Source organism: Rattus norvegicus, chromosome 9, assembly GCF_036323735.1.
Source record: "Rattus norvegicus strain BN/NHsdMcwi chromosome 9, GRCr8, whole genome shotgun sequence".
Classification (NCBI taxonomy): Eukaryota; Metazoa; Chordata; class Mammalia; order Rodentia; family Muridae; genus Rattus; species Rattus norvegicus.
In genome coordinates, this window is record NC_086027.1 from 106,002,432 (window position 1) to 106,290,789 (window position 288,358).

The following is a 288,358-nucleotide window of genomic DNA, read 5'->3' on the forward strand; positions in this document are numbered from 1 at the left end:
ACTGTTTTTGCCTCCTCTAAGAGCCTAGAGTTTAGAAAAGAGCCCTTTGGAGACAATTATACATGGGCATCAAAACTTAGACTTTAGAGTATCTTAATGGATCTCCCCAACAATATAACCCAGTGTACTTTGAACAGTCATGGGTAGAATTCTGAGAACACAGTCTGACAAGTTCTTACAATCATCCTTCCTCATGAGCAACAGAGAGAGAGAACAGAAGGAAAAAGAGATCTGACATCATTATCCTTACAGCCACCAAATAACCATGCTAGACAACAGTAGGAGCCTGTCTGCTCTGTTTTCCCTGCCTCCTTTCCTGAAGTCTGCAAGCACTGAATTAAGGCCACAGTGTGAAGACAGAGTGTACATCCCAGCCCATTGTCTTTCATTTGTGAAGTTTTCAGCTCATCATCAAATTATTCAAGATTTTAAGAAATGGCCACTTTTATTTGGTTTTGGTTTTGTCATCTAAGTCAGGTCTCTTGGAAGAGGGAGAAAAGAAAGAGGAAGAAAAAGAGAGGGAGGAAAACAGGGAAGAGAAGGATCCTATTGATTATGATAATATCTTTTAATTGTCACCTTGACTTAATTTAGAATCACTTTGCCTCAAAGAAGGATTGTATCAGGTTGGCTTATGGGAATGTATGTAGGGATCGTCTTGATTATGTTAATTGATGATGAACACTCTGCTATGGGTAGCGCCATTGCCTGGGCAAGGGCTCCTGTGTTGTACTAAAATTTAATCTCAATCAGGAGTTTCTACCCCTGCCTTTGATCATTCAGTTTTCAGATAAAAGACTTTTATATTTAAAACAAGCCATTAAGGCACTAGAGGGAGGCAGATATCTACCCTCTATGCTATTAGAATGTACTTCCCCATTAATAACCCCAAGTTGTAACTTGCCATGTTCCATCTGGGCAACTCTAACTCCAACTGGTCAACCCTCACAGGCACGTTTTCAAGACTCACCTACCCCATGGTGCCTTCTCCTCTCTCCCTTCTTAGACTCCCAAGCCTGGGAACCAAAACCCCACCTATGTCTCTTCTGCTCAGTTATAGGCTGCTGACATCTTTTTCAACCCATAGCTTTAAATTAAGGAGCAAAGTCCTGTAGCATCATTATGTGTTTGCGAGGATACACCAGGATCAGAATTTAGCATTACAATACATAGTAACAGACCAAAGCCCAACAATTCCCCATTTTAGGTCAATAAAAGACCTTTTTCTTTCAAATAAAAATTGAATAAAGTTATAACAATCATGAAAACTATAAGGTATGGTTTACATTCATAATGTCCGGTCCATTTATATTTGACAACATATTCTATCATCTAGCCTATCTTGATGAGTTCAGAGTTTTGTATCTAAATCATTTTCTAACCTAACTTGTATTACCTGATGACTAAGGATGTTGAACATTTCTTTAAGTGCTTCTTGGTCATTTGAGATTCCTCCGTTGGGAATTCTCTGCTTAGCTCTTTACCCCATTTTTAAATTGGGTTAGTTTGAGTTTTTTTTTTTTTTTCTGGAGTCTAACTTCTTGAGTTCTTTATATATTTTGGATATTAGCCCTGTATCAGATGTACGGCTAGTGAAGATCTTTTCCCAATCCTTAGGCTGTCATTTTCTCCTATTGATAATGTCCTTACTTACAGAAGTTTTTCAAATTCAAGAGGACCCACTTATCAATCATTAATCTTTCGAGTCTGAGCTGTTGGTGTTCTGTTCAGGAACTTCTCTCCTGTGTCAATGCCTTCAAGGCTCTTTCCCACTTTCTCTTCTACTAGATTCAGTGTATCTGATTTTATGTTGATATTCTTGATCCACTTGGACTTGAGCTTATGCAGGGTAACAAATAAATCTCGGTGTGACTCTCACAAAGCAAGTGAAAGAGCTGTGTGACATGAACTTCAAGTCCCTGAAGAAAGAAATCAAAGAAGACCTCAGAAGATGGAAAGATCTCCCATGCTCATGGATTGGCAGAATTAACATAGTAAAAATGGCCGTCTTACCAAAAACAATCTACAGATTCAATGCGATCCCCATTAAAATTCCAATGCATTTTTTTTACAGACCATTAAAGAGCAATTCTCAACTTCATATGGAAAAACAAAAAGCCAAAACGATTCTGAACAATAAAAGAACTTCAGGGGGAATCACCATCCTTGACCTCAAGCTGTACTACAGAGCAATAGTGTTAAAAACCCACATGGTATTGGTACAGAGACAGACGGGTAGATCAATGGAATAGAATCAAAGACCCAGAAATAAACTCACACACCTATGGACACTTGATCTCAGACAAAGAAGCCAAAACCATACAGTGGAAAAAAGAAAGCACCTTTAACAAATGGTGCTGGTCTATCTAACTGGTGGTCTGCATGTAACACAGAAGTTTTTCACAAAGTGAAATGTCCTGCCTTTAAATTATCACCAATATCCGTTTGGATAGCAGATATCGAAAGGCTATAGGAAATCCTCTTTTAAAGGAAACACAGTTGTCCATTGCACAATAACGGGAAAGACTGAAAAATGTGTTTTCTGACAACTTACTATTGGTTGGTATCCTAGAGCAGGCATAGGCCAATCATTTAATGTATCTTTGGATAAGATGAGATAGGCGAGGTGAACTGCGGAGTAAAATGGGATCATGTTTTCCTGTAAAATTTCATTTAAAAATTTATTTTTTAAAAGAGCGAGGAGTAGGACGTAAACTACCAATAGGGATGGGGACTGTCTTAGAGCTTACTAGACAACTTCAGCACTCTGGGTTCCACTCTCATACCATCACAGTTGAAAAAATCATACTAATTAAAAAAAATACAATGTATAGTATATAGTCAGTGCATAAACTGTTGTGACTGGAAATGTTCGTGAATCCTCAAAGACCACCAAGGAGCCAATTCTGATGCAATTGCATTAAAGTCTGTTCAAGCTTGAGTTTGGGCCACACCACCCACAGGATGGTGTGGAGAACTGGAGGGGGCGGCCCTAAGCTTTTTTTTCAGGAGAGCATTTATAGAGACACAACATGGGTTTCTAGCCTGTCACCCATCTGATTGGGAAGGTGGGAGATTATGGCCTTTAACATAATCGGCTGGTGCTTCGAGACAAACCATAAACTTCTACTGTTTTTCCTGAGTAGTGGTGGTTAGGAAGGGAAGTGCCAGGGTCAGGCTTGTAACCTGGAGGTGCAGATTCGTTGAGGAAGAACCTGGACACTTGTGCTAGACACAGACCTTGTTGGTTGGGAGGTAACCTGGAAACTGGTGCTGGGGTGCCAGCCTGCTAGTTAGCTCTCAAGTTCAACCTCAGATCAGGTTCTCTAAAGACGGAGTCTGAATGCACCAGATCTGGTCTCTCAAAACCAGCATTGTGTTCATTTATTTTCATTCATGTATTATGTTTTCCCTACTGGTATGTATGCCATTTTTATGTGAATTCCGTTTATGGAGAGCACGAGAGCATAGGAGGTGTGCTCTCAGAAACGTCGCCACAGACAGGTGTGTTACATTTGAAAGGTCTTCTATGTCACTAGGGAACAGGAGTTTTTTCAGCATCATCATAATCACGTGGGATTGCTAACTGTTGTCTATGTGCCTAGTCGTTGGCAGGAATGGACACAGATCTTTGTTTGGTCATAGTTTGCATGTGTCTGCCTGCGTTGTCCAGGCTAAGCAATTTTACCACTGCAGCCATTCAGTGTTATCCAGGAGTACAGAAATATGGGAGTGTACCGGTTTATATGCAAATTCAGTAATTCAAAGACAAAAATCTATTGTGTGGTCCTGAGATCGCTTTTGTTGTTGTTGTTCGAGATTGTTAAACATTTCAAACTTTGATAGTGAAGGTCACCTAGCATGTCTCATTTTCCCTTGGGTTCTGGGATGTTGTCAAGCTTAAGAGTTTCGCTCAATTATCATATGCCCTCATAACCCGGGTGTTTCTACTCCGTGTCTTTTTGTGCTTTTATCCCCGATTAAATCATATTTCAGGCTCCTACATTGCAGCCAATTCAAGTTCCTTTTGGATGTGGGAGGGCTGCAAAGTAAACATAATTATTTGGTTAGATGTTTGACGGAGGTGTTTTTAATCGTAGCTATAGCTGAATCAGTACTGGGAGATAGTATGAGATTTTAAATATTAATTAATATTAATATATCTCTCTTGTCTAGAGTGATACTTCACACTCTGATTAGTCGTTTCCCCAGAGTCTTATGATTTGAATAAATTTTATTACCATCTCAGTTTAGAGCATTCTAGAATCCGGGAAGAGCAGAGGACTAGGTTCTGAAGCAGAGCAGATGCCAGGATGAGATCAGTGCCTTCCTCAGCATTGTTGCAAGCGGGGGCACGGCAGTCTTCACCACTGCCATCATTCCTGGGTGCCAGGGTGAATGGCTGGTATCATAAAAGGTCCCGGATAGAAAGGAGAAATGCATGCAGGTTCAGTTTATGTGGGACACAGTGAGAGGGCTCGCCTCCCTGCATCATTCATGGAAGCCACCTGAAGTCAGGGTAGACTAGGATACAGAGTACTTGCGGTATATGCTTATAAAATAATATGTATATGATGTATATAATATATACATATACTTATATGTACATATAAGATATGCGTGTGTATAGAATGACTACTATCATTACCCAAGGGCAGAGCTTAAAAAGCCCTTGTAATTTTCTAGCTAATAATGGTGCTGGGGAAAAAAAAATAAACCCTTCTGCTTGTATACTTTAATATCTGGGTGATAGCGTCTCTAATCAAATGAGGTGCCTCTTGGTGGGCTTCTAGATGGGGAGCTGTTGCCATGAAAACAAGCTATGATTAAAATTCTGGAGCTTTTGCCTCACTCCTGTTTGTCAGAGAGGGGTGAAGGGCTTGGAACGGAACTAATGCTTGTTCATGTCTATTTACCGAAGCCTCCATAAAAATCCCCAAACTGTGTGAATCGGAGTACCCGACTTGAAAAGCACATGCATATACCGAGTGGTTGAAGAATCTTAAGTAGAAAGGAAGCTCTAACACTCAAGACCCTTCCAGACTTTATCCTTATTTAAGTCTTTAATCCTGTTATGTCTCTGGGTTCTGGATCACTTCCTCTGTTTAGCAATCAGTAAACAGATGGAGTGGAGTGTCTCCTACGGAGAAAGAACCTACGGGGTTCAAACAATGCAGCAGGGACTTCTGAGAGTCACCAGCTGATAGCCAGTTAATTAGAAGGAGAGGCTACATCCAAGCATTAAGTGGGCGGAGTCTGGAATATGAGCAGACTGAGGCCCTACCCTGGTGTCCTTCACTAGGACCACCAGGTAGATAATGTCAGGACTTACAGGACATCCTGTTGGCATTCACTGGGCAAATGTTTGACTGATATCTTGTAACGTGATAGCAAATGTATGACATCACAGTGTTGTGTGGGACTAGAGGCATGAAAGGAATTTTGTTGTTTTTTTGTTTTGACCTCTTATACTGCTATACTATGATACTTAGCCTGGTTCATTACTTCCTTTTGTGCATTTGTTAGCAGTCACCAAGCTATTCACTCATGCATTTGTTTAGTACCCACTCTAGTCCAGTGTGTGAAGCTCAGAGAGACACAAGGAGAAAGCAAGTTATGATTATTATTTTAACTTTTATTAATAAATTTATGAAAATTGCTCCATAAAAGATCCTCCCAACAAAAGCCCAACAGATAAGCAAACGAAACATAGGGGTAGTGTCATGGCAGGGCTGTATGCCGTTCCTCTTTCTAGGAGTAAAGGATAGGAGATCAGAAAGCATGTCACGGCGGCTAAATAGACCTTAGTATCTGGAAGGGTTCCAGATTAAAGTCACCCATCATGGACAGGCTCAGTGGATAAAGACACTTGTCACCAAGCTTCATGAGCAGAGTCAACTCCTTGAACCCAGGTAGAAGAAAGAGAGAACCAACTCTCACAAACTATGCTATGCTTGACGGGGCACAAGTACACACACACACACACACAGACACACACATACACACGCATACACACACACACACAGACACACACACACACACAGACACACAGAGTAAATTACTAACTGTAAAAACACTTAAGTTAACTGACCTTCAGCCATTTCTATCAGATCCCCATTTAATGTTAAAATCAGTTTTTCTATCACAGTTTGAAAATTTGCCTGGAAAGGGAAGTGTTGGTGAGGATTATGCTTCCATTCTCTGGTCGTCTTTTCTCAATTGAACATACCCCCCACCCCTTTTTTTTCAAGAATCCAAACATAAGGAGAATAATAATAGCATGACTGTTGGTTTTTGAACTTTTAGGTATCTTCGAAATAAGCAAATGCGGTAGAGAAAACCTTCATGGAGGGGGACTAATTAAGGGCTGTAAAGTGGCCACCGCCAAACAAGAAGTTCCCTGCTGCGTGCGTGCATGGATTTTCTTGGTTTCCTGGGTTGGCATTTGAACAAGAAACAATTTCCGGCTGCTGACGTCACTTTGCAGAATGCCCAGGTGTGTTCTCCCACTGTGCGGTGTCAGAGCCAGATTGTTTAACTCTGCTTGCTGCCCAGCAGTTCACACATGCAAATGAGGTGGCTCTTTTTTGCCTACTGTGGGAAATTTCTCCCAAATGGTCCTTGGCTGGCATCTTGCCCCAACTAAAATTGATGTAGTCGAGGCCATTGAATCTGGGCGCGGGGCCAGCATGCAGGAGTATAATTCTTATTTGGCAGAGAAAGATGGACAGGGGGATCTGCGTGACATTATCTCTAGAGCCACGGGCAGGCTCTAAAACAGAAGAATCACTTTAAAGAATGGACACTGGTACTAGCGATCTTCCCTCCAGCCTTCATACGGAGAGGCGATTCATTGAGCGTTTGTGGAGCGACTAATTCATCGTTCAATTAATCTGTTAAAACATATTTAAATCCCTATAAATATAGTTAGCGTGCTAGCTAGTTTAGAGGACCCAATGTAGTGCCGACTGAGAGAAGGGAGCGTCAGTTGAGAAGATGCCTCAATGGCATCAGCTTATAAGCAAGCCTGTAGGGCATTTTCTTCATTTCTTATTGCTGTGAGAGGGCCCAGCCCACTGTGGTCAGTTGTACCCCTTGCCTGGTGGTCTTGGGTGCTATCACAAAGCAGGATGAGCAAGCTGTAAGGAGCACCATGACCTCTGCATCAGCTTCTGCCTTCGGGTTCCCGCCCTGACTTCATCAGGTGATGGATTGGGATATGGAAGCGTATTCAAAATAAAGCTTTTCCTCCCCAAGTCGCTTTTGGCTATGGTGTTTCTTCACAGCAACAGAAACGCTAAGACAAATAGACGCGGTTACCATTTTGGTAGAGAACAAGGTGTAGACGGTGCCTGCTGTCGCGGAGATGTTTGACATTCTGAAGGGGTGGTGGGGACAGACAAATCCAGCTGAGCAAGGTATGACATGATCAGGTGTTAAGGGCTGTCACTTGCTGGGAAGCATGTGGGTTTTCTGAGGGGCGTTAGGAAAGAAAGCTGGATCCTATGGATCCTACAGAGTAGCAGAAAGTCAAAGTGTGGATGTGGCCTCCGTTGGTGGCCGTGCTGTGACAGGAACGGTGTGCAAAGGGGATGATCAAGGCTTTCCTCAGCCTGCAAGAAGCGGCCCAAAATCCCCTGAGGCCAACAGGGAGGGCAGCCCCACTCCTCCCAAGAGGTGCAGTGTTTATGCAGGCTGAAACAAACTGCAGATGCGGATTCTCTCATGAGGCAAGCAGGTGACAGTTTTCAGGAGAATGAGCTGTCTTCCTGCACTCTGTCGTCACCTCCCCCAAGGGTCTAGTCTCACAACACTCACAGTAACCTTATTCCTTAGAGAGGCTGCATTTGCAAGAGGAGATACGTGATTTTCCATTCTATATATATATACACCCACTATTAACTTCAGACTGGAAAGAAGTTTTCTCTCACTGTGTGCCTGAGTAGTAAAGCAAACGGCGCATAATGTTAATTAAAAATATTGCCAGTATCTCCAAGTTTCCTTGCACATTTGTCTAAATGGTTCCACGAGGCCAAATATTTCAAAGCTATCTAAGGTATTTACTCCACCCACCCCATCCATTCATCCCGTATTCCTATTACTTTATTTGGATTTAGATTTTAAATTTTTAAATTCAACTTGTTGAGTTAATTGCTTACAACATTAGTATAATACAGATGTGTGTGTGTGTGTGTGTGTGTGTGTGTGCACAAAAATAATAATTAAAGAACTCATAAACTCGAGAGGGAGTAAAGGGGACAGGGAAGGAGTTAGAGGGGAAGAGTGTGGGGTAAGAATGATGTAAACACTATCTTCATGTATGAAGATCCTGGCAGAAAAGTAATGAAAAGCCCTTACAATGTTGACTGGGCCCGCCCATGTTTAAAATGAGTGCTTTGAGGTGACATCAGGTTTATTTGTGTGTAAGTTGGGCATCCCTAAGAAGCACAAGTAAAATTGAAATATGAAAAACAATTGTTGAAAGAAATAGGAAAAAAAAGACGGGGCCAAAAATAGCCCATAAGGATGGTGGGCTAGATAGCTGTCAGTCTGGCAAAGGCTATGGTCGTTTGGAAATAGAGAACTTGGGTTAAGAAAATGTCCCCATCAGATGAACCTGTAGGCGATTCTGTGAGGCATTTTATTGGTTAAGGATGTGAGAGGGCCCAGCCCACTACAGGCAACGTTGCCTCTGGTTGGACAAGAAAGCAGGGTAGGCAAGCCATTCATAGCACACAGGCAGCCTGCCTCTGTGGTTTCACTGCTTTGTCAGTGATGGATCGCGATGTGGAAGTGTAAGTCAAGTAGGACCTTTCCTCTCCAAAGTCATTTTGGTGACTGGTATTTTATCACAGCAGTAACAAACCATCTACGACAGAAGGTCTTTGCGCCACTTCGGGCCACCATACAGGATTGACTTGGGGGAAGAAGAGATAAAAAGAATGTTGGGGAGCAAGAGACAGCCGTGGTGCAGGTTGGACGGTCTGAGGTCGTAGAGTGGGTGAGGGGAATCACTTAGCAAGGGCTACACAGCATAAGCGTTTCCTATTGATCCTCGTGCCCACGATACCGGACATCAGAATTAAGTCAAGCAGGGTCTCAAAAGCCCAGGAGTTAGGGTTGTTACTTGTTCTTCTCAACAGATTCTCTTGAAGGGAATTCTGAGTGGGACTGCTCTATGGCCATTATAGCAATGTAAAGCATTGTTAGAGCGTTTAACAAAATTGTCCTGGGCCTAGAGAGATTGTTCAGTGGTGAAATACAGTAGTCGCTTTTCCAAAGGATCCAGGTTTGGTTCTCAGTAATCACAGGGAATCCTGCTATCCCACTTCTGGCCTCCATGGGCACCAGCCACACATATAGTACCTATGTACACGTGTGCAGGCAAACCACCTACACATATAAAAGCGAGCCCTTGCTTTTTCTTCAGCTTTACTTGATCTGCTATTTAATCTATCACTGAATTGTTAATTTCAAGTATCCAGACTCACTTTTTAGCAGCAATATTTGTTTCTTTTGAGATCCCTTGCTATTCTTTTTTTCAGAGTTCGTCTTCCCTTATGTTTTCTATGCAAACCTCTTTAATTATGCCTTTTTCTTTTCTCCTCCTTCTCCTTCTCCTTCTTTGTTATCTTCTCTGCTTCTCATTTATCCTAGACCATTCCTGAACACGTGTTGTGTGGCCTTTGTTATTTATTTATTTATATTTATATTCATTTATTTATGATTCAATTCAGACCAATTTACTGCCGTCTAATTTTCTAGCAATACTCTGGGCTCAGGATATCTTAATTCTAAGTTGGGGAGTTTCTATGCCATCCCTCTGGAACCGAAAGCCTATGTGTGGTACAGTATTGGGCATCCGGGATGTTCATTTTCCCTGTCGAGGAAGAGTGGGCTTCCCACTTTTGTGACAGATGGCTTGAGGTTTCCTAACCTTTCCTATACGAGGATCCAGCTGTTTTCGGGTGCTGGGATTACATAACGCTTCAAGACACATCTCTGCTCTGCTTTCTTTTCTCCAGTCTCAGTCGGAATCGATGTTTTAAATGTCAGGGCCAACCCCTTTCCCAATCCACCCCGTGTCACACTGATTATTTTGATTTTATTTTGCTTTGTTTCTCATTGCATATATGGGAACTTTGCCTTAGTTTTCTATTTTTCTTTCCTTTTTTTTTCTGGATGATTTCTTTATTTAACTTTAAAATTTTTAATTTAGTTTTGCTTTTTACTTAGTCGCTTTATATCCCACTCACTCACTGACTTCTTTCTGATCGCCCCATTCCACAATCCTTCCCCCATACTCCCTTCTCCTCTGAGTGAGGGGGCCCTCCTGGGTATTCCCCAACCCTGGCATTCAAGTTTCTGCAAGGCTAGGTGCTTCCTTTCCCACTGAGGCCAGACAAGATAGAACATATCCTAAGTACAGGCAAAAGCATTTGGGATAGCCCCATTCCAGATGTTCGGGGCCCACATGAAGACCAAGCTGCACATCTGCTACGTATGTGTGGGAGGCCTAGGCCCAGCCTGTGTATGTTCTTTGGTTGTGGGTCAGACTCTGAGAGCCCCAAGGTTCCAGGTTAGTTGACTCTGTTGATCTTCCCGTAGAGCTCCTATCCCCTTCGGGACCAGCAATCCTTCCTCCTATTCTTCCATAAGATTCCCCAAGCTCCTTTTAATAGGGTTTTTTTTTCTTACAGTATCAGGGTAATTTTTGTTTTGCTGTATATTCCTTTCTGTTGCTATGAGAGCTGCTATATTATTAACCTGTTGCGTGTTGTTCAGTTTTATTTATTATGTTTTTACAAACTGAGCTCTTCAGAAGTAGATAGCAAGGTGGAATTTGTTAAGGATTCATGGGGCAGCAGACAGGATTCAACAGCAGGACTGATGAAAGTACAAGCACTTTGTCGGGAGCTGTGGAGGAAATACTGCCAGGGAGTTGTGATGACTGTCCTTGGTTGTCAGCTTGACTACATCTGGAATTAGCTAAGGCCCAAGCGACTGGGTACACCTATGGGGAAGTTTTCTTAATTAAATCATTTGAAGATGGAAGGCACACCATCTATCCGGATCTTTGGAGGTGTGGAGATCGACCTTTAGTCTGGACCACCCTTCTGCTGAAGAAGGAAGGTCCTTCTCTCACCTTGCTGCTTCCACCTTTGTTAGCAAATCCCTTCCTTCACCGGCATTAAACAGACACAGACACTCACAGCCAAACAATGGATGGAGCTTGGGGACTCTTACAGAAGAACAGGGAACGGGATGGCGGGACCTGAAGGGGATAGGACCTCCTCAGGAAGACCAATAGAATCAACTAACCCGGACCCTTGGGCTCTTAGAGTCTGAACCACCAACCAAAGGACATATACAGGCTGGGCCTAGGCCTTGCCACTCATATGTAGCAGTTGTGGTCTTCATGTGGGTCCAGAACAATTGGAACTGGGGGCTATCTCAGAACTGTCACCTGTACGTGGGATGTGTTCTTCTAGCTAAGCTGCCTTGTGTCTGGCCTCAGTGAGAAAGGAAGCATCTAGCCTCACAGAGACTTGGGTTGCCAGAGTTGGGAGACATCCAGGGGGGTACCACCCACTCAGAGGAGAAGGGGAAAGGGGAAGAAGGAAAGGGTGAAGGACTGTGGGAGGGGGTGACCAGGAGGGAGGCAGGGAGCTGGATGTGATGTAAATAAGTAAAAAACTAAAATTAAATTAAAAAGGAAGAAAGTTGAGCTAGTCTCAGAAAGACAAATATATGTGACTTCTGTATTTTATGTAGGCTTGCAGAATATAGATCTACATAATTGTGTGTGTATATATGATACGAGATTGGAAGTAAAGCCCTTTAGGGGACAAGGAGATGAATGGGAACAGTTAAATATTATATATATTTATATTATATATATTATATGTGTTGAATATCTAATATATATTTGTATGAAACTATTTGTATGTAATACAGAACTATGTGCAATGAATATACAATTAAAAATAAAATCCTCCCCCACCCAAAATAATCCCAGTTTGGGTTCCTTCAGTATGAGCTGGTGACTGGGCATTTCTTTTGGAAGCACATTAGCAGAAAATTATTTTATTATCTTTGCAATAACATACATTCATATACGGAAGGAGGTTTGGTATTTTCATTTTTATTTTTTAGGAAATATAAGATAGAAAAAAACTGGTACACATAAACACACACACACACACACACACACACGTCGAGTTTCCAGCTGTGGGATTCTGCAGGGCATTTGGTGTGAATGGAGAGAAATATGTTGACATAGAGTGCACACAGCAAAAGGGAAAGACACACGTGCAGGTTGGGCCGATCAGACTGAGTGGGTGTACAGAAAAGTGCCCTTTTCTGCAGTTTGTTCCTCCATTCACCCTCATTCTATCCTTGTTTTATCTCACTAGTGAGTGCAATTTTTATCCTTTCAACAACCATGCACAGGAGTTCTCTCTACCAAGGAGTATAGGAACAGATTTATGGTCCCTAAAATCATAACACACAGCGTTTTAACCTGCATTTGTACACAGGATAAGTGGGTTTGTGACTGAGACAGTGGGAGGCAGGCGGGAGGAGAGGGAGAAGAGATATAGCAGGTAAAACACTTAGAAACATCAGCAGAGCAAAGGACAGGTCAAAAAACTCTGGGGTCATTCAAGGAGCTGACTCTAGGGTAAAGGCAGATACCAACAACTGCAGCATGCTTTCTGATACATATATGTTGTCCTCACCACACACAGGGTAATTTTTTCCCCAGGAATTTTCATTAAAATTCTAGGCATGGCTACTCTTCCAGCAATCCCAGGTTTGATTCCTTACCCACACATGGTGACTCACAACCATTGCCAACACCAAACCCAGATCTTGCTTCTGTGAGCAGCAGTGGTACATAGACAAAACACCACCACACATAAAATAAATAATAATATTTTAGATGATTCTTCTAGGTGAAATATGGGTCCTTAGGAGGGGGAAAACATTTGAGGAAGCAAAACAAACAAAAACTAAATAGATGATGTCTGAAAATGATCCCTGAAGCAGTCAGTAGGGGATGAGTCTTCCAGACTGCATCAACACAAAGAGGCAGAGAGGCTTCAGAGCTGCAGGGGGATGGACCCTCCTAAGCATCAGTGGAGGAAAAGGCTTTAGAACAATAGGAACCCTGTTTGAATATTTTCTGGAAAGGTGTCAGGAAGGGTGTGAGCAAAGCTTTGCCCAAAATAGGTCATTTGAGCGACGAGAGTATTACTAAGGGACTGACTGGCCTCCTTATTGACTTTTATTTAACTCCTGCAGCAGACTGCACAAACTGGCAAGAGCTTTGGGGGGGGAAACGTATCTGATTTCTAACCACAAGAAAAGGAAAAAAAAAATCCCAAAGCCAAAGCGTCTTCTCGGATCGATCTTTCATCGTGCCTTAATTTAGCCTGCAGGAGAAATACTTTTTGTGAGCATGGAATTGTTTAAACCTACTAAGGGAAGCTTTCTCTTTCAGTTGCAAACCTGGGATTTACTGCAAAAAAAAAAAAGTCCTTCTACTATGTCAGAGCAGTTCCCAGTTTCTAGCACTTGTATTTACGAAGGGGCTTACTGCGGATGGGGTGGTGAACTAGAGACCTAGCAAATGGTATTTCTTCCTTAGCAAGTAATTGGGGATTCTTTACAAAAATAGGAGTTGCAAAGCCCTAGAGCTATATAAACTATCAGGGGCATAGCTCAAAAATTTAATGTTGAATTAAAAAAGGAAGTGGCAGAAAAACATCTATGGTGTGCTATTTCTGGATATATATATATATATATATATATATATATATATATATATATATATATTTGGATAAAAATTTGAAAAACATACTGGTGCAGGGGAGTGGCCTTTGGGGGCAGAGAACAAGGAGGGAAACGGAGAAGTGAGGTTAGTGTTTGCTCAGGGGAACTTCAGTACTCTCCCCATATCAATGCCTCCCCTACCTGCCCTTTCCCCTAAAGAATGTGTTTGCAGTTTTAGTTGAGATCAAAAACATCTATGTTCCGGGGGCAGAAGCTCATTAGCTGACCAACATGTATATGGTGTGCACATTACATATACATCTTCACATTAACTAGTAACTGCCAAGGGCATGGGAGATACTGGTTTTTATTCTGCCAGTGGGTCCTCAGAAGAAGCCAAGAGAGGAATGACAACACAGGTCTCAGCCAGGTTTGAGTGGCCAGGACAAGAAACGAGAACACAGAATCATGTGGCCGAAGGAAATAAAGGTGAGGGGCGGAAAGCAAAACCAGGCAACTGGCAAGGAATTCTGAGAGGAGGGCCTACAAGCAGAAGGGCCAAGGTGCTACCCCCAACACTCCTGAGTAATATCTCAATACCAGCCCGTTACATTCTCCTGCCTGTTGGTCAGTATTTTCCCAAACCATGAAGTTGAAGCCTGCAGCTCCAAAGAGTTTTCATTTGAAACAAATCTCATAAAAACGTATTAGTCCGAAGCGTAGGAAGAATGAGTTTGCAGCGCTGGTGTGACTCACGAATCTGACCAAGCACTCTTTGTGTGTCTGGGTTCTCCTTTGAAGTGAGCGCCCACGGAAGGCACTGGCTCTAAGACAGTGGGCAGATGACCCACGGACGGAAGCTTTGATCTCTGACACAGAGGACCGCAGCACAGGAACAGATTCTCCCGTCTGGGTAAAACTGGCAACTTTTGTCTGGAAAATTCCCCTCTAGCAGTACAGAGACCAAAGCAAAAGTATTAATAGGGCTGGTTAGGGCAAAAGCCCTCACTTTTGTAACATTAGGGGTCCATGGCAGTGTTTTCCAAACTGTGGGTTGCAACTCCTTTGCGTATGTGTGTTTAAGGTCAAATGACCTTTTCCTGGGGTTGCATTTCAGATACTCTGAATCTAGGGTATTTACCTTACACCTCGCAACAGTGGCAAATTACAGTTATGAAGTTGCACCAAAATAATTTTATGGATGGCGGTCACCACAACATGAGGAACTGTATTAAAGGGTCACAGCATTAGGAAGGTTGAGAACCCCTGGTCCACGCACTCCGCTCTATAGCGTCAGAGCATTCCGGTGTTACAGATTAAGCTCCATACACGAAGCCTTATCTTGGGCGAGCTGATGGCGGAGAGCGCCTGAGTGCCAGATCACATTAACTCCTTCATTCTGTACCAGGCCAATTCCCGTCTAATAACGTTGTTTAGAATGAAAATGGACAGGCTCTGTGTATCATTTCGGGGACATGGGAAAGCTGGTCCCGCCCACTGTTGTTGACCTGGCCATTCACTTCCAGTGAGTAATCAATCCATTTAGGTTGCATACAGAATTGGGCGAGGCAGGGGTGAGAAAAGATACACTCCCTAGAAAAGGAAAAGGTTAACAAGTTCTAGTGAGGTTCGTCTCTCTTGGCGCTTCTCTCCTCCTTCAGGGTCCAACCACACAGCTGCTGCAGTGGGAGCCTAGAGCCTCTGTCTTCTGAAGGCAGGGACAAAGCTTTCTGTGGGAAATGGTGACCAAGTCGAGCGAATCTTCAGTTTCACATCCTGCCCTGGAGTTTATTTTCAATAGATTTTTTTTTTTTTAGTTCCAACAGAGAGGTTTTGAAATGCAAGTGTTTATGTGATTTCTTGAAACCAATTAGAGGCTCTAAATATACAGACATCTAATACTATGGAGTTCTCCAACAAAAACAAATGAGGGGTTTTATTGATAAGCTGAGGGTCAGACAGGAACTCTGGGCCATTCCGGCTTTAATAAAACATTAAGTGGTTTAATTAAATCATTAATTCCACCCTGCGTTCCATTTTTCAAAAGACAGCATAAAAATAAAACAGGTTGGTTTTTTTTTTTTAAAGCCTATTCTCTTCCTCTATAATTCATTAGGTTAAGTCCATAGATTGGCTTGATCCTCTGCTGTAAATTGCGGCCATTTCAAAACACAGCACTTTAAGCAAGATACTGGCAGGTATTGATCTGAAAGTGACCTCTTCCTTCATTTGTCAAAAAAAAAAAAAAAAAAAAAAGAAAAAAAGAAAAAGAGATAGAACTTTTATTTTTAAAGAATAGTCTATAAGAGGCATATGAATATAAAGTTTATGTCCCACCTGTAGCAACCATCTTGACACATCATTAAAATAATTTTAGCTTTTGCATACAGGAAATCTCTGAAAGACTCATTTTGGGGGGCTGGAGGGATGGCTCAGTGGTTAAGAGCACCCGACTGCTCTTCCAGAGGTCATGAGTTCAATTCCCAGCAACCACATGGTGGCTCACAACCATCTGTAAAGAGATCCAATGCCCTCTTCTGGTGTATCAGAAGACAGCTCTGGTGTATCAGAAGACAGCTACAGTGTACTTATATATAATAAATAAATCTTAAAAAAAAAAAAGACTCATTTTGTTTGGCATGACTATGTGGTAGATTTCATGCGTTAACTTTTAAATTAATGGTTACTTTATGACACTTATCCATGAAAATTGGTGTGAAATCACAAGACACAAAGAAAATTAGGAATATATGTCTCATTCTCCTCGAGAACCCTAGTCTGTCAGTCCCTTTCTGTCGAGTATAGATCCTGTATGTAATGATCCTTCAAGATCGGGTTAACTCGGGATTACTCTTTTGACCCTTGGATGTGAGAAGGAAGAACAGGGAATGTTAGCAATGCCATTGGGGAAAAGCATCGGTGGCATGGGATGACCACCGACCGCACAGGCATATAGCGGCCCTGTCACCTTGCTGTGTGACTTCTGCATGTGTGACCGTTGCAATGAGTGAGCGAGCCCGTCGTAAGCAGCACGTGGGTAGGAGGTGAAGTAATCGTTGTTTCTGTCTCCTGTTTCCCTGGGGTCAGAGTTCTCACGGGATTGCCTTGTCTGTGTGTGGAATCTTGTCATTGAGGCCATTGGTGCTCTCCAAGAAAGGTATCTTCTGTTCCATGCGGAACTGTAATTCTCCCGAAGTCAGAGGAGCGTATTGGTAACCCACATGAGCAAGCAGGACGTGTGGACCACGCAGACTAGGTTTCCTCTTACTTTTGGAGAGCCTGACAAAGATGTGTAGGTTGGGGTTGGGGTTCAGGGTGAGGTATAGATGACACCACCAGAAAGGAAACAGTATATGAGTACTGTGAAACTGGATACTACACCAGCGGTGTTTTTGTCTTTAAACTACCTGACATTGGCAAATGAATACGGCCATCTTTGAATATGTGTGGGAGACTGATTCCGAGGGAGTCCTGGAGACTAGAATCTACAGATGCTCAAGTTCCTTCTATAAAATGAAACTTCCATAGTACTTGTATATAATCTATATACAGCTGCCAGTAATCCATCTGCTGCTTAAAATACTTAATTTAAAATGGATATTATATAAATGATTGCAATGTCTGTATTATTTAAAAGATGACAAAAATATCTGTGGGCATTCGATGTAATTTTTCTCAATGTTTTTTTTTAATCCGTAGTTGGTTAAATTCTTGGGTACGGGGAGAAAGAATGAGTGTCTATAACTCTTAATCTGTATTGTGAGTTTTCCAGCACGATGATGAATGAGTCCCCGTCTTCTGGTTGCCATAGTTTAGTTGCTCTTGATTAACGCCTTTTTTAATCACCTGGTCAAATCTTCCAAAGAAAAGTGAGGCAGGTCTTATTGCCTTCCTCTTATGCCTGACAAATAGACATTAGATGCTTTTGTTTTCCGATTTAAAAAATCTTTCGGGGCTGGGGATTTAGCTCAGTGGTAGAGCGCTTACCTAGGAAGCGCAAGACCCTGGGTTCGGTCCCCAGCTCCGAAAAAAAGAACCAAAAAAAAAAATCTTTCATTTTGGAAATTTCCCTAAATAACTGAGTGATAACTTGCTGGATAATAACTTACGTGTGTGCACAAAGATTCTAGTCAGAGTCTCTGAGTGCCTGGGGGTGGCGTTCACCTTAGGCAGTGGACTAGTGAACCAACCCTTAGAGCAACATGGTGCTTTTGGTGTTCATAGATGACTTTCTTGAGTCTTCCTCCATTTCTCAGAGGCTATTTATTCATTTTCCTCTATAGCTGAAACCTTGCCTAATTGGCCTTTTTTTTGTTTGTTTGTTTTTGGAGAAGGGAAGAAGGAATTGGCAACATCAAGCATGAACACCCGACCCCTGTGACTCGCATGTCAATGTCTGGTTACTGGTCCAAATTCTCTGGTTTGAATGCATGACTTTTTACAGCAGAAAGAGAGAATAAAATCTCTTGGTTGCAAACATTGTAAAGTTGTACTTGTGGTGGAGTGAACTGGAGAAGAGGAGGATATTCACAGAAGGGCAGGCTGGTGTAGAGTATGGCAAGGTGGAACCTAGATGACAGAGTATCCATGTGGCTCATGGTCATCTCTGAAGTCTCAGTGTGGCAGGGAGAGGGAGTTTCCCTTAGAAGTACTTAGTGGGACAAAGCACTGAATATCAGAGCCCAGAGGTCTAATGAGGACGTTCTCATAGGAACAAGGAATATGACTGTTTAGTGAGGAACATTAGAATCTAACAGGTTTCATGAGAGGATTGACAGTGAGTTAAACTGAGAGAGCTTCTCTGACAAATTACTACCAACTATGAAGTTAAAGGCAACTGGAATTTGTTTTTTTCCACAGGTATATGGGTTTCATTAAGCTAAAAGCCAGGCTCTTGCAAGGGTAATTCCTTCCGGCAACTCCTGGAAGATTCCGTCCTCAAGAGTTTCCCATCTCTGAGAACCTGCTGGCATTTGTGGTACTGCCTTGCTCTGACCCACACTTTCCTTGAACATCCCTTCTTCTATTTTGTTGCTTCTATTGTACCAGAACCCTTGTAATTGGGCGGACCCAAGTGGTTCCTGATAACCTTCTCAATTACAAAGTTCCTAGCTGCATCTAAAAGGGCCCTCTGCCTGCTTGCTTTCTTTCTTTCTTTCTTTCTTTCTTTCTTTCTTTCTTTCTTTCTTTCTTTCTCTTTCTCTCTCTCTCTTTCTTTCTTTCTTTCTTTCTTTCTTTCTTTCTTTCTTTCTTTCTTTCTTTCTTTCTTTCTTTCCCTGAAACGATAATATTCTTAAGCTCAGGAATTAAAAATTCAAATAACTGTGGGCGATTCACATTCCATAAATACGTAAATAAAAATACTTATATGTGTATATGTGTGTTTGTACACCCATACTTGGTCAGTTGCTTTGTTTGTTGACAGAGTCTGATACGAGAAATGCTTCAATATCAAGGAGGACCCTAATTTCCAGACCTTGACTTCAGTTGTCTTTTTGCTCTTACAGGTGGGTATTTTTGAGACAGGATTTTGTTGGATTGGCCAAGGAAGGTTTTGACTCTGGGCAAGATACCTATTAAGTAGCTGATGACACTTCTCTTTTCAGTCAGAAAGAATGAGCTTCTTGACAAATTGGCTAATTCCAAGGCTGAAGAAGGGAAAGTACAAGGAATATCATTTTGTCAAAAAGCAAAGGAGATGATAGTAATAGATAAAATGCCACATAATAAAGTAAGAGGAATAGATATGAATAATATACATATTGGAATAATATAAATTTAATGGGGGAATAAATTAAAAATTGAGTGAAAGAACAGATGTAAGAGAGTAATGGGGAGAGGAGAAGATACAATGCTTTCTTGTATGTAAAAATCTGATTTAACTGAGTGTGCCAGAGTGGGGCAGAGAGTGGTAGGGTGTAGGGTGGAGAGAAAGACAGAGAGAGAGAGAGAGAGAGAGAGAGAGAGAGAGAGAGAGAGAGGACTATTTGAGGAAACAAAGGGGCCAGCAAGAAAAATGAAGGAAGCACAGGGGAGTAGTGAAGATTAAAAGGCCAATAGAAGCCAACTCTAGTGATGTGTATGCCTGAAACGCCACAGTGAAGCCAAAGCTATTTGCACACTCACTTCAAATAAGAAGAGGATTCTCTGTAAAACTACTCACTAGGCATAGGGCATAAGGAGGAACTTCAGAAAGAAGCCTGGGGGACATCAGTGACAGAAATGAATATTAGCTATAATAGTGAGAATAGAGGTTCGGTTTTATCAGCTGGGATGCAAAGAGACTAATACAGCTCCATTCTGTGACGCTTTAATAGGCCACGAGTAAAATTTTACAATACTCAACGTCTTCAAGATGGTACAATAAGTGACCATTACTTTTAAAAGTTAAGGAACTGTCCTAGAAGGGAGCTGGAAGAGGCCTGATACTGAACACAACGTGTGTTTTTTTGAAGAGGCTTCTATAAATAACATTATTGACACAATTTTGAAGAGGACCAGAAAAGCAGGTGTTGGTACTTTGTCAATGAGAGTGTCTTTATTTGAAGGTTACGTTGTGCTGCACAACTGTTGCCCTTGTCTGTAGGAGATGTGCATTAAGCAAGTTGAGTTGTGGGGCCTTATCACATAAGAATACGTTTGTGTGACACTTAGAACTTTACCATAAGCTTGCAGTGACAATTAGAATTCTTTTAGGAATTAGTGGGGGTTCTCTAGGAAAACAGAACCAAGCGATATGCACGTATACTAAGGTTGGCTTACACTAACAGTTCTGGGTAGTTCAACAATGGCTGACTCCTAGAGAGGGGTTGCTCAGCCTACAAGGCTGGCTTTCTCAGTATTTCTACTAGACACTGTAGGTCTGGATGATACTTGGAAAGCTGTCGGTCTTCAGTCTATGTTGGAAGCCTGAAGAAGCCAGTTCTAATACCAACAGAGAAAGCAGCAATGGTAGCCATAGTATACAGGTCATTATCAGCACATGTGGAGGCAAACAAGTATAAAGTAAAACACCTCCTTCTGTGCCTTATCTGGGACCATCGGAAGCTTCTGCCACATTTATGGTGGACCTTCCTACTTCAAATAGTCTGATCAAGAAAGCCCCTCATGGGAAGACCAGAAGGAGCTGAAGGGGATTGCAACCCCATAGAAAGAACAATAACAACTAACTGGACCCTCCCAGAGTTCCCAGCGACTAAATCACCAACCAAAGAGTATATATTGAGAGAGTCCTGGCTACAGATACATAGTAGCAGAGGATGGCTTTATCTGACATCAGTGGGAGGGGAAGCCCTTGGTCCTGTGAAGACTCGATGCCACAGCGTAGGGGGATGCTAGAGCTGTGAGGCAGGAGTGGGTGAGTGGGTGGAGTAGGTCCCTCATAGAAGCAAAGGGGAGGAAAGAGAAGGGGGATGGGGTGGGGGTTTCTGGAGGGATAACTGGGAAGAGTGATATCATTTGAAATGTAAACAAATAAAATGATTAATTAATTAAAAAAAGAAAGCCCCTCACAGATGTACCCATTCATTTTGTCTTTTTGGTGACTCCAGGCGCAGTCAAATCCACAACCAAGATAAGCTATCACAGTTTCCTAATGTTTGGAGGCTAGCTCATGGCATCGTTTCTCTGGTGCTTGCTATATTGCGCCCTCTGTCAAAGGGCATTCTGAGAGGAGGCTGAAGTACAAAACGAAGCCAGAGGATAAGGGAGGGGGGTGCTATGGGACGCTGTCTTCCAGATAAGACTTCACTGTAGCAGGCAGGAACTCACAGTAGCTGTGTCTACAATTCAGCCCAAATTCTAGCTTGGTTGGGGAAGGGCTTCTGGGGACCCACCATTAGCTCGGAAGATGCTAATGGATAATGCCTTCTGGAGGAGGAAGAGTCATTTGCTTTTTCGGTATAGCCACTGTAGGTTACCCATGCTCCAGTGAATGCTCTATACATATGTACATATGGATAACACTGCCTGGAATATAAATACACACACACACACACACACACACACACACACACACACACATGAAATTGAGCAGAGGATGTGTTAGTTGTGGTCTTAGTGGAGTTGGTGGGAGGAATTGGAGTGGCTATTATAAAGATAGATTGTGTACACATATAAAATTCCCAAATAATAAATACATACACCAAGAATAAAGGACTAAAACATTATGGAAATATTGTCCCACCAACTCCTATTCACCTCATGGACTGTCTCCCCAGGTTGACTTTTTTCTTTCTCATCTTGACTCCTTCTGCCCGCACCACTGAAACTTCAAGTCCTGCACAGAGCTGCTTGGTCACACTCTGTTCCCAGTTCCTAGCCTAGAGTGTGGAACATAGAGGCTCAAAGGCTATTTAAAGAATTGACTAATGTTCTCTGTCATCTAAGTTGAGAAAGAAATCTTTGAAAATGGCAGTTCAACCAACATTAAGGTTCTAGTCTGAGAACGAAGAAGCAAGAGGATTCTTTGCTTGTTTTCCTTTCTGTGTTATTTTTAATGAGATGATTCTATTTGTGGCTTCTCCATCTGCACACATTTTCCTGAACAGTCCCAAGCAATTAGCTTCCAGGAATATTAGCAGGTGACAAGTTTCTCTTTTCCAGATGTTCTCACTCTTACCTACCATAGTTACCGCCTCTTGAGACTTTACAGAAGATGCCTTGCAGCTTCTCATTAGTGTCTCAATCCAAGTTAACTTCGTCTCCTTGGGTGTAGGGAAATGCTGGGGCTCGGGGTAGGAGGGTGGGGGCACACCCTCGTAGAAGCAGGGGGAGAGAGGATGGGATAGGGAGTTTCCAGAGGGGAAACTGGGAAAGGGGATAACATTTGAAATGTAAATAAATAAAATATGGCCCTCGGAAAGATAGTCTCCTTGGGTCTTCATGAGAAGGAAACTTATTACAGTCTCACCTCTGACCAAAACTTTACTTGCTATGCAAATTTTGTTCATTTTCAACTATGAATTAAAATCATAGTAGCTTATATTAAATTTCTAACAGCTGACAGTTGTTATCAATTATCGTCCTAAATTTTCATACTTAATTTGCCTACAGCAAATTTATAGGCTAAGTATTATTTCTTCCTCTCTCCCTCCCTACTCTGTGTCTGCTGTGGGAGAGAGAGGGAGGGGGAGAGGGAGGGAGGGAGAGAAAGGGGGAGAGAGAGAGAGAGAAAGAGAGAGAGAGAGAGAAAAAGAGAGAGAGAGAGAGAGAGAGAGAGAGAGAGAGAGAGAGAGAGAGAGAGAGAGAGAGACTGTGGATGCATGAATTCCATGGTACACATGAGGCCAGAGGACAACCTTAGGTCAACTGTGGTCTGCTTTGAGAAAGCTTTCTTGGATGTTTTTCAGTGCAGATGCTGACTATCCATTCTGTGAGCTTTCGGGATTCTTCTTGTCTCTGCCTGACATGGCCACAGGAGTGTTCAGATCATAAAGCCCGTTATTACAAGCAGTCGAAGATAGAGATATGGAACTGAGTTCTGATGACTCCCCAACCTTCATGGAAGCTGCCACAGAGCTGCTACTCTGCCCTTGGAAGGCCTTAGAGCCAAGCGCTGTTCTTCCAAGTTAGCAGCTACAGACGTGATCTTGCAGCAGGAACACTCCTGTCTCACCACTCTATTCCAGACTCAGCCTTGTGCATCTGAATTTGACCACATCTGGAGTCTAAGCAGCCACATAGTTTGGGAGGCATCCACCACTCCTTCCTCGCTGTGCAGTAGATAGGAATAAAAAAGGACACTACAACAGCTCGTCCTCCTCAGCATATGATAGAACTTCACTGATGGGTTGTTTTAGGCTTGTTCTAGTTAGGGATATTGTATCTGAGCCATCCTTGAGTGCATCTCACTAAGTGTTGACATCTGAGTACTCAGAATCTTCACAAGCCTGTAATTAGTCGAGATGTCAGAGTAAGGATGATTTACATAATTCTATCAGCCTACTTTCTGTTGTTCTTTTCAAAGTCCTAGTAGTTTCCAAGCAGATGATATATTCCTTTGCCCTATACTTTATTCTATGCAGGATAACATAGTTCCTAATTTTGCACACATACTGAAAATATAGCCTGCAGTCTCCCAGCCTTGTAAATGTTTCAGGATTGTCTGACACTGCTTATTCTCAAGCCAGTACTTGGTTTCAGAGAACATTTATGTCCCTTTGACGGTTTCTTCTGTTCGAATACCATAAAGACATTGTAGTTTAGCACTGTTCAATATATAAATATGTCATGAACCACGTATAGAGAACACGTGGTGTTCTCTAGGCCTCACCCCCTTATTGGGGAGCTTTCGCAGTTGATAGTTGCTGGGGGAGGTAGAACCACTGAGTTTGAGGTATGGCCACTACTAAGTCTCTCATGCTCCATGCCCAATGGATGCTTTCATACCCAGGCACATATGGGCTTTAAAAAATAACTTACTAGGGTTATGAAGGAGGAGGATAGACAAGGGGAAGAAGAAGAAGAAGAAGAAGAAGAAGAAGAAGAAGAAGAAGAAGAAGAAGAAGAAGAAGAAGAAGAAGAAGAAGAAGAAGAAGAAGAAGAAGAAGAAGAGGGGGAGGAGGAGAAAGAGGAGGAGGAGAAGGGAGAAGGAGGAGGAGGAGAAGGGAGAAGAAGGAGGAGGAGGAGGGAGAAGAAGGAGGAGGAGGAGGAGGAGAAGGGAGAAGAAGAGAATGACATGAAGTTAAGAGGGGAGACATTGGAGGAAATATAGGAGGAGTTGGAGAATGTACAATGGGGTGTATATGATCATATTTCAGTGTATACAACATTAAAATTCTCAAAGGCTTAAAGTGATGATTATGTTTCAGTACATAACAATAAGAAACCCTAAAAGAGAAAGAAAAATATATTTCTAATAATAAACTATTTAACATAATGCATATGATATTTTGTCATTTAAAAATGTAGTTGACATAAAAATTATCAAGAAAATTCTTCATATTCTGTGAATCGAATCATATCTTCTAAACTCAGCACATATTTGATCGTAGCAACACCATTAACCATGTCTTATAATACTGCCTCAGTGGGCGCAGGTAGAGAACAGTTTGCTTCGGCTCAGAGCATAGTGGCCATGTTTGTTTAAGTCTTGACTCTATTGTATCATGGCGATGCGTAGGTCCATGGAGGAGGACTTCATCTGAGGACTCAAGTGCCTAGATCACACAGTTATGTCCTTCTGCCATTTTTCCCCCACAAGGTTTTTAGACTATCCACTTCTGATGTGTTCCAGCTATGCTGAGCTTTATTACTGGAAGTGATTCGGTCTAGACATCTCAGTGCTGGCTGCCTGGGAAATGTGTTTCCTTCAAAAACACAAAGCTGAAAATACCTCTTAACCATTGCTTTTCTAGTGGTAAAATGCTAAAGTATATCAATTCTTGGATTTTCTTTCTTCCCATCCAAAAAATTCCTTCCTGTCATCTTGCCCCCTGTTTCTTAGTAGAGACAAAAATGGCCACTAGAACTATATGTGCTGTGTTAATTGCCACGTCCTCTTGCTCTGCAACCTGGGCATGGGATATCTCCTGACATTCATGCCTTAGGCACGTATAGCCTGGTTGTGTTTTGCGACCAGGAGAAGCATTCTATGCACAATTTCTTGTGTTGCTTCTTGGTATCGTTATAGAGAACACCACACAGTAGCTCGGTGGCCTTTGGGGTTTTATATCAATGTTCAGGTACATTATGAAGCAGTACAACTATTTTCATGGCATGACTCTTGCTTGGGGTGCTTAGTCACTATTCCCTTAGGATACATCTTCCTTAGACACAGCAAGAATTCAGGGCTTTCTGACTAATCTCACTTGGCAATGGCTTTGTGTCAGTGAACTTACTTCAGTTCTTTGAGAGACAGTGAAGGGGAATCTCATGTTTTGTTGGGCCTCCTCTTCACTCTTCATTGTCTGACTTTATTAGAGTTCCTTTTGTGTCAGTGGCTTCCCTAGCTCTCTTTACCATCACAGCCGCCATTTTCTGTGTAATTCACAGCTTCTAGCATCTCTGACTCCAAGACTCTTTGCTAACTTTCAAACAAGTAAATTGTTCAGGTTTCCATAGACTTGTTTTATTCATATTGAAAATAAGGATTTATAAATTATTCATTTTAGACTTTTTTAAAAAGGAAGACAGGAGCTATAAGGAATTGGTTACCTCAAAGATTTTCCCTATTCTGTCATAGGCACCTTGTACATAGCCAGACACTTTGTTTTTTTAGTTTAGTTTTGTTTTTTGTTTTTTTTTTTTTGGGAGGGGTGGTGCTTGTTCATTTTTTTATGGTTTATGTTGTTGGTCTTTTCATACATTTTACTTTTAAGATAATTGGACCCTTACTCCTTTTTATTTCTAGGAATTGGTACTTACTTCTAGCCCTTAGAAATAAATTTTAGTAAGTCATTTGGTTTCTTATATGTGCTTACATAGCACAAAGCAGCAATTTTACTACATAAATGAATGTACTGAATATTCTTTGTGCATAATGCAACTGACCTACTACTCCATGTTCATGACCTGGGCTTTGAGTCAGCTTTGTAGCCACAGAAGTTTTAAGGCTTTTCTTTCTTTCTTTCTTTCTTTCTTTCTTTCTTTCTTTCTTTCTTTCTTTCTTTCTTTCTTTCTTTCTCTCTTTCTCTCTTTCTCTCTTTCTCTCTTTCTCTCTCTCTCTTTCTCTCTTTCTTTCTTTCTTTCTTTCTCCCTCTCTTTCTTTCTTTCTCTCTCTCTCTTTCATTTTCTTTTTCTCTTTCTTTCTTTCTTGAGAAAATAGGTTGATATTTAAAGGGGCAAGTTGAGGACTTACAAGAAAATAAGGCTAATTAAGCTATTAAGAGATTTGACCACTTTAAGACTCACTGCTATTGGCTTGAGTCAGTGGAGCCAAATGGGTCTGGAGTAAATAAAAAAATGATGTATAATAAAACAATTTTACTAGACTCGAGCTGTTTAACGACCACCTACATGAGGAGTCAAGCCAAAGGAGTCGGAATTCATCTCTACCTGTTAGTTCAGCTGTACGATGCCACCAGTTAGGAACTGGGAAACATAAAGAAACGTTATACATATTTGCTATATTTTACTTTTAAACTATCAAAACTAGTTTTAAAATTATAAATAAAACATATGTAAACTTGCAATTTTGAGTAGCAATAGATGCTTTAATGATTAGGGATTTCGTTTAGGAATCTCACTTAGCAAACTTTAAGACCTCAGGACTAAAATAGGTTCACTTTTTGTGTGTATGTGTATGCCAGTGCACACATGTGTGCAGATGTGAGTTCATGTGATTTGGGGATCGCATGACTCGGACAGTCAGATGACAACCTTGAGTATTCTTTCTCTTGCTCAGACACCATCCAGTTCCTCTTTTGGGACAGCATCTCTCACTAGCCTGAGTTCCTGGATTAGATTTAGTTGGTTGGCCAGCAAGCCCTGGGACTCCACCTACCCCTCCCTCTCCAGTGCTTCGTTCACAAGTACAAAGCAATGCCATTCTGCTTCTTAAGGTGTGCATTAGCTACTTGTCTTGTAGCTGTGACAGAAGCTCCCTCTGGAAGGCATTTGGTTTACTGTTCCCGAGGATGAAGTCCATTGGCACGGGGACGATTTGGGCAATGGGAACAGGAGGCAGCTGGTGATGTTACATCCATGATCAGGAAACACCAAGCAATGTATAGTTGTGTTCAGGTCGCTTCATTTCCAATTCAGTTCAGATCTCAGCTGATGGAATGGTACCACCCACATTTAGAGTGAGTCTTCCCCAAAGTGTCACAGACATACCCAGAGACTCGTTGCCATGGTGATTCTAAATCTCATCAAGTTGACAATCAAGGTTAAGCACCACATTCGGGCTTTGGGGATCAGACCTAGGGCCCCGTGCTTAATTGGTGAGCATGCGAGTGACCCAGCTGTCTGCTCGCCTGCCCACTTTTCCTTATGAGAGTGCCTCGTCCCCTCTTCCCAATTCCCATAGTGTCCGTTTAAAGCTCGCTTTCTGCGGCCTTGAGGTTCCTACCCTGTTGTCCGCAACTTCTGTTGTTTCTACAAACTCTGCTGTATTTGCTCGATTGAGTTCTGGCTCCAACAGAAATCTGGTTATCCATAAACAGGCTTCTTCACATGTACTGTGTGTGCTGCAGTCCGATAGAGGGAATTTAAACGGATTTATTCGTCACTGGGTTGGGTACTTTCCTCCGTGCAGTCACCCCCATCTGGTTTATTTAATCCACTTGCTCCATATTTGTCTGACTTGCTGTTGCTTGTTACTGCTTCTATGGCTAGGATTCCTCAGTGCGCACTCTTTGCTCTTAGGGAACTATCACACGAGGAAAGGTTGAAGAATGCAGTTACCTTTGTACTTTGACTAGGCACATTGGTGCTGTAGTCCTAACTTTTTATGTAGCTGTTACAGATTAGCCACTGGAGTTTTGACTTGGTGCTACCCATTAGTTTTTAGGTGGCTGCCCTTTATCTGACTTGGATTCTGAATTCCTGAGGATCTGAGGCGGCACGCGATGGTGTGACAAACTGATCCTGTGTGGCGCATTTGTTCATTCTCCTTGAGACACTGAATTTTGATCCGAGTGGCAAGTCAGTGAGCAGCACCTGTGCGCCTCAGCAGAACTGAGGCACACAGGACCCTAATAGGTCATTGTACTTGGTCAGAGGTTGTTGTGGTAAATATTAAAAATATCCAAATACCCTTACTAGCTGTCATTGTCATTAGCAGGGTATAGTCTTCTCAGTGGCAGCCGGTTCTAGTGTGGCACCACTCCACCCCTAATTACTCTCTGGCCCGTGCAGTCTCTCAGCTCCCATTGCTAGCCGCCTTCTCCCGGGTGTCTCTGCCAGAGGGAACTCTCTGGTCCCAACAACCGGTAAACTCAGGACTCAAGAGGTCCCAGCAGTGGTTGCCTATCATGGCTCCCTGCCTCAGACTCTGCCCACACTCCCAACAACCGCCCCCTGGTCCCAGGGGCAGCTACCCTCTTGCACCTCTCTGCTGCTGCTCTGTTTACATTCCCAGCTGCTCCCTAATGGTTATAGCATCAAACTCCCAGCAACCCTTAAAATCAAAACTTCAGATGCTTATAATTCAGCAATCAGATTTATTTCAGTAATTCAAACCCCCAAAAAATGTCTGCACAATAAGCTCAGGGCCAATTGACGATACAAATCACCCACCTAAATAAGAGAAATTGACTTAAAAAATCCATCCCTTAAGAAATATCCGTACTCCAGCCATTTAAGACCACATGGATCTGGGTCGTCCTTCTCTGCCTCCATCTTGCTTCTCCTCCTCTTCCCTCTCTCTCCCCTTACCAAAACTCCGTCCCTGCGCCACTTTCTCACTGCCCAATCCTGTGCCAGCCCTCACCTGCATGAAACCAGCAATTCACAGAGGTACAAGTGGTTCCCAAGGTAAAGCATGGTAGTTATGGGTGGAAAACAATGGATATTGTAGAGGGACCTACAAGTGTTAGTGATATGTCCTCTCAGGACTGTGGTTGAAAGGGAACTTCACAGGCTACTCTTTCAAGGGCTTATGTGTAGGGGGATGCTAGGGCAGTGAGGCAGGAGTGGGTGGGTAGGAGGGTGGGGGAGCACCCTCATAGAGGCACGGGGAGTGGGGATGGGATGGTGAGTTTGTGGAGGGGAAATCGGGAAGGTGACAACATTTGAAATGTAAGTACATACAATACCCAATGCAATGTTTTAAAACGTAAGTTCTATACAAACTCCAGGGTTTAGAAATTTATAAAATAGTTTTACGAAGAATAAACACACATACATGTCTATCCAAAGATGGGGGGGGGAATATTCTTTTGAGAGAATTGAGAATTGAGAAGTAGCATAACTAATGTATTTTAGATCCACATTAATAGGAAATATAATTCTTAAAGCACTAGCACTATTCATAAGTGTATTTGTCTAACAAGAATGTGACCTCGTGTGCAGTTGGCAATGTAGAAGGGACGAGAAGAACCAGAAGGAAGTCCCCATGAGGGGCACAAGGCTACTGGGTTGAACTACTTCATGTTGCTGCAGACGATGTAAAATTCCCGAGAACAAAAGCTCTAAGTTATTTTATATCACGCACCATTTAAAAATAGCCGTAATTAGAGTGACAGACCGAAGAGATTCGCTGAGCAAAACATTTTATTTATATCTACAGGTTGGGGCTCAGACGAGCCAGGAAGGACAAACGTGTATAATTAGTTGGGAAGGCAGAGGAGGGATGCGAACAACAAAGAGGCCGTGGTGTGTCTCCCTCACATTTACCTAAGCAAGCCCTTCCTTCAAACTCACGTCGCCAGTGGAACGTTTCATTGCTCTGCTGGCAAATCAACATGGTTTTAGTGTTCCGGAAAAGGTCAAGTTTTCAGCTCAGATTTATTTGAATAATGTCCTGCCTCTCCCATTTTATGGTGCTGTGAGATACTGTTCCTGGGGAGATTTGAACAAGTGTTTATACATAACTCAGATATCTCAGATGGGAAACCAGTGACAGATCACACAAAGGTTAAGAGTCCAATTGCTGAACAAATGAACTTTGCTGCATACTTACAGGAGCAGAAGTGACTGAAAGACAGCTGCATCACCAGGTTCTATCCCAGCATGGGTAACAGCTCATGAAAGCTAGAAACCTGAGGTCACTGCACATCCTGCAGGCAGTTCGGCAGGTTAGAGTGTCTTCTCACAGCACACCCTACACGTGGTTCGACAGGTTAGAGAGCGTCTTCTCTGCGTAGCTTGGAAGGTCTGGGATTAATCTATGCAGCTTGGCTGATCTGCCTCTTTCAAAGGCCTGTCCTAGACAGCTGGGACAAGTGGACGCCCACATTGCTGCTATGTTTCAAGAGATATTTTATTTCGCTGGAGAGCTATGGCGTCTAGGTCTCCTCCATTAAATTTACATACGTGGGATTTCTGAGACTTCGCTATGGAAAAGCAACGATTCTTCTTCCTGCTTACTCCAAACGAACACGGAACTGAGCTGAAGAGTTTCCTAGACCCATTTTTAAATACACCCCCGACCCTCTAGTCTTTCAAATGTGATTTATTTCTTAATTTGTTGGAGCTATGATTGATTGATAGAAGTCATTTTCTCCCAAGGAACTAGATATGAGAACAGACACAGCTGATTTTTTTTTAAGCAAAAATTCTGGATCAACAGGTAGATAAGAAACAGAAGACTACACATGGTTACTCTACATAGGACTGCTTTGTTCTGGAATGTTCTTTGCTTTGAACATTTCCTATCCAGTAGTGTCTTTTTCTCAAAATGTCTGATTGAGGAAGTGGTTTCTGTCAGCACATCATGTTGATGGCAAACGACAGCAGCAAATGAAGAGCGGCTGTCTGGGTTTCATTCTGGGTTATCACGCCAGTCAGGAGGCTCAGAGTTCAAGTATCTAAAAGAGGATGCAGGCAGCATTTACCTGTACGAAGAAGCCAGTTATCTTAGAACTCTGAAGCTCTCTCTCTCAACACTGCTAAGGAGAAACTGAGCCTCCCGTCTGTGTTGCTGGATATCCCTTTGCTCTTGTTCCTGATGTAAAGAAGAGTTAACCCTTTCCCACTGATCATGATGGAGAATCATCATGACAGCTCCTGCTGGTGAGGGTGTGGGATCACAGCAGTCGGATGCAAGCTTGTACAAGCTACTATAAACACCAAGAGGATGGGAGCCCATCTTCCTCAAGAGCCACTTAAACCACTCTTGGGCATATACCCAAGGGGCTCTACATCCCCCTACAGAGACATTTGTCCAACCGTGTTCATTGCTATTCTGTCTGTAATAGGAGAAATTGGAAATAGCCTAGATGTTCATCGGCTGATGAGTGGATAAGAAAAATGCAGTTCATTTACACAACGAACTATTATTCACCTGTTAGAAATGAAATTATGAAACTCACAGCGAAAGGAAGGAAGCCAGGCCAAAATCATCCTAAGTGAGATCAGTGACCCCTCAGTCATCCTCTGAGAAGTTTCTTCTTGTGGTAGGTGGGAACTAACACAGAGAGACACAACAGGGCAATGTGTAGAGAGTGAGAGACTTCAGAGAACTCAGTCCTAAACAGAGTGTCTTCTTTTCATCATCCCACCCCAGACCCCTCTCTCCTGGGGCTTAAGGATTGACAAGGAAGAGGAGGTGGACTGATCAAAGACATGAAGTGCCAGGATGGGGGGATTCCCAGTGGGGTCCCATCAGCTCAAAGGAGGAGGGGATGGGGGAATGGAAGAGTGGGGGGATGGGGAAGGATTGTAGGAGAGGTTGACAGGGAGAGGGGCAGCGGGATGTAAAGCAAATGATCAAAATAATAATAATAATAATAATAATAATAATAATAATAACAATAAAAAAGAGCTATAGGTGGTTGTTGAAGCTAAGGAAAGAGTGTCTTTTAGAAACCACAGGACTGATACGCATAAGAATTCTGAGACTGGTAGAACATAGTGAGCCTGCAGAGATTCCCAGCATTGAGAGGGGAGAATATAAGATCCCACCCCTAACCAAGAAGCTATCTGAAACTAAAATTTGCTTGCAAAGGAAAATTAATTTTCTCAGTGGAGCTTCACTGTGTATTAGCCACACTTCATGCAGGCCACATGACCAGGAGTAATTCACCAACACATACAAACTCAATGGTATTTTTTGTAGATTTTTGTCTCTCATAGTGCTATGTTTGGGCATTTTTGTCTTACTGTTTTTTTTTTCTTGTATATTTTGTTTTCCATTTTTGTGTTTTGTGGGGTGTGTGTGTGTGTTTCTGTGTGTGTGTGTGTGTGTGTGTGTATGTGTGTGTGTGTGTGTATGTATGTATATGTGTGTGTTTCTTATTTTATTATTTTTTTTTTGTCTGCTTGTATTTTGTTTGTTTTGGAGAAAGAGAGAGTTGGGAGATCTGGAGGATCTGAGAGGAGTTAGGGAGAGACCAAGCTTGATAAGAATACAGAATGTATGAAAAAAAATCCAGTTAAAATGTTAAAAAATTCAAAAGGAGGAAGATCGATGAACAAATATGCCTAGGTGTTCTCTACAGGTAGATAAGGAAGAGAAGATTACAGGGGCAGAGAACAGTAAAGGCTGAGTCTCTTCTGTCCCAGGCCCTGCTCACAATGCTCCTGGGGTATGTGACAGCATTATCTCTCACTCATTATCTCTCACTCATTATCTCTCACTCATTATCTCTCACTCATTATCTCTCACTCATTATCTCTCACTCATTATGAGTGTGAGGTTAAGTTCTCTCCCGAAAAGTTCTATGGTTGTAAGTCTTCATGTTGGTCCAAGTTAGAGTTGAAACTCAAAACTAGCAGATTCAAATGTTTCGCATGATTAGATTATCAAATGGAGTTCTTTCATCTGCTTATAGAGAAGTTTTATTTATCATAAATATTAATAGCTTAATATTTCTATGGGATTCTGAAGGTTTCTGGGTATATAGTAAGTACCATAGGTATAGACCTTAATCTTTGAAGCTGTCAAATGTTTGCTGCAGATGTACTTTCATTTTGCTTCAAAAGACAGACAAAATAGCTTTCTGGATTTTTTTTGCATATGTTTTACAAACACTGGCTATATCTGCCTTAGGGTAGTAGTCTGTGAAGAACTCATTGAAATAAAAATTTTCTGCCCTAAAACGGATTCCACTCTGAAAAGGCAGGTTTGAAAATATGAAAGAGTATTAATATTAGCCAGTGTTGGTGTAAGTGTCTGTGTGTTTGTCCATGATGTAAAGTTATTGTAAGAACAGTGAGGCCACTTTTCGGGAAAGTGCTTGTAGCTGAACTGTTACACCCTGAGGTAGACAGACAAGTCATTGAGAAGGCCTTCCTGTGGTCTCTGGGTCAGCTCACATAGTATACACACATCTAGGATGTTAGCTCTGGAGAAAACATTTCCTTTTCTCAAAAGTTTGGGGACATTATTGATGCAAACAGAAGGTGATCTGGGGACCAAGGACGACTGAAGGCCCTTTCTCAGGCTAGTGACATCATTGAGAAACTGAACTAAAATCTAAGCACTTCTTTCTTTAGAAAATAAACTATTGTGTTTTGGATGGTTATTTATCTGTCTCCGCTGCATGTAACTCTAATAGGAGCTCCAAGTACGGTGGTCTAGAGGTTTTCCTGAAGTGTGTGCACTGTCCACAGGAGTAGAATGAGAATCAGAGCTTCTCACAGGTGCCATGGAGAATTTTGTGAAAACATTAGGATATGGCAGTGGTTCTCAACCTATGGATCACAACCCCTTGGGGGGCAGGTACAACCCTTTCACAGCAATTACGTATTAGTTATCAGGCACGTCAGGCATTGTACATTACAATTCATGACAGGAAGAGAATGACAGTTATGGAGTAGCAAAAAACCAGTTTTATGGTTATCGGTCACCACAACATGAGGAACTGTATGAAAAGGTCACAGTATTAGGAAGATGGGAAACCACTGGGCTAAAGATGGGAGCTTCCTAGGAACGTAATAGAACGTCGAGTTCTCCAGGGAATGCTGGTACTTGTAAGCCTGTCTTGGTGGTGCTCTATGAGGCCGTATTGTGAGACAAGCAAGTTTGTTCTTTTACATCCTGTCTACATAGAATCTTGATGGATCTCTTCTCTATATTTTCCCGCTAAACGCTCAGGATACAAGACGTGTGTGTGTGTGTGTGTGTGTGTGTGTGTGTGTGTGTGTGTGTGTGTTGCTGTTCTCAGAGACATGAGGTCTATGTGTAAGTTGACTAGTCCTCACTCACGACACTAAAGATCATCCTGAGAATCTACAGGGTCACACACTTTTCTGGGACCTTTTCATATGTGGTTGTGTCTATTGAGTTTTTGTAGACACTTGAGACAGGAAAGACCTTATGTAAGGAAGAGAGAGCTAAATGCAGGGAAACACAAGTAACCTCCCTCGGGTTATAACCAGAACAAGGTTGGGCTAGAAACAACCCTCCCCTCTGCCCCCAGCCACTTGCTATGCTGCAAATGATCTATGTGTCTTTTCACCTCCCTGGTAGTCGATTGATGGCAGTCAGGAAGGATGGCCGAGGATACGTGCTCACTACACATCTACTGGTTGACTGGACTTGTGGAAAGCGCTCCCTGATTTGACAAAAGACTAATTCAAAGATGTAGGGTAAGATTTTGCTTATGTAGAGGACTGGTCCAATACTCTTCCCTTCTCTTCACATCTATTGGAGATGCAAACCTTCTGGGTCTAGGGAAATATTGTTAGTCTTAGAACTAATAAGTGTGTTTTGTTTTCCTTTCTGGATCACATCTCCTCATTCAGTAACACTCAATGCATGAAAATGCTCACCCTGAATTTCTTTTCATTTTAGTGTCCATCGTCATTAAGGTCAGCTGAACCTTCCAAGAATAACAAGTTCGGGGCAGTGTCTCTGGGCTTTGAAGGTCGGTATCCTTCACGTTCAAAGAACTTGTGTGCATGCTTGAGTCAGAGGACACTGTATTCACATTTGACTGCGGTATCTGCTTTTGTTTTTCTCCCACAGGGGAGAGTTCCAGGCCAGTGTTACAGTTGGCTGTGGTCACTAGCTGGCTCCCTAGTAACGGCACAGTTTGTGCATTCCATGGCCAGGATCCAGAGGGGCAGAAACACCACAGGGGAGCAGAAGTGCAAGCCCCAGGCTCTTGACATGAACATTCCTGATGATTCTGCTGAAAGACCTCATTATTGTCCTGGCAGATACTGTGAGAACGAAGGCACCATTTTCAGGATGGAGAGCTATGTGCTATTAATTCAATGTTTTTTGATTACACCATTAAGTTGGTCGGAGCGTTACAGTTGCTTTTGGGCATGAGTTCATCTGGGCAACTTCTCCCAATCCAGGGAGTAAGTGCCACATCCTTATTTGTTTGCAAGTCTCCTTTATTTTAATTATGACAAATAACAGGTGCAGAAAGTATTTTTTGGGGGGGTTCCATATATATTTTAGGCACGGGGTAGGAAAGAACACAGGACAATAACTTGATTTTGTTATCCTTTCCACTTAAGATCATCTGGCAAAGAATAATATAACTTAAGTCAACATGAGATTCTTCCTTGAGATGTAAGGAATAACTTCTACAGGCTATTGAGAAGACCTCCACCTAAGAAGCCCTGGGAGAGGGATTAGGTCTATTTGTCCTAAGAGAGACTAACAGGATGACTCCTTTTGGCCAAGATACTGACACACCCTGTAAGGAACATCATTTCAATGATTTGACTTTTCTCTAATGCCCTGCTTCATGACCCAAAGATACCCTCCAAAGCTTGTGGCCAAATTCTGAATGAAAGATTTAAAGAAGAATATGAAAGATAAAAATAAGACAAATACATGTTTATTTATGCTTTCAAGGGCTAGAAAGAGGGGACTAGGCTATGCAGATGCAAATGTAAGTCGTGGAGGCTTTGACATAAGTGCAGCACTCGAACACTGATATCAGGAAGTTGCTCCAAGTTTTTACAAACGTAAGGAGTAGATTCATTTGAACAACTGTGTTTCAGGACACTGGAGAGAAATGCCTTGCCTCTTTCCTCAAGCTGGGAGCAGCCTCATGGAATCCGTCTTTTTAGTTTCTTCACATTCTGGTCTCCTCTAGAGGTCGATTCATGAACTCCTGAATAGCTTGGTCCAAAGGAAGCCATTTTTTGATAGATGTTTTCAAAGCTGCAATCCAGCTGCAAGAAAAAGAAACCACAGAACAGATCATTAAACCTGTCAGGCCCTGGGGAGATAAGATGTGACAAAAATCCTTTAATTTATTTCCTAGTTGTTTCTCTTGGTGATTTATTTGGAATTAATGGGATAAATGAGCTCTGTGGATTTCAGGTCGACTGAGAAAGGAGAAATAGCAAGATGGCTGAATAATGAAAGTGGGGGTGGGGTATAGGAGAGAAGAAGATATTCGTAAGAAGTGATTAACGGAGTTGAGTGGTTTTCAAATTGCTAATAGTATTTTGTAGTTCTCACTTAACTTTAAGCTTTGCTGATCAAAGTGTAATAAATACTGTCATATCAGTGAAAAGTATTTATTAAATTCTAGAAACTGTACAGCCCTCCAGTTAATTCCCCTTTTCTTTCTCTTGCTTCCCTTTACCTGAACAGTTTTTTATGTAACATTGTTCCAAAGGGCAGATACTTTATTACTAGACTACTAGGAATAACAACCAGAAACAGTTACCCAAGAGTATCTCCAACAGGCTGTCTCAGAGACACTAATAAATGAAGCTGTGGGTCACTGGGTGTGGACTGTAATTTCTATAACTTTCTAAGCTCACTTTAGGCGTAAGTGGAGTAACATGTAACTCTAAGTTCAATCCAGTTTTTGACTTTTCACTGTTAATGCTTTGAAATATCCAGTGGCTCAATGATTGTCTTTTACTGTTAAGACAAAAAGCTCTATGAATTTAATCGGCCCAGCTATTTAGCTGTGACAGAGAAACTGGTAGGCTTTATCAGACGGGACTTACATCAGCTCAGTGACCCTTGCTCCGCTGTGCTAGTCGGATGCTTACCCTCATTATCTGTTTGCCAGATGTCCAGGAAGAGAGTCATGGCAACTTGTTTAGCAGTGACACACCTGCCTCCTCCCCCAGAACCTTTTTTTTAAAAGATTTATTTCTTTTTATTTATATGAGTACACTGTAGCTGTCAGACACACCAAAAGAGGATATTGGATCCCAGATAGTTGTGACCATCATTGTGGTTGCTGGGAATTGAATTTGAGCAGCCAGTGCTCTTAACCACTGAGCCATCTCTCCAGTCCCCAGAACCTCTTTCAAAGGAAAGGCACAAGCAACATCTACATAGAGAAAAAAAGGCACGCCTCTAATCTCTTGCTAAGTGTCCATTTGAGGGAGATCCCTAAAAATCTCACCTTTGGAGTTTAATTTCTTTGTGTTTAAAATAATATTTCATATATATATGAATATATAAATTTAGTCAAATATATATATACATATATATATATATACATATACATATACATATACACACACATATAGTCATCAAGTGGCTTTACTAAGGAATTTTTTCATGAGATCCTTGCAGTTGGGATGAAAAGAGGCCCGGAGCAGTTGGGAGATTATTGTGACGCAGGTGAGACGATGACTTGCTAGAGAAGACGTGTGAGCGTTGATACTGAGCACCTCCTTCCTCACCCAGTTGTATCTAGCAACATCAACACTCTTGTATTTCAGAAACATTCGAACAAAATGTTGCCTTGACAATGACAGCCTGAGATCGAATAGACCACAAACTAAATCCTTTGTATATCCTTCAGTGGCTTGGACTAAACAACCAAATGCAGATGGGACAAATCCATGTACACTATGGGAAAAGAGAGCAAGGGACAGATCTGTGTTTTACCTGACTGGGACGCACTTAATAAATGTAGCTTAAAGATCTATGGATTATTTACAGACTGTAAATGGTGTGGTTGTGTGTGTGCATGCGTGCATGTCGATGCCTGAGTTGTTCACTGTCTTGGCAAGAATTCAGTTTATTTCCCTCTTCATTTGGAGGGAAGAAGTATTCTTAGAGAAGTCACTGAAGAAGGGAATGAGAGAAAAATAATCCTGCAGGATCACAAAGCTTGCTAAGAAAGGATAGATTTCCCTTAAGAATGGAGTTGGAAGGGGGTTGGGGATTTAGCTCAGTGGTAGAGCGCTTGCCTAGGAAGCGCAAGGCCCTGGGTTTGGTCCCCAGCTCCCGAAAAAAAGAAAAAAAAAAGAGTGGAGTTGGAAGATGGGGGATGTGTTTGTTTGTCAAGGCTGACGAGGAGGGAGGGACGGGAGGTCCTGGCTTACCGCTGATTTTCTGTTTTATTTTCTGCACAGAAGTAGAAAGTCTTGAACTCCTCGGATGAAGGTCTGAGCTCAATCACCGGTTGCTCAAAGCCGTGGGTTTGCTCGATCACGCTGTACCCTTGTAGGTAGAGGCCACCTGCACAGGGTGAAAGCAGGGAAGACGAGACACACGCGTGAGAGCAGGGAAAGCACAGAAGGGAAAGGTGTCAGGGAAGGTGTTAGCCTTCTGGAGGTGAAGGGATGCTTTCCCACTCAGAGGTGGAAGAGCTAACTTCAAAAGAAGCCACACGCTGATTAGCGTCCAGCAGCAAGGCTGGTGGCAGAATTCGAACCTCTTGGTTGAACTTCTTGGTAAACAATCAGTGTTTATCTTCTCTGTGCCCGGATAAGCTTCTTCACCGGAAGGACATAGTTTCGAAATGAAACTTCCATTATCAAAGAGGAACAGCTGTAGTACCATCTAAGAAGAAAATTAAACAGTATTTCTTGGGGGCAGAGTCATTAAAACATACTTTCTGAAGCAGGATGAAGGCTGCAGGCAGTTTTTACAACCCACACGGACTCTCGCCCTCTTTGTGTAGAGCCTGCAAATCCCACTAAAAATATGAACCCACGGGGTGATACTAAAATGCTAACTCGAATTAGCAATGAGAATAGATGGCTGATTATAAAAACTAATTTTCCTCTCGTGAGCCTATAAATCCAAGGATACTGCTTGGTCTGAATTTTGTTCCCATTTTGAGGTTAGTAAGGATCTTGGTCTTGGAGAAGATTCTGGAAGGTTAAAACTCCTGTCCGTTTCTTCTGTTCTAAGGTGACCCAAATCTCAAGCAGAGACTCAGGCATTATTTGCAACAGTGATGGTGATAGTTTGTTCAGAGATTCGCCCCTCCTGGGTAACCTTGTGCCATAGCCTTGCACCTCCAACACTGGCCACAGCGTACTTCACTACAAGAGCAAACAAGAAAGCACTATGCTTCATAGGAGAGTCTCTGAGGCAGTAACAGGGCAATATGAACGGGGCACTTGAGTAGGGTTGACTCTGGCTTCCGGAAAGTCATTGTCACTATCACCCCACCATAAGAGCAAGATGAGTATTTTCACTTTAAACAGAATGCAGGGTTTTAAACTTTAAGAATTAAGGTTGGGTTGGTTGATTTTTTTTTTAAATTTTAACAGTAGATGTAAAAGGTGATATCAAATTTCTATTTTTAAATTTTCATTTGAAAAGAGTCCATTTTAGAACTCATAAGAAAACATTGACTTCGATAATGGACAGATCTTTTTTTTCTCTAGCTTAGTTGGCCTTGGTGATCTGGTGCTTACCAACAGGGTGATACCCTTTGAGACTGGCTGACAGAAGAGGGGTGGACTGGGTGTAAAACAGCACAGTATATCATTACTGACTCACCATGGGGCGGGTGCAGACCCATGGGCTTACTTTATGTGTAATATTTGTGTAATCATCAGCATAAGTTTTGTTATGTCAGAAAGAAACACCAGTCGGTAAACAGTCACTCCTTATCTGAACTGCCAACCTAGCTGCTGGTTAACCCCTCTCTCCTCCCCGTCTCTATGAGAGCAACCGCTCAGCACATGCTCCTCAGTGCTTGCTCTCTTTCTCTTAACATAGCGTTTCCAGAGTTCATCCATGTTACATATCAGATATTCATTAGTACTTTATTTCTTCTCTTTGTAACATGACATTTCATTGTGCGGACATAGCACTTCACAAATCTACAGCAGCTACGACTTGCTTTGAGATGGGAAGCCATCTCCTTCAGTGTTGTAACAGCTGTGTGCTCCAATGGATGGCTCTAGGCCCCTACCAGTGGGGACAGGGATAACATCCAAGGGTCACCAAACCAAAAGACATGAAATTGGGATTGGGACTTAGAGGAAAGGGTGGGTTCGTGTGGAGAGAGAAGGATAAGAAAGGATCAGACTGTGTATTAGTCATCTCTCTATTGCTGTGATAAAACACCATGACCAAGTCAACTCATAGAATAGGAGTTTATTTGGGACTTTTGGTTCCAGCGAGTCATGACCCACGACAGTGGGGAGAACAGATTGACCTGTGACTGGAGCGGAAAGCTAAGAGCTTTTCCCTTGACCCACTAACAGGAAACAGAGATAATTGGGAATGGTAGTGGCTTTGTACCTCAAAACCTGTCCCCAGTGATACTCTTCCTCTAGCAAGGCCACACCTAACCATACCCAAACAGCCAACATCTGGAGACCAGTTTTCAAATGCCTGGGACTTAGAGGAGACACACCACTCATACCACCACAAAGGGTATAACCAGTATCACTATATACATGCATGACATAGTAAAAAAAAACAAATAGATTTTTAAAAATGAAAGAATGCAAAAAACAATTTTGGTGAAACCAAGAAAGCCTTGTAACCATTTTCCCAGTACCTTTCAGGGCATGTAATAATAAGTGGCAGGAAGCTGGTGACTGCAACCCCAGCACTTCATTTAAGGAAATTTCACTGGGTGGTTCATGCCTCTTTGTTATATTAGTAAAAGCAATAACCAGCCCAGTCTATTGTTAGCTGGACGAACTGTGTAAGCATTTGCATACCCTGTTTACTGTAATCCTGTAAAATAATCTTTCTGAGAAGTGCTCACAGACCTTGAAGTGATTTAGAGACAAACAAAAATCGACAGGCATAATTTGTTATTTCGAGCTTTTTGCTGGAGAGAGATCAAAAGGAATGGGAGAGAAGGCCAAGGGCCTTCAGCCTTATAGAACAGCCCTTGACCAAGGGCCTTTTGAAATGTTATTAATATTACAGGGCACGTGAGAGCCAGTAGTGTATTTTGCTAAAGGACAAATACCTCTCTTGACTCTTTGGTAAAGACAGCCATCTGGGAACAGAGGGGCCATCTGTCCAACTCCCTCAGTGCACAGGGGAGCTAGCAATATATACCCAGACGAGTGGGAGACGTGGGGTTAGTGCCCAATATGGTTCTTACTGAGACTAGGGCCTCACGGTTTTCCACAGCTTCCTCCCCCCCCCCTGCTCACTTTTACTTTTTTTCATTTCTCTGATTTTTTTCCTTGTCCGCAGTATCTTTTCAGTGCTGTAAGAGGAAATGCTGTAAGAGGAAATGCCCTGCCAATAAAGCTAGAGCACATTCAAGACCACGTAATACGATATGAGGTCTACCAGCCCCGAAGAAGAATCAGTACACTAACCTTTAGCACATACAAAACAGTAAAGAGGCTCACATGCTAAGTCAGAGAATAGCATGTGATCACTGCAGCCTGGTGTCAAGTTGGGAGCCATGGGTCGCAGCTGTGTTAGAGCGGTAATCCGAAAGTGATAACTGTGAAATTTCTGTTTCTCTAGAGAGTCCTGGCTAACACAGAGGACAGCTGTTTGTAGACTGTTGTTAGGGACTATGCTGGTTAGTAAATTAGAGTTTGTAGGTCCTCCTCCAATAACCAGGGTTTCAACAGCACTGAGAGTTAACTAGGTTTTGAGCATCAGACATGGTATCTCTCTTGCTGAGCAGATCTTAATGTGAATTAGAGAGCTCTTGGTTACCACCAAGAAACGTGTGCCTCTACTGGACCTCTGGGAATTTGAAATAGTTCACAAGTCCTAAGAGGTTTAGCAGTACTTAAATGTTTTTTCCTGAGTTTGGAGCAGTCTATGAATCTAGACTTAAACACTTCCTTTATATCTATGTAAATAATCTCTTGAAAATTAGTTTGGTTGGCTTGGTAATAATATTGGTATCTTAAAATAACATGCCAAGTCAGTGATGAATCTGTAGTTCTGTTTGATTTGCTTGCATTGACTCTTACTCTATTATCAGCTGTTAAAGGTGGAGCATGTAGGCTGTGTAAAAACAGCCCGCTCTATCCGTCTGAAAAGGCCTGTTTATCTCATCATAGTTATATGTTCATCTGGGTCACGCCCAAAACATCATTGTGACTAAGAGTAGAGTCATCCCACTCTTCATGCCGGATGATAGAACAATGGGTGAAGGAGTGATGTGACGTGAGCTTTCTATCCCTTTAAACATCCAAGAGAGTTGGAGTTGTCCCTAGATTCTCCCTTCCCATTTGGCATGTCTACTGGTCTTAGCCAAATATGAACATCAGTGCTGAAAAATAGAAATCAAATGGCTCAGGAACCAGAGGTCACATAGCAGACATTTCATGTGGAAACATGGCAGTACTAGTTGGTTTTATTCACAATTATAAGAGGATGATGGGAAAACGGGGCAGATTTAATTGGTGGGTAGGAGGGAGGTCAGTACAGAAAGGGGAAAGAAGGCAAATAATACTGAAGATGGGTAAAAGGCCTTAAGGAACCATGTCCTTGGAGATCTGTCTAAGAATTTCGTATAATACTTATAAGTGTATATACATACTTTTGTTTAATGAATGTGCGAGGTAGTTTTATTGCCAACTTTACCCAAGCTAAAGTCATCTGAAAGGAAGGAACCTCAATTTAAAAAACGCTTCCGAGAGAGCCCCTGGGCAGCACCCCACGAGCAAACCTGAGCCTCGGGACCACAGGTAAGACCAAATTTTCTGCTGCAAGAAAGCTGCCTGGTGAACTCAAGACACAGGCCCACAGGAACAGCTGAAGACCTGTAGAGAGGAAAAACTACACGCCCGAAAGCAGAACACTCTGTCCCCATAACTGACTGAAAGAGAGGAAAACAGGTCTACAGCACTCCTGACACACAGGCTTATAGGACAGTCTAGCCACTGTCAGAAATAGCAGAACAAAGTAACACTAGAGATAATCTGATGGCGAGAGGCAAGCGCAGGAACCCAAGCAACAGAAACCAAGACTACATGCCATCATCGGAGCCCAATTCTCCCACCAAAACAAACATGGAATATCCAAACACACCAGAAAAGCAAGATCTAGTTTCAAAATCATATTTGATCATGATGCTGGAGGACTTCAAGAAAGACATGAACACACTTAGGGAAGCACAGGAAAACATTAATAAACAAGTAAAAGCCTACAGAGAGGAATCGCAAAAATCCCTGAAAGAATTCCAGGAAAACACAATCAAACAGTTGAAGGAATTAAAAATGGAAATAGAAGCAATCAAGAAAGAACACATGGAAACAACCCTGGATATAGAAAACCAAAAGAAGAGACAAGGAGCTGTAGATACAAGCTTCACCAACAGAATACAAGAGATGGAAGAGAGAATCTCAGGAGCAGAAGATTCCATAGAAATCATTGACTCAACTGTCAAAGATAATGTAAAGCGGAAAAAGCTACTGGTCCAAAACATACAGGAAATCCAGGACTCAATGAGAAGATCAAACCTAAGGATAATAGGTATAGAAGAGAGTGAAGACTCCCAGCTCAAAGGACCAGTAAATATCTTCAACAAAATCATAGAAGAAAACTTCCCTAACCTAAAAAAAGAGATACCAATAGACATACAAGAAGCCTACAGAACTCCAAATAGAATGGACCAGAAAAGAAACACCTCCCGTCACATAATTGTCAAAACACCAAACGCACAAAATAAAGAAAGAATATTAAAAGCAGTAAGGGAAAAAGGTCAAGTAACATATAAAGGCAGACCTATCAGAATCACACCAGACTTTTCGCCAGAAACTATGAAGGCCAGAAGATCCTGGACTGATGTCATACAGACCCTAAGAGAACACAAATGCCAGCCCAGGTTACTGTATCCAGCAAAACTCTCAATTAACATTGATGGAGAAACCAAGATATTCCATGACAAAACCAAATTTACACAATATCTTTCTACAAATCCAGCACTACAAAGGATAATAAATGGTAAAGCCCAACATAAGGAGGCAAGCTATACCCTAGAAGAAGCAAGAAACTAATCGTCTTGGCAACAAAACAAAGAGAATGAAAGCACCCAAACATAACCTCACATCCAAATATGAATATAACGGGAAGCAATAATCACTATTCCTTAATATCTCTCAATATCAATGGCCTCAACTCCCCAATAAAAAGACATAGATTAACAAACTGGATAAGCAACGAGGACCCTGCATTCTGCTGCCTACAGGAAACACACCTCAGAGACAAAGACAGACACTACCTCAGAGTGAAAGGCTGGAAAACAACTTTCCAAACAAATGGTCAGAAGAAGCAAGCTGGAGTAGCCATTCTAATATCAAATAAAATCAATTTCCAACTAAAAGTCATCAAAAAAGATAAGGAAGGACACTTCATATTCATCAAAGGAAAAATCCACCAAGATGAACTCTCAATCCTAAATATCTATGCCCCAAATACAAGGGCACCTACATACGTAAAAGAAACCTTACTAAAGCTTAAAACACACATTGCACCTCACACAATAATAGTGGGAGATTTCAACACCCCACTCTCATCAATGGACAGATCATGGAAACAGAAATTAAACAGTGATGTAGACAGACTAAGAGAAGTCATGAGCCAAATGGACTTAACGGATATTTATAGAACATTCTATCCTAAAGCAAAAGGATATACCTTCTTCTCAGCTCCTCATGGTACTTTCTCCAAAATTGACCATATAATTGGTCAAAAAACGGGCCTCAACAGGTACAGAAAGATAGAAATAATCCCATGCGTGCTATCGGACCACCACGGCCTAAAACTGGTCTTCAATAACAATAAGGGAAGAATGCCCACATATACGTGGAAATTGAACAATGCTCTACTCAATGATAACCTGGTCAAGGAAGAAATAAAGAAAGAAATTAAAAACTTTTTAGAATTTAATGAAAATGAAGATACAACATACTCAGACTTATGGGACACAATGAAAGCTGTGCTAAGAGGAAAACTTATAGCGCTGAGTGCCTGCAGAAAGAAACAGGAAAGAGCATATGTCAGCAGCTTGACAGCACACCTAAAAGCTCTAGAACAAAAAGAAGCAAATATACCCAGGAGGAGTAGAAGGCAGGAAATAATCAAACTCAGAGCTGAAATCAACCAAGTAGAAACAAAAAGGACCATAGAAAGAATCAACAGAACCAAAAGTTGGTTCTTTGAGAAAATCAACAAGATAGATAAACCCTTAGCCAGACTAACGAGAGGACACAGAGAGTGTGTCCAAATTAACAAAATCAGAAATGAAAAGGGAGACATAACTACAGATTCAGAGGAAATTCAAAAAATCATCAGATCTTACTATAAAAACCTATATTCAACAAAATTTGAAAATCTTCAGGAAATGGACAATTTCCTAGACAGATACCAGGTATCGAAGTTAAATCAGGAACAGATAAACCAGTTAAACAACCCCATAACTCCTAAGGAAATAGAAGCAGTCATTAAAGGTCTCCCAACCAAAAAGAGCCCAGGTCCAGACGGGTTTAGTGCAGAATTCTATCAAACCTTCATAGAAGACCTCATACCAATATTATCCAAACTATTCCACAAAATTGAAACAGATGGAGCCCTACCGAATTCCTTCTACGAAGCCACAATTACTCTTATACCTAAACCACACAAAGACACAACAAAAAGAGAGAACTTCAGACCAATTTCCCTTATGAATATCGACGCAAAAATACTCAATAAAATTCTGGCAAACCGAATTCAAGAGCACATCAAAACAATCATCCACCATGATCAAGTAGGCTTCATCCCAGGCATGCAGGGATGGTTTAATATACGGAAAACCATCAACGTGATCCATTATATAAACAAACTGAAAGAACAGAACCACATGATCATTTCATTAGATGCTGAGAAAGCATTTGACAAAATTCAACACCCCTTCATGATAAAAGTCCTGGAAAGAATAGGAATTCAAGGCCCATACCTAAACATAGTAAAAGCCATATACAGCAAACCAGTTGCTAACATTAAACTAAATGGAGAGAAACTTGAAGCAATCCCACTAAAATCAGGGACTAGACAAGGCTGCCCACTCTCTCCCTACTTATTCAATATAGTTCTTGAAGTTCTAGCCAGAGCAATCAGACAACAAAAGGAGATCAAAGGGGTACAGATCGGAAAAGAAGAGGTCAAAATATCACTATTTGCAGATGACATGATAGTATATTTAAGTGATCTCAAAAGTTCCACCAGAGAACTACTAAAGCTGATAAACAACTTCAGCAAAGTGGCTGGGTATAAAATTAACTCAAATAAATCAGTTGCCTTTCTCTATACAAAAGAGAAACAAGCCGAGAAAGAAATTAGGGAAACGACACCCTTCATAATAGACCCAAATAATATAAAGTACCTCGGTGTGACTTTAACCAAGCAAGTAAAAGATCTGTACAATAAGAACTTCAAGACACTGAGGAAAGAAATTGAAGAAGACCTCAGAAGATGGAAAGATCTCCCATGCTCATGGATTGGCAGGATTAATATAGTAAAAATGGCCATTTTACCAAAAGCAATCTACAGATTCAATGCAATCCCCATCAAAATACCAATCCAATTCTTCAAAGAGTTAGACAGAACAATTTGCAAATTCATCTGGAATAACAAAAAACCCAGGATAGCTAAAGCTATCCTCAACAATAAAAGGACTTCAGGGGGAATCACTATCCCTGAACTCAAGCAGTATTACAGAGCAATAGTGATAAAAACTGCATGGTATTGGTACAGAGACAGACAGATAGACCAATGGAATAGAATTGAAGACCCAGAAATGAACCCACACACCTATGGTCACTTGATTTTTGACAAAGGAGCCAAAACCATCCAATGGAAAAAAGATAGCATTTTCAGCAAATGGTGCTGGTTCAACTGGAGGGCAACATGTAGAAGAATGCAGATCGATCCATGCTTATCACCCTGTACAAAGCTTAAGTCCAAGTGGATCAAGGACCTCCACATCAAACCAGACACACTCAAACTAATAGAAGAAAAACTAGGGAAGCATCTGGAACACATGGGCACTGGAAAAAATTTCCTGAACAAAACACCAATGGCTTATGCTCTAAGATCAAGAATCGACAAATGGGATCTCATAAAACTGCAAAGCTTCTGTAAGGAAAAGGACACTGTGGTTAGGACAAAACGGCAACCAACAGATTGGGAAAAGATCTTTACCAATCCTACAACAGATAGAGGCCTTATATCCAAAATATACAAAGAACTCAAGAAGTTAGACCGCAGGGAAACAAATAACCCTATTAAAAAATGGGGTTCAGAGCTAAACAAAGAATTCACAGCTGAGGAATGCCGAATGGCTGAGAAACACCTAAAGAAATGTTCAACATCTTTAGTCATAAGGGAAATGCAAATCAAAACAACCCTGAGATTTCACCTCACACCAGTGCGATTGGCTAAGATCAAAAACTCAGGTGACAGCAGATGCTGGCGAGGATGTGGAGAAAGAGGAACACTCCTCCATTGTTGGTGGGATTGCAGACTGGTAAAACCATTCTGGAAATCAGTCTGGAGGTTCCTCAGAAAATTGGACATTGAACTGCCTGAGGATCCAGCTATACCTCTCTTGGGCATATACCCAAAAGATGCCTCAACATATAAAAGAGACACGTGCTCCACTATGTTCATCGCAGCCTTATTTATAATAGCCAGAAAATGGAAAGAACCCAGATGCCCTTCAACAGAGGAATGGATACAGAAAATGTGGTACATCTACACAATGGAATATTACTCAGCTATCAAAAACAACGAGTTTATGAATTTCGTAGGCAAATGGTTGGAACTGGAAAATATCATCCTGAGTGAGCTAACCCAATCACAGAAAGACATACATGGTATACACTCATTGATAAGTGGCTATTAGCCCAAATGCTTGAATTACCCTAGATTCCTAGAACAAACGAAACTCAAGATGGATGATCAAAATGTGAATGCTTCACTCCTTCTTTAAATGAGGAAAAAGAATACCCTTGGCAGGGAAGGGAGAGGCAAAGATTAAAACAGAGACTGAAGGAACACCCATTCAGAGCCTGCCCCACATGTGGCCCATACATATACAGCCACCCAATTAGACAAGATGGATGAAGCAAAGAAGTGCAGACCGACAGGAGCCGGATGTAGATCTCTCCTGAGAGACACAGCCAGAATACAGCAAATACAGAGGCGAATGCCAGCAGCAAACCACTGAACTGAGAATAGGTCCCCCGTTGAAAGAATCAGAGAAAGAACTGGAAGAGCTTGAAGGGGCTCGAGACCCCAAAAGTACAACAATGTCAAGCAACCAGAGCTTCCAGGGACTAAGCCACTACCTAAAGACTATACATGGACTGACCCTGGACTCTGACCCCATAGGTAGCAATGAATATCCTAGTAAGAGCACCAGTGGAAGGGGAAGCCCTGGGTCCTGCTAAGACTGAACCCCCAGTGAACTAGTCTATGGGGGGAGGGCGGCAATGGGGGGAGGGTTGGGAGGGGAACACCCATAAGGAAGTGGAGGGGGGAGGGGGATGTTTGCCCGGAAACCGGGAAAGGGAATAACACTCGAAATGTATATAAGAAATACTCAAGTTAATAAAAAAAAAACAAAAAAAATGCTTCCATAAAATGGGGCCATAAGTAAAACTGTGAGGCATTTTCTTAGTGATTGATGGGGTGGTGCCATCCCTGGGGTTGTGGTCCTGAGTTCTGTAAGGAAGCAGTCCAAACAAGCGAGTAACAGCACCTTCATGACCTCTGCATCAGTTCCTGCCTCCCAGTTCCTATTCTGTTTGAGTTCCTGTCCTGACTTCCTTCGATGATGAACAGTCGTACAAATAATACCAATAATATAAAAGCAATACAAATAAACCCTTTCCTCACCGACTTGCTTTTGACCATGGTGTTTAATCACAGCAATAATTACCCTAAGCCAATGAGGTTACAGCACTTTATGAGATGATGCTCCTCCCGAGAACCACAGAGCATCTAATGAAAATCTCTAACACCAGGCAAGATAAACCTCCCTTTGAGTTGTTGCTCAGAGGATTCCAAGAGAGTCTACAAACAATATAGGCTATTGCTTCCCTTGATTGCCTTTCAGAAACTAAAGGGAAATCTTTACTGCTGAAAAGGCCTTGTGATTTGACAAAAAGATTTGAGCTGGCTCTGATCACAAAGCTCCTCCCTTAGGACAAGCTTTATAGTACCAGGAGATGCTCTGCAAGCTGCCAGTGTGTGGGGAGAAGTAATCAGTAGTGGGGAGAAGTAATTAATAGTTCTACCCAGTTGTGATACCTACAAACCACAACCATGACCAGTTTGTCAAGATATCCCTGAAGCTACGAGAGTGGCACTCACATCTAACTAGACTTAAGACCTGCACAACAGAAGGGAAAGTACTGGAAACCAAGCCAACTCCCCAGGGTCAGGGAAGTCATAGCTCTTAGAAGAGAACCTCATCCTGCCATTTTAGCAAAGCAGTAAAATTATGGATGGCATCCAAAAGTTATCCTTCCACTCCCAGATAAGTGCAGCTCTTGTCCTTCCTCAAGGAAGATTCTCTTCCCGGCAGAGTGAGAACCACAACTTGTCAAAATGCAGAGAATAATTGATCATGGAGTGCCCAGCTCCAGTAGATTCATCTACAATCTAAACTCCTACACCTAAGCTCAGGGAATATCATGGAGGAGAGGGCAGGAAGAGTTTAACAGCTAGAGAACCAGGAATTCTGCTGTGAGATCCTGTCATCTAGAAATAATCAGGAAGTTTCACCCATGATACCTCAACAATATGGCTGCCTACATGGGACCTGTGAGTGGGGATAATGCCCATAGACATGCTAATGTGGGAAGGTGAATCCTTCTTTTAGACAGAGAACTTTTTAGTTTTTAGAAAGAGACTATGGCAAACAACTAAGACTGAGGAAAGAGGGAGGATTAGCCTTCCCCATGGATGAAAGCCTAATTGCTTACTCGATACCAAGTAGTCAGCCCTGAAATCACACACACACACACACACACACACACACACACACACACACACACACACACATACACTCACACCACTAGACAAGCTTAGCTTGTGTGTGTGTGTGTGTGTGTGTGTGTGTGTGGTGTAACAACAAAAATTAAATAAGACCACGAATTTAAGAGTGAATGAGAGGGTCATAGGAGGGGTTGGAAGGAGAAGAAAGAAGGGGGGTAAATCGTATAATTATATTTCAATTAACATTTTAAAATATATAAGTTAATTAAATAATATTTTTCTAAATTCAAGAAAGTCCTTATTTTATTTGTCATATGATCTTTTTATAGCTATATCCTTTGAATAGCATATATATATATATATATATATATATATCACCTTATAATAATGTAAAGCAAAGCTAGGATAAGCAGACAGAATATGTATGAGAGTAGCGTCTTGTGTATGGACCACCAAATGTGGAGCTGATATTATTCCAATCGCAGTGCCCCGGCCTTGGCCTTCACAGCACTCTTGTGTAACAGTCAGCTGCTACTTTCATTTTATAAGCAAGGAAAGTAAATTATGGAAAGTTGAGCCCACTGACTCCAAAAAGCAGATGTTGAACTCCAAATTAGGAAGACGGAGTAAAGGATGGTGTTTCAACCCAAGACAATGATGTGCATTGCTTTGGAAAGCCATTGGTGACCAAAGGAATGAGTTTGTGTTTTACTGTCTGGACTCCAAGAGTGAAGCATTAAGGCCACTGGCTTCAGGGTTAGCCTGGCTGTTCAGACCTCAGTAGGTGGCTTACTTCTCCACTTCTAGCCACTCTTCTAATTTGCAAATAGAACAGTAGCTGTCCAACCTTGCCTCTTCTGCAGAGGGTCTGTGGTCAGCTGTCTTATGTGAAACAATGTTACAGGAACTTACAAAGGTTTAGTAGAGCTAAGGCATCCTTCCTGTTACTGTAACTATTTCAAGTGATGTGGATTCCTTACCAGACGCCTGAGTAGAGCGGATGCTAGCATAGAAGTACAAGCAGCCATCCTTCAGGATGCAATAGTGTTGAATCCATACATCAGTGCTTCTCTCCAGCTGGTGCAGAAGACCCAGACATTCAGGGTGCTTGATAGCCAGAGGCGGGAGGCTGCTGTTGTGCGCTGTGACATCTTCCCAGACATGGTTCTGCAGGTGTAGCGCAAGGATATGTGAGTAATCATCGAGTCTTTGACCCGCACAGCGGTGACCTGGGCTAAGTTTTGTTTAGCATTAGGGAGCCGCTGCTCCAATCGTTTCTATTGCTAATATAATCTCGAGGCTTGAGTAACTACCTAATTAAGCCCTTGATCAGAGAACTCCCTCTTTTCTTTGGCTTCTATTGTATCCTGAAGCAATCAGGAGTGTCATCTGAAGAGCAGGAGATTGGGAATGGGGAGCCGATGGGCGTAGGTACCTCTATCGTTAGTAATGTGTCTGTTTATGAAGTGCTGGTCCGATGTGTGGCTTCTCACATCACAGAGGTTGCTCTCAAAGGCCTCGTCCCTGGTATGTCCACTATGAATAATAACAGCCCCTGGTCTGTGCCTGTCTTTATCTGAAGCCCCACTTGTGCAGCAGAACAAGCTAACTGCTCCAGGCCAGCTCTAGGCCTTGGGCTCTCACGGTCACTGAGGTGGAAGACTGATGATAAATGAAGACCCTGTAACCTGGAGGGCAGCCCTCAGTCCGCAGGCCTGGGAAACAGGCTCTTTCTGAGAACTCTGACCCACGGCCAGAAGCCCCGTGTTTTATCTCCTCATCAGAACCAGCCTGTGATTGCCAGTTTCTTTTTGTTCGGTTTTGGTTTTGCCCTTTTTTTTTTTTTTTTTAACAAGGCAGTGAAAAGCTAGCAGAGTGCAGAGCTTGCTGTATTCTGTGCTGTGAAGTGGGAGCCTGCTGGGAGTTTGGCTGATCATTTTTTTTTTTTCTTCACTTGCTGCAGACACTCTGAGTGCATTAGCAGAATAGATGCCTCTTAAAAGTATCCAGGCTCATTACGGTGCTGTGTTGGAGGGACGGGTGAATGTGTTGAACGCTGTGTTCCGGGTAAAATGAAATACAAGCCCCACTGTTCATTATATGACAATGCTTGAAATTGTTCTTAAAGGACAGTTTACAAGGCAAGGACACCCAAGCCCCACCCTGAATATCTGCCAATGTGTAAACTCAGAATGTGTAGACAGGTGACAAGTACATGCCATCTTATGAGGGAATGATTGCATTAAATAAAATCTCTATGCTCGTTACAAATCATTACATCCACAGTATAAAACTGAAACAGTCGTGCACCGACAGAGTGTTCTCCAAAACGTCTTATGGTACAAACTCAGAAAGAGGGGCTGCCCGGTCTGAAGTGATGGCTTAACTGGTGATGTAATAAAGTCATCTAACGTTTTATAAGTAAAAGCCTAACAGAATGCTATTGCTCCAAAGTTGATGATCATGGACGTGCAAGAAAAGTGCAAAGTGGCTAACTCGGGGACAGAGCAGGGATGAAAGCATCACTGAGTGTCTGGAAGCAGCCCCCTGCATCTCTGACAAGCCGCTCAGACAGCAGCCGCATCCCAAGACATCCTGGAGATCCAGAGAGCGCACTACTGTGGGCTACTGCTTGGCTTTGTGGGAATCAGAAATTACGACCCACCGTGTGACCGCACCCCAAATCTTCTGGGAGGGATGTCATAAAAACTCATGAAAATATGAAGAACGGCAGGGCTGAATGCTCCCCTCTCGCTCGGAGGGAAACCCATTTGATGCCAATCCTTTTGCCAGCATTTAGAACAGATCTAAGACGTCTCCGACTGGGCTACACGGTATCTACCTTGCACTTTCCTCCTCTGGAAGGAAACAAACCAAACGCAGAGACCAGGATCCCAGGAACCCTTACCTGGCGGACAGGACGGGCTGCTTTCTGCATTGCCTCAAGCCACCTGAAAGAGTAACAGGAGAGGGGCAATCCACAGGGGACCGTGGCACTGGGAAGGGCTCCCTCCTGGCTAGCCTGCCCTTCAGGCAGAGCAGTCCTGAGCCTCAGATGTGTTTCATCCCTCCTGGGTGAAGGTAACTTGTTCTTGTAAGTTTAAATTTGGTATGTGGCAGAACCTTTCCCCATTAGGCATATCTAAAGTAAAATTCACTACTGTCATTTGATCAGTGCCCAAGGGAAAGTTAATTCACTATTTCTAAGGTTTGAAATTTGTTAACAGAATGGCTATACTATCAGGCACTGCTTACTAGGATATGGAAATACTGGTGAATGGCGGTTGCCTTCAGTCCTGGCTAGTGTGCTCTTTGGACGCTGGCTTCATTTGTATGACTTATGGTGCTGCATCTGGAGGCCTGGCTCTCTACTGCTGCTTCTTAGCCTAGCGTGGCCCGTTGACTCCGCCCCAGTCTGCCAACCTTTTCCCGTTTTGTTTCCCGCTCCCCAACTTCCAATCAAAGCACACTGTTCATTGTTCTCCCCGGAGTCCAGTGTATTCCCCTTGCTCTCCTCTCCTGCGTTTCTTCTTCTGGATGTGTCCCTCTCTCATAAATAACTCCCTCATTCCCACGTTTACAATTGTACCTGGGGAATCTCCCGAGATTCTTCTCAACATTCATTCGGCATTCAGATGAACAAACGCACTGCCATGTTAGTTCCAACTTGGTATTGAGTTTTGTTTACTTACTTTTTTCCTTTTGAGATTATAATTATAACGTATCTCCCTTCCCTTTTCTCTCTCCAAACCACTCCCTGCTCTCTTTCAAATTCATGGCCTCTTTTTACCACCAATTGTTAATGTATGCATATATATATATATATATATATATATATGTGTGTGTGTGTGTGTGTGTGTGTGTGTGTGTGTATGCACATATACGTGCATACATATATATACACATATTCATACATATATATGTATGTTCTCAAATGTAACCTGTTCAGTCCATACGATGTAGCATGTATGTGTGTTTTCAGTGCTTACTGCCTGGCACTGGTGTTCTCTGGGGAAGACCGTGTCTCAGTATTTTTAGCTGCCCACAGTGTTTGTGCAGGGCTGAGGCCTTTGGGGCCTTGCCACCCCTCCTCTAGTGTGTCTATTCATGTCATCTTTGTTCAGCTCACATGTGGGCAGCCAGGTTGGTGAGACTTCATAAGTGTGTCTTCTGACGTTGCTAAGGAGACACAGTTAAATAATAAACTCCCTGATCTTTTGGCTCTTCAAATCTCTCTACCTTTCCATTTATATACTTTTGAGGCCAAAGATGGGCTCTTCATTATAAAAACAACCCACAGGAATATTAAAATGCACCCTAGGCATGTCGGATATAAATAAAAGCTGTTCATATCAGACTACCCTGGTAGTCCTTTACTGTATGTTTATTTAAATATACAATATTCCACAAGTAGGGACAAGATACTTTCTGCCCAAGATGTTTCTGACCTAGTACTCTCTTTAAGGTTAAAGCTGGGAGAAGGAAGCGTTCATTTAGTTTAGCCATGTTGGCACACTGTCTTCTCTACTGACTTTCTGCTCTGCAGGCCGTCCCACCCCTCACTCGAGCTGGTCAGTTCCTTCATTATAGCTCTCATTTGGCTCACTGAAACATCCGGTGAGCTCCATTTCCTCAGGGAGACATGGCCAGTGCGTATCTAATGGTCAGAACCCACTGTTATCTTCGTGGACCGCAGGAACTCTCTCTATTTGTGGAGTATGTTGCTTACACATTGTCAACAGACTTCCCCACCCAAAGTCCTATTCATTTCATCTTCTTCATGCTTTGTTTAGCTCATCTCACTATCGTGTACTGTTCCATACCTTGCTTTATCATTTTATGCCAGTAACGATCTGTCTTACAAGACAGATCTGGCAGTTTGCTAGAAATGAGAGGTATGCACAGTTATGGAGCCGTGGCTTTACTGAGCTTTCCTCTCTTTAAAGAAAGGAAGGAGAGTTGCAGCAGTCACGTTAATAGAGTATGCTTATAGTCTCTGGAAATTCTGATTGGGATAAAAAGAAGAAGTAACGACATCCCAAGCTTACTGGACTTAATGCAACATACACTACCACTTTTTTTGTCCTTTTTCTTATTTCTGCCTCCGAGAGTGTGCAAGTCCACTCTTTAGGAAACATTCCCCCTCTAGAAGTAAAAGCAGAGAGGCCTGAGATAACTGAATCACCTCTTCATCTCCTGGTTTGAAGTCGCGCAGAGGCAGAATGTTCTACTTCCGGACTGAGGCATGCAGTTAAACACAAATGGTTTTCCCAAGCTGTTGTCGATATCAACTTCTGCTCCTTCTAATTTTATTACGTCTACAGGCGGCCACTTCCCTTCATCCTGTAGTTTATAAAGAAGGTGATCAGTTAACAGAGAAAATGAAAAAGAAGGGAATTCCACAATGGTTATTTTAAATTGATTATTTTTCCTTTAACGTGAAAAGAAAGTAAGACACACTCAATATACGGCGAAGTATTTTAAATTATCTGTATGTAATTTTTAAACACCTTTTGAATGGTCATGCTTTTTTGAATTTTATTGGTTATTTTATTTATTTACATTTTAAATGTTATTCCCCTTCCCAATATCCCCTCCACAAACTCCCCATCCCCCCCCACCCCCTACTTCTATGAGGGTGCTCCTTCACCTGCCCAGCCATTCCTGCCTGCCTTAGCCACTAGCATTCCCCTATGCTGGGTCATCGAGCCTCCACAGGACCAAGGAGCTCCCCTTCCATTGATGTCAGACAAGGCCATCCGCTGCTATATATGCAGCTGGAGCCATGGGTCCTTTCATGTGTACCCTTTGGTTGGTCGTTTAGTCCTTGAGAGCTTTGGGAGGGTCTGGTTGGTTGATGTTGTTCTTCTTAGGGTTACAAACCCCTTCAGCTATTTCAGTCCTTGCCCCCATTGGAGTCGCTGGTGATGTCAGGCTGCGTGCATCTGCATCTCTATTGGTCAAGCTCTGGAGCCTTTCAGGGGACATGAATAGCCGTTCCTAATACGAGCTTTATTTATGCCCATTTGGGAAAGTATTATTAATGCCAGCTTTCCTGTCACGAAAACAGGACATCAAAAGAACCCTGTATCACGCAAATGTACCTGGTCATGATGTGACACATCTGGAGAGCACCTATACTGTGGGTTCCATGCTTACTGAGTGTCAGGCGCCCTGCTAAATTGTTCCCATCCATCCATGAGTGGACAAACGCTCATCAAACAGTTATCTTTACCTTCTCTATAATACATCAGAAAACAGTACTACAAAAACACTAAGGAATGTTTTTTCTATAAAGGACATTTTAACATACTGTGATATTAATGTAAAAGCAGAATAACTTTACAAGTAAATTGTTCTTCTTTACTTTATAGTTCTTTCTCAAAATCTTACCATCCTTATTCCTCTCTGTTTTACCACCTCTGCATGGAGATGCAGCTTACCCAGCATGACTTCATCACTGTATAGTTACATATATGGACATTACCCTTGAGTAAACTTATGGAGAGAGGAAACCACCGTTGTCCCCTAGTTTCAGAATACTCCCATTAACCTCTACATTTCCTTGGAGCCTATTTTCAGTTGCTACCATTTCCCAAGCCACAGATAAACAGACATCTTTTGGCCATTATGCATGCACCATTCTTGGGTTTTCAGTATCAGTGGAACTGTATAACTTGTGATTTTCCCCCTTAGTGTGATGTCTCAAAGTGTCTAGCTTGCAGCAGGAATTAGCACTTCATTCTTTTTAAAGACTAGATGGCTTTCTATTGTAGGAGATGCCACATTTTGTTTCTCCATGACTAAGTTGACAGATTTTTTTTTCTTCTGGTGTGGGGCTATTTTGGGTAGCACTTCTGTGCATATTTATATACGTGCCTTTGGTATATAGGTGAATACATGCAAGGATATTCTCCAACTACAAGTATTACCTCACACTTCTGCAGCGTTCTCAAGGACTGTGCTCTGATCGTCACGCCAGCTTTCTAGAGGAAGACTACTAGATTCAGTCAGATGCCTCAGCATCACAGGAATGAATGGCATAGAAGGAGAATGTGATTCCAGCAGTGGCTTTCCATGCTGCATCTTTCAAACGTCTGCCTTCTGGGATCACTGGGATATGGGGACTGTCGGCTTTTGGAATCAATATTCAACGCATGCGTTATTCAACGTTTTGGTTACTTAGTTACAATTCCAGGAACATTTTAAAGTTGAATTAGAAATGGAAATGAAACCTTGAGGACCTTCGGTGCTCATTTGCTGAAAGCACTGGGTCTGCCTTGCGTGGACCTAGTGTACAGACAGGGAGAATCTGGCCTTAGTGTCAGTGTTGCTTGATTACTCAGGAAATGTCAGGGTCCTTCCATGCCCTTTGATGTAGGAGAATTTGACAAAGTTTACTTGTGGCCCACTATACAACCAGGATGAGAGCCTCTAGTCATTGAAGAGGTCTTCCCTGCTCACACAAGTCACATGTGCATGAGACGAACGAACAACTTAATGGCTACTTTCTCTTACATGCTATGCATCATGGCCTTGTTGGCATTTTTACTGATCTTAGCTGCTGTCTCATGTCTCCCATTGGTGAGCCTTCTGTGTCCCTGACAGCAGCTGCAGTGACACTTTGGTCCTAGGGCACTGCAGCAGGAGTGTGTTCTCTTACAGCTGAGCTTTCTGCTCCTGGCGTTCTACCTTGATCTCACTGGTGCAAGAGCATTTAAGTCCCTCTCTTGGTGAGATCCAGATGTTGAAAAGGAGACTCCGCTTACTCTAACTGTAAGGCTGCTGTGTCGGCACCACTCCCACCAGTCAAAACTTATCTCTAGAAAAAGAAGAACTAAAATCTAGCTTGTATCTTATTGTCAAGCTTTAAAACTGACTTTCTTAAGTAGGATTCGGTCTTTTAGCTTGGCAGTGACTGTTAAGTTGATTCTGTGTGATCTGATCCCTTCCTCACTGCTCTGCCAGAAGTCCCTCTTAACTCGGATGGAGCAATGAAAATGTCTCCAAGGCTACATTCGCCACAACTTTCTATTCTTTTGTCCAGGGCACAGAAATCTGCTGGCAGCTCTCTCTCTGTTCCCGGTTCACAGGTTCAGCTGCTGCCTGTATGCAGGATTGATTAAAATAGCACAGATGCCGAGGGGATTTAAATAGGAATTGTTTAGTGATGTCCGAAGGCTATAGACTGAGAATAAAGCAACCCAGGCTGTTTGTGCCGGAGGTCCTTGGATAATGTTGGCGTTTTCTCTCATGGAAATAATATTTTTTACAGAATGAATTCCAAAGGTCAGACTGTCAAGAAAAGAGAAACACCAAGCAATAATGAGGACAAAACCCAACTTAGAGGGAACAAACTGCTAAAATAGATTTTATTTTATTTTATATATTTTTTTAATGCAGAAGAATGAAGACAAGGGCATTTGTGTGTTTGTGAGGTTCCCTGCTAAAAATCAACCTACCTACAGATGCCTTTGAATTTTTTGTTTTGGTCAAAACTTCAGTTTGAACATGAAAAAAAATTGTTATCGCCAGCTCTCCAAGTCTTCAAAAACAACAACAACAATTACAACAAACAAACCAAACCCCAAAACAAAGATGAAGATACAGTGTGTATTATTTTTTTCTGGAGGTACAACCCTGAAAATCCAAAGACTCGTAAGTAGGCAGGGAAAAGCATCTTTAACCATGAGAAAAAGATCATTCCTAGTGAAGGAAACAAGAAATAGATCTAGACAGGAAGGAAGCTGGTCTTAAAGGGAAACATCTTATGAAAGGGTGAATGAAGTAGACAGCTGAGAGGATAGGAAACTGGAGCGTTGGTGCAAAGCTGACCTTCAGAGCTTTGTTAATGACACTGAGCAGTCTTTGTCCCTAGGTGGAACTTTGGAGCGCCTGGTCCCGGCCCACAACTAAAATCACCCTCCTTGATGGCCTTGAGAAGATGCATATGATCAACCAGTCTTGGCTCAGGACAGCAGCAAAGGGTGTGGTGAGAAAGAAGGGGGAGCGGGGAGGAGGAAAGATTTCAATGCTGTGCCTGTTGTCATCATTGTGTCCTGGACAAACGAAGTCCTGACTCTTGAGGAACTACAAGCTCCTCCCTGCATTATTTGACATTATTTATGTAGCTATGCATTTCTTCCTTCCTTCCTTCCTTCCTTCCTTCCTTCCTTCCTTCCTTCCTTCCTTCCTTTCTCTCTCTTTCTTTCTCTCTCTCTCTCTCTTTCTTTCTTCCTACCTTTCTACCTTTCTTTCCTTTCTCTCTCTCTCTCTTTCTTTCTTTCTTTCTTTCTTTCTTTCTTTCTTTCTTTCTTTCTTTCTGTACTTATTTGTTTGTTTGTTTGCTTGTGGTTTCATCTTTCGTCTCCAGGTAGGCAAGACCCAATAGAAATGTCAGAAATCACAAAGTTAAATAGGCATGAAAAATCACACCCTTGTTTACAAGCAATGAGCTTCCCAGTTGAAGCTTCGTGACTTTTGTTCTTATTTTGATTGAGTGGCGGGGAATAAGACCAAACCAAACCAAACAAAAACCCATGAAGGCCAACTGACCTCCTCTAAATTGGCAGCCACTCACCTTTTCAACAGAAGCACCACCATAAGGTTGTTCACCTTTCCCCAGAGCTATGGCTTTCTCTGATTTTACACAAATCCCTGGCTGCAGATGTGATGTCAACAGAGGCCACTGGCTCCAATGGAGAGTTTTGTGCTTTCTTTCTGAAGTTTGTCTTGAGTTGGGAATCGGGTTTTCAGTGTGATAAATACCGGCTGACTGCACCATGTTGTTTCCTGGCAGCAGTAAGACCCCAGACTCCGGGAGGCCCTGGGAGCCCTTGCAGCTAAAGTAGTTTGTCATTGGACAAATCCTGATGCTATGCCCAGACAAACAGGTTTTCTTTTTCCTTCTGGAAAGTTAGCCAAAGGGAGATTTGCCAATAGTATTTGAGTTGGGGCTACCCAAGTTCTACAGCTTTGAAGAGAAATTTATGTTCTCGACTGAATCGCTCATTTGTTAGCATTTCTTCTTGGTTCCTAAATTGCCCAAAGAGGATAACTAGTACCATACAATACTTACCATTACAAAAAAAAAATAATGAAGAACTGGGTATGGTGGCATATGGCAGGGCATGAAGACAAGATTAGCAAAAGTTTGAGGCAAGTCTAGACTATATAGGGAGTAGAAGGAAAGCCTGAGGTGTGTGTGTAGCAAGGCTCTGTCTCAACACCCACTATTGAAAAAAATAAAAATAAAAACGTCTATGAAACAGTGCAGTGGGTTTAACAGCCTGAAAGCTATGGGTACAGCCACATAGGCATCTGCAGCAAAAGCACTTAGATGAAATGCTCGCCTTAAAGGGTCGTGTCTAAATGCAATGCACAAGAGTGCTTGCCTTTCCTCTGTGCACAAGAGTGCTTGCTTTTCCTCAGAGGAGACATTCCAAGGACTTCAGTGGATGCCTGAAGCAGTGAGTGCAGAACCCTGACCGTAAGCATTTTACAAGCCTTGTATGTGGAGTGTGGCCACCGAATACTAGACTATGTTGATCCTTCTGAGTTTTGTGTTAGTCATTTACATCAATACTTCCCTACATGAAGAACACGACAACCAGGACACTACGACAGCGGATCTGATCATTGACTTACAGGTGGTAATACATAGAGTGTGGACACACTGCCAAAACGCATGATTTATGTCCAGAGTGGGATGCAGTTGGATGATAAGATACCACATTACTCAGAAAGGCACGCTGTACAACATGAATTATTTATTACTGGAATTTTCCACTTAGGGTTTTTTGAAACACAATTGACTGTAGGTAACGGAAAGTAAAACTGTAGTTAAAGGGAGGACTGTCATACTGTTTCTTTGTAGAAAGGCTCTACAGTCAGAGCAATGGACTCTGAGCCTCACGACACTCCTCTCTGTGTCCCTCCAATGACTTGCTATTGACTTCGTCCTTACCCCATGCCTCAATTTCTTATCTGCAAAATGGGATCATTGTAAGAGTTGACACTTGTGCAAAGTTTTTAAGATGATGCCTGGCATTTCAAACATGATATATAAATATTTGTGCTAAGAAACTCCTGCCACCCCCAGTCAGAGGTTGATTCCACTACAGAGAACCAGGCCATTACTGCTGAGCCGCTCCTGGGAGGTAACTTCTGGAACTTTGCCAAGCCCTGTCTCTCCCAAGCCTGGATTGACAACCTGAGCACTGATGTTTCTTTCCCCATCCATTCCTCCGCCGGTCTGTGACTCCTGTATCATCTGCTAGCTGTTACATTGGGCACTCAAGTCCTGCCTGGATGTTAGTGTTAGACCAATTTCTGATTAGGCACCTCACTTATTTATTTGTTTATTTATTCATTCATTCATTCTTTTTTTCATTCATTGTATTTTTCACAATTTGGGAGCTTGTCTTGCAAACGCTAGGCAAGCGCTCTGCCGCTGAGCTGCAAGTACTCTCTTACTCGTGCCAATTCTTCCTGCTCTCCTTTCTGGCCTCGTTCTCTGATTGCTGGATTTTTTCCCCCCCAAGGTTAGTGTTTTCATTCCCTGTAATCATCGGTTAAGCATTGTGCCCTTGGTGGGAAAGAAATGTCTTAGCCCTGTTCTAGTTTGCAGTGGGTTCCGATGTTTATCTACAGACATGATGGGTTACCCCGCCTCTTTGAGCATAGGAAACATGCCTCTCTGCCCCCTCTTTTTAGAATTTTTATTTTTATTTATTTATTTATTTATTTATTTATTTATTTATTTATTTGCTTTCTGCAAAGTGAATTGATAGCGTGAAAGGAAAATTCTGCTTTGCTTTTGAAGCCTCCGCCCCAGTCCCATCATTTCTCCCTGACAGTAACTTTGCTCCAGACATTTGGTTCATCCAGAGCTTAGTCCTGAATCCTCTGCCTTTCAAAGTGTGGGCTACCAGTCACAACCTAAAAGGCTCTGACGCTACGTTCCAGGGTTCTGGACACAGAAATCAACCAGTTATGTATGAGAAGTTAGCTTCTCTGTGTCGGCTTTTTGACTGTTTAGTATGCAAACCTTCTGAGTCTTGTGGATGTTTGAAAGAGCCCAAGTAATGCTGTCTTTTCCTGCTCTGTGGCCTTGAGACATTCTCTAGTGTTAAATGCAGCTTGCCCAGGGCTTTTCCCCGACTCTTAACTGTGGAAAAAGTGGCATGGTGGTGATTCCCAGATGATTCAAACCTGTGTGCGAGTCTAGATTTTTGCTCTGTGTTCTTTTCTTGTATGACTTGAAGTTGGACATTGGAGAATCTGCTTTCGCTCCCATAAGAATTACTCGAAAGTACCCTGGACTCCTGAAGAAGAAAGTTTCGCCAGCTGCCAAATCTGATAGAATCCCACAATCCACATGCTCTACTCTCCTGGATGTTCTCCTGGGTTGAAGCATCAGCCATGGCTTTCTGATACTTTGAAAGTTCTGATGGCCGCCCTGATGCAGAGCTCCTGTTCTCTTGGCTTCCTGCCTGCATCAGTCACCTGCTTCCCTTTACCCCCTGGATGTGCTGCATACCTGCATAGCAGCCTTGGTTCACCTGAGCACTGTTATTTTGTTTTTTGTTTTGAATCTGTTGCCCCAGAGATGGTGGATTGGTTTTGGCTGAGCACCCTAGCTACACTGAGCCAAAACAAATGTTTTTAGTGATTTCTGAACACCCCCTTCCAAATGTGTCTTTGCTTTGAGTACTTTTTTTCTTCTGTCTTAAGATACCTTTTAGGATGGGGTTGATCAATGGAATGAAAGCAAAGAACCCAGAAATAAACCCACACACCCGTGGGCACTTGATATTTGACAAAGAAGCCAAAACCATACAATGGAAAATGGAAATCATCTTCAATAAATGGTGCTGAGGTAACTGGATGTTTGCATGTAGAAGAATGCAAATAGACCCATATCTATCCCCCTGCACAGCGCTCAAGTTCAAGTAGATCAAAGACCTCAACATAAAACTAGATACACTACATAAAGTGGAAGAGAATGTGGGGAATAGCCTTGAATATACTGGCACAGGAGACAAATTTCTGAAGAATCAGGCATTAAGATCAAAAATTAAGGGGCTGGGGATTTAGCTCAGTGGTAGAGCGCTTACCTAGGAAGCGCAAGGCCCTGGGTTCGGTCCCCAGCTCCGAAAAAAAAAAAAAGAAAAAAAAGATCAAAAATTAATAAATAGAATTTGATGAAACTGAAAAGCTTTTCCAAGGCTAAGGACACCATCAATAGGACAAAACGGCATTCTACAGTAATGGGGAAAGTTCTTCAACCTGACAGAGGACTAATGTCCAAAAGATATAAAGAACTGAAGAAATTAGACATCAACAAACCAATTGAAAAATGAGGTACAGACCTAAGCAGAGACTTGTCAAAAGAGGAACCTCAAATGGCTGAGAAGCACTTAAAAGAAATGTTCAGTGTCCTTAGTCATCAGGGAAGTCAGAATGACTCTGAGATTCCGTCGTACCAGCACAGCTAGGATCAAAAACTCAAGTGATAGCACCTGCTATTGAGAGGAGCAAGGAGAACACGCCTCCATTGCTGGTGAGAGGACAAACTTGTATAACTACTTTGGAAATTGGTTTGTCAGTTTCCCAGAAAATTAGAAATAGTTCTACCTCAGGAAACAGCTATACTGCTCCTGGGCACATACCCAAAAGATGCTTTACCATTCCACAAGGGCACTTGTTCAACTATGCTCAGAGCAGCTTTATTGATAATAGCCAGAGACTAGAAACAACCTGGATGTCCCTCAACTGAACAATGGATAAAGGCATGTGATACATCTACACAATGGAATACTACTCAGCCAGTAAAAACAAAGGCATCATGAAATCTGCAGGCAAATGGATGGGACTTGCGAATATCATACTAAATGAGGTAACCCAGACCCAGAAAGACAGGGTGGTATGCAGTCACTTATACGTGAACCTTAGCCATAAAGTGCAGGATGACCAGGCTATACTCCACAAACACAAAGAAACTGGGTAATAAGGAGGGCTCAAGGGAGGATGTGTGAATCTTCCTCATAAGGGGAAACAATAGTCATCCTAGGTGGATGGAGGGAAGGAAATGGGTGGCAGAAGGGATCAGGTGTGGGAAGAGGGGGCAGCAGATGGTGAGAATGGAAATGGGTAGGGGCATCTCTGGTTCAGCTGGAGGCCTAAGACAGGGGAGGCTTAGGGGAGTCTCTGGGCTGGCCCTAGCTGTGATTTCTACCAACAGGGGGATATAGATCCTGAAATGGCCACCTCCTATAGCCAGACAGGACTTCCAGTAGAAGGAGTGGGGACACCAAATGAGCCACAAAACCTCCAACCCAAATTTGTCCTGCATACAAGATGCACAGGAATAAAAATGGAGCCTAGACTAAGGGAACAAATGACTGACCCAATTCAGACCTAGTCCATGAGGGAGATTCAATCCCTGACACTGTTAGTGACACTCTGCTATGCTTGCCGACAGGAGCCCAGCATAACTGTTCCCTGAGAGGCTTCATCCAGCAGCTGATGGAAAAGACAGAGAGGCCCACAGCCAAACGTCAGGATTCTATCCCCTACTTGTGAAGTGTCTGAAGAGAAGGGGAGGTGGTTATCGGGGAAGGACTTGTAAGGGCTGGATTGGGAGGAGAGGAGAGAGGTGGGATTTGATCTGGATGGAAAGTGAGTAAAAAAAAAATATAATAATTTATTGAAGAAAGCCCAAAGACACCTGTTTACATTTGTAGTTACTCTCCCATGTCCTTAGGCAATAGTTCTTTGTATTAAATTTCCTGTTTGAGTTATTTAGTGTGATGATTCCTTTCCTTTGTTAACTTTGTAGTAATTGTTTGGTCAAACAATCCTAAGTGTTGTGGGAAGGTGTCCAGACGTGATTAATGTTTGAGTCAAGAGAATTTGAGTTAAGCAGCTTAGCTCTGTAATTTGGAAGAGTTTCAACCAGTTAATTGAATACTAAAGAAGAAATACTGACCTCCTACAAAGAAGAAATTAGTCTTTTCAATTTTTCTCCCTCCCTCCCTCCCTCCCTCCCTCCCTCCCTCCCTCCCTCCCTCCCTCCCTTCCTTCCTTCCTTCCTTCCTTCCTCCCCTCCTCGTCCCCCTTCCCCTCCCCCTTCCCCTCTCCCTTCCCCTCCCCCTTCCCTTCCCCCTTCTTACCCCTTTTCTTCCCCCCTTCCCCCTTCTTTCCCCTTCCCCCTCCCCTTCCCTTCCTTCCTTTTTCTTTCTCTTTCTCTTCTGTGCTTGCAATTAGTTCCACAGACTTCTTTGTGCTCCCTAACAATGAAGCTACACCCCAAAACCCACTCTGTTCTGTCCATGTATTCATGAACTCAGTGATACACTTATGAGAACATCAGAAACGAGCACTTTCCTCTAGGCTCTCAAGCGTCCTTTTCATGAGTGTCATTAACAGAACAGTGCGGATTGTCACAGGGTCACATGTTCTTCTCTGGGGTCTATTTGAGTTCCCCGTCACCTTTCCTTCGCCTTCCCTCTTCATTATTCCCGCCATCGCAACCATCCTTCAGGGTCCTGCTCAAAATCTTTTCCTTTCTTCCTGAAATCTTGCCCTGGAAGCCTCTAGCAGTCTCCGCCTTCTCAGGAAGCGTGCCCATGTCGCACAACTAACTCGGCGCTGAGTGTACATGGATCTTCTTTCAAAACAACATGGCCCGCGGCTCTTATTGTGCACTGGGATTCCGCTGTGCACTGTTTTTTTTTTTTTTTTTCCATGATGACATTTTAGTGGGAAGCATGATGCCGATGGTGCTAATAATAAGAAATTGCCTTAGTGTGAACTGTTGATTGTCAGCCATTTCTACATGGTCCTGCTTAATTCTCTGACTTCGTAAAAGACTGTCCATATTTTGTGTGTGAGGAAAATGAAGACTAAGGTCTTGTCTGTAGGCATGGGGTTGAAAGAATCCTCAGTAGGAAGAAAATTCAACTCAGGTCATCCTGATACTCCCTTTTCACCAGGTCTAGACATAATTGACAGAAATATTATGAGAGCTTTGTTGAACTAGACCAGGCGAGGAACTGTATTTAAACTTTTTGTTTATTAAGAACCGTGGTAAAATACTTACTATATAGAACCTAAGACTTTAAACATTTCCAGTGAACTAAACACCATCATTCTTAAGATCTCTCTCTTCATCCTCATAAGCTGAAGCTCTGACTCACCAATAATGAGTCTCTGCTCCCGTAGCTCCATTTCATTTATTATTATTAGTAGTAGTAATATTAATATTAATTTATTTCTTGAGACAGGGTTTTTCTGTTTGGGCCTGGCTGTCCTGGAGCTTGCTGTGTACATCAGGTTGTTCTCAAGCTCAGATACCCCTAACTCTGCCTATTAAGTGCTGAAATTCAAGGCATGTGCCACCACCCCCAGGCTTTCATCATTTTATTAATATTGTATTAAATTTTATTTTTCTTGGATATATTATATATTTACATTTCAAATGTTATCCCCTCTCTCCCCTCTCCTAAAACCCCTCCCCCTCCCCCTACTTCTATGTGGGTGCTCTCACTCCCACCCAACCACGCCCACCTCAACGTCCAGGCATTCCCCTACACTGGGGAAATGAGCCTTCACAAGACCAAGGGCTTCTCCTTCTATTGATGCCAGACCATGCCATCCTCTGCTACAAAAATGGCTGGAGCCATGGGTCCCTCCATGTGTACTCATTGATTGTCCGTTTAGTCCCTGGGAGCTCTGATAGGGTCTGATTGGTTGATATTGTTGTTCTTCCTATGGGGTTGCAAACCCCTTGAGCTCCTTCAGTCCTTTAACTCCTCCATTGGGAACCCTGTGCCCAGTTCAGTGTTTAACAGTGAGCATCCTCCTTTGTATGTGTCAGGCTCTAGCAGAGCCTCTCAGGAGACATCATATCTGGCTCCTGTCAGCAAGCACTTCTTGACATCAGCAATAGTGACTGGGTTTGGTGGCTGCATATGGGATGGATTCCCAGGTGGGGCAGTCTCTGGATGACCTTTTTTTAGTCCTTGTTCCACTCTTTGTCCCTGTATTTCCTACCATGAACATTTTGTTTTCCCTTCTAAGAAGGTCTGAAGCATCCACATTTTGGTCTTCCTTCTTCTTGAACTTCGTATGATCAGTGAATTGTTTCTTGGATAATCTGAGCTTTTGAGCTAATAGCCACTAATTAGTGAGTGCACATCATGTGTGTTCTTTTGTGACTGGACTACCTCACTCAGGATGATATTTTCTAGTTCCATCCATTTGCCTAAGAATTTCATGTAGCCATTGTTTTTAATAGCTGAATAGTATTCCATTGTGTAGATGTACCACATTTTCAGTATCCATTCCTCTGTTGAAGGGCATCTGGGTTCTTTCCAGCTTCTTCCTGTGATAAGTAAGGCTGCTATGGACATAGTGGAGCATGTGTCCTTGTTATATGTTGGAGCATCTTTTGGGTGTATGACCAGGAGTGGAAAAGCTGGGTCCTCGGGTAGTACTATGTCCAGTTTTCAGAGGATCCTCCAGACTGATTTCCAGAATGGTTGTACCAGCTTGCAATCCCACCAACAATGGAGGAGTGTTCCTATTTCTCCACATCCTCACCAGCATCTGCTGTCACCTGAGTTTTGATCTTAGCCATTCTGACTGGTGTGAGGTGGAATCTCAGGGAAGTTTTGATATGGATTTCCCTGATGACTAAGGATGCTAAACATTTCTTCAGGTGCTTCTCCATTTGGTATTCCTCAACTGAGAATTCTTTGTTTAGTTCTGTACCCCATTTTAAATAGGATTATTTCATTCTCTGGAGTCTAACTTCTATATATTAGCCCTCTATTGGATGTAGGATTGGTAAAGATCTTTTACAATCTGTTGGTTGTCATTTTGTCCTGTCACAGTGTCCTTTGCCTTACAGAGCTTTGTAGTTTTTGAGGCCCCATTTGTTGATTCTTGATCTTACAGCATAAGCCATTGGTATTCTGTTCAGGAAAATTTCCCCTGTGCCTATGTCTTCAAGGCTCCTCCCCACTTTCTCTTCTATTAGTATCACTGTATCTGGTTTTATGTGGAGGTCTTTGATCTACTTGGACTTGAGCTTTGTACAAGGAGATAAGAATGGGTCAATTTGCATGCTTCTACATGCTGACCTCCAGTTGAACCAGCACCATTTATTGAAAATGTTCTTTTTTCCATTGGATAGTTTTAGCTCCTTTGTCAAAGATCAAGTGACATAGGTGTGTGGGTTCATTTTTGGGTCTTCAATTTTATTCCATTGATCTACCTGCCTGTCTCTGTACCAATACCATGCAGTTTTCATCACTGTTGCTCTGTAGTAGAGCTTGAGGGAAGTCAGAGATGGTGATTCCCTAGAAGTTCTTTTTGTTGAGAGTAGTTTTCGTTAGACGGGGGTGGGGTGGGTGGGGGTGGAGGTGGGGGGATGGTATTATTCAAATGAATTTGCAAATTGTTCTTTCTAACTCCTTGAAGAACTGAGGTGGAATTTTGATGGGGATTGCATTGAATCTGTAGATTGGTCTTGGCAAAATGACCATTTTTACAATATTAATTCTGCCAATCCATGAGCATGGGAGATCTTTTCATTTTCTGAGATCTTCAATTTCTTTCTTCAGAGACTTGAAATTCTTGTCAGACAGATCTTTCACTTGCTTGGTTAGAGTCACATCGAGGTATTTTATATTATTTGTGCTATTGTGAAGGTTATCGTTTCCCTAATTTCTTTCTCAGCCTGTTTATCCTTTGAGTAGAGGAAGGGTATTGATTTGTTTGAGTTAATTTTATACCTAGCCACTTTGTTGAAGTTGTTTATAAGGCTTAGTAGTTCTCTGGTGGAACGTTTGGGATCACTTAAGTATACTATCATATCACCCACAAATAGTGATATTTTGATTTATTCCTTTCCAATTTGTATCCCTTTGACCTCTTCTTGTTGTCTAATTGCTCTGACTAGAACTTCAAGTACTATATTGAGTAGGTAGGGAGAGAGTGGGCAGCCTTATCTAGTCCCTGATTTTAGGGGAATTGCTTCAAGTTTCTCTCCATTTAGCTTGATGTTGGCTACTGGTTTGCTGAATATTGCTTTTACCATGTTTACGTATGGGCCTTGAATTCCTGATCTTTCCAATACTTTTAGCGTGAAGGGGTGTTGAATTTTGTCAAATGCTTTCTCAGCACCTAATGAGATGATCATGTGATTTTTTTCTTTGAGTTTGTTTATATAGTGGATTACATTGATGAATTTCCATACATTGACCCATCCCTGCATCCCTGGGATGAAGCCTACTTGATTATGGTGAATGATCATTTTGATGTGTTCTTGGATCTGGTTTGTGAGAATTTTATTGAGTATTTTTGCATCAGCATTCAGCATTCATAAAGTTTGAAATTGGTCTGAACTTCTCTTTCTTTGTTGGGTCTTTGTGTGGTTTAGGTATAAGCACAATTGTGGCTTCAAAGTACAAATTGGGCAGTGTTCATTCTGTTTTGTGGAATAGTTTGAAGAGTATTGGTATTAGGGTTTTTTTTTTTTTTTTTTGAAGGAATGATAGAATTCTGCACTAAACCCATCTGGTCCTGGGCTTTTTTGGATTGGGAGACTTTTAATGACTGCTTCTATTTCCTTAGTTGTTATGGGACTGTTTAAATGGTTTCTCTAGTCCTGATTTAACTTTGGTGCCTGTTATTTATCTAGAAAGTTGTCCATTTCATCCACATTTTCCAGTTTTATTGAGTTTAGGCTTTTGTAGTAGGATCTGGTGATTTTTTGAATTTCCTTAGATTCTGTTGTTATGTCTCCCTTTTTTCATTTCTGATTTTGTTAATTTGGATACTCTGAATTTGATTATTTCCTGCCTTCTACTCCTCTTGGGTGTATTTGCTTCTCTTTGTTCTAGTGTTTTTCATGTGTGTTGTCAAGCTGTTAATGTATGCTCTCTCCAGTTTCTTTTCAGAGGCAGTCAGAGCTATGAGTTTTCATCTTAGCACTGCTTTCATTGTATCCCATAAGTTTGGGTATGTTGCACCTTCATTTTCATTAAATTCCAAAAAGCCTTTTATTTCTTTCTTTATTTCTTCTTTGACCAAGTTGTCATTGAGTAGAGCATTGTTCAGCTTTCATGTGTATGTATTTAGACTTTCTATTGTTTTTGTTGTTATTGAAGAGGAGCCTTAGTCCATGGTGATCTGATAGGATGCATGGGATTATTTCAATTTCCTTGCATCTATTGAGGCCTGTGTGACCGTTTATATGGTCAATTTAGGAGAAAGTACCATGAGGTGCTGAGAAGAAGGTATATTCTTTTGTTTTAGGAAGAAATGTTCTATAGATATCTGTTAAGTCCATTTGGTTCATAACTTCTGTTAGTTTCTCTGTGTCTCTGTTTAGTTTCTGTTTCCATGATCTGTCCACTGCTGAGAGTGGGGTGTTGAAGTCTCCCACTATTATTGTGTGTTGTGCAATGTGTGCTTTGAGCTTTAGTAAAGTAGGTTACCTTGCATTTGGAGCATAGATGTTCAGAATTGAGTGTTCATCTTGGTAGGTTTTTTTCTTTAACTAGTATAAAGTGTCTTTTTTTTGGATAACTTTTGGTTCAAAATTGATTTTATTCGATATTAGAATGGCTACTCCAGCTTGTTTCTTGGTACCATTGGCTTGGAACATTGTTTTCCAACCTTTTACTTTTAGGTAGTGACTGTCACCGAGGTGCATTTCCTATCTGCAACCAAATGCTGGGTCTGTTAGTTTATGTCTTGTTATTGGGGAATTTAGTCCATTGATGTTAAGAGATATTAAGGAACAGTGATTGTTGTTTCTGTCATTTTTGTTGTCTTTGTGTAGGTATCTTCTTTTGGGTTTGTTGCAAGATTACTTTCTTGCTTTTTCTAGGGTGTAGTTTCCCTCCTTGTGTTGGAGTTTTCCATATATTTTCCTTTGTAGGGATGGAATTGTGAAAATATATTGTGTAAATTTGATTTTGTAGTGGAATATCTTGGTTTCTCCATCTATGTTAATTGAGAGTTCTGCTGGATATAGTAGCCTGGGCTGGCTTTTGTGTTCTCTTAGAGTCTTTATGACCCTGGATCTTCTAACTTTCATAGTCTCTGTTGAGAAGTCTGGTGTAATTCTGATAGGTCTGCCTTTATATGTTACTTGACTTTTTTTTCCTTACTGCTTTTAATATTCTTTCTTTGTTTTGTGCATTTGATGTTTTGACTATTATGTGAAGGGAAGAACTTCTTTTCTGGTCCAATCTGTTTGGAGTTCTGTATGCTTCTTATATGTTCTTGGACATCTCTTCCTTTAGGTTAGGGAAGTTTTCTTCTATAATTTTGTCGAAGATATTTACTGGCCCTTTAAGTTGGAAATCTTTGTTCTCTTCTATACTTATTATTCTTAGGTTTGGTCTTCTCATTGTGTTCTGGATTTCCTGGATGATTTGGGTTAGGAGCTTTTTGCTTTTTACATTTTCGTTGACTACTGTGTCAGTATTTTCTCTGGTATTTTCTATCCCTGAGATTCTCTTTTCTATCTCTTCTATTCTGTTGGTGATGCTTGTGTATATGACTCCTGATCTCTTTTCTAGATTTTCTATCTCCAGGGTTGTCTCCTTTTGTGATTTCTTTATTGTTTTTATTTCCATTTTTAAATCTTGGATGGTTTTGTTAAATTCCTTCATCTGTTTGATTGTGTTTTCCTGTAAATATTTAAGGGATTTTTGTGTTTCCTCCTTAAGGGCTTCTACCTATTTACCTGTGTTCTCTTTTATTTCTTTAAGGAAGTTATTTTTGTCCTTCTTAAAGTCTTCTATCATCATCATTAGATTTGATTTTAAATCCAAAACTTGCTTTTCTGGTGTGTTGGGACTTTGCTGTGGTGGGAGAACTGGGCTCTGATGGTGCCAAGTAGCCTTGGTTTCTGTTGCTTTGGTTCTTGTGCTTGCTTCTTGATATCTGGTTATCTCTGGTGTTAGTTGGTCTCGCTATCTCTGACTGGAGCTTGTCCCTCCTGTGGGCCCGTGAGCCTGTGAGCCTGTGATCTTAGGAGTGAGATCACTCCTGGGAGACCAGCTCTCTGTGCACAGGTTTTGGGTCCAGAGGGCTGTGGGACAGCCCCAGCTCTGGGTGCAGATGGAGACCCAAAACTTAGATTATTTTTTAAATCAAATTTTTATCAATTAATTTTAATAGTTTTCCACATATTTTACTATGAAAGTATGTATTCATTGTAAAGTGAATATATATATATATATATATATATATATATATATATACTTTCTTTGGAAAGAATACTTAAACTCTATTATCAGTCATTTTTATTATTTAATCATCTCTTCTAGAACATTTTTATCATTCCTTTATGTTTCGGCCTGTGTACTCCCTTGATAATCACTGTATAATTAAAAATTCTTCTTTTAACCCCCTCTGAGACATCAAAGGAGATTAGCAAATTGGAAGTAAAGGTTTATTATTCTCAAGTAAGAAGCTTTAAGATTAGAGTACTCCTTATCAAAATATAGACACATAAATATAAACACGCAGAAGAAAAGAACACGTGCTAAAATCCTATGGGAAATCTTCATACTTCAAAAAATTATAGAGGCCTGATGATTCAGTGTCTTTAATAAATGATAGAAAACCATTTCACGGTTTCTCAGAATAGGAGACCTTGTGATTCACAGTAATGCCTCATGGAGATTAGAAGGGTCAGGACACCTGTCTAACTTTACAACAGTTGTTCTGTCACGGCCAGACTCCTGGCTGGGAATTTCTATCAAATTCTTTTGTCTAATCTCAAGAAGTTACCTACATAGCTCAGACATTATCATAGGAAATCTTAGTAGCCCACTGACAAACAGTAATGCAGATACTTTCTATATATTCTTTAGCTTTTTCTTCAGTAAAAATGAACTCTTTGGCCCAGATGCCTCTTCCTGAAATATCTTAATAATCCTAAATGATTTTGACAGCATTATAAAAGTCATACATTATGAGCACCGCATTAACTATATTCTATAAACAAAGAAACAGGCAAGCAAAGTTAAATAATTTGACCAAGGAAATGCAGCTAATAGATGGAAAAATCAGGATATGAACCAAAATTTACTCAACCACTGTCTCCATGAAATGAGATTTATTTTATAAATGCCTGAAACTGTAAATGTCACATTCACATTAACCCTGAAGGCCAGAGATGTCATTAATTCCCATCTCTTGTCTGAGAGCAAAGGTTGCATAAGGTCCTCAGGGACCCAAGGCTTTTATCTCAGTCTTGACCTAGCATCAGCCTTCTTAACCTCTTGTTAGGCAATCTGTTTCATCTGGGCCTTGTGGATTCACCTGGTCATAAGCTCTTCAGAGTAGGGTTAGACTGCCCTGCCCATTTTGGAGCCTGGACAGTGCACAGTCCTGAGGAAATGCTTTGTTAACATCTGGTGAACTGTGAAAGGAGGCTTCACCCACGGGGCCCAGCATGAAAGTTTCTTGTAAAATAAGTACCTGGCTTCCTGTTGTGTTACTTATCAAGGGTATTTGTCACCCATTATAGGAGTGAACAGGCTTAATTCTGCTTCTGATAATTTCACCTCTCCCTAAAGTCTGAAAGGAGGGTGAAGGATACTGCTAGTAGTGTTGTTTCAATTTAGTACTTATCCCCACTAAGATCGGAGCCCAGCATGGTAAGCATTCTGCTTGGGACAGATGGCGATATTGGAAAGCATGGGCGCACTTTCCTTATACTTAGGGGGTAATAAGTAAGCGAGCATTTGGTGGACTTGGACACAGTCCAAGGAAGGGTGGCCAGGAAGAAGCTGGCAAATCATTTACTTTTGGAAGGTGAGCTCAATTCTTTAGAGCTTCAGGACAAGGTATTTCCATTGAGGTCACATCATCTTGTGATGTCCAGCTGAATACACCTGAGCGCTGCTAATTGATTCAGACTCACGGTGCTTCTTTTTAAGTGCATCTTTAGCCTCTGCCATTTTTACTCATTCATTGACGTTGAACTATCATGTTGCTCATGAGACCCCAGATCGCCACCCCGTGGGCCTTCACAGTTTCCTCATCCTTCTGCATCATTATATCTCTAGACCTTGTGGATTCACCTGACTATCTGTCCCATCGTTTAGAGAGAAGGTCTCTCCTCAGAGACCTGGATGCCTTTTCTTATCCAAGCTCTACCCAATTTCAATTCTATTCTACTAATTGTCATTCCCACTCTTAAAGTTAACATTCTATTTAACATTCTACTGATAGAAAGATGATTTTGCCCCACTAGGATGGGAACCCTTTCTTTTCTTCAGAACCTCTGCATCCTTGCTGTGTTCAACTATGCCTAAATGTAATGTGTTGAGTTAAAGAAGATTCTTTATTTCTTCAAAGCAAACTCTGGGAATACGGGTTATCATGTTTTGCTCACAGGCTTTTCTGTTTGTCTATGTTGTTAGCTTCTTGAATGAGGGATAATTCCCTCTCATTTCTTGCAATATCTAGGAAGATGTGGCTTCTGTGATGCTTCCTAAGTGAATACATAAAAGCAAATGGTACTGAGGCAAGACACTTTTTTGCTTTTATAGAACAACTGGACACAGCAGTAAGTCAAACATATTGAGACAAATTTGGTTGGACAGATTGTTCTAAGACTCTAAGAGACCACAGATGCCATACCAGAATATTATACCCAGCAAAATGTTCAATCACCATAGGTAGAGAAAAGAAGACATTCCATGATAAAAGTTTAAGCAGTATCTACAAATCCTGTCCTATAGAAGGTATTAGAAGGAAAACTCCAATCTAAAGTGCTCAATTAGAACCATGAAAATACAAGAAATAAATCTCTGACCAGCAAAAACAAAAGAAGGAAAGTATGCACACACACACACACACACACACACACACACACACACACACACACACACACACACACTACCACCACTACCACCACCAATAATAACAAAGTAGCATGAAATCACAATCATTGGCTATTGCTATTCATTATCAATGTCTTAATTCCCTTCTACAGATTAACAGAATGTATATGAAAGCAGCGTTCATTCTTCTGCTGTATCTAGAAAACATACAATATCAAGGATAGACATTATTTCAGAATAAAAGGTTGGAGAAAAATAGTCCAAGAAAATGGACCCAGAAAGCAAGCTGGCATAGTCATCTTAATGAATCATAAGGACAAACTTTAAAAATCTGCACTCCACCAAACTGGAAAATGTAAAAGAAATGGATAATTTTGTCAATAGGTACCACATTAAGTTAAGTTAAATTGAGATCAGATAAGCAATGTGAACTGACCTGTAACCCCCAGTGAAATAGCAAGAGTCATTCACTAAGTCACCTAACCAAATTTCTACCAGATTTCTTTCCCTCTCTCTCTCTCTTTCTTTCTTTCCTTCTTTCTTTCTTTCTTTCTTTCTTTCTTTCTTTCTTTCTTTCTCTCTCTCTTTCTTTCTTTCTTTCTCTTTCTCTCTCTCTTTCTTTCTCTCTCTCTTTCTTTCTTTCCTTCTTTCTTTCTCTTTCTCTCTCTCTTTCTCTTTCTCTCTCTCTTTCTTTCTCTCTCTCTCTTTCCTTCTTTCTTTCTTTCTCTTTCACTCTCTCTTTCTCTTTCTCTCTCTTTCTTCCATTGCATATATATTTGAAGTATATACATGTATATATTTGAAATATATATATTTCAAATGTTACCCCCTTCCTGCTTCCCCCCTTCTACCAGACTTTCAAGGAAGAATTAAGTCCTATACTTCTGAAATTATTCCACGCATTAGAAACAGAAGGAACATTGCCCAATTCCTCTTATGAGGCCACAGTTACCCTTACACCCAAATCACATAAAGAAAACCACAAAGAAAGATAATTATAGGAAATCTTCTCTTATGAACATAGATGCAGAAATCCTCAATAAAGTACTTGGAACCCAAATCCAAAAAGCCCATGTGTCTTGCTAGTGCTGATGGAATTGTTTGATTGATACTACAGGGATGGGAACATGGAGGACCTCAGGAAATACTGCAGGAGAGATCCTAAAGAGGCTTAGGTATAGTCGTTTGGGGTAGATAGTGTTTGTATTATGGTTTGGCAACACTGCTGGTCCCCTCTTGGGATTCCTAACTTCCTGCAGGTCTGTTTTCTCGTCTACATTTCAGTTGGGATTTTAAAAACAGTTATACACCTCAGTGACAGGGCTGTGGACAGAGGCCACAGTCTGAAATCTTGCATCCAGAAAAGTCACATTATGGTCAACCAGGTTGATCCCTCATTAGAACAAAGCAAAGACTGAAACACAGTGCCCAGGGAGGTCTGAGAAATACTGCACAATTAAATTATTATGTTTCCTCTTTTCTACTATAAAGTATATTATTCTCACTTCATAGAAAGAAGTTCTATACACTTGGAATTACTGTTATTTTTTCTTTCATCCAGAAAGGCATCCACACTTGTTCTAATTGCCATTCTTGATTTTGCTTTTCTACTTGCGGGGGAGATTCTGGGCTATGAGCTCTGTTTTTCAAGTGGCTAGATGTTTCTGGTGGGTAAGTAAGCTACTTGTCAAATCAGCCACCTGGCAAAGATTGATTTGAGACTGATGGCTGCAATGTGCCAAATAGTAACCAGGGTTCCCTGCTCTGCCACAGCAAAGAGTGGTTTAGGAGCTGAGGGGATCTGGCAAGCCCAATCAGCCCTACTTCCAAAATACACCCCTGAGCAGATCTCCTTTCCTTAGTGTGCATCTCCATTATTCCACACAGGTCAATATTGTTGGGATTGATGAAGTTACATACCTACAGATCTTTTGGTTTCTTTCATCTCCCTTCCTGCTATCTTTATGTTGGAATCTATAGGAGCTTTATTAGCTTCCTGTCACTGCTGTAATAAATACGCTACAATAATACAATGACTTAAACCTACAAAAATGGATTCTTTTATACTTCTGGAGGCCAGGTCTAAAATTAGTTTCAGAGGGCTAAAATCAACATACCAACAGAGCATTTCATTTTCTGGAGGTTGTGGGGAGAAGACACATCATTTTCTTTTACAACTCTAGTGGCTGGCTGCTTGAATTCCTAGGTCCCTGTGTCATCAGTCAACCTTTGTGTCCCTTGTCACATTCTTCTTTGAGTCTTCCTCTAATAAGGACTCTAAGATGACTCTGAATCTGTCTGGAACATCCAGGATAGAATCTCCACGCCAACACTCTTAACTAAATTGATCATATTTACCAATTCCCTTTGCCTAATAGATAATACAGAGACTATCTCTGCTCGACAGGACAGATGTTTTCCCATATAGATATCGTACTTCTTATTTGGTTAAGATCCACCGTTGACTCAGCACTGCGAAGCAAAATCCACAGTCTTTCCAAAGCATGTGTGATCTGGGTCATACTTTTCCAGCAAGAAAACCTCAGCGTGTTTAGAGTGTTAGAGGCCACTACTCCTTCTGTTGAATTGCTCCTCGTGTGGCTACCTGGTCACTTACTTTGGGTCTTTGGCCAAATGTTCTATTTTCTGAAAGAACCTTCTTGGGAACAGCTATGTTGGTCATCTTACCTACTCTGTGTCAGCAGGTTAGTTAGGTGTTAGTTATCAACCTCACTGAAATGCAAACTCAGTAAGAAAAGTCACAGTTTCTTTTATCAATGGTATCTTCAATGTCTAGTATGTTTGGCAAATACCTGACCTCCGTCAAATATCTGGTTATTGAAGCAGATAGTGTCAGAATCTCAGGGAAAAGCTCAGTATATAATATACTTTTTTGCCTTTTTATGTCATTGACTTCTGCTATTCCAATTGGTTTGCAGAAATCATAAGTGCTAGATCAGCTAGTGAGAAATAGTGATAGATTCCAATATTCACTATTCTGACAAAGGACTCTTTACTAGCTGACAAAGACATCATATGTCACTTGAGTAGCTCTCCCTAGGACTCTGGCAATGAAGTATTCTGAGTCTCTCCAAAAGAAGAAACCAAGGCTCATGTTAACCAACTTGCTTAGATTTACAAGACTAGTGGAGGGAAATTTAAATACACATTTTCTGTGACCTAATTCAGTACCTTCATTTGTATAAGTCTCTACATGTAAGAGATAACACAGCCAAGAGAAAAGGGCTAGGATGGATTTACCTGGATGGCCTATCCATGACTCTTGGCATTTGTGTGATCTTGAGCATACCTGTGCTTCTATAGCACATATTACTGCTTTGAAAAGCATTAAGATAAAAATAAGTGTCTAATACAATGTCTGGAGGTAAAGCAAATGCTTTCTGTGTGGTAGATCCAAGTAACCATTAACAGAAAGCTACGGCTCAAAGAGGGGGGCCTTGTTACTTCTTTGGTATCCTTTCCTTTATAAGGAAATTAAGTGAGAAACTTGACAAGTCACTTGGCCAACAGTCTGTGATCATTTCGTCATTGCTTCTTGTTATATTTGTGCTCAAGCTTAGACTTACTGAAACAGGTTTCCTCACCAGTAACGAACATTTTGCAACCCACTCAGAACTTACAGGAAAGAGACGAGGTTTTTTTTTTGTTTGTTTGTTTGTTTTTTGTTTTTGTTTTTGTTTTTTGCCCGCATTAAAATACTTCTTTGAGGGAAATAGCACACATGGATCATAAAAAGGGGAGGAAAGATGCTGGGTAGTTTTTGAGGTGAATGACAGAAAATTGCTTTTCGTTTTCCTAAGACTGACATTCTTGTGAGATAGAAGCTATTCCAGAAGCTATGAATGTTCTATCTGCCCTCCCACCCCCAAAACAGCGAGTGAAGCACACATACACCTTAAGCCCATTTGCTAATGATTTCTTTTCTGGCCAATATAGTCATGCTGCTTTGGCTAAGAGACAAGCCTTAAACAGCTAGAAGCCTTTCAGAATAAATCTCAAACACATCACTGTTTAATGTCTCTCTATGGTTCCTTTTCAACAGACCTTCAGAATTCTATTTCTTGGCTCAAGACCTCAATTCCTATTGGCTCAGAACACTCTTTTCTTCATGGAGAAGGTTCTGGTAGCTACTTCCTTACACTGGGAATTAAATGCACCTTACACAGAAACCTCTATGTTCACAAGAACTTCATGGATAAGAACTGTCCATTTCAGCAGGACAGAGTTCTTAGGGCCTAGACTCCACAGCATATGGCATGGACTGGTGATCTCTGAGTAGTAATTGCCTTTATAAGCTGCAGGGATGGTCCAGACTCCTACGAGAATGGCAGCAAAATAAAGATTTTGGCAAGTTAAAGTTTTTACTCAGCAAATCATCAAGTACTCAAAGAAACCTTGTTCTTGTGAATTTTAATATAATATTATTTATTTTTGGAGAATTCCATATATTCTGATCATATTCCCTTTTTATTTTAATTCTTCTCAGGTTATTCTTCAACCCAACCCAACCATTCTCTCTCGCTCTCCCTCCCTCCCTCCCTCCCTCCTCCCCTCCCTCCCCCCCTCAAAGAAAGAAACAAAGAAACAAAATGCTAGACCAAATCAAAGCACAAAGCCATGGTGGGATTAAAATTGATTAACTTCAATCATTGAGCAAGAGTTAAAAAATATCTCAATTTCCTGTGTAGAAACCATCCTGAGAGACATGTGTAACTCTCAGACGTTCATGGCTCTGTCCTTTCAGTTCCTTTATCTGACATGTAGCAGACAACTCCCATGTGCAAGCATTTTCTTGAGGACAGAGGCACATAGAATAGTGGGGTAGAGATAAATACAGCCTGAGGAAACTGAAGTCTCTCACGCACAGGCTGTGTTTCAGCAACTGCAGGAACTGAGGGCTGAGAGGTTCCAAGCAGAAGGAAGGGGCGGGGATTTTTGTGTGCTGGGCTAGAGGAGAAAAATCAGAAGAGAGACGCAGCTAGGGAAGGTATGAAGGTTAGGTTCAAATTATAAATGCCCAGCTGAAGAGTTTGACTGTGTTCGATGAGTGAAGAGAGATTCTTGAATCGTTTAGACATAGATGTCATACAATTTCTCATTATTTACATAAAAGAATCACAGGGGGGGAGCCAGCTATGCATTTAAAGTACAACACGGTTTTATCATTTATGTCCCTAAAGCATACATTTTAAGGGTCTGTCTGAGAAGGCATTTTAAACTCAAATGCAAGGGTTCCAAGGGAAACACAATAAAAAGGGAGCCTTCTGCCCTTATGTATCTCACACGCAGTCTTGAACAATGTCAATACAATGACTGTTCATGGTCAAGTTCCTGAGCGCCTGAAGGTGCAACCAATTGTCTTAAAGTCACGGTAAAGTTATATTTGCACAGTGGGACTACGATAATATTATCAATCGACTTAGAAACAGAGCCTCAGAGCCTTATTTATAATAGCCAGAAGCTGGAAAGAACCCAGATGCCCTTCAACAGAGGAATGGATACAGAAAATGTGGTACATCTACACAATGGAATATTACTCAGCTATCAAAAACAACGAGTTTATGAAATTCGTAGGCAAATGGTTGGAACTGGAAAATATCATCCTGAGTGAGCTAACCCAATCACAGAAAGACATACATGGTATGCACTCATTGATAAGTGGCTATTAGCCCAAATGCTTGAATTACCCTAGATCCCTAGAACAAACGAAACTCAAGACGGATGATCAAAATGTGAATGCTTCACTCCTTCTTTAAATGAGGAAAAAGAATACCCTTGGCAGGGAAGGGAGAGGCAAAGATTAAAACAGAGACTGAAGGAACACCCATTCAGAGCCTGCCCCACATGTGGCCCATACATATACAGCCACCCAATTAGACAAGATGGATGAAGCAAAGAAGTGCAGACCGACAGGAGCCGGATGTAGATCTCTCCTGAGAGACACAGCCAGAATACAGCAAATACAGAGGCGAATGCCAGCAGCAAACCACTGAACTGAGAATAGGTCCCCTATTGAAGGAATCAGAGAAAGAACTGGAAGAGCTTGAAGGGGCTCGAGACCCCATATGTACAACAATGCCAAGCAACCAGAGCTTCCAGGGACTAAGCCAATACCTAAAGACTATACATGGACTGACCCTGGACTCTGACCCCATAGGTAGCAATGAATATCCTAGTAAGAGCACCAGTGGAAGGGGAAGCCCTGGGTCCTGCTAAGACTGAACCCCCAGTGAACTAGTCTATGGGGGGAGGGCGGCAATGGGGGGAGGGTTGGGAGGGAAACACCCATAAGGAAGGGGAGGGGGGAGGGGGATGTTTGCCCGGAAACCGGGAAAGGGAATAACACTCGAAATGTATATAAGAAATACTCAAGTTAATAAAAAAAAATATGTATTTGCTTAAAAAAAAAAAAAGAAACAGAGCCTCAGATAAATTCCAGAAATGCCATATTGCATAGAGTAGCAGGACAGTTTGATTTCTGCACCTCAGTAGAGTCTGGGCTCAGTCAGGATGCACCTATGTGAGCTGGGGGTGGGGGTGTTGCAGCTTCCTTCTTAAACCTTGCTCTTCCCATTTGTAAATGAGGTAACAATGTTGTTAAGTGGTGGTTGCTAAAATTTAATGCTGTTTAATTGCTTCCTGAGTGTATAATAAGCTCTAACTGTGTGATTTTTGTTAATGTATACTTTTTTTAAAAAGGGAAATGCAATGATGAAATAAAATTATTTTCTTAGCTTATTTAGTATACAACACTTTTTTTAGGAACAGTAGATATTTGTTATCTGGGGATTCCAGAATATGAATCTGTCTGCTTTCTAAGACTTATTGTAACTCTCCCAGATCAATATTTACCCCAATTGTCATAGTCATTTGTGGGAAATGATCTTTAAAGGAACTCTAAGCCCCAGAACATTCTTTGTCATAATGTACCCACAAGTCTTTTCTAGTCTTGATGTATTTTGTTTTTATTTTGTTTTTCGTAGAATCAAAGAACCAAGGATCGAACTGTCTATCAGAGTCACTATGCCCAAGAAGAAAATAAGAAACCCTGATAAATGGATGACATCCCTGACCCCACTGGTTTTTGCTAATCATTTAGATTTTAAACTCCCAAGATTGAGATCATGGCATCCTTGTGATACATGTCCCAGAGACTTAGATATAGGAAGAAAATACTGTAGCTTGTATTTTTATAGCTCATAATATTTGTCTAAAACAGAGTAATTAGTTCAGCTTTAGGAGTATTTCCTATAGGGTCTGTGTTACTGTCATACAGCTTGTGCTTCTGTCCAGATGTCCTGCTAGTCTATGCAATATGGCATTTCTGGAGTTAATCTGAGGCTCTATTTCTAAGTTGGTTGATAATTTTATTGTAATCCCGTTGGGCAAATATAACTTAACTATGGCTTTAAGACAGTTGGTCACCCCCTCAGGCTCTTAGAAACTTGACCATGAACAGTCACTCTATTGACATAGTTCAAGATTGTGAGATACAGAAAGTCACAATTCAAGTACCTTGTGCTCAGTACTCTAGTGACTGAGAGCCTGGTGTGAGCTCCACAGTATGGAGTGCACCTGCACACTCATGGCCAGATGTGTGCTCGATCACTCTCCTCCTCTCCTCAGTGCAGCACTAAATTAGCTTGTAGTAAAGTGTATGGATAAATTATCTTTCCTTATTTAGAAATAAGATGCTTTGTATGGTGTGGGGTATTGCAACCCTGTGCCCAACATAGAAGTATTCTGCTGCATAACAAAAAAGAGTCTGCAACTTTAAGATGAATCACCCACTTATTACTTTCCTTATTTATTTAAAACTTAATAATAACCAATCCTCCACCTCCACTGAGGAGTGTGTGCATATGTGCACGTGTGTTCATCTGTGTGTGTTTGATAAGTACCTGTCAGCTGTGTGTTAGAGTGAAGAAATGTGAGGGGAAAAAAGGAGATTTGATTTGCCCTTTCAAAGTGAAGTTTATATATATATATATATATATATATATATATATATATTAACACAGATGAGAAAAAAGTTCATTTTGAAAGAAATTCATGTTGGGAAGAAAAGAGTTTGATGTCGAAGTTGGCTTAAATAATGGGACTCATCTATGAAACAATCATAGATACGATTGCGACATGTGACTACATCAGCTCTTTGCCACTCTGTCCTCTACAGATAATCCGTCTACCTCCTCCTCAGTATACATCCCTACACATCTTCAAAGGCAAAAGTCATTACAATGCTAAATCCTACCTTGTATGACCTGACACAACCTTCCATCCCTGGCTCTAGGCTTTATGATTAAATTTCTCCAGTGATTTTCTTTGCTATTGTTAGCAAGGGCATGCTACAGATTTTCAGAACAATGCCAGAGCCATCACTGTTCCCTTCTAATAACACAAGAAAATATTGACTAACTTTTAGCTCTTTGTTTATTAGTCAGCTTATTTTTCTATTAAAAGAAAATAAAAGAGCAGTGAGCTCTCCAAGTTCCAGAGTAGGAACAATCTTTCTATCACCAATGCCATTTTATATAGCTACAGGAAGTGAGATAAATGCATGGCAGTTTTACGGACACACATTCTTTTGACATTATCATAATTTTCACCATAAAGTTAAAAAGTAAAGACTTACTGTGCTTTTATTTTCAATTTCTTTGGCCCAAGTGGTGACTTTGATAAGTTACATAGCAAAGGATATCAGTATGTGTGTCAATATTCTCAGTGCACAGGTCACTCAGTAGGACTGCCAAGAGTCAATTTGAGAGGAAAATGGGCATAGCGTGCCTACCCCAGCATATTATCTTTACATTTTCCTGTTAACAGTTTCCTTCATGCCCGCCTCTCTATACCACCGGATCCTCGATGACCTGATGAGCCTTGCGAAGCCTTAATTTCCTCTTGCTCCTATCTACGAGGAAGTGAATCAAAGGAGACTTGGCATTCACCCCTGAGAGATATTAGCTTCTGATATGGTGCAATAACAAATGAACTTTGATCCAGGAAGAACACAGAGTATTCTTTATTAAGGAAACAACTGTGCAGAAGATTAGAATGACGTAGAAGTTAAGATTGGTTTTAGCTATGAGGGCAGTGACATTCTAAAGGCGTTTCAAAGACATGCTCATACAATAGAAACACTCAAAGACAAGAAGTAATAGAATCAGCGGCAAGAGATACTTCAGTGGGTGATGGGCAAAGGCAAGGCTGCCTTCAGAAACTGGGAGCAGTGTCACAATGTTCTCCCACAACTGTGAACCCAGATGTTGGAAATCTGGGAACCTTGAGACCAGCCATGACTCCAACCATAACCTAGATCCTTGAAGGAACTATAGTCCCGATCTTTGCCCAGCCTGGGGATTTTAGACACACATTCTTAAATGTGTGAATCAAACGACGTACAATTGCAAAGCAAGCCAACTCCACTGACACACCATTATCCGCAGTACCCAGACATTAGAGGGAACGTGGAGATGATGGTATTTATTTCATTAACATTGTATTATTTGAACTGATTCCTTGTAGTAGTGAACGAACGATGTCAGAGGGTATCCAGTGCTGGGGATGATTTATGACTGGAAAGAGGTGCCGGAAAAAAACAAAACAAAACAAAACAAACAAACAAAAAAAAACCAGTTATCTGAACAGACACCAATTTAGCCTAAGCTTTGACACCAGTCTCCTTCCTGGGCTCTTAGTGCCACCATTGAAATTCAGCCACTTCGCTTTTGGATCATTTCTTCAATTATCTTATCTCTCCGACCTAATTAAAAGGTCCCTAGCTTACCCTACATCTAAGTGTCCAGAATCACCCCCGTAAGGCTAAAGGATTGCTTCATTTTATCCTTCTGGAATCAGAGCCAGGGCTCAAGTACAGTGGAGCTTTGAAGTCCGAATTAAGCTTTCTCAGACATGGCTCTGGTCTGTTCTCAGTCATAACGTAACCAACTGAACCCACTGACACCTTGTTGGACCAGCACAGACCTGCCCGCCTTCTCCTCACCCTGTTCTACTTAGAGTTCCCTTACCTCTTATTCCAATACCCTTGCAAATCCTACCATGTTGGAGGTCTAAGATCAATCTTCACCTACTGTAAGAGGACAGCCTTTTTACTAACCCTTACTTCTAAGGTAATGATCAGCTGCATCCTTCACAAGTAAAAGATTATCAATAAAAACGTTTAAAAAAAATAACGAACTGAAGGAGATTGAACACGGTGCTTCGGCCATCACCTAAGATCATGTTTCAGCAGACTAAAATTGTATATTCACATGTTTGTTTGTTTGTTTATAGATGTTTTTTACAGTGAGGTTTTTTTTTTTTTTAAGGTTACTTCTACATAGTTTTTAACTTGGGGTTCTCTTTTCAAAAACATCGCCTTCCTGTGACCTACGTGAGATTCTGGATTGAAGTTCTCACACCAACCAACTCCGGCTTCCCTGCTCCCCTAGCACCCGTTGTAGAACAACACCGCTTTAGAGCTGCTGATAGTATCAGATGTGACGGGCTCACTGTCCCCCGTGAGTTATTCAGAAGCAATTTCAACTCAGCAGAAATGAATTTCCCTTCCACGAAAAAGGCAAGTTTTGGCCATTTTTACTTTCTGCGATATCGAAGACCAAATAGACGGATACAGAATATTTATCAAGAAATCTCTCCTCTGAAGGCCAAAGTGACCTAAATTCATAACTCGTTGCGGGATTCAAATGCAACCTGATATCTGGATGAAAGAACTGGAGGAGAATTAATATTAAACTGACCTTGAGCTCCCTCTATTTCAAATTTGAAAAGAAAAAAGCTTCAAATTGCAGATGTCCCCTGTGTGATTTCAGAGCATATTTTTTTCCTATCGCTTGACCAGGCACTCCACCTCAAAGGTTTTTATTTTAAGATGTCTCACCCTTTGTAACTCACTCAGTACTGCAATTCTTCACAACCTTAGGCATTCATCCGACCAGCACACAAAATGGCAGAGTGCGCACAGAGATTTCAGAGCCTCAGCCTGGCTTGCCCTGTCGCTGTGTTTGGCCAAAACAAACTGGAGATGTCAGGCCGTGACATTGTGCAATATTTAGGACGGGGATGACTCAGTTGAAATGGAAACATTATCTTCGTCCTGAGGCGAAAGGGCAGATCTGCAAGTGGATACTCTTCATGTAAACAATGAGGATAAAGCTATCCCACAGGGAAAATAAAAAGGACAGTTACACCTCATGGGTAATTTATCTCAGGAGTCTGCCCTTGAGTGTTTTCCCTATGACTGCCCTGTGATAATAAAGGCATTTAGTTGACTGACTCTCCTTCTGTTGAAGTAGCAACTATGTAGTGCTTTAATAGTCTTTGAAAATGGTTTTCAGGCATCTGGATCAAGATTTCCAAAGGCACTGTCATCAGTTACAACTTACTAGAAAGTTCAGTACAAGAAAGAAGTCAGGAGTGGGTGGGGGAGCACCGTCTTAGAGGCAAAGGAAGGGGGGATTGGATGGGGGTTTGTGGAGGGAAGACTAGGAAGGGGGGACAACATTTGACATGTAAATAAATAAAATAGTCAATTAAAAAAATAAAGAAGTCAGATCCTCTCCCTTCCTGTTTTTGAGGATATAAGAAATAAGAAAAAAAATCATTAAGTTTGTCTGGTGACCATATACCAACCAGACAGCAGACAGCCTGACCTTTGCCCTTGATTATTGGAGTTGATAGATAGAAGGGTTAGCGAACACCCTAATACTTAATTAAAAAGGTAGGTCACCAACCCAAATTTACTTTAGCTTATTTTGCTCAGAGTCTGCCTTCTAAGACAAATGTGAACAGAGTCCGATGGTGTTCTTGAAATATCTTCTGCAACACGAGTGGGCAGGGCAGCCTTCCTACCCCCTGGCTCAGTACCACCAGGGCTTCTTCCTCACGGAGCCCCAAGGACAGGATGAGGTGAAGGCTCAAGACTTCAAGAATTAGAAACTGTACATCACTGTTCTCAAAATGCCACCATCCATATGGAAACATAATATTGTGGCCCCAAAGCCTGCCTGATGCCCCAACTTTGCTCAAGTGCAGAAAGAAATCATCTGCCTCTTTGCAGATTAGCAAGTCAACAATCACCAACATTACCAGTTCTTCTTCATAATGAGAAAGTCAAGGCTCTCTTAACACTAGTGTGTGTGTGTGTGTGTGTGTGTGTGTGTGTGTGTGTGTGTGTGTGTGAAAATTTTGTGAACTTATCTCTCTCCCCATTCTTCTGAAGAACTGGTATTACGAGGACGAATAGCTGTGTTTTCTTGGTTTTGTTTGGTTTTGTATTTTGAGAGGCAAAGGACTGGTAAAAATATCAGGATTCCATAGAGCTCCAGCTGTCTTTTCAGATGCCGATGCCTGGGATCTATGACGAGCTTCTGGGTGAGTCTAACTGTAGCTTTCCATTGATGCTTTTGAAAAAGTTGAGAGGAGATGGAACAGGTTGCTTTGAAGGCTCTCTCAGGCATCTGAGTGCCGCAGTTCTACAGTGTGTTCTTCTGGCCAGTTTTTTGTTTTGTTTTGTTACTGTTGTTGCCGCCTTTGTGTTTTGTTTTGTGATGTCCTCCTTCCTTTCAGCATGTCATCAGGGTTGTCTCAAGAGCTTAGTTCTGTCATGGGAGGAAAAGAGGCACAGTATCTGAATTTCAGAAGGAAATTCTTTGTGCCATCTGTAAGAAGCAACTTGATGGACTCTCAATACTTGTTCAAATGGTTCAGTGTTTCACTTCAGGTCCCCAGTTTCTTCCGACTACATCCTTCACTAGGATCTTTGGACACATTGTTATCACAGAGACCAGCTGCTTAGTTAGACACAAGAGGAAACACACTTCCAGCCTCAAGCCCCTCCCTTCAATTCACTGTGCCAGTGTCGAAAGTTACTCTGTGTCATTTTTTTTTTCCCAAAGAGAAGCGTTGACAGTGGTATCTCAGGCATAACGTAAGCTGTCCACAAGTAATTGATGAATAACTGAATGCGTGTAAAACTCCCTAAAGAGTAGCCCTTTTAAAGGTGAACAAAGGCACTGGTCAGTCTGGGAAGACTGGGAAGAATATCATTTGGGAAAAAAATTCTTATAAATTGTGACTTGAACATTGATTTTGTAAAAGGAACGTTGCAAAGAAAAAGCAGAAGGCGGTGGACGAACAAATGTACAGGAGGCCAAGGAGGGGTTTATTCCTATCCTTTGCAAGGAAAAGCCCTCTTAACGCTGTATAAGTAGTTCTAACAGAGCATCTCCGCAGGTACGAGCTCATCCAATCACCTACTGCCTGCCTAACACCCTTTCATACAGGAAGTGGCTGCCTGTGTCACTGCCAACAGGGGCTTCAGAGTGGAAAGTGCCTAAGCCTGTGAGCTTGGGATTCTCAAGCGAGCAATCACCTAACTTAATTAATGGACTTTATGTTGTATCATCTTCAGTACTCATTTTCTTCTTTTGTTGATTAGTTCTCATTTTCCTTCCAGCATTTACAAGACATGTGTTTCTAACGACTGCAAACTGTAACTTTGAAAACTAACTGTGAGTAAGCTGCGCCACCTACCGGGCGTCGTCTAAATTACACAGAAGGGTTTATGGAAGGAAGATAGACTTGGAGACAGATGGATGATCTTTAAGATTCTGGTGGCAGGCTGGTACAAGCACTCTGGAGATCAGCCTGGCAGTTCCTCAGAAAACTGGACATAGCACTACCTGAGAACCCAGCGATACCACTCTTGGGCATATACCCAGAAGATGCTCTAACACGTGCTCCACTATGTTCACAGAAGCCTTATTTATAATAGCCAGAAGTTGAAAAGAACCCAAATGTCCTTCAACAGAGGCACAGATACAGAAAATGTGGTACATTTACAGAATGGAGTACTATCCATCTATTAAAAACAATGACTACATGAAATTCTTAGGCAAATGGATGGAACTAGAAAATATCCTGAGTGAAGTAACCCAGTCACAAAAGAACACACATGGTGTGCACCCACTGATAAGTGGATATTATCCAAAAAGCTTGGAATACCGGAAATACAATTCACAAACCACATGAAGCTCAAGAAGAAGAAAGACCAAAGCGTGGATGCTTCAGTCCTTCTTAGAAAGGGGAACAAAATCACTCACAGGAGGAAATTCGAAGACATCGTGTGGAGCAGAGACTGAAGGAAAGGTCATCCAGAGACTGCCCCACCTGGGGATCCATCCCATATGCAGTCGCCAAACACACACAATATTGTGGATGCCAAGATGTACTTGCTGACAGGAGCCAGATATAGCTGTCTCCTGAGGGGCTGTGCCAGAGCCTGGTCAATACAGAGGTGGATGCTTGCAGCCAGCCATTGGACTGAGAACAGGGTCCCCAATGGAGGAGTTAGAGAAAGGACTGAAGGAGCTGAAGGAGTTTGCAACCCCATAGGAAGAACAATATCAACCAACCAGATACCCCAGAGCTCCCAGGGACTAAACCACCAACCAGTGAATATGTGTGGAGGGACCCATGATTCCAGCCACATATTCGACAGAGGATGGCATTGCCCAGCATCAATAGGAGGAAAAGCCCTTGGTCCTGTGAAAGCTCGTTTCCCCAGTGTAGGGGAGTGCCAGGGCATTGAGGTGGGAGTGGGAGCCTCCTTATAGAAGGAGGGGGAGAGGGCAGGGGTATGGAAGAGGGGGAAAGGGGATAGCATTTGAAAATGTAAATACATAAAATTTCCAATAAAAAATGGAAAGAAGAAAACCAAAACCCAAAACAAAAACAAAAAACAAAACAAACAAACAAAAAAGATTAAAGAGCTTGTCTTTGTGCCCTCTGATGAGTGTGAAGTCTATATTGTGGGATATTAGGACGGCAATGTCTGCTTGCTTCTTGATCCCACTCGCTTGGAACAGTTCTGTCCATTCTCTTAGATGGCGTGAATCTTTAAAGCCAAGATAACTTTCTTGTAGACAACAAGTAGACATCACATGTTTGGACATGGGACTCAGAGTCTAAGCTGGAGCCATCTATCCTGCTTCAGTGGTACCAGGAAATACTATATAAGCTGCCAGTGGAGGGAGAGCGGGTTTCTGGACGGGGAAATGGAGAAAGGGGATAACAATTAAAATGTAAATATCCCCTCCCCCCAAAAAGAGAGATTTTGGAACCCCGTGAAGGCTTGATGCCTCAGCATAGGGGAATGCCAGCCCTGTGGGACAGAAGTGGGTGGGGGGAGCACCCTCGTGGAGGCAGGGACAGGGGGATGGAATGGGAGTTTTCGGAGGGGAAACCGGGAAGGGGAATAACATTTTTCTGTTTGGGGTGTTAAATTTTTTTTTTCAGAATGAAAATGTATTTTCGGTTAAAAAAAGATTCTGGAGCACATACACATCTTCAAACCCACCTGTTTCCTTTTTCTGAATGGCTATTTCCCCACTGTGCATTTCTTTGGCTTATTTCTGTGAGTTCAGAAAATGATGAACTCAATTTTTACAGCAGAGTTTTCTCACCTTCTTGTAGACTTAGACCTTTCTTGCAAGCTCAATTTCTTCTTCTTTTTAATTTTATTTTTCCTGGATATTTTATGTATTTACATTTTAAATGTTATCCCCTTTCCTCCTCTCCCATCCCCCTACTCTACCGCCCCCCGCCCCGCTTCCATGACGAGGCTCCCATTCCCACCCACCCACTCCCACCTCCACGCTCTGGCATTCCCCTACACTGGGGAAAGGAGCCTTCACAAGACCTAGGGCTTCTCCTCCTATTGATGCCAGACAATGCCATCCTCTGCTACATATGCGGCTGGAGCCATGGGTCCCTCGTGTGTACTCTTTGGTTGGTGGTTTAGTCCCTGAGAGCTCTGGTGGGGTCTGCTTGGTTGATATTGTTATTCTTCCTATGGGGTTGCAAACCCCTTGGGCTCCTTCAATCCTTTTCTAACTTTTCCATTGCTGTCCCCGGGCTGAGTCCAATGGTTAGCTGCAACCGTTCTCATCTGTATCAGTAGGGTTCTGGAGAGACTCTCAGGAGACACCCATATCTGGCAAGCCCAACTTTTAAAACTGAACTGACCGTTGGGATTGGAGACTAAAGTAAGTTTCCAGCTATATAAAAGCAAACTTTGGCAGGGAACTCAAACATGAGAATGAGTCCGGGAGTTTCTAGCAGGGTCTGCGCCATTGCACCTACGACTTCCTTGCAGTTTTGGCTTTGAGCATGGATGAACACGGTGTTCTACGCACGCCACCACACCGTCTAGGGCCAACAAACACTGCCCCAGCACCCCGGCCTTCGATTTGAGAATATCGTGTGTTAGAAGTTGCTGTGTATTTACTACAAGCACGGAGGTTTCTGATCTCACACAAATCGAAGGATATAGTTAACACATTTTTTGATAAATATTTTAAACCCTCATTCCTCAGGTATCAAGTTTTATATTTAGAATTGTGTTAGACATTTATGACTTAAAATTTTCTTTGTTTCAGTTGCTGACTTGAATTTTACTAGAAAACGACAGCCGAGTTTGGACTTGTGATTAAGACACAATTTCCAATAATTCTGAAATGGCCCTAAACGTATTTTTTTTTGCCATTTTGAACTTTTATTCATATAAAACAACAATTTCATCACTCATCATTTCAAACTCAAGATGTCAGTCAATTCAGAAAAAAATGAAGGGGTTATATACACAGGTCCATGAAATATTCAATTATTTTTTCTTTTCCTGTCCCTCTCTCCCTCCCTCCTTCCCTTCTTCATTCTTTCCTTCTTTTCTTCTTTCCTTCTTTCCTTCTTTCCTTCTTTCCTTCTTTCCTTCCTTCCTTCCTTCCTTCCTTCCTTCCTTCCTTCCTTCCTTCCTTCCTTCCTTCCTTCTTTCCTTCCTTCCTCCCTTTCTTCCTTTACTAATGCTGGGTCTCACCATGTAAATCTGGCTGCCCTAACCCTAGGTCTCACTAGATAAACCAGGTGGGCTCGAACTAACAAAGATCCAGGTGCCTCTGCCTCCCCAGTGCTGAGATTAAAGGAGAACACCAGGCTCACTAAGACTGGAAACATTTTAGGTAAAAGTAAAGGCTCATATCCATCTTTTTGGTGTAAATATTTGCTTTCATATTTAGCAAACAGCATAATTATCTCTATACTAAGAAATTGTTTTAGAATTGATTCTCCATGATTTACCCTCAGTAAGTGTTTGGTCTGTATATCTATTTAATGTATTTTCCAACCTAGAGTACCATAAAAATTTTGGGAGATCTTATTGTTTAAGAAGCCCTGTACTGAAGGATGCCGTCAAGATATGTGAGCAGGTGACCTGAGACAGAGAGAGCTGAGATTTGGAGGAGAGGCACAGCCTTGAGATATGACCTTGGAGGGTTTTAGGTCAGGGCATATGGTCTCCAAAGACAATTTATTTTTGAGTAGGCACAAAATTGGAACCAAAGCTCTAGGACGTCTTAGAAAAGCAAATCTGAATTTACTTCAATCTGACATAGTTACTTATGAGACAAACACAGGGAGTTTACTGAGAACGGGGTAAAATGGAAAGAGAAGATGAGTTCTAGTCCAACATTTGAAACTATGTCTCATACCCTGCAGTAAGTGGTTTTCTCGTTAACTTAACCCATATGGAACACTTATCAGGAAAACACGATGTCCTATTACACACTGGTGGCTCGCAGCTTTTCTTCCTCTCCATCGTTCCTGGATCAGTTGAGCGTGCTTCTAACTCCAGCCCATGTCTGTGTTGCTCAAGCTTGTGATTACAGGGGGTGTTGGTTTACAGTGAGAAAATAGGTGAGAGATAGCTCTTTCAAAATCTTTGAATCATTAAAAAGGATAAATTTCTACTGCTTAGAAATGTTTATTCAAGGGAATTCATGCCTTTCACACAGGGAGGAAGCAAAGGCAAAAAATGAAAACAAAAAACAGAAAACAAAAACACAGAGAAGCCAAGCCAAGGGAAGGCCATTCAGAAGGACAGATCCACCCACCTACTAAGGGTGCATTTCCCGGGCAGCTACATAGGAGTGATGTCTCACTCAGCTGACTGTGAACTCTTGACTGCTCTTGCTTCCCTCACAATTTACTGATGCAGCCTCTGCCCTTTGCTGGAAACTTCCACCTGGGTTTGGTCCTTGGCATTTTCCTACACACCTACACTGGGGTCTGGTTGGTCTCGTGGCACAGAACACCATCTACCTGTTCATACGACTAACCCAAGAGACTCTCACTCTAGATCTCAATCTCAGAGCTCCAGAGCCATCACCATCACCTTCTCCTCAGATATCTAATAGTCATATTTAGGGTGACAAATAGAAATCTCACGTATCTATGGAAACCAACTGCTTCCTCCCACAGTCCGGCCAAGCCCATTGGCACTGGTTTTCCTCTGATGAATTTCAGCATTAGGCCCAACTGCTCTATGTTTTTCTGGCAACTGATAGTTAACCCAGAACTGGGACACAAATTCTTCATTGTATGATTGTGGGCTGCAAAGCCAGCCTGACCTTTCGAGCCCACACTGCTCCATTTTTCTGCTCTGCCCACATCTGGTTATTTAACTTGATAGATTTGGAAAGTACATGGACATGTAGCTTAGTGGCAGAGGACTTGGCTAGCAGACACAAGGTCCCTGACTGGATCCACAGAACGGGGGCATAAAAGAACATGGTAAAAGAATCAATTGTGATTCACTTTGCTTTGATGCAAGAAAATACAAACGAACGAGCCTCTGTTGCAAGAGATATTTAAGACACACAGATAAAACAATCAGATTCCATGCGCTAAATTTTGCTTCCTCTTCAAAAGAAACTCTCTTCTCATCCTGTGCCATGACACGGTCCAACTACTCCTCCAGCAGGGTGAATAGCATCGGTTTTGAGTCTAGAATTTTAAGCAAAACAGTGTCTTCTCTCTTTAAGCATCCAAATCCTCGTGTGTGCCATGCCTTCTAGTCCTACACACACACACACACACCCACATTCGGTTTTGTGCATAGAGATTCGTAGGACGCAACAAACAGTGGTTTCTTTTGTGTGACACACAAGGATTGTCCCCATTTGTTTTGAGCCTGTTTGAAAATTCAGTCCTATCTTTTAGGTAGTCATATCTTCTGCTGTGGCTGATGGGCTAGATGCAATCCACTTTTTAAAGATGTGATCGATTATATCTGTTATTCCCCTTCTTTTGCACCTCCATTTTCTTTCTCTCTGCTTGATTCTTGTACCACATGACATCATCTACATTTAAACTGATATAGGACAACTTAAATTTTATGACGAAAACGGCTCTGCCCTGGTACCAACTGCCATCTCAGGTTTGCTGATACTCTGTCTAATCACATCAGACTCGATTGGTATCAATCTGACTGCTAGAAAAGAAAGGAGGGAAAGGCTTGAGTATATAAATGTTCTTTGAATATCTCATGGAGCGAGGAAGACGACGACGATAAATGAAGGCAAAGTCTAGCAGAAATTAGCTTAACAAGGGGATCGCGTCCATCTAACAAGGCTGGGAAAGGAGCAGAGCACTCACGCAGTTGACAGCCTATCGAAGAGGTGGTATTTGAGAGGAGGTGGTACTCCCAAGAGTAGAGGGGCAACACAAAGGAGACTCCATGGGCTGGGGAGTTGAAGGTGGTCGGTAAGAAGGTGGGGGGTGCTACAAGAAGACTGGCCATGGGAAAGAGGACATTATGAAATTCTCAAAGAATTGATAGAAAATATATTTTAGAGATGACTTAAAAAAGAGGTGGTCCTGGTGAATAAGGCTCTAAGGCAGACCTTTAATGGATGACCCTGGAAGCAAGGGTACTGTGTCAAAGGCTCACATGGACTGAATGGGAATCTCCAGCACTCTTTCCTTGTACATGACTGAAACCAAATTGCATAGAATACAAAAGATAGAAAGACTTGGGGAGAATCTAGATAAGGAAATGAATAGACACAGAGGTTAAGATGACGGTGATTAGCATGTTCAAAAGGAAATAAAGGCCAGATTGATAACCGCACTATAAACAAGAGTCTGTGGATGAGAATTAAATGGGAAATAAAGTCGAGAAGGAAGGTTTAAATGAAGAACTCTGAGGAGCAACTAAGCTATTAACTATAGCTTGGAAGAGAGCCAACGGTGTGCACAGCTCTCAGAGGCTGTTCCTTTGGATTTTCTTGTTTCTGTGGATAAGTTAACTTCTTAGTGTCACTGAGGAGAGACTACTCAAAATATTCCTTAAAGAAATAGTGACCAGATTGAAGACTCTGTAACCAATTTAAAGATCAGAAAGTAGTAAGGAAAGCTAAAGTAACTGATGGTCACTCAGTAAACAGTGCTGTAACAGAAGGAGAATGATCCGAGGTCACCTGTTTGAAGATCCAGGAAAGAAAGAATTATAGGAGAATGTGGTGAGAATATAGTTAAAAATGGAGTGCATAGAGTCTTAAGCATATAAAAGAATGTTAACAACGTCTCATAGGTTTATAATATGTATATAGCAAAAACCCATGGCACTGCGAACATATTACATAAGACATGGTTAAATTAAATGCCAACATGCCCAATAAATAGTACACATACTCTCAGAAAGCATAGTACTGTTTTTATGTTAGGCTTTACTAGTTTACATACTGCATGACCATCTTTTAGATAGGCAGGAAAATAATATAATAAAACTAATTTGCTGAAAGGAAGAGAATGAAGAGAACTATTAGGAAGCATCTACTCTACTGTACAATGTAGAAGACATCCATCACTTTGCCCCAAAGCAGTCTGGGTAACGTCGAGTGGGTTCGGTAAGAGCCGATCCATTAACGTGAGTTAACAGTTGAAGATAGTGTTCCAAGTCCAGGCTTTTAGAAAGTTTTACGGTGGAAGAGATGAGTCGAGAATAGCGGAATGATGGCTGAAGAACGTTTATTCAGTTTATAATTAGTGCCATTACAAATAGAATTGAATTTTAGAATGCTATTATTATGTTTCTTCTTGTCTTCCTCTTCTGTTCTTTCACCTTGTCTGGGAATGCATCATATTCCTTCCTGAAATTGCAATCTTGTCTTATTTGATGACACATTTTCCCCTGGGCTTTGCTTCTCTTTCTTTGAAGTTGCCTCGCCTACTCCTAAAGATGGCTCCCTGGGCTTTGCTTCTCTTTCTTTGAAGTTGCCTTGCCTACTCCTAAAGATGGCTCCCTTAACACCTTTATCAACTAATATAGCTGAATACATCTACCACCTACCGTTTTATATACATTGAATATATATATATTCATATATATTCACATATATTCAATATATAGAGAGAGCTCCCTAGCTGTAACCTTGAATACCCTACCAAGGCAGGCCAATCACACTGCCAATCAAAATAATACATCGGTTCAACCCAAACTTCAGCTCATTTGATCTGCTCTTATTTCAGTGAATTATTAGAATTTTACCTCACCAATCATTCTTTCCAGGAAACTCCGAGCCATCTATCTGTACGTCTGTGCTGTAAACTAAATATCCGTGTCTCTTGGGTTCATATGATGAAATCTAATCCTTACTGAGAAGGAATTTGGAGATAGGATTCCTGAAAGATTAAGTCGTAAGAGCGATCCCCTCAAGAAGGAGGTTAGGGTGTATTAAGCAGCAAAGACTCTCTTTGTCCATGAGAAGACACAGTGAGAAGACAGCCCTGAAACAAGCAGGAATGGGTCCTCTGCAGGCCTGGATTCTAGTGATTTGCTTTAGGGTTTAGTATCCCCCACCGCGTGAAAAAATACTCGTCTGCAACTTATAGGGTTCCAGTTGGTGGTATTAGGTAAAATGGCTTACCATTCTGCCTATCACCCCATCCTGTTGATCTTGTCTCCACCCAATCAGGACTGCCATTGCCTGTTGCCTTGGCTGTTCCCCTCCCACTCTCTCATCCCCTAACTCATTTACAGCACAGCAGGTGGAGGAACCCTGAGAGCATCCCACCACCTGGGCTATTTTCTGGGTTTCTGTTTCCTTCAAAAGGACTCCCCAAAGCCACTGTTTTCATCCCTGGTCCCTGTGTGGCTGCCTCCCTTCTCTGCTCTCCCCCTTGGGCCCCGGCTGTAGGGGCAGGAGAGATTTTTAAGTTTCTGCAATGCAACATACCCTTTCTTTTTCTTATTCCCTCTCTCTCTCCCTCTCTTACTCTCTTCCATTTCTTTCTTCTTTCCCTTCCCTTCCCCCTTCCTTCCTTCCTTCCTTCCTCCCTCCCTCCCTCCCTCCCTTCCTCCCCTCCTTCCTTTTTAAATACAGCTTAGAGATCTCATATATCTTGGTTTTGGTCTGGATAATAAATGGCTATCACAACTTTTGGCTAGTTAGCTGGCTAACTTTTACTCAACTCTTGGGTCTCAGCTGAAATGCTCCATTTCCCCCTACACACACACACTCTCTCCAACAACACATATACACTCACACTCACACATACACCAACACATAGACAACCCACACACTCACACACAGCCACACACAGCCACACAGACACATAACACACACATACATACATACATACATACATACATACATACATACATACATACATACACAGTCACACATACCACACACAGACAACACACAAAAACTCACACACACCAACATACACACACCACACAGACAGCACACACACACTCACTCTCATGTGCACACACACACATCACATACTCCATATACAACGTACATACTCACATACCTACCAACCTCACACAACACACACTCACTCTTACACAAGCACAATCACACGCATACACAACCACACACACACACACACACACACACACACACACACACACACACACACACACACACATTGTCTTCATATCTCTTCCTAATGTATCCAAACCTTTCACCTTCCCCAGGTATCAACTTAGTTCTCAGTGTCTCCCAGATTCTAATCATTCCTTACTCTCTGCTTTTTTACTTCCAACATGATGTTTTTATTGATTATGTGGATGCTCCACATAATGGTCCCCGAACACACCCCAATCACATTCACTTCCCTGTCTTTCCAGGTCCCCACCGTTCATTACTTTCTCCCCAAAAAAAGAAGTTAAGAAAAGAAAAAAAAGGAAAAAAAGAAAAGCAGATTCATTTGTGGTGTTCATATACTCGCTGGAGCATGATCAAACTCCCAGTGGCCAGGCCCCTTAAAGAAACCTTGGTTTTTATTTTGCTAATGAACTCATTTCATTATCCAGTTCTGTTCTAAGTATGGTGCCGCTAAGATTTCCCAGCAGAGGGCGGTAGAGGAACACTGTAAGGAAGGAAGGCTCTTGCTCTGTCCAGTCCCTGCAGGGAAGGCCAAGAGTGTGTATATGTGACCATCAGAAGTTACTTTGTTCCAGTCATGTGCTAGCATGTGGTGTCCCTCTGGGACCCTGCAGTTTGAGCAGAGTCTGAGGTCCACTTGCCATGTGGATGAACTTGTGCAGGTCTCCTGTGCACTCTGATGCCCTGACTTTTCGGCGTGCATCTCTCTTCTCCAGGGTTTGTCTGTCTCCTTAGCAGCACTTCTCTGACAGAGGCTTCGTGACAGGGGCTTCTCATGTTCCAGGTCTTTCAGCCACACGAGGATTCTCACATCTGTGATATAACTATGCACCAACCGCCCACTGAACGTTTCCTGCCTGGTGAGGCCCCCCCAAAAGCTGCTTCCTATTAGCACTGGGCTTGTACATCGCTCTAGCCTGGCAAACCAGTGAGCTACAGGCTGCCCAATTGGTTAATTTCAGTTTTTCCTCGAACCTAAGATTTGGAGAGGGGACAGACCCCTTTTGAGTTTGTCCTTCATGGGATATGCCTTCCTAGAAAAATATTCAGTTTTCTTACACTCTATAGTTAGTTTTTTTTTAATCCCCATTTAGCAACTCTATGGCAGAAAGCTGTGTGGTTGTGCTTCTTAATTCGGACAGACTGCTATAACTCCCCTCTTTCTCTATAGCCTTATTTGTAATACTGATCACAGTTACACATTGATTTGTGGATTTCTTTTCTTACGTTGGCTTCTCACATGGTACAAACAGGGCAGGCACCATGTCTGTTCTGCCTTCTTCTGGGTACTTACGTAATGGGTGGCGTGTAGAAAGTACCTAATAAATACTTGTTACATGAATGGCTTCCGAATGGGTGAGTTCATTTTCTGCTAATTTATCCCGTTATGTCCGTGGTATGCTTCATTAACTCTTCTCGAACACTGCTATCTGTTTTGCAGATCAGACATAATGTGCTCTGGAATGTGTAGCCCTACAGCACATCTGATTTGGGCTCCTTTAAAATGGAAATAAAGTTGTATTTTTATACTTTAGTTACATCAAAGGCCCATGCAGCCATGACATTCACAACCACACTCTTCCTATCAGCCTTTTCTTACCCCGGTGTTAATCACGAGATCCACATCCCGACACAGAAGATTAGAAGCAGATAAAGGTTTTTTTTTAATTTAACTAAAAATGCTACATAATTTTTACATACCTTCCACTGCAGGCTTCATGCTTTCAAATGCCAAAAGTTTGGTAGGTAATGAAAATGAATAGGTAAGGAAATGAAGAATAGCAGGATTATGGTGAACTATGTAGCATGTTCTTATCAATGTACTTAATTCAAAGAGTCCACGTGAGCCCTGACCTAGAGAACTCAGATGGAAATTACTGGGATCCTTCTGGATCTCAGCGTCAAAGATCTTAAAACAAGAGATGCATGTCTCAGTGACGTTTCCAATTTTATTTTGTTGAAGAAGAGCATTAAACATCTACTACAAGCCTTATTTCATAATGGAAATAGAAATGAACCAGTGCAGGGAAAAACAGACAACTTCAGGGTTACAATCTCCAGAGGCCGCTGTGCAAGCTCAATTAGTTGGTTTCTCCTCTCCTCTCCTCTCCTCTCCTCTCCTCTCCTCTCCTCTCCTCTCCTCTCCTCTCCTCTCCTCTCCTCTCCTCCTCTCCTCTCCTCTTCTCTTCTCTTCTCTCTCCCTCTTCCTCCTCCTCCTCTTCTTCTCTTCCCCACCTCTGTGTCTTTCTTTTTCTTGTTCATTGTCTACTGCCTTTAGTTTGAAAGACACTTGATTATGATATTTACTCAATTTACAAATTAGAATTTCCTTTAAACATTTAAAAAGTTAAAAAAAAAAACCAAAACCATCAAATTTCCAGGGCAACACTCCTGCCTATTCAGGAGGTCAGGGAAAAGAGACGGTGAGACTGGAGGCATAGCTCCGAGACTCCTGTAGGCTTCTGAAACACGAATGCACCTGTTTCCATGGATTAGAAACTTGGGTCCAATGTTTCCACAATGTTTCAAGATAGAAAACTTCATGTCACTTCTCCTCTGTTTTACTTTAACACTCAGGAAAATAGGAACCGAGGACAGATAGCAATTTCTCATCCTGTTTGGAGAAAATCCTACTTTCCTGCACTGGAGGGAGACAAAGTTTCTCAAAGCAGCGGTGTGGTTGATTTTCCTATGAAAGGCAGAGCACTCAAGGGTGTTCCACAGGTAAGGGGCTCATGATGCAGGAATAGAAACCCCGCATAAGAGAACATAAGTTATAATAATTCAACAGCATATTTTCTTTCAGTTTCACAATGCACTGGCTTCCTTACTGTTCTTTTTTTTTTTTTTCAGGAAGAAGTTAAGTTGTTTATTCATGCACACAAGTGCCTATGTATATATACACACTTAAATACACGCGCACACACACATACACACACACACACATACACACAAGAAATGCAAAATAAACACAGAGGGAAAACATAGGATTGTGTCATGAATGAGGTAAGTAGCCAAAATTCTTGTTCTGAACCCCATTTGGAGGTGGGCCACAAATGTCCCTAGAGTGAAGGCAGCAGATCCACAAGGCTGCTGGATGCACAATGCAGCCTTTGTTAAATGGGAGCGCGCATGTGCTCCTTGTGACAGTGGGTCTATTTAGCTCCCGACAGCTGAGGAAAATATTTCACGAGAGGTTGGAAAGTAGGAGTTCGACATGAAATCTCTGTTGTCACTTTTTAAGCATTCTTGCAATTGCTTAACAAAATCGGACCCTGGATTAAATCTAACTGAGAAAACATACGCGATAGCAAAATGTAAACTGTGTTCTAGACTCAACTAAAGAAGATTTCTCCAAGCACATGGGCCCATCTAGCCCAGATTTACTCAGTTGCAAACCTTGGGGAGGAGGACTGCATTAGCATAGGATTGGGGTTTTTCCCAGCCTCCCCCCTAGAGTTAGACATTACTGTTCTCATGAAATCTGGAAAGCAAAATAGGTATTCCAGGTGACCTGCCTAGCTCTCTGTTTCAAAGCCTGGACAGCACAGAGTTCTACCAACCATGGCCTGAAGAACTACCCTTTTTTTTTATTGGATATTTTATTTATTTACATTTCAAATGTTATCCCCTTTTCCCAGTTTTCCCTCCAGAAAACCCCTGTCTCCTGTCCCCTCCCCCTTGCTTCTATGAGGCTGCTCCCCACCAACTCACCCACCCACCCACCACTCCCACCTCCCTGCCCTGGCATTCCCCAACAGTGGGGCAGCGAGCCTTCACAGGACCAGGGGCCTCTCCTTCCATTGATGTCTCTCAAGGTCATCCTCTGCTACATATGCGACTGAAGAATTATGTTTTGATCATCAAAGTTTATTTGTTAATGCTACTAGAAACTTAGTTTTGCTCTTATATTCTTTATAGTAATAAGGAAATCTTCATACGGGGTAAAAATGGAAGTAAACAAGAGGGAAGATACGCCTTGATCTGTGCAGCAGAAGAGAGCATAAATTATAATTCTCTGACTTTTGAAAGAAGAACAACTCCTGGACAGTAGAATGGGAACATGATGCTTCCAAACTTCTGCAACATACTGTCCTGAAGGGTAACTCTTGGGGGACATGGGAGAGTCCAAGGAGGTTTTACTTCCCAAGGTCTCTCATTCTTACCCAGATTCCTACCCGTCCTCACACTTTACCTTTCTGTGTTTGTAATAGAGGAGAAAGCCGTCGTGCTTCAACACAAACCACCTCTTCCTCCAGCCCTTCACGAAGCCCGAGTGAGTCCTCTTATGCAGGTAACCCCGGCAGGTGGGCCATGGGGTATTAGGACAGCGGCTGATGTCGGATCCCACAACCATAGTCAAGATGTCTGGACCTACGGGCATGAATTTGGGAGAGTTCAGTGACTTGACATTTTATAATCTTCTGGAGGGGCAGTGACTATGTAGAGTTAATGATTGGAAAAACAGTCACGACTTTAAAAACAGAATCCTACCGTTAGATTAAACCAGGTAGGTCTCTTCGACATTCAAACCTATGTGTTTACGACGAAAATAAGAACGGAGCAGTTACCTCTCAGTTGACTCGTAGATCAGTGGTGGGACTTATCTGTGACTTGGGTTTCCTGAACTGTATAAAACTCCTTTATCATAACCCCAGTGGTTCTGATGACAGAGTCAAGTCTGAGCGACATCACTAGTTATAATATCAAGCCGGCCTTAAGTGTGTCTTCATTTACTTCCTAAGAACATGGGGAGATAAGCTTCGACCTTCTATTTTGCTTTCGTCCCCAACAATTATCCTCCTTGGTCTAAGTTACTACATATGTCTTTTGCTGAAACTCTCCCCCTCATCAAAATCCTTGAGCTGGGAAACAGGAGGTCTGCGAGGTCCTCGGTATCGACCCTTTTCTTTTTCCAGGTTAAGTCTTGACTTAACCTGAGCTTCCAGTTACTGTCTTTCTTGGGGATGTCTTCTTGGCTGGACTTCTATGACAGAGGACCGCTCTAGAGTACAGCTTGTGGATATTTTCTCTGTCCCGTTAACACGAGGTCGCTGCCTACCCATTGTGTTTTGTTGCTGCCAGCGTGGACACCACACACCTACCTTTTGATGCCTTAAGACAGCTCCCCGAATGCCATGCAGACAGACAGCAACCCTGACACGCTTTGAAGACTGCAAATGAGGTATGACTTCATTTACAATTCCTCTGAGGGAGAGGCCACATCCCTAAAGGAGGGCATTTGGCCTTGGCCATGCTGACTTCATCATGATGGCTGACATTGAGATTACCGATCTGTTTAGAACTGTCTATGGAAATGGGGGTCAGCGAGGAGACTCATCTTCTATAACTGACAAGCTCCAACCCAGGGGATCATTTCTGCCTGAGCCACATGGCCCTGAAAATAAAAGATTTGTCCCAGAAAGGCTGACACAGTCTTAACTTTGGCAGCACGCAAAGTACCTTGGTAATTAAATAACTCTCAGTATGTCAAGATAATTCTTCATTTCCATGTAAATACATTTTAATTTATTGAACTGCCCTTAAGCTCCTGTCAAAAACACATCCAGAAAAATTAGAAGAACTGCTCCAGATTGACCGGCAACCCACAAATGTCTTTGTCTTTGGACTACAGTCCCCAAAGAACTGCACTCCTGGACTAATGTGCGCCGTTGACACATCTGCCAATTTATTTATGGACTGCAGCAGGGGGCTGCCCCTGAGGTTATTTTCCTCTTGCTTACGCAGGCTGCATGCTAGTTCCTCTGATACTGATCAGACTGGGCTTATCCTTCAGCCTGGTCATAAACATAACTTGGTGCACCAGGAAAAATTCTCTCTGGGGCAAGGATGCAGCTGGCTCTGCTGCCGCGTGGTTTCATCATGTTAGAGGGACGCTGTTCATACCCAGAGCGAGGACAGGAGCCTGATGCACTGGGAGTTGCTGAGCTCCCAACAGCTGTCGGGAGACGGTGGTTTTATATTCCTCACCACATGCTACTCGGGGCCCGGTGGACTCAGGCTTGACATTCACAGAAGAGCTTGAATGAGAGTTTAGACTTTTGATACTGCGTTTTACACACTATCTGTAGCCATTCTGCTTTATGCATTAAGGGAACTGAAGATTCAAGGGTCAACATTTAAAACCTCTCCTATTTATTCACTTAGTAAACCTAAGATTGGGGAATGTCTTGATTTGATAGTTAACAAACCAAGAAACATCAGCCAGTGGCTGGTTAAACTCTGGGCCTTCGTTCAGCAGGAGCCTTGGCAGTCTCTTTTTTTTTTTTTTCTGGAGCTGGGGACGGAACTCAGGGCCTTGAGCTTGCTAGGCAAGCGCTCTACGACTGGGCTAAATCCCCAACCCTGGCAGTCTCTTTTTGTAACAAGGTCTCCGTTTGTAGCAAGTTCTCAGATGACGTTCACATTCCGTTTCAGTTGCGAGCCTCCAGGCAATCCTGTTCCCAGGAGGCCCTGCTGCTTGACCTTTGCCACCGACTACAATATTTCTTCCTTTCTTTGACATGGTTTAGTTGCCTTTGACCAAATTTACTTTTTAACCCTAACATATCTCCTTAAAGAATAAAAGAAAGAAAACAAAACGATTAGTTCCTTCCCTCCACATTGCAACTGCTTATCAATATCCTGACCCCGGGGATGAAAATATATAACAAGTGTCTTTATCTAATGGATACCATGCTTGGTGTGAGTAGTACTTGGGATGAAGAATGCAGATAGATGACTGTCTACAGCCTGTAGTGAACCAGTCAAGAAATTCGCCATTTTCGTAAGATAAAGGAGTTTTTAAACCATCTCTTTACCCACCCCAGCTCTTTAGTGACAGAGTCCTTCAAAACAAAAGCTCCCCAGAAATCTCTTCTTTCCTCACATGCTGGCCCATGTTCGGAAGCGTAGTATTTGGTGAGGTTATTGACAGCTACGGGGAACAGAAAAATAATTTCTTTTTCTAATTCACACTCTCTCCTTGGCTGGCTGTCGTATTATGCCACCAATCTTAAACTGTGTCAGAGTCGCACCTCCGCTGTCAGACAAACTCTACCACCCTTGCAAGTGACAAGGAGAAATGTGCAAGACGTGTTCGGTCCCTGAGGGCGCATGCCAGAGGCTGCAGCTGAGAACCTGGCCTCCAGGGGAACCTGCGTGTTTGATTTTCCTAAAGCCGGTACTTAGTGAAGAAAAGTCCCGGTGGAGCGAATGCATGCCTGCTCGCTGAGCTTCTGTGTGTTGCTTTACTACCAATATTGCTGATTAGTTGTCACAGTGTCACCGTACTATGATCCTGTGTATGTTGGTGATTAAATCTCGAGTCTGCCAACTATCAGCCCTGTGGAGAGCCAAAGCCATCATCGTACGAGGGCAACCGGATTCAATAAAGATTCAGTATGGGGCTCCATCCCAGCCCCGATAGCTGAGGGTCAAACAAGGGGATCCCAAATTGAAGGCTGCCCTGGCCTGTTATAAGGAGAACTTGTCGCACAAAAGCAGGCAAACATACAGGGCCCCGAAGAGGCACGTCCAGGGTTGCCATTTTCGATATGACGCGGAGTCCCTTTCAAAACTCAGGTTTGGTTTTCCTCGTCAACAGAATGAGGCTAACTTGTACAGATGTCCCCAGTCGGAATGGGTGTCAAGGTCGATCAGGTATGATCTACAGACCCACTGTTTCTTAGAGACCTGGTTTGCTTTGCTCAGCTTGCTTTCGCAATTATTGCCTGTGTATTTCAGAACAATATTCTAGCCACAGTTATGCTATGGTAGTTTCCACCCACGGGGCATCACTTGCTGTTAAATCGAGGGCAGAGGGCCCGTCATAATACTCGGATCACGCCCCAGGATTGCCTTTGGAGTTGTGACTTCCTTGCTTTGCTTTTCGTTCTTTCTTCATGGGCTGTAATTTATTTAATTTATTTTGTCTTTCACGCTAGGTTTCACCAGATGGGCTTGATATAGATAGGAATGTCACCATCCTATCCTGGGCAGGTCTGTTTTCTTACTTTTACATAAGCAATGCCATGTTGCTTTTCTGTATGCCTGCCTGCCTCTCCAGTCCCCATTTTGTTTATTCTCGTCCTTTCTTTCTTTTTCAACTTGAAACCATCTTTAAAAAATATCTTCCCGTGTTGCTTCAAAGTGAGTAGAAAGGCAGAGCCTGCGTGCATTACAGCATAGCTTTACACATTCCCCAGTGATGGTCACCCAGGCTGACTCTAATTCCTTTCTAGCACATAAAGTACAAATGCCCTTGGATTTGTCCCTTAAGTAGTTTTGGAGTTTATGCGTCCAGAAGTACAACTGCTAGGACCTACGATTTATTAGGTCCTTCGCTAGGAAGCCCAGATTGCTCTCTAAACTTCCGTACCCCAGTAAGTGCACAGAGAGTCTCCTTTTCTTATCATTGTGCCTGTCAAAGCTGGCTATTGTGTGACACTTTAAAATAATACGGAAACTAAACATCACTTTGTGGACAACTTCCATCGTTTGATTAGTGGCCAAGCTGGTTCATAGTTTCTTTTACTGACACTGATTTCTAACTTAAAAATCGGGATCAGATGCAACTGAAGTCCGCCGCGGTATATAGAATAATGTATACATCTTTGTCAAATTTCTGATGACTAGTTGAGTATTTTTTGAGCTTTCTAGTCTTCTGCTGATCACCAAACTGTTCTATGTTCCCACAAGACAACCACATTTTTGTACCTTACTATGGGTTTGGGATATACCTTCATATCTGATACGAAAACATTCTTTTGCCATCTTGCCCTATTTAAAAATAAAGGAGCATTTAAAGACATTTGCTTTTCTACATGTTTTTCCCTACCATTTTCCCTACCATTCAATTTCAATTAACTTTTAATCTGTCTGTTTTAATTAAGTTTTATTGAGAAATTTCAGAGGGATTTTTTTCGGGGAGAATTTAGATCTTTCTATTTTTAACCTATGAACGCCTAAGATGGTGTTTATTTCTAGACATTTAGACCCCTCTATCATTCAGGATTGAACCCAAAGCCTTGAAGAAGGCTCACAGCACTTACGCTGAGCTATGTGTATCCATCCTAGATCTTGTGTGGACCTTGAATCCTATTTCCCCCCAAAGCTCTTCATTCTTTGATAGATTAATTCTAAACACTTCAAGTTTATTTTTAGTCACATGAAATTTTACCCCTTCTTGTTGATAGTACATGTCTATTCTGCTAATTTTTAAAAAGTTTTATTTTTAAAATTATAAATACATTGTTTCCCCCTTCCCTCTCCTCTCTCCAACCCCTCCCACATACCCCTCTTTGCTCTCTTTTTAAACTCATGGCTTCATTTCTCATTAATTGTTGCTGCATGAATATATGCAGAACTTGCCCAGGCTCTGTGTGTATGTTTTTAAGGCTGTCCATAAATAACTAATTTTATAGGAGATCTTATTTTGCTGAGTCTTTCTCTTTTAGTTGTAAGCTTTGGTCAGCAGTAGTCACAAACTGTCCGGTAAGAATGATTCTGTTTCTTTTTACAATGTATACCACTGTTTCTCTTGCTTGTATTAAATTCGCTTGGCCAGGACTTTTGCTATTAGGATGAACAGGTTTGCTGTAAGTAGCACTACTCTTGTCAACTGCGAAAGAAATATTTTCAAGATTTCTCTGTTAACTATTTTTTGGTCACATGGACGTGCTTTTCTGTTTTAATTGTTTTGGGTTTTTGGTTATACTATGGTTTAGAACTTAAATGTTCTTCAAAATCTTGTATGTTCTAAGATTGGTTGCCACACTCTGGTACTGTTAGGAAGTGGACAACCTTAGGAAGTAGGTCTCAATGCAAGGAAGTTATTTCATTTATGGTGGATCTTTGAGGTGTTTACCGGGACTGCAGGCCTCTTTCTCTAGTGTGTTGCTTTTCGGCTATGACAGGATGAGCATTGTCCTGTAGCCCATGCTCCTGATACAGCAGATGCCTCCCCAATTCAAAACATCAGGATCAAATAACCACGGACTGAAACCACGTGTCACAATAAAGCTTCCTTTTTGTAAGCTTGCTGTCTAAGATATCTTTGTCATGGCAATACAAGGATACCTAGTTAGGTAACGTTTATTAGGATTGAAAGGGAACTGCTATTTTTCTATGTTTAGAATTTTAAAATTATACAATTGCATTGATCTTTATTAATTTGGCTCAATATATGTCTGATAGAATTAATAGGGACTTTAAAACAATTTCTTTACACCTATTTTCTATGCTCAACATGAAGCTATTCTGCTTTTTATTTCTTCTTGGAAATGTGTTGTATCTGAGAGGACTTTAGATGGTCTCTCCAAAGTCACGAATGCCAACAACTCTTGCCATGCACTTACACTGAGTAAATCCTTTACCTGGGCATTGGATTTGAGTTTCTTTAATAGTTTGAGAATATTCCATAGTGCTCTGGAATCCTCTGTTATTAAAATCTCTGATTGCATTTCAGGTCTTTTAGAGGTGTTGCACTGTTTCCTCCTGGATGGTTAAATCATCTTCTCTTTATCTTTAATATCCTTAAGTTTCACCACAGTTGCCTGCCTGAGAGTTTTCACACCCATTTATTTGATAATATGTGAGCATTTAAAACATTTTTCTTTATTCCATCAATCATGAAAACATTTCGTTTTGTTTCTTTTAATTTTTTTTCACGTTTCTTTTTTTTTAATTGGATATTTCTTTTTTTTATTTATTTAATACTTAATAATAATTCTTTGGTTTCCGGGCAAACATCCCCCTCCCCCCTCCCCTTCCTTATGGGTGTTCCCCTCCCAACCCTCCCCCCAACAGTCTAGTTCACTGGGGGTTCAGTCTTAGCAGGACCCAGGGCTTCCCCTTCCACTGGTGCTCTTACTAGGATATTCATTGCTACCTATGAGGTCAGAGTCCAGGGTCAGTCCATGTATAGTCTTTAGGTATTGGCTTAGTCCCTGGAAGCTCTGGTTGCTTGGCATTGTTGTACTTTTGGGGTCTCGAGCCCCTTCAAGCTCTTCCAGTTCTTTCTCTGATTCCTTCAACGGGGGTCCTATTCTCACTTCAGTGGTTTGCTGCTGGCATTCGCCTCTGTATTTGCTGTATTCTGGCTGTGTCTCTGAGGAGCGATCTACATCCGGCTCCTGTCGGTCTGCACTTCTTTGCTTCATCCATCTTGTCTAATTGGGTGGCTGTATATGTATGGGCCACATGTGGGGCAGGCTCTGAATGGGAGTTCCTTCAGTCTCTGTTTTAATCTTTGCCTCTCTCTTCCCTGCCAAGGGTATTCTTGTTCCCCTTTTAGAGAAGGAGTGAAGCATTCACATTTTGATCATCTGTCTTGAGTTTCATTTGTTCTAGGCATCTAGGGTAATTGAAGCATTTGGGCTAATAGCCACTTATCAGTGAGTGCATACCATGTATGTCTTTCTGTGATTGGGTTAGCTCTCTCAGGATGATATTTTCCAGTTCCAACCATTTGCCTACGAATTTCATAAAGCCGTTGTTTTTGATAGCTGAGTAATATTCCATTGTGTAGATGTACCACATTTTCTGTATCCCTTCCTCTGTTGAAGGGCATCTGGGTTCTTTCCAGCTTCTGGCTATTATAAATAAGGCTGCGATGAACATAGTGGAGCACATGTCTTTTTTATATGTTGGGGCATCTTTTGGGTACATGCCCAAGAGAGGTATAGCTGGATCCTCAGGCAGTTCAATGTCCAATTTTCTGAGGAACCTCCAGACTGATTTCCAGAATGGTTGTACCAGTCTGCAATCCCACCAACAATGGAGGAGTGTTCCTCTTTCTCCGCATCCTTGCCAGCATCTGCTGTCACCTGAGTTTTTGATCTTAGCCATTCTCACTGGTGTGAGGTGAAATCTCAGGGTTGTTTTGATTTGCATTTCCCTTATGACTAAAGATGTTGAAAATTTCTTTAGGTGTTTCTCAGCCATTCGGCATTCCTCAGCTGTGAATTCTTTGTTTAGCTCTGAAGCCCATTTTTTAATAGGGTTATTTGTCTCCCTGCGGTCTAACTTCTTGAGTTCTTTGTATATTTTGGATATAAGGCCTCTATCTGTTGTAGGATTGGTAAAGATCTTTTCCCAATCTGTTGGTTGCCGATTTGTCCTAACCACAGTGTCCTTTGCCTTACAGAAGCTTTGCAGTTTTATGAGATCCCATTTGTCGATTCTTGATCTTAGAGCATAAGCCATTGGTGTTTTGTTCAGGGAATTTTTTCCAATGCCCATGTGTTCCAGATGCTTCCCTAGTTTTTCTTCTATTAGTTTGAGTGTATCAGGTTTGATGTGGAGGTCCTTGATCCACTTGGACTTAAGCTTTGTACAGGGTGATAAGCATGGATCAATCTGCATTCTTCTACATGTTGACCTCCAGTTGAACCAGCACCATTTGCCGAAAATGCTATCTTTTTTCCATTGGATGGTTTTGGTTCCTTTGTCAAAAATCAAGTGACCATAGGTGTGTGGGTTCATTTCTGGGTCTTCAATTCTATTCCATTGGTCTATCTGTCTGTCTCTGTACCAATACCATGCAGTTTTTATCACTATTGTTCTGTAATACTGCTTGAGTTCAGGGATAGTGATTCCCCCTGAAGTCCTTTTATTGTTGAGGATAGTTTTAGCTATCCTGGGTTTTTTGTTATTCCAGATGAATTTGCAAATTGTTCTGTCTAACTCTTTGAAGAATTGGATTGGTATTTTGATGGGGATTGCATTGAATCTGTAGATTGCTTTTGGTAAAATGGCCATTTTTACTATATTAATCCTGCCAATCCATGAGCATGGGAGATCTTTCCATCTTTTGAGGTCTTCTTCAATTTCTTACTTCTGTGTCTTGAAGTTCTTATTGTACAGATCTTTTACTTGCTTGGTTAAAGTCACACCGAGGTACTTTATATTATTTGGGTCTATTATGAAGGGTGTCGTTTCCCTAATTTCTTTCTCGGCTTGTTTCTCTTTTGTGTAGAGGAAGGCTACTGATTTATTTGAGTTAATTTTATACCCAGCCACTTTGCTGAAGTTGTTTATCAGCTTTAGTAGTTCTCTGGTGGAACTTTTGGGATCACTTAAATAAACTATCATATCATCTGCAAATAGTGATATTTTGACTTCTTCTTTTCCGATCTGTATCCCCCTGACCTCCTTTTGTTGTCTGATTGCTCTGGCTAGAACTTCAAGAACTATATTGAATAAGTAGGGAGAGAGTGGGCAGCCTTGTCTAGTCCCTGATTTTAGTGGGATTGCTTCAAGTTTCTCTCCATTTAGTTTAATGTTTACAACTGGTTTGCTGTATATGGCTTTTACTATGTTTAGGTATGGGCCTTGAATTCCTATTCTTTCCAGGACTTTTATCATGAAGGGGTGTTGAATTTTGTCAAATGCTTTCTCAGCATCTAATGAAATGATCATGTGGTTTTGTTCTTTCAGTTTGTTTATATAATGGATCACGTTGATGGTTTTCCGTATATTAAACCATCCCTGCATGCCTGGGATGAAGACTACTTGATCATGGTGGATGATTGTTTTGATGTGCTCTTGGATTCGGTTTGCCAGAATTTTATTGAGTATTTTTGCGTCGATATTCATAAGGGAAATTGGTCTGAAGTTCTCTTTCTTTGTTGGGTCTTTGTGTGGTTTAGGTATAAGAGTAATTGTGGCTTCATAGAAGGAATTCGGGAGTGATCCATCTGTTTCAATTTTGTGGAATAGTTTGGATAATATTGGTATGAGGTCTTCTATGAAGGTTTGATAGAATTCTGCACTAAACCCATCTGGACCTGGGCTCTTTTTGGTTGGGAGACCTTTAATGACTGCTTCTATTTCCTTAGGAGTTATGGGGTTGTTTAACTGGTTTATCTGTTCCTGATTTAACTTCGGTACCTGATATTTGTCTAGAAATTGTCCATTTCCTGTAGATTTTCAAGTTTTGTTGAATATAGGCTTTTATAGTAAGATCTGATGATTTTTTGAATTTCCTCTGAATCTGTAGTTATGTCTCCCTTTTCATTTCTGATTTTGTTAATTTGGACACACTCTCTGGGTCCTCTCATTAGTCTGGCTAAGGGTTTATCTATCTTGTTGATTTTCTCAAAGAACCAACTTTTGGTTCTGTTGATTCTTTCTATGGTCCTTTTTGTTTCTACTTGGTTGATTTCAGCTCTGATTTTGATTATTTCCTGCCTTCTACTCCTCCTGGGTGTATTTGCTTCTTTTTGCTCTAGCGCTTTTAGGTGTGTCAAGCTGCTGACATATGTTCTTTCCTGTTTCTTTCTGCAGGCACACAGCGCTATGAGTTTTCCTCTTAGCACAGCTTTCATTGTGTCCCATAAGTTTGGGTATGTTGTACCTTCATTTTCATTAAATTCTAAAAAGTTTTTAATTTCTTTCTTTATTTCTTCCTTGACTAGGTTATCATTGAGTAGAGCATTGTTCAATTTCCATGTATATGTGGGCCTTCTTCCCTTATTGTTATTGAAGACCAGTTTTAGGCCGTGGTGGTCTGATAGCACGCATGGGATGATTTCTATCTTTCTGTACCTGTTGAGGCCCGTTTTTTGACCAACTATATGGTCAATTTTGGAGAAAGTACCATGAGGAGCTGAGAAGAAGGTATATCCTTTTGCTTTAGGATAGAATGTTCTATAAATATCTGTTACGTCCATTTGGCTCATGACTTCTCTTAGTCTGTCTATGTCTCTGTGTAATTTCTGTTTCCATGATCTGTCCATTGATGCGAGTGGGGTGTTGAAATCTCCCACTATTATTGTGTGAGGTGCAATGTGTGTTTTGAGCTTTAGTAAGGTTTCTTTTACGTATGTAGGTGCCCTTGTATTTGGGGCATAGATATTTAGGTTTGAGAGTTCATCTTGGTGGATTTTTCCTTTGATGAATATGAAGTGTCCTTCCTTATCTTTTTTGATGACTTTTAATTGAAAATTGATTTTATTTGATATTAGAATGGCTACTCCAGCTTGCTTCTTCTGACCATTTGCTTGGAAAGTTGTTTTCCAGCCTTTCACTCTGAGGTAGTGTCTGTCTTTGTCTCTGAGGTGTGTTTCCTGTAGGCAGCAGAATGCAGGGTCCTCGTTGCATATCCAGTTTGTTAATCTATGTCTTTTTATTGGGGAGTTGAGGCCATTGATGTTGAGAGATATTAAGGAATAGTGATTATTGCTTCCTGTTATATTCACATTTGGATGTGAGGTTATGTTTGTGTGCTTTTCTTCTCTTTGTTTTGTTGCCAAGACGATTAGTTTCTTGCTTCTTCTAGGGTATAGCTTGCCTCCTTATGTTGGGCTTTACCCTTTCTTATCCTTTGTAGTGCTGGATTTGTAGAAAGATATTGTGTAAATTTGGTTTTGTCATGGAATATCTTGGTTTCTCCATCTATGTTAATTGAGAGTTTTGAAGGATACAGTAACCTGGGCTGGCACTTGTGTTCTCTTAGGGTCTGTATGACATCAGTCCAGGATCTTCTGGCCTTCATAGTTTCTGGCGAAAAGTCTGGTGTGATTCTGATAGGTCTGCCTTTATATGTTACTTGACCTTTTTCCCTTACTGCTTTTAATATTCTTTCTTTATTTTGTGCGTTTGGTGTTTTGACTATTATGTGACGGGAGGTGTTTCTTTTCTGGTCCAATCTATTTGGAGTTCTGTAGGCTTCTTGTATGCCTATGGGTATCTCTTTTTTTAGGTTAGGGAAGTTTTCTTCTATGATTTTGTTGAAGATATTTACTGGTCCTTTGAGCTGGGAGTCTTCACTCTCTTCTATACCTATTATCCTTAGGTTTGATCTTCTCATTGAGTTCTGGATTTCCTGTATGTTTTGGACCAGTAGCTTTTTCTGCTTTACATTATCTTTGACAGTTGAGTCAATGATTTCTAGGGAATCTTCTGCTCCCGAGATTCTCTCTTCCATCTCTTGTATTCTGTTGGTGAAGCTTCTATCTACAGCTCCTTGTCTCTTCTTTTGATTTTCTATATCCAGGGTTGTTTCCATGTGTTCTTTCTTGATTGCTTCTATTTCCATTTTTAATTCCTTCCACTGTTTGATTGTGTTTTCCTGGAATTCTTTCAGGGATTTTTGTGTCTCCTCTCTATGGGTTTCTCCTTGTTTATTTATGTTTTCCTGGAATTCTTTCAGGCATTTTTGCGATTCCTCTCTGTAGGCTTCTACTTGTTCTCTAAGGGAGTTCTTCACGTCTTTCTTGAAGTCCTCCAGCATCATGATCAAATATGATTTTGAAAGTAGATCTTGCTTTTCTGGTGTGTTTGGATATTCCATGTTTATTTTGGTGGGAGAATTGGGCTCCGATGATGCCATGTAGTCTTGGTTTCTGTTGCTTGGGTTCCTGTGCTTGCCTCTCGCCATCAGATTATCTCTAGTGTTACTTTGTTCTGCTATTTCTGACAGTGGCTAGACTGTCCTATAAGCCTGTGTGTCAGGAGTGCTGTAGACCTGTTTTCCTGTTTTCTTTCAGCCAGTTATGGGGACAGAGTGTTCTGCTTTCGGGCGTGTAGTTTTTCCTCTCTACAGGTCTTCAGCTGTTCCTGTGGGCCTGTGTCTTGAGTTCACCAGGCAGGTCACTTGCAGGGGAAAAGTTGGTCCTACCTGAGGTTCCGAGGCTCAAGTGTGCTTGTGGGGTACTGCCTAAGTCCTCTCCGCTGTGGCAGCAACCGAGTAGATCTGCGCCACTCTTTCCGGGAGCCTCCGTGCACCAGGGTTCCAGATGGCGTTTGTTGTTTTCCTCTGGCGTCTGGATGTGCGCAGAGTGCAGTCTCTTCTGGTTTCCCAGGCGTGTCTGCCTCTCTGTAGGTTTAGCTCTCCCTCCCACGGGATTTGGGTGCAGAGAACTGTTTATCCGGTCTGTTTCCTTCAGGTTCCGGCGGTGTCTCAGGCGCAGGGGTCCTGCCGCTCCTGGGCCCTCCCCTACGGGAACCCAGAGGCCTTATACAGTTGCCTCTTGGGCCAGGGATGTGGGCAGGGGTGGGCAGTGATGGTGGTCTCCTCCGCTCTGCAGCCTCAGGAGTGCCCACCTGACCAGGCGGTGAGGTCTCTCTCCCACGGGGTTTGGGAGCAGAGAGCTGCTGCGGGCCGGGATCCGCGGGTGTGGGAATGACATCTGAAATTGATCTCTGGCTTCTACATGCCTAAGCCCTTCTCTGCATTGTCATAGTCAGGGTTTCTATTCCCGCATAAACATCCTGACCAAGAAGCAAGTTGGGGAGGAAACGGTTTATTCAGCTTACACTTTCACATTGCTGTTCATCACCAAAGGAAGTCAGGACTGGAACTCAAGCAGGTCAGAAAGCAGGAGCTGATGCAGAGGCCATGGAGGGATGTTACTCACTGGCTTGATTCCCCTGGCTTGCTCAGCTTGCTCTCTTATAGAACCCAAGAGCACCAGCCCAGGGATGGCACCACCCACAAGGGGTCCTCCCACCTTGATCACTAATTGAGAAAATGCCTTACAGCTGGGTCTCATGGAGGCCTTTCCACAAAGGAGGCTCCTTTCTCTGTGTTAACTCCAGCTTGACATACAAAACCAGCCAGTTCACACACCACCAGAAACAAATACACACATACAGGCGCGCATACAGGCGCGCATGCACGCGCGTGCGCGCGCGCGCGCACACACACATACACACACACACACACACATTGTCTTTTCCATATATTTAATTTTATTTTCCATATATTTAATTTTTCTTCTCCAAGGCATTCTTGATTAAGATAGTTTTTTGTTATTCTTCTGGTTTTGTTCTTAGTGTTTAGCTGTTTTTATGTCTGCCTAACCCTTTTTTTTCCCGCCCACCCTCCCTTCCTCCTTGACACTTTCCATGAGCATTTATACACTAGTTTGTGCTACCTAAGTTATTTTCATTGTATTTATTTCATCATTCTGTTCATATATACTTTTTACAACATTCGTCTTCCTTATACTTAGCACTGACACCAGAGTCTTCTTTATAACTGCTTTTCTGTTTCATATCCTATAAATGTCCCCCTTGACCAATTCAATGATGTATATTGCTTTATTTTACATTTTCAATGCCCAGTCTCTTAGATGTATTTGTTCTGCCCTGGTTATAACAGATTGTTCATACACTGACACCCTTCCCTGCACTGTTTCTCAGATCCCTTATCATTTTTTATCAGATAACACCTATTGTTTTGGGATTATTAAAATTTTTGGTAAAATCTGCATGAAGCAAGTTTAAATCTGCAATCAACCCTCTTCTGGCACCCATGCCCCAGCCCTGGTGAGTGTGGTTGTGATCTCCAGGACATCGAACCCCTTGGGCTGCTATCTTGGTCCAGCTGCTGTGTTTGTCTTGTTTGCCTTCATGGCAAGTGACCAAGAATCTCAAGAGAATCTCTTGATTATTGTGCCAGAGATTTTCCTGTTTCTGAATTAAAAGCTATGCCATAGTCAGTTACCCTAAGTGAGTGCAGGAGATCATCTGTGAATACAGAATGAGCCGTGCCTCCATCCGGGTTGGTGCATCTCACTGACTATACATAATGGTAGCTGTCAACTTTCTAGTATTCAGTGGTACTGAACAAGGCTTGCTAGGAATCCATGAACGACAAAATCAATAACAAATGCTTCCCTGCAGTCTATTCCTCACAGGAGATACCAAGCCTTCTGGTATTTGATGCAATCCTCACCCTTGCAACAAATACAAGCATGATGTCATCATTTTCTTTCTCTTTCTATGTTTTTTTTTAAAGATTTATTTACTTTATTTATATGAGAACACTGTAGCTGTCTTCAGACACACCAGAAGAGGGCATCAGATCCCATTATAGATGGTTGTGAGCCACCATGTGGGTCTACGTTTTTTAATATATCAGATCCACAGTTTTCGGTCTGCTTCAAAGATATCTCTACTATTGAATTTGGGGGCTGGCAAAGACATGGGGTCATAGTCTTTTCAAGAGAGGGAAGTTAAGGTTGAGCTCAAATTATAATAGAGTATATGACCCATTCTTTCAAGTAACTTCCAAGAGAAGCAGCACACGCTAAAATGTTGAAATCACTTTCTCCAACTGTCAATGTCATTTCACCGTTTTATTCAAAGCTGGAAACTCCTCTATCCCAGGCTTAGAGATGTTCTCTGTTTGCCTTTAACTTCCAGGAATGGTTAAGTGTTATAAACAACATTAAACTTCTTGGAGCAAAATAAAAAAAAAAACCCACTAGGAATAAAAGTATTACTAAAATACTATTTGACACAGAAAATGAAATAACAAAGACTTATCTTTAAGAACCATTAAGTACAAACGTAATGAATAACATTGCCCTAGTGTTTTATACTATCCATTTATCAGTGTAGTCATGATCATAAATCCTGCATTCTTAAACTGCTTCCCGAAGGATAAATATTAGGGTAAGACCCATGAGAGTTGTTGCTAATAAAAGCCTTGCATTCCTGGCATATCCAGTACACATCTTATAATGCCATAAAATACTAAGCCAAATTCTACCTGGAAACAATTCAGAACAGTTAAGCAGAATGCATTCGTTGGTGGTTTTCGGATGTTAGCTGTACCAGAGAACTCTTGGTTCTTGCTAAGTCTACAGCTTGAAAGAAGGCACGTGACCCTTGTCAGGGCACCCGCGGCTTATTCCAAAGGCATATTTTAAACACTGTCTCATCCGCTAATAACCCTTCAGGGTATCACCACATCCACATAACCTTCAGGAATTCGGGGGAAAGGTGCCATATCGAATAATGCCGTGATGGAGCTCAACGTTTTCTAGTCGAATCTGGTTTTTCCTGTGAGACTTTAAGGACTTATCACATGGTGCCAAAGAGAGTTAGTTATTGGTTAGAGAGAACAATGGCGTCAGTCGGTCGAGCTTTCACTGCGAATGGATGCAGGGGTGTGGGGGATATGTTATCTCTAATCCCGTGGTGGTTCCAACTGTGTTGGAACTCGTGGACACACAGGTCTCAGGTGGCCCAAGAGAATCTGAGAGCTTCAGAAATGGAACGTGTCTGTCTGTCTGTCTGTCTCTCCATCTCTCAGTCTCTACATGTCTCTCCCTCTCCCCCGCCCCCCCCTCTCTCTCTCTCACACACACACACACACACACATACACACACACACACACACACACACGCCATACTAAAATCCTAAGACTTTGTTTACCTCCACAAACATTTTGCAAAGAAATGGAAAGAAGAAGGGAAGGGGCGTATGTAAAAAGAAATGAAATGAAGCCGTAAATGAATCCTTACCATGATGATCTATATTTTTAATTAAAGACATGTCCTTGGAAGTAGAGTGTATTTTGCTAACTGATATTTTCTGGTTTTACTTTGTGGGCAGTGATGCCTGGTGTAGAAGTGGGATTTAATCACGACGATAGAATATGATGTTGATCACCTCTCTCTAGCTACCGCCTTCTCACCTTGGGACTGCCTGTGCATTGAACTCTCAGTATTCTCAGTGAACACTGCAGTCTGTAACTGGCCCGCCTACCTTTCTTTGCAAGGTGCACAGCTTCTGCATGCTCAACACTGGTGACTTCAGTGCCATTGACAGACAGCACCACGTCTCCGATCTGGAGTCCGGCTTCCTCAGCAGCGCTGTCTGAAAGTAGACAGACAACAACAGTCTCCTTAACAGAGGGTCCCACATTGAGTGTCCTGCTGTTGTATTTAGAGAAAAAAAAGGACTTTTCTATAGGGCCTTTCCTTCCAACGTTAGACAATTGTTTATGTCATTAATAAGAAAGAAAGTGTTCTCCTGTCCGCCTCCCTTTCATTTCTAGGAGTTAAACATTCAGCCGGGCTTTTGAGAGGCTCCTTTGCAATACAATGGCAAAGCGCTCTGAAACTCAATCTATTCATCCACGAGGAGGCCGAGCTACTGCTTCTCCTTCCCCATTGCTGGGAGGTCTCTTTGTAACCCTGAGAAAAATCACTTAACCTCAATATCTTCATCTCTAAGAAGGGGGCTGGGGCAGAGGCTCTCTGCAGGACAGTTCTGGGAACAAGTAATTGAAATACTTATAAAGTTGTGGCAAAAACAGATCTCAGAGTAGTTGGGGGCGGGGTTGAGGGAAGAAATAGCACCCGAGTTGCTTTCACTTGAATTGTTTAGGCTCCGCTCTGAGTCTTTTCAGATAGGAAATTGAAAGTGGCCTCAGGTTTACGGGACTAAGTTGAGAAGGCTGGGGGCTCTTTCCAGGGGACACTTTGTCCCTTGGGTTTCTATCACTTAACACTTCTGCAACAGACTTCCATATGTTCTAAGAGTTAAAAGTCAATATGCTATTTTAAGGTTAATTCGTTTTTAAAAATATGGCCTCCTATATTTGACCAAAATTCTTCTTACAGCAAGCAGTTTCATTCTGCCTTTTCTTTCTTCATTCAGTTAAAACCCACTTCCTCTCTCCTTGATGTGCATGCAGGGTATGTCTGTGCTGTTCATGGGCCCACAGAGAAGCATGGGCAATAGAAAGTTTTAAACATGGAGAAGGTCACACACCTCCTCAAAGAATATTCACTTTAAATATTACCTTTTTGTTTTAATTTTTTTATTATTTTTATGCATAAGAGGGTTCTGCCTGCATGTGTGTCTGTACGCCAAACGGATGTCTGGTGTCTGGAGAGACCAGAAGAGGGAGTCACATCCCCTGGAACTGGAGACACAGATGGTTGTGGCCACTGGCTTGCTGGGAATCAAAGCAATATTGTTTGGAAGAATTGCCCGTGATCTTAAACATTGAGCCATATCTTTAGAACCAAAGAATACTAATTTATGTTTTTTTTTGTTGTGTTTTTTTTTTTTGTTTTGTTTTTATCTTTTGGTTCTTTGAGATAGGATTTCTCTGTGTACCCCTGATTGTCCCGGAACTTCCTCTATAGACCAAGCTGGCCTCGAACTCACAGAGCTCTGCCTCCGGAGTGCTGGGATACTGGGATTGAGGCATGAGTCTCAAAGCCTGACCAAGAATGCTAGCTTTAAAATGTGACTCAGTTGCTGAGGGCAACATAACAAATAATCCATGTCTCATTCACTTCAGAAAGGGGAAAGAAGTAATCTTTGATAGTCCTGCTCATTTATATACTGTTCTGCTTGCAGTCCATTACATCTCAGGGTACAGAGCTGATTTATTTGAATCAATTGCAATGAATACGTTGCTCCATTGTCTTAAAGGGCTCAGAAAATTTGTTTATGGCATTGCAAAATAACAACATAGGTCCAGTGAAATTTCTTATTATTTTCTGTATTCCCCATAACAACCACTATTGTCTTAAAGGTTAACAGCCATTCAACAAATAGATATTGAGTAGATAAATGAAGCACTCCAAATTATATGATATAGTTCTTTTTTTTGCCAAGGACCTTCAGTTCTACTGGCAAGGAAAGGAGGAGCAGAGCAGAAAAGGCCATTTCATTTGCAGTATAGCAGATGATAGATATAAAACAAACTCCAAAAAGAGGATTATATATTGTGATTGTGGAGAAAGGAATTCTCACTCCAATTCATGGTGATTATAAAATGACTTTTGGGAAAAGGACAATATTAACTGATATTGATGAGTCTGATATTAATGGCTTAGTGAGCTCTGTTTCACAGTGAGTGTTAAGGAGGACAGAGTGGTGGAGACTGCTAGTTTTGTATACTTCTAACCCCTCCACTGTCTGGGCTCACAGTTGATCAGTCTTCCTCAGATTCCTTTGCAGTTGGGCATACAATATGTAAAAGGCCTAGCCACTGCAATGTGACCGGAAGTGGGTTCCATTTGTGGGCCTAGACCCTAAATGCACAGGAAGGCCACCCTGTCCTTCTCCCTTTTTCCATCTGTCTGGAAACTACAGTGGCTTCAGAGTCCTGGGGGATGATAGAGTCATAAGGAAAAATGGAACGCACGCAGATCATGAGACACTATGTGGGGTAAAACTCTCTCTAAAGAACATCCGCATTGAGCTACGTCCGTATTTAATACCTTTTGTTTTGCTTGTCTTGAGTCATGCTAATCTTTTTGTTGCCAAGTTAACATAATTTTGAAAGCACCAGCAAACCCAAACCAGTTTGTATTCTAAACGAGGTATCCAGACAGAGTTAGTGACTCAGGTGAGATGGCACGGAGGCTATGGGGTAAGAGGTGTTGGCCATGGAGATAACATAAAGGAGTCAGGCAAAGGAGAAAGGGTACTATGGAATAGCATTCTCAAAATATTAAAGAAACTCAAATGCAATACCCAGGTAAAGGATTTACTCATGGCAAAGGGTTGTTGGCATTTGTGACTTTGGAGAGACTATCTAAAGTCCTCTGACATTGGGGAGATATTAAACATTGCAAACGGGGTGTGTGTTTTATACTTCAGGCTTTAGGAAGATTACTTTAGACTAGAGATAGATTAAGTGAAACAGACCAGTATGGACATCATTACTAGAATTTAAGATAACTCTAGAGACGAGCGGAAGCAAACCAGCCTGTCACACGACTTGACACGCTTAGCCGCACCTGCCTGTCTATCCTTAACGGACCCTAAACATCCCACCAGCAAGGAAAATTCCTCATGTGTTTATCATGGTGTTTTCTATACTCAGATAAGCTCTGATATAAGGAAGGAAAACCTAAAACATCGGTTGAATGAGTGTTTGCTTTCAGATACACTGAAATAACCACGGAGAATATAATTTAAAATGTTCATTGGGATGAATGAAAAATGTGTTAGGAAGAGGGAAGCCTAGTGGTAGACGGTTGCCCAGCATGAGTGAGGCCTAGGGTTCAGTCCAGACAAATTGAGAATTTCAAGTATGAGTATTAAGATAGAACCAACAAATGGCAATTCAGACAATGTAAGGAGAGAAATAAAGAGCACTGAAGAAAAAATTTTCAAAAAGAGCTACTATTAGTAAGGGAGAGGAAGGGGGTTGGACAAAGAAAAATTTAAGTCAGAGCAGGTAAACCTTAGGGAATAGAGTCACTAGAGACCACAATGAAGACAGGACTTAGCTGCTACAGCACAGCATGCAGACCTGAGCTTGTATGCCCAGCATCTGTGTAGAAAGCTAGGCAAGGCAGTGGAAAGCTGTAATCACAATGTTGGAAACAGAGACAGGAGACGGATCCCCGGGCTTCCTGGGAGTCAATCAACTCAAAGGTTAGTGAGAGACTTGTCTCAAAGAGTAAGGTGGAAAGCGAGAAAGGGAGGCATGTGATGTTGGCTAACATTCATGTGCACATGTATGCTTGCACAAATACACACACACACACACACACACACACACATGCATGTATATGGACACATATGGACATACAGAGAGGGGAGAGAGGGAGACAGAGAGACAGAGAGACAGAGAGAGACAGAGACACATAGAAGCAGAAAAACACAGGAGGGAAAAAATTCAACATGAACAGAATATCAACTTTTCCATATTGAGGCCATAAGAGCAATAATAATATCATCATAAGTAACCCCAATCTCTTAAAGACACTAAGAGAAGAAGAGCAGGAGGAAGAACATGGGCATTTGTATGAATCAATATGCTAAATGACTCACTAGATTTGTCAGTAAACACTAGAAAATCTAAATCCCAGTACGTGTTTAATTGTAAGTTTTCCAAGTAAAATTTACTTTAAAATAAATTTTTATTTAAAGGTTCTATCACTATGAAGATATTTCTATTATGATTATACAATTTGATTTTTTACTTTTTTTTTGCAGTGTTGTTCGAGATTCCTTTGCACTCTTGCTAGTATTTATTATCTGGACCTTTATTTTAACCATACGTGTGAGCAAAATCATTGTATGTGGTTTTTCTTTCTCTGATTAGAAACCCAATAATTTGTTTTTTGATTGTTTGTTTATCTTCTTCAGGTAAATATCTATACACAGACCTGTTCATTTTAAATAGTATTTTATCTATGTTATTTGTTATGATACCAAGTTTTATCACTGTTGGTAGGGCATTAGTACAGATAGCTACTCTCATGGCTAGTTCATAGACCTGCCTCTAATTTTAAATAGTGGGCACGAGCTGTTGTACTGTGGACTGTCAGGCCTCTTCCAAGATTCACCTTTAGCTAATAACAATGCTGGAGTTGTTGAATAAGAGCTCCATTGAGGACAGAGATGGTTCAAGGTGACATGATAATATAGCACACAAGTGCGTGCTGTATTTGAGGCTGGTCTTGATACAGAAGTAGTCAACATAAATTGCTCAGGAAGGTAAAAGGTGATAGGAAAACATGACTGTGATTTTCTAAACTTGCAATTTCCCCCAAATAGATATACTTCTAAGTTTATGAGGGAAAGCTAAATAGGAGTTACTCCATGCTTTCATGCATATTTACATATAATGCAGATTCCGAAAACCTTCTACTTAAAAAGAAAAAAAAAAAGGAAGAAGGATGCACTTTTCCCTTTGAAATTGGTAGTCTAACAGTAGCATTTTACATTCTGGAGCTCGAGAAAGTCAGGCTTTGTTCGTCAGTTCCTCCCTTGCTTATCCCGCCTTAAGTGTATAGTTTTCTTTCCGAGTTTGCTCGCTATCAAAGTTGAAACATCTGTTTCTTTTGTTTATGCCAACAGATCTCACAGGCACCCGGGCTTTCACAGAAGCCGTTCATGCAGATGCCAGCCGGGTGTGGGCAATTAGTTGTGTAAGTGCCAAGCAAGCTCACACTCTGTATACTTACAGATAATCATTTCCACCCCACCTACAGGTCTCTTCTCTTTATCTTTTTCATCTTTAGTGTGTAATTAAGCCTCTGCACTGCATCCAGAACAATGTTTTATCGTATGAATACGATTCTCAGAAGGGCTGAAAATCTGTGTAATTTTAAAGTCCCTCAACCCCTCATTTAGTAGATTTGAGTAGACAATGGATTTCAGAGGGATTCTCAGCGCTGAGAAATGCATTTAAGAAAAAAAATGAGAGAACTACACACAGCAGCTACTCAAATCCCTGCCAGGGCAGCACTTTCTTATGTTGAATAAAATCCTGGGTTAACTATGTATTGTAGCATTTCTGCAACAGAAAAGGCGCTTCAGCTTTCTCATTGCAGAACACCTCAGGGCCCGGTAAATTAAACGGTCCCTGCAGAACATGCAGTATTATTTGTTTTTGTATTAGAATGACAAGAATATAGTTAACCATCACAACTGAATAGTGACAAAGATATCACCAATTAACTCTCTAATGGTGGATTTTCGTGATTACATTGACTTGAATCACCAAGGAGACATACATCTTGGTGTGGATGAATGTGTGCAGTACTATTCTGCCCACTGGCTGGGGTCTCAAATCGAATAAAGAGGAGAAGGGGGAGAGGAGATAGAGAGGAAAGGAAGGAAGGATGAAAGGACAGAAGGAGAGAGAGAGAGAGAGAGAGAGAGAGAGAGAGAGAGAGAGAGAGATAGATATCAAGCAGCTAAGTAACAACTCTCAACTCTCTTTGTTTCTGGGTCTACCCACATATAAAGAGCCCTAGTCCCATACTCCTGTCACCATGGGTTGTATCCTGCCTTCCCGGTCACCATACCTGGTATGCCTTCCTTGCTACCATGGCCTGTGTATTAGTCAGCATTCTCTCTAGGAACAGAAGGTATAGAGTGAATATTGGGTTTAAATGAATGTGTGTACTACTATCCCACCTATGGTTTGGGTCTCAAATTGAATAAAAATGAGAACGGGGAGAGGAGTGAGAGTGGAAAGGAGAGAGGAGGAAGAGGAGGAGGAGGAGGAGGGAGAGGAGGAAGATGAGAAGAAGACGAGGAGGAAGAGGAGGAGGAGGAGGGAGAGGAGGAAGTGAGATATCAAGCAGCTAAGCATCAATTCTCATCATTTCTTGGTCCGCCCAGATAAGAGGAATCCTAATCCTACTCATATACACACATATATGTATATAAATGAATGAATATTGTATATAATATCAAATACAGTGTAATGATTGTATGTTACTTTATTACATATTGATTCATTTAAATATATTCTAGAGAGAGGAAGCAAGCAAAAAGAGCAGGCTTCCTTTCTCTCATGCTCTTTACCTAGGCTGCAAATGGAAACTGTGACCCAGACCACTGGTGGATCTTCCCACCTCCAGAGATCTATATTAAAAGTGGATCTTCTCACCTGTAATGATTCAGTTAAGAGTATAACCTCTCACAGGTGTGCCCAGCTGTTTGAGTTTTAATTAATTCCAGATGTAGTGAAGCTGACAACTGAGTACAGCCACCCCAGTGCCACCCCTTGTCAACTTCACCCATAACCATATCTCCTATGTCATGATTAATTGCTAAAGGGAAAGGAGAAGCTGGTCAAAATTATGCCTAACACGGTGCAATTACATCATGTACAATCACGGATGTAGTTAGCCATGTTACAATTATGCCTAGCACGCTACCCTTTGTATAAAACGTAAACACACCATAAACTTCAGAATAGGTGGCAATGTCATTTGAAGGACATTCTTTTAGTATCATAAACTTAAATATGATAGCCATTGGTACTCTCTTAATTGATGTTATATTACAAGAATATAACAAGAATAGAAAAGATAAATATCTGTACAAAACACAGGCTCAACAAAATATGTCAGAAAGCATTCATGTCGATTATAATCTTTATTTCAAACGGTCACATTGCCAGCTGGTGTTTCAAGCTACCCTTTTCCACTATGTATTCCATGCTTCTCCACCTTCAGAAAGTCTTGTTTCTTTTCCTAGACGAGTGACTTGAAGAGTCCTGAAGGGTCCTGTACACTTTGTCATCCTGTATCAGGCTGTCCTAGTTTCCTATTGTTTTTAACCATAGGACATGGTAACACATAGAGATGCCCTAAAGGGTCTCCTGAACTCCAGTCATAGTCTTTCTTACCTCCATTATGGAGCAGAAATCCACTTTTGTCTCAGTAATCTGAATCAAGCACACCTACACCTATCCCCCCAACACTGGTATCCTTCCTAGCTTGTTGGCTTATGGATATCAGAAGCCCACAGTGGCCAGGGGGAGGCTGCACTTCCAGTTCAATGGATTATTTGTTGTGCCTCCTGGAGGAAGTGCTCCCTGTCTGGAACCAAAGCATTTAGGCTAGCAGAACCTAAGGACAGAGGGACGGGAAGCAAAACTCTTCCTAGTGGGTCATGATCACGGACTCACTGTCCCACTTTTCTGAAGTGGGTTCCTTGGTCAGAAGCAGTGCTGTGTGGAATACCACAACAGCGGATAAGGCATTTCGTAAGTCCATCTATGATGGTTTTGGCAGAAGAATTCCATGCAGGGAAGACAAACCCATAACCAGAATAAGTGTCTACTCCGGTAAGGAAAAAGTGTCATTACAATGGAGGAGCTGATCTAATGTAGTTAACCTACCACCAGGCCGCTGGCTGGTCACCTGAGGAACTGGTGCCATATCTGAGGTCTCTGATGTTGACAGATGTGTTACTCAGCAGGAGCTACAGCTGTGCCAACCCTGGCGGTGGAAGTACTTTTTAGGAGCCCATGTGTGAGTTCAATCATTGCCGTCATGCAACTTTGCTTATGGGCCCATTGGCCTGAGCAATGAATGACAGGGATAGCTGGGGAAAGAGCCTTACAGTCCACACAACCGGTCATCCCATCTATCTGATTACTGAATACTTCTGTTAGAGTTCTCTGAATGAGAATTTACATGGGACACAAGGTATTTTCACATCCTCTGCTCATTTGGAGAGATCAGATCTCTCCACATACTTCTTCCCCAGATCTTTCGCTTGCTAGTTTCTTAATTATGGTCTCTTTCAAGCCCCTGACTATCTAGCCAATCCACTGACTACAGGTCAATGAATATCTGGCTGTAACTTCCCAAAGTCCTGCCTGTTCAGTCTTATGGTGTCTTTTAGGGTTTTCCCAGAAAGAGGTTGTGATTTTGCAGCTGTCCATTTCTGGGTAGAGACTCTATATGTGCAGAACCACAAGTAAACCTAGCCCTCACCTCTTCCTCCTCAGTCAGTAGATTGTAAGGCCCACCCAACAAAGTTACATGTACATGCTTGGCAGCAGATGACATTGTAACAAGGGTAGGAACCATCAGCATTTAGATAACTTGTCAAGTAACACGTTTATACCTTCAGGACATGCTTGGGCCCAGTCACAACTCTGTTTGGTGATGGATTGCTTCTTGGCCCATCTTTTCTTATGACTTGGTGGGTCAGATAGCACTCAGCTCATGATGGGCAGCTCAGGTTTCTTGTTAACTTGGTGTCTCCTTATCAAATGATAGATTCCACTAAGGCCCGAAAGCAGGCCAAGAGCTGTCTCTCAAAGGGAAAATAGTTGGTTGAAGATGATGATGGAGCCTTTCTCCCAAATCCCAAGATCTTATCTGTGTTTCTACGGGACTCCCCAAAGGTTCTAAATGCACCCCCATCTGCTCCTGCCACCCCAAGTACCACTGGGTCTGCTGGATTGCGTGGTTTAAGAGCCTTCTGTTGTTTAGGACGCCACTCAAAGCTAGCAGCTTTCCAAGTAACTTGGCATATGGGCCAGAGTAACACACTCAGGTGAAGAAGAATATGCTGTCTCCAGAATCCAAATAGGCCCACAAAGTGTTGTGCTTCTTACTTGGCAGTAGGAGTAGCCATGCACAATAACGTATCCTTCACCTCAGGAATACCTCTGCATGTCCACATCACTGGGTTTCTAAAAATTCACCCAGGTAGAAGATTCTTGAATTTTGGCTGGATTTACTTTCCATGCCCTGATGCGCATTCTGTGTTACCAACAAACTACCAAAGTGTTTGTGACGCTCGTTTGGCCCAATCATCAGAAGATTATCAAGGTAGTGCACACATGTGATCTTTTCTGGAAGGACAGATGGTCACTTTCCCTTTGATTAAGTATGTCACAAGACAGAGGAGTATTAAATCCTTGAGGTAAAACTGTAAAGGTATACTGCTGGCCCTGTCAACTGAAAGCAAATTACTTCTAGTGGTGCGTATGGACAGGTTCCAAGAAAAGGGTATTTCCTAGGGCAATAACTGCATGCCATGCACCAGGAGAAGGGTTCATCTGCCCAAGGGCGGACACCACATCAGACGCAGCAGTGCAATTGGAGTCACTAACTGAGTTTTCAATAGTTATCTGGGGTTCTCCATGATCCATCTGTTTTCTGCTCTGGCCAGGCAGGAAAATTAAAGTGAGATGTGGTGGGGACCACCACCCCTGCATCTTTCGAGTCCTTGATAGTGGCAGCATTTTCTGTAATTCCTCCAGGGTTGTGATACTGGTTTTGATTCATGATTTCCTTTGGCAAAGGCAACTCTAGAGGCTTCCATTTAGTCTTTCCAACCACAATAGCCCTCACTCCACAGGTCAAGAGTTCTACCAAATTCTGAGTCTATCTATCCCAATTATAGATTCCAGAACTGGTGAAATAATTATAGTTTAAGTTTGGGGACCCACTGGACTTACTGTTAGTCGAACTTCAGTCAAACATCTATTACTCCCCTGACCTCTTAAGCCTCTACTTTAACGGGAGGGCTACAGTGTTTGTTAGAGTCTCCCAGAATCAACATCAGGTCAGAACCTGTATCTAATAGAACCTGAAAAATCTGATTGTTTCCTTTCTCCCTGTGTACATTTACCCTTGTAAAAGGCTGTAGGTCCCTTTGGGAAGCACTAGGAAAAGGCTAACAGTAAAACTCTTAGCTGTTTTGTCAAGGTTCAGCTTCGGGGGAGCCTGTCCTTCCCTGTATTAGAAGGGTTCTGGGTCTGCTAATTGGTTTAAGTCTGGAAATTTGAATCACATTCTGAGGTTTTCTTTTGTCACAATCCATTGTAGCTTTTCTTCCATTATTTGAGAACTTTTCTGTTTATCCAAATAAAATACAGTAGGCTGAAGAGAATATTTCTTGAGTGTTGTGTGGAATTATCAATAAAAAGCAGATGACCTATTAGCAAGAAGCAGGGAATAAGAGGGGAATGTTGAGAGAGAGAGAGAGAGAGAGAGAGACAGACAGAGAGAGAGAGAGAGAGAGAGAGAGAGAGAGAGAGAGAGAGAGAGAAAAAACACTTTGGAAGTTAGTGAAAGAGGGAATGATTTGTCTCCCAGACTTGGAGGGAGTCAGAGGTACAAAGATGAGGAACCATAACCAACCATCAGGTTCACAGAGAATAGCACAACCCGGTTATATAAGTTATGAGCTAGTCAGGGAACAAGCCCAAACTTACAGCCTGGGCAATTATTCATGAGTAAATAAGCCCTCGAGTCGTTTTTTCGGAACTTGGGCATGAGTGAAAAAATCCAAGGTTACAAATGGTGCATCGAACATGGGGCTGGAAGTCCAAGGTAGAGCCTGAGAAATCCTGGATGGAATATGGTTTCCTAGTCAAGCAGTGGGAAACCACAGAGTCGGTGCGGAAGGTGACTCTTACAAAAGCCCCAGCAGAGTAGAAAAGCTGGCTCTTCAGGCACAAGCTACAGAGAGCCAGGTGGTCTGGAGGAAAGGCTAAGCCCAACTCAGGGCCATAGGGGTGGGGGCGGGGCTGGGGCGGGGCCTCTAGACTGAGCTGAAGGGGCAGAGCCAACTGCCAGAGACACATTCTGGCCTGAGGAGCCTGCACATGCCCAGTAAGGTAGAAGAAACATTTCCTAGAGCTGCAACATGACTGAGAAGCTCCACACTTCCGAACTAGTAGTAATGTATACGTTTCAAAAGAGTAAAAGAGAAACAAATATTTAGCTTGAAAGTAATAAAATAAAGTCCTCAAAGAAAGAGTTCAATAATATTAGATGGAAAGAATTCTCCAGAGGAAAGAGTTTAGAGGAAATTAAATAGAGAAAAATATATTAGGTTTAGAAAGTGTTAAGAGAAATAAAAACATACAAAAGGTAAAGCCGCCAAAGAAGAGAAAGAAAAACAGAAATGTTTTAAAAGGTGCATAGATGCTAAATAATGAAAAAAACATAGTCATAGAAATACTGAGTTTGCATATAAAAAAATAAAGTTTCCGAAGAAAAGAGCGAGAAAAAGAAATAAAATAAAATCTCCAAAGAAAAGAGAGAGAAAGAAAAATAAAAAAAAACCTTTGTGAAGAGAGTTAGAGAGATTTTAAAAAATACTTTCTGTATTAAAAAGTGGAAAGTGTTGCAGAAGTGGGCATTTGGACCCCAGTAGTTTTTTTTATTATGAACATAAAACTAAATATATGTTCAGTAATGATTGCATATATATGTATATATGCAATATATGAAATCATTATATATATATGTATATATATATATATATATAATCTTTTTTTTAAAATAATCAGAATAAAACAGACTTAGATGAGGAGAGGCCTGAAAGATGGACTTTTAGCATAGAGGCCATAGAACAGAGATTAGAAGATGTTTTAAAGAATCTTCAGAAGAATGTAATCTGAAACCTACGATGACAGTTAAGGGTAGCTACATAGTAAAAAAGAAATCCACAAAGGCTTGAGAAATCAGGATGACGACCCACAGAAATGCAATATACTGAATTAAGAGTACCAATTATGTTTGAAGGGACATTAGAACAATGTCATATAATAAATAGCTTATATGTTTTATTTTGCAGGCTTTCAGAATTTAAAAAATGCACATGTGCTGATACATCACACAGTTGATATATAATCAGGACTTGAATATGCTTTTGCCTTGAGTTTTGAAGAGGCTGATTCTGAGAAATTTCTTAGAGATGATGGCTATCTCGGGGATACCTTTACAGATTGAAGCTGACACCGCTTCAACATAAGTATCTATTAGAATACAACAATATTTTGGACATTATGGCATAAAACATGATACTGGGATAGCTCATAATCCTACAGGACAAGCAACTGTAGAGAGATCTGACAGGACTTTAAAGGAAATACTCATAGAACAGAAGGGGAATGCTGGATCGCCCAGAGAAAGTTTGAATAATGCTCTATTGACCTTGCATTTTTCAAATGTCAATGAGAAAGGAATTACAACTCTTGAAAAGCACTAACTCTTAGAAAGGACTGCTAAATTAGATCAGCATGAATATGTGATAACTCATGTTACGTTGGGGAAGACGTTTTGTCTTTGTTTCAACATGAAAAGAATAGTTATGAATTCCATCAAAATTAATAGAAATTAGATTTGACAAGGGAAGACCTTTTGAAGATCCAGGCTGCATCAACGAAGGAAGAAACCAAGAAAAAAAAAAAGAAAAACAGGTAACATAATCCTGACCCCCCTACAGGAGAAAAGCTCTGAGACATGAAAGTGTTCTCGGCATAGGCAATAAATCTCATTGCCTACATAGTTCTCAAGACTTATCCTGCCATCTTTTCAAATGGCAATGGGTAGAAATTTATATTACAGTTTAGATATACTGTCAAACGGATTGAAAAAGTTTGATATTTTAAAGTTTTTGTCTCCTCTCTACTTATCAATATTTGTAAGTTATGAGAAGGGGAGAGAATAAAAAGCCACAGGTGGGAATACTGCCGTTGAAATGGAGGAGACAAGAGGAGAACATGCTGGAGGTGTCAATGAATAGAAAACAGAAAGAGAGAATGGTCAAGAAGGCAGTATATGCGTGATGCCTAAGACAGTCTCAAGCTGAGGGAGGAGAAAAGGAAACTAGAAAGGAATTCTGAAATTTAGACATTTATATTGGATTATTTTGTAGTTCTGTGATTTTGTGGTTGCTCTAGACTTTTAATTGCAAAACAGAGAAATGAAGTCCTTTATTGCCTGAGAGAAGACAATAGGATTCATTTTATATTTCACAGAGAGGGAAAATTCATTGGTAAAGTAGGTTGGGTAAAGGATATGAAGAAAAGCTATTTTACAGTAAACTGATTTTGCTATGCTGAGTCCACAAGTATTTGTATATTAGAGGCATTGACAATCCGGCCGAGTGGCCAGGAACCCGTGATGAGATGCATAATGAGTTTATGGTTCCCAACAGTTGAACAAATTAGGCCAATATGTAGTTAAGACAGATTCAAAGGTAATTATGTGATAATAGAATTTTTTATTTGTTTGAAGCATGGGTCAGTATGTAGCCTAAGTCAGCCTTGAACTTAAAGCTTTCCTGCCTCACTTGCTGGAATGCTGGGATTACAGGAATGTGCCATAATTGCTGGGATATGGTACATTGTTTTTTTTCCAAAAAGAAAATGATCATATGCCAAATAATAATATACCAAGAAGAGAAAAAAGAAAACCTCTCATTTTTGAATCAACCATGTGATGAAATTTGTGCGATTGTTACTGACAACTCACTGGGTGTTGGGTATCACTGTGGTCAGTATGTCTTAAACTGGGGCTTGCAGTTCACAAGACCATCTCTTCCTGTTTTCTATGATCCAAGGCAGGCTTAGCTTTCTGACAATTCAGTCCAACCATCTCATTCGACCTGACTGAGCCACTTCAGTGTAGTCTCCAAGAGGTGACTTGAGGTTGCAAGCTTGTTTTCTCTCTCTGACTGTGTGGTCAGGGATAGGAAAGCCAGAGCTGCTGAGACTATTTAGGGCCAAGTGGAAGTGTGGGACGAAAATGAAACAAGTCATGGTTCTGATGAAATGACTACATCACTGAAGCAAACCCAACATCTGTACTAACTCAGAACCTTCAGCTTTGAGAGTCAGCCCATCTGCTCTGCTGTTTAAACCACTCTGGGTCAGGTGTTTGACTGTGTCCCAGTGAACTGTATTGTAGTGACAAAACTCTGCTTCCACAGCTTGAAATTCTAAGACTCCTGAGTCCTGGTATTTATAGGCACAAAACCTCAGTTGGTAAGTTTCCCACTGACTTTGATCCTAATATAGCTATTTTTTCAGAAAACATGGGAACAATAATACCAGAAAAATATATAACTATTATATACTTTGCTTAAAAGAGTTCTCCACAATGATTTTCTGAAATACAACATAGTTTTGATATATAAATTCAAATCAGTCAATTCCTAATCTGAAATTATAAGAAATTTAAATTAGCTCTTCTAAATCACCCATGAACATTAATGAACTACATCTCCAGATTCTTCGCACCCCTTAGGTTTAAAATAAGGATACTTCACAGGCGTGAAATGATGCATCTATAACAGAACTCCTATATACAAGGCTCAGGAGACACTGAAGAAGGGTTGGAAAGATTATAAGAACCAGTTATCTGGAGGTCTATGGATAGAGTGTGTCTTCTAAATATGACAAGCAAGCTATGATAATATGGCTGCCTCGGTAAGATCTGAACAATTCCCAAACCAGTAGATATCACAATATGTATGGGAGAAGTATCATAGGACGAAGAGATATAGGCAATTAATGACTGTTTAGAAACTGAATTAGTTTTCCCCAGAAACGAGCCTATGATGGATTCTATATGCTTGGCCCAGTGAATGGCACTATTAGGAGATGTGGCCTTGTTGGGTCACTGTGGGCATGGACTTCAGACCATCCACCTAGCTGCCTGGAAGTCAGTGTTCCACTAGCAGCCTTCAGATGAAATGTAGAACTTTCAGCTCCTCCTGCACCATAACTGCTTAGATTCTACCCTCCTCCCATCTTGAGGATGATGAACTGTAAGCCTGCCCAATTAAATGTTGTCCTTTATGTGTCTGTTCACAGCAGTAAAACCCTAAGACAGGAGTTGGTAACAGGGATTGGGGTATTGCTGCGATAGGCCAGCTTGAGACAGAGCAAGTTCTAGGTAAAGAAAAAGCTTAAATCCACGCATGGTGTTACACACCTTTAATCACAGGAGACAGGCATGTAGATCTCTGAGTTCAAGGTCAATCTATAGAGAAAGTTCTAGGACAGCCAAGCTTAGGAATGAAGGAGTTGAATGAGGACGTTAGGAATGATGCAATAGAACATCAGGGCCGTGTTTCAGCTCCAGTAAGTGGTAGAACTCAGCAGCTTTAGCCATGCCTCAGGAGGAGAAGGAGACAACAGGGACAATTGATGCTGGTCAGCTGGAGCTAAGAAATTAGCTGTGATTAAGAAGAGACCAGCATCATTGAGGTAAAAATCTTCTGGGAAGTGTTTTCTGAGAGCACAAAGAAGCTGTGTTCCACAGATAGCCAAGGTTGTACCTCGTGCTGCAGCTGGACTTGGTGATGTGTAAGACTCACCCCGGTGGTACTGGTTTTGAAGGCAAGAAGGGGTCATGAAGAACAGCTGAGGCTGGGCACTGTGAGAGGCCATGGAAGGCCATTGGTGAAGGTGTAGCCCCAGTTGTAGTTGATGACCCAGGACTGAAGTGGCAGTGGAGTGGATCATCCTGAGCTTAGAGTGCTACAGAGCTCAGAGCTGAAGTGACACCAGCCCTTTGGAGGAGCTCAGAAAATCATGTGTGGATTCCAGACATTGAATCAAGAAGCTGTAACATTGAAGTTGCCTTGGAGACCTCAAGATGTTTGAGGTATCAGAACTGAATTATCTGCTGAGGAAAGCTGCTAACAGGGAGTGGAACCAGCCCAGGAGAATACAGTTTGTTGCAGTCATCAGAGATGAAAAAAAAAAAAAGAATAGAGATCTGAAGACATCAAACATGGAGACGCAGGATTTGGAGTTTGCCCAGCTGGTTTCCTGTCTTGCTTTGGGAATTACAATTAAGTGATTGGATGAATCTCAGAAGAGACTTTGAATGTCAGACTTTTACCATTGTTGAGACTGCTGTAGACTATGGGGACTTTTGAAGTTGAACTAAATGTATTATGCTATGTTTAGGTATGGCCCCCATAGGCTCATATGTTCAGACAAGCCTGTGGGGGCCAGGGAGTGGAATGTGATGATTTCTATATGCTTGGCTCAGGGAGTGACACTATTAAGAGTTGCTGTCTTCTTGGAGTGGGCGTGTCACTGTGGGTGTGGTCTTAAGACCCTCACCCTAGCTGCCTGGAAGTCAGTCTTCTCCTAACAGCCTTCAGATGAAGAACTCTCAGCTCCTCCTGCACCATGCCTGCCTGCATGCTGCCATGCTCCCATCTTGATGATGATAAACTGAATCTCTGAACCTGTAAGTCAGCCCAATTAAATGTTGTCCTTTATAAGACTTGTATTGGTCACGGTGTCTATTCACAGCAGTAAAACCCTAACTAAGACAAGACAGATCCCCTTAATTTCATATCCAATACCAAGTGGCCAGTGGTAAAAAACATAGGTATAAAAACAACACAGAATGGAATCAGCATGTCATGTTTCTATACTTAATAACATTTGTAGCAATATTATTTAAAGCGATATGAGAGAGAGAGAGAGAGAGAGAGAGAGAGAGAGAGAGAGAGAGAGAGCGCTAGGGTAGCGTATGGAGGAATTGAAAGGAGGAATGGGGAATGGGGTGATGTAATACTTTAATTAGCAATAACATTTTAAAAGAACACCCAAAGAGGCACAATGGAACTAGAACTCCCAGAGGCCTTTGTATAGTGACAAACAGCAACTCTGTGTTTATCAGAGGAGTGCATTCATACAGAAAGCCTGGAATTTAAAACTATACATGGTCATGGTCTGAGAACTTCTCAGTGTTGCTCGCTAAGCAGTCTCAAAAGTTGCTTCTATTGCACGCACGCACTTTACAGGACAGTGAGAGTACAGGTTATTTGGTACATTTCGATAGGATTGAGAGGGCTGTTCTGGTATGAATTCAACTTTTTTATGAGAGCACTCACTGGTATCCACTTCAGTTACCACGATTGGTTTGGAGAACTGAATCCGGAATCCCCAGGGATAATCTCCGGTTCCTTTGAATAGTCTCACAGTCCGCTCACGAACTGCAAGGGAAGCAAAGAATGCATTGCTCTGAGTTGACATTCCATATGAGACACCATTGCAGTACTGTGCAAGTAGTGTGTTTGCCTTTTGACTGCGTGTCAGGCCTAATCCATATGTTCCAAGCAATACTAAGTAATAGAATATATTAATTACACAAAATTTTGGGCTTTGCTGTAACATTTTCATACAGTGTAGTCTAATTTAATTTCCATAACAGATGATGATTGTTAATATATTTTTAGAGAGGAGAATATTGGCATGCAGAGAGCAGAGAGGTTAAATATTTGTGTCAAGAATATAAAGCTTACTACAGTTAAGGAGTACAGCACTGTAGGATTCACACTGGACCACTCCGTCATAGCTACCCCAAAAGCAAGCCTAAGGTGCTTAGATTTGTAAGTAAGAGAACTCATTACAACACTGTTCATGAACAAATTTAAACATAGTCCATTAAGTGATGTTTTACAAGAAGCCAAGAGGAGGAAAAGACTTGGCTTACTAAAAAAAATAAATAAATACAAGAACAATGAGTTTTGAAGAGGTTGGAACTAGTATGTTTGGCTGTGCTGTCAATGAAGAATCCTAAGAACCTCACAGTAAGAGTTCATGAGTTTTTTTGAGTCATCTAACTAACTTTACTTACTATAGTCCAGTTATCAATCCACTTTTCATCCTGTAATTTTTTTCTGCTACTTTTACATCTTCTTTTCTATATCATTCTCTTGTGTGTGTATGTATGTGCCTGTGTATGTGCGTGTGTGTTCCTCACAAGTTCTGCTTGTTAATCAGTTTAATTTATTCATGACACCAACCTATCCATCAACCCTCTTGACTTTTCTCTACCTCAATGCACTTTGACCAAAATGAAGAGAATTCTCCAAGGCTGAATTCCAGATTGTGCCTCACAGATTACAATCTTCTCTGCTCAGAACAACTGCTTGGGGTTATTGTTCCTCAGATATGAGGAAAAGGTATGGTTCCAGATTGTGAACAACATTAGCACTGGGCTTTGAAGACTTGTAAAGAGTAAATAATAATAAAGTATAATTGGAAACTTGTCTGAATTTCAGGAGTAGGTTCTTAATACTCAGATCGACTCTGAGGTATTTGTGAAAATGCTAGGCAATTATAAGAAAAGAATACCAGCTATTAAAAAGAATAGCATAACCTAACATCTTACAGCAGAAATTTAATAGGATGCTCTTTCATAGACAGGAGGAAAGCATTAGAATTTCTGGATAACCTATTTTGCTCCTTCTTTTAACCTGCTGCATCTTTTACGTATGCAGATATTACTTTTTACTTCTTAGACTGTAACTACATCTCCAGGTTGAGGTGCAAAGAGGTTTCTTTTTTGTAGGTAGCCTTAGCTTAAAGCCTACATTTAAAGGTATTTTCAGATACCTATGTGTAGACAAAATATGGGCAGAATTCAAAGCATGTAGGAAGTTAAAAGAAAAATCCCGAGACTTTGAGGTGTTGGATAACGAGGTTCCCGAAGGTGGTGAGGGATGTGGAATTTCTTTGTAATCATCACTGATAGATGCTCTTAGATGAAGGTGCCCTTCACATTTGTAAAAATATTATTATTATAAATTTCTATTACTTTGCAGAGCTTGTAAGATGATTTACTTAATTTTTCGTTCAGATATTCTGGGATGAATCGTTACATGTGAGAGTTAACAAATGTGGCAGAAGGCAAAGCATTCTGCTCAGGTGTGCTCAGCTGTGCCGTCCTGTGTGGTCAGATATGGAAGGCAAGCATCTGGTATTAACTAGGAGTCGTTTCTTCTTATACACAGGTGCCCTGCGGTCCAAAGCAGGAGTCATTCATTTACAAATATTTGCTGTGTACTGGTTTACTCCTAGGCATGTTCTTGTGTGATAGGATTACATTACAAAACGACAGAAAAGCATCGTATCCTCTTGAAGCGTAAGTGCTGGACACTTGTTGCCCAAGCTGGCATTGTTTAGGAGGGATGGAACCATACAGTGTTTCATGTGGATTCTGGAAGAGATGTTTGCTTTTGTAAAATGTCTGAAGAAAACATGTTGTTCTTCTCCTGTTACCAGGAAAAGCATAGTAACATTGCTGAGAAGGTATTCTGTGGGTCCCAGCGCTAAAGTTCTGTTTTCTTTAATGCTCTGTGCCTCTGGGAAAGGTTGTTTCTCATTAAAACAATTCTCTCATGGCACATGTGATTGGACAATGTCTTATTGAATCTCCTAATTTAAGAGGCAGAACTGGGGAATTCAAGGACTTAGGAATTAATATTTCAACACTCTGAGATAGGCTGGTAGCTAATCAGAAAAAAATGAAAAGCAGAAATCCATTTCTGACTGCTGTAACAATAATTTTCTAACGTCTCTACTTTTCAAGGTTTCTTGTTCCCTCTAGGTTACTCTCTTGATACTATCTTCTGCTTTTGACAGATTGATTTACCCAACAAATACTTTCTTAATGAGAGATTTTTCTAGGTTGATTCAAATCAAATCATATTTGCTTTTTTTTTTTTTATGATTCCATGAAACTGTTAAATAGCTGTTGCTTTCCAGGTCATGTTTCTGTGGTTTTGGTTTTTCACTCAAGCAATTTGACTGTCAACAACATGTATGGAAGAATAAACATTTCAATAAAGTCTTGAAATGGTGAGCTCAACTGTAGAACTCTCCTGTCGGAGGACACGGCCAACGTGTCTGTAATGGGTTCCTTTCTCCTTCTGAAGACCATTTTCTCATATTTTAAGATTTATAGCCCCCCTTTCCCATGGCTCTGTCTACTGAATAATCTATAAGTGCCACACAGTTGCTGACAAGCCACAAATGAATGTCATTGTTGTTTCACAGACTGTGGGTGCATCGTCGAGTAATTTATCCCTCTACACAGCACTTCCCTTGCATCGTATTGTTGGCTGTAAAAATCCAAATGAAGGGCAAATATTTCCATAAATATGATGAAACTCTCATACTGAAATACCCTACATGCAGCGTTGCTGGGGGAGGTACCTTTGCCTCTTTTCCAGCTCAGAACTTTTTAGGAAATTAAAGATTGGGTTTTGTTTATAAGAATTAAATTTAATTTTAGAAAATACATTGTGACACCTGTAAGTTAGCATTATAATATCTTTGAAATATTATTAGGTTATTAAAATATTTTTGTAAAAATTATTCATTTGCCTGCTGCCTGCATCTCCTAATGTCTATGTCCTCCTCTTGATCTCTCAATGCTACTAACTCCAGAGCCTAACTCCAGAGCTCTGTAAGAGGTGAACTACACTGAGTTGTTTCTCTGGCCCCAACCCTGCTTCCACTTTCTGTGTTCAGGGTTTCAGGTGTGTACTATTGTGCCCAGCTTACATCAGTTTATACTCCAAATCTGGAGTTACTATTCTGAAGGAACAGTTCTTTTTATTTTATTTTTTGAGAATTTTATATCAGTATATATTTACACAATTTCCCCTCTCCTCCAGTCAACTTTCCCCCATTCCCCTTTCTCCCTCTCAAATTCATGGCATCTTATTCTTTAACATATATCACACATATGAATTTATAAATGAAATCTGCTGGATCCATTCATTTAATGTTGTTCGTATGTATATGTATATGTGTATAGGTCTAACTATTTGGACTTATATTATCTATCGGGGGATTTGTCCCTACAGAAGATTAATTCTTCCTCTCTCAGCGGCAATTAATTACTTGTAGTTCTCCATCGAGGGGTGGGGGCCCTGTGAGATTTCCCCCATCCACACTGATATATTAATCCTTAGTATCATATTTTAAGGAATAGGTCTTAAACTGATAAGAAATTATTTTAGTAATTTCAGATTCTTCTTTTCGGGGCTGGGGACCAAACCCAGGACCTTGCGCTTCCTAGGCAAGCGCTCTACCACTGAGCCAAATCCCCAACCCCGTAATTTCAGATTCTTTAATGCACGCCAACTACCCATATTCTTTAGTGTCCAGGGGTCTAGTTAAGAGTTTGCTAAGATATTTCTGCTGTAATTCTGAAATCCTTACCAGCTACTGGTCTTGGCTTTTTACTAAGACACCTGGGGCTGTCTTCGGGATTCCCGTCATCACCTCGGAAAACCCATGCCATTGAATGGAAATTCTCTGTGTAGAATCCTTTTTCTTCAATATCAACTCCCCGAAAGCCAAAATCCACAGAAGGGGCATCGTCTGAGGTGACTGAGGAGCAGAAGAGGTGAGAAATGACGTTATACACTGATGGGAAAGAAGAGCCTGTGTTCCTCTGATGGTCACGATGAGAACTCATGCAGAAGTGAGGTCCCTAGGGATGAAGAGCTGGATCCCAGGACAGAAAGGAGCATCTAAGTTTGCTGTGCATTTTTCTCGGAAATAATTTACATACTCTTAAAATAACCCACGATCAAAACGAATATCACCCAGGCCTGTAGAGAAGGCTCAGCGGTTAGGAGTGCTTGCTGTTCATCCAAGGATCCAAGTTCAGTTCCAAGCACCTACACTAGTAGCTCACAACGATGGCTTGGAACTTTAGTTCCTGGGAATCTGTGACCCTATTCTGACTTCAGCCACTGCACTGATATGTGTACAACCATACCAATACGCATATGTGCATGCACGTACACACTCTTACAACATACCACACATCACACATCACACATCTCACACACACACACACACACACACACACACACACACACACGAGTAAAACAAATCTTCGAAACAATAAAAACACAGCTAAATACAAAATATTGCTTCAGAATCTGGGTCCTAGGAGTCTGCACTGGACACATTACTGCAAATACTTTAGTTAAAGATAAATGTTTGCTTTTGGAAAAGAATATATTACTATTTAGAGGTCAGGTTGAAACCAGGTTAGGCTAGGAATTAGCTTTCAGAATCCATTTCAAACCATCGAGTTCAAGGGAAAGGATTATCAGATACAAAATCTCGTTGTTCTCCATGTGCCTGAAGAAGGCACTGACTGTGTTTCTAGAAATCTCACCGTGGGCTTATGTAAAGAGAAGTAAGTGCATAGGAAGAGGTGTGTGAAGCTTCATCTGTTGGTTCTTCCCTGTGCAGAGGAGTGCCCTGACGGTGTGGAAAGCTGTGACTTAAGAAATGAGCTTGTCTTCCCACGTTACCTTCCATGTATCTTTGTGCCCTGGTTAGCAAGTTCAAACCTGAGTAAAATTCATCTCCATTTCTTTCGGTCTTTCATGCAGGCATAGTTGAAAAAAAAATCAAGCTTCGCCGCAAGTTTTTTTTTTTTTTTTTTTTTTTTGCAAGAAAGCTACATAATTTGTTTGCATGAATTGTTTTAAAAAATAGTATTAGGAGTGAGGGGCTTAAAGAACACAACAACTTTTCCTGTGCTGCACAGCGAAGCAGGGGCTGACCTCCCCATGGCCTGATCTCCTGTCTCATTTCCCCATGTCCTGGGATTTCAGGTACGTGCTTCAGCAATCCTTCCTAAAGCACAACACAACATCTTCCTCTCTGTTCCTCCTTATGCACTGTGGTGGTTCCTCTGCCTTTCTCAGGAAATGTCTGGGAGAAATCTCTTAGTTCCGTCCTCAACTGACCTAGCAAGGCAGAGTTCAACTGTAGGTCGTTTATAGGAAGTACTCCACCCAGTTCCACCAACGCTCTCAGTCGTCCTTGGAGAATCATTCTTAAAGGTTCTTGACTGAAGAGAATAATTATTACTCATGGTCCTGACACGTAGACAAATGAGCAATCGATTTCCAGCTTCCACGTTTGCTTAAATTCCGTGAGGCTGCGATAGACATTTGGTGGCTTGGGTGGTTTCACTCACTGACTTGATTTGAAGTAAACACTCTTCTCCTATAAGGCGGGTGTGATTAATTTTATGTACATTGGGGATACAAGGAGGGGCAAGGACATTGTGGGGCAGTGCAAGAGTTCAGAGGAAACGGGTGAGGCAGCTAGCCACAAAGAGAGGCACGGTTAAAGGAAATATATATCCATGATCCATTCAGAGAATCAGGAGGGAAAGAGGAGCGGGTACACAGGGAGGAACCATTCCTATTATTAAATGACAAATTTAACATGTTTTGAGGGTCAGCATATCACCAAAAGTATGACAATATTACATCTGTTCTGCTTGAGAAGTCACTGTTAGAATATAGGTGTAGTACAATTAATGTAAAAAAGCATGTGCAGGATATATATATATATATCTCCTAAAAGAATTTGCTCCCATATAGACCCTATCCCCAGATACCATGAATGTCTATAGAAACACTCTAAAGTCCCCCAAATCTGCAATCTACAGTCCATGCAATATTCTACCAATACTTCCATAGGTCATGCTAGTGTAGAAGATATACTATGTTATATTGGATGGAAAAAGAGATAACATATGACAACAATATACAGTTATGATCTAGAACAAAAATGTTACGAGTCTTAGGGGACATGGTGCTTACTAGATTAAAATGATAAAAGTTTAGGGCAGAATAATACAGATAGTATGAATCAGAATATGATGCCTGCTTCTGCGTAGCATATTTCAAAACAGCTTAAAATTAAAAAAAAAAAAAAGCTTCCCTTTTTTAGGTAAGCCTGAATGTGACATTTGATCGGGATAGGAAAAGCGAACCAGAATTACGTAATAATCTATTCATGTGCCTTTCTTAGCTCTAAGGCCTTCTTGGCTTCTTAACTTTGTTGCTGTTTAGCTGTAACAGGACTTTCTAAGGTTGTAGATTCGTTTACTATATTCTGTACTTTAATAATTAAAAATTTAGTTATTTTTCAAAATGTTTGTTGATGTGGCTCACATGAAATTTCTGGGGCCATTTGTTTGCCTCATAATACTTTCCCTTGGACAGTAGACACCCACACTGGCTGCCCAGTGGTCCCCTGTCATATGAGGGTCCAAGGGCAGGCCTTTCTAGGGGTCACTGTTTTATCAATATGCATGAGGCTGTTCGAACAGCTCACTTACAAACAGATGTGACTCCGTGGATGAGTAGCTCTATATTCATTTGGTGAGCAGAACAGAGCTAATGAGCGTCCTCTTACATAAGCTGAGACGTAAAATCTGTGTTAAAACCCAGTGAAGCAACAAGCCACACACCTGCTGGAAGTTTATAGCTGCAAGAGGTCTCAGCATCTGCTCCTCGCTGAACCTTGATCTACGCAGGGAGCCCAAGCAACTCTTTGTCAGATAAAGTCTGTTACCAAGTTAGGTTGGCTAGATTAAACACTTAATAAATGAGCATTCCGAACATGAGCTCTTAAACATTTTGATATTATTGAAGTTGCACTTTAACTCAAAAAGTAGAGCCATGCTATTTTATTTCCATTTTTAGCTTTAGCCCTAATAATCATAATCACAACAATGACAGTAACAATAACAATAAATATTGTTTTTTAACAGAGTCATAACACGCACAGGGTACCTCTGAGTACTGTATATATCCTTATACTTCTTTCATTCTATTGCGTCATTTGAAGAGAATGAAGAGGTGGTATGCAAAGAAGCAGGGCCACAAAAGACCAGGATTTTATTTGAGTTCTTCAGATTCAGTAATCGCTGTTTTGGGTAGGAGCATGAATGCCAGTTAGACTACCTGAAGTTGAAACCCAGCTCTGAGACTAATTATGTCCAGCCAGATGACTTGGGCCACGTCACTTACCCTCTACGGGAGGCCCTGATTAACAAAATGCAGTTGGAGGTACAGTAACATAACTCATAATTCTCCTGGGGATCCCGTCAACAAGAAAATGCATCGTGAGTGGCTTAGAATAAAGCTGTATGGTATGGTCACCACACTCCTTCGTTCCTACTATTAAAAACTTTTAGATAGATATGATTGTAGATTATTTTATAGACATGTACTTTATGTGTATGAGTGTTTTGCACGCATGTGTGTTTATACACCAAGGGCATGTCTGGTTCCTGCAGAGGTCAGAAGAGGATCCCGGAGGAGTTTCAGGTGGTTGTGAAACATCTTGTGGGTCCTAAGAACCTTGTGATAGCTCATATCCTCTCGGCTGCCCTCCAGTCCACTTAGTGATTATTGGAAAATTAGAATTAATTCCCATCCTTTCTCCCTCCTCTCTCTCTCTCTCTCTCTCTCTCTCTCTCTCTCTCTCTCTCTCTCTTCCTCCCTCCCTTTCCCACTCCCTCTCTCTCTCTCTCTCTCTCTCTACACACACACACACACACACACACACACACACACACACACACACACACACTTCTTTGTTTTCTTTCTTTTTTCTTTGTTTGTGCACTTATTTCTTTCTCAGTGGCACCCAATATTTGCAAAGCACAGTTCCATAATACTTTTGCTAATGAGGTATGGGAGGTGCTAAGAGCTATGCTCACACGATTAACCCCAGATTCCTGCTACATCTGTTTATGATCCAGGGGCCATTTATGATTATAAAAATCAAAGCCCTGTTTTTCAGTCCTGTCCCACTCCCATCACTGGCCTTCAAGTTATTTATCTAGTATAACTTAGTCAGCATTCTCCACAGTCAGGTGGATTGATCGACTGTGTCAACACACATAAACATGTCACTCTTAATGTCTTTTCCAGTTACTATGTAGGAAGTCAGAGATGAGTGAGATTAACAGAGGGAAAACGCCAGAGGTAACGAGGCTCAATAAAACCATCAGGTTTTAAGTCACATATTAGTAGCATATCCTGACTCTACAAATAAGAAAAAATTCAAACTACACATCTTAACAATACTAGCCCAAGCAGTTTTGAGTTAATTCCGGGCTACTCTGAAATGTTTCAGGAAATGTAACATGCCTTCACTCTGTGTGTGGCTTGAATAGGCTTAAAGAAGTGGCAGACACTTCTTCTTGTGTCTAAACACTAACCAAATTGTTAGGATAAGTTTTCATTTAAAACAAAATTTACCCCAAAGAGAACACAATCATTGTTTAATTAAAACTGTGTTTGGTATTACATTTGAATTTACATTAGCATTACAGCTGATCTTGTGTTATTTCAAGTGGACTATTGGTAAATGTTTTAAATAACTTTCCAAATTGAAAAAAAAAATCCCTGATTTGCTGTGCTTGACGGTTTTCCTTGTATAAATATTCCCACCATGGCCGCTGTCAAAGTAACGATCTGCTGTCACTGAGCTGGGGTACAGAGAACCCACACAGCTGGCTTTGTGAGCAGCTGTGAGCTGACCCTGGCACACATGTGATTGTTTCTTATTTCAAAAACTACAGAGCAGACATGAATGTCTAAGACCAATGGTTGGGCAAGATTTGCCATTAAAATGAATGAAACAGACCCTAATTAGGAGTTCAAGTCACTGAAACACCCAATGAGTGAGGAAGGACCAGATCCATCTCTATGACATTTGAAGGCCAGCAAAGTCCCCCTTAGGTTTGTATGATAGATGCTATTGCATCAATGATTGATTATTGAGAAGTGTTATGTATCATATAAAGCAAGAAGAAAGAAATTTGAATGTTTTAGTTATAAAGAATTCATAATTTCTTAAGGAGATAGATAAATTCAACTTGATAGTATAGGGAGAGACAATCAGAATAGGTGGGCATTTAGGGGGCAACACTGAAACCTAGGGCAGTGGAAACCTTCTGGAACTCTGAGGGTGACTCTAGTGAGAGTTTCTAGTATCTGAAGGTATGGAGCCTGAACTGTGCATCTTCTGTAACCTGGCCAGGATCCCAGGGGTAGCAATGGGACTCCAACCCAGACACAAAACCTATGACCTACAACCTGTCCTGCCTGCAAGATCCACTGGGTCAATGCTGCTTCAGAGATGCACCAACCCATGACTCTCTAACTTGAGGCCCAAGCCATGAGAGGGTGCTGATGCTTCACATTGCCTGGATGGCTAGAATCCAGAAACTGGATGGCTCTGAGACCTATGATAGAACCAAAAAGGACTTAAAAGAAAACACTCAATGAAACAATTCCTAATGATATTCTGCTATACTTGAAAAATCGGTGCATACCACTATCATTAGAGAGGCTTTCTTCAGAAGCTTATGGGATTAGACACAGAGAGCACATTCAAAACATTAGGCAGAGCTTAGGAAATCCGACAGAGAAGGGTGAAGAAGGATTGTAGTAGCCAGAGGAGTAGAGGACACCAGGAGAACATGGCTCACAGAATCAACTATACAGAGCTCATGGGGGCTCACAGAAACTGAAGAGGTATCCATGAAGCTTACATGGGTCTGTCTGTTATAGGGCCTCTGCATACAGACTGTGGTTGCTTAGCTTGGTGTTTTCGTTAGACTCCTAACAGTGAGAATGGGATGTCTCTGACTCTTTTGCCTGCTCTTGGGATCCTATTCCTTCTACTGGGTGGCCTCCCCATTCAGTCTTGATGTGAGAGTTTATGCCTGGTCTTATTGTATCTTGTTATGCTGTGTTCGTGGATATTCCGGGATAGCCTGCTCTCTTCTGAAGAGAAATAAAGGTGCTGTGGGTCTGGTGGAGGGGGGAGAGGGGCTGGAAGAAGGGAAAGCAGGGGAGACTGACATGAGGATGTATTATATAAGAGAAACATAAATTAAAAATATATTGCCATATATATTGAACATCACACAGAATTTATGAAGCTGTATACCCTTTATGTCTACTTTAGATTTCATTTAATTGAAAAATTTCTCATGGGCCGTAGATGCTTTGTTATATGCCAATTACTACAGTGCATTTTTTGTCTCTTCTTTTCACAATTATAAGAAAAATTTTCATCCCTCAGCTTCTTCGCTTTTAGTTTATCAAGATGGATACGTTCTGACTACTCTCTTGGTGGACTGATAGATAACTTGATATTTTATGCAGGCTGCAGCTTCAAACTGCAGATGAATGTTCCTGATACATGCACATGCACACACACACACACACACACACACACACACACACACACACACACACACAAATCCCCCCCCAACAAACGCAATTTATTTCAAGGTCCAAAAGAAACCTCAGAAAGAAGAAAACAGTAATAAATAAATATATTTTTTTTAACAAGGGAAGCATTGCTGTGAAGGGATGCTGCTGATGGCCGCTAGGAAACACAAGTGCCTCGAATTTCACAGATAATAATGGACAAAGATCATTCTGATTGAGGCATCCAGACCTAAGGAGACAAATATAGTATGTCTTCATTTATATGTGGATATTATCTGTTAAGTCAATGATAACAAAACTACAATCTATAAAGCCACAGAGGTTAGGTTTAGAGTAAGGGTCTGTGGGGTACAGACAGATCTTGTTAAGAAAGAAATAGATGTACACATGGACAGACCCAAGGCTCCAGCTGTATGTTGGGCACCAATGGGAGGAGAAGCCCTTGGTCCTGCCAAGGCTTGATGCCCCAGTGTAGGGGAATGTCAGGCGGGGGGTGGGAAGGGGGTGGGTGGATGGGTGGGGAGGAACATCCTCAGAGAAGAAGGGGGATGGGGATGGGATGGGGGGGTTCATGGATGGGAAACTGGGAAAGGGGATAACATTTGAAATGTAAATTAAATATATCCAATTATACATATATATGTATATATATAAAGAGAAATAGAATAGACGGCTATGGATGCATGTGGGGATGGAATAATAGGATCAAATAGAGGGGGGGAAAGGAGATGAGAGAAAATTTAGAGAGATATCTAATATATATACATATACATATACATATTTGGAGGCAATCTAAATAAAATTGCAAACTTATGGGATGACACAGCACCAACTGTACATCTGTTGTCACCAAATGATGAAGTGTTCGGTACCAGAATTGGGTTACATCTAGTGGAGTTGTTGGTAATAGGGGCCCTATGGAAATCCCCAAATAACTTAGACTGTTGACAAGACTAGACTGTTATTCTCCAACAACTAATGTCAAGGCCTCATGGCTGAAGGCAGCTTCTGTACAAATCGCTGAACATGGAGAAGTGGGACTCTTGCCTATGTGTTGCCCCTATGTTTAGGATCTTTGCATACCTTCCATATTACCAAAGGAGAAACATAAACACTGAGTCAGCCATAAAATCTTTGGTCTATAGTTCTGCCCTGCCTGGGAGATATGCTAGGGCTATGGTGGCACAAAGCTTGTGGGAATAACCCACCAATATCTGATATAATTAAGGTCCACTCCCTAAGAAGGAACCTATACCTGATACTACTTGGCAGACCTAGACCCTGAAACCAGATAGCCCACGGACCCGAGGTAAAGCCAAACACACACACCAAAACAGGAGAACAACAAAACGTCAAAACTGTAGCAATGCCTCCTGATGACATTCTGCAATACTCATAGGTCAGTGCCTTGCTCAGTCATCACAAAAAGAAGCTTCCTTCTGCAGAAAATGGGATGGAAACAGATACAGACAGCCACGGATAGATACACAGAGACTACAAGACCTTGGAACACGCAGCTCTAAGTGGAATTTCCCTATCAAATCCCTCTCTTCGGTGCTTGGGGAACCCTGTGGAAGAGAAAGCAGAAAGAGTACAAGAGCCAGAGGGGTTAGAGAACATTAGGAAAACAAGGTTCTATGAACCCACACACTCAAAGCTCATACGAACTCATAAAGACTGAGACAGATTGCCCAGGGTTTGCAGGGGTCTGCCCCAAGTTTAGTGTTTTTATAGGACTCCTGAGTGTGCAAACGAGTGAGCATCTGATTTTTGGCTTCTCTTGGGCTCTTTTCCTTCTGTTTGTCTTGTCTAACTTCGATGTGTTCATTTTGTTTTGTCATGTTATATTTTATTAATATTTCTTAGAAACCTGTTTTTTTTTCATAATGAGAAACAAAAGGGAATGGATGTACATGGGAGGGGTGGTGGGGAAGAAATGGGAGGAGCAGGGGGAGGGAAAACAAGTAAAGGAAAGAAAAGAGAGAAATATTTCTCATCTGGCCTGAAAAATCTTCCCTCCAAAATCCAAACTCTGCCTAAGAAAAGCCCCAACACCAGGCATGTGAAGCCCTCCTTTGAGTTGTTGGGTAGGTTTGTCTAAGAGATTCTCAAGATATTATGGACTATTGCTGTTAGCCTTGGTTGGCTCCTAGATGTGGAGGGTAAGTCCCTAGTGCTGAAGAGGCTTTGTGTTTAGACACAAGTCCCAGAACTAGAACTGACCTGAATGCCTCCTCCATGACAATGGCTTTCATGGTACCAGAAAGCACAACCCAAGGTTCCAAAGGAAGGGTGCGACCAAGAGTCCTATCCAGACATGATGCCTGTGAATCATGACGATGACTGGCACGGCATTTAAGGGCTTGGTAGTGGCACCAGCAGGTCTCTAATCAGACTTAAGACACTCTCAACAGGAATGAAAACTATGCCTGGTACCGGAAACCTACCCAACTACTCAGAGGAAGTGAAGCCAAGGAAGTTGGAAGACAATGTACAATCATGACTTTGCTCAACCAGAATAATCCCAGCTATGCTATAAATAATTTGTCTTTATATTCATAGATAAGTGTAGTCTTCTCCCTTTGTCATGGAAACTTCTCTTTGCAGCAGATAGAGACCATGACAGAAAGCCACAACCAGTCGAAATGTAGAATTATGGAGCCATTTCCCATATTTCTACAAATTACTCTTGCAACTAAAAATGGTCAAGGACTATTGCAGGAGAGAGGCAGGAAGAGTCAGAAAATCAGGAAGTTTGCTGTGAGGTTGTGTCTTCTAGGAATGTCAAAAGCCAAACACATAAAGTCACACCAACATGATGTTCTAAACGTGAGCAGAACAAGAACAAGAGAAGGCATGCTACAGTGGATGGAGAAGAGCCTAGTAGGCCTCGAACCTTCACAAAAAGCTATGGGTCACTGAGGAATGCCGAGTGGCAGAAGCCATCCTCTTCCAGGGAAGAACACACCAGCTGGTTGGTCCATCACAAATGGCCAGTCCCGAAAACATGCACACGAAGAACATTACACAGACTGAGCAAGTTGTACTGAGGAATACACATGTGTGAACATGAGTACATATTCATATAAAAACAATCAACGAAAAGAAGAGGCCATGAATTTGAAAGAGATCAAGGAGGGGTGTATCGATGGGTCCAGAGAGAGGAAATGTAAAAGGAGATATTATAATCTCAAATAATAAAAGACGTTATCAAAAAGAAAAATGTCAACAAAACTGAATGAACTAATACAGCCTATCAATTCTTCAAGAGAATCCAAAAGGAGACAGCATGCTCCTTTAGATTCTTTTTATTTTAAAACTCTTACACCAGTATCCCTGTCGCTTCTAAACTGTTAAGACATAGCTCTTACCCATTTGAACCAAGATTTCATATTGAAAAATCTTAAGCCAAATTTTAAATTCCAATGTATTTCAACTTTGTTCCTCTATTGAAGAACATATAGAAGGTATGTTGGGGGGAATGTTCCTTATTCTTGTAGGTATAATAACCCAGGGCTGGCTTATTCATAAGTTGTTTACAACAGCATCAGATAGTAACCTGGTGGTACACTCTAGGATTATAGTATGAAAAAGATGGTGCTCTCTAATAGGTAAAACAAATAATTAAGAAGATCACTCTTTACATAGTTTGGACAGGCCTTCAGGAAACAAAGCATGCTCGATTTGAATTGAGAATATATCTTACAAGAGGGAGCAGATGCTATCAGTTCCAAGAACTTTACATTGTAGAATGCAGTGTGGTGTGGGTCACTGTAGAGGACAGTGCCTTTAGAGACATAGCCGCCCTTGTCCTCCCACACAGAAAGACCAGGAGCAATATTGTTTGGACCTCATTCCCATAGGCAGTCTCCTGATAGTATTACCAACCAAACCTAATAAAAAGCCAGAACATTCTTGACCCTTGACATAGGCCAAAGAAAAGAAACTCTCATGCTAGCGAAATAGTGAAGAGTAGGAAAGGAATCCAGAGGGACAAATGAAAGGTGTTTTAAGAGATGGTTTTGAGAGAGTGTAATTGGCACAGACCACAGCTACTCATTTTGATAAGTTTTTGGTGTTGTTGTTAAAAAACAAGAATTACTTAGACCCTAATTTCTGCAGGGTTTTTATTAGAAACACTGCTATGCTCAATTTCATATTTTTAGAAGCAGGGTTAGAATCTGAACTTGATGCACGATAAAAGGAGGAGGTGTTTCAGAGTCCACATAAATATTAGGAAGAAGAGTTGGTCCTCTCTCCCCTGGCTCACTTTGTGTGTGTGTGTGTGTGTGTGTGTGTGTGTGTGTGTGTGTGTGTGCGCGCGCGCGCACGTGCGATGTGTGGTATGTTGTAAGAGGATAGATGAATTTATGAACAAGACAAAGATAAGAATTCACATTATGCCATGAGCTAGGCAGCATCTGAAACCTAGATATCATCTGTAAATCATGATATGAAATCACACCATAGCATATAATGTATAGATACTGTTTTGATACAGAATCACATGAGCATCACTGGGAATGTGGAAAGAGTGAAAAGCCAGGAACTAGAGAGATTCAAGGTGTAAACAAGACAGTGGTAATTTGGGGTACCACCAGAAACTGCAAGGTAATTTCATGCTTGCCCTGCCTGCACTTTTAGACTCACCATGAATCAAGCAGCAGCACTATCTACCCCTAATGTGGACATGAAAATGCTAGAGTCCAAAGACAAGAGATACTGAAATTTCCTGGGCCAGAACTAAATTAGTCACTACAATAGAAGATCACTGTAGTGAAGAAATCCTGTTACAAGAGGATATTAGCACAAAAGCTTGGAATACCTAAGAAAGAATTCACAGATCCTATGAAGCTCAAGAAGAAGGAAGACCAAAATGCAAATGCTTCATTCCTTCTTAGAAGGGAGAACAAAATGCAGGAGAAAATACAGGGACAAAGACTGGAACAGGGACTGAAGAAAAAGATCATTCAGAGACTGCCCCACCTGGGAATCCATCCCATATGTGGCCACCAAACCCAGTCACTAGTGCTGATGACAAGAAGTGCCTGCTGACAGGAGCCAGATATGGGTGTCTCCTGAGAGGCTCTGCCAGAGCCTTACTGATACAGATGAGGAGGGTTGCAGCTAACCATTGGACTGAACGAGGGGACTTGTTCAGAGAAAAGACTGAAAGAGCTGAAGGGGTTTGCAACCCCATGGGAAGAACAACAATATCAACCAACCAGACCCCACCAGAGCTCCCAGGGACTAAACCACCATCAAAGAGTATGGAGGGACCCATGACTCCAGTCACCTATGTAGCAGAGGATGGCATTGTCCAGCATCAATAGGAGGAAAAGCCCTTGGTCCTGTGAAGGCTCATTTCCACAATGTAGGGGAATGCCTACATGTTGAGATTGGAGTGAGTGGGTAGGAGGAAGCATCCTCATAGAAGGAGGGGGAGGGAGAGGGGGAGAGGTTGTGGGAAATAGAAGGGAAAGGGGATAGCATTTGAAATGTAAATACAGAAAATATCTCATTTAAAAAAAGGGAAAAAAAGTAATGAGTACCAAAAAAGATAAGGAAGATCTCTGCAGCATACAAAGTATTAATAACACATTTTAAGAGCACATACAAGATTGTACAATATAAATAAAACTTGATAAAGTAGAGGTGAAACAGAAGGTAGAAGAAAATGAACATTAGAGCCAATTCATGAAGCAGTAGGACCAGAGCTTTGGGAGTCTAATACAAGCTGTACGTTCTAAGGTAGATATTTCCAGTGCATACAAGCAACAGAGGAGACTAGAAACATCTAATACAGCAGTACATGTAGAATATAAATGATACAATCCCAGTTGTACTTCTCGCTGCCCAACACAAAGAAAGACTTGGAAGAATTAGGCACAGACCAAAGGACAAGAATAAAAACTTTCAGAACAAAATAAAATATTTGAATTTCATTCTTTACGATCACATGAATATCAACTTTCGGGCGGGTAGTACCACAGTATTTGATATTTTCATGTTATGTATAACCTTTCCCCACAAATATGGCTTCTTTCAACCCCTAGTGTTTTGTCATGCTTCTGTTTTACTATGGCAAAGAAATGATACCATTGCCTGTGATGACGCTGGTGTCCCCCATCAGCTTGCCCACAGGGTACAGCCCACTATTCTCACTACTGTGTTTTTCACAAAGACATTTTTCTGTAGCATAGCAATGTGCTTTTCTTTGTTTTCTTCCTTTAAAAAAATCAACCGTAGTTCACAGAGTAGTTCTCAAAACACTTTGCTTTTGTAAGTAATTTTCAAGTAGCACATGCCTACTAGTTGGGCTTTTACATCGACGGTTGGGATCTTGAATCCACATTAGTTTCAGTATCTACAAAAGGTACTAACTCCCTGCCCCATTCCCCGGGGCATTATTCTGTGTTTTACTTTAGTCTGTTCTCATCAGTGATAACTTATCGTCCAATCTCAGAGGCCATTGTTTGTGAAGCTGAGGTCCAATGTTGTTAAGGAACACACTCTCTATAGCCCGAAGAAGCTGTGTCACAAAAGCACAGATAGTTTTACGACTTCATGTCAGAGATGTTAAAGTGAGAAAAAAGTTTCACTTATTATCAGCTACATTGACCTTATCCTTTTACACTATACATGTTTTATATAAAAATGTAGATTAGAAAAAGTGGAGCACAAATTGAACTCAGTAAACAATCCTATAGTTAGCTCTTCCAGTGTCTATAGAGAAAGGAAGTCTGAGCGCTATACTGCAGGTGTGTTTTCCCAAGGTCATTTCCCAAGTAGTAGTTCCTGAAATGGATAACGAAGAGTTGATTGTTGTAAAAGGCATCTTTCTAAAAACAAACAAACAAACAACAACAAAACCACCTATCACCATGTTCAAAGAACAGAATCTGCATTTCAGAGATGAAGCAGAAGTAATTTAGTTCAGACGAGGAGCCGCCGCTGCTTAGGAACACGGGTTTCTACTCACCTGAGCCTTCAGTGAAGTTGCTGATGACAGAACTGCCCCCAGCTGAGCTGCATCTCTTGCCATCTTTGAACTGCTGCCTCCTTCTAGCCCACTGGTCTATTGCTTCTTCCTGGGAACCATCGCTGGCTCTTCCGCCCCTTAGAGCCAATTCCTGTGAGAGCTTCCGGGGGTTATTGATCTCCAAATTCTGATCTAAGTTAAACCATATTAAATATCAAAGTGAGACATCAATTCAAGATGGGATATGTGTTGGTATTCCGTCTAAGCTCCACCCCCACAGCTACCTGGGAACAGCCAGGTATGCTCCGCCCCACAGTTGCCTAGCAACAGCCAGCTGTGCCTGACTATATAAGGGGCTGCTTGCCCCCTCCTCCCTCTTTTGCTCTTGCTTCTCTGCTCTCTTCCCCTCTGTCCCTGTCCCTTTTCCCCCCCATTCCCCCTTTCCCTCCACGTGCTCATGGCCTGCCTTTCCTCTCCTCTCCTCTTATTAAACCTGTCCACGTGGCACCATGTTGGCTTGGCATGTTCTGTCCCCCGCACAGGCCGAGGTTTAAACCCTAACAATATGAATCAGGGTTTTAAACATAGAATTGCAAAAAACTTTTCGGTTCCTTCGTGGTCCACTTGTTAAATTGGAGAGAGCAAAAGAGATGAAAATTAAGATGTAGGTTTGTATAGTCTCAAACTACTGCCTTCTGTCATTTATAAGCAATGACTGAATTATTAGAAGAAAAATCTTACCAATAAAATATCATGGTGCAATTCTAACTGAAAAAAAAATAAAAAAAAAAAAAAGAAAACCTGGAACACAGAAACATAAAACTCAAAACCTAGAAAATAATTTCATAATTTAGAATTGCTTAAAATTTTACCTTCTCGGCAAACCACATGGTTTTGAAACCTTGATTGGTTTATTCTGATCCTAGGAACACATGAGTTTTTGTAATTTTTCTTTGTTTCGATTTAGAATCCTCTCATATATTCAAATTGGGAGAGAGCACATGTCCTGTGCTACGCATGCTTTCGTGTATACCTAAGTACCGAACTCCACCAATTACAAATTATAAATTTATACTCCTGTTGCTTGGTACTCTTAGATTTGCAAAAAAAAAAAATCGAGAAATCTCGCCCAACCTCGTGGTATGTACATGTAGCAGTTAGGTTGCGCCGACTGTACATCACTACAGTCATGGGGAAAGGGGACATACATCGAGGAGGCGCCTCCATCAGACTGGACTGTAGCGCGTCTGCGGGGCATTTGCTTGATTAAAGACTGACGTGGGAGTGCCCAGGCGCCTGCAGGCACTGCTACCCCTATGTTTGCTCTTTGGTTGTGTGAGAAAGCAAGCTGAGCCAGCCAGAACAATCAAGTAAGCAGGGTCCCTTCACAATCTCCACCCAAATTGAGGCTTTCAGCTTTATTCCTGCCCTGACTCTTTCAATATCGACTCTGACATATAAGCCAAAAGACCCTTCCCTACCCCAAGTTGATTTTAGTCCGTGTTTTATTTCAGCAAGAGAGACACAAATTAAACCAATAATTAAATCCATTCTACTAATGTGCAGTGCTGTCAATTCAATCAGTGATTAAATATAAATACCTCCCCAAATTCAAGTTTACTACCGCTTTTCCTCATATACCTCAACTAGATAGAGAGTTTGGTGTGAGGTTTTTAACCTAGGTCTCATCTCTTTCCATGGGTGTGCATATCCGTAGTTTCATGAATATCCAGTGTATGCATTGAGTTTTTTTGTGAATCAGGTGATGTCGTGGGGCTGGTTTGCAGACACTAAAGCTCCTGGTGGAACCTTGTCAAAACATAAGCTCTCAGTTTAGTAGGACGATGTATTAATTCATGAAATGCAAACGTTTAAACAAATGTTACGGTTTGAACATATGTGCCCCTGGAAAGCTCCTATTTTGGAAATCAAGACCTAATGTAATCATGTTTGAGATATTGAGACTTTAGTAAGTGATGAAATCTTGCCTTCCTTGACCTCACGGATAGGGTAATGTCCCATATAATTTCTGAAAAAAAAACTAGCCCGACCGTGTTGCCTTTCTGTCTTCCACAGCACACGTAGCAGGAGAGGAGATCTCTGCATCAGGAAGAAGGCACACCACCACACTAAACACCGATTCTTTCACCCCGACTCTCCCAGCTTCCCCATGTTTGTTCTTTGAAAATGATCTCATTACTGAAATTTTGCCATATGGCATTGTGACTGGATGGGCACCTTTAGAGCGGATGTGAAAGTAGTCCCCTTGGGAGTAGGGGGCATCCAGGAAGTGGGGGAGAAGAAGGGAATTGGAGTGGCACCGGGCCCAAATTGGGACAGGTTGGGCTTTTCACGTCAAGAAGCACATGCATGGGGAGTCCCAGGTTCGCCGTAAGTTATTTCATTGGAAGCTATCGCAATAGTTGTCATTCTGCGTAAGAGAATAGAGGGGTCTCATTCATCTCTCTGTTCCTAAGTATTGATTATAAGCTAGGGATCAAAGACCTCGAATCCGTGGCCTTTGCCAGGTCTCTTACAATCACTTGTTTCTTTTTTTTAGAACTACAGGGAAGTCAACTATTGTATAAACGGCATGCAAATTTTGTGTCATATTACATATAAATCACTGTTTAATCATGGCTATGTCTACACCGTATAAAATATCACTGAATTCTTTTTTTTTTCCAGAGCTGAGGACTGAACCCATGGCCTTGCGCTTGCTAGGCAAGCGCTCTACCACTGAACTAAATCCTCAGCCCCTTACACTGAATTCTTTTTATTGTCTGCCATTTTCTCAGGCTCTCAGGCTGACCTGGTTTGAGTTCGAGCTCTCTCTCTCTCTTTCTCTCTCTCTCTCTCTCTCTCTCTCTCTCTCTCTATATATATATATATATATATATATATATATATATATATATATATATATATAGTGTAGACCTCCTGGTTTATTGGCATAGATCTTATGCACAGGTTTCAGCTGATTTTTCTCCAAAGAAATTCTACTCCAAGAAGACTATGGCTTATCTGGTAAAGAACTTCGAACTTCATTTCTTAAAGGGGTTAAGACACATGCCCTTTCCTTTCTACTGCACGACTCTCTAACTACCTGACATGCCCAGCCTTGTATCTGGGCTTCTTGATTTGATGCATGTACACAGACTTTGAGTGGGAAAGGATCTCTTGCAAAATGCAAATACCAGGGCTTTTTTGTGCTTACAAAGATGTCTTTTTTAAACTTCTGGTGAAACAACCCCCAAATCCTTCAAAACACTGCCTATCCTGAAAAGTTTGTGTGATTCTGGCTTGAAAGGGCAGGACAATAATAGTATTGATAAAGTCTAAAAGTGCTCATAGGAAAACCAAAATTATGAAAGTATTTATACATTTAAATAGAATTTCTGTAACTATTTTATTGATGAACTGCTTTCTGTCTAAAAGTACATGGGTATCGGTAGCAGGGTATTACCCAGAGCAACCTGATATCACTTCCCTGAATTCAATCAACAAACACTCACTGAGTCTTGATTTTAAAGAGCAGGCACTGTAGAATGCTGTAGATGCATAACTGATACGAAAAGGAAAAAAAAATAAAACCAACCTTCATGAAACGTACAATTTAATTGGTAAGGATAATATAAACAAGTAAAATATACAGAATATTAAAAACAAGAAAATGCTATATATGAAAGTAAAATTTGGAAAAAGGATGAACTCAGGCAAGAGCAGCTCAGACTGCAATTGGAAATTTGGTTTCTGAAAACTTCTTACTGTGATTATTATGTGAAGAAAAACCCATAAGGAGACATAATAAGAATGACCCTGCAACATCAAGGGGAAGTGGGGGAAGGGGTCATGAAACTGCGAGGAGAGGAGGGAGGGGGCTGTGATCAAAATGTAATGCGAATGAATAAATAAAGTAATGAAAATAAATAATGACCCTGTGGGAATATGGAAAAAGACTGGTCCAAACTGCAGAAGCACCTGTGGTAAGGAAGTATGGTGGATAGAAGGTTCTAGAAGGTCAAATAGATAAAATGCACCCGGAACAGATTTATCAAGGGGAGAAGAAGTAAAAGATCTTAGGAACAGATTTTTTTTTTTTTTTTTTTTTTTTTTTTTTTTTTTGCCGAAATGTAGGGAGCCGTGGTTGTTTACCAAGCAGGGGCAATTTCAGTTTATTGAGAGTAATCTCGTTTGTGGTTGGATTTTTATTTGGAGTTTTAACTGGGTTGGGAGAGGCAGTCTATGGAGCAGCACACTTCTGGGAATAAGGAAGACAGCTTGAGAGGGATGTTCATTGAGGTGAGCACATGTCCCCTCCGGGAAGCCTAAGTGCTCACGCTCTAGGTTCCCTCGCAGTTCTATATAACTTCGCGCTGACACAAATCTTGGAATTGATGGGAATGGCCTGGTATCTGGAACCCCACAGGTCCTGGCAGGCAGCCACTGGAATCAGCAGGTTTTGCATTAGGGTTTTGCTACAGTGGAGGGAATTGTGCAGGTTTTATATATATATATATTTTAGATGATTCACTTTTCATAAATCAAATTTCACATTTTACAGCAACGTTTATGTAGTGGATTATGCTTCTTGTATTTTATTACTACTCTTAATTAAAAAAAACAACAACAACAACTTTGGAGTAAATAATGTTTCTCCTGCTTTTAAACTCTTTCATCAAAAGAGAATGGGAGAACAGGAGCGACGGTGTCTTTCATAAGTTTCTTCGTTCTCAGTCTCATTTCTGAGCACACTGGGCGTGCCACCCGGGATTTGGAAGACGGCTTCAATTTATACCATGAAATAATGCTAACATTAACTATTAAATGATTTGGACTCATTGAGAAACACAGGGATCTTTTATGAAGGGACCAGAACGACGTTTTTGCAGTTCCAAGATTGAAACCAGACAGACAGCATTATGTACTTATGAGAAAGCTTCCATATTCACCCTTCCTGGGGTCTCAAGAGCACCTGGGTTGTATCAACTGTTTGAGGAAGACCAGGCAACACAAAACAGAGGTTGGAGGGTGGTTAGAGTTAAAGGTCCTATGGATGGTTCAGTCGGGATTAGTTAAGGGTGTTTCTGGTTTTTGTCCTTGGTTTAATTACTATTCCACATATCCTCTAGAGACATGAAAAACCCTGCCCGGGCAACAACCAGCAAGGCTTAAAAGCAACTTCACTACAAGCATATTCTTCCTATTCGCTTAAACACGCTTACCTTGCAAGGTCAGAAGAATAGTAGGCTTTTTGAGAGTGGAACAGACTAACATTTTTTAACAAAACTGATCTGCCAATATATCAATCTTTTAGAGGAAAAAAATTATATTAAGCTGCAGCTATGGTGGTTTTTCTACACACTTATGGCTAGAGTTGGTGTTAGTGTAAAGAAACAGGCTGACAGATTCTCCCTCATATTGGTCTAACTCTAAAATGCTCAATACATTTCACCAATAAAGAAAAATTATCCCAAGCAGTAGATTACTTCACCCAACACTGTTCAAATCTCCTACATATAACAATAATAAAATCTAAACATCCCGCATAGCCCAGTGTACCTTTGAGGGCCTTCTGCTTCTGAGGTGACAACGGTATGTCCACAGGGTGGTAGGAAGCTTCTGTGAAGGTCCTTTCATTTCCACTTTCCTCAGGGTGCACCGTTGACACGGTCCTTTGGCACTCTGCTAACTCCTGTCGGAAGTTGCTCAGTCCACAGATATCGCGGTCTCCATTCCTGGTTGGGTCTTCATCACTGGTTAGTGTCTTATCAAGAAGAAACAGCTTTTCTGTAGTGTGTCCGACACAGGCAGACTCAGTAGTGTTTTGGGCAAATTTCATTTGAGAGCCGATTTCATTTTGATTCTCGCTAGTTAAGTCTTCAAAATCTTGGTGGCATGCATTCTCCACCACGGCTGTAGCGTGGCATGTGTCGTCTTCGACGTTTTCCAGATAGCTGGTCAACTCTCCAGGGTTTCGTATTGCCACGGGAGAGTTAGAATCAACTGCGCCTTCTTTGTAATTTTGAGTAGTGAGTCTCTGTTCTAGCTCATCAGTTAGGAAGGCCGAGGCTGGCACTTCCGTTCTGCTGAGGCCTGCCCTCCCTACATGATGTGCATGACCCTCTGTTTGATCCCATTCCACAGAGCTGCGAATATCGCCACGACGTGAGCTCTTGGAGACTAGACTGCTGCAGGATGCGGTCCTGACAGCTGGACTCCGTGGGGTCTTCCTTTCTAACGGTTGTGTGTTTGCAGAAGAGTTGCCATGTAAAATAGCCTTGTTAATATCTCTATAATGTACTTTCTCTTGCTCTGTCTCAAACTCAATGTATTGGCTACAGGAAAATGTGCTCCCCGGAGTCTCTCCAGGTTTTGAGCATCTGGTGCCCCAGTGAGATGGACTGAGTAAAGGAGAAGCTTTTGTAGCCTCTTCGCTGACAGAAGATATAGAATTTGAGCTCTCATAGCCTTCTCCTGGCAGAGTTCTGTCACCTCTGCAGCCAATGCTTTCTGCTTTTTCTCCCAAGAGCAGCAAGGTTAAACAAGACAAAGGACAAAACTCAGATTCTGAGGCATCTTGAACGGGAAGCATGCCGCCCATGGCACTTAGGGGACCATTTGTTCCTGCTGTGCATAGCGGTACTTGGGATTCTGAGGTGATATTTTCCCTGACATCAGAGCTGCTTTTTCTCTCTTCATCCACATCCCTAGAACCCTCAAAAGACATTTTACTTAAATCCCCATTACTTAAACTTGTGGTCCTTAAGGTTTCCGAAGAGGGAGGAAGGCAAGTGTCAGCTGTGAGGCAGTGCTGCCCCAGGGGCTTGTCTTGAGTAATTTGTAAGACCTTCTGCTGAGAGGTATCAGAATCTCTCTCTTCAGAGTCACTCGGGGCCGAAGGTGGTGTGCTGGGTTTCTTTGTCTCTCTCCTGGGAGGTGAGCTTAGAGAAGCCACAACTGTGTCTGAATTCTTTTTCTGGTCAGTATTCACACTACAGGGAGCATCAGGCAAAGACTCTGAATTCTGGTTCTGGTTTCCAGGCCTCTGTTTTTCCACGAGATTTATGCCAGGCTGTGAAGGAGACTCACAGGGTTCATTCGTGGTGTGATTCAGGGAACCTCTGCTACGTTTTGCCGATTTTCCTATGCTTTTAGGATGAGATACATTGATGGATATGTTCTGTTCTTTACTTACATATTTAACCACAATTTCTTTTCCTACAATGCTTATGTTCATTGAAGGGACCTCACTTCTAGACATCTCTCTTACTTGTGTAGATGGAACCCTATCTTCTGCCCATACAGACCTGTATTTGGAGAAGCGACGCCGAGATTTGGAGGCTCTCCATACTTGCTGGATGGAACAATGTTGGTGACATGTTGGACGTCGCCTTTTGGTGAGGAACTGTGCTCCTGTTTTGTAGAAAACGTTTTCTGTGGTTTCCACTTGCACATTGAAAGTCCCACATTTGACTTCTCTAATAAATTTGCCTTTGGCTGGCTTTAAGACTTCTACTGTGCTAGAGAAATCCTGTGTTGTAATTTTCCCTGGTAACGATTTTTCACGGTCATTAAACATGGCCACCGATAAGACTTCCTCTAGCTGATGAGAGACGACTGGAGGAGGATAACCATTCTCCATCCTCTTCGGTATGTTGTTGTCAGATGAAGCTTTTTTTTTCATCTTTGATGAGAAAGGAGGAGTTCTGTTTTCCATTTATAGAAGCAGATATATAATCATCTCCACTTTCCTTCAATTTCCCTAATGCCCTAGTCTGATGAAACACAGCCTCTGAAGTGTGTCCCTTGATGTCCTCCTCAAAATCTTTTACATTTTTGGGGCATGCTGGACCAGATGGCTGAGATGTACCTAAAAAACGAAGGAGAGAGGAAAGAGAAATGTTTCATGTCCACTTAGAGAACAGATGTTCTAAATCATAGGATGAGTATAAGAATATCATCTGTAATCATTTTGGGTAATAGTTTCCATTGGTTTCCATGAAAGTTCTGTCCAAATAAATGTCTTATTTTACATGATTATCCTAGGGTACAGAATAACCTGGTAGTTTAGAGGATACATTTAAGATAATTGCTGAAATTGAATTAAATTCAAAAGAAATGGATGCAACTAATTTTTAAATGCAACTTTTAAATGTCCTGAAATTTAAATGTAGCATTCTTCCACAGGCTATGCTTAACTCCATGAAATTCCACAGAGTTGAAGATCCTGGTGAAAAGGATGCAGGGGAACTTGGTATGGCTCAGAGTCTGCCTTTCAAGTACATCACATGCACTCCACTGCCTTAAACTCTTTCTAAGGTATCTTCACAAATTCAAATTCCCAGGGCATCCAGGCAACGTTAATAAATAAGGAAGTCTTGGCACCCATATTTATCTCTGGCCAATATTTGCTGTGTGGAGGGGGATCACTTACTGCTAGATTCACCCATTTCCCAGGACAGCCCTTAGAATCTCTGCTCATTTCCTCTGATCTAACCTCGCTATTGAGGATCGGATTGCTTTGCTAAATCTCTGTCCAAAGCTGAGGTCAACGCAGGCAGACAGCATGGACACCTAAGGATTATCAGCAGACATCGTGCAATCGTTTACTATTTACTAAAATGAAATATTTTACTTTTACTTTATGAAGTTGGTTACCATAGATACGAGGCATCTACTCTTATATAAAGATACTGTGAACAAAACATATTGTATTTCAAATAATATGTAAAGAGATTGTTGAAGAAAACGGAAAAGAATGAAAATGGCTACTAGTACCATGGTAGTCAATGAAGCAGATGTCCCAAAGCATTCATAGTTTAAATATCATGTGCCATTAATTAATTAATTAATTGTGTGTGTATGTATGCTACACACATGCACGCACACAAACACACGCACGCACGCAAGCGCGTACACACGCATGCGCATGGGCAACTGTGCACCTCGATGTACACGTAGAGGTCAGAAGACAATTTGAGGGAATCAGTTTTGTTGAGGTGAAAATAAAAAGGCATGTGTCGTGTTCCTGCAGGGACTGCTCTGTGCTTTCTCTCCAGGGTTCCCTCTGACCTGGACGGTCCACAAGCTGATCACTCATAGTACCCTTGATGGGTTGTTACCACACCAGGCATACACATCCCAGTTCCATAGCAGGCTTGGTGTATCCTGCCACCGCACATTCTCTTGAACTCAATTAAATTGCCACATGAAGGAACACACCACACAATAACCTCTGATCCAGTTGATAAGATATAATTTGCCCATCTAGACAGCACAAAATCCTGTACACACCCATTTCTTAAAAATAGTCATAACAATCTGTAACTATGCGCAGAGAAGAATCTTAACATCTGCCGCCATGTTCTCCCAGCTCCTCCTCCTCGCTCCGGCCCCCCTCATGTGTTTCTCCCTCCCTTCTAAAACCTCTGTGCCTGCCTCTCTTCCTTCTTGTCCAATGACAGGCCTTGTTTTATCTTGTCTGTCTTCACCTGAATAATGACATTAAACTACACAGTTTGTGTGACATTGAACTCAAGTCACACAATTTGGTGACAAACATACTGAACCATCTCACTGGCTCATCAAAAGGGATTATTTTAAAAAAGAAAAACTGATTTTTTAATAAATTTATTTTAAATGTTACAAATTTAAAACTAATATACATATATTTATACAGAGTCTACATTAGTTACATGGATTCCTAGACAAGAAAAGTAGGAAAAGTATACCGCAGTAGCTGGGAGACTCTGACCACACCCATTTGTCCCTCTTCAGCCCTAAAGGAAGAGCTACTGTTGGTTGGTACTAGGATAATTTCTATAAGCCTGCTTACAACTGGGAAACTGTCATGTGGCTGGTATGGAAGAGGAGACAAGGAAAAAAATCACTCTAAAGGCCATTTACAATCAATCACAATCAATCACGGACACAGTAGCAGTTTATGGATGGACAGACTTCCTTCCACAACTAAAGAGTATGATTGGTTCTTACAGTATTGCATGCCAAGGGCAGTTCAGTATACAGTCCACACTGTTTGATATTTTTACACTTGTAATAATTTTTAGTTGATTGTAGCAGATAAGTCAAGAAGGTTACGTAGCAATGTATTCACAGCAGATTTTAATAATGAGGTGGAAGCTTGAATGACTCTGCTGAGATTGTTGTCTATGTTAAATTCTATTTAAAAGCTTTTAGCCCATGATACAAATAAGTAATCAGTGATGTGGGAATACATTATTAGCAGTCAAACCCTGTGGTTTGAAGAAGAGTGGCCCGCTAGACTCGATATGTTTGGATGCTTGTTCATAGAGGGTGGTGCTATTAGGAGGTGTGGCCTTTTTGGAGTGGGTGTGGTCTCGTTGGAGGAAGATTGTCATTGGAGGCTGGCTTTGAGGTCTCAAGCGCTCAAGCTAGGCCTAGTGGATCGCTGTCTCTTCCTGCTGCCTTTGGGTCCAGATGTGGAACTCTTAGCTACATCTCCAGCACCACGTCTGCCGCATGCTTCCCATGATGATGAAAATGGACTAAATCTCCCAACTGTAGGCCGACCCCAGTGAGAGGTTTTCCCTTATAATAGTCGTGAAGGTCATAGTATCTTTTCACAGCAATACAATCCTAAAACAAAAAAATCATTAAACTGTTCTAGAGCATTTAATACTTCTCTTCCCTTTTTTATACAGATATCTCTGTGATAATGAATGCAGTATATACATGCAGTTAATTTGCACATCCCCTCCACCACACCATCGAAGGGGACTTACATGCAGTAGTGTTCAAGACTTTCCATTTCCTGCATGCTTTTCTTCTTTTCCTTCTCATTTCTGGGAGCTGTAGGTCCTCAGTTAACTCTACCTTTTGAAAGCACCAAACTTGAAATTATCTTCAGTCAGAATTTACATTTCATCAAATTACAAATGGGCTCATTTATCAACTTGTCAGCACTGTGTCTTCCTCTGTGGCATTCTACTTTGACTATATGTCCTTGTCTTATTAAAAATATTTTCTCTTCTTATTTATTTGTTCCTTGACAATCGGAATGCACCATACCACATGAAAATTCAAACATATGTAACATATACACATATAAATGCATACACAGGCTTTTCGGTGTTTAGAATGAAAATTGAAAAATTATATTGTTTAATGGATTTTCTAAAATTTATTTACTATATTTCATATGCATAGTGTTTTTAGGTGTGCATATGTACCACATAAGCACCCCGTGTTTGCAGAGGCCAGCAGAGGCTGTCATTTCTCCTAGGATTAGAGTTATGGACAGATATTAGTCCCCATGTGGGTGCTGGGAATCAAACCAGCATCTTCTGCAAGAGGACAATCCACATCTTTAGCCACTGTTTAACTGACTTTTTTGTACTCCTTTTTAACACTAATAAAATATTAGATTTCTAGCCTCGTTGAATTAAGTGGGGAAGAAGCATGTTTTACCTCCTTTACACTATCATCCGACATACTATATTTAAACATTGTGAAACTGGAGACACACATGCTGTTGGCAGTTCTTCCTCAAAGACAAAATTCTTTTCCTGTGTTGTAAATCAGCTATGTCCCTGTTGATGATGTCTGATGTACCAGCACGTATTGGGAAGAGGTATCCGGGAGAATTATTCTCTTAACCACTCAGGCAGTGCTGTCGCTGGGCATCTGCTTTTGCATATACCTGCATCTAATTGTCATTACCTTTGCTCCTGACAACCACTAAGTGGTCTGCAAAACCCAGGTAAAGTAGCTTGCATGGATTGGATCGGGGCAGTTTTATGTGTAGGTCTGAGCAAGTTCTGACTGTGGATGAATCAAGCAAGTTGCTCACTTCTCCAAATTGAATGGAGCTGGCTCATGTGGTAAAGATGTACTTAAATTTTCCCTGACTCATTTTTCTCCCTGTCCCTTGTGTCATGTTATCTCCTGATTCCAAAACCTCCTTATTCCCCAAACTCTGGCAACATTATGCCTTTCTGCACATTTCTCTTCCTTAGAGCATCTTTGTCTCTGGAAAAACTGACACCCAACTTTTATTTCTATCCTCTCTCCCAATATGCATGAATCAGTCCTTACAGCTGTTAAAATGATCAATAATAGTTTTTCCTTAGAAAGGTGATGTGGGAATTTGATTGGGTACAGATTACAAATGCACAGTTTAATATCTTTAATTTGTTATCATTGTTCTGTGCAGATACTGGGATTTCAAATTTTGAAACTACTTCAAAAGAACTTGTGTGGCTTATAAATGATTTCTTTATGGTTGTATATAGTAGGAGCAGAAACTGTGGCTGCCCCAGTGTACTCAGCGGTGAACACTATGGATGTTAACTCGGGAGAGCTGGGTTTGCAACCTCTGAGGCTGTTTTCTTCGCCTCTGAGATGGATGAGAATACCTTCTTCGTGAAGGAGTTGTCTCTAAGAAACAGTGGAGAACACTATGATTCATTCCATTCAAATGACTCTTTATGCACTCATATTTTATCAATGAACTGGATCAATGACTAACACCGTACAGTGACTACAAAGTCATTTCGTACAAGGCTGATGAGAAACTGAGACTCAAACTGAACCTGGACCCAGGCTAGGAAGTAGGCGAATTTTCTCTTTGTGCATGGTTTAGACACCCTGGATTGCTTCTTCTTGTACTGTAAAATTTTGTACTTGATTTGTGTTTTATCTGTGAGAGAGAGAGAGAGAGCACAACATTGTTATAGAAAATTTAATGCACTGTTCAGTGTGCACCTAGTATTTTCCATAGTGCTCAGCACACATGTATGCATGAGTAAATGAATTTCATGGTCCTTGTCAACATATACCTAATTAGGTTTTACAGTACTTTCCTTTCATGTTTCTCGGTGTGTTTTCTATGCATTTGATTTGTTGGTAGCTAATGAAGTTCTGGTTTTATATCAAAAATATTGAAAATCTCCCCTGTAAGATATCTCCCTTGTTTTCTACTTCTATGAGAGGCACCAGCATGGGCTGGTAGAAGTACCTAGAATCATTGATATATATGAGTCACATGAGCAGAATGAAAGGTATGATTAATCATATTGTAATGAGAGTAAAGCGCCTCTCTGTCTGTGTGGACAGTGTGCTACAACCACAGTGCTTAGCAAAATAAGGGCTTAAAGGAGTTTTTCCTTTAGTATCTCAGACTCCTGTTTCTATACCTTTGTCCCACGTGATCCCTTCAAGTCATTCAATCATTTTAATGCTATCTGTAGCCTCTTTCCTACCTTGAAAAAGAGAAAAATTGTAACAAACCTATCTTCGAGTCCTCAAAGACCATAAACCAGAGGGAGAATGATTTCACAGCATGAAGGAATTTCAAAAACATTTCAAGAAGTTTTAATGTTGTTGTCACTTGAAAAAAATTAGAATAAAGCCCTCATACCTACTTCAAAGTTGTTTTTAGTTTCATATGGAGATGCCATTTTCATCCCAAAAGTTCTCCAGGAGAAAAGAAATTGATAACATTTCCTTCCTTCCTATCTCTTAAGCAGATATTTTTCTTTACTTTCTGACCCCCTACCACCCTTTTTCCTGTCTGTGGGAGGATGAACCTGCCACTCAGTCCATGCTGAAATGAAGCTGACTCTGGGTCCCTCTGCTTTCCAACCAATGTGACAGATTTCTCTGAATTTGTATCATCCTCCATCAAAGTCCTTAATTTGTGGATAATGTAAGCATTTCTTGACAATGTTTCTCTGGACTGTTTTCTTGCAATCACCCTCTCCTTTTCCTCAGTGTTCACTTCCCTCTCCAGCTTTACTTCTCCATCAACGTCACATAGCTTCACAACAACACATAGTTAACAACTTGGCTATTTTCTGACTCAACCCTCTTCAACTTTCATCGTTCTTCAAGTTCACTCCAAGCAAGCTGTTATCTCCTCGGACTCCACTGTCAAGGCTGTTGTCCAGGTCACGACTGACAGCCCGATTGTTACAACTCAGTCACTTCCTGGTTTTCAGTGAATTCACGCTTTCACGCTCTAAGCATTATTTCACACAGAAAAGAAGCTCGCCGCACTGCCTTGACACTGCGATGGCCCCGTGGTCCCTTTTCAGACAAGTTGTCCGATCATCACTGGCTCATTCCTTCATAAACTCTCTCTCTCTGAGAAATCATCTTTTCTGTATTTTTAACCACCATCCTTCCAAATGTAGAGTTGATAGCTTAGTTCATGAAACTCTCAATTTCAGATGGATGGAAGTTCAGGATGAAATATGCAGCTGTTAAATAGGTGCATCATCCTGAAAATTAGCCTGGAATTTTCTCCGACTAATGTCCCCTTCTGAGTCTGCGAAGACCTCTGCTTTTCCAGATCTGTCTCCTATGATGATGCCCAGTCTCTGTCGGCAGCGTCTCTGTCCACTCAGTTACAATCAAGCCCCCACCCATCATCTCACTTCTCCTCTTTCAATTCACCAGTGAATTTGTCTTATTCTGTCTCCAAGTGAATACACAGCACATGTATTATATATAAACATATGTTTAAAAATCTGGATTATTGCAGTAGCTCTTCAAATCCTTTTCTTCCAAATCCATATTCTTTTATGATTTACAGAGAAGCCAGACTGATCTTTTAAAATAGAAACTAAGTCATGTCACTTCCCTGCCTAACAATCATTAAGGGTCTCCCATTTCATATTTTAAAACACTTTGATTTTGTGCACGCATACCCAGGATTTAATTCTATTTCAAATAAAATGCATTGCTATCATGCCTTTGGATATATACTGAGGAATCTAGTCTGTTACAGATTTCCTGGGTTTGTACTTTTCATGAATGCTTAATTGTTCTGTTGCGAATCAGCCATAAGGCTCCAAAAGGATGCAATGGCCGCTGTTGTGTGGGCTGAGTCCTGCCATATGTGGTGTCTTGGTGCTGTACTTTTCCTGCTTCTTTCTCAACTGGTCTTAGACTCATTGCCGTAATTCACAAAAGAACGAGGAAGGGTATAAGAGTAAATGCTAGCACTATGTGTCTCCTGTGGGGACCACGTCATGACACCAGTATGCTCAGAAAACAGAAAGCATTGTTAAAAGTTTTCACTGCTGTCAGAGACCTGATGAACTGCTTAAAATTCTTCTATGTTATCGCCAAGTTGAATCGTTTCCATGAAACAATGGAATATAATATTATATTTCCAAGAAAAGAAGAAAAGTTCACAAAGGGTAGATAATTCTCACTGTTAAAAGTGTAGAAGACTAAATTATAGAATAAATTAAATGCTCAAATTCCAAGGCAGGGTATCATCTAGTCCCTCTTGCGAAGCCAACTGGCTTCGGTTTCTATGAATTCAGTAAGAAATCAAATTTCTTTGTTTATATTGTTTCTAGATTTAAGCACAAAGTTTGTAGCAGGAAGACGGTAAGTGTACGTGTGTCTCTGTGAGTGTGTAGGTACACACACAGGCATGTAGAGGCCAGAGGTAGATGCTATATGTCTCCCTCAATTGTTCCCTACACTGGCTTGTTTTATGTCAACTTGACACAAGCTTGATTAATTTTGGAAGAGGGCACCTCCACTGAAAAATACTCCCACCAGAGTCTGTGGTGCATATTTTTGATTGACAGTTGATGTGGGAGAACTTAATTCTCTGTGGTTGGTGCCACCCCTGGGATGGTGGTCCTGCGTGTTTTAAGAAAGCAGAATGAGCAACCCATGGAGAACAAGACAGTGAGCTGAACTCCTCCATGGCTTCTGCTTCAGTTCCTAACTCCAGGTTCCTGCCCTGAGATCCTTGGATAACAAACTACAACCTTAAGAGAAAATAAACCCCTTTATTCCCAAATAGCTTTGGTCACAGTGTTTTATCACAGCAATAGAAACCCAAAGAAAGAGACTCTGCATCCTAATATCTTGATGAACTCAGAGCTCATCAATCTGACTAGGCTGCAAGAATCTTGAAGAACCCAGAGCTCATCTATCTGGAAGTTCAAAGGGCTCCAGGAATTCTACTCTCCATTTCCCCAGTGCTGGATGAAAAGACACACACTGTTTGTCACTCCTGTGTTTTCCATGGGCTTTGGGGAATCCAAGCTAAATCCCTCATACTTTTGTGAAAAGCACTTTCCTGGCTGAGCCACTTCTCCAAGACACTGTACGTTAAAAAACAAAACAAACAAACAAACAAAAAAAGACCAAAAAAACTTTATCACTAAAACAAATTCTGAAAAGTCTGTTTAAAAATATTAAAAGTTGAACATTCAAATTTACTTTTGCAAATATGCTCAAAGTATAAAATCCTGACTTTAAGCATCATGCCTGACTTTGGGTGGCATGGTAGTTAAAACTATAGTCTTTTATCCATAATTTATAAAAACACATAAGGAGGGGAAAAAAAGAATTTGTAGGAATAAAGCTATCACAGTAATGTCCGTACATCACTGCACACTGGCATTCCATGAGCATAGGGTGATGAGGAGTAGAGCTTCCAAATGTGGGCTGTGCGGCTAGTTCTTGCTGAGTGGTCTGCTCGTATCTTGGAATTAAGTACCCTTAGGGAACATCGTTTGAGAAAGCCTCGATGCATTTTAAAAGTTATTCTTTACACCTTTGCTTTTTCTCCCTTGTGAAACAGTGACTTGTTTATATTTTTATTTATACACATTTACATGCATTTGAACATGCTTAGTTGAAATAAAAACAACCACATCTCATAACTAGTACAACTGATTTCCTTTTCTCCAAACATTTTACAGTCAAGTTTCTGAGGTACCCAAAGGGTGGTTATGTCAACCCACTAATGAGGCCTCTGGTGTTCCCAGGTACATAAATCTCTTAGGGTCGTGAGTTCTGAGAACTAGGTATGAAAGAGTCCTAACATGAACATAAATGTCACCATCCCCTTTGACCCATAGTAGACCAAATGCAACGACTGTATGAAGGTAATTCTTGACGAGTAGAAAACTCTACCCCATGTATATTAGATTACAGTCTCTCCTACAGTCTTAAGGAATGAAATGCAGATGGGAGAGGATACTGCCTAGGATAATTTGCTATTATTTATTATTATTTGTTTATTAAGGTTCTGGGAGACAGAATTATACTAGTAAACCAAAGGAAATGAATTCCTCATGTAGTAAAGTTCGATACATTTGGTGACACCAGGAAGGAAAGGGTGAACCAGAATAAGATTCTAAGTGTCCATCATGTGTTTGAGAATTTCCTCTACCCAACCCTCATTTCTTATCAGAGGAAATAAGAAGGTTGCAAAGTCTCCAAGGAAACGATGGACCTAGTAGCTACATTTTCCTCTTCACCATGCCAGACCCTAAAAGCCAAAGATGCTTTTACTTGATATGTTTTAAGACTTTTCACTGCCTTGCTCTGTTCAATACAGGGGACCTTCTCTGACATCATTGGGTACTTTTGTCTCCTACTTTCCTAGAGAAGGACTTTAGTGATAGAAGTCTATTAGAAAAGAGAAAACCCAGTATGTTTATAAGAATTAATCTTTAACTTTACATTGATCTAGGGGCTGGGCTATGAGATAAACTTGATATAAAAATGTAAATATGATGCAAATTTCAAGGGCTTTATGGAACAGCATAGGGATTCTCCGATTTGAATTTATTTGAGCTGAGAAACATAATAAATATGTAGATTTAGAGCCCCATCTTGAAGACTTAAGATCCAAAATATGCATTTTAAAAATACATACCCATTTTTTTTGTTCAACTTAAACCAAGTGCTTTTGACTCAGAAACTTCCATTCAGAAAAAAAAAGGTAGAATTGGACAGGGTGAATGACAATTCATCCAGAGAATCTTGGTGACTTTAACGTGTCAGGGTCTGGAATCCTAGAGGAAACTTGCTGAGTTCAGGTCGCCTTTGTTCTACCCTATTTCCCTCCTCTATCTACCTTTGCACACTAAAGCTTATATATTTTCCAATGTTGTCTTGGTGTAAGAGCAGATTCTATTTCTTTCTGTATCAACAAGTTCCTAGGAAGAAGGCTCAGTGACAGATAATTAAATTTTCCTCCCTCAGCTCTGTGAATGTTCACAGGCTGTACCCAAACTGTGTTCTAATCTCAGGTGTTAGCTCTCCAATATCCTTTCATCTCCTGCTAACCATGACTTGTGACAAAAAAAAATCTCGCAAGTCAAATTAGCAGGCCAGGGCTGTTGGAGTAAGAAGACAAATCATGTTGACTTTTTGATTGCTTGCCTTCCCTGTGACATTGTGTTGACATTCAGCTTCACAGAGTCAAAGGGTTCCTGTGCTTTGATCCTAAGTGCCTGTCTGAGCTGAAATTGTCGGTGAGTACATCGGGGGTTTCAGGGTAATGGAAGTGCTTGGATTGCTCAGTGCAGGGCCCCTGAAGCATCATTCTTGTTTTCTTCCTGAGGCTCAAGATATACTGATTTATAACCACATCGATCAGTTGTGGACAGTAATAAAACTCTTACTATTATACTCTTAATAAATACCAATCTTTATTCCCTAAACAAAGCCCTGCTTTGCTCATCAGAGGCTAAGATGTGTCTGCGACTAAATTCTACATCTTTAAATCTTTTTGATGAATGTGGTAAATATGTTATTTAAATGTTTTCATCTCAATTCTATTGCATTTGGTGCGCATTGAGCCAAAGTCTTTAAGCATTATTTAGAGCACCGTGAGCAATGTCAACCTCATTGCTTTTTTTCTTTTTTTTTTTTTTAAATTTTCATGTTAGGCACCTTGAAATTGTTTGTTACACCAGAATAAATAATTTGGTGACAGTATTAATGTCAGTGGGATGAGAATACTCCAGTGGGGGTTGAGCTAAGACTTAATAGAGAAATTTCTGATGAGTTTGGAGTTGCCACTTAAAATAGTTTCCACATTCACTTTAGTCACTAAGTAACTTTCTGGAGCATAATCAAGACTAATACATTTAAAAAAACTAATACATTTGTTTGCAAGAAAGAAGGTGTTACAAAGACATATGCTTGGTTTTTTTTTTTTGCATGCTTTTTTTTTTAAAGATTGGACTAGCAGGATGACTCTGTGTGTAAAGCGGTTTGCCTCTACAGAGCCCAGTGATCTGAATTCGAGTCCCTCAGCTCACATGGTAGAATAAAAGAACGGACTCCAGAACATTTTTCTCAGACCTTCACATGTGCTCACCACATACGAACAAAGTCACACAGACACACTGAAACACATACATACATACATACATACATACATGCATACGTACATATCTACATGCATGCATACATACATACAAACACACACTGATACACACACCCACAGACAAACACGCACAGACACAAACAGACAAACACATACACTTAAAGTTTGCAAATTGCAATCTTGTCAATGGCGAAGGAAAGATGGAAAGTTGTTTAGAATTAATTTGTCAGCTTAACCTGATTACTTTAGGACTATGGATACATTAGACAGCTAATCCGTGCTAACATACCATCTCAGACTCACTGACGTCTGGCTGGTCTCAGCACACATGCATTCCCCAAGTGCGATCACATCCAGAACTTTTATCCTGCACTTTGCAATAAATAATCAAGAAGCAGCCCATGAAAGAAGCACATTCTATGAAGGAGTTTAGTGGCTCCTCCCCCAAAGCCTCTTGGTGGTGTGCGCCTGTAGTCCCAGCTGCTTGGGAGGCTGAGACAGGAGGATAGCTTGCATTCGGGAGTTCTGGGCTGTATTGTACTATGCTGATCAGATGTTAGTACCAAGTTTAGTATCAGTGTGGCGACCTCCCAGGAGGGGGGAACCACTAGGTTGGGTGAGGGAGGTATGAACCAGTCCAGGTCAGAAACGTTAGTTTATTTTTAGGAAGATCTAATTAGAGATAATTTATCCCAAACACCATGGTCAGAGTATTTTGCTCTTACCCCAAACACCATGTCAGAATAAAATTGACCTAAATAAATTAGCAATTGAGATTGTCATTAAAAATGTAATGTCCTTGAGTTTTTCTTTCTCTTGAGTGCAAGTTAATGTTCTGGATAATTAATATAAGGCACAATGACCCCTCTAAGTAATATTAACTATAAAATGAAGAAACATTCTGTGAACACAGAGGGAGCCATTTTTTATGTTTAATTTTGTAGTAGAAACCAGGCAGTGTAAGAATTCAAAACAAGGTCTACAGCTTAGAATGAAACTGACCCTTCCTGCATTCAGAGTGAATTTCAATTACGCCGAGAAGCCTTGCTTGTCAACTGCATTTTTCTTGCTTTCCAAATGCACAATTTATTTGGAATAACCAAATTAGGGTATGGATAATGCCTCTTCAGACGAATATGCAATGTCGTTCTTAGCATAAATAACAACAGCTTAAATACATTGTGTAGGCTACTTTTCTGGATGTCTCCATCATATTGGTTAACAGAGTTAAGTTACAAACAGCAGTTGGAGAGCTTCACACATGGCGTTCAAGCCATTTTCCCTGGCTATTTTCCTTTGTCAAACAAACATTTCAGAGCAGCAAATGTTAAAATAGACACTATTCCGATTCTGAAATATACACATACACATAATCATACAACATATAATCAGCTTACCTGGGCAAAGCCGTCACGAATTGCTCAGCTCTGAGAGAAACATTGATAAAATGCAAATACGTAGTTTGAAAGGCAAGAAGATAAAGTAGGATTTGGGCGGCGAGTCTTGTTCTATTTTGGTTTTATCTGGCTTTTCTAGGTCCCAAATCTGATTAGCATATTTAATCTTATGCAATGTCAGGAACGCTTTAACCGTCCCTTAATCAGTCTATTATTAGCCGTCTTAATTGTTCCTAATAACTTATTTTTAAACACACCATTGGTATACAAGGCTGCACTGTGGATTTTCATGGTTTGGAATTTTGATAGGGGGTGTGTGAGACACTTGGGCATGGTGATCACACGATGAATAGGGAGAAACTTACACCAGAATGAAAACGTAAATGATGAATTTCACTGCTTATATGAGTTGGGTTAATTAATAAGAGATCGACATAATTTCATGTTGCTGTTCTGGATCGAAGCAGCCTATTGACTTAGAGCTGATGGAGATTTTGATTTGGAAGACAAGAACTGAAGTCCCATTTCCACATTTGATGACATGGACTTTTTGAAAGTTTGAAAGGTGTAGTGTTTAGAATTTTTAAATGAGTGAAACATTATTTTCATTTGCACTGTAACGTCAGAGAAGAAGGAGAAAAAGAGTTGGAAGAGGAGGCAGAGTCTTCGGAGGCGGCTTAAAACGTTCAAACACTAACACTTGAGCAACCCCCAAATTGCTTGCCATGCTAAAACAAAATGAATCAGTTAGAAGCTCTGGGTCCTAGACTGGGAACAAAATGGGGGGCCAAACTGCTGACAATTAATATAATGGGAGGTTCCCGCCTGGCCCAAAGCTAAGGAAAGCTGAAAAGTGAGCCCAGGTAACAAGTGAGGCTAACCATCCCCTGTCAAGGAGCCATCCCAAGTGTGGGGCTGCACACCACAGCCATTAATTGGAGGGAATGTTAAAGCTAACAGTAATGGGATGTGGCTAATATTATTACCCTGTTGGTGAGAGTGGAATGTAGTGTGTGCGTGCGTGCGTGTGTGCGTGCGTGCGTGTGTGTGTGTGTGTGTGTGTGAATGTTTATGTGTGAATGTGTGTCTGTGTGTGTCTCTGTGTGTGTGTGAGTGTGTGTGTGTGTGTGTGTCTGTGTGTGTCTGTGTCTGTGTCTGTGTCTGTGTCTGTGTCTGTGTCTGTGTCTGTGTCTGTGTCTGAAACGCCTTTTGTCCTGGGCAGTACAGTGGTCATTTCCAGGCACATCCAGCCTTCCATGCAGAATGTCCCGACTTAAACTTTATTAAAAGCTTCCTTGTCCTGTCCTCTGTACTTGTGTTTATTCCTCGGTAAGATGTCATTGAGGGCAGATGGTCTTAACCTTAGATTGCCTCACCCAAGTGCCAAGCAGACGACGCCCCATTTCTTCAGAAAGAGGAACATTTGACTATGACGTTGGCCATAATTACTAAGGTTCTTATCTTTTGTTTTTAAAATTGAGACCCAGGATTGTCTTAAACTCGAGGCCTGTTAAGGAGTCTCAGCTACCCAAAGGCCTCTTCATTTTTACAGAATGTTACTACTGCTTAAAAATTAGTGGTTTTCTTTCATTCTTTTAAGGATTTTAAATTATGACCCATGAGTTTCAAAGTAAACAGTGAATTAAAACTGGGGAGCTGAGTTATACCAAGGAGTAGTGCTCTTCCCTTCCCCCAAAGAGGCTTCTTTTAGAAATCTTTCAAAAAATATTTATTTATTTCTATTGTGAACATGTAGATGTGGATGTGGATATGGGGCGAATATGTGGGTACTGGTGCTGTGATTCCCCTGGAGCTGAAGTTACAGGCAGGTAGGGTCCTTGGTGTGTGTGCTGGCAAATGGATGTGGGTCCTCCAAGGACACACTCTTAACCACTGGGCCTCTCTCCAGACCTTCGAAGTTTTCAGTAAGACAGAAGGATGAGATTATTTCCCTAGAAAGTATCTCTGTTTGTACGATAAAGAATGGATTTAGAATAAAACTGAGTGCAGTCGAAGGTGATGTAGAAACCAGATGAATGGTGGGAAATGGTGGTAGTGGTGAACGAGGAGCAACAAGGAAGGATGAGGAAAGGGGAGGACAAGGAATGGGAGGAAGAGAGGGAGGAGGGAAAGGAAGAATGGAGGAGGAGGAAGAAAGGTGGGTATTGATATACAAGCATTAAGGAGACAGGGGGGCAGTGCTGTGAGGTACTTATGTAAAGACGTTACCAACCATGATGCCTACACTTCTGTGTTGGACAAGATTTCTGACAAGGGATCCAGAAACAGAAACCTGCTGGGGAGGAAAGGTGACATAAAGATAAAGCATTTGGGGGGCTCGGTGACACCAGAGGATGTTGAAGATCAGTTACAGAAAATAAAACAGTAGAAACATATAGTAGCAGGGATAGACGATCAAACCCTGAAAAGGAGCCATCCTTCAGATATATTTAGGAACCTGGGACTGAAAGTGTTTTGTTCTCTGCTAAGCACTAACACCTATCTAGATTTGCCTTAAGCTCTGATTTATCCATTTATAAGCAATGTGCCTTTATGAATGATATCCTCTGTTTAGACAATTGTAAGTCTGTAATAATACAACAAGCATTTCATAAAGCAGCTGTGAGATCCAAGCTCTAAAGCCAAGAAAGGAAGAGAGTCACAGGAGACAGAAGAGGATGCGGAAATCATACGGAAATGATACACACTTTTTGCACATAGGATGTGGTAGTTTGAATATGCTTGGCCCAGGGAGAGAGGGGGCGTGGCCTTGTTGGAGTAATTGTGGCCTTGTTGGACGAAGTGTGTTACTGTCAGTGTGGGCTTTGAGACCCTCCTCCTACCTGCCTGAAAATAGTCTGCTCCTGGCCTCCTTTTGATGAGGATGTAGAACTCTCAGCTCCTCCTGCACCATGCCTGCTTGGACACTGCCATATTGCTACCTTGATGATGATGGACGGCACCTCTGAACCTGTAAGCTAGCCCCAATGAAATATTGTGCTTTGGTCATGGTGTCTGTTCATAGCAGTAGAACCCTAACTAAGATATGGGGTGAAGGTTACCCTAGATGCCAATAGGCACCAGGCAGCAGACATGGGTTGCTCACAGTTGGGCAAAGTCACAAATGCAGACACACACACACACACACACACACACACACACACACACACACACACACTGGCCACAGGTAGGAACACCCACCCAGGCAAAGGTATAAGCTAAAGTGAAGTGACTCATTTTGGACCTCAAAGGTATGTTTACACAAACCTCATGAAGTGACATTCTGCCAGAAATGCTTATTTTATAGATTACATCACAGTCATCTTTAGCTGATATCCGGAGTTGGCCCTGCTTTACCTGAATCTTACCGGAAACCCTTATCAAAGTCACAGTGTGAGCCTCAAAAGGCTCCTTTGTCCCTCAGTTCTCTACACTTCTGTGTTTATTTTTCACATTGCTGCAACACAATACCTGACAGAATAGACATTAGGAAAGGTGTGTTTTATTTTGTCTCAGAGCAGCATGGTAGGGGAGGGTGTGGCGGTAGAGGTGTGAGACTTGTGTGCCCCATTCATAGGGAGGCAGGGCAAAGGACAGTAGTACCCCACTGCATCCTCCTCCTCAGTGTGGAATTGCATCCCGTAGAATGGTGCTACCCTTATACGTTTGCTGAGGACTTGATCAGTGTGTCTTGTAGGTGATTCTAGATCCTGTCAAGCTGACAGTTAACAAGCATAGCAGGTTACTTCAGGGTAAAACTATTGGTACACTGACTACATATTTTCTTGTGCAAGTCTCACTGTGAGAATAAGGCAACCAGAGAGTTGTGTCCTTGGTAGCTAGTATAATAGGGTGTGAAGTGTTACCCAAAGACTCATGTGTCTGTATACTTGGTCCCCAGATGATGGTATTACTTGGGGAATACATAGCCCATTAGAAGGGAGAGCCTTGCTGGAGGAAATATGTCACTGAGGAAAGGCCATAAAGTTTTCTGGCTGGATCCCTTTTCCTGCTTGCTGACTGTGGGTCAAATGAGACTACTAGCCTCCCATGTTTAGCTCCTAAGTGACTAGGAATGTAAGAGCTTAGTATGACAAACTGAATAATTTGTACAAAACAAATTAAGGGTCTCACTGGAAGTGATTCTTAGAAACCATTACAGCCATGGTAACGTCCAGGTTCCAAGTTGAATTTTTTCTTTTTTTTTCTTTCTTTTCTTCTTTTTTTTAAATCATTGGACAGCAACTTCCTACTGGCTTCACATTTGTGGTTACCCTTCCAGCAGAGCCCTTATCCATGAAGCAGAGGGGTATGGCAGTTGTCAGTATCGACCAAGGCCCTGGAGTTTCAATTTGATAACATGTCTTTGGGGCACCGAATAAGGGGACCCCCAATGGAGGACTTAGAGAAAAGACTGAAGGAGTTGAAGGGGTTTGCAATTCCATATGAAGAACAACAATATCAACCACCCAGACCCCACCAGAGCTCCCGGGGACTAAACCACCAACCAGTGAGTACACCTGGAGGGACCCATGACTCCAGCCACATATGTAGCAGAGTATGGCATTGTCTAGTGTCAATAGGAGGAGAAGCCCTTGGTACTGCGAAGTATTGTTTCCCCAATGTAGGGGAATGTCAGGGTGCTGAGATGGGAATGTGGGAGTGGGTGGGTAGGAGTAGGAACATCCTCACAGAAGCAGGGGGAAGAGAGAGGGGGTAAGGGAGAGAGGGGAAAGAGGATAACATTTGAATGTAAATACATAAAATATCCAAGAAAAATAAAATGTAAAAAATGATGTTCATCATATTAAAAGAAAACGAAAAGAAAAGTGAATAAAAAAAAAATAAAAAACAACCCACCCAAAACTGGCACTAATCCGACCCCAGAATCTTTGAACGCATTCACCAAATACGAGGAAACCTAAGAAACAAACCAACTTCAGCCAAGCTGCGGTGCCAATGGCATTGAAAATCACTGTTATCTCCACGGACAGAGATGACGTCAGCTCTTCGCCGCCTGAGTAAATAAATATTTATAAGGTGCTGTAAGTCTGAAGAATGTCACGCTGCTCCAATAGATGATGTTTTCCAGGCTAGAATGAAATAGGCAGGTTCTTTAAGACACCATCAACAACAGCCCCGTCACCACATTTGATCAGTTGTCCATTCTCTTCTCTAATACAGGTGAGAGTGCTATTTTCAATTTCTACTCCTGGGTGGAAAGTCATCCTGAAATTGAAGCCACTTCACAGTCTAAGTGGTTAGAAGAGAGTTAATCTATCAGGACTGAGAGACTAAGTTGGACAAGTATAGTTCCCTTGAGCAAACAGGGAAAGCCAGGACAGGTTTTTTTTTATTCCTTTAGCTGCAGTTTTTCTATCAGGCTTCTAGTTAGAAGAAAAAAGAAACCCATTAACAGGCTGTTTTTGTTGTTTGGCTGGGTTTTTTTTTTTTTTAAACTTATAGTTTATGATAAAATTTCATAGCCACCTCCACTCTTCTGGGGAGGATTGCTGTCATGGGAATTGTGAAAAAGAGATGCCCCTTGGTGGTTATTTCAGGCTTGCTAAACAATAAAAGTCTGTGAAATATTGTCAGGAAGAGCTAGGAAAAGTCACAGTGCTACTTGTACCAGTGGATAGCTGTATGTGCATTGTCAAGGACCAGCCTCAACCTGGGAGAGAGTCCTGAGGAAGCGGTGTTAGGGCGTGGTGGATAAAAGACTCAGAGTTAGTGATGGATGCAAGCTGACAGCTCTGTGCTCTGCTAGAGATGGCTCTCTGCTTGCTTGAGATCACTCTTTTTTTTGTAGACAAAGTCCAGTCTTTATTTTGCATAAGCTACTTCCTTAGGCAATTCAGTTCAGTCATTTAACCCAGGTTCCATTTTTTTAACACTTTTTAATTGGATTTTTTAAATTTACATTTCTTTTTTTTTTTTTTTTTTATTAACTTGAGTATTTCTTATATACATTTCGAGTGTTATTCCCTTTCCCGGTTTCCGGGCAAACATCCCCCTCCCCCCTCCCCTTCCTTATGGGTGTTCCCCTCCCAACCCTCCCCCCATTGCCGCCCTCCCCCCATAGACTAGTTCACTGGGGGTTCAGTCTTAGCAGGACCCAGGGCTTCCCCTTCCACTGGTGCTCTTACTAGGATATTCATTGCTACCTATGAGGTCAGAGTCCAGGGTCAGTCCATGTATAGTCTTTAGGTAGTGGCTTAGTCCCTGGAAGCTCTGGTTGCTTGACATTGTTGTACTTTTGGGGTCTCGAGCCCCTTCAAGCTCTTCCAGTTCTTTCTCTGATTCCTTCAATAGGGGACCTATTCTCAGTTCAGTGGTTTGCTGCTGGCATTCGCCTCTATATTTGCTGTATTCTGGCTGTGTCTCTCAGGAGCGATCTACATCCGGCTCCTGTCGGTCTGCACTTCTTTGCTTCATCCATCTTGTCTAATTGGGTGGCTGTATATGTATGGGCCACATGTGGGGCAGGCTCTGAATGGGTGTTCCTTCAGTCTCTGTTTTAATCTTTGCCTCTCCCTTCCCTGCCAAGGGTATTCTTTTTCCTCATTTAAAGAAGGAGTGAAGCATTCACATTTTGATCATCCGTCTTGAGTTTCGTTTGTTCTAGGGATCTAGGGTAATTCAAGCATTTGGGCTAATAGCCACTTATCAATGAGTGCATACCATGTATGTCTTTCTGTGATTGGGTTAGCTCACTCAGGATGATATTTTCCAGTTCCAACCATTTGCCTACGAATTTCATAAACTCGTTGTTTTTGATAGCTGAGTAATATTCCATTGTGTAGATGTACCACATTTTCTGTATCCATTCCTCTGTTGAAGGGCATCTGGGTTCTTTCCAGTTTCTGGCTATTATAAATAAGGCTGCGATGAACATAGTGGAGCACGTGTCTCTTTTATATGTTGAGGCATCTTTTGGGTATATGCCCAAGAGAGGTATAGCTGGATCCTCAGGCAGTTCAATGTCCAGTTTTCTGAGGAACCTCCAGACTGATTTCCAGAATGGTTTTACCAGTCTGCAATCCCACCAACAATGGAGGAGTGTTCCTCTTTCTCCACATCCTCGCCAGCATCTGCTGTCACCTGAGTTTTTGATCTTAGCCAATCGCACTGGTGTGAGGTGAAATCTCAGGGTTGTTTTGATTTGCATTTCCCTTATGACTAAAATGTTGAACATTTCTTTAGGTGTTTCTCAGCCATTCGGCATTCCTCATCTGTGAATTCTTTGTTTAGCTCTGAACCCCATTTTTTAATAGGGTTATTTGTTTCCCTGCGGTCTAACTTCTTGAGTTCTTTGTATATTTTGGAAATAAGGCCTCTATCTGTTGTAGGATTGGTAAAGATCTTTTCCCAATCTGTTGGTTGCCGTTTTGTCCTAACCACAGTGTCCTTTGCCTTACAGAAGCTTTGCAGTTTTATGAGATCCCATTTGTCGATTCTTGATCTTAGAGCATAAGCCATTGGTGTTTTGTTCAGGAAATTTTTTCCGGTGCCCATGTGTTCCAGATGCTTCCCTAGTTTTTCTTCTATTAGTTTGAGTGTGTCTGGTTTGATGTGGAGGTCCTTGATCCACTTGGACTTAAGCTTTGTACAGGGTGATAAGGATGGATCGATCTGCATTCTTCTACATGTTGCCCTCCAGTTGAACCAGCACCATTTGCTGAAAATGCTATCTTTTTTCCATTGGATGGTTTTGGCTCCTTTGTCAAAAATCAAGTGACCATAGGTGTGTGGGTTCATTTCTGGGTCTTCAATTCTATTCCATTGGTCTATCTGTCTGTCTCTGTACCAATACCATGCAGTTTTTATCACTATTGCTCTGTAATACTGCTTGAGTTCAGGGATAGTGATTCCCCCTGAAGCCCTTTTATTGTTGAGGATAGCTTTAGCTATCCTGGGTCTTTTGTTATTCCAGATGAATTTGCAAATTGTTCTGTCTAACTCTTTGAAGAATTGGATTGGTATTTTGATGGGGATTGCATTGAATCTGTAGATTGCTTTTGGTAAAATGGCCATTTTTACCATATTAATCCTGCCAATCCATGAGCATGGGAGATCTTTCCATCTTCTGAGGTCTTCTTCAATTTCTTTCCTCAGTGTCTTGAAGTTCTTATTGTACAGATCTTTTACTTGCTTGGTTAAAGTCACACCGAGGTACTTTATATTATTTGGGTCTATTATGAAGGGTGTCGTTTCCCTAATTTCTTTCTCGGCTTGTTTCTCTTTTGTATAGAGGAAGGCAACTGATTTATTTGAGTTAATTTTATACCCAGCCACTTTGCTGAAGTTGTTTATCAGCTTTAGTAGTTCTCTGGTGGAACTTTTGGGATCACTTAAATATACTATCATGTCATCTGCAAATAGTGATATTTTGACCTCTTCTTTTCCGATCTGTATCCCTTTGATCTCCTTTTGTTGTCTGATTGCTCTGGCTAGAACTTCAAGAACTATATTGAATAAGTAGGGAGAGAGTGGGCAGCCTTGTCTAGTCCCTGATTTTAGTGGGATTGCTTCAAGTTTCTCTCCATTTAGTTTAATGTTAGCAACTGGTTTGCTGTATATGGCTTTTACTATGTTTAGGTATGGGCCTTGAATTCCTATTCTTTCCAGGACTTTTATCATGAAGGGGTGTTGAATTTTGTCAAATGCTTTCTCAGCATCTAATGAAATGATCATGTGGTTCTGTTCTTTCAGTTTGTTTATATAATGGATCACGTTGATGGTTTTCCGTATATTAAACCATCCCTGCATGCCTGGGATGAAGCCTACTTGATCATGGTGGATGATTGTTTTGATGTGCTCTTGAATTCGGTTTGCCAGAATTTTATTGAGTATTTTTGCGTCGATTAAATTTACATTTCAAATGTTACCCCTTTCCTGGTTTCCCATCCATAAACCCCCTATCCCATCCCCCGATTCTTCTACGAGGGTGTTCCCCCACCCATCCACCTACCTCTTCCCACCTCCCTGCCCTGACATTCCCCTACACTGTGTGGGGGGGTGTCCAACCTTAGCAGGACCAAGGGCTTCTCCTCCCATTGATGCCCAACAAGGCCATCCTCTGCTACATATGCAGTTGGAGCCATGGGTCAGTCCATGTGTAAACTTTGGATGGTGGTTCAGTCCCTGGGAGCTCTGGTTGGTTGGTATTGCTGTCCTTATGGGGTTGCAAACCCCTTCAGCTCCTTCAATCCTTTCTCTAACTCTTCCAATGGGGACCCCATTCTCAGTTTAATAAACATTTGCCTCTGTATTTGTCATGCTCTGGCATAGACTCTCAGGAGACAACTATATCAGGCTCCTGTCAGCATGCACTTCTTGGCATCAGCAATATTGTCTGGGTTTACTGGCTGTGTGTGTATGGGCTGTATATCCATGTGGGACACGTTCCGAATGGCCATCCCTTCAGTCTCTGCTTCAAACTCTGTCTCTGTATCTCTTCCTATGAATATTTTTTGTTCCCCCCTTTAAAAACGACTGAAGCATCCACACTTTAGTTGTCCTTCTTCTAGAGCTTCATGTGGTCTGTGGATTGCATCTTGGGTAATCCGAGTTGGTTTTTTTTTTTTTTTTTCTTGTGACTGCGTTACCTCACTTCCATTGGTATAGTCACTATACATCCCAGTGGTATAGTCACTGAGATGATGCCCATCCTCTAGTAAATAAGAACATGATATTTTCTTTTTCTATCCATTTGCCTATGAATTTCATGAAGTCATTGTTTTTAATAGCTGAGTAGTACTCCATTGTGTAAATGTATCACATTTTCTGTATCCATTCCTCTGTTGAAGGGCATCTGGGTTCTTTCCAGCTTCTGGCTATTATAAATAAGGCTGCTATGAACATAGTGGAGCATTTGTTCTTGTCAATTATTGGAGCATCTACTGGGTATATGCCCAGGAGTAGTATACCTGGGTCCTCAGGTGCAATTTTCTCCAGACTGATTTCCAGAGTGGTTGTACCAGTCTGCAATCCCACCAACAATGGAGGAGTGTCCTTCTTTCTCCACAACCTCACCAGCATCTGTTGTTACCTGAGTTTTTGATCTTAGCCATTCTGACTTGTGTGAGGTAGACCCTCAGAGTTGTTTTGATTTGTATTTCCTTGATGACTAAGGATGTTGAGCATTTTTTTTTCTTTTTTTTTTTTCGGGGCTGGGGACGAGCATTTCTTTAGGTACTTCTCAGCCATTCAATATTCTGCACCTGAGAATTCTCTGTTTAGCTCCGTACCCCATTTGATTCTCTGGAGTCTAACTTTTTGAGTTCTTTTAGGTATTGGATATCAGCCCTATTGGATATAAGATTGGTAAAGATCTTTTCCCAATCTGTTGATTGCCCTTTTGTCCTAATGACAGTGTCCTTTGTCTTACAGAAGCTTTGCAGTTTTATGAGGTCCCATTTGTCGATTCTTGATCTTAGAGCATAAGTCATTGGTGTTCTGTTCAGGAAAATTTCCCTAGTGTTCGAGGCTTTTCCACACCAGGTTCCAGTTTTGATTATCCCACAAATCAACATTTAATGACCTTAGACCCTTGATTCTAAAGTCAGAGTCACAAGGCCAGAAGCTGCCAGTTCTGTACTTTGGAGCTGAAAAATGGCCCTATTTTTCTACTACATTATCACTAGCCTTCTGTTTTCCAACTCCTTCACTACCTAAGCTTGGCTGTCCTGGAATTTGCTCTGTAGACAGACCTTGATCCCAGACATTTTCATGACTCTGTCTTCTAAATGCTCGGATTAGAGGTATGTGCCACCATGACTGGACCTAAACTTTTCTTTTTCCTAGAACATGCTCTGTTCCAGGCTGGCCTTGAACTCAGAAATCTGCTTGCCTTTGTCTCCTGGCATTAAAGGTGTGTACTATTCATGGGCCTAAACCTTCCATGGCTACTATTCTTCAGGATCCAGATCAAAAGCCTGTGTTTCCCAGCCTCAAGATCTGGATAAGTATGCTTTCCATTTCTTGATTGTAGTTATTCTAAACTATTCCTTGTTCAACTGAAAACACAAACAATAAGCTTAGCTTGATGGGGTCTTGCCCTGAGACCAATACTCCTTAAATTTCTTTATCTCCTTCCTTAATATCTTTCTGACAAAGCTGGTTCAGTCAGTGCAGCTGCCTCTGTTTTTTTCAGGTCCATGAAACCCCTCATACAATTTATATTTCATCCTTATATTTTGCATAGTTGAGAAATCCTATTAAAAACAGTTCTTACATTGCTTAATATATTCTTGAACTCATGTTTTCAGAGTTTTTTCCTACAGCCTTAAGGGCTATTCTGAAGAACAGTGTGTTGATGATTTTGCCAAGGAACACCAGACACTTTCTTGCTTCCTGGAATCATGCTGTTTCTCATTATCATGGAGTAGGGAGAACAATGTGAGATAAACTTGGCAGGGAGAATATTCCCCAAATGAGGAATATTAAAAAATTATATACATTATTATATAAACAAGCCTTATGCCTACAGCAAATATCAGCACTGGAGAAGACCCCCACCCTGCTAGCTCTGCCCCAGGGGCAGGAACCCTGTCATAATGTCCCTTCTTTGGCCATGCTGAGCCTGGCAGTGGATACCCTTTTAGTGAAACAGAATAAGCCATTTCTATATTGGTTCAGTTTTCATGTCTAGATGCTTATTTTGCAGCTGAAAATTAATACTTTTCAAAAAGAATTTAGGTTGATGATTACACATTTCCCTATGCCATCTTTGACCATTTTTTTAAATAACAAAAAATTATTTGAAAATCTGCTATGTATAACAAGATTCTGCACAAAATTTAATCAGCATTTCAGCATAGATGGAGAGAGGGCCAGGAGTCCTCAATTCTCCCTGAGAGACTATTGCCAGTTGATGTTGGCTTGGGGTTGGGGGTCTGTGGGTGGAGTCAGGTGTGTGTGTGTGTGTGTGTGTGTGTGTGTGTGTGTGTGTGATTTTCTTCAGTGGTATAGTCACTGAGATGTTGCCCATCCTCCAGTAAATAACCCCACACTCAAGGTCACTCAAGCAACTTCAATTAAACTCACGGCTCACACACAAAAGGGGACAAAAGATTTGTTATAAGAAGAGGGAGGAAATGAAAGACAGAGATGGGAAGTAGTTATATTTCATTACACGCATCCATCTATGAAACCATAGAAAGAATGAAAAATAAAAAAAAAATAAATCAGTGTTTTCTTTTGGAAAATGTTTGATTTCTACCCTAGTATTTGAAGAAGGGAGAGAACAAAGAATGATATAGAAGAGGGAGGATTGAACTTGGTATTTATTTTCACATTACTTTCTGCAGTTCTTACCTATTCGACAACTTTGGGAAAATTCAGGCATTTGCCCACGTGACATACAACCTTTGCCTCCTTAAAATAGTCCTAGCTCCCATAGTCTCTTGTGTCATCAAAGCTTGCGGTTCCTCCTTTTGTCTTGTGGTCTCACATTTTTCCATTCTGTCTTCTCTTTACCCATGGATGTTAAAGATACCTACATGTATCTTTTTTTTTTTTTTTTTTTTGGTTCTTTTTTTCGGAGCTGGGGACCGAACCCAGGGCCTTGTGCTTCCTAGGCAAGCGCTCTGCCACTGAGCCAAATCCCCAACCCCTACATGTATCTTTAACAGGCTAATTTCCATACCAATGTAAGTTTTAAGTGCTGTGAATGTATGTGTATGTTATTGTGTATTGAATCATGTGACCTGTGAGTGTTCTATCTTTGGGCAATATCCTTACCTTGTTTCTTAATTCTTAATTTAGATGGGATCTCACTAGGTTGTTCAGTGTGGTTTCAAAGTCACTTTGCTGTTAGGCAGGTCTTGAATTTGCATTCCTCCAGCCTTCAGCCTGATTAACAGCAATTACAGGCTTGCTTTGCCAGGTCAGGCTGTGAGCTTTCAATTCATCGCAAACTACAAACAAGTGAATATTTCAAAGTGCAAATATTGACCACAGTAGACAAGTAATTAAGGTAGACTGTGCTACATACATAGCTTTAAGTCTGAAGACTTTAATTATTCACAACGTAAGATCTCACAAACCCATTTGTTGACACATTTTACCCCAAACTACAAAACTTAAGATTCAAAATAGTCATTAAAAAAAAGCTTTGGTTTAAACCCAATACCTTGGAGGCATTGCACAAGTAAATTACTCTTGGGCTACATTTGTGCACCAAATCAAAATTTTAATTCTTTTGCCAGATATGGTGGATCCCACCTGTAATCCAAGAATTATATACGTTGGGCTACAGTGAAATCAAAGCTCAAAAACAAAAGAGAGAGATTTGTACATTTGCTTATGAACACCATTAATAAACCAATGATACAGGCTAAAATTTATACTTGTGTCAAAAAATTCATCAAAACATTTAAAACACATACAATACACAGAGTACATTTAATGTGTTGTTACATTAGTATCTAATGCCCCTCCAGAACTGGCTAAGAAAGCAACCTTTCAAATTTACAGTGCATCCTCACCTCTCCAATGTCAAAACTTAGGAATGATTATTAAACACAGTAATTTACTCACTAATTTTCCCAAGTACAGTAGGAATTTGAAACTAAATTTGTACATTTTTAACATGTGTATTTTACTTTGCTATTTAACATTATGGACGTGGAGAGTTTACAACATTATATAAGAATAGACAAATATTAAAAGCATGTTTGGAGCAAAGATGAACTTTAGCTGATCATATTTCATAATACTCAAAGTATAACTTTTAACATAATTATATAGGTCCAAATTACCACATATATAAATGTTCTGTGTAGGTCCTATTTTGGTCAAAGCACTGATTTTAATAAAGCCTTCATTAACTGCTAAGCAACAGTATTCATTAGTAAAGTAAATTCTCTAAGAAAGTTACATTATTTAGGTTAAATAAATGTTAAGCCTTATACTTAAATTTTCAATTAAAAACATCTGATAAGCTAAGTTCATTCTTCCTATCATCAGTTTTTTCACTTATTGTGTGTGTGTGCCTGTGTGTGGGAATGTGTGCACACATGTGTGTGGGAATGTGTGCACACACGTGTGTGTGTGTGTGTGTAGGGGGGTGTAGGGCAGAGACAGAAGTCAGGTGTATTCTTCAATCTTTCTATTTATGTGTCTGTGTCTTCATTAAATGCTCATGCAGATGCTTGCAGAGGCCAGAAGAGGGTGTTGGATCCCCTGAAGTTGTAGCTGCAGGGGGGTTGTGTCCTGCCTGAGGAGGATCTTGGGAACTAAACCCTGGTCCTCCACAGGAATGACAGGTGCTCTTCACATTGGATCCATCTCCATCTTTCCACCTTACGTTTTGAGACAAGGTCTGTTATTCCAATTAGTGATTCACCAGACTGACTGGCCAACAAGCCCTCGGGATACTCACATCTCTGCCTCTTTAGGTTTGGGGTTAGAGTTGGATGGTACTGAACACAGCTTTTGAAACCGTTGCAGAGAATCTGAACTCAAGGACTCATGCTTGCACAGCAAGCACCTTAATGACAGAGCCATTTTTCTGGCTCCTTAGTCTACAGACACTTTTAGTAATAGCTTCTGTTTCCTACTGCACTGGAGATCTAGGTCTTAGATGCATACTATTAAAATGATGATGTTCAACATCTATTGTGTTCATGCTCTCTTCAAGTTCTACCAGACTAGTAAAGAGGCAACATATGTAAATTTATGTAGTTAAGACAACTGCAGGACAATCAAGTAAAATATATGCATCTATATTGTAAAACTGAAACACTGCACTAACTATCCATAGAGCTGAGCAGCCCCATTCTAAGGTGTGCTACTTAAGGCTCTGAGGATCTGATGAGAAAGGTTGGTGCCAAGCTACTGTATTTCATAAGTGAATACTGACATTAATTATTATAATTATAAAATAATTTTCAACACTGGTCATATCAAACTAGGACTAATAGTACAACAGTACTACCAGTAGACAAAAGACCAGGAAGATAATAATTAGATGATTAAATATTACGGACGCTCAAAAGTCACCAAAGTTATCTTGACAAATATCTCCAACAAGGGGTCCACTCTTTACAAAGATTAAGGTTTACCTCATTTCTGGAGCACACTTCATCCCAACATGATCTTTCTTGGTAGACAAACAATTAGTTTTCTGAGATAAAATTGGGAAACACAACAAAAATGTTCACAGGCTGCCTCCGAATTTATGAAAAAATTTGAGGCATCATTCCAGTTTATAAAACTGTGAATTTTGTAATTAATAATGGAAAGAACCTGAAAACATTTTTGAAGCTCCCAAGTTTTACGTTAAAAGGTTCTAAAGATCAGTACATATATCTACTCTTTCTTGATATATAAGTAGTGTTAAAAATTAGGTGATACTCGACAGAGGCTAGCATTTTTCATTTAGAGACTGGGGTTCATGCCAACCCAGTGCTTGATTAACTGATGTGCAATAGCTCGGCTTGGTGGCACGAAGAATGCTTGCTGCTTCCCTTTGGTAAGAACATCCACCACCTGAAACACAGTCATAATGAACTCGTTAGAGGCCAGCTAATGTAGCGCTCCCAGTTCTGCAGTGAATCCCGTTTTCAATTTTTCAATGTTTCAGAAAGGCATATGAAATCAAGGCCATGGATAAAATATATGTCCTGCATTTAACTTCAAAGGGAAGACAAGCTGTTGGTATGGGGTCCTTTTCCCACAATTCTGAAACAACAATCTGATTTCTTTAGTGAATATAAGATAACAATTAATTTCGTGTGGACAAAGCCATAAACGAGTCTTCATTTTTAATATATATTGTGTTCATTTTCTATACAATTTTTGAAACATTTCAATTATTTATCTTTGTGACCTAGAGGTATAACTTTTAAAAGTTCTTATAAATATATATTATGACAATTATGACATATATCTATGTATTTAGTGACATCTATGTTTTTTGTGCCTTTCATTTATTTTCTTTCTTTGTACTTCATACACACACACACACACACACACACACACACATCCCATATATATTATTTTAAAGACGGAGTCTTGTTATTCAGTCCAGGCCTGGGACTCACCACGTATTGCTCTCAAGCTCTTGGTAACTCATGTGCTTCAGCACTAGCTTTCAAAATACACAAAAACTTCAAGCATTTTACCGACTTCTTTTTGAAAGCTATTGGCTTTAACATAAAGGTCTGAGATTAATATTTGTGATGTCTGAACTAACATGAAGACTTTAATTCACTGAAAGGGATTAGCATTCATTCATCAATAGGTCCAACATGTGAAATCTGAACTGGCACAGCAGCATCGTTTTAGAAGAATCTCGCGGAATGAGTCGGGGGACACATTAACAACGCACATTTTCTATCCGGAACCGTCAGTTACATTATAATCCATTCATAATGAGGGGGCTGCAGCCATCCGTTCGACTTGCTGAAAATATGCTTCCATGCGGCATGCCCAAACCAATACTATCGTGGAACAATCAATACAACAAGGAAATTAAATTGAACTTTACCTGTTCTCTAGTGAACCATCGGGCATCCTCTATTTCATTCTTGTCAACTTTAATTTCTGTAGACACTGCCACAGCTAAACAGCCAATCATTAAAGAGGAGGGCATTGGCCACGGCTGACAAGAGACATACTGAACATGGCCAACTTTGACTCCACTTTCCTCTCCTACCTCTCTCCGCACAGCGTCTTCTATTGTCTCCCCTAATCAGATGAGGCAAAAGAACAGGTGGTGTCAGCATGACTTTGGGCACTGTGAGCTCCAAACTGTTCAAACGTTTTGAAATCACTCTGGAAAGAGCCCCAATTCAGTGAATGCTCATTCTGGAATGGAAGGCAAGATAAGTACTGCATTTGCAAGTGTGTGGCCACAAAGCGAGGATCAAAGTGCCTCCAGCAACTTTCGTTTCTTAAAAGTCACAATTTGGCAGCCACATAAAGGAAATAATTAAAAAATTCTGCAACTATCATGTAACATTGACTAAGTCTTATGGAAAATTTTATTATCTCATGCATCGCCATTCCTATGGTGCTATTTCATGAGTTTATAAATGGTTAGTTCTTCCCTCCATTAAAAATCTGTTTTATTTTGAGATAGGGACTTATGTAGCTATGTTGGCTTTGAACTTGCTATGTAGCTGAGACTCTCCCCCACCCAGATTCTAGTTCCTTTACTTCCCAAGTATTGGGGTTACAGACAACCGTGCATGCTCTATGACATCCAGCTTTCAGCAAAACCTGGAAACTCAAATCACAATGGAGAATTTCCAAGCACTGTTTTACTTGTGAATGAGCATTCTGAGTTTGTTAGAAATGATTTTAAGTATTTGGGTGCTTAGAAAAATTTAAAATGTATAACAGTATTTAATGAGACACATTTTTAAATATAGCATTTATTTCAAACAGATTGATGTCTCTCCTATACACAAGTTTTTGTATTCCAAGAAGTACACAGTGACGAGAAGTCTTAGACTAGTGGAGAAGATTTGACTGAGCACAGTAACAGTACATGCCTGCATTCAGTGTTAACAAAGGCTAAAACAATGGAACACAACAGACAGAGGACACAAATATCTACCATGAAAAGAACAGGAACACTGGATGTGTAATGGGCATTTTACAACAATGTTCCATCAGAAGAACAATGGGAACTCACACAGAAATGACACTATTCTTACCTCTCTGAACACAAAATCTGAAAACTGAAACACACATGCTGGGCCTGGTGGGCACTTCCCTATAATAACTGTAGCACTTGGGCAGCCAAGGCAAGAGGACTGCTAAAGTGAAGTTTAGTGTGCTAATGTATGCTGTGATAACTCTATCATAAAGAAATTAACAAAAATACTACCGTGCCTTTTTCAATTACCAAAGTTTTGAAATAAATTAAATTTCCATAGCAGAACACGTGACTATAATAAGGAAACTCAAGGGAAATACAACTTAGTAGTTTTAAAATGGCTTATAATTTAATTTTTTTATTTATTTTCTTTCATTTATCATGCTTTGATTTTGTTCTTCTCCCCAAGTTGTTCCAAGATCCTCCCAATCTTTGTACCTATCCAACTTTATGTTCTTTTTCTTTAAAAAAAAACAAAACTATAACAAAATCAAAACAGAGAGAGAGAGAGAGAGAGAGAGAGAGAGAGAGAGAAGGAGGGAGGGAGAGAGAGAGAGAGAAAGAAGAGGAGGATGCTGATAATAATATAATAACAACAAAATAAAGTACGAAAATCCACTGACTCCATTTTGTGTTGTCCTGGAGAGTGACTGATATGCTCAGTGACACTGCACTGGAGAAAACGGGTTTTCCCTTTCACAGAATGCATCAATGGCTCATTGTTTCTTCATTAAAGGTGGTGCTTTGTGTCCACCTCCCGTTCTCAGTACAACACGGTGACTAGAAGCAAGGACTGAGAAGTGACTGCCTGGGCTTGAGTCCCTTGTCTATCATCAGTGACTTGGGCCCGGGCAGTCCTTGTGCCACAGTGCGCTCACCTGTGGAAGTGCTGTAACAGTGCCCACTCCAGGAGGCTGCGAAAGGCTGACAGGATTCCAACTGAGGGCCAGGTACTACATGTTTAGTCCTGTCATTACCTCACGGTGCAGGTTAGCATAGCGTGATGAGACTGAACGTTACTGATCCAGATGTGTTCATTCATCTGCTCGGGATACCTAGTAAAATCCGGAGCACGTGAAGTATTGCCTCTAACTGACTTATGAAAGTGGATGAGAGAGATCATTTTATCTCCCGGAATTGGCATGCCGCAGAAGTCGACAATCTAAGCATATGCATTCTAAGGCGGTGTTGACTACTATAGGCAGGGTCAGGCAGGATGCCTGGGACTGTGAATGCACGTATGGAGGCTAATGACTCTATATAGGACAGTCATATGACCCATAGAAAAGGTGACACTTACATCTAGCACAGAAGAGAAGTGCAAGCCACCCGAATGACTCGGTAAAAAGCAATGTCTAACATTGTACAAATTCTAAATAAACAAATGACTTTACTTTGAAAATCTGAAAGTGATACAATGCTTAAATTACACGATTAAAATACTATTGAAAATATTTGGGGATCGGCAAGATGGTTCTGCAGGCAGGTACTTGCCACCAGGCCTGTTGGCTTAAGTCTGGCACTCACATGACATAAGTTGAAAACAGACAAAGTTATTCTGACTTCAGCAGTGCACCTCGTACATGCACATAAAGAAGAGCGCAGCATAAAATTAAAGTTTTTTTTCTGTTCTCTATCATGGTGCTTACTAAATTATATATCTCGCATGCTACCTGTCCTTTAAAATTCTAAAAATTAGTCGGCATAGGCTTACCAGGCTCGATAAATCCAGCGAGACAAGTGAACATGCCGGGGGGAAATCTCTTTTGCCGGCCTAAAAGACACTTGGTTCCATCCGGATGAATGACCTGCATAATTACGACTGGATCTGTTTGGAGACAAGAAAAAAAGACACGCAGGCGACAGTAAATATAATTAGACTCACTGTGCAATAGTAACAGGTAGGTTTATCTCTTACAAGAACAAGGCTCCTGTTATAAGACATTCCTCCTCCTGCTCCGATGTGCTTAATAATTATCTGAGCATTTGCAAAGACCAACTTTAGCAAGGGAAAGGGCGATGATTTTTGCCGTCCTTACTTCTGATCCTTGCAACATCTATTGTGTGCCTAGGGTGCCCCGGGCACAAGTATGTGTAGATGTTATATGGGCATTGAAAATGAAAGTTTACTAGATAATGCATTGTTTTCCCTTTTCATCACTATCCTCAAGAAACCGCTTTACAGGTGGGCGTGGCTCTTCAGTCAGGTTTGAATCACTGAAATAATACCCCTGAGGTATCAGTTCATCTCTCCAGATATCAACCTGGAAACTCCTCCTCCTTAGAAGCCCAGGAGTGAAAGCAAGAGACTCATTCATTATGCACTCCACTCCTCCTTGGTGACGATAGGGACTGCACTTCTCTCCTGGTTTCAAGGGCTGGATTGTGGGATTTCTCCGGTTAGAGAAGAAACACAGCAGCACCTAGGAGGAAAGCGGTGCAGAGGAAACGAGCCCGGATGAAAAACTAGCTACCGACCCCACGGCTGGGTAATGTCTCCAGCAGGTCCTGAAACACTGGAGACTTTATTACCGCTGCATAAGAGTGAAAACTGGACTAGCTTTGAAATGCTACAGAGGGGTCCCGGGTTAAGAGCGTGTGTGGAGGCGGGTCAGTGGTTAGCGCTCGCGACTTTCACAGAGGCCCAGTTTGTAATGTAGCACCCACACTGGGCAGTTCTCGGTGAAGTGTGAACGTGGCTCAAAGGTATGACACCCTCTTCCGCTCATACGTTACACCTGCACACATGCATTCACACCTATATGCACACACACATTCATATGTATATTCACACACACACACTTTAAAGAAAGAAAAGCCCTTACCAACTCTCGGGTAAGATGTGTTGTGGACGCCATGGAGACTAGGGCAGTTTTCTCGAACACACACTCTTTTGTAGCCACCTTCTTCAATTTTAGTTGTGCTGCCACAGGTTGGGCAGAACTTGTATCGACTGTGCCACGCAAGCACCGATCTTGCTTGAGCCACGACCCCTTAGAGAGATAAGTACAAGAACTTTTATTTCCAGGAGAAGCTGGGGGTAATAGAGACATACAATGTTTTAAAGCAACAGTAAGCACGCATATTGTTTTCTGAGTCGCTGTTTGGTCAGTGGCTTTAGCACTTAAACTATAATGCAACAACATTTAAAGTGGGAATAGTGAATAAAAATTATGACAATCATATTGAAAGAACTGCAGGTATAATTAACCATTTGCCTGCTACCTTAGAATATGTAACCTAATTTATACCACGGTATTTACTATCTATCCGAATCTATATACAAAAATGTTTTTAGTATTTGATATGCATCTTACACACACACACACACACACACACACACACACACACACACACACACACATATATATCCATTTGATATTCTCAGATATTGAATTGTTTTTTCTCCCAATTTTTCTTCTGTGTAGATGTGACAGATCGTTTGTCAATAAATCGAGGCAAACCGCCCTGGATATTGTGGTATTTTGGGATTATAAGCATATAGCTAACTTATTGGATATTGAGATTCAATATTCTCAGATATTGAAGCCCTCTGAGGAGGGAAACTATGATTATTCTTTTTTTCTAGAAGGGGAAACGGAGGCATAGAGAAGTGGAAGGTTATATACTAAAGTAGTTATTGCTATTTAATCACTAGTAAAATAAAAAAAGAAAGTGTGCTCATTTAGAACATGGACTTATCATAAATTTATGCATATGGATCTAAGTCCCTTATCCCCTGCCTCCCCCCCACCCCCGTCTCTGCTCTTACTCTAGTCTGCCTACCAACCATGGTTCTACCATCTCTTTCAGTTAGAACACTCCAATCTACAGAGCGAGTCACGTGATTGCTACCTCTGTAGTCCCTCACACTATCCTGTAAGTTCCGTCTTCATTGCCACCATTCCTACCCACGCTCTCTCCTAAGCCACTGCAGTAAATAATCTATTTATAATAAGGCTCCTGACCTCCACTCTAGCTGTACAACTACAATTCATACTTGATGAAGTAGCCAGCATTAACCTTGTTCTTTAACACACACACACACACACACACACACACACACACACACACACACACACACCGTGGACATTTCAAATAAAACTCAAGTTCATTCCTTCATTCGTTTGTTCCTTCCCTCCCTTCTTCCTTTTTTTCTATCTCTTTTTAAAGATGATATCGAAAAGCCCAACTACAGAAAACAAAACAGCCCAGGTCGTTGGCATCATGCTCCAAGCACAGTAGGGACTCGAACATTACTCACAAAAGTATCAAATGAAAGGACCACGCATGGACGTGAACTGTGGCTGACTGAAACGGCTGCCAGGCCTACCAGAGGGCCCTGGAGTGAAACCCTGATGGGGTTCTTATGTTTCCTCCTCACTGACACGCGCCACCCAGATGCTACACAGCTCCAAACTGGACCGTTACCTACACAGGCAGGCACATTCATTCATTCATTCATTCATTCATTCATTCATTCATTCATTTCTCACCAGCCTCTTTTTCTTTCAACTGCAGAAGAGCGGGCATTGGCGGGTGGAGAAAGTAACAGTTTTCGTGTCTTTGCTTAAACTCCTCAGCTGCACCAGGTTCTATGCCGAGGACAAACCATGCAACCAAACCATCCTCCTCTCCCTCTGGGACTCCGCCGGCATGGGCGTGCGAGCCTTTTCTCATTTCAAGCTCGACTCCAAGGAACACCAAGGTGATCTTCTCAGGCTGAGCCAAGTAATCCTTTATGTCCGCGTAGTTCAGCTGGCAGAGCCTGACTTCCGGCTGCTGCGAGCTTTCTTTATTACCACCTAGAGTAACCAGGGGGTTCAAGTCAGAGAAAAGGATATAAACTGTGGTGGGGTGGCTCTCTTTAGCTTGCAGCCAGTCAGAATTAGTCCTTTTGTCACTCCTCCGGTCCAGCAGTGTTCTGCTAAAATAATTTTCACATCCGTCTACGTCACTGGTTAGGAACCAGGGCTTCTTCCCTCCTTTGGCGTTAGCCAATAAGTTAGCTATATGCTTATAACCCCAAAATACCGCAATATCCAGGGCGGTTTGCCTCGATTTATTGACAGACGATCTGTCACATCTACACAGAAGAAAAATGGGGAGAAAAAACAAAATAAATGTTTCTCTTGTATTTATTTTAGAATCAAATACGCATACAGCCCCGTTATTTAATGGTATATATTTTTTTCTTTTTTTTGTCATTTGGTTCCTAGATCACTACGGAAGGTTCAAAGAATCTTGAAATAATTGTAAGAAATAGAAGATTAATGATAGTACACCTTTAAATAAGATGAAAATAGAAGGTCCTTATGTGAAAACGTTCTGTATCATGGTAGCCATAATGAGATGCACAGGTTTTTATTGAAAGAGGGGAATTAAACTCCTCCTGGGCATTGTTTTCAACAAAGTACCGGAGGGTTAACTTCTCAATTAAGAAAGCCGACTCGGAGTTAGAGTGCTTGTCTGATATGCACGAGGCCTTGGGTTCAGTCCCTAACAGTGAGCCCCGTCCCCCGTCCCCGCCCCCAAATGTTGCTTTAGTGAGAAATTAGGCCACCTTTCATAAACTGGCAGTGACCTATTTCCTAGCCCATTGATATAGTTATGTCTACAGAAAAATGTGAAAGGACACGACACCAGAAATTAAAGCGGAAACGTTTTTAGGTGGTGCAGGCCTAAGACGTTTACCCTTTCTCAAGCAGAAACTGGACAGCATCCGGATGCCCGTTCCTGGCGGCATACATTAAAGCAGTCCATCCGTTTTCAGAAGTCTCGTTGAGAAGAGATGGAGAATGACTGAGAATTCCTGCTAACTTCGCGACGTCTCCTTCTGCGGCTGAACTGTGGAGTTCAGAAATTATTTCCCTTTTGGGATTTCTTTTGACAGAAGACATTTCTTCCTTTTAAAAAAAAGTGAGAAAAAAAACCCCATATTTACAATTGCTTTTTGCATGAATGGGTGGGCATTATTTAAAGGCCGATCTCGTAAAGATGGTCTGTTTCCAAACCAATACACCTGTCAAAAGATAATTCGTAGTCAACTGCTATTGGGGTTATAGAAGAGGCACAGAGCCCAGGCATGGAGGGGAGGGGGTTAAAGCAGACAGAATTACAGGCAGATGCTTACGAGGGTGGTAAGTACTATTTCTGACTCTATACTGTGCTATAGATGCCATCCCTCAAAGAAATTATGGCCCCACAGTTATTCAAGAGCTCTTAAAGCTTCACATAAAAACAATTTACTGGTTAACCTTACATAATTAATTTTGCCATCCATATGGTACTGAGTTTTGTTCGTGGTGTGAGGTGGACTAGGTCAGGATTTTTTTTAATTCACGGATAATTGCTGACTCAGCACCTTTCTTGACATTATCTTTGTCTGGCGGCAGGGTTCCCCTTGTCACGAATTAGATGACAAAGCGTTTCTGTGTCTATTGTTGGATGCAGGTTCTGTTGGCCTCTCTATTGACCTTGAGGCAGTTCTAAAAATGACTAACATTGTCTGACCTGTCATGCTTTTTGGGTGTAAACAAAGCAGTCATGTTTCCTAATGAATGTTATGTAGTCCCTAATTCTGTTAAAAGAATACAGGTAAAAAATAATTCAAGTCAAAACGGTTTCAAGTGTTGGCTTCAAAATATTCTTCCTTCCTTCTCAGTACTGCTGAGTTTTCTCTCCTGATTTTGAAACAGCAATGTGGCTGGTCAAATACACAGCCTAATCTGCACAAAGTTGAGGAAAACAACAGGTCCAAGAATAACTTTCCGATTTGGCCTGTGCTTTCCTGTTTGTGTCTTCTATTTACAAATAATTTAAAACTGCTGAAGGCAATCCAAAACACCTGCCCAAAAAATCTGTGCACCAATGAAATTAGGAGTAACCCCTACATATATCAATTTACTTTCATTTGGTGTGTTTTGCTTATTTTCCCATTTTTATCATATCAAAAGCCTTAAAATTGTTTAAGATACTGTAGTCTCCGTGGCGATACTCCAGGACGTTATTTAGAAGCACCGCTAAGTGTCTTCCTAAACTCCTTCTCTTTTAACTCACTTTCCCAAACTCCTGCTACAGTTTCTCCTGTTAAAAGTTTATCTTTAACACCTCGCCTTTCCCTGTTCAGAAGTCATGGTTTCAGAGGTCACCGTCACTCCCTCACTGCTCTCAGAGATCACTTTAGGTGACATCAACACTGCACATCCAAACATGCCGTGTCATGCACTACCACCTAGGCAATATATATGCATAAAACATTCTCTGGACTACGAGGTGAAACAATAAGCCCCTTCCTCTAGCGTTTTCAATTCCAGTCATTTAATAATACTGCCATGACTCCTTCCAGGGACGCTCGGAATACATGACCTGTCGCTGTACTACTTGCTAATCACTTATTGGCAGGTTCTGTGGAAGGTGAGGACGGGAAGGTAGTCTAAAGCGTCACCCAAGTTTTCCAGGGCTACTTGGAGAGGTCAACTAGAAGAGACTTGACTTTTAAAGGAACTATATTTTAACCAAACCAACATTCATTTTTACTAATAAGTAACTTCATGTCCAAGGGTGCCCAGCACGGCTCCAGCAGGCTCCAACCTGGCCTCATAGTGGACCTGTCAATTAACCCACCCACAATCATTTAATATATTCCACTCGCTGGAATTGTCCAGACCAATTTAACCCATTACGTGCAACCCACGCAAGCACGGTCTCTCCCAACGGCCAAGTGCCTAGAATAGTTATTTTTCGTCCATTGTAAGATCCCTTCTTTCAAGCAGGGGACACCTCCGAAGTAGTTTGTTTTATCCCATCCAAAACTTGGCTGGGAATCTTAGCAGCCTCCTGCGGGCAGGCAGCGTCAGATCGGGGTCTCGCGCCTGCGCCCTCTCTAGCCCGAGCAAGGCTGCACCTCAAGCCCGCGAGGGGACGCCCTCGTCCTCGAACGTCCCGGGGCCGACTAACGCTACTAACCCAAGAGTGACCAAAGAAACCGCGGCCGGGACAGAAGACTCCGCGTCAAACTCAGTTGTCAGTTTTCCCAGTGCTGGAGGCAGCCTTCCGGACTTCCGGGGGAGGGCCACTGTCCTCGCACAGCTTTATGGGAGGTGTAGTTTAAAGGCCATCGACAGGTCCAGGCTGCGGATTAAGGTGCAGGTAGGGAAGGAGTGGGGACTGGATTTATGAATTCAGGAACTGGGAAAGACCACTAATTCTTCCCCGAGATGGAAGTGTGTGGAGCCAAGTGGTGGCGTCATGATAACGAGGTCTGTGGAAATGATTTTGTTTTCTACTGTTTCTCATCCAGCTCCCCAACTTTCCTTCAGACAATACAGTTCGGTGCCATTGAGTTTTCTATACTCTTATGAACACATTAATGCCTGATCACAAACCAAAAGTTAGGAGCAACCTCTACATATGATTTGATTGATCTTGATTTCCAATTTTTTATATTGAAGTTTCTTTTTTTTTCTTTTCTTTTTTTTTTTTTTTTTTTTTTTTATGTGTAGCCCAGGCTGGCCTCCAACTCGTGATCCTCCTACCTCTGTCTCCTTCAGCAAATTCTACCGGCGTGCTCCACCCAAAACCGGCATATATATAGATATACACATATCTATATATATATGTTTTAAAATGATTTAAAATAATAAAATAAAATTGTGATCTTTCAGGACTTCATTTTCTTCCAACCTGCCTTCTCTTAAATCACTCACCATAAACTCGTGCTGCACAGTTTGTGGAATTTACTTAGCGGCACAAGTCACTTAGATATGTGGCCTTAAGCAGGTCTCTCGTCTCTGTAGAAGTCCCACTTCACATTTTCTAAAATGCCACCACAGTGTCTACCTTATTAAATAATCCTTATAAAGATATGTTTGGAGCTTCCATAATTCCTCCATGACTGTAGGGTTACAGAAGATAATGCATGAAAAACTCCTGGGACCAGAGATGATACCCACCTTACAATATTCTTGCTTTTATCAATTTAATTTCCTACAATTTCATTCTCCAAAGCCTACAACAATTATGTGACTCTTTGAATAGTTTGGTCTTTAGTGGTCTTCTAATCCCCAAACCAGGAAATGGACTTGCCCATCAGCAGTGGAGTATTTTAAGATTGACCATTGTTTTCTGTACTTTCCAAGTCCTTCCTCACACCAAGGTAGCTCATATTTGTTGACGGCATGATGCTTGGACTAGGAATTGAACCCAGAGTATTTTGGGTGGATGGTAAATGTTCTATTGTATTCAACCTACTAACAACTATAGTTCTCTGAATGCTTCTCTAAGTTTGTCCTATGCTCCTTTCTGTAGGTAGTTGTGTTGGTTGGAAAAGAATGGCCCCCACAGGCTCATGTATTTGAATACTTGGTCCTCAGTTGGTAGAACTCCTTAGGAAGGATTAGGGGGTGTGACTTTGTTGGATTAGGTGTGTTATTGGGAGTGGGATTTGAAGTTTCAAAAGCCCATAGCACCCTCCATTTAGTCTCCTTTGTCCAGACACCTGCCTCCTACTCGCAGATAAGCATGTGAGCCTTCAGCTATCTATGGCTTCAGCACCACACCTGGCTGCCTATCTGCTGCCACACTCTCCACCACGATGCTCACAGATCCATCTGCTGAAGCTGCAAGCTCCCCCATCAATTCTTTTCATATAAGGTGCCTTCAGCATAGTGTTTGGTCACAGTATTAGAAAAGGAAGTGAAACAGATATAATTACCAGATACATATGAGATGTAGTTGCTAGACATTTCCCAAACGCACACTTTATTCTCCCTGCTCCACCATATGGTAATGGCAGCATCTTTCTTGTAATGCTAGCAGGGGCCCTCCTTCTTGGCTACTGCTCTGTCAGCTTCAATAGCCACCTTTTAGATTCCCCTGTAGGTCCCACTCTCCGTTCTTTTACTAGATCCATGGATATGCGGGGACCTTGAAGGTACTCTAAGTGGCTGTTCCAAACCTTTGGGGAAAACACAAGCATATCCTTATTTCAACATTAGCATGGGGGATGGGCCAAGCCATTTTTCCTTCATAGGTTTTTGCACTTATCCTTTTTTTAAAAAAGATTTATTTTATGTATATGAGTACACTGTAGCTGTCTTCAGACACACCAGAAGAGGGCATCAGATGGTCGTGAGCCACCATGTGGTTGCTGGGAATTGAACTCAGGACCTCTGGAAGAGCAGACAGTGCTCTTAACCACTGAGCCATCTCTCCAGCCCTGCACTTATCCTTTGATAACCAGTGTTGCTCGCAGCAGTGAGATCATCCTCTGAGATTTACAAAACTTAGTGTAAACAAAGTTTTGTTTAAAGCACTGGTAGCGGGAGAGAATTCTTCCCCTTTTAGTTTTTTAAATTGTTGTTTGGAACATCCATGGAGCATCTCTCCAGTAGCTTGTCCCTTTGGGTTGTATGGAATGCCTGTGTCGTGAACTATTTTGTATTGGGTACAAAAGTTTTGGTAGGCAGAAGAGGTAAAGAAGGGACATTGTCGGGGCTGGGGATTTAGCTCAGTGGTAGAGCGCTTACCTAGGAAGCACAAGGCCCTGGGTTCGGTCCCCAGCTCCGAAAAAAAGAACCAAAAAAAAAAAAAAGAAGGGACATTGTCTGTCTTGAGCAACTCTGGACAGCCCAGAGAGCATTGCCTAGCCTGTTGTAAAGAGATGGAAAATTCCTTTCAGGAAAAAAGAGGTATTGTGATGGTACAGAAGACACATGACTATCATGAGCTTGTATTACAGTGGGCTGCATAGTGGCAGGGAAGCAGAATAAGGACCTCAAGACAAAGGTATTGTCTTGAATATTACTGTCAGCTAGTGGTCATGGAGATAGGAGTATAATTTAATATGACCAACATAGCTAGAAATCTGGTTATATTGCAATAGTTCCCAAGTCCTATGGAAAAGAAGGTATCCGTGGTGATCCTAACCAAAATAGGCTCTCTCCAAGGCTTACATTCCTTCCATTACACAGGGTCAATAATGTAATTATTAATGGGTGCAAAGGCAAAATTCTCTAAAACAGTACAAACTGCCAAGAGTTGTGCTCACTGAGCGGAGGTGTGTGGTGTGCATTGTACTTTAGGACCTGAGGAAGAGTGCTAATCAACTACACAGCTGCCAGAAGTGTAGACAGTGTTAGTTGAAGCAAGGGCTTGAGATCACATGGCATGAATGGATGCAGAGTGCACTAGCAGAGCCAGTATTATTGTACCTAGCATTTCTAATGTGTTTGTGTCCCTTTGATATTAATTTTGCCACCAAATCCTAGTAAAATACCATGGAGGGAGAATGCCCCCAAATGTCCTGCTATTACAGAGTATCTCATTAAGGGTCACTGGCAATTTTAGGATTGCTAATGAAAGAGAGAAGGCAAGTCCCATCTCGGTACTTGACTGCATAACACGGCCACTTTCATTGCAGTTAGAATCATCCTAGCCTCACAAGTAGTGTGGAGAAAAGGGTTTGGTGTCTGCTTCCAAAGTTTGGAAAAGAAGAGAAAGTTCCTGTTAAGGTTAAGTGGAGATTTGAGACAATTAATATCATCCATCAATATCCTGAAGAGTTTTGAGAGAATCCTTGTAAATTGCTAGATTTGAGAGCATACTGTATGATCCTCTGTAATTTTACATAGATATTGGAATGGAGATGGCTTTTGACCCTTTCCTGGAGTAAACCGAAGACCCTAGGCCTAAAAGGCTATCTTTGGGATCAACTAAGATGGCTGCCAATTAAGAGGCGTCAAGATGGCTGATTTAAAATATCATCCATATCATCGATGTTATAAGTAAGCCTGTACTAGTTAGGTTGTGATGTAATGCCATGACCAGCTTGGGGAGGAACGGCTTTATCCCATTTACACTTCCACATCCTGGTCCACCATGGAAAGAACTTAGGGCAGGAGCCTGGAGGCAGGAGCTGATGAGGCCGTGGAGAATGCTGCTTATGGACTTGTTCATCATGTTCTTCTCAGCCTGCTTTCCCATAGAACCCAGAGCCACCAGCTCAAGAGCTACCCCACCCACAAGGATCTGGCTCTCTCACATTCTTCACTAACTAAGAAAACGGCCCGCAGCTGGATCTTATGGGGACATTTTCTCAATTGAAGTTCGTCCCTCTCAGATGACTGGCAAGAGCTTGTGTCTAGTTTATATGAAACTAGCTAGCACAAAGCCTTAAGGTTTTGGTCATATATAGGTTTAATAATCTCGGCAACAAATTTCTGACACATCATAGGGCTCCTTTGCATACCCGGGGGAGGACTTCCCATTGAGAGCACTGTGCTGGAAGACTAGGATTTGGTGAAAGAGGGTTAGGCAAAAACTTTTGTCATTACCAGTAGCTAGCAGATGAATGAATGTCCTAATCATGGTTCTATTGCTGCGAGGAGACACCATGACCAAGGCAACTCTTTTATTTATTTATTTTTTCTTTGGCCCAATTGGTAAGATATAATTGCCCACCTAAACATACAAAGCCCAGTACCATCCATCCCTTAAGAACATTAATCAGCCTGAAAATACAGAGTGGAATCTTAACGTCATCTGCCATCGCTTCTTTCCCTCTCCCTCCTGTCTCTTCTCTAAGGCAACTCCTTTAAGAGAAAGCATTTAATTGAGGGTTGGCTCACAGTTTCAGAGCTTCAGTCCATTGTTATCATGGCTGCACCCACGATGCTGAAGCAGTGGCTGAGAGTTATATCCTCATCCATAGGACCAGAGAGACACAAGGTCTGGAGTGGACTTTTGAAGCCTTAAAGTCTACCCGAGTAAGGCTACACCTCCTAATCCTTCTAACCCTAGACTTCCACTACCGCATAATTAAATGTTCAAATATATGAGTTCGTGGAGGCCATGCTTATTTAATCTGTCACAGTGGAAACAAACAAACAACAACAAAGCAACCCTTTAGATTAGCTATAATTAATTGAAAACAGGACTATGTCAGTCTTGACTAAGGGGACACCATTGCTTGCATATCTCTGTAGCTCTTAAATCCTGTAAGCAGCCTCCGTTTGCCTGCTTTCTTTCTTTCTTTTTATAACAAAGATAGAGATGTTCTAAGGACTAGTGTACCACTCTATGTACCCAGTCTGTAATTACTTCTCCTCCGAGACTCTGGAAGCAGTCAATTTACCACCCCTAAGTCCTACTATGCCTGGCAACTAGGGCTCATATATTCCAGTATAGGGATGGCTTGGATCCCCAAGTTAGGGGCTGCATTAAGTTGGTTGGTAATATTGAGGTCTAATCCCCCACCGCCTGATGTTGTTTAATGGAGCCGATGGATGGTGCATTTTGGTGACTTGGCATCACCTGTCTGCACTGTTGGTTCTTGGGGCTCCCTATTGATTCACTGGGGTAGGGCAGGCCACAGAGGCTGTTTGCCCAGCTCACCAGAGGCTGTCCTTGAGTATTCATTGTGAACAACTTTCATTATCTCGGTGGATTCTTATCTGATGTCTCAGACACAGGGCTGTGGAGACCCTCCAGGGGATGGAAGACCCTGCTTCTTTTTAAATGTGAAGTCCCCGTGGCTCTCTCATTGGCAGAATGTCTCGTTTCTTCCTGTGCACAGCAGACATCACTTGTTCTCTCAGGGCATACAACTTCCTTTTTTTTTTTTTTTTCCCGGAGCTGGGGACCGAACCCAGGGCCTTGCGCTTGCTAGGCAAGCGCTCTACCACTGAGCTAAATCCCCAATCCCCAGCATACAACTTCCTTAAAGGGAGACAAGAGAGCCACTGATCTTGAAGGTGGCTAGGACTTACATTAGCACACAATCTAATCATTCTAAGAGGTAGGCCATAAAATCTGTATACAACTCTTCCAGAACCTGGTGAGTATCAGTGAGGAGGATTTTCCCCCTTGTCTGGGTAAATGTCTGCATGCCCTTTAGGTGGTTATACTAATTTGTTGGTAGGCCTGTGTAATTTGTAATTTGCTGGTAGGGTACTGTTGTAATTGGTTGTCAGCCTCTTCATAAAGTCAGGTACCTTGAAACATGTCTGGGACTATAGAAATTACATAGTTTCCAAATTATGTTGCCTGTGGTTCTGACATAATTCTATAAACCTAGTTTTAATTAACAAGTAACTGCCTGGATAGACGATGAATTTTTGCTATGGTTAACTAATCAGAGGGAGGTCAGGATGTGTTACTGAGGATCCTCTGAACAAGTCCTTGGTTATATGGAGCAGTAAACCCAGAAAGAATGTGGATTGTTTCATCTTAAGGATTTAAAAGGCAGAGTCTCATGGTGCTGTGGCATTTGCCTGGAGTTATTCAGTAGGGATTGCCCGAATATGGGTAAAAATTCTCCTTTGCATCCCTTCATGGTCCAGGAAAAATAGCACTATGGGTTGGGTGGCCCTGTCCCCTCAATCATAAGCTTCAGTGTCAGTGTTTGTGACATCAGGTTTGACCCACAGATCTCTATCACTGGCTGTTTCTTGGGGAGAAGGGGTAGGTTCTTGGTAATCTGAGGGGAAAGTCTTATGAGGCCAGACTTCTCTCCAACCGTCTGGAAGAAGTCTGCCTTCTGTGAGGTAGGATTGTGCATCTATGGAATCACAGTATAAGGCTCATAAATAGGAAGCGTGAAAGGAAATGTGTTCATGTCCATTGGCCCTGGATAGATTCTTTAGCTTTTCTTCATATTCTCTCCCAACTGGCCAAGTCTACTGTTTCTTTTTTCTGGAAACTATCATGTCCCCTGAACATAATCTGAGAATTGCTTGACTTGTAATGTTTTTGCTCTGCATCCATAATTTCTCAGTCTAACACACGATTACCTATCTCTCGATTCTACTTGTCTCATATTATATCCACTAACTGAATTTGCTTCTCTATCCCTTTATTTTCTTTCTTTCTTTCTTTCTTTCTTTCTTTCTTTCTTTCTTTCTTTCTTTCTTTCTTTCTTCCTTCCTTTCTTCCTTCCCTTCTTTCTTTCTTTCTCCTTCTCCTTCTCTGCCTTGCTTTCTTCCTTTTCCTTTATTTCTTTAACTGTCTAAGAGCACTTCTCTTGGGACTTCTCCCTGTCTAGTTGATAAGAATTCTCCACAGCTAGGGTCTACATCCTTGTCCTTGTTCTGGTGTCACTTCCTGCATTCAGTGTAGCTCCAGGGATGCACTGGCTGGGTGAGTGCAGGAATGAGGAAAACACACACACACACACACACACACACACACACACACACACACACACACACACACACACACAAGAAACACACAGAAAAGCTGGGATCAGCTGGACTGGGCTCCCTGCCGGAGCAGCTCAACACCAGAGAGCTCAATGTATTGCACACAGTTGGACAGGACTTGCTGTTATTGCCCACAGATGAACAAAGAGTCGAGGTTAGCTCCTCTCTGTGGGATCAGTCTCTGTATGGGATCAGCCTTAAAGTCATCAATACCCAGTGGAGGGAAGCTGTGCCCACACTATTAACATCTGCACCAGGATCCCAGGAAGACTTCGCCATCCCTCTGAGCCTCAGAGCTGAGGAGAAGGCTTTGCTATTTTCTCCCATGGATCTGAGGCTAGAGTTCATGATGTGACCAGCTCAGGCCAACAAAATACATCAACTCAGCCCCTGACATACTTAGTAGTTCCTTCATGCTTAGTAATACTTTAACTCTCTATATGGTTCTTCATACAAGACAGTTTGACGTGTTACTTCAAATGAAGGAGTTTCTATTTTTCCTGACATGCATCAACATATGTGTCTATATAGGAAAGGAAAGTTACTACAAACTGAGAAATATACATATTGCAATTTGGAACATGCCAGGTTGGCCCTGCCCTTGGAACTTTGGATTTAGCAGTTTTCTCGTTTTGCAATAATCCTTCCCTAGATTTTCTAATTATAAGGCCCTTCTTGTCATTCACGTTCAAGTTCAGATGTTCTTTGAAATCTCCCCTGTTGGCTGGATTTAGCAGTAGCTCCCCCATTGCTAGTACTTGTGTCCCCCTCAGACTCTGGAACCAATTGGGAGACAGCGACCTGTGCATTTGTGTGGAAAATTACCTCCTGTTCTTTATTAATGGAGGTGGCACTACCCTGTCCCTGTGGGTGGCACTGTTCTCTTGCTGGGATCCTGAGTGGTTTAAATGGACAAAGGAAGCTGAATGGAAACGTTGAATTCATTATACACCATCCGAACTGTGAATGGCTTGTGGTCAAAAGCTTGAAGTGTCTTCTGCTCGGACTTCCCTGCCCCGAGAGTTCACCCTTGCACTGTGAGCCTGGATAGAGTCTTTCTCCTTAAAGTAGTCTTTGTCGGTGTATTTATCACAGCCATGAGGAAGAGAAGCTGAAACCATCGCCTGTTGTTCTTTTCTTTTCTTTCATATATATATTTTTTTGGTCTCTGGTGTTTACACAGTGCACTTCCTGGTTTGAATGTGGCTACTGCATAAGACCTCCTCTTCCTCATTTACTGTTTCTTGGGTCTGCAGTCTTCACTTGGCATGTAAAAGACATTCGGTGAATATTTATTGATGTTGAACAAGTGACTGTCTTCATATTAAATCTGGTATATTTGGAATAGTGCCACCACACTTTCTCAAATAACATTTGTCAGGAGTTCAATTTGATGTTTCAGGGTTATATATACTTTGTGCCTATAGAAGTCAGGTGGTGAAATATGTTTTTGTTTGTTTGTTTGCTTTATAGTTCCTTGTACTGGGAAAGCAAATGCTCTTCGTACAGCATACAGGATACAGATATGCAGGGAAGGGTCAGAATAGCTATAGTGGGAGCTTGGCTTACCTCTGACCCGGTCTACCTGGAGGGATCTTCTGCAAAGAAAGTATGACTCAAGCCCCTTGCATAGCCTTGGGATTTGATAATTTCTAGTTCATACACTACAACAGAAGTGGTGCCCTTCTGGCCGAAGCCTTTAAGAGGCAGTTTATAACCCACAGACCTTTCTCACCCTGCTGTTGCAATCTGGAAGCAGACTGAGATAAAGTCACAAGGAGACAAGACTGGTGTTCATCCTTGGAAGACAGGTGTCAGAGAATGCTGGCACCTTCAAGAGATTTGTATGAGCAAGAAGTGAACCTTTGTATAATAAGCTACGAAGTCAGGCTTGAACTAGCACCGTGCATTCTTAGCAGTGCAGAACACAGCAAGGGGATGACCTCCAAACTGAGATCCAAAGGGCCAGGCACAGGGAAGGCACAGAGGGGGAGATTCTTTGCCAAAGGCTTTTCCTCACCTCAGTAGAACCCTGTCATTTGGGATCCTTGTCTACCTACTGGGTTGCCTCATCCAGCCTTAATATGAGGGGAGGTACCTAGTCTTACTACAACTTGATGTGCCATGTTTGGTTGATATGCCTGGGAGGCCTGCCCTTTTCTGAAGGAAAACCACAGGGAGTGGATAGGGGGAAGGGAGGTGGAGGAGGGACTGGAAAGAGAGGAGGGAGGAGAAACTGCAGTCAGGATGTAATATATGAAAGACTACATTAATAAAAAAAATACAAAAGAGGAGTGCTGAGATAGGAGTTAAAAGTAAGTTGAAGGCTCAAGATGCTAAGAGTGTACTAGCACCGGATGTATCAAGAACCACGCCAGACCATCTTGACATAATGTTCGGATATTCAAGAGTCCTGGCTGGGTGGTGGGGATAGATGTATGGCCCACTCTGCCCTTCTTACCTTGTCTGCATGATGGCCTCTCCTGCTCACTCTGCTTCTGCAAACACCTCCTCCTTCACGGAAAATGACAGCACCTAATAGCAGTCAGCAGAGATGATCAGATTGAAGCGTCTTACCCTTTGCACTGTGTCCATCCAAAAGTGCCCTTAATCTTTCAATGCGCTCATTGACGGTTTTTATGGGTACCAAGCTGCTTCTGTTTGCTGCGATGGTGATTTCGTCTGTCTTCTAATTTTTTTCTTCAAGACAATTTTCAGTTTTTCACTCTTGGAAGTACATGGAAATGACTGTATTTTTCCACACAAACATCAATTTACTTTATGCATTTAGTTCCCAAACATCAGTTTATTCTTATTTACAGATCATTTCTCCACTTTGGCTGTATGAGTTAATGTCTTATGAAGCAACCACCATGAAGCGAGGAGGAGTTTGACGATCAGAGGCAGGACTAACACTGCTCGAGAGACCAGCATTCTCTCTGTGTACCCGAGTTAATTGGTGCCGTGATTTAATCACGGAGCTGCCATTCACATCTCATGCGTATTTTGTGTAAGTCACTTACACTCGATTTTTTTCTTCCTTCTTTTTAGAATGTCTAGGTTGATGAGCATTTAAATGGATTGGTAGCATTTTAAAATGTCCTCAAAGCTGACTGCAGCGTGACATCCATCAGATTCTGTATTCAGTTTTAGTTTAGTTATTTTTGAAGCTTTCAGATGAAAAAAAATCTACATTTAATATTCTGCAACAGGTTGGCCCATCACCTTGCCAAAGCCCAGCGGAGTGCAACATATTTTTTTTTCCTTCTGAATCTCACTATTCTTCTTCTTCTTCTTTTTTTTTTTTACCTCGGGATATTTTTGACCCTAGATACTTTTCCCTTTAAATTTGATGGAACTGTGATCATGGCTCTGACCTCTAACCTTGAAAGAAGACGAGTTATGCCTCTCAGGAGTGATGCCTCAGGCACTTTGCAAGCCGGCTGGCTGGCAAGGATTATTTCTCAGGCTGTGAAGTGATGACCTTCTACCGAGAGTGAATGTCTGCACCGCACGTAAATTCTACCAGCCATGATGGAGAGCCTTACGTTTGTTACCTGCTCTATGAATCAGAGTCCCTTTTTTTTCTCTCTACAGCGGATGGGTAATTTAGTGCTGTATTTAAAGCTGTATGTTACATGAGCACATGTGAGTTAATTTACTGTTGCCGGTGATTACATTCTGTTTTCGTGTGCCCCATATAAGGTTACTTCGGAGGTAAATCTAGAATTTTGGAATAAATGACTGGAATGAGGTGCCTGGTGATCCGAGGACACCTTCCCTATTATTTCTAAACACAGTGCTCTGTCCTGCTCTTCCGGCTGCCCAGGGCTCCCTCAGTCCTGCTCTTCCGGCTGCCCACAGCTCCTCTGATTTTAGTTTCTCAGAGAGGATCTCTGTTGATTCCTCAGCTGTCATTACAACAATAATATGTTGCTGATTGCCAAGATATTTTCAGAATACATTAAAAAAAAAGAGGAATAACATTTAGAGTGATTAGTGAATACTTTTTGAATCTGCCAGAGAACGTTTGTTTTTATTCTCTCAACAGAGCTGTCAATCTGAACTCAATGTATTTACAGAGTTTTGAAAAAAATTTTTTAATATTCTATCTCATTTTCCTAAGGAATATAGTCCTTCTAAAAGCCATGAATATATGTATATATGTTTATTAGCTATGCATATACATATATCTGAAATACATATCTATACATACATATGGATAGATGATGATGGTAGATGATAGATAGATAGATAGATAGATAGATAGATAGATAGATAGATAGATAGATAGATGATAGATAAAATAGATTTCCGGCATTTTCTAATGACTTTTAATGTTGAGGTCAAATGTTTTTTCTATTTTCATGGAAGATTCTTGAAAATCTATTTTTTGTCAACGTACTATTTATCCAGTTCCAATATAAATTCAACAGACAGGATTGTGGGGATGCTAAAGTTGTTAAGGAAGGTCATGTGAAGTTCTCGGAAAGCTAGGATGAAGAGCTGTTACCTGTTTAAAAAGCGCTGGGGGCAGTGGCTCCTATCACGCTCCATTCTGTCTTAGTTCAAAGGTTGTCCGTTGTTGGTAAAAGAAATACCTCCAGCGTGAAGCACACGGAGCTCTCCTGGCAGGTGTGACACAGCCTAGGAAGGATCAGGCTCCTTGACCTGCAGTACTCTTTAAACTATGACTTATTCATTCATTCAAAAAACCCATAAGGCGTTCGTAAAATGTTGATGAATAGAGCCTGCAGGAAGGTCAAAATGGATCAATTTCTGTTACCAAATCTTTCCCTTTTCCAGAGTTGAAACTTACTGAAGATCAGTTATACAAAATATCTCTAATCTGTTAAAAACAAATATTTAATCTCCACCAGGGCCATCTGTGTTTGTTTTTGTTTTTGTTTTTTTACTTTTTTGGGGGCTTATTTTCTTCTTTCCTTAGGAAAGGAAACTTGATACATTTGGATACAGATCTATTTGCAAAGCCTTAGCCTTTGGAACCTGTCAGAGAAACAGTACCACCTTGCTTATCCTCCAGGATGATGCCGGAACTAATTCAATGCTGGAGTTTATTGTGTGTTAGCCAGTAGCATCTGCTTCACCTCCCCATGCTCTCTGCCTCCTTCCTGTTCTCCACAATCAAGTTTTAATTCCACTTAGCTGGGAAAGATTAAGAAAAATCTATCATAAAATGGTAAGGATTGATTACATTTATTTTAAAAAGTGTTATCATGAAATCATAATTTTATCATCGTGTTTTTGTGATCTCAGATAGGATAGTATATTATAGCTTGACTTGGAAGCCTACGTTTTGGAAGGACATGGAATTATGTAGGGCCAGAATGTAATGGATGATGGAAGTCACCATGATTTATAGTTTATAAACTCCAATAATCAGTCTAGGCCTTGCCCTTGGCCTTTTGACTAGACCAAAATCATCATCAAGGGCTTCCCCCTGAGACTGTTATCTTGGCTTTGCAGTGACCCCCCTCCCAATAGGTGTTTACATTTACCTGCCAGAAGAGAGCCAAGTGGTCTTTTGAAATCTGCTTGTTCTTTAGTTTTCTAAAATGTTTAATTACTATTCGTTAAATTCAAGAGAGCACATAGAAGGTCCTTCCTTTTTTTAACTGCAATGCCACTAATTAAAATATATTTATATATTATTTACTTATATAGTATATAAGTATATATATGTGTATATATATATAAACTTTAAAATGCTAAGATGCTATATATCTATTCTGTTTATGGAACTTAAAAGTGGGGTGGTATTTTAACAATATAATTTCATTTTATTATTTATTTAACAGTACTTGTTTTAACAGTAAACATTTCTTTTCACATATATGTTTGTCTTGTGAATCCCTAGTTCCATTTATCCACAGTTTTGGCAAACTCCATCAGTCCCATTTGCTGTGTATCTTAGGGAAATAATCATAATTAAAGAGGCGATGGTGTTTCAACTTTCACTTCTTTTGGTAGAAACACCTAACTCTCCCGTCTCTCCTCTTCCCTGTGCACCACTTACTTGTGTACGTCTAACTTTCTATCTAAGACGAAGCCTTGTGCTTGTTGGCATCTCAGAGAAACAACTGTATCCTACTATCTGTTTCCACCAATGCATTATAATCTAACATTTCCTCTTATCGTACATCTTTTTTCATACTTTTCAAAAAGTTCTTTGAGAGTATGGCAGAACATGTTTTGATTATATTTAGCTCTCTTGCACAACTTTTCCAAGATCTATCCCTCTTTCCTATCCATGTAACTTTGTGGTTTTAAAACTTTTTTAACTGCCAAGACCAATTTGTGCTGCCTAAATATTCTCTCTCTGTGTGGTCTTCCACTGGAGTATGTCAACTTGCCAGAGGTTACATTCATCTTTCTCATAGAAGCTAGAAATTGACAACAGCGCCCTGGCTAGGGATGGGACTTTGTATTCACCTCCCATCTCTACGTAGAAGCCATCCCATCTTCTGTGACATCAGTAAGATTAGGAGTTCCTTTAAGAAACAACTATCTTTCCATCTTTACAGTTTTAGATGTGTCTAACACTTGTCATATCCTATGCAGTCTGTCAGGTTAGGAGGGGAAAAAAGAGAGGGAAAAGAGGAAGGGGAGGTAACTTTAATAGGAATGTTGATAAGGGGTAGACAGGGCCCAGGGCTCAATGCTTAAAGGTGCTTGCTGCCAAGACTGGTGACCTGAGTTTTTCCCTCAGGATCCACATGTTGGAAGGGAAGGACCTATTTCCACAAGTTGTCTTTTGACCTTTGCATGTGCACCAGCTCATGTATCCTCCACCCACACGAAGAGGAACATACTTAACAAGACATATAAGATACACATTTACTGGTAGAAGTGTGATTTTAATCTTTATCTTTATGGTTCTTGCATGATCCATGGTAAATATTCTAGGAATGAAACTTCATTAATTACTTACCACTACCAATCTTTATGTAAACGTTCCTTTCTCTTGGTTTAAAATTTTTTTTTCTACTGACAGTTTCATTGCTGTCATTTAAAAAAATAGTATTTTTCTCTCAGCCCAGACTTCTGTGATCTGCCCAGCTCCTGGGCCAACAGTTTATATCTATAGATCCAGACTGTTCTCAGTCCTAGTTAAAGAGGCTTGCTCTTGCGGTGGGCAGCAGTCAGCAAAGGGAGGGAAAACAGGTCAAAATGCCAAGGAACCAAATGCTCTGTCTTAAGTGAGGCATAGATACTAATCCCCTCTCCCAGGGCTCATGGAGCACTGCAGAGGAGGAGGCTAGAAGAGGGGAAGAGCTTGGAAATGGGAAGGAATGCTGGGAAATGTTGTCTTCTTAACGTGACGTCGCTCTCGCAAACGTGAACCCGCACTATTGCTATCGCATTAGTTACTTGCACAGGACCTACACCTTATCAAGTCAGTCAAAATTGCAGCATAGGCTAGGTAAATGATCTCCTATCCCTACCTCCCCTATACCTTCTGAGGACATACTGACAGTATATAGTTGTAGAATGAAAGAAAATTATTGTTATTGATTATTATTATAATTACTATTGGTGATGATGTTGACATTGTTGTTGTTGATGATGATGATGGTGGTGATGATGATGATGTGGCCACTGGTTGGTATCCCATGCTCTAGCACACAAGAAATTGGGAGAAAGGAATGTTGTTGCATGTGGGGATGTGCGAGGAGATAGAGGTGGGGGGAAGAGGGTAGGTATGACTGTATTTCATTGTATACACTTATGGACTTCTCAAACATAAAGAAAAATTAAGGATATTTTCTGTTAGTTTCATATAATGTCGCAAGACTAGCATGTCCTCAAAGTTATTTTCCAAACGAGTGAGGATAGAGTGGATCATGGGAAACATATTACGGGTAAGGATAATGTATTCTGATGATATTCAAATTCATTCAGCAAAGTCTAAATAAGTCAGAGCAGATTTGCTGGTTCATCAGTTGTGCTGCTTCTGCATTCTTAGGAGTAAACTGTAACACATTTTACAAAGACTCAATTTCCCCCCACAGGTCACAGATCTAGGTTAAGCCTAAAGAGCAAGTTTCATTATAGATCACTTATTGAAAGTGGAGTGAAGCAATTATGATAGCTCTCTGAAGAAGTATATTGGCTACACGTTCTCCTTTGGAGCAGTTCGTGATGGCGGATTAGTTATTTAATACTTTAGATATGATTGAAACTTATAGACGTCCCCCTGAACTTACTGACAGTGTTAGAAAAGCAACAGATACACGATGGGAAAAAAACCTTCACTGAGGCTCTTAAAAATGAACACATAGGCATCTTCTAATTACTGTTTTGGAAAGGAAACTTGCTTTGTGGATACAGAAGCAGATATTCAGTGATTTAATTCACAATTGTAATCTTTATTCAGCGGCATATTGATACAACCCATTTTCTGTTCTTCCGATAGATTGATTCTGGACAAATTTGGATATAAAATGTATGGGATTTATTTATAGGTAGCATATCTGTGTTGCAGTAACCTCTCCAACCCGAATATGCCCGTGCAAAGAAAACACAACTCAATTAATATGAATACAAGCTCGTGCCTAGATTGGGCAGATCCACCACTACACTGTCCTATCCCCAGCTCTGAAATCCCTCATAACTTGTGGTTTCTCCATGCCACGTGCTTCAGCTCCATCTTCCTCCTTCTTCCCCAACCTCCCTCTCTCCTCCTCTTCCTCCAACTTCCTGTGAGAAGGTTCTGATAAAGTCACCTGAGTCCTGAGTAGTGACTAGGCAGCTGTCCTTGGAGCAGTGAAACTAAAATCAAAATATAGATAACTCCAGGGCAAACCACAACACATCTGAACTTTTTTTCATTCAAATTTAGTTTTTTAAAAAATAATATCTTTTCTTGTAACCGCCAGAATTTCAATTGTGGCTCGTTTAAGGAAAATTAGTTCTTTGAAAGAATCTAATAGTCTTCTTCTAAGCGATTGGCTCATGCAGGTAACAAACTTTTGCCACCTTTGCTGATATATTCTTTTGTATTTCTTTGAATGCTAAAATGGAAATTATACATATATATCAAATTGAGCTCTTTAAATTAAACTATATTTTGTGATTGTTTCTTGAAGTTTACAGATATTCAAACGTGGAAATATGTAGATTTTGTCAACAATGAATGATTTCTCAAGTCACAGATAGCCTATCTCTTCAACAAAAACAACAGCTTTTGAGAAATTGCCAATGGTGTTCACATCTCAGTCTAAGAATATTTAAGTATGTTCACACTGTGTGTTATGTGTTTCCATTGATAATATCATGACTCATTTTTTTTTTTTTTTGGTTCTTTTTTTCGGAGCTGGGGACCGAACCCAGGGCCTTGCGCTTCCTAGGCAAGCGCTCTACCACTGAGCTAAATCCCCAACCCCATCATGACTCATTTTTGTATTATCATTGCTATATATTTTGATTAATTAACTAAGTAATCAGTGATAGCAGGGTTTGAAGCCAGAGCTTTGTAAATGCACTCACTGAGCTAGACCCCTGCCTGTATGCATTCATTCTTTAAAGGTGTGAGAGTCATGCACTGTCTATATATTCGGGACGCATTCCTGTGGCATACTGTGTTGCAACAATGATATGTTCTAGGTGCTGTAGCCATTCCTTGCTGTTACATATTTGCTATACTCTTATTTGTTCCTGGTTTTAACTTTTTCAGCTATACGTTTTCATTACCGAGAATAAAATCTGTTTTATCAGTACATATTTTCTAGCCCCATCAGCGAAATAAAAAAAAAAAAAAAACGGATTCTTCAAAGACAACCGAGGAAATACATTATAGCCATTGTTTTAGTTTTCTTTCTGGCTGCTGTGATAAAATACTCCGCTAAAAGCAACTTAAGGAAGAAAGGGTTTATTTGGTTTACGGTCCCAGGTTACAGTTCATCATCGAGCGTAAACTCAAGGTAGCGGGAACTTGAAGCAGTTAATCAAATCGCATTCATGGTTAAGTGCAAAAAGCAGTGAAATAAGGCTTGTATGCAAGCATGGAACAACTCTCTTCTTCTCCTTCAGCTCAGAGCCCAGCCCTGAAATGGTGCCACATACATTCAGGGCATGTCTTCTCACCTTAACTAATCTCTCACAGGCATATTCAGAGACTAATGTAAACTACACTGTTCTTATTGAGTCCCCTTTCCCAGGTGACATGACAGTGATGGAAATAACGGATTCAGATGAAGAACGCATAATGGTTGGGTTCACACCCCGACAGTTTGACTCCATTGTGCATATGTAGATAACATTGACTGATAAAGAGTTTTAATACTGCCTGTCTGGGTTCAAGCTTCTTTTGCTGTTTATAATATATGATTTTTGAGGCAATTAATTAACCTGTGCCTTGATTTTCTTTTATAAATATCTGGATGTTTAGTATTATTTACCTCACGCAATCACTACATGGTTACAAGTATAAATGTGAAAAGCACTTGGTTAGTTCTTAATCTCTTTATTGGTATGGACATGAATCCAAGTTCTTGCAATGGAGAGCAGTTATCGAGTGGTCCTATAGAATATTAAAGGGCACTGAAGAAGTGAGTTCTCTCATGGACGTGGTTTATTGTGGTTGTCATGATTTGGTGAGGGGAGACGTACCAATGGTCTTTAACAGAATTTGGTGACAGAAACCCGTAACTGCTAGATGGAAGCGATATCAAGGAAAGCCAGGCTTACACAGAGCACCTCAGGCCAGTTAGGGCCACATAGCAAGAGTGTCTCAAAAGAGAAAAAATATAAAGAAGGAAAAAAGGAAGGTCATGGTTCTTCAATAGTCTAAGGTTTGTACATGATTTTAGGTAACTAAGTCTAGCTGTCAATTCTTTGGATTCTCCCACGGCCCCATCACTTCCTTTTGAAGATTAGGAGTCACAGTTATGTGCCAATAGCCATTGAGTTAAACCTCTTGCAGGTACAGTGGCCAACCCCTAGGTGCCTGAGACTGATCCACAATTGTGATGCCTTTATAAAACCAGAAAACGTAGTGTGATGTTTCCTCCTCTATGCAATAGGCAAAACTTACACAATTTTTTTTTGGTGAAATCTTACCAGCTTAGAGCTCTAATGTGGCTCATCTGGAATCAGAGAGCTGGTCACATGACAGACTATAGAACTGGTCTCACATTTACTCTACTGTCTATTTGATAATTTTTATGGTTACAAAAAAAACCCTATGAAATATAGCATTTTGAAAATGTACCTTCAGGGGTGGCCAGATGGCGTAGCTGGCAAAAGTGCTCGCCGCCAACTCTGATACCCGAGTTGGATTCTTGGTATCCATAGGATGAAAAGAGAGAACCAGGTCTTTAATTTTCCCTTTTACAATTCTATATTACAAACAAACCGATAACCCAGGAAAACTTTGTAAAACACGGGGGGGGGGGTGCACAGCAAGCAGGACACGTCCACTTTACATCCCAGCACCATAGATATTAAGTTCATCTTAAGAGAAAGAACCTTAAAAATAAATGTATTCAGCCTTGGATAGCTTGGACTACACAGAATGTAATTGCTTTTGGAAACCTTTAGGTTTCCACGCCCACTCAGGGTTCATTCTCCATCCCTTTCCTTATCATTTTAGAAATAACTACTCATTGCTTTAGAACGAAGCTTTCTCCTTAGAAAGGCATACTCTTCACTACCTGCATACTCCTCTTTTTTATGTGTTCTGGCTTTTTAAAAATTTTATTGGTTGTTCTACTTATTTACATTTCAAATCTTATCCTCTTTCCCGGTTCCCCTCTGCAACTCCCCTATCCCATCCCCCTCCCCCTGCTTCTATGAAGATGCTCCCTTCCCACCCACCCACCCCGACTTCAACACCCTGGCATTCCCCTACACTGGGGAAACAAGTCTTCACAGGACCAAGGGCTTTTCCTCCTGTTGATGCTGGACAATGCCATCCTCTGCTAAATATGCAGCTGGAGCCATGGATCCCTCCATGTGTACTCACTGGTTGGTGGTTTAGTCCCTGGGAGCTCTGGGGGGTCTGGTTGGTTGATATTGTTCTTCCCATGGGGTTGCAAACCCCTTCAGCTCTTTCAGTCTTTTCTCTGAACAAGTCCCCTCGTTCAGTCCAATGGTTAGCTGCAACCCTCCTCATCTGTATCAGTAAGGCTCTGGCAGAGCCCCTCAGGAGACACCCATATCTGGCTCCTGTCAGCAAGCACTTGGCATCAGCAATAGTGTCTGGGTTTGATGGCTGCATATGGGATGGATCCCCGGGTGAAGCGGTCTTTGGATGGCGTTTCCTTCAGTCTCTGCTCTACATTTTGTCCCTGTATTTCCTTTAGTCAGGAGCAATTCTGATTTAAAATTTTAGAGATGGGTGGGTGGTCCCATCCCTCAACCAGGGGTGGTGCCTAACCTTTGAATATGGTCTCTACAGGTTCTCTCTCCCCTTTGTTGGGTATTTTGACTAATGTCATCCAGGTTGGGTCCTGGGAGCCTCTTGCTTTCTTGGCATCTGGGACTTTATGTTGGCTAGCCCCAGTTCCCCATCCCCCCACCCCCCAGGATACACAGCTTTGTTCAGTTTCCTGAAAACCAAGACTTGCAAGCCATTCTCTGACCTCCGTATGCATACCAAGGTATGTGTTTCCCTAAATAAACAAGTAAATAGCTCCTTATAATATACACGTAACAGTTCTAATTTGGTGAAGCTAGGTCTTCACTACATTTAAAGCAATAGTCATAGAACAGCTGGGAGTAAGGCTGGTGTGAAGTTGGTTCTGTCGCAGTTGGAATTGTACTGTTCGAAAGTGTCAGAGTCCTTGTTGTTAGATGTTTGCAAGGGACCTATAGCACCTGCCAAGAACATTTTCTTTATTTTTTGTTTTAAAAAGTAATGTTCAGATTTTAGTAAAGAACAGATGATAAAATTAAAATGTCTTTAGGAAATATACTTTAGGAATAACTGGCTTATTAAGATTCATTTTAATCTCTCTCTCTCTTTGTGTGTGTGTGTGTGTGTGTGTGTGTGTGTTTATGTCTATGTTTCTGCATACCCTGTATATACAGGTACCATCAGGCCAGAAGAAGGTGTTGGATCCCTGGAGCTGGACATAAAGTGCTTGTGAGCTGTTCAGCATAGGGACAGGGATCACATAAGGGTCTTCTGGAAGATCAGTAAGTGTTCCTAATGGCTGGGCTTTCTCTTCAGTCCCAGAAATAGGGCCTTTTGATAAATGTATTGTCAATTTTTAGAAACTTGGATGAATTTATTATCCTCTAGCAAACACTGTGGGCAAAGAGTTTTAAAATCATTAACAGCATGATTGCTTGAAATCTAAAAGGGTATATTTAAAGTGCAAGCTTATTAGTAATGAGTAAATGAACCTCACAGTGAAATATTCACATTCTTGTCCCTTATCATTTCTCCTAATGAGGATCTATTTGAGACAGTCATAAGTCAGTCTAGCCATGTTATACTATGTACTAATCCATCCCCAAATTTCAGTTCTAACAATGGAGGCCTATTTTTTATTCTTATAATGTGTCTATTGGAGGCTGACTTGGAAAAGGTTCTCACGCTGTTGTCCTTACTTGATCAAAGAGGAAGAAGGCCACCAAGGAATGGCAATGGTGCTGTGACTGTACTAATTGGTGTCCTAGGAAATGTGTTAAATCCTTTCTGATTGTCCCGAATGCATATCACATTGTCAAACCTGGGGTAGAGGAGGTAGACTTCTTTCCATTATGGCTTGCTGCAGAGGGGTTCATAAGAAACACAGGTAAACACTTAGAATGAATACAATCCACTAAAGGCATTTATAAGTCCTAGACATGAACCCCACTCAAGATAAATATGGTTTTCTGTGAGGAATGCTTTTCTCTAAAATTTGATGTTAGGACTAAATATCTACATATTTTTTGTGCTTTCTCATTGACTAGGACTCTAGTTTTTGTTGCCGTTGGATCAAACGTTTTCCTGCATTTCTTGTGTCAGTAAATTGTTGGGGGTCAAAGATTTCGGGGTTAAGAAGTAGAATCTCATATGAAACTTGTGTTATTGCAATAGACAGAGGTATGTGGAATATAGGGCCTGTGTTTTGGAAGCTACACACAGAGGCACCTGTGTGCTCCTAGAGGGCTGAGAAGCTGCCAGTAGTTGTTGACCCTTTTTATATGGCAAGTCTTCTTCTTTTCTTCTATATGTGTTTTTCTTGTTATTTTTTATATATGGACATTTCTGCTTATTTCCATAGATTTAGCACTTAATGACAGCTCCATAGGTTGCCTCTTGCTACTACAAAACACATGAAGACTGAACTTTTGTTTCTGAATCCTTATGTAGAATTCTCAGAGGAGGGAAGGACCAGCTGGTAGAGGTCATGGCTAGTGGGGACTAAATTTGTATGCATAGAGAAAAAGGGAAAATTCCCAGGAAGAGGATGGATAAGCCAAAAGCTGTCTGATACTCAATGGTTAGGTTTCCATTTCAATGAAAGGTTTAAAAATGAAGTTTCATTTTAAATAATAATAAAATTCTCAATCCTCATGAAGATGTACTTTGAAAGTTCTTTATTTTTTTTCCCTATCTGTTGGGAAACTAAAGTACTTTGATAATGTTTTAAAGGCAACTAAACTGACAGCTTTGAAGCTGTTAAATTGTTAAAGAAAAAAAAAAGCACTGGGCATTCTCAAGTGCTTTTATAGGAGTTGTTCCAGCCTTACCCCAGAGACAGTGTTAGGTCAATGCTCCAACAACACAAGTGGGCACCTCCTGAAAGATGTGAGGCTTCTGCAAATCATGCTTCTCTGAAGTCACAGAGGGGAGAAATTCTTACTATTGTCTAGAAAAACATCCCTGCCCTTCCCAGACTTTAGAATATCTATTAAGTGTGTCAATGTCAATATTCCTTCGGGGTTCAAGATGTCACCAGGGGATCAGGGTCCCTTTTATGAGTCTTGGTTTCATTGATCAAAACAATTTTAAATGTCCTGAAAGGCTGAAAGACAATGCATTTCTAAGAAAACCACAAGGGATGTAGCTAGAAACTGCGGGAAGCAGGGGATAGATCATGGAGAGGGAGAGCAGTCACGGATGGGAAAGGACATCATCAGGCCTAGTGAATTAGAATGCAAGGAAGTCAGTAGGTTCAGCCATGGAGTTCTGTTAGCAGTTGTGAAAGTGGGGAGTCCACAAAAGAAGAGGGAGAATGTCTAGATCTTGAGGCATGGATATTTAAATAGTAATGTTTATTATTATTAAAAGTCCTTTGCTGAGGATTTTTGGCTTGAATTCAAAGAGGAGGAAAGGTTGTGTTCTTTTAGTTAGAACACAGACAAGAAGTCAGGCTTCAAATGCATTGGAGGGGTCTCTTAGGACACATAACTACATTATCTCATTATGGACACAATTACTCTTCCCTCCTTCGTGTACCATCAGGTGAATCAGCTTCCGTGTCATCTCCTGCCCACTTGTCTTCATTAGGGTTTCTGTTGCTTTGTTAAAATACTACGACCGGAAAAAAAAATCCCAACCCACCCATCCCACCCAAACCAACCCATCCACCAACCAACCAACCAACCAACCAAACAAACAAGCAAACAAGCAAACAAAAAGTTGGGCGAGGAAGGATTTATTTTAGCTTATAGTTCCACCACACAATTTATCAATGAGGGCAATTAGGGCAGAAATAGAGGCAGAAGCTGACGCAGAAGCTATGAAGGAGTGCTGCTTCCTGGCTTGCTCTTCATGGACTTTTCAGCCAGCTTTCTCTCTCCTCCTCTCCTCTCCTCTCCTCTCCTCTCCTCTCCTCTCCTCTCCTCTCCTCTCCTCTCCTCTCCTCTCCTCTCCTCTCCTCTCCTCTCCTCTCCTCTCCTCTCCTCTCCTTTCTTTTCCTCTCCTCTCCTCTCCTTTCTTCTCCTTTCCTCTCCTCTCCTCTCCTCTCCTCTCCTCTCCTCTCCTCTCCTCTCCTCTCCTCTCCTCTCTCTCTCTCTATATATAAATATATAAATTTATATATACTATATATTAAATATATATATAAATAAATATAAACATATATTAAATATATAAATATATATTTTATATATTTGTACATACATGTATTTATATATATGTATATGTATTTACATACCCACACACAAACATATCTGTATCTCTCTGTGTCTACCTCTGTCTGTCTACTCCCCATCTCCCCTTGTCAGCTTTCCTATAGAAGCAGGACTACCAGCTCAGGGGTGCCATGGGCCGGAGTTAGCTGGGCTTTCCCACATCAATTATCAATCAAAAAAAAACTCCACAGGCTTGGTCGGGGCATTTTCCCAGCTAAGGTTTCCTGTTCCAAAGTGATGCTAGCTAGTGTCAAGTTGACACGAGACAACAGAACATACCATCCAATCGAGGGAACAGAAATATGTCATTGTAGTCTTATGTTTCGGGTAGCTTAGAAAGTCATGTCTCCACTCTGGGTCCAAAGTAGAACTGCGTTTCTAATCTATTTACCAACAGGAATTTATTTAATTTCATTAAATGCCCTCAACAAAGTTCGGATACCCACTCTCTTCTCAGTTTCCTGTGGGATCTTAAATCTATTTCAGGCGAACTCCAGTCCTGTAATGTCTGTAGAAATGTCAGGTGAAACGCTGATTCAAAATGTCTCTTTCCCCCTCAGCTTCTTTTCTTTAGAAATGCGTCTAATCCTAAGGAAGACAAGGGTTAGAACAGTGAGTTCCCACATCTTCATCAGCCGGGTGCACCAGCGTTAGATCAATGGGTTGAATATCTCCTTGTAGGCTTGTGTCTCCCTGTGTACATTAAACACTGTTTTCTCAGAAGGAAATCTGTTATTTCTCCCAGAAGAACCCACCCTCTCAGCTGCTGCTCCCTGGCTTCTCAGTGCTGCACCTCTCCCCACCCCCTTTTGACTTATTAAAACATGCGTCTTTTTAAAAAATACCCAAATCAAATGTAAACAAGCACAAAGATTCAGGAAAACTTTCAGTCTCCTGTTTTAGCAGAGATATAACCTACCTCGTTGTCAGAAAAAAAGACATCAGCAGCTTGCACAGAAAACGTCTTTAGTATCTATCATCCTGATGTTTGTTTTCTAGCAATGTACTCGTTTGTTTATTTTCCTATTTGGTTTGTAAATTTTTATTAAAAACTTTTCATACAATGTATTTTTTTTTCCCTTCAGTTCCTCACAGATTCTCCTCACCTCTCTACCCATTCAACTTCTTGTTTCTGTTCTCTCAATTCTGTTACTTGATGGTAGGAAATTATTTGTAGTCAACAGCAGGTGGCAGTGGTAGCTAAGGTTGTGTTTCTTGTACCCAGCTTGAAAAGGCGTTAGCTTTCAAAAACCTTTGTGAGTAATACAGTTAACAACGAATATTTAAATAAAGATGCCTATTTGTCTATAATTAAATTAAACTCTAGAATTACCTTAGAAATAAGTTGAAAACGGTGAGACAAATGTATTTCAAATTGACGTTTTAGACACTGAATTTCAGTATAATTGTGTCTCAAGTAATAGGGAGTACCCATGTTTTGTCTCCTTCCTTGCCTATTCATAACCAGAGGGAAAAAAGAGAAAAATTTCAATTAGAAACATTAGGCAGCTCGGATCCCGTTAAAAAGTATAGGAGAAATGTCACGGCAACATCATTTATTCCTATCGATGAGCGGTAGTTGTTTTGAAATTTCATGGCAAAGTTCAGGAAATCTATTTGAAAACAGAACTGCTGTGGTGCAACAGGGTAACCGTTTTTAGAACGTTTAAATTGCTCTTGACATTTATCAGAGTAACTAAAAAGTCATTAGTCATAATTTGTTGCATAAACTACAGTTTCTGCCCCGCCCTTCCTTTTCTTCATCTTCCTTCATTTTCAGGAACCCCGGTGAGAAAGACGGTTTTATTTCTATTCTGGTTTCTATTTCATTTCTTATGTTTTTGTTCATTTTACTAGCAGCAAGGAGGACTTTTTGAGGATGACTTCAAAAACCCATTTTGTGTTGCTAGGACTTTGATAATGAATTTTATACGGGTTTTAATAACTTGCACATGCCTTAACCAACTTTTCATGTTTATGGAGTCATGCGTGACTTCGACATCACGTTTGTGGTTTTAACAGGTTGTAGAGTGAGGTCGGCTGTCAATGTGTTGACTCCATTTATAAAGAGCTCAGAACAGTTAAAAATCAGAACCGAACTCTGAGGTTACACAGTTTAGTGGCGTCATTGCTCAGAGGAGGGAACTCTGCTCCACAAAAGGGCGTAATAAGAAGAGACCAATGTGAAAGACTTAGTGCTGTGGACAGACCCTGTTGAAATCCGGCTTGACTTTTGCTGCCTCAGGAAGGATGCAGATGCAAATTATGGTTAAACGCAATCATGCTGTCAGGACACCAGCTTCCACTGGGACTTGTATTTCTTTTTAGGAAGAAAACAAGTTTGACTGAAGCTGTGGCTTGCATCCCCAGTACCAGATAAAATGGGTTAGTTGGTTGGTACATATCTGTAATTCTGGGACTTGGGAGGTAGGAGCAAGAGAATCAAGTGTAAGACCATAGTGGTTACATTGTGAGTTCTAGGCCAGCCTGGGACGCATGAGACTGTCTCAAAATAAGATAAGACAAACAGGCAGGCAGGCAGGCAGGCATGCACGTGCACACACAAACACACAACACACACACACAGAGAGAGAGAGAGAGAGAGAGAGAGAGAGAGAGAGAGAGAGAGAGAGAGAGAGAATGATGTTATTCTATCTTCTCCAGGAATCAAGTGTTAAGTACCTGATTGACCATCCTTTACATTTGTTTGATGTGCAATTAAATTTTGGTGAGTCTTTCTGACACCCCATTCTGGGCTTTCTAAAAAGGTACACCTGTGCTGTTGAAACTTTCATTGTCCCTACCTTTTAAGAATGTCAATGAAAAACTTGAAAAAAAAAACAAAACAAAGTATCTAAACCACAGAAAAATAAGAGAGCAAAGAGAGCAAGTCATCAGGAGATTTGAGGAGGGCAAAAAAAAAAAAAAAAAAAAAAAAAGGTTAATTATCGAGTCCCATAGAACTTACCCCCAGCATAAAGACAGAGCCAAACCTTAGCTTTTCCTTCAACATTACATTAGAAATAGGAAGTGAGACAATAATACTGTCTGCATTGTTTCTAGTAGGTTAAATCATTTTCAAATACAGATGCCGTTTCTTAATAAGACATCAATGGTTTATTGAATTGATTAAGTCAAGCACACATGTTTTGGGAGACCATCAAATTTAGTTATAATTACATTCTTTATCCTTACTCTTTTAAAACCCATTATTTACATAAAGCCGTGCTTATTAAGGTTAAGAAAAAAAATCACTGTTTCTTGAAAATTCTCAGGTTAAGTGTACGGTCAAATGAAAGAGCTTTAGAAATAGAATTTTCTTCTTTATCCTGAGTAATCTATGCCTTAAATTACAGTACAACTCATTCCAAATCAATGTAATAAATTGATCTGTAAACGTTTCAGTCAGGACAGCTTTCCTTGGGTTTTTGTCTATTGAATGCTCAATTCAGTTAAATCATCTTTCTTTCTGCATAATTAAGTCTATGTTCTTGGCCTATCACAGGGTTTAAACTGGTCTTAAAAGGCAAAAGTGTATGTTAAAGCAATATTATGCACACCCATTATTCTTAGTCTTATAAATATTGAAACATAGTTTTTTGTATGTGTGTGTGAGAAATAGAAGAGAAAAAAAATGTGAATTCCCTTGGCTTTAGTGTCCTTTTCTGAGGACATTTTATGTAAAGTATTTTAATTCTTAAAAAACCCGAACTTAATGCCCCCAAGTGCCTAAATTGTTTGAATACACAGTGGCTTTCATTATTTTTATAGCTGCGGTTATGTTTAATTTATAACATATGACAGAAAGTAAAAAAAATATGGTAATTTGAATTTTGAGAATTCTGAAAGCATTTTCAGTTAATACATAAATGGAAATAGATGCTGTGAAAAATAAACTCAAGTAACATTTATTGGGCATAGTTAGTCATTTCTTCTGTGCATCAGGCACTGGGCTCCTACTCTCTGCTGTCTGTAGGATACCAACATGTATTTCATATTGCTAGGACAATGTATAGCAAGGGTAAAGGGAAGGGAATTGTTTATGATAAATAGAAATGAGTTTTTAATTACTCACTATGAAATATATAAATCTAAATAAGCAAAAGTAATGATGTATGTCTGATTTGAAGGGCCTGGAACTCCTAGGTAAGTGCTTTGGAACAACGTCCATTGGCTTCCTAAAAGGCTTTTTATGTGAGTATGAGTACATTTAATAGTTGCGTAACTTGAACCTCAGTCAAATGATTAAAACTCCAACTCACATGAGCTTTAATCCATCAAGTATTTGCACAGTAAACTTGTAATGGATATATTGGCAGGGTGCATTTTAATAGTAGTTATTCTCAATGTGCGCTCAAAGAGCGCATTTAAAGATGAGTTTCAACGTTCAGTGTGGGTTATTGTGATAGAGTGAATATAGGACAGTGTCGGTGCTGACCATTTGGCAATTTCACAGCATCCTCAGTGTTCATGAGACGGCAGTGTGGGACCATGTACAATAGCACCCATGGCTGCCGTGTAAGGCGGGTGCTCCCAGACTCCCCAGGGTTTTACATTTTGGAAGTATAGCTCTTAGTATTTTAACTCTAAAACCTTCATGTTCTTATGGATGGGTCTGCTGTGTTTGCATTCAACACACATGGAGCTGTACATTGCCATACTAAGACATGACCTTGAAGAGTTTGAGAGCCTGGTAAGCCCTGTTTTTGACTGATGCTAGAAATAATCACATTTTCAGACAGACCACTCAGAATTTCATTTAAATATTATATATGTACGTGTGTGTGTGTGTGTGTGTGTGTGTGTGTGTGTCTGTGTGTGTGTGTGTGTGTGTGTGTGTGTGTTTGCTTGTATGGAAATGCATCTGTGAGTCCAGGTGCCCTCAGAGGCCAGAGAGGGTGTCAGAGCCCCTCAAGCTGGAGGTACAGGTGGTGGTAATAGGTCAAGCGTGGGCGCCAGGAATGGAACTCAGGTGCTCTTAACCAGAGCCACCTCTTTCCCCCTGATTTGGTTTTTAAATTCACCTGTTATTTAGAAATTAATGAAAACTTAAATATTTGCCACACCATCCTGTATGATATCGGAGTTCCATCAGACATTATTTTGTGTTTTGTCTTTCAAGGTGTTACTCATTTAGATGCTCCATTTTGCAGTGACCTTGGTGTCATTAATGATAGTAGCTGAAATTTTGGTATTTGTCTGTTTATTTATTTAAGAGTGGATCCCATGTATGTCAGGCAGGCTTCATACAATGTAATTAAGCTATGTCTTATCTAGTGAATTCTCTGATTGCAGATATGTACTACCGCACCCAAATAAAATTTTATTTTTAAATCCAAATTATTGCCCCCCCACACACACTGAGTGAGAGAGAGACAGAGAGAGGGGGAAATAGAGAAAGAAAGAAGAGGAAGAGGATGCAGAATATCACATTCTTTTCTGCTGAAGGGGTGACATTTGTATAAATTAGGGATATAAGATTCACAGAGGTCTCATGTTGTCCTTCTCCAGTGTGTACCATCAGCCCCGAGTGGGCTGGGATCACCCAGGAATGCCTTGCTTGTTGTAAGCGTTTCACTCATTTTTTGACGTGATCACATTTATCAGTTGTTTTCTTTATCAGAAAGCCTGTGTGTGTCCCTTATCATTGTCAACAGCATAAACTCAGGAATTAGGCCTGTAATGACAGGGGAGATGGCTATGAATCCGAGTGCATGATGAATACGTATGTAAAAGAAACAATGAAACAGTAGATGGTGTGATGAATATATGCTAATAAAATGGGGAGATATCTTAAGATTAAATCTTCCTATTTTCTAAGTGCTTTGTGTGCATGAAAGTGTAAGTAATTGAAGCAAGGAGGGCAATTTTTATTATTGGTACAAAATTAAATGTAATAGAAAGGTAATGATTAGTCATTAGATTTATAATGATCTATGGATTAAGGTTTCTGAGATAGCATATAACTAAGTTATAAAATGTGTGTGTGTGTGTGTGTGTGTGTGTGTGTGTTGGTTAATCTTGCTATTGATAATTAGAAAGCCTCATTTCCATTCATTTTAGGATACCAGGAGGATAACAGGTCGTTGCTATGGCTTGCACAAGTAGGCTCAAATGGATTCTACTGACTTTAGCATGCTACTACATTAGTATCGGCAAGTAGGGTCTCTGATAGCAATTGGAGTTCTTACTGTTGAACTATTTTGTGCCTAGGGGGTAGAATCTTAAAATCGTATTAACCTGTTAATATATCAGAGACAATTGGAAAATATAGAGTTTTTCTAGTCATTATCCTACCCCCAACTCTATTTCCTCAACCACATGAAGAGGTATGAGCTTCAATTACTGTCTGAGATTATGAAGGCTCTGGATTATGAAAATTTAAAGGGGCAGAGTGTGTACATGCCATCATTTTAATAAAAATTCAAATGTACAAGATGAGCTCTTTGAATAGACTTGAATAACTTGTTCTTAATAAAGAGAATCTGAAATCGACCATTAGAGGGTGCAGGGGCATTGCGGAAATGAAGTATCTCTTCCCAGGGTGAAGCATACTCGGAAGTATATTGTCTCCACCAAATGCTTAATAGTTGAGAAAGCATTCACCCCTTTAAGAGTGTGCCCTTGAATGTGATGAGTGTATACTCCTCTGAGGATAATCCCACTTTTATTACTTGATTTCTTCTGTTTGGGCAAATTGTCACCATACTGGTTTTGAAGAGCTTAAATAGGGTAAATTTGCAAAGCGGTGTTAAAGGAGGTGGAAAATGCATTCCAGTTGCTGCTATTCAAACAGCTTTGGCTTTCTTAAGTCACAGTTGACCACTTTAGAAAAATTTTAGACCCTAACTACTCTTTCTCCTTTTCTGTAAAAATTGACAGTTGATTGGGGATAGGAAGTTGATTCTTAGGAAAAGGTTTGGGAAAATTTCTGAAATAGTGAAGTGCTGAAAATCATCTTAACTAAATACAAAATGAAAACATATTTCCATTTATTTTTAAATTTTGGCTTTAAAATTATTTGCCAGGTTTGTGTAACAGACCTGTATGGTCACTAATAGAATAATTTTTTTCTCGGTAAAGTAGAAAGAAACAAAATTGACCTAAACAAAATATAATATGATTATAAATATTACTAGATGGACAGAAAGAAAATGCAAATTGCTTCTAAGTGTGCATCAGTGTTTTATACATTTTAACTGTGTGGTCTTAGCTACACAATTAAGTGATGTTAACTTTAAAAATGTAACGGATTGTTCTTATTTATTCTGTGATACAAATAGAAAAATTTATGACCTGTCTCTTATTAGTTATAAGGCGAAACCCAAATATATGATTGTTAAACAGCTTGTTTGAAAGTTGTAGCTGAAGGAACTACTCTAGAAATAATCTCTATGGTGATTTTACAGCAGTTTTTAAAAATAAAATCTAATTTCGAGGTGACTCATAGGAAACAATGAGTCAGTGAACATTTTTTCTTGTTCCTGTAGGTTGTCATTGACTGAAGGGATGCTCCAAAGTTCACAGAATTTCTTACTTTCTTCACTCCCAGGGTTCTTAGGCCTCAGGACAAACCGAAGAATCTTAGTTCCTGTTGGATGGCCATCATTCATCAGAGCTGAGTTAGGAGAAGGTTAGGTAATCTGGTTCTCCACACTGGCATAAATTTGGGAAGCAAACTCACTGAGATTGCTCATAGGAATGTGCATCTGACCATAGCCCATGGGGTCTAAGAATAGCAGAGCCTTGGATTCACCTCTGTGTAGTTTCATTGTAGCGAGATAATTATGGAGAATTCTGGAGTGGTCACATACACCGCAGGATCATTGGGGTTTGTGATACTCTTCTCTGACCTTCGCATTTCTAATTGTAGCCGAGGAAGGTGGTTAGCTTAGAGGATAAGTTAATCCTCCATGAATTCTCAAAACTGTGTTCCAGCTGTGATTTGGAAGACCCAAAGTTTCCAGAATTAAAACCAAAATGAACAAAACAACCACTGAAAACCTCAGCTATGTTAAAAAAAAAAGCTATTGAAACTATACTCATAGGCAACCCTCTTCTGAAATGAAAATGAAAACAGTTTCACCAACCCAGATTTCATGCCTGAAGGGCGGTGAGTTTGGGTGTGTTTTAAGGGCTCAGACAACCTTTCTCTACAAGGCCGAAGTATACACATCTAACTGCGGTCTACCCGCTCAACATTTAGTTACTAACTGCCAGGCATTGACCACCCAAGTCTCAGCTAGCATGAGTGTGGAAGTATTTCTTAAATTATTTTCCATGTGATACATTCTGATCATAGTTTCCCTTCCCCCAACTCCTTCCAGATCCTCCCTACTCACCCAACTCTACACACTCCCTTTTTCTCTTTAGAAAACAAACAGGCAAGTGGATAAACAACTCAGAATTCAAAGAAAAAAGAAGAAACACAAGAAACACACATATATACACAAAATCTTTTACAACGTAAACCCAGAGACCATTATATACAAGCAAAGACCAGTAAGACAAAAAAAAATTAAAAAATCCCCAAACATTGTGAGACAAAAATGTGAACAAAAATACCATTAAATTCATTTTATGTCAGACATCTAATGTGGGGGATAGCGACTGACTTTAAATTAATATAACACATGAGACTCCATTGGAGAAAACAATTTTTTTTTTGCATGTAGGTTTGCAGTTGGAAATAGCTTCTTGATAATAGATAGCAGCCTGGGTCTGCTTCCACTATGTAAAATTTTAAGGAGATAAAATGACTTCTCTTCAGACTATATCCATTCAGAAGACAATGATATCTTAGTAATTATACTTAAATACCCTGTTCACCCTGGGTAATTTTGGGAAAGGTCAAACCCAGGTATGAAGGTGGGATGAAAGGTGCTTGAGTTCTCCAATCTCTGTGGACTTTGGCTTTGCATAGACGTATCGTGGTACGTTGGCATCGTGTCTAGTAATGCAATAGTCAATTAGGGTTGATCCTTAAATGCACAGAATTTGTGTTGATTTGACACCTAATGTCAGAGTGGCAGGGAAATTCATTTCTCAAAAGAGGAAAGAAAAATCCTGGAAATAAAGAGTTGATGTTTAAAAGGAATGGCTTCATGTTTATATCACGGGTTTATCCTTTTCCCCTTACTCATGAGAGTGAGGGCCACCAATTATTACTTATTTCCTTCACTAACCTATCTGAAGCACGGAATTCTTCAAGCTCAGATTGGCAGCTAGCTTTTTCTAAAGGTGTCTGGGGATAGGAAATCTATAAGCTACCAGGTGACTCATCCTAGTGTGGAATAATTCTTAATCATTTAGTTTTATGTAAAGCTGATATTTATGGTCAACCTTCTCGAGAGTGTGAAGGCAATTACATATTTCTTCTACTCATTTATGGAGAAGTTGCATGGTTTTTGGTAGCTTTAACCTATTCCTTCTGTTCTGGCCAAGGTAACAATTCAGTCCTGTGATTGTTAAATGAAAAACTGAAATAAGAGTAGTTGTTAGGTATGTGTATGACTTGAGAGGATGAGAGGTCAGGAATATTTCTGACTCTCTTCTATGCCTTAAAATCAAAACCAAGCCAAAAGAAAACCCTATAGTTCTTTGTTTGACTGTCCCTAGCCACATCTATTTCCTCCAACCCTCCATTAGAGGACACAACCTTTTTTTTTTTTTTATTTTTATTTTTATTTTATTTTATTTTTTTTTTATTATCTTGAGTATTTCTTATATACATTTCAAGTGTTATTCCCTTTCCCGGTTTCCGGACAGACTTCACCCTCCCCCCTCCCCTTCCTTGTGGGTGTTCCCCTCCCAAACCTCCCCCCATTGCCACCCTCCCCGCATAGTCTAGTTCACTGGGGGTTCAAGGACACAACCTTTGATATTAACAAGGTGTGGCGCTGTCTCAAATGCTGTGACAGCTGACCTTAAAAGAACTAACCTAAAAGGGCGAGACTGGATTGGCTTAAATTGTCGATGGAGGCCTAGGATACAATAGCTAGGTAGTGGGTTTAGGAATTCCATTCTGAGAAGAATCTTGGAGAGTGGACTTGCTTTTATGGTGTCTTAATTCCCTGTTCTGAAGCTTTCCGGGGTGGGAGTGGCGGTTGATAAACTCGATCTATGTAAAATACAGCCATTATAGTTTCCAGAGTTATACAAAGAGAATTTTTTAAGTTACAAGTTGCCATTCCAGAGAAATTTAATCTTACTTTTCATCTGTAAAGATTATCAGTTGCTCTGAGAGAAAGAACTGATTCTTACAAGACTCTGGGGGTGACCCCTGATCTCATGGCTACAGAAATCATTATATGGAGATTTGAAGAAAACAAGATACCAGTGTATATATGTGTGTGCATGTGCGTGTGCGTGTATGTGTGTGTTTGTCAGATATAAAACTCTCATTTGAATAATATAGTAATTCTGACTAACCTCTCAGGAGGTGGTCTGTTCAAGACTTTTGTGGATGCTGTGCAGTTTTAATGAAGCCACCCAGAGAAATGCATCCCTTTTCTACATAATCAAGCTGTGGTAATGTCTCCATTGAATACTACATCAGCGTTCTGTGATCTCCCTGGCTCCAGATGAAATTTAAGGTCTTGATTATGAATTATGAAGTCCCAAATTATTTGAATCTTGGCTACTTAGCCCCTGCTTGATGAGGCATTGCAGTTTCCCCTTCTCAGGGCATGTGAGCTGCTAGATTTTATGTTTCATTGATGAGAACGAGGGCTGAAATTTGCCTTTGATGCATACATCTTTCCTACGGAATGCTGGCCGGCCGTTGTATACAGGAGCGCACATCTTCCAAGCATCTAAACATCTGCTGCTATTGAGCTTCTGTTGAAACTGAATTTTATTTCAACTTTCAAATATTTAAAATATTTCTGGTAACTCCAGTGCTTTACATTTCAAGTGTTTTGCATATAAAGCTTTGTCCTTAAAGTTGAATGCAGGTTTCACTTATGCTAAGGAACCATACATTTCTTGCTAAGGCTAGAGGTGAGAAAGAGAGCAATGTAAAATACGGAAATATTACTCTTCTGTTCTTCCCTTGAGATGTGTTACTGAACTGTAGTTATTTCAATATGTCCTTTGCTCTCAGGCATCCAGCCTGGCAGCTCTTAGGAAGTGGACTTCCTTCTATGTCATGCTTGGGAGTGTTACCTGTTTCCTATCACCCAGACAAAAACTTATAAATCTCATACAGATAATTTCCCTTTCCTTTTTACCCATATTTAAACATTTAACAATTCTCATACCTATACTCCTTTCCCCCATTTGTGCTGTAGTCTTTCTGCCTGTTGCCCAGTCTGGCCTCCAAGCCAGGATCTTCCTACCTCCACCAGCTCAGTGACTGTAAGCAGTGCTGACATAGGCAGTGGCCAGCTGCCAAATGTCTGTCTGTCCCTTCCTTCCTTCCTTCCTTCCTTCCTTCCTTCCTTCCTTCCTTCCTTCCTTCCTTCCTTCCTCTCTCTCCCTCCCTCCCTCCCTCCCTCTCTCTCTCTCTCTCTCTCTCTCTCTCTCTCTTTCTTTCTTTCTTTCTTTCTTTCTTTCTTTCTTTCTTTTTTAGGGTTCACAGACTTTATTGATTCAACAATGAACAGCAAAGGAAATGTTAACTATCACTCCAGGGCTGTCACGTAGACGTGAAAGCGACCCTTGGAAAAGCGCCAAAGGTGTTTCATTCCTGCCCTTTTTACTCATGTTTCCTGCAGTCCGACCCACCACCAAGTCTTGCCTTCATGGCTCAGCTCTCATAATTGAAGCCCTACTCCCATTCTAGCTATATTCCAGATTGCTTTATTCATCCTGGCCAGCACTTTGAAATCAATAGGTTTTTTTTTTTTTTTCATTTTTCTTTCAAGAGTGGTGGTCGACAAACAGGACAAAATTTAAATCCAAACTGTGATTTTTTTGAAGCTCTGAAATGACTGTATATTAAATGACTCAAAACACACACCACAATCTGCCAAAAGCAAAATGACTAGGAAAGTAACAATATCAACCACAAAACTTCAAAAGAAAATAAAACAAAAAAGGAAATGCTAGAGTTGCCAGGAATTGAAGGATAAACAAGGGGAAAACGGATAGAAAGAGCCCAGACAACATTTAGAGCAGTAAAACAGCTCTGTATGATCCTGAGTATGTGTCTGTCAAAAGCAAAACGACAAAGTTGGTGTGTAAAACGTGAAGCTTGTACATTCCTTCTCATTCCTTCTGTTTGAGGAAAACAAAAATAGTTGAAAAAACAACGTTATTTTTATAAAGGAGCAGAATTCACTTTTAGAAAAAGTTTGATGAGCGTGCCCTTTTTTCTTGTGTCAGGGTTTTTTTCTGCCAGGGATTTGGGTTTTTAAGATTGCCCAGACGCTTTTAGGTCTTAAAAAGTTGCTCATTTGTGTCAGCAAAAGCTGTTTCAGCCTGCGCCGTTCCTCATTTGCAGTTTTTCTCTTCTCTTTCTCACCTTTACTACTCCAACTCATTTAAACTATGTATTCTCGCTGTAAATGATTCCTTCTACCAACGCGAGGTTATGTTCTAATGGTGATATTTGTTACGATCCTGCTTGAGTTTATAGGGATGCGAGGAGGGCAGACCTGGGGGAGCCCATACATGTCACATTAATTCCTGTTGTGTCGTTCCTCAGCAAAGGAAGCTTTCCAGAAGGAAACCAAAGGTTTCATAAGCTTGTGAATGCTACTCAGTTCCACCCCCCACTTCCTCAGCCATGGTTTCCTCTGAAAATCCGACAGAGTGTCCTAAGCCTCCCTGTAGTCCAGAATTTCCCCACATTGCCAGTTTGCTGTGTCCAGATGTGCATATGACCCCATGACAACTTGAGGATAGACTGGAGAGTTCTTGGTCCTTGTGGGTGAAGCAATTATTCTTCATTTCATTACAACAACTAACCAGGAATGTAGTCCTCGAAGTGACCACATATTTAACCTTGGGAAGCCACCGGGACCAGTGACACTGTGTTTTATCCCTGTTTGCCTCAGTCACCTTAAAAAGACTGAGAATCTTCGATTACCCATTGTCACCTGGGCATAAGCCTGAATACGATGGCCCCTCCAACCAACCTTCACTCATTCCCCCAAACTTGTCCACTGTGCTCTTATGAGATCATGAAAATTTAAAACCTCTGATGTCTTCAACTTCTGTCTTTCAGTTTCTTGTCTCTCACTAGCATCTAGCTGTCTCTGAGGACACTGATAACTTTACTTACTCTCCGCTAGTGTCTCTCCACTAGTGTTTTCTTTCATTGTCTGGCTTCTGCTGGATCACCCATGTCTCGATGTTCCTACAGAAGACGCAGTCCTGTGAAGCGCATCACTTTCTGGAGTCCCTACCAAATTCTTCTTCATTTACTGAGGTTTCAAGTTCCTAGATTGCCATCTGGGACTTTATTACTGGATAAACCCACTCCACACTGTTGCACTCCACCTATGCCTCACTCTCCCTGAACCCATGTCCACCCGTGTTATGCCCTAGACTGTGTATCACCAACAAATTTCACTAAGTTGGACCCAGTATCACCTAACGTATGCATCTCTGGATGGGTCTGGGAAGTTCTTTCCAGAATGGATGTACCAAGGGGATATGACATTTTGCCAAAGTTTGTAGGACCATTCAGTGTCAGCCTACGTATGAATAACTCCGAGGATGATCAGTCTTGCCTGTCCTCACAGTGTGCTGGTGAGTGCGTCCATCCCATGATTGATGCCACCCTTCACAGACCAGTCATTAGCTCCTTGGCTTTCCAATGTGGAAGGAGGAGCAAAGATTCTTGGCAAAGCTTCGGGCCTTTTTGTTGCTAGAGTGAAACTCCTGAGCCACCCAGCTTCGTGGACTAGAGATAAAAGATTATCAATTTGTTCCTAATGACAGCTATTACTTGACTGTATAGCCCTGATCATGCAAGCCAAGTGAATAAAATCATGTATTAATACATGCATAGTAATATATCATATATAAACATCTATATGTGTAATATGTAGGTATATATGCACACACACACACACACACACACACACACACATGCTATACTTCTGTTCCACTAGAACACTGTCAAAATATTGAATTTAAAAAGCAGCTATTAAAAAGCCTACGTAGGTTAAACAAAACCATAGTACAGACTCAGACACCTAAAACGGGTCTCACAAGCCCAAGAAACAGATCTAATCAGAGATGAGCTGCTTTTCTTACACTAGACAATGTGTTTCCCTGGATTTCTCAGCGTCTGTACCCATCTGTTTGCTGTGGCTCCTGACCCCCATTCCTTCTTCAAAGCCAGCAGTGTGGCATCTTACCAAGATTTCTCTTTGGCCCTCCCTTGGCTCTCTGATCCTGGTGATCTCCAGTGAAAGAATTCAGACAAGATACCCAGAACATAATATAGAAGGTTGACTATATTGTAAAGAGAAAAGTGGGATGTCATAAAGGGATAGGAGGGGGAGGCCATCAAAGAGTTCATTGTGGAGAAAAATAATTTCATAGAATCAGAGTGCATAATGGCCCGAGAGACCACTGTGCAGGGAGGTGAGATGAACAGTGACCACAGGAAACATTGTGCCAATTTCCATTCCCAGGCTGCTTTTATGATATTTGTTCAAGTCTCTAGAATAGACAGCTTTACCAAGGAGGCATTGTCCTGTCCAGATGACAGGCCGAGCAGTTTGGATTAATTCTTAAGGAAAGGGACAGCAATGTATCTTTCTTTACCTGAAAGTCTCCTGTGACAGAGTGACTTTACAGTCTTTCAGGAACCTCACTTAAAACCTTTAGCAGGGGAAACTGTAGCCTTTGTCTCCCTTCCTTTGCATGGCATTTGAATTTCAAAAGGGGAGGATTTCATATTTATCTGTTTTTCTCCTATCATTCTTCTTCATTTATAGAAGTAGTGTGTTAACAGGGAGGTAGGACTAAATGTGGATTATGAAGGGCAGGGATATTTATATTCTTAAAAGCTGGCAATTTCTGACTACCTGGTGACCTGTCTCTGACCTACAGTTCCTATTGCCACATTTTTATTCTCTTTATATTTTCAAATAAAAGCTTCTTTATGAACCTTTCTGATTATCCCAGGCCCACGCAGGTGAGTCCAAGGAAACCTCACCACATCAGCATCCTTAATTAAATCACATCTACAAATTCCCTTTTGCCTTGGAGGTAAGGTAACTTATTCACAGGTTCTGGGAAGTAGGACGTAGGTATCCGGAGTCAGCTATTATGCTCTCCGTCATTGAATTATCTGATATTTCCAGGCCACTTACCGAATATCTGTCTCTTCCTTTATTGTAACACTTACTCATTATTTTAATGGACTTGGCTTCTCCTTATCCAGTTTATATCTCATAGTCTGTCAGTGCAATCGCTTCCTGTAGGCGCCTCTATCACTTCTCTTCCCACACCCTCCTCCATTCCTACCTTCTGGAACTCTCAGAGTCCTCTGTATCTCCTTCTCCCGCTTCCCTCCCTAAGGAATGTTGGTGACAGACCTTTTCTATCTCTTTTTTACCTCATTCACTCTGCATTAGGGGATCAGCAGTGACTTTGGTTACTTATGAACCTCAAAGGGATTGAGAGCCTACAGGAAGCAACAGTTCTCTCCAGACCACTTTTTTACTTTGCCTCTCCAAGAGGAGCCTGATAATATGGGAGTGCGAGGTTTCTAACACTGAGAACAAATGACTTGGTGTCGTCTCTACAGCTTAGGGTTTCCGTGTTGGGAAGTCATGGTCACAGCTATCAGGTCCGTTTCACTGAGTCAGCATTATCAAGAAAAGTGTCATTTAGTTTCTTACTCATGTTTTTTCTCAATGAACATATAACTTTTATGTATTGGTCATTGAACTTCTTCACCAAATTCTGAGTAATCTGACTAAAATAATTTACTTTCACTCCTGATTACCTTGTCCCCCTGCCCCCTTTTGAAATTCTACAGTATTTACCCACAGGAGACTTAGAGCATTTGTTTGTTTTCGCTGTTAAACAAAGGTTTGCATTTACTTCCAGTACTTGGAATAGTTTTTGCATCTTGCCCTGTTGTCTGCCTATGCCCTAACATTGTTGAAGGCGTAAATATGGAAATATTTTTAGTATCATCTATGGGTTCGATGTATTAAAAATACATCACTCTCTATTATCCAGGGAAACATTCATTGACATGGAGATAAACGTGGTGCAAAGTAAGAGTAGACAGTGCATGCATATTATGATTTCAATCTGAAAGGCGCCCCCTGAGGTTTATGTGTCTGGACACTTGGTCTTTAATGGGTGGCACTGTCGGAGAGGCTATGGAAACTTTTGGGATCTGAAGTTCAGCCAGTAGAAGAGATCTGCCAGAAATGGGCCTTGGAAGGTTCTCTCTATCTGCTTTCAGTCTGGTATGTGATCTCTGCTTTCTGATCTGCCAAGATGTGAGCAAGGTATAGCCAGTTGTTGCCTCTCTAGATTGTAGGCCACAGTGCGTTAGGCTCCAAGCTTCCCCACCATGATACTCTGGGTGCCCTGGGGCTGTGAACAAAAAAAACCCTCTCCTTCCTTGAGGTCTTTCTCCACAGGTACTTTTGCATCAACTATGACAGAAGTAATGATATATAAAAAGTTAAAATAAAGGAAATTGCCAAAATGTCTGCATGCTAGAGTCTTTAAAAAAAAAAACTCTCAAAACATTTACTTATGTGTCATGTGTGTTTATGTGCCAAGGTGCATATGTGGAGGGTGGAGGGTCCCCATATAAGTCCTGATGAAACTCAAATTGTCAGGCTTGGTGGTAGGTGCCTTTACCCACTAACCACCTTGCTGGCCTGAAGTTTATATTTTAAAGTTGTTTTTAATAACTAACATGTCAGATCTATTTTAAGTTGACAATCCTGACCAACATATCAGCCAGAAGTATTGAATAATGATTTGAGTATTGGTGATAACTCCAACGAATGACTATTGTCTTTTTCTTTATAAAAAGTACACGGCTGTTCAAGACCTTCTGCCAACTTGAACAAATTCGCAGGCCAATACACACTGAACCTGTCCTTTCAGGAATGAAGCACTGCAGAATCAGATGGTAGGCATTAGAGCTATGGTCTGGACCATAGCCGTCGATACCCCTTCATGGCCATTTTGATTCTTATAATCCACAGATCCTTTGAGTAATCTATTAGCTCAGTCCATTCAGACTACTACCCGGCATGCCTCACCGCACACACTCAAGTTGGTAACGTTAAATTGTTGAGCAAGTACAAACATCAGCAACTGCCTTAAAGGTCTTCAAAAAACCGATTGGCTCAGGATGAAGGGCAGGGGGCGGGGCTTCATTACAGCTTCTGCTGTATCACAATTTCATCATCAGGAAATAGCCAGAACTAATGTCAAAGCAAATTGACTCTTTGGGACCCACTTCCTTCTAACCCCTTTGTCCTAAAATCCCTTTTTTTCAATATAGAAAAACAAAGCTGGACTGCTTGCTCCCAGAGTGTCCTCTGGTGAAATTATCAGTGAGCCTTGTGTTCTATATTCTGCCTTCATAAATCTGATAAACTGAGACCCCCCCTCTCCTCTAAACTCTACAAATGTAAGAGGGGCTGTTAATGGATCTCCTGTCTCAAGTGTTATAGTAGATGCATCCTGAAATTAATCTCAGTGTATCACTTCACTGACATTGGAGAGAGTATTTATTATTTAAGACAGTGTTGAGTATAGCATAAGTTCTCTGCCTAGGCTATTGCGATCTGTGTTAAAGTCAAGGCTTCTGTTGAAGTTCACTGGACTGATGTCTATATTTATCTGGAGTAGGTTCTCATAGCAGAGTATGAGACTGATGTTGTCAGTGGACAACATGACAGTAAGTTCGCCAAAAAGGAATTTTCAAAGATTTAATTTCCCCCCAAATTCTTTGTATGATAAATCTATAAGTTTACTAATCTTATTTCTTTTAAGAAATTACAAAAATTGCCATAATATGTACTGGGTAGAAAGCTTTTTGAATTTCCCTAGATTTTGTTTTCCTTCATAGAAGCATTTTAAATGGTGTTCTAACTGATGAATTTTAAGAAATATAGAATGATTTATTTATCTTCTATATATTCAATATCTAGAAAACACTATGTCTTCATCAATAACAAGTGGCAGTCTCTATGAAAATGGCTTTAGTTTCTGACTTCAGACATTTTTATTGTCATTTTCCTATCATCATATTTCAGTACTGCCAAGAGTTCCCTGCCAATCTTCCATTTAAATCTCAGTTTATTTATGAAACATGGTAGGAAAATATATAGTATATAGTAATATATAATATATAGTATAAGTTTACTTCTTACTTTATACAGCTAATTTTATGCTTTGGGGATTATTATTATTAGTTGTAGTTGATATATTTCTTCCTAACTCTTGTTTCATGTTTATTAAGTCTTGAGTGATAGCATGGATAATAATTAATTCTGGCCATTCTGATTTCTCACATACTATTTTTTTTCGGAGCTGGGGACCGAACCCAGGGCCTTGTGTTTGCTAGGCAAGCGCTCTACCACTGAGCTAAATCCCCAGCCCTCACATACTATTTTGATTAATCCTCCCTGACCTAGAGTCTCCCTGTGTTCCAGTTTGCCTGAAGCTGACTCCTTGATTGGGCTGGACTCAAACTGTGGCAATCCACCTGTCTCTGCCTCCTGAAGCTGGGATAACAATAGATCACCACCATACCTGACTTTATAAATTTACCTTTAAACTCAAGTCTTAGAATGAATCATTCCAAAGTTCTTACCTCCAATTATTTTTGTGAGAAATATGAACATCCTGTGTTTCTTTTGATGTGATTTTTCCTTGAATTTTAGCATTTTATGATTTCTTTTGACAATTTCTCAAATAGTATATCAGTTTGCTTTATCTCTAGTGATCATTTATCAAAATTTCTGCAATGAAATTATCATTTGAAAAATTATTTTCATGGGGTTGATTGCGATAGCAAATTTGGGTGAAATGTTCTGAAATTGTCATTTAGTCATAGAGGGCTGTAGCTTTACTGAGATGGATTGAATGTAGAACTAAAAAAATAGTCAAACTCTCACGATCTCATTGGAAGCCCTGAATCCTGCTGTGCTTAAAAGGCAGAGGTTCCAAATTGGTTTCCCAGGGAAGGGAAGTTAGAGGCACAGATTAGCATTGGGGAAATATGCTAAGGAGTGCTTTCTGGGTCAGCCTCTGGGAAGCCTAGCAAGGGAAGCAGACTTGCTAGCCCACAAAGCTCTTCTAGTGACTGGAATGCCTCAGCCTTGCTCAACACTTTTTCTAGCACTAGGGAACTAAGGGTACTGAATTATAATTACAAGCTTATATTTAAAAAAAAAACACAAAAGGAAAGAGTAGGTGGTAGAGACTAGTAGTAAATTCATAGCTAGTGGCAAATTCTTAGGAACGCTGCATAATAAAGGACTGCCTCCTAGTGACTGTTCAGGTCACTAAGGTGTGGGTTTGTTTTCCCATGAAATATGTGGGACATAATTACAGGGCTGTTTCTAGCCCCAATGTGTAGAGTTTTCTGGTCTACCAGTCACCAGGACTTTAGCATGTTTGTGTCTCCTTTCTAGTTCTTCTGGAGAAGCCTCATCAGTTCATTTGTGAATGTTAGATTTCGTTTAACTCTTCTTGGTTCTGACTATTAAAATAAAATAAAAATAACACTCACAAATATGAATGGCTAAATGCATGTTTTTGCTGAGTAACAAACAGACTGGACTGTCTATGGCAGAGTCTCCAAACAGGGTTTGCCCTTGCAGTCCATATGATATGTGTCTCCTCTCTCACTTTGATATCTAAGATTACATGGAGTGTTCAGGCAATTCCGGTTTTCTCCAAATGACTTGAAGAAAAATATAAGCCCTTCTAACAGGCCTCAGAGTTGGCTACACAGGAATTTTGTACAAAACCGCACAGAACAAGCATTCTTGTTGTACAAGGTGTGTTTCCTCTTCTTCATAAAGTATCTCATACTTTTAATTTAGTTTACTCAGTGTTATTCAGCTGTAGACCCTACTGCAAGAAGCAAGAAGAATAAATCAGATAGGATAATTATTCGAGAAATTGGAGTTTACTTAAACAATTGTAGAGAAAAGAACTTGGTGTCCTGACACTTGAGCTGAAAATCTACAGTGGACATTGTGAAGAATCTCATGTAGGCAAACGGTGGCATAGAAAATAAACAGGATGTGCAGCTCGACCTTCATGAGGGTCCTGAACAACTGGAGCAGGGGCTATCCCAAAAGCTGTTGCCTGTACATGGGATACGTTCTTCTAGCTGGGCTGCTTTGCCTGGCCTCAGAAGGAGAGGAAGCATCTAGCCTAGCCTTTCAGACACTTGAAATGCCATGGTTGGAGAGGGAATAGCCAGAGGTCCCCCACCTGCTAAGAGGAGGAGAGGGGGATACTGTGGGAAGGATTTTGGGAGGGGGTGAGTAGGAGGGGGACAGTGAGTGGGATATAAAGTAAATAAGTAAAAAAAATTAAATTAAATTAAAATGTAAACAGTAGAGAAGGGAGAAGCTATAGGCAGGAGGCAAATCATATGCAATGTTACAGACAAAAGGAGGACACTTAAACTTGAATTGTAATTACAGGACGGTTCCATTGGATGCATGTCAGAAAGGTAACACTATAATTTGATCCATGATGTGAAATGACTGCTCTAGAATTGAGGGAATATCATATATCATGGGCCAAGAAAAAAGGTAGAAAAGCAGGTTTGCTAGGGTAGAAATCCGAAAGAGAGATGGTGATGGCTTGGGTTTGTGGGATGTCAGAGAACATGATGAGCAATGGTTAGAGCTAACATATACTTTGAAGGTCTGAGCAGAAGGCTAGTGACCGAGAGGATGGTCGGGAAATGGTAGAGCAGAGAAGAAGTTCCAAGGATGATTGCTGTCCTGTTGCTTTTTTTCCTCAAGTCGTCTCCTCGTTGGATATTTCCCCAACTTTGCTTCCTCTGTGCTTCACCACATAGTGTTAATCATGAACCCCTTGTCACGTTGCCTACAGCAACCCTCCTCAGGAAGTCAGATCTGTCTTCTGCTGTCTACCTCTTTATTGAGAGTCGGCTTCCAGAGATTCTTCACTGAAACCTCTACTCTAACAATATCGCATTTATCTGCCTCTGTTCTTGCTGTTAACTCTCCCTTTCACTGGTCAACCTCTCTCTTTGGTCTTCCTTCAAACTTCTCTCACCTCTACAAAGACATTTTTGTTCTTCAAAGATTGTCATTTTCTTTAGTTTTCTCTATTGTCATCCATCGAGTTAGTGGCAGTGCTTTCATATCTTTGTATTATTTCAGTTATTTCAGCAGATGTTTTAGTATTTTAGTGGACTACCTGACATATTACATTTTTGTTCCTTTATTATTTTCTTTCTCAATATAGTCTAAGCTATTGAAGAGTAAAGAAAATGAAGCGTGCGGTTTCATCCCTGGATTTCAGACAAGAACATGCTACACTCTAGACTCTGCTAAATGTGCTTATACAGTTAAAAGGACTGCGTGCATTTATATCATATCTCCATTTATTTTAGTTGATAACCCCTTAAATAAGGACAATATTAAGAAAAGCATTCAGGTATAATGTCTCACAAAACAATTATTTATGTGTTCAATGTCCATCTGAGGGGACCTTGAAAATGTCTCATTGTGCATTTCCAACGTCCAATAACTTTTCTGTGCTGGAGTTAACAGATGGCTCAGGAAGTTAAATTTTACGTGTTTAGTATAGAAAAACACATGAATATTCATTGACATCTAGCCTTGTTTCCCCCACGAACCCTCTGATGTCATTTCTCGAAAGCTTCAGCTTTGTACTCCTAGATGAAAACTTGTCATCAGCCCATGTAGAGCTCATTGGTTCGTGTGAATTTTCCTGAACGATGGAGGGATGGAATACCAAGCCACATACAGGCTTCTCTAGAGGATCTCCTAACAGTGAGTGGAGAGAGGCTGGTGCTGAGCATGGTGCTGGGTGCAGGAGAAATTGAGATGCTTTAATCCAGACTTGTCTCCTGAAAATAAATCCTCCATTTTCAACTAAAGAGAGGTATATATTTTTTCCTTCTAAATTTGGAAGATAAAGCTTATTTTAAGAAAACAGCCCAGAGAAGCAACTTGATAATTATGGTTGGAAAATGTGAGGCAACCGCACATGTCAAATGTTGGCAGGAAGGAGCAGAGAGACAAACACACCTATCCCATTTTCTCAAGGCGATGATTACCCTAACTTAAAGGCTAACTAAGAGATAGCGTCTGTTGGTAAAATATGTTTTAAAAAGTAACAAATCATTAGCAGGGTTAAATAAGCATTTTATTTCCGTGTTAGTCACCGAAGGCAAACACAAATGACTATGTTTTCATGAAGAAGTCAATTGAGTATTATGCTGTGGGCTGGAGAGATGGCTGTGCTCTTAAAGGCTAAACTCACAGCCAAAACATCAGGAGAATTGTGCCACTGTCATTAGCATCGAAAGCAGTGTGTAGATTGGAATCAGTCTCTGTCTTCGAGTCTGAAATGTCTTACTGCTTTTGAAACAACCTAGTATTAGACCATCTCTCAGCAAAACTTAACTCCATTCTCCTTTCTCTGCCTCTTATTTTTCCTCAGCAGAAGAAAGCAAGCACTTTCAATCTCCGATTTCCTTCCCCGTGTGCTTCTTATACTCACCCTTCTCAGGCTCTTGCCACGCCCCATCCTGCCACTGTTTCTTTTATCAAGGTCAACAAAGACCCTCAGGCACCAAACCCAATTCTCAGCCCTCATCTTCCTTGACCCACTAACAGCATTTCACACAGATGAGGATTCCTATCTTCTCTCATCTTCCTGGATACCACAGTGCTCTGAATTACTTTCAACAGGACCTGGTGTCTTTTACCTCTTCCTTTTCATTTTTGATTTGTCTGTATGGATATTGACCTCTTAGTCTTCTTTTGGTCCAGAATTGAGACGTTGGTCTTCTGTCTGTCTCTACTACTTTGCTGATATGTTAAATAGATGAGTACTACAGTCTTTCATCCACATTTACTTCATTAAGAGTGTTCACTACGGGGAGTAATTTTGACTCCAAATTCCTTTTTCTCGGAGCCAAGATATGGATAACCTATGACAACGTACATGCTTATCATGTTCACATACAAACTTTTAGAAAACCTATTGGCCAGAATCTTGCTACCACTCATACTCTTTTCTACGACTATAGGTGCCACCCGCCAGTCTTCCTGAATGGTAGGACCAGCCTTGTCTTCTGGCTGCTCTTCCTACCGCATACCTCTTCTCTCTAGTGTGTTTTCAGTTTTTAAAAAATGAATTTATTCAAAGCAAAACAATAGTGTAAATTAAAAAGGGAGATACTTGTAAAAATTGACATTGGGCCACATTAAAGGACTGCTAGAATTTCAGTAGCACCCCCAAGAATCTTGTAAAATTCCTTCAACATGGAGATGTCAAGCTGGTGCCTAGACAGAGCCTTTATTCCTACATTCTACCATCTTTGGTACAGGAAGATATTCTACGTGCTATAAAAATATTTTTTTATTCACCTGATGACTGGACAGCTCAGAGGCTTACTGTTGAATAAACTCACCCTTTCTAGTTCTTTCTGAACTCTGGCTGGTCGGTTCAACTCAGCTGTTCTGTCTTAAACTCTTCTCCAAGCTGACTGATTCAATCTGGCTTCTCTCAGCATCTCATTGAATTGCTCTGCTTGAAAAAACTGCCTCTGAATCCTACGAACTGAACTGCCCTAACTCCCAGCTGACTCAACTCCACTGCCGTGAACCCAACCGACTGAACTCAACTCAACTGAATTCCACTAAATTAACTGCCCTCACTTTCAAACATCACTGCTTCCTTCTATCAAATCGATTTTACCTAACTTGTCTGCGTTCCAGCCAGGGGTATCACATGTGTGTCTGTGCTCCAGCTGGACCACACAGACCTACAAGTCTTTTGATATGATCCCTTGCCAGAGAAGTCATGTTGCTGGATTAAAATCCCTCTACAGCATGCTATCAAAATAGAAATGTAAACACCAAACCAACCACATAATCCTCATCTACAATGGTGCAAATGACAAACAAAATATGCTAGGGCAACGTTAGCACAGTTTATGGCAGTAACCAACCAATAACTGATTTGGCTTAAGGCCCACTCTATGAGATGGAGCCCATGCCCAGAACCTATGGTAAATTTGTTTTACTTATGGTTAAAACAAATAATACTCATCTAAAAAAATGTAAAGGTAGCAATGAAAGGACTCTTAATGATATTCTGTTGTACTTGTAGATCAGTGCCTTGTTCAGGCATCATCCTGTAGACTCTGGGAATAAATACAGAGACCCCTCCCCCCACCAGACATTTACTCAGTGAATGAGAAACCTTGGAAAACTCAGCCCTAGATGTGATGTCTTCATCCATCCCCTCCCCAGTAGCTCAGGGAACTCTAGGACAGATGAGGCAGAATGAGTGTGAGAGCCAGAGGGAACAGGGGACACCGTGAAAATAAGGAGCTCTAAATCAATTTGATCAAAGCTCGAAAGAACCCACAGAGACCAAAGCAGCACGCACAGGGCCTGGAGGCATCTGCACCTGTGTTTATATCCAGGCTTCCAGTCCAGCATTTTCATGGGATGTCTGAGTGTGTGAACGAATGACTCTCTAATTCTTCTATCTTTTCTTGAGCTCTTTCCTTTCTGCTTGGCTCGTCTGCCTTCAGTGTGTTTTATCCTATTACATTTTATTTTTGTTATATTTTAAAAAAAATGAATGACTTAATGAATGAAAACCTAGCCACTATAGTGAAGATTAATGCCTGAACTGTCATTTATACCCGCTGGGAAAATCAGTTTTCCCCAAAGGGGTGACATTGATTATATTCACCATTCCATTATAAGCATCATGCTCAGGGATAGTTGGCCAACATAGGGACTCCAAAAAAAAATATATACCCTTTAACTTCAATTTGGGATGCCCTGTTTTTTCCAGAAGCACAGAATGTCTTTTCCATGGCTTGTACAACTCTGTTAGGTTCTTGAGTTCTCAAATATTCTCCTCAGTAACTCTGGACAGCATACTTACCAAGTATGCTCTACATTAAGGCTCCGAGCTGTCTGTTTCCTCATGAATTATCGTTACCTCAGTAATGTTTGCCTGTGTGTTATACTCCTTTTAAAACTTCACTTTCTGCTTTTGCTTCCATAATGCACGCCCTGAAATGAACCTTTTCTCTGTATTTCTGATGCTTTTCCCCCTACAACATATTTTCTATGGCATTATTTTATATCTGCTATGTATAGAATTCAAAGGCAGCGCGCTGCTGTGCCATCATTCTCAGGTTTTCAACATAAGCCCTCATTCCTTCTCATGGTTGCCCTCAAACTCTTGGACTCAAATGACTCCACTACTAATTGTGAGGACTACAGACACAGGCATGTTTCCTGGAAAGGATATATTTATAAATCCAACAGAAGATTATCAGGGACATAATGTGTAATATTCTGTGTTGAGGTAGTGATTTGCATCAAGAAGAACTCAATGCCCCATAGCCTCTACGTGAGGTATTTAGTGCCTAGATTGACCCTTATTGGTAGAATGATGATGATCAAATCTATGCACAGACTCTGCTTTATGAGATCTTTAACCCCCCCTACTCTAATTGTTGGCTTGAAAGTTAGTGTTCAAATCTCTGAGCCTGGTGTTACCAACCCACTGTCGACCTCATCCACATTGTCTCCATACGTCTCTCTCTTGGCTATGAGTAGGATAGAAGAGTTTTGCCTGGTTGTTCGAAGATGGTATGCATTTTCTCTGATGCTAAACTCAATCCCACACAAGTGTTTTCAGGAGTCCACTCTAGTTGCCTCCCTAGTTAGTGCTATATGAGACATACTGTGTGTCAGGCTAGTATTTTGAGATTCTTTTTTCTTTTTCTCACTCCTTTAAAAATAGTTTTGTCTGTATTCTCTCTCTCTCTCTCTCTCTCTCTCTCTCTCTCTCTCTCTCTCTCTCTCTCTCTCTCTCTCTTTCTCTCCCTGTCTGTGTGTGTGTTTTAGTATAAGCAATGCATTAGTCACAAAAACACATGAGGTAAAATGACGGGAGCAGCTCAAACTTAAGCAACGGTCTCTATGTGAACAACTTTAGTAAACATTTTAAGGCTGCTTTCATTCTTCCAGCGGTCCTCCCTGCAACCAATGTGTGTGTGCCATTGCATTGCCCATTGCGGGGTGTGGGGGGACTGTGTTGTTGCAGCTGGAGCCCAAAGCAAAGCATCGCCGCTCCTCAGTGGTTTCCGAAGGCGAGGGTCCGTGAGAAGCCTGAATTGGTGTTCTGGAAATTGAAGGACAAAGAGATGTCTCTAAGAGAAAAGATAATTGCAGCGAAACACAAGCAAGAGATCAAACCAGACAGAGGGGAATTTTCCCATTCTGAAGTAAGACGTGGACAAAGAGTTTTGCGGTTTCCAGAAGCAGCAATAGCTGCGCTTTGCTTCTTAAACATGGATCAATACTTTTCCAGCAGGATGAGCAAACACACACAGCCTGGGGCCAAGTCTGTCTGCCTGTCTTTCTTTAGAAATAAACGGGGCTGAAATGTATCCGGGCCGGCTTATTTAACCATCGACGATGGTTGCTTTCCTACTGTAGAGACAGAGTTGAGGAACCCTGATAGACTGTATGGCTCCTGCAACACCGGAAACATTTACTCTAATGCTCTTTAAACAATGTTTGCTGGCTTCCTGCGCTGTTCTGGTTGTTGTGATCAAATATAATTTAGGCTATTTGATCTTAATCCGATATTCAGAAAATTATTTCTGTGGGCTCTGCATCATAAATTTTGTACAATATTTTAAGACTTGTACATTAAGTCAATTCTTGAATAGATTTCTGGTGTTTAACGTCACTATAAAAAGATCAAATATCCCTGTGACTTCTAGTCATACATCTTTTACCTCACAGAAATAAAAATAAGTCAAAAGTAGTTTTCTTAAGTTCATGGATTAGATAATTGTTTTAATGTAGATTCTGGATGCATGACATTTTCTTTTAGCATTATCTGCCACGTACTTCCTCTTTTTATTAACAAGCAATTGTTACTTTGCCACCTGGCCATAGTTACTGATTCATCTTCCCTTGTAGCAATTCAAAATGGTCCCAAGGACAGATATTCCCAGTCTCCCCTGTGAAGACGCTGCCTGCTTTCTCTGGTGTCTGCTGAAGAAGAGTCGATTTTCAGCAAAATATTCGAGTCAAGGACTCTTTGCCTAGTTTCTGGTGGTCATTTTCTGTCCCAAGAGGTCTGACCAAGAGGTGGAAATAATTTTGTTTATTGTGCTCCAAATCTTTTGCAAAATTACTATCTTCATACATTTTACTGACATTTATTTGGCTCAGGCAACAAGGTCCCCATAATAATTTATGATCTAAATGTAGCCTGTAATAGCAGAATTACTTGTGGTGCTTAGAAATTAATCACAAATCACTGTCTAAAGTGTAATGACTTATTGTTGATTTTGAACCATGTTGCTGGAGCCTATGAATATTAATTAAGACTTACAGCAGAAGGTCGAATAGAATCTGGTACAATTTCATGTTTCTGCAGAATGACCAGTTATCAAAGCATCTGAAGATAATGGGACTTTTATATTTCATATCAGGGTGAATGACATCGCATGACGTCTGAGGGTCTGAATCATATCAACACCAGACACTCCCTGGTGGTAGCGATTCCCAGTAAAAGAATATGTTCCCCTTCTATGTATTTTTTTTTAAATAAAAAATTTGTATCCAGTAAATAAAACTCGGTAGTTCTAAAATCAAAGCGAGGTTTAAAGAGGTTTATAAGTAAGGAAAGAAGGTTTAATTCACATGTTTAAAAAGAATATTGTTTTATTTTTGATATAATAAAATTGCATCATTTCTCCCGTATCTTTTCCTCCATTCAAATTCCCCCATATACTTCTCTTTGCTTACTTTCAAATCATGGGCTCTTTCTTCATTAACTGTTGTTAAATGCATATATATATATATGTATATATATGTGTGTGTATGTGTATATATATATACTATATATGTAGTATATATATTTAAATATAGTGTACTCAGTTTGTACAATGTTATTTGTATGTGCATTTTCAGAGTTGACCATATGGTATTGGGTAATTTGTGTGCTTTCTCCTGGAGGAAAACCAATCCTTCCACTGTCAGCAATCCTTAGCCACCTATAATTCTTTGTGAAAGGCTGAAGCCTCTCTGTCCTCTCCGTCCTCTTTGGCAGGTCTATTGGTGTTACCCTTGTTCGGCTCGTGTTAGTCACGTTAGTGAGACATCGTGGGTGCAGTTTGTGACACTCCTAGAAGAAACAGTGCTGGCTCCTGGCACCTGTGCGTTATCTGAGAGTTAATTCTTTGTCAGCAACCAGAGTAACTGTGAGCCTTGGACTTTCAGGCGAGACCACACGTTACTTATTTCTGAGTATAAAATATAGTCTAAATCTCACTTGATAAATTGTAATTCTTTGCTTATACAGGCAAAATGGAAAAAATCTTATCAGACCTTTTCAAAGTATTTTCTCATGTTTCTAATATTGAAAGCCCTTCGGATTATTTGTAGCCACTTGAATCCTATTATTTAGGAATTTTAAAGATTAAAGGGCTTTCTCCCTACTTATCACCCAACCCACTGTATTATTGGAATAAGATACTATGTTAGTAATTGGGGGAAATGGAGACATTGTTGGACAAAGACGAATTCTTTGTCAGATTGGAATGAACTGTATACCTCATGAGACTTCTGAATTATTCATGGCTTTATATTAACATTGCAATAAGATATCGCCTCTGATTTGTGCTGCCAAAGTAGGTGGAGTTTTAATAATTGAGATCATTTTTTAAAATACATGTTTTTATGTTTTTGAAATTAATATAATTACATCATTTCTTCTGCTCCCTTTCCTCCCCTCCCACCCCATCCATATTTCCATCTCCTTTTTCTTATATAAATTCATGGCCACTTTCTCTTTAATTGTTCACACACACACACACACACACACACACACACACACCACTCAGTCTGTGTAATGTGACTAGACCAGTTGGTATTGGATAATCGATTGCTGTCCACATCCCTGGGGACTAGGTTTCCTGCTCTCAGGAGTCCTCTGCTTCCTGTACCTAGTTCTTTTTTTTTTCCTTTCTTTTTCTGTAGGTTTGAGGACTCCTGAGCTTTCTCCATTCTCCCTTAGAATATTTATTGGTACCATCCTTTTTCATGGCACGTTTAAGTAGCCCTGTTAGTAAGACTTCGTGAGTATAGCTTCTCTGACATTTCTAGGAGACACAATTTCATAGCAAACTCCCCCTTCTCCCACCTCCATCTTCTGCAACGATCCCCAAGCTTTGGGTGCAGGAGTTCTGTTGTAGATGTATCAGTCACTGAGATTTTTAACTTTTCAAAATTATTTCTACCTTTCCTATTGGGAATGTTTCACTTTAATTAAAATATTCTGGTCCCAGCTGCCCCAGTGCACTGACTCAGTGATTCGTATACTTTGCACAACTTGAATTTTGTTCTCTTTTGAAGCTAGTGTCCTCAGTAAGTAGATAGGCAGTCATCAAGAAGGCTACCCACTAAACGTGGCTGACTCAGTGCAACTTAAATAGCATATTTCCTTCAAACACGGGCAGCAATATTAAAAAGAAATGTCCTTATATGATCCTATGAGCTAAGAAATCATTTTCCCCTTAATAAGGTAGTATTTGGGAAAAGAAATGAAGCCACAGAGAATAACTCTGGTTTTATTTAAGTAAGACGAGACTTCTATTACAGGGAAGGGATATTTCAATCTGCCGAAGAATGGGAACTAGAAGTGATGTCTCGCTGTCGAGAGGTAGCTTGCACATTTGATGGAAAATTACTGAAGAGAAGCAGTCACAGTTCAGTGTCTCAAACCTGTTAGGGAGTGAGAGCAGTTTCTTTCCATGGAAGTGTTACTGTAAAAAAAAAAAAAAACCTGGCTAGCTCATAGCACTGGGGTGCTTGACTTCAAGCCCACGTTTATATTGGGTCTTCAACAAGGTGTGCAGCTGTAATAGGATGTGCTGGCTTGATATCGCGTAGTTTATAAACCAGTTCCTTAAAAGCCCGTGACTTTCTGCTGAGAATTCTCTGCTCTGATTTTTGTCAGGTCGGAAATACGTGGGGTGGGGGTGGGGGTAAATATTTTGAGTTGTTAAACAGATTTCAAACAGTTACTACTGTATGGATATATTTCTTGAACATCTCTCCTACAGCTTACTCTAGCTAGTTTTAGTTATTGTAAAAAATTGAGAATTTGGCTGTCTGTTGCTTATTAAGTTTCGAATGGTAAAAATGTCTTTAATGATCTTGACATGCTGTAGTTCTCATATTTTGATTTTTTTAGAAGGGACATTAAAAATAAGGCTAATTATAATAAGGCTGCAGATTTCTAGGAATTTCTTTCTTTTATAAGGGGGTAAGATTTCTCGAAAACATCCATTTATTTGGTTTCCTATCAGTGAGATAGTAACTTCCAGCCTTCAAACAGTCCTCATAAACATGGCAGTTTTGTTTCTGTATAGAATTCTGTGTTTCACAGTCTGTGAAACACCTATTCTTACATAAAAATTCTAATTTCAATACAACTACTTGAACCTCCACATTCCATTTATTTTCATAACATTTTAATGCAATTTAGTTAAATGTAATAATTTATTTTCTTTCTTGGGGGATTGAAATTTTATCTGACTGATAAGTAAGAGGAATCGCAGTTGGCGTTTTGCACAGATGTTATCTGAATCTCTTGTATTTCTAAATTTTGAAGTCAATGATGTATTGTTAGGGACTAGACGCTAGGTTCTGTATTTACAATACCTCAGTTTAAATATGTACTGAGGTATTCAACTGTGCCCCAAAGTTTTGCTATTCTGCACAGATATTTAAGGCAGCCACTGGAATGCTACTTTCATGGTTTTGCAGCAAACGTGGTCAGTGACTGTTCCTGTTTTTGTAAGAAGAAATGTCAAAATGGATGGACCAGTTGGGACAAAAATGCTGTCATACTGAGAATGCTGCTATTGACAGAGCCAGTGTTAAGACCCCTGGTAAATCTGTCCTTTCATGTGGATAATATTCCTTGCATTTCAGTTTTTCAATCCAACAGATAAATGTTTATTGGTGAAACACACACACACACACACACACACACACACACCCACACACACACACACACACACACACACGTGGACCCTTTTAACACTGTTCATGATATAATATCCATTTTAATATATAATGACTTTTCCTGTCTCCATCTTATTACAGAACAGATATTGCAGGTTAAAAAAAAATAACACTAAAGGTTGAACATTGTAGATCAAAGACTTGACAGGTGTTATAAAGAGAACCAATGGTAAAATGAGTATATCCTGAGAGCAAACAAGACATGAGAAAATGCAAAGAAAGGCTTGAAGGTTAAGTGGAATGATAATTTTGGGAGCCAAACGAATTTAAAACTCCTTTTAGTATTATCCCAACTGTTCACAAGCAGGTCCTTGACGTGAAGCCTGCCTTTATGAGGAGATGTCTCAAGAGCTCAGGATGACCACGCATACAGTTTAATTTCGTTTTCCTCAGGTTTTCTGTAGGCCAAAAGAAAGTTTAAACAGTTGTAATTATGGCTGATATCCGGGTCACCGCTTTGTAACGCATACTTTATTGTTAATTTGAATTGTCATCCTTCCTAAAGATAGTCAACACGTGTCAATTAAAGAAGGGGTATTAAATTTTCTAAAAATACCTGGTACCCTGGAATAGACTTCTGCGTTAGGATGGCTAGGTTTTGTATCTATTATCTGTATGGAACTATGAGTTTTACCATTGCATTAGGCTAACATTATTTTGTCTTGCTAGTAATCTTCCTTGCTTTGAGTTCAGGGTCACTGGGCTCCGTCAGGGACATGTTCATCCGTTTCTGTCTTTTTCTTTAACTATGGATGCTGTGCTGGGTCATCAGTCCACTTCTTTTCTTTTATTATTATCTTTAATCTTTTTTTCTTTTTGTACAGAACAGTCGTTATCTCCCTCCGGTGTGCTCTCCGACAGTTCCTCATCCCGTTCCTCCTCACCCCCCCCATCTCCAAGAGGATGTCCTCACCCCCAAGTTTCTACACCTCTATCCCCCATCCCACCTCACAAGACCTCCCCACTCCTTGGGGCCTCAAGTCTCTCAAGGGTTAGGTGAGTCTTCTCTCACTGAGGCCGGACCAGGCAGTCCTCTGCTGTATATGTGTTGGGGGCTTCATATCAGCTGCTGTATGCTGCCTGGTTGGTGGCTCAGTGTCTGAGAGATCTTGGGGGTTCAGGTTAGTTGAGACTGCTGGTCTTTTTATGGGGTCACCCTCATCCTCAGCTTCTTCCAGCTTCTTCATAATTCAACCTTAGGGCTCCCCAATTTTACTCCATTGGTTAGGTGTAAGTATCTGTGTCTGTCTCTGTAAGCTGTTTGTTGGGCCTCTTGGAGGGTATCCATGCTATGCCCCTGTTGTAAACACATTAAAGCATCACCCCACTTTTAAGTAAGGAAAACTGTGAGTGAAGTGACGGTGAGCTGGAAGCTTCTAGATCACAAGGAACATTAGGAAAACACCCTCATCATGATTGGTTTGTGTGAGGAAGAAACAAAGATGCTACAATGAGCACAGGACTGGGAATCTTATTTTATCGATGCTGAGCTATCTAGATTTCAACAATATCAAATTTAATAGTTTTCATTGCAATGGATAATTGGGGAGGAGAAAACAATAAAGATAGTATAACACACCTTAACTGGACTGTTAGCACTTCCTTCCAATACCACACCATTCTTGATGTAGTTTCAGAGGGAAAGTATGAATTGTGTGTGCTGGCTTTGCTTGAGTCTTGTCACAGACATGCTGTGAGGGAAGTGACCAGTTTAATGATATCGTGAATAAAACATTTCACATCCAAAGTTAGTATTGAGGAGGCTCCATGTAATATAGTTATGGGAAAGCAGAGAATGTGAATCTTCTTTCCCAGGGGAATGTGGGGACATTTACATGGAGAGCAAAGGAAATGATTCATGTTAGAATAGTGCTGAAGTTCTGGGCAAACACATTCAAGGTTGACAAGCCATTTTAGGAATCTTGTTACTTGTGAGAAATGATATAATCTTTGAAAGTAAAACTTAAGGTAATAAACAAATCTACATGACTTGTGATAATGGATCTACCTTTATTTCTGCTTTTGATAAAAACTAGTAACTACAAGAAACTAAAGAAGCCTGAAAGTGGGAGCAAAGGTCTTTGCAAAGGAAGAGCACACCAATTAGTTATCCAAAACTGAGCGGTCAGCCCTGAAAATGTACATACGAGTAACATTCTACAGACTGAGCAGGGTTTTGTTGGAGGGACAATTTTTATTTTATTTTTTATCTGTTCAATTTACTGTCCCTCTCCTGGTCATCCACCTCCCACAATGTATCTCCCTCTTCCTTTTCTCCACTGAGCAGGTGGGGGCTCTCTGCTTATCTCCCTCACCCCCTGACCTCTGGCAAATAAAATCTCTTCAGGGCTATGCGAATCCCCTTCTACTAAGGACAGACAAAGGAACCCAGCTAGAAGGACATATCCCACAGACAGGCAACAGCTTCTGGGATAGTCCCCGCTGCATTTGTTTGGTACCTACACAAAGGCCAAGCTGCCATCTCCTAATATGTGCAGGAAGGCCCAGTCTAGCCTGTGTATATTCTTTGGCTGGTAGTTTCTTTATGAAGGTTCTTAGGGTTATGAGCTTTCCTCTTAGCACTGCTGTCATTCTGTCCCATAAATTTTGGAAGGTTGTGCCTTCATTTTCATTGTGTTCTAGAAAGTCTTTTATTCTTTTTTTTTTTCTTTATTTCTTCCCTGACTCAGAGATCATTGGGTAGAGAGTTTCCCATGTGTTTGTAGGCTTTCTGGTGTTTCTGTTATAATTGATATCCAGTTTTAATCCATGATGGTTTGCTAAAATACAAGGTGTTATTTCAATGTTCTTTTATCTGTTCAGGCTTGCTTTGTAACCAACTATATGTTCAATTTTGGTGAAGGATTCATAATGTGATGAGAAGAAGGTAGATTCTTTTGTGTTTGGGTGAAACATTCTATAGATTTATGTTAGGTTCATTTGATTTATAATATCTGTTTTGTTATTTCTCTTTTTAATGTTTGTCTGGATGATCTGTCAATCAGTGAAATTTCCTACTGTTAATGTGTGGGGTTTGATGTGGATTTTAAGCTGTAGAAATGTTTCTTTTACAAATGTAGTTGACCTTGTGTTTGGGGCACAGATGTTCGGAATTGAGATATCATCTTGGTAGATCTTTTCTTTGATGAGTATAAAATGTCCTTCCTTGTCTCTTTTGATTAATATTGGTTGAAAGCCTACTTTACTTGATATTAGAATGGCTATTCCAGCTTGCTTCTTAGGTCTGTTTACTTGGAAAAGTTCTTTCCAGCCCTTTACTCTGAGGTAGTATCTATCTTTATTGCTGAGGTGTGTTTCTTGTATGCAGCAGTATGATGGATCCCATTTTCACAACCATTCTCTTAGTCTTTGACTTTTTATTGGGTAATTGAGTCCATTGAGCAGGTTTAATTTAGTGATGTATATGTATAAATGAATACATATACTTATATGCATGTAAAAATAGTTAATGAAAACCAAGGAGTGGTATATGGGGTGATTTAAATAGAGAAAAAGTGAGAGGTAAATAATATAATTATATTATAATCTCAAAACTTAAAAACAGTAAAAGTAAAATGTAGAAATTGTGTCAGAAAGTGATTACAAGATATACATGAAGCATTTAATCCAGACAAACAAGCCAGTATTGCTCTAAGAAAAACACAGCACATGTAAGTGTAGTGGGAGAGCAAAGATCAGTTAAGAAAGGAAGGACACCATGCTCCTGAGTTTTCATTTTTTTGTCATTTAGAAGTGACAGGAAGAGGATTTTGTAAACTGGATAATTTAAAGCAATGCCTATGCACATTATGTTCAGTTTCCTGGAGCTTTTGAAACAATATGATGTGTGGGTCATGATGTTAAACCACATAGAAAGAAAATAGTATTTGCTTTGCTACTGAAATGTTTCTGTTTCTCTAATTATGTGAAGGATAAAATGCTGTGCCAATAGGTTCAGTCTTGGTTCATTTCTGCCCTTGAGGTATCCAGGCACCATTGCATACATGGCTGGACTGGAAAGAAGGAACCTTGGTTAGGCAGATTGGTTCCAGCAAGACCCTGGTCAGCTGCAAGTGCAGGGAGAACAATCTTGGTTTCCAGTGCTTTGCTATTATTCATTGTCGAGCACACCAGACTTGGTAGCCCACAGGCTTCAGAGAATTGTTTCTACCCAGTGTCATTGTGAGCACCGGGATTACAGAGAAAGCCTCTTAACCTATGAGTTCTGAGGATTCAAGTTCAAGTTCTGAGGAACACAGGTGGCAGGAGAGACTTTGATTTGTAAACTGACTCTATCTTGCCTGCTTGTCCTAGGTTTGAACTCTGGTTAATAGAAATACCACAAACAATTCCAGGAAGAAATTGTCCTGGGCCCAGCTAATCAGGGAATAGAAGGAAAGTGCCCAAAATTCCAGACATTATAGATAAATTGCTCAAGCTGGCTGAAGTTATCACCTTCCTTTGCCAAATAAGGCAACTGCTAGGCTAGAGACCACATGTTACCTGCTCAAACTAGTGTAGAAACCAAGTAATTGAGGCTCTCAGCATGAATCCATTATATCAGAGTCTGAGGTTCAGAGCTTAAGCTTGAATAGAGGTTCATTCCTTTTGCATACAGATTCTGAGTCAGATTCCTGTGGTCTGTGGGGACCCTGAAATCTGGGCACAATAGAAGGGTTGCATCCAACCTTTCCTATAACATTTTCTGTCACATGTTATCATCTTTTCATTCATAATAGCCAAATTAAATGTTTTTTAAAAGTAGATATATTTAAATAAAAAGAGTGATTTACTGTAAACTAAAATCTGGTTGTGGAGACAGAGGTGGGAGAATATCTGAGTTTGAGGCCAGCCTGGTCTATATGTCAAGCTCCAGGACTGCCAGGACTACATAGAGAGACCTTGTCTCAAAAAAATCAAAGCCAAGCCAACCAAACACCCAGCAAAACCAAACCAAAAACAAAAACAAAAAAATACCCAAAAAAACAAAAAATAAAAACCAACCAACCAACCAATCAAATAAACCACCAACCTAGAATATTAAGTACTTAGAGTGTGATCTTACAGGGATAAGGTATAAATCATGACAGCAGATGCACATAAAGGGAGTTTAACCTATATCTATTCTTCAGATGCTCTTTTATTTATGAAAGATTCTGGTAAAGATTCACCAATCAGCATGTGCTTAGAACTCTCCAATGTACCATCTCAAAATTAAGAATTCAGGTCCCTGGGAGGGGGTGTAAAGCTCCCCTTGTCCATCACCAGGGAAAACAATAAAATAGTTGAAAGAGTTCGATTGAATGAGCTGTGTAGATGTGAATACAAACGAACCACTCCTGAAATGAAAGAGAGACTGAATACTTTGTTCACCACCAGTCAGGCATACTTCCTGTTTGGGCAAACTGGCTTTTAACAGTACAGTATATTAATTAAGGCATACAGAACGCAACAGTTGCTTCACTGTCCTTTTCACCAAATAGTTTGTTATACTACTTGGGCATTTACAAATAAAGGGTATTTCTTAAAGCCTAGCAGTTAAGATAGTGAAAACACTAGAACGTCAGTCATAGATGGTCAATAGATCATACATACGCGTATGCCAACACACTGCATTGGGAGGTGTAATATTGCATATTGTATATTCTTGCATATAGCTTGGGAGGTGTAATAGCGGGCAGAGTGGGTTTCTTTATCTTGCCTCTTGTCTGGGCTTGTCTTATTATGCCAGCTTCATCGTAGAGGTTGATAGGCAGCTAATTATGTACCAGGTGCAGCATAAATGCCCAGGTTCCTGTTTAGGTAGACAGTGAATGGAAGTGGATTATTTTATGGAGTCCTGGCAGCCTCTAGTAACTTTCCGCTAAGGTGATATGACAGACCGAAAAGCTTGCACACAGCTGATTCACTTGCTGCACTGTTCCTTACTTACTGCAGGTTGGGCATTAAAAATATACTGCAGTGTCATGTCCGTGTATGGATGGCTGCGTTGGGTGTGATGTGGAAAAAGGCTGAGTTGAGTAAAATGTAAGAATATAAGAAGATCAATTGATGTGCTCTGTATCTCTTAGGATTTTCTGGTGATAGATTGGTCCAAAGCAAATCCCAACAGGTTGTAAAATAGAGGCTCAAACTTGCGTATCCATATTGCCCTAGGACTGAACTTGCTTCTCTTTTTCTGCTTTACACTCTCCTTCTTAAAAACCACTTCTTATCAATTTTATTCTGTAGCATGGCTGGTAGTAAACATCTGTCTTTTACCATAGGTTTAAAAGATTTAAGTCCCTGGAGAATTTGTTACCCAGAGTAGCCTTTCAGTTAATCCTTCCTGAACTGAGCCCTGGAAACTGCTTAGTCTGCATCGGTAAATGAGCAGTCTGCCTTGAACGTGGGGTGTCATTTTTAGCCTTGACACCTCTGTGTCTGCCGTCTTAATTTCTGTAGTCGTAAAACAAGATAATAGGATCTCACTGTTTGAATTGCTTTGAAAATGGAAAGAAGTCATGTATGTAGCAACTCAGAACAATGCCCAGAAAATAGAGGAAGGGGCCAATTATTTTGGTATTTAAATTTTGTAGTCATGTCCTAATGCCCTTCCTAAGGAATGCCCAAAATGGGTTATAGGCAGCTGCAATAGACAGAAAAAAAAAACCACTGAAATTCATGACTCGAGGTTTTCATCATGTTACTATAAGAGTTCATGCACTTTCCCTGAGCAAGAGCATGTGTGCAAGCCAGATCCAAAGGCAGGTGCTGTCTCTTGAGAGGCTCTGCCAGAGCCTGACAAATACAGAGGCAGATTTTTGCAGTAAGCCATTGGACTGAGCATGTTGTCCCCAATGGAGGAGTTAGAGACAGGAGTAAAGGACTGAAGGAGCTGAAGGGGTTTTCAACCCCATAGAAAAACAACAATATCAACCAACCAGAGCCCCCAGAGCTCCCAGGGACTAAACCACCAACCAAAAAGTACATATGGAGCAACCCATGGCTCCAGCCACATAAGAAGCAGAGGATGGCATTGTTGGGCATCAATGGGAGGAGAGGTCCTTGGTCCTGTGAAAGCTTGGTGCCCCAGTGTAGGGGAATGCCAGGGCAGGGAGGTGGGGGGGAGTTAGTGGGTGGGAGGATAAGCATCCTCATAGAAGCAGGGGGAGGGAGGATGGGATAGGGAGTTTCTGGAGGGGAAACCAGAAAAGGGGATAACATTTGAAATGTCAATAAATAAAATACCCAATTAAAAAAAAAGGCAGGTGCCATTCCTCAGGAGATTTTTTTTTGCTTTGTTTTTGGAGGCACAGTTTCTTATGCAAATTGGATCTTGCTGGTTAAGCTGGACTGGTGGTTAGCAAGCCTCAGGAATACCTCCTGCTTCTCAGTCAAAAAGAATATAAATGCATATTACCATAATCATCTTTTTCCATATGTTCCGGGATAGAGCGCAGGTCCTCATACATGCGTAGCAAAGGCTTAACTGACTCAGCTCTCTTCACAACCCCACAATTATTCTCTTCCTATTTCCTTAGAAAAACTCAAGGGTGACAATATGATAAACAGGTGAGATTATTAAACCAGGGATCAATAGCATGCCACACAGATTTACTCCACATGTCAGCTTTACAGAGAGAGCTTAATTATTGTCTTCCTGAGTTCTGTACATACAATGCTTCCAGATGGATGATTAATAAATCAACTTGAGTTTTCTATTCTTAGAATTCTCTCATTGACCCAGGTTACGGGGAAATTTGATATCAACCTGTCTGTGGCCGGAAAGGGGGAACCAATCCACTGGGTTATTTTTCAGCCTTGGATTAGAAGAGCTTACAATGGCTCTCTCTTGGTTCTGAAACACCCTACATCACAGGGATGAGTAAAGCCTGTCTTTATTTTAATACCTACTGCTGTAATCCTGTCGTTTCTGCGGTCAAGTTTGACAGAGGACATTAATGCTATGTCTAATTCCTTGCCTGCCACTATTCTTAACCCTCAGTTGTCTCCTCCATTTCACTGGAAGCTTCTTTGGTAAAGGATAAATCCAACAGCAGGATTTCCGCCATTGCAAAACTAGACAATGCTGTCCTGGTGGCCTCTGTGAAGTCTTTGAGTCTGTCATTCTCCTCTCAGTTTTCTTTATCATGATTGACCCTTATTTTTTGTTTTATTTAAAAATTTATTTACCTTCTATTTTATGTGTATGAGTGGCTTGCTTCTGTTTATGTCTGGACACCAGATAATCTGGACCTGGGATTCCCAATGATCAGGACCAACATATGTGTCCTGAGAAACATCCTGGTCTTAAATTTTTTTTCTGATTTGAGTTGTTTCATTGTCTTTTGACCATTAGGTTTAGTTTCTCACATTCTTGAACATAGAGAGTCCTGTATACTCCATTTAGGATTGCAGTTTTAACGGCCAACATTGTTTCTGAACTGTGGCACCTCTTCTGAAACACGATGTTCATCTCTCTCTCTCTTTCTTTTAATTGACCCATAAGTGGGTTCTGTAGATGAGAGCAGACTAGGTCTATTACAACATGAGTCATGTTGCATCCCCAAAACTAATGCCTTATGGCTTCTTTTGTATTCAGAATAGGAACTAAAGTCTACCCCATGGCCCCTTAGTGTGCCTTGTTGCCTCTCCTTTCTATCACTACCTTCGCTCTTACGGGTCTTGTGGTCTTTCTCAAATATCCTAAGCTACTCTTCTTACCTTAGGGTCTTCATGTTTGTGGTGTCTTCTGCCTAAAAGGCTTTCCTAACATTGTTCCAAGAATCAGCTTCTTACTTACTGAAGATATATCCTTAAAAATTTACCTTAATGTATATAACTTCTGAACCAACTATTTTCATTAACAACCTCTCTTTCATACTTTGTTTTTGTGTTTTTCTTCACTCTATCACGATGTTTGGCACTGCTAAATATTTAATTTTGACTTTCCTCCTAAGCTTATTGATAAATATTTCCATATAAGTATCCCTTGAATATATATTAAAAACCAAGTCCTATGGTAGACTTTAGTTCCTATTCTGAATACAAAAGAAGCCATAAGGCATTAGTTTTGGGGAAGCAACATGACTCATGTTGTAATAGACCTAGTTTGCTCTCATCTACAGAACCTACTTTTGGGTCAATTAAAAAAACAAAACAGGGATCAACATCATGGTTCAGAAGAGGTGCCACAGTCCAGAAACAATGTTGGCAGTTAAAACTGTAATTCTAAACAGAGTACACAGGATTCTCTATGTTCAAGAATGCGAAAAAGTAAGCTGAATAAGTCTGTGGTTTCATGGATCTATGAAATTCCTCATATTACTTTCATACCTGACACTCTATTTCTGCTAATTTCCACTCATTCTGAGAGATCAGATATCATTGCTTCTTATGGCCTTTCATTAACAGGATCCTCCCCCTGCACGCTGTAAACTGTTCGTCTTCTCTGCCTCTAGAACATCTTGAACTTATCTTGAAGTGCTGCATGTTTTGGGTTATAGTAATCTGGCTCAGTTAATTATCTCTCTCCCTTAAGCTCTAAGCTCCTTAAGGGTAGAGATTGCATCCCACATACCTAGTAATTGCTGGCAGTGCAGTATTGCCAGCATAGAACACACTAGAAGAATGTTTGTTAAACTGATCAATGTTCTTTGGGGATGGACTGGTTAATTCCCATTTTGTCTAATACTAGACAACGTATGCAAAGCATAGACATAGGAAGATAAGGGTCCTGTGACTGAGCCTGGTTTGTTATCAAGATTAGCAGGACTTAAAAGAGCAGAAGGGGGGCTGGGGATTTAGCTCAGTGGTAGAGCGCTTGCCTAGGAAGTGCAAGGCCCTGGGTTCGGTCCCCAGCTCCGGAAAAAAAAAAAAAAAAAAAAAAAACAAAAGAGCAGAAGGCTTGGTGGCTGGAGGCTGGAGGCAGGGACAGGTCATAAGGTGGCATGCACTGTCACCACTACCTTAGAGGAGAAGGTAGGCGATGCAAGTAGGAAAGGAATGCCTGACTCCCTTAGCAGCACAATGAAGCAGTGAAGGTGACTGACTTGGCTCTAGGGACCTACTGGGTATGATAGCAGGACAAACCAGTGCACTAACTATCAAGAGACTGAAGCGTCTCTCTCACAGAGGGGGAATAGGGAACATCCTGGGTCAGAGAACCACACTAGTAAACAATTCACAGAACAATCGTTAGTGTATTTTCAATGTACAGATAATTGGATAATGGATTTTTTTCAATGCTTGGCTATTTCCTTATCCCCCTTTGCTTAATGGGGAATAAGACTGTGCGGAGAGTCGCTAATTTGGTGGTTGATGTTCCTGTAGCTGGTAATTACAGAGCCACCATAGAAATCGACTTCTCGCTCCAAATATTTATGTTCAAGTGTTTGGATTTTTTTTCTTTAGAAAAAAATGATTCCAAAGATATATATTCAAGGGATGGCTTCATTCTGTACCATCCACCAGACTACATTGCTTGAATTCTGTTTTCTGGTCTTAAAAATTAGAATAATATTGCTTCTCACTCGCTCCCATGAGATATTGAGGCTCAAAGGGAAACTACAAAGGGCCGTGTAGCAGTACTATTTAAAAATAATCATGAAAGTACAAGGTCATCATATTGGTACATGTTAATTTAACTTCATTTAAAATTACACTACTTGGTATTTTGTGTCTTAAAATGACAAACAATATTTAATTTATCCAAGCTAATTTTATTTGGTATAGTTCCTCCCAGAATGACTAATGTTTCTGATAAGTTGATTACAACTAAACTGGATAGTGCCTGTAGGACAGTGCCCTCGGGATTTGTGCTTAAACAATTATATAGGAACACGTGTACTCCTATTGCTGCTGTTGGATTATGCTGTCTGCTGGATTCTGAGAAGGAATCTTGTTATATTGATTTTTCTGTTTGTAAAAGGTTGTTATATAACCTGTTTGGAGAGTGTGACTGTAGGAATTAGTAATGTTTATTGTAGGAGCGAGAATGTCTTATTTTATTTTGAAACGTTGAAAAGGCAGTCATTTATCATGTGGCTGTGCATGTGCTTAGGCACCTGTGACATAGCATGCACCTATAGATAAAAGGACAACCTAGGAGCGTCATTTCTGTCTGTCTACCAAGCGGGTTCTAAGAATTCAACTCAGGTTGTCAGGCTTGGCAGATATTTTGCCAGCCTCCAAGAATGTCTTTATAACAGTATAACACATACTTTGTAAGAAGGTTTTTATGTGTGGGCTGCGTGTGATATACATATATATTATCTATCATGTATCTATGTATTTGTCTATCACTGATATGTATATTTGTGGATATGCACACACAAACAGGTGTGTTCATGCATGTGCAGAGGCTTGAGATCAATGCTGGGTGTCTTCAGCTGGGTCAGCTAGACTGTGAGCTCCCAGGATCCACCTATCTCCTCCTCTTTAGAGCTGGGTTACACATGGATGTGGTTTTATGTAGGTACCAGGGCTCCAACCTCAGTATACCGTCATCTCCCCAGCCCCAAAAGGTTTTCAATGGAAAATATTATATGAGTCCTACCTCTCCTGACATTAGTTGAGTATCCTACAGGTTTTTCGAGTGCATCATTAAAAGTGATAGAAAGTAAGGTCAAGCCTGCTTTTATCATTGACTCTAGACCACATGCATGATCCCTACAGGGATGATGATGTTGAGCTCTCTGGTTCAATGCATGCACATTTGTTTATGTTCCAAAGAATGATACTCATTCCTTGTAGAAAATTGTTAACTGAAGTCAAACTTTGGCTCTGTTTTCAGTAGATAACTTAGTCTATGATTCTTGATGCTTCTGGATAGACTATTAGAAATATTCCTGGCCTTTTTTAGGGTGAATATTTGAGAAAGGTTGGTCAGACTTATAAGCACCCTCTGAGCAATGGTTGCCTATCACACGGGGGGTCCTGTTTGAAGCAGGAGTCAGAATGCAGCACCAGCTCAGTTGCTGGGCTGAGGCATTGTCTGGGGAAGCCCGAGTGAAGCACGGTGCTGGTCTAATGTGGAGGAGCTGTGGTGGAAGCTGCTAGTCAGTTACACTCTCCTCAGCTGGTTCTTCATAAAGAAAATCTGTGGCATTCTTTCACAATTATTCTTTATCATAGTAATTGCAAAGTGCTAGGAAGTGAATGGAGTCAAGAAGTATAAGCTTGATTGATGGTTTCACTATCATAATGCTATATTACCTTTATCACATAAACCAAGAATAGCAAATATAATTTAATAGTAAAATTTACAGCTGTGACAAGGGGCTGAACTGATTATAGTAGGAAGAGGAAACTTGAGGAATTTCTGATACTTCTCATCTTAATAAAGAAATGCAGGTTGAATGATACTTAAAGTGAGTTCAGAAGAAGCTGAAATCTTTTCTGTGGAGGGCTGTGTCTTGCTAGCATCAAGTTATGAAGCGGGCGGGTCTGGGGTTGATACATAGGTCAGTGGTATTTGATGTAGAGTTCACTAGTGCTCAAGATTCTGAGTGTGGCACAATATAAAGGGTGATGCCAGTCATCCAAATGGGAAACTATGTATTTCCCACCAAGTTTACACTTGGTCCTTATTCTTGATTGTTCTTCATTCCAACAATAAATTGTATTGAACCTGACCTCAAGCGCTGCAGTGTGGAGGGTATGAACATAAAATGTGGTGCCTGGATGACTGACATCCCTATGTATAGCTAGAACCTGCCTTCATCCAAAAGATGTTTTCTTTGTGTATATTAATAATATAGTATAATATGATTAAAATAGTATATTTCACTACGACTTCTTCTTACACATATGTGTTTTTTGGTATTCAATCCATCTATCACTCTCTCTTGCCTCCACTTCCCTTACCTGATGGTTCCTTTTCTTTGCACAAATAGTGCCATCTCTTGCCTATATTTTTAAAATAATCCAGATTATTTGTATGGGAGAAAATGTGAAATTCTCTCTGATGCTGGTCTATTTGTTTTTTTAAATTTATTCTTCTCTTGGTCAATAGCCCACCCCATCTATTTTTCTACAAATCAAATAATTTTACTCTTTTTAAATGTTTGAGTAAACCTGGGATGTGCATAAATACCATGTTTTCTTTACCCAGTGATCTGCTGATTCCAGTGAGTGGTTAGCAAGAACAGTGTTAGACTAGACTGTGCCATGCAGAAATCTGTATTGTATGTTAACTAGTATTCCTTTGAGTTGATTCCGAGAAGTGGTATAGCTAGATCAGACGGCAGTTAAGTAGCCTTCATGCTAATGTCATACCTGTTCACATTCCCACAGCGTGTGCGCTCCACACTTACCGTTCTCCATGAGAGTCACTTTGACTGTAGTGAGATGGAGTCTCAGTGCGGTTTTCATTCATTTGCATTTCATCCATGGCTAAAGATACTTTTCAATGAACCCATCACCTTGTTGCTTCTACTTTTGAGAACTGTTCACTTCGTTTGCCTGCTTATTGAGTACAGGACTCAGTTTGGAAGATGTCTACTACTTCTCTGCATAATACGGATACCAACCTCCCATCAAAGAAAGGGGAAAGATTTCTCTCCCTTGTAGGTTGTCTCTTTCTTTCATTGTTTTCTTTGCTGCATGGAAGCTTTTAAATTCATGCAATATCATTTTCCAAGGTTTGTTATTACTTCTTGAGTTATTGGAATCTTTTTTTCTTTTTTTAACCTATGTTTATATCTTGACTGCTTTCTTTCATGAGCCTTATAGTTTTGAGTCTTACACTAAATTCAAAATGTGAGTCTTGACATCTCAGTGGTGAGCGGTATCTCCACTCTACCCCACATTACTAGAAGAGGCCTAGAATGTTTTCATTTCTTTTTTCTTTTTTGAAAGCATCGTAGGAATGAAAATAAACCCAGACACTAAGTAAGTGATTCGATGTTCTTAAAACTTTAATCAAAATTCATAAAAGTTCAAGGGAATTAAGGACTTTAAGGAGTATAATCATTATTTTTGAAAAATTAAAATTAAGTTAATTCACCGGGGGGGGATTGCTAGAAAAGTGTCAATTGGATATGGTCTACACAAAAGGTTTGAGAAATGGACTATAAAGTAGACTGGCAATAGATCAAGGTTCAATTAGTAATTACTGTAATAAAATAAACTAAATCAGCCAGAACAAAGCAAAATAAAAGAAAATATGGAAATCATTAAAACCTAAAGTCTACGCAGGTTCTTAACTCGCTCTATGTGTGGCCGTAGCCAAGGCTCAGTACCTGGTAGCAAGGGCTGCTCTTATAGAGAACCTGGGTGTGGTTCCCAGCACCCACGCACTTGTTTATTTATGTTTTAGGGACTACAGTGCCCTCTTCTGGCCTTCCTTGCATGCACATGGTGCTCTAACATAACATGCAGACAGAACACTCACACATGTAGCATAAAAATAAACTAATTACAAGAATTACAAGAATTGCCGTGTGATTCAACAGCTTTTAATGCAAAGGAAACATTCTGTGACAGTGCCCAAGTTTCTCGATAGCTTCATTAAATGTTTATTAATAATTAAATTAATGCTCAAGTCTAGTGAATTCAAAATTGTGCCTTCTGTTTTCCTTCACCAGGAGATAGAGTGGCTGGTGCCCACATAGCACTCTCCTCCAGACTTAGTTTTTGTACGACTTCTCTCTTTGACACTGCTCACCATCTGTCACGCCTTTTCTGCTCACATCCTTACATTTTTAATATTTTCCCTGTCAGTTTTCTATCAGAGATGCTTTATTGCTCATTACCATCTTTTTGGACCCTTATCTTCTCCCTCTCATGGGGGTCTTTCTAGTTTCCTGGCCTCTACACATCCTCACTCCCAATCAAATGCAGAGACTGGGCATTGAGAGATAAAATTTGCATACTAAGGAGAACCTGCGGTGTGTCTTTATGAGCCCACGTGACCCCATCTGGTATAATATTTCCTAGTTAGATTCGTTTCTTACAAATTTTATAATTCTTTACCAATAAAATTTCAGAACTTTTTCTCATTATCTATTCCGTTGTTGATAAACATCTAGACAGATTCTACTTTCTCGGTAGTGTGAAGAATGCAGGCAAGAACTCGGGTGGAATGTGTCTCTGGGATGGGATGCGCAGCACGTTGGTTATAAGCCCAGGACGAGAACAGCTGGGAAGGTAATAGATCTGTTTTGTAAAGATGTCTCCATACCGATTTCAATTATGGCTGCACCAGTTTACATCCCCCTACCAACAGCAGATGAAGGTTCCCATTTCTCCACACCCTTTCTAACATTTTATTTTGTCATTTTGTTCACTTGATGGTAGCTGTGGATAGCCAGGAATGATGTTCAATGTGAACGTACTCGACAGATACTGAATTCGAACATCTTTTTACTGTGGGGTGTGTGTGTGTGTGTGTGTGTGTGTGTGTGTGTGTGTGAATGTGTGTGTGTAAAAAAAGGAAACACACACATGCACACACACACAAGGGGGGAAGAAAGAGAGGAGAGAGAGAGAGAGAGAGAGAGAGAGAGAGAGAGAGAGAGAGAAGAGAGATTCATATATATATATATGTTCATTTCTAGAATCAAACTTTCTTCAAAGAATCCAATTCCAGTCTTTATTGTAAACAATTTGACTCCTATGATTTGTTACATCTATTTTCTTACCAATTTTATAATTCTTTACCATGAAATTCTAGAACTTTTTCTCATTATTTATTTATTTGTTGATAGACATCTAGACCAATACTATTGTCTTGATACTGTGAAGAATTCAGCAATGAACACGGATGAAAAGACAGTCATTAGTAATGTTTATTTTAATAGAATTTAATATGCCTACAGACCCTCATATATCCACATATATCTTTAAATACATACATATGTAAAGATAATAAACTTTATGAGTTAACATTAATGGTTTGAATTCAGCTTCCATACAGTTACATTGTTTAACTTTCTAGACCACAAATTGTGATAGAATTGTATGTATTTCACCATTTATTTTCTATTCCGTCCTTATTATATACAAAATACTCAGAATAACAATACTAATATGATCATCATCAATATGATTACAGAACGGTTGTAATTGCTGCATATGCTATCCATATTTTACTAGGTGTTCTATATTGACAAGACCTCAGCATGTAATGGTTATTCAGTCTTTTTCCATTTAAACTCTCATTGAGTTTAGGTTTAAATGTAATTTATAACTATAATACTACAGATGCTTTTGTTTATATTTTACCACTCATATTCACTGTTAAATTTCTTTATCTACTAGATTCATAAGAAATGCTAATAAGAGTCTCATGATTTCTTCTGTGTCAATAGTAGATTGCTGTGCTCTTTGTACGAAGATGCAGTTCTGCTGGATACAAAATTCTTGATAGATATACACAATCTGTCTCTAAAACGATGATATGTTATTTCATCGCCATCTCGTGTCAGTATATTTTTTCTTTTTTGTTGATTCTTTGTATAGTTCTTTTTGTTTCTACTTGGCTGATTTCAGCCCTGAGTTTGATTATTTCCTGGCATCTACTCCTCTTGGGTGTATTTACTTCTTTTTGTTTTAGAGCTTTTAGGTGTGCTGTCAAGCTGCTGGTGTCTGCTCTCTCCTGTTTATTTTTGGAGGCACTCAGCGCTATGAGTTTTCCTCTTAGCACTGCTCATTGTGTCCCATAAGTTTGGGTATGTTGTGCCTTCATTTTCATTAAATTCTAAAATGTCTTTAATTTCTTTCTTTCTTTCCTCCTTGACCAAGTTACCATTGAGTAGATCATTGTTCAATTTCCATGTATGTGTGGGCTTTCTGTCATTTTTGTTGTTATTGATGATGAGCCTTAGTCCATGATGATCTGATAGGATGCATGGGATTATCTCAATCTTTTTGCATCTATTGAGGCCTGTTTTGTGACCGATTATATGGTCAGTTTTGGAGACAGTATCATGAGGAGCTGAGAAGAAGGTATATTCTTTTTTTTACTTTCTTCTTTACATTTTTATTGGATATTTGATTTATATTTCAAATGATATTCCCTTTCCCCAACCTATCCATGCACCCCTTCCTGCCTCCCTGCCCTGACATTCAGCCTTGGCAGGACCAAGGGCTTCTCCTCCCATTGGTGTCCAACAAGGCCATCCTCTGCTACATATGCAGCTGGAGTAGTGTCAGTATTTTTAAAATCTGATGAGGATTCAATTTTATTTCCCTTTAAGTTGTGTACTCTTGATTAAAAATACCCAAAGAAAAATGTTTTCCCTTTGGAAATCCAGTCATTTCACAAGAGTAGATCTTATTGGTTATGTTATAAATTGTTGAGTGCATGTGGGTCTTTCAGTTCTGCAGTTTCAGATCTGTACTTCTGGAAGGCCTCCTCGAATCAGAAAATGTGTCATTGGTTATATGTTATCTTGCTTTTTAAGTTTCTTATTTTTCGGGGATCCTGGGATCTATATCTTGAATTATCTTTCAAATATAACATTCCTAGTATTTTAGTCAATGTTTTCTCTTTCCTCCTAATTTATTTCTGTCTTTTATTATTTTAAAACAACAAGAAAAATGTTTCTCAATTGTAGCGTGCTGTTTCACGGATGTTAGGAAATTTGCAGGGCCCTTTAGTAGCGTCACGGAAGGCATGGGAACAGCCAAGACATCCCTCTGAACTCCTTGGCGCCTCCTTGTGGATTTCTCCCACTCAGTTTCTGGCAACCTCGTATACGTTCTGTCTTTAGAGGTTAATATTTATGATCATGCCTCATAGATGATATAATAGAGTATCAAGACCGCCGAGTTACTGCTACAGGCGCAAACTATTCAGGGCACGTCATTGTTACCTTCATCATGACTTATTTTATTGCTGAATAATAGTCCGGCATTTCGTCCCAGAGGTAAAGAACGTTGGGTTGTCTCTAGTGATAGGAACATTAAGGAAAAAAACCAGATCCAGGATGTGTGAATATGAAAATTTTGTGCAAAACCCATTTTTATTTTATTTGAACAAAAATAAAAGTTCTGTGTGAAGCAGTGCTTAGCAAGGCTTTCTGGAGCTTGGATGGCTGAGGCAGGAAAGAATTTGCATTCTAATGTTGGGTTCCTGATCTCCTTTTTAAAATAAGGTCTGAAAGAGTCTTTCATTGTCACTTAGCCTCATAAATAAGATGATGTCCTTTAAATGACCTCATTCTCTCTCTTTAGGCAAGTGTAGACAAAGTTCTCTTTCATACAACTGTGGTCCTCAAAGGGGCTAGACACTGTTCTAAACTCATAGCATGCATTTTGTTATTTGCAGGCTAGAATTGTCCATCCTTTTCTTTTGGTTGCAATGACAGGAACCTGCTATAGCTGTCTCCTGAGAAGCTCTGCCAGAGCCTCACAAATACAGAGGCAGATGACAACCATTGGACTGAGAACGGGCCCCCCAGTGGAGGAGTTAGAGAAGGACTGAAAGAGCTGAAGGGGTTTGCAACCCCATAGGAAGAACAACAATATCAACCAACCAGACCCCCCCAGAGCTCCCAGGGACTAAACCACCAACCAAGGAGTACACATGGAGGGACCCATGGCTCCAATTGCATATGTAGCAGAGGATGGGCCTTGTTGGGCATCAATGGGAGGAGAGGCCCTTGGTCCTGTGAAGGCTCATTTCCCCAGTGTAGGGGAATGCCAGGGCCGGGAGGGATTGGGTGGGTGAGTGGATGGGGAGCACCCTCATAGAAGCAGGGGGATGGGGGGTGGGATAGGGGGTTTCTGGAGGAGAAACCAGGGAAAGGTACATTTGAAATGTACATAAAGAAAACATCCAATAAAAGAAAAGAAAAAAGGGGAAAAATACAGCATAGACTGTAGAGTGGACAAAATAAAAAATATATACTGTCATTGTGAAAAAGTAAATTAAGGGACTGGAAGATTTTGAGGATATGGAAAAAGTAGAAAATTTAACATATTATTGTAAGAGTGTGGAGGACAAATAAAAACGAAATAACTTTATGTGGAACCCAGGTGCTTATTGAAGGGCTATAAACATGCTGCCAAGCACAGCCAATGAATTCCATGTTTTTGAGAAGTACACATTTTATTACAAATGACCTTAGTGTTTATTATAGGCATTTAAATGCTGATAAATAAGGTACAAGCCTACTTTGCATAAAAGAACAAGTCGTGTTGCTATGAATTCATACATGCATATGTAAATTACTTCTTTGGTGTATATATTAATAAATAAAATATTCATGAACTGAGGCCTTACAGTGAAAGATTTAACACCACGATAGCTAAAGCGTTTCACTCTTTACATTTGTTCCAGCAGCAGTGAACTTTGTTATTCCCTTGGGAAGAGATTTTTAAAATATAAATGATAGGGAAGACCCCTAGATAGGGCCGTGGCCTTTATTGTATAATTTCAAATATTCTAATGTCCCTTCTATTTTACGGTGGATGATCTTTTCTCTAAAATCATTTTTGTAAGAACATAGATCACGGGTGCTGTGTGAGCGGTCCTGATGCAGTGTGATGCAGGATTCAAGGAGATGCAGGTTAGAAGAATAAGGGAAGGCCTCTTGATAAAGGAGGTATTGGATCCACGCCTTATACATTGTTTGTTCCAAGAGACCATTGATATTAACAGTAGCCGCTTTGTGAAATTATGCATGCCATGTACTAAGCTGGCTCCATTAAAGTTTTCCTCCCTTAAAAACTTTATTCTTTTCTTTTTGAGAATTTCACACATCATTTCACCCCTCCTCCCTCAACCACTCTCCATTCCCTGATGCTATTTATATCATAGAATTCCTGTCCTCTTATTCATATATATATACACACACATACATATATATATACATATGTATGTATATATACGCACACACACACATTTAGCGTTGAGTACTTGGGGTCAGATAACCCATGGAGACTTGTCCCTGGATAAGACTGGTTTTCACCATTAATTACCCATTAATTACACCATTAATTACTGTGGAATGGGCATTGTGAAATTTCCCATATCCACATTGTCATGTTACAATAGATGCTGATGTTGTTCAGTGATTGGTTAGGCAACCAACCTAACCAATGGTATTGTGGATGGGTGCAGCACAGAAAACACTATCTCAAAGGAGAGCTTGTGGTCCATTGGCTCCTACAATTATTCTTCCTCCATTTTTGCAATGTCCTGTCAGCCTTAGGTGTGTCAATTGGAGCTGTGCACCCAGTAGTCAGTTGCTGCCTGCATTTCGACCAGTTGTAACTTTCTATAACCGACGGCTTCTGTCTGTTGCAAAAAAGGAACTTATTTGGTGAAGCAGGAGAGGTACATTTATCTGTAGGTACAAGGATAAGTATTTCAAAGGTGCTTAGATTGTAATATTTGTTTAAGGAAGACGTGACAACAGTAAGTTTTCCTCTAAGAACCATGCTCTTGCCAGCCACTAGTAGTGGACCAGAGTGACAGCCTGGCAGTCATTGTGTTCTATTAGCCAATTAGAAGGCTGTTGGTTACCCCAAGGGTATAAGTGACACTGTTGCCCCTTTCAGAATATCTTGCAATTCTGTTCATTGTCGTGATTTGTAGACATTATACACAGATAAGGCTATGGATTGCTTTCTTTCCTTTGGCAGCATGTATGACCCCTTCTGGTCCTATGACAGCTAAGCCCTGGATGTATCCAGGGCCGTTTCGACTTGATTCCTCTCAGTCCTCTGTAAGAAGTATCTAGTGATGGGGTCTTACCTTTAATTTCTGTGTGACACTGAAGGGCATACGTAAGAGTTTAGATTGTTTTCAGGGTCATTTGGTCTTCCCTCACCAACAATTCAAAAAGCAATTTCCAGTGTCTGAAACTGTCTTTTTTTAAATAGTACATGGCTTTTGTGGTGAGTACTGTCACCCCAAGTGGTAAAAAATTTATTTATTTATTTATTTATTTATTTATTTATTTATTTATATAATATATAAATAATATATACATATAAACATAATTATGTATATAGTTATATACATAAAATATACATAAAATAATTATTTATGATATTTTCAAACAATTTTAGTACAATTTATTCTGCCTCCATATTTTTCCCTTTGGGTTGCTCCTCCTTTCTCCTCAAGTAAATCCCCTTGCTCTGATCTTTAGAAAGTTTAACATTTCTTTTCATTATTGTTTGAACAAATAATTGAAATAAATAAGTACTCATGGCCTGACTGGTGATGAATGTTAAAAAAAAAAAACCCCAAATCTTCTTTGATCCATTTTCTGTCCATTATTATAGAAAATAACATTAAAATATATGCACATGATATTATGTTTTTATTATTTAACCAATATCCTGCATTGTGTCTGCGTTTGCTGTCAACTGGCATATTTCAGCTAGAGGGTTGTTTTAAAATTTAATATTCCCTAAAAAAAACCAACCCTAATAGGTCATTAAACATGAACATTATTCTCTAGAGATCGAATAATCAATGTGGTCACTTTGCTAAATGTGCTTTTTAAATTTAAAAACTCCAAAATGGCTTTTTAGAGTAATAAAAACAGTCCAAACTGTAGGAGGAGCACCCTTTTATACAGGGGAAATCATCCTGGCATTTAAGCAGTAGGAAGTGGAGCACACAGCCAGTTTCTAATAAGAGGTAATAAGAGGACCTCTGCCATTGCTTCAGTTTAGTGGCTTAGCGGTGAAAACACTGTTTAGTAGAGAGTGTAGCAGATCGCTTACAAAACACTCAGGAAATGCGCCTCACATCTGCCACATCTATTTTTTTCCCCTAAGAACTTATATGAAACTTGTACTTGCATTGAAATTCTGTCATCCGTACGAATCTTTAGACATTCTCTAAGTGTCTTGGTGCTTAGTTAAGGAGGCGCCGTGTATGTGGTACCATGCGGTACAAGCAGGATGGCTTTGATCCACTGTTTGAAGGCAGTGAACCACATGCTCACACCTCATTGTTTTAGTCCACCATTGGTTGATACGCACCTTCCACATATACCCGTAAGGTGTAAGAACCATAAATATGTTGGCCTCATCTCTTTCATAGAGCACCTAATGGGAATTCAGGTGTGTTCGCCATTTCAATAAATATTGGGAAGCATTAAAAGCAGCACGTCTTAAATAACCAATACACAGAAGATACTGGCCTAGAACTGAAAATGGTTTTAATAGAACCAAAATACTTTATGCTTTTAAATGTATTTGAGACCTATTTTAAGACATGTATAGTGAAGAGAGAGTTTCACAAAGCCAGATTTACCATGAATGTTCAAATGAGTTTATAATGCATTTCAAGTTCCTATTACCTCTGTCATGCAAAACAATCTTGGCACATCAAAGTGGCTCTCAGGTTAGATCTGTATCTTCTGGATCTTCTGTATACACCAAGTCACTGTCAGCCTTCTCCGTGCTCCGTTTCACTGGGGTTTTCTATGATCATGATAGTCCTGGCTTTTCCGGACTTGGCTTGAGAACTCCTGTGCACGTCTTGACTTAATCATTGTCCTCATGATAGGCACCATGCAGCCACTGCTCTGGGAAGCTCACATTGTACAGTAGGGCCTCTATTCTTCTTATCTTCTCTCCTTCAGGGATGCCATGTGCGTCTTCATCAGCGCTCTATTGCTGGTAGGAGACACCGTAGCCATGGCAAGTCTTACAAAAAGAAAGCATTTAATTGGGGTTTGCTTACAATTTCAGAGCTTTGGTCCTCTACTATCACAACAAAAAGCATGGCCATGGCGATATATGGACAGGCATAATAGTCGAGCATTCTACATCTGCTTCTGAAACCTCAAAGCCCACCTCAAACAAGGCCACACCCACTCCCGTAAGGCCACACCTCCTAATAGTGAGACATTCTGATGAGTAAGCATTCAAGTTGATGAGCCTCTTAGGTCCATTCTCATTCAAACCAAGATACCTGGAGTTTCTTTTCAGTCGTCCTCTGTGCCTCACTGGGAAAGACTGGAATTCTACCTACATTGGTTCAACCTCTGGAGAGGATAGAAAAATGGGTCAACTCTCCAGACTCTTGCCTGCTGAGACTTGACCTGTATCTCAAAACCAGCTGATGCCAGTTGGCACAGTCGCGCTGCTAGGATTCAACTTGCCAGAAACTGACACAGGAGGGAAGATTTCTGTCTTTACACTCCGACTGTTTTTGTGACTTCTACTACTCGACTTTTCTGCGTACCAAGGCTTCAGTGGTAGAAGGATAGGCTAACGGGGTGGGTTTCATGTACTTTTTATTGCATAGTCGTTCCAAGTTATTCTGTCTGACTCTCAGATGAATATTCACAATTCAAACACAGATACTTTCATAAGCATAAGTTCTCTTTATACCTACTGTTATTTATAACCTACAGTGGAAGGATTTCTTCAGATTTTCCTAGAAATCCTCTATGAGGAATATAATTTCTTACTAGCCCTAGAAGTCACACACTGAATTTTTTTCTTGATAGTTTCCAATCATCCTATTTGATTTCCTTAGAAAAAGACCAATTCTTCTCTAGACTGTCCACACTGATTTTCTGATCTGTGTATGCATCTTGAGAAGTTTGAAAGACAATTCTATAAACCTTTGTGAGTTCTGCTTGATACTTAGGACAGCACAGGGTTTTAGAAACTTAGTAGACGTGGTCTCCTCTCAAGCAGCTGGATCTTACAAATGGGAAAGGCTTTGACCTCTGGAGACACTACGCATGTCCTATGCTCAAAAATATCTTTTCAATAACTCATTTGAATGATTCTTTTGTTTTGTATACCATTCTCAGTCCTTGATAATAAATGTTTCCAGATATATAAAATGAGAATGGTAAGAAAAATGAGAGAAAGATTCTACAGGTTTTCATCCTGCTGCATATAAATCAGGACTAAGCTGAACAGAATTGTAAAACAGCACACGGGAAAGAAATAGAAGAGAAAAAAAAATCAAACACAGGGATTGATTTTTCTCAACCAAGAAGTTCACTGAAGACCTTGCTATGCCCGCAGCTCATTTGACTTGTCCTGGGTCACAAGGTTTGTTTGAGCTCAAACCCTTGGTTGTCATGTCACTGTTCCTTTATATAACACTATCAAGACCATTCTGAAAAGTAGAAACTGCATGTGTTATACCAAAACATAAGATTACTTTCAAAAATACAAGTGCTGTATTAAAATAGGGTGGGGCTGGTTAAAGTTAGCTTCTCTTCTTTTGTCTTGAGTTTAGAAGGTTCGCGGTTGAAGTAACCACTGCATTAGCTTCAGCCTTTCACTGCTCATGTCCTTTTCTCTTTCCTTTCAGTCATCCTTGGATTGTGAGTGTTGTCTATACTTCTGTTTGCTCTTAGTCATAACAAGTCCCACATATCACATGCTAGGAAAATAGAATCTTCCTTACCCTGGGTTATAAGACATTTTCCCCTCTTCCAACTACTCCTAGATCTACCCACCCCTTCCCACCCAACTTCATGTTATCTCCCCCTCTCTCTCTCCCTACCTCTCTCTCATTTTCCTCCTTCTCTTCCCCTTCTCTCTCTCTCTCTTTCTCAAAAGAAATAAAAACTGACAACAAAATGAAGATCTAACCAAACAAAAACCTAACCTGACAGAAACGCCCCAACAAACAAAATCAACCAAGAAACCCATCAAAAACTGTGGAATTTGTTTCATATTGGCTAAGTACTCCTCAGTATGGGGCCAACCCTGCACTGTGGTTGGAATACCTGGTGACATTCCACTGGAGAAAATGGGTTTTCCCTTTGCCAGCAGGTATCAGTTGTGAATAGCACCTTGGTTAAGGGTGGGACCCATGTCCACTTCCTCTTCTCAGGACCGGCACTTGGACTAGCTTGAACCTGGATTTTGTTCACTCTGCCACAGTCTCTGTGAGTCCATAGGTACATTAGTTCCATCATGCCTGCAAGGAACTGTTCCCTTGGGGTCATTTATCACCTCTGGCTCTCACAATCTTTCTGCATCTTCTGCACAACCCCGGAGCCTTGAAAGGGAGGGTTTAGTGAGGACATACCATTAAGACTCCGTGCTGTAAAGTTTCTCATTGGCTGTTGGTTATTCAGTTGCGGGTCTCTGTGTTAGTTCTTATCTATCCTTTTGACAATTAGATCAACTGTTATATTTCCCTTTGGCTAATTTACTCAGTTATACAGAACCTCTATTTTCCAACTTCTCTTAGATAAACTGAATTCATACACTGGCCCAAAGGTAAATGGACAGTTGTGATTGTTTCCATCAGGGGTGGCTGCAAAAGGAGATTAATTTGAGAAAACACATATTGTAAGAAAAAAAGCACACCGCACTCTTTAAAAATGTTTTCCATACAGGTGAAAGACTTTTGAAATATATAGTAGTGTTTATATCTGAATTATGTATAAAAACCAAAATACCATGTTAAATATGATTTAAATAAAAGCAGTAGTAACATGATCATGAAACCTGTACAAAAGAAGTTACGATATTATACTAAAATATAGTATTAATCACTGACGTTGGAGAGTAAGGATAATTATGGGCTTTAAAATTTTTTTACCAATGGCGTAATATTGCATCTTTACAATATAAATGATTCATGGAAAATATTAGGAGAAATATATCAAATATACCTGTGCTTGGCACTGGCAGATGGATGTATATTATCCATAGATTTTTCTTCTCTTCTGAATTTTAGTTTTCCTTTCCATTATCATGTATCCCACACGTTCAGGACTAATAAGCTAATTCAAACAAGCGATATGGAAAATAGGAATCATTCTTAAGACTTTTAGATTGTTTTTGAGTGCAGCGTTCAAAGGACCTTTTGAATCGGGGCATTCATAATGATTTTAGTCGTGCGTCACCTCAGCCACTTGTAGCAACACAAAGTATGAAGAAAAGATATTAACTGGAAAGATCATCCATCTTTAAACAGTGGGGCGACTTCTTAGCATTTCGAGTGGGGCAGGATGTTTGTGTGTCTCCTGCTGCTAATTACAATTGAGCACCGCTGCTATTAGTTTCAGAATGGAGGACGCCATGGGTTGAAGAGAAGAGGCGATGAATAGCTCTCCCAGTTCCTCTCACAGAAGCTCCCTGCGATCAATCCTGCTAGAATGAGCCGCAGATACAAACAGATCTGCTTCCTTGAATTCTCTGGCTGCACCCACAGTCTACAACACACACTAGCTGAAGCAATCTTCCTTTCAAAATATCGATTTCCTATGGAATTGCCATTTGAAATGATGGATCTGCAGTTGGGCTGGGACCTGGTGGAAGCCAATGGCTGTGTTTGTGTTGCATGAATCCTGATAGGCTTTGTCCTCTGCACAAAGGACAAACGGGAAGGGAAGGAGTTGCTAGCGTTGAGAGAAAGATGAACTCGAATACTTTAATGATCTTCCCATTTGACAAGGCAATTTCAAATGTGTTAGCACAAATCTATGCACCCATTATCTCACAGCTGAAGGTTTGTTGTTATCATTTCTAAAGCCAAAGCACTTACACTTGTAGCTACTTCATTTTCAACACAGATTGGATAGAGTATTATTTATTGTAATTTTTTATGGATAGAATGTTATTTATTTATTTATTCTTTTATGTCCCAGAAGAGATTTGAAAGTTGGTACATGGATCAGGATGGTCAGAGTCTCTTCGTCATTGCCCAGATGCTCTCCGTAGCTTTGCATTTAAGACAGACGTGATGGTTCTTCCTCTCCATCGTTCTTTCTCACTTTTATTTTAACTACATGGTATGCGGTGCACGCAGATGCATGATGTGTACACATAGGTTTGCTTGTCCATGTGTGCACACACGTGGCTAAGCCAGGATTTCATGTGGCATTGGCTCTGACTCCTCTTTATTATCATTGTTTGAGTGGTGGTTTTGTTGATGATGGGTATTGTCATTTCAGGTATAGTTTTTAGCTGGATCGCCTTTCCAGTGGCAGGCTGTTTTAGCTTCGGTGGCAGGCTGCTTTAGCTTCGCGAGTCCTGGGCTGCAGATGCACAGCACCCCCAGCTTTAATGCACATCCTAGGTATAAAAAGTGCTTATAATTACAACCAAGGTCATTACCCACTAAGCCATCTCCAAGCTGCTTCTCTGTCTGCCCTAATGTCATCGATGCTGAACCCTTTTTTATTCTCTGAGGTGAACACTCCTTTCGTAGTGGGTCTTGGTTGTTTTCTACTATTTTTACGGCACTTATCCCTTCTTGCTTTTAATTTTCATGTAACTTTTTTTCTTTGTTCTCTATTTAATCCCAGGATCAGCCTACTGTCAGTAGCTTGGGGTTCATGAATCAGATTAATATTTTCGTATCCTCTCCTTCCCTTTATTATTCTGGATAAACATAAAGGTTTTCATGTTTCCTTTTTTCCTTTAGGCAATGTTGTTCATTCACTTAAATATGTTGTATCAAAACACATTGAGTTTAAGCACTGATTCATGTATGACTGTCACTAGTGAATTCATTGTTATATATATATATATTTATATTTGTATAACTATACATGACTTTGTTATCAGACTGTAGATTTTAATCTACTTTGTAGGGAAATGTATATCTAAAGTTATTAGTTTTGTATATATATCAAGTATAATGATCCCAATTAAGTCAGCTCTATGTAATGAAGTTTGGTCAATGGATCATAGACTCTAGATGATGTAACTTCTTCTGATTCATGGAAAAATAAGTAGGTGCTGCCGTGTTTTGACACATGTACGTATAGCACTATATCAAAATCAGATTAAACATTTATCCCTGAGACACTGAGCATCTTTATGGCTTCTCAAGAACGTCATTACGAATGACCATTATGATTCTCTGGAGACCATTTGACTGTCAGCTAGCAATTCTTCCCTTCTCTCCCTTCTGTGTATGCCTTCTGCACTCTGTAGTTTTATGTGTTAATATAATATGGATCTCATGAATCACATGTAAACGTTTCAGAATGTTTCCCTAAGTAGGATTAAATAGTTGCTGCGTGATTTTTTTTTAAAAGACACATTTCACTGTAGGAACCTAAAAATCTGTTTTTTTCCCCCACCTCACACATTGACTTCTGTTTTGCTTTCTTATAATTTTTATCATAAAACTTTAGTTTTGGCTCTTAGTAAGATTCCAGAGATATTAACCTCCAGGACGACTGTGAGGCAGAGATATTCAACCTATTTGTAAACAATGCCAATAATGAATATATGGAATACTTGTCACAACGCTGTAATAATTAAAACTATCCTATATGAAAACATTTGATACATGATGATGCCAGGGCATAGATAATAGCTAGCTAACTAGAGATAGAGAGAGGAGAGAGAGAGAGAGAAAGAGAGAGAGAGAGAGAGAGAGAGAGAGAGGAGAGAGAGAGAAGAAAGAGATGGGGGAGGGGAGCAAGAGGCAGAGACAGAGACTCAGACACAAAGACAGAGAAGTAGAATAAAAGTTGGCCCAAAATTCTACTCATTCCTACATATTTTCTGAAGAGTCACCATAGTCTTCAATGTCACTGTCAGACATGCACAATCTCACCTTCATTTTGTTTTATGGCACTCCTTTTTTGTCTAGTATTTATACTTATTTTGGAGGTAGTGGTATATATGAATATTAAGTGACATAGAACATAAAATCCTGTATGTGGAACTACGACCTTGATTCTGTCCGTTGACCAAGTTTATAGAAGAATGCAGGAAGGTGTGTGTTCCTTTGGCAGAGGTTTGCTGATGATGGTTTTACATCAAAGCGGCATCTTATCACCGAATAAGTAAAACTTCTTTCCAACAGGAAGAACTATCACTTTGGACATGAATACACGCGGCAGGATTCAGGGGCTCATTTATGCTACTAGTCATCAAAATATTAATTAGATATCTTTATATTAAAAGTACGAGTCCCGTACATATCAAATGTAAGGCAATTTAACTCTTAAATGATGAAGCAGGTGGACCCATTAAAACATCTGCCAATAATGGGTTAATATAAAGGATAAATACATGTTTTCTAGGTAACTTCAGTTACACATCTTTCATCCTTCTACCCTCTGCTACAGCATTTTTAATTGAATCTGCATAACAAGCCAACAGTATTTTAAGTCTGTCCTTTCCCTGAGACTTGTTTGGTTTGACCATATAAAATTATCTTACAGATGAAAACTGATTAGGCATAAACATCGAAACGTGTTTGACATGCACTTTATGCTTATAAACAGACTTTTGTATGTCATTTTTGTGCTTGTGCGATGTTGACAGGGATCCGTGTCGTTTGAAGAACCTTTTGCTTAGACATTGCATTCTGGTCAGTGAGGCAAGCAAGTTCTGTTTGGTGTTAAGTGAAGCAAGCTACAGTTTGCTCCTTGGTTCTTATGGTAAATATACGCCATTTTGTGAACTTTTTTTTCAGACAAACATGAATTTCTGATATTTATCTCTCCTATTTACTAGTCCCTGATATTTGTGTTAGTAAGCGATGCTATTTCCTGTCTTAACTTTTTGTGTGATCACCATACAAAATTTTGAGCTCAACTATTTACACTGTCACACAGCAAACAAGGCATTTTCTCTTTCTAGTGAAAATAGACGAAGGGAGGAAATAATAGCTTACGTGGGGCATTTGGCAGTCTTCTGAACTTAGACTGCATAAGCCCTGAGATTGTCTCATCGTAGACTTATAATTGAGATGCTAGTGAGACTGAAGGGACGATTATTGCTAAGCCTTGGACCTAAGTCTTCAGCTTCTGGGTATTGAAATTGTGTTTCCATCCATTGATGTTTAGTCATGAACTCTGGGATAGTGATGGACCCAGTGAGGTTATTGAATTTATAATAAACTCAGGAGAATCAAAATGTTGATTTACTATCTTAAGCCATTTTTCTAGGTGGAATCTGTTTGCTGTTAATTATATGGAATGGAACAAGTACAAAGTTGGGCCAAAATTTAGAAGTTTATGAACTAAATCTCATAGCAAGCTTCTGGATGACTGTGTCATAGCGTGCATTAGAGATTTCTGAGAGCCATGTCTGGTCCTCTAACAGTCTTGTGTTACCTTCTAGCTCATAGCCAGCATGAAATTTAGAGAAACTGGGTGAAACCCCAGGTCACATGTTTCCATCTCATACAGAGCAATGGGAAATGTGTGTAAAGCATAACTTAATCTGGGCATGTTGACACCTGTTCTGGTCAACTCTACAGGCTATAGTTATGCAGGAAGAAAGTGTCTCCCTAATACTGGCCTGTGGCCCAGTTTGTAGGGTGTTTTCTGGATCGATTATTGAAGTGGGAGGGCCCAGTCCATTGTGACTGATGCCATCCCAGGACAGGTGGTCATGGGTGATATAAAAAAGCAAGCTAAGAAACCACGAGTGAGGAAGTCTATATAAGCAGTACACTTTCATCTGCCTCCTGCCTTGAGGCCCTGTCATGTTTGAGTTCCTGCTCTGAGTCCCTTCAGGGATGAGCTGCGCTGTGGAACTAGAGGATGGAATAGTGTTTGCTTCCAAAGTTGCTTTGGGCCATGTTGTATTATTACAGTAATTAAGACCCTTACCAAGACAACACCCTCCCACGTTATTTGGAAAGCTGAGTCAGGGGGATTTCGAGCTTGAGGTCATCCTGGGTAGCATATTAAGAACCTATCTCACAAGAAAAATGTATGCAACAAAAATATTAAATGCTAAATGGTGGCTTAGCATTTGTCTAGCTTGTGGAAACCTTGTGTTCAATCACTAGTAATACACAGAATCACACACACACAGAAACACACATACACCCACATAGAAACACACAGAAACACATACACACACACAGAAACACACACACAAGCACACACACACCACCACCACCACCGCCGCCGCCGCCACAATTGCTACTACTAATGATTATTTAACTTGTGAAGATGAACGATTGCAAGTAGCATCGTGAGATAAAGATTCATCTTTTTCTGACTTAGAAACAACCGGGAAGAATAAATAGGGAAGGATTGTTCATCAGTAGAAGTTGTTTATACACTTGCCTTTCAATAAAAATCAACATTTTACACTAATTTCTGTGAGGCTGAAGGAGACGATGACATTAGATAAGCTTTTGGTTATGGAATAAAAGTTTCGGCTAAGGTCTTGCTTTTGTATCTTTGAAGAGAATTCTATTCTCTGAGTCTTAGTTCCTAACAATATGGGTAATCAGAAATTTGGAGGGGAGAAGAAAAGGAAAGCCTAGTCTTTCAGGATGTCAGGAAAGGGCACGAGGAAGCGCTAGACAAAAAGAACACACACAAAAAGGACCCGAATGGGATGAGTATCCAGCTTGTCACAAAGATGCTTAATGATGGAGTAAGGATAAATTTGCCTGCTTCTCATGTTGAATATTCATCATACAGTCAACGCAGCTGTATCTTAGAATGCCATTCCCCCTTTTAAGCATAAAACCGATTACTAGTTTATTCTTAGGCAGTGTATTACGCACCTTACATGCCGAAATGGGCTATTGATAAGCAGTAATTTAAATGGCTATTTTGCTATTCTAACTTGTTTTCTTACTGTGAGACCATATTTAGGGTACAGAGTTTGCCTAAGTTTTTTTTTTAAAGTAAGGATTGTGCAAAAACGAACATTTTCTTATTTTATACTTAGGGCGCTCTGATTATCTCAGTGTTAAAAAATCCACAGCACATTCAGAGCATATATTTTATATATGATCAAGCCTGAACATTGTCCATGATCATCATTATTAATTATTCATTTTAGTTACTTCTGTTGCGGGGTACATAGCTAACCACACCACCTTAGACACAAACACTTAGGTGATTCAAAGTTTTCAGCGCTATGGATCCGATACAGCACTGATATCATCATATTAAATTTTGTAATTATGTGTCTCAGTGTAATTTAAATGCCCCTTTCAAACAGTTAAGGCAATGCTTAAAAATAAAATTTTGCATTCCATGTCGGTGTATTAATGTATTGATTAACCCACTGGCTCATGCATGTGTCAATAGTTTAATATTTGCTATTAACAGAAATTTCAACATATTACTTACTCATGAGTCAAGCTTCCGGTCATCTTTAGTTGCTGAGGGTTCTAAAATGCTCAAGGTATTTCTCCTCTTGTGGGTACAGGTTAAAGAGCAGAGGGGTTAAGCTGTAGCTGGTAGTCATGGGCAGTGATGATGCTGGGTTGCAAGGATCTCCCCATTTCTCAGTCCTCACTGAAATCCTGACGCTGATGGATTCCGGTGAAGGTGTGGACACTGCCATATTTGCCTCTCAATGAGAAGGAGCTGAGCAAATGCTTACATGGAACAGAGGGCTCTAAGGACTCTTGTTCGTAGTTCTATGCGAAGTCTTCCCTGAAAGTAAGCATTTGTATTCGTTTTCATGCCTCTTCTTATTCATAGTTTTGTATTATTAAAAATAGGATCTAAGCAACATAAAATATGGTCACCGTTTAAAACACTATATTCCTATCAGTGTTCACTGGATTTCCACAATTGTATAGCTCTGCCAACGTCTTTCTAAGTTAATTATCATACAGCTGCTGTTGGTTAAAAATATTCCCAGCCACCTTTTTGTCCTAGAAAATGTGCAGGTGTAAAGATAGGACAGAAATGAGCGGGGTAGCCCACCGATGGTGGTCCAACGAGACCCATGCCATGAGGGAGAGCTAGTCCTGACACTCAAAGATAGTCTGCTTTACCAGCAGACTGGTGCCTGCTATAAGGGCCATCTGAGACGCTCCACCCAGCAACTGATAGCAACAGATGCAGACATTAGCCAAGCATTAGAGTTTGGACAATCTCGTGGAAGAGGAGGAGGAGGTGAAGGTCAAGAGAACCAGAGAGGTCAAGGACACCGCAAGAAAGCCTATAGAATTAGCTGTATAAGGGGGGAAGGAAGAGATCTAAAGAGGAAGAGTTTCTAGGAATGAAGATAATGGGAAATGTATGTCAGGAAGGCAGAAAGGGGCTCTGTATGGGAGGTGAAAGTACCCAGCTGGAGGGGGAGACCAGGGTTGGGGGATGACGGAACATGGATAAAAGCAACAACAGACAAATAAATAAATGATATAGATTAAAAATATGTTACAACAGCCCATTAGTATGTAAACTTTAATGTTTTATGCATCAATTTAAATGTGAGAAGTGCCTTTCTTTAAAACCTAGCCAAGCAGTATCTGTAGGGCTTTCGTCGTTAAAGCATCTGGGCTGGGGCTTACAACCCCATAAGAACAACAATACCAACCAATCAGAGCTCCCAGGGACTAACCACCATCCAAAGAGTACACATGGACAGACCCATGGCTCCAGCTGCCTATGTAGCAGAGGATGACCTTGTTGGGCACCAATGGGAGGAGAAGCCCTTGGTCCTGCCAAGGCTGGATGCCCCCAGTGTAGGGGAATGTCAGGGCAGGGAGGCAGGAAGGGGTGGGTGGTTGGGGGAATACCCTCATAGAAGGTGGGGGAGGGAGAGGGGATAGGGGGTTTATAGATGGGAAACCAGGAAAGGGGATAACATTTGAAATGTAAGTAAATTTTTAAAAGTCCAATAAAGAAAGAAAAGAAAAGAAAAAGAAAAAAATCATCTGGACCATCTCCATAATTAGGGTTAACTTCTTTACATTGTGCACATTTATGTATGTTGTCTCTCTATTAAGGGTTTTTATGCTTGCTGGATGCTACTTAGAAACCGCAGAGTCCAGAACATAGTAGCAATGTGGTAGATTGTTCAGTGAATGAGTTCAGGATAGGTTACTTGAAGGTCAAGGTTCTATCTTAGAACTTGCTCACGGTTAAAAGGAACATTGTCCCTTCTGGTCTTGTTATCTGCTTCACGTGGTGTTCTTCTTCCTGGGTTTTCTAGCTTTGTCTTCCATTACAAGTTCCCTAGTCATTCTGTAGCTATTGGCTTCCTCCATTCTCTGTTCTCTTTCCAAGCATAATTATTTAGCATCCTAATGACAGAGGCCTATAAGTGAATGCACCTTTTCTGACATGCTCATTTATGTTGCAATGTGAACAGCATGCAATAC

At 40.8% G+C, this 288,358-nt stretch overlaps 2 protein-coding genes across 6 annotated transcripts; both read right to left on the reverse strand.

The window, feature by feature from the left end:
* Window positions 1-36,098: 36,098 nt before the first annotated feature.
* On the reverse strand, window positions 36,099-174,280 carry Pdzph1 (PDZ and pleckstrin homology domains 1). The gene is given in 14 exon segments (NM_001402237.1): window positions 36,099-36,459; window positions 38,590-38,725; window positions 51,409-51,595; window positions 53,337-53,379; window positions 55,614-55,771; window positions 102,280-102,458; window positions 118,591-118,701; window positions 135,724-135,825; window positions 139,847-140,017; window positions 153,689-153,880; window positions 159,251-161,371; window positions 161,373-161,561; window positions 171,369-171,499; window positions 174,227-174,280. Coding segments are annotated over 13 exon segments (3,693 nt in total). The 5' UTR covers window positions 171,373-171,499; window positions 174,227-174,280; the 3' UTR covers window positions 36,099-36,359.
* Window positions 174,281-186,498: 12,218 nt separating this feature from the next.
* Nudt12 (nudix hydrolase 12) lies at window positions 186,499-199,909 on the reverse strand. Of its 5 annotated transcripts, none has more exons than XM_039084015.2 (7): window positions 199,809-199,901; window positions 197,535-197,687; window positions 196,337-196,645; window positions 194,666-194,833; window positions 193,555-193,668; window positions 190,725-190,924; window positions 186,499-189,724 (listed from the first exon to the last, which is right to left on the reverse strand). In XM_039084015.2, the coding sequence occupies exons 2-7, from the start codon at window positions 197,584-197,586 to the stop codon at window positions 189,614-189,616; spliced, it is 954 nt and encodes a 317-aa protein (XP_038939943.1). In that variant the 5' UTR covers window positions 197,587-197,687; window positions 199,809-199,901; the 3' UTR covers window positions 186,499-189,613. The 5 variants fall into 5 exon arrangements, with proteins under 5 accessions (XP_038939943.1, XP_006245650.1, XP_038939942.1 ...); XM_006245588.5 differs by having other exon boundaries at window positions 196,337-196,926; window positions 197,535-197,742; XM_039084014.2 differs by having other exon boundaries at window positions 197,535-197,746; window positions 199,809-199,890.
* Between the last annotated feature and the right edge of the window lie 88,449 nt (window positions 199,910-288,358).

What these genes read in the sequence shown, in the direction of transcription:
- Nudt12 (XM_006245588.5), bottom strand. Translation starts at nt 197,740, where the DNA reads ATGTCTTCTGTCAAAAGAAATCCCAAAAGGGAAATAATTTCTGAACTC. An exon ending in CGCTGGATTTATCGAGCCTG is followed by an intron (nt 190,925 to 193,554) that starts GTAAGCCTATGC and finishes TCATCTGATTAG; the next exon opens with GGGAGACAATAGAAGACGCT. An exon ending in GATGGTTCACTAGAGAACAG is followed by an intron (nt 189,725 to 190,724) that starts GTAAAGTTCAAT and finishes ACTGTGTTTCAG; the next exon opens with GTGGTGGATGTTCTTACCAA.